The sequence below is a fragment of the Schistocerca americana genome, chromosome 1 (assembly GCF_021461395.2).
Source record: "Schistocerca americana isolate TAMUIC-IGC-003095 chromosome 1, iqSchAmer2.1, whole genome shotgun sequence".
Taxonomy (NCBI): Eukaryota; Metazoa; Arthropoda; class Insecta; order Orthoptera; family Acrididae; genus Schistocerca; species Schistocerca americana.
In genome coordinates this window covers 401,444,856-401,733,213 of record NC_060119.1, presented here as the reverse complement: position 1 = coordinate 401,733,213, position 288,358 = coordinate 401,444,856, and positions in this window count along the sequence as shown.

Below are 288,358 nucleotides of genomic sequence, written 5' to 3'. Positions count from 1 at the left end.
AGGATATCAGTGATACGATTCGCTGATGACATTGCTATCCTGAGTGAAAGTGAAGACGAATTAAATCATCTGCTGAACGGAATGAACAGTCTAATGAGTACACAGTATGGTTTGAAAGTAAATCGGAGAAAGACGAAGGTAATGAGAAGTAGTAGAAATGAGAACAGCGAGAAACATCAGGATTGATGGTCACGAAGTCAATAAAGTTAAGGAATCCTGCTACCTATGCAGTAAAATAACCAATGACGGTCGGAGCAACGAGGACATCAAAAGCAGACTCGCTATGGCGAAAAAGGCATTTCTGGCCAAGAGAAGTCTACAAATATCAAATACCGGCCTTAATTTGAGGAAGAAATTTCTGAGAATATACGTCTGGAGTACAACATTGTATGGTAGTGAAACATGGACTGTGGGAAAACCGGAACAGAAGAGAATCGAAGCATTTGAGACGTAGTGCTATAGACGAATGTTGAAAATTAGGTGGACTGATAAGGTAAGGAATGAGGAGGTTCTACGCAGAATCGGAGAGGAAAGGAATATGTAGAAAACGCTGATAAGAAGAAGGGGCAGGATGATAGGACATCTGCTAAGACACGAGGGAATGACTTCCATGGTACTAGAGGGAGCTGTAGGGGCAAAAACTATAGAGGGAGATTGGAATACGTCAAGCAAATAATTGAGGACGTAGGTTGCAAATGCTACTCTGAGATGAAGAGGTTAGCACAGGAAAGGAATTCGTGGCGGGCCGCATCAAACCAGTCAGTAGACTGATGACAAAAAAAAAAAAAAAAAAAAAAAAAAAAAAAAAAAAAAAAAAAAAAAAAAAAAAAAAAACTGTAACGCTTTGTATGGGGCTGATGGATAGCAAAATTGGGCCGTCAGGTGGCAAAAGAAACCGCAAATGCACAATTTCACAAATAGACGTATGAAACTACATCTACATGGATACTGTGCAAATCACATGTAAGTGCCTGACAAAGGGTTCATCGAACCACCTTCACAATTCTGTATTTCCAATCTCGTATAGCGTGAGGAAAGAACGAACACCTATATCTTTCCGTACGAGATCTGATTTCCCTTATTTTATTGTGGTGATCGTTTCTCCCTCTGTAGGTCGATGTCAACAAAATATTTTCGCATTTCGAGGAGAATGCCGATGATTGGAATTTCGGGAAAAGACTCCGTCGCAACGAAAATCGACTTTCTTTTAATGATGTCCAGTCCAAATCCTGTATCATTTCTGTGACACTCTCTCCCATATTTCGCGATTATACAAAACGTGCTGCCCTTCTTTGAACTTTTTCGATGTCCTCCGTCATTCCTATCTGGTAAGAATCCCACACTGTGCAGAAGTATTCTAAAAGAAGACAGACAAGTATTGTGCAGGCAGTCTCCTTAGAAAATCTGTTACATTTTCTAAATGGCCTGCCAATAAAACGCAGTGTTTGGTTAGTCTTCCCCACAATATTTTCTATGTGTTCCTTCCAATTTAAGTTGTTCGTAACTAAAATACCAAGGTATTTAGTTGAATTTATGGCCTTTAGATTAAACTGATTTATAGTGTAGCCTAAGTTTAACGGATTTAGCACTCATATGGATGACCTCGAGTCAACTCCCAATTTTCGCACCATTGAAATATCTTTTCTAAATCGTTTTGTAATTTGTTTTGATCTTCTGATTACTTTATCAGTCGATAAACGACAGCGTAATCTGCAAACAACCGAAGACGGCTGCTCAGATTGTCTCCCAAATCGTTTACGTAGATACCTTGGGGTACGCCGGAAATCACTTCTGTTTTATCTCCATGACCTTCCGGCAATTACTACGAACTGTGACCTCTCTGACAGCAAATTACAAATCCAGTCACATAAGTCAGACGATATTCCATAAGCACGCAATTTCACTACAAGCCGCTTCTGTGGTAGTGTCAAAAGCCTTCCAGAAATCCAGAAACACGGAATCGATCTGAAATCCCTTATCAATAGCACTCAACACCTCATGTGAATAAAGAGCTAGTTGTGTTTACAAGAACGATGTTTTCTAAACCGATGTTGACTGTGTGTCAATAGGTAGTTTTCTTCGAGGTAATTCATAATGTTCGAACACAATATTTTTTCCAAAACTTTGCTGCATACCGACGTTAACGATATACCCTGTAATTAAGTGGATTACTCCTACTACCTTTCTTGAATATTGGTATGACCTGTGCAACTGTCCAGTCTTTGGATACGGATCTTTCGTCGAGCGAACGGTTGTGTATGATTGTTAAGTATGTAGCTATGCATCAGCATACTCCGAAAGGAATCTAATTAGGTGTACAGTCTGGAACAGAAGACTTCGTATTATTAAGTGATTTAAGTTGCTTCACTTCTCCGAGGATATTTACTTCTACGTTATTCATGTTGGCAGCTGTTCTCGATTCGAATTGTGGAATATTTAATACGTCTTTTTTGTGAACGCATTTCGAAAGGATGTGTTTAGGAAAAAGGTAAGTATACTAATATTCAGCTTTTTTTATTTGCACGTTAAGAGGCGTAAATTAATTTGATTTGTATTAATGAGACACAATTAAGTGTCTGACTGCAAAGTGGTCTTGCTTATTCGAAACGGCACCAGTATAAAAACGAAAATTTATATGATCTGGTCGACGAACGAAACATCCTGCCGTTCCGTCATGTATTGAGGAAGCTTTATGAGCAATTTCCTCTGAATCCGACAGTGTTCCTAAAGTTATCTTACACGAATGAAACAGCGAATGGTCATCAGAATCTCGCTGAACTAAGTTGCTAATCACATGATGAATAAATGAAAGAAACTCCTACAGATGTTTCTGGCAATACTGCTCCATAGATAGTTGAACGTTTAATGGATTTTTAAATCTTCAGAACATATGAATAAAAATCGATAGCTGTTTACGTGGTTAGTCAGTTCTTCTTGGAGTTAAACTGAAACAGAATTAGATTTCATTAACATTCTTAGTGAAAGTATTTGTTTGTTTTTCAAGAGTAAAAGAGAAGAGACATTGACCTATCCGAACTTCACCACTGATTGTTTGATCTTTATTTCTACGACTTTCGAGACCGAGTGAGGTAGCGCAGTGATTAGCACACTGGACTCGTATTCGGGAGGACGACGGTTGAAACTCGTGACGGGACATCCTATTTACATTTCCTGTAATTTCCCTAAATCACTGAAGGCAAATGCCGCGATAGTTCCTGTGAAAGGATACGGCTGATTTCCTTGTCCAGACTTCCATCACCCGATCTTGCGCTCCGTCTCTAATCTCCTCCATCTCCTCTTGACTTTCGAGGTGGTTTCGTCAAATACTTAACTTTCTGCTTTCCTAATTATGTACTTCATGTGACTGTTTCTCTCTCTCACTGAACGTTGCATGGTATTTACTTTTCATTTCTTTTGCACATAGTTCTATAAAAGCGGAACTTCTCCGTCTTAGTCTTCATATTTGACATTACAGTGCTAGTCAAGTGTAGCACATGATTGCAGAATTCAACGAAGTCTTAGTGTCAGATTATTCACTCATATGGAAGATGTACAATACAATCCTCAGCTATTTTTATTTCTCAGTCTAACAGCTACAGTAATTTTTCAAAAGTAGGAAGCAAAAACAGCCGTTCACTGCCAAATCGAGTTTTCGTAAATTAGGCTCCGCTAAATATGAACTATCAACGTATAAACGAATTCCCATGTTCATGAATTTTTTACAAACAATGTTTTATATTTCTCTGATAAAATATCCTAAAAGTAGACACTTTAATTGCCTACATCGGTCTCTATTCAACTTTTTGATAATTGTATTACCCATTCGCGTTCTTCTATGTGTCAAGAAATAAATTACTGAAAAAAAATTTAACAGCCAGCTCCGTAACACAGATCATCTAATAAAAAATACACCTTAATTTTTTAAATCATTTAAAATAGAATAGAAGCTCTGTTAGCATAACACTGCTTGAGCATCTCAAAAATAAGTTGAAATATGCGAAAAAACTCAAAATGAGCATAAAGAAACAAGGTTCCTGAATCCGAAATTACACTACTGGCCATTAAAATTGCTACACCAAGAAGAAATGCAGATGATAAACGGGTATTCATTGGACAAATATATTATACTAGAACTGACATATGATTACATTTTTACGCAATTTGGGTGCATAGATCCCGAGAAATCAGTACTCAGAACAACCACCTCTGGCCGTAATAACGGCCTCGATACGCCTGGGCATTGAGTCAAACAGAACTTGGATAGCTTGTACAGATAAAGCTGGCCATGCAGCTTCAACACGATGCCACAGTTCATCAAGAGTAGTGCTCGGCCACCATTGACCAGACGTTTCCAATTGATGAAAGATCTGGAGAATGTGCTGGCCAGGGCAGAAATCGAACATTTTCTGTATCCAGAAAGCCCGTACAGGAGCTGCAACATGCGGTCGTGCATTATCCTGTTGAAATGTAAGGTTTCGCAGGGATCGAATGAAGGGTACAGCCACGGGACGTAACACATCTGAAATGTAACGTGCACTGTTCAAAGTACCGTCAATGAGAACAAGAGGTGACCGAGACGTGTAACCAATGGCACCCCATACCATCACGCCGTGTGATACGCTAGTATGGCGATGACGAATATACGCTCACAATGTGCGTTCACCGCGATGTCGCCAAACACGGATGAGACCATCATGATGATGTAAACAGAACCTGTATTCATCCGAAAAAATGACGTTTTGCCATTCGTGCACCCAGGTTCGTCGTTGAGTACACCATCGCAGGTGCTCCTGTCTGTGATGCAGCGTCAAGGGTAACTGCAGCCATGGTCTCCGAGCTGATAGTCCAAGCAGCTGCAAACGTCGTCGAACTGTTCGTGCAGATGTTTGTTGTCTTGCAAACGTCCCCAACTGTTGACTCAGGGATCGCGACGTGGCTGCACGATCCGTTAAAGCCATGCGGATAAGATGCCTGTCATGTCGACTGCTAGTGACACGAGGCCGTTGGAATCCAGCACGGCGTTCCGTATTACCCTCCTGAACCCACCGATTCCATATTCTGCTAACAGTCATTCGATCTCGAGCAACGCAAGCAGCAATGTCGCGATACGATAAACCGCAATCGCGATAGGCTACAATCCGACCTTTATCAAAGTCGGAAACGCGATGGTACGCATTTCTCCTCCTTACACGAGGCATCACAAACACGTTTCACCAGGCAACGCCGGTCAAATGCTGTTTGTGTATGAGAAATCGGTTGGAAACTTTCCTCATGTCAGCACGTTGTAGGTCAAATGCTGTTTGTGTATGAGAAATCGGTTGGAAACTTTCCTCATGTCAGCACGTTGTAGGTGTCGCCACCGGCGCCAACTTTGTGTGAATGCTTTGAAACGCTAATCATTTGCATATCACAGCATCTTCTTCCCGTCGGTTGAACTTAACGTCTGCAGCATGTCATCTTCGTGGTGTAGCAACTTTAATGGCTAGTAGTGTAACGTTTTGCCAATGGAAGAAAGTATGGTTATATGAAAAATCAAGAAACAGGTGACAAGCGTCTGTTTACTAGATCATAGATCATACTGACACAGAAACAGACGATAACAGACAGAAGGCCGAAAAACTGCCAACTTTAAAAATCGTTTGAATGTCGAAAGATAAACAATGATTCATTATCTCAATCATCGCACGAAGAACCGAATTGACAGACTGAGGAAAGCAAAATCGCTTCATACAGGAAAGGTATTTGGAACCTGATGAGATACATGTACGATTCTATAGGGATTATACCGTCTTCCAGTGGCAGTTTACCGCTGATCGCTGGAGCAACGACTAATTGCTAGCGATTGTAAAAAGGCGCAGATGATGCCCGTTTTCTCGAATAATAATCGTACAGATGCATAAGGCTGTAGGCTTATATCACTAACTCCAAATTGTTATAGAGCTATGGAATGCATTTTATGTTTACATATTATGATATACTTGGCGGCCAAAAGTGTTCTCTCAACGAATGAACATTCGTTCCTCGGACGGAGATAGTGGAAGCTCATTTCGCTCTGCTCGTTCAAAGTTCCAGAGTGCTGTGGATACTGCAACAAGCCAGATATCGTCTTCGGTGAGATTCCTGTGCGTTAGTGATGAAAATACGAGATACAGAGCATAGGACCAGCTTGGTGAATGGATTCAAGGCTCTCGAGCAGATAGATCTCAACGTGTCGATCTTTGTGGGACGAGATCGTTAGCTGGAACTTACGGAACTTTATATCTCCTCATGTAATTTACTAGTGTTCCCCTCGATCTCTCTCCCTCCCTCCCTCCCTCTCTCTCTCTCTCTCTCTCTCTCTCTCTCTCTCTCTCTCTCTCTCTCTCTCTCTCTCTCTCGCGATGAGAAACCAGAAAGTGGGAAAAATGCTGGTAATACTACAAGTGACTAATGCTTGGTGCTGGGACTGGCAACTGAACCTCTGGTAGAACTTTTTTTGGGGTAATCACTCTTCGCATCTTTTTCCTTCTTTGTGTCAACCTCATCATCTCAGAGCAGCAATCGTACCCTATGTCCTCCAGTGTTTATTGGATATATTCCAGTCTCTGTCTTCCCTTACAGTTGTTATTCTTGAGGATCAAATGGTTCAAATGGCTCTGAGCACTATGAACTTAACATCTGAGGTCATCAGTCCCCTAGAACTTAGAACTACTTAAACCTAACTAAACTAAGGACATCGCACACATCCATGCCCGAGGCAGTATTCGAACCTGCGACCATAGCAGTCGGGCGGTTCCGGACTGAAGCGCCTAAAACCCCTCGGCCACGCCGGCCGGCTCTCTAGGATTATTCTAGGACCATGGACGTAATTCACGATGTCTTAACATACATTCTGTCCTCTTTTCTTGCCCGTGTTTGCCGGAGGTTCGTTTCTTCGCCGGTTCTATGGAGAACTTCCGCTCCTTATCTTGTTAGGGCACCTATTTTTCAACATCCTTCTGCAGCATCAGATCTCAGACGCTTGTTTTCTTTTCTGACTTTCCCACTATCCAGGAAAGATTGCATCCCTGTGGTCTTCAGTCCGAAGACAGGTTTCATGCAGTTCGCCACGATACTCTAAGGTGTGCAAGCTTCTTCACCCTCCAATAACTGCAGCCCCCTGCATCCTTTCGAGTGTACTTATTCTATTCGTCTCTTTATCTCCCTCAACGATTTTTACCTCCAAAGATAGCTCCAATACTAAATCGGTGATGCCTTGAAAATTCTGACTGTGTCTTATCAAGCGATTACTTCCTTTATAAGTTTATTTCCCATAGAGTTCCTCAATATATTCCTGCTACTATTCAACTTTCCCTTCTATTCTTAGTACTGGTTCTCCAGCTGAGCTCTTGATATTCATACAAGTGCTTTTCTTTTCACCAGACGTCTCTTTAATTTTCCTACAGGTGGTATGTCTTACAGTTTAAAGTCTCATACTGAAGTCTCTCTGTTGCAGCAATCTGAAACCTTCCGGCGTCTCCAGCTCTCTTCCAAACGTAGAACCTTCTTTTATGGTTCTTACAACAAGTGCTAGCAACGGTTAAATTATGCTCTTTGTAAAATTCTACCAGGCGGCTTCCTCTTTCATTGCTTTTCCCCAGTCCACATTCACCTACTATCTTCTCCCCTCATCCTCTTCCTTCTACTAAATTCTAGTTACAAATGTGAATTAAATTATCGTCTCCTTTAACTGAATAATTTCTTTTACCTCATCATACGCTTTAAATCTCTTCATATCTGGGATACGATAAGGCGGCCACAATGCTGTTTGTAGTAGCTCACCCGCATTTCTATTTGCTTAGACCCGTATTACCCCTATTTTATTTTGCATTTGTAAACCCATCTTACACCTTTTTTAATCCGAGCATTTCGCTCTTAAGTCTTCCCTCTTGGTTCCGGTACAAATTGACGGTATCCAACTTTCCCTGTAACTTAAACCTATTTTTCTCAGAATTTCGAAGATCTTCTTCCATTTTACATTGTCGAACATTTTTTCCCGATCTTCAAATCCTATGAACCCGCTGTTATTTTTCTCAAATCTTTCTTCCATTAAATCGCAACGTCAGAACTGCGTCTTTTGTGCCTTCTCTTAAAGAAAGAAAACTGATCGTCATATAACAGATCATCAATCTTCGTTCCTATTATTGTGTCTATTATTCTTGTCAGCAACTTGACTGCATGAGCCGGTAAGCTGATTTGTGATACTTCTCTCATGCGTCTATAATTGTTAAGGATTGTGTCAATGACACTATTCCGAAGGTCTGATGATATGTCTCCAGTCTCATACGAGGCCACACACAATATGAATAGCCACTTGTATACCAGTTCCTCCAGAAGGAATGTTATCTGTCCCTTCTGCCTTATTTGGTCGAAGTTCAATTAAATTCTGAATGTTATACTGCATCCTGTATGTCTTCCATATCAACTCCCATTTCTTCCTCAATCATGTAATCATACAAGTCGTCCCATCGGAGCAGCTTTTTATGTACGCTTTCCACCTAACCGCTCTCTCCTCCGCGCTTAACAATGGCATTCTCATATCGTCTTAATCTGGCACTCTTGCTTTTAACTTTCTCATAAGTTGTTTTGACTTTTCTGTGTGCTGAGTCAATCCTTCCGTTGACCATTTATTTTTCGATTTACACACATTTTTCCTGCTGCCATTTCGTGTTTGGCTCTCTACACTTGCTCTTAATTTCATTCACACTTATGTTTCGTTCGTACTTACGTTTCACTGTTACCGAATTTCCCTCAACATTTTTGTGCTTACCTCTTGCGTCCATCAGCTGAAGTATTTCTCCTGTTACCCAAGGATTCATGGCAGTTGGTTTCCTTGTAGCAGTGATTGTGGCGTGACACTTTCTTCTGCTCAAAAAATATCTCTGAGCACTATGGGACTTAACATCTGAGGTCATCAGTCCCCTAGAACTTAGAACTACTTAAACCTAGCTAACCTAAGGACATCACACACGTCCATACCCGAGGCAGGATCCGAACTTGTGACCGTAGCAGTCGCGCGGTTCCGCACTGAAGCGCCTAGAACCGCTCGGCCACAGTGGCCGGCTTTCTTCTGTTGCACCGCTTCCAATCGCCCATGATGAATAGACTATGGTCTCCTTTTGACGGAATAGTCCGTTCATTATCCTTATTATCTTTCATCTTCCTCCGTCGTTTCATCTTCTACTTGTGATGTCGGCATGTGTATCTGACCTCTTGTTGTTGACGTTGGTTTGCTGTCGCTTCTCATGAGAACAATCCGTTCTGTGAACTGTTAGTAGTAACTCAATCTCTACACTCCTTTCTGTTCATAATGAATCCTACTCCCGCTATACCACATTCTGCTGCTGTTGATATTACTGTATATTCTTTATCCTCTTTCCATTTCAGTTCAATGACGCGTTCTCTATAATGACTGTGCCTCTGCATTGCACTTTCAGATTTTCTTGCTTTCCTATCACGCTCAGTCTTCTGACTTCCACGGTCCGACCCGTAGTATGTTACCGTTTCGTTGGTTATTCAATATTTTTTTCATGGTTATCTTCCTTAGATGTCTCCTGAAGATCCAAACGGTGGCTAAGCCGGAATATTATAATGATATTTTTTTTTTTTTCAATTACAGGCTACATTTTCTACAGATACACATTCTATATCTTTAATGCAGTGGTTTCTCTTGTTTTCTGGATCCTCATGCCGTTGGTCATTGTTGATTCTTCCGCCTTTTAGAGGTACTTGCTCATTCCAAGTACAAGATGATGCTCTGGAACAGAGTCCGCTACTCCGCCCTCAGTGGTAGTGGGGTCCAGAACGTTTTGATCATTAGTCAAAAGCACTGCCCTTAGACAAAGAGTATCTTACACTGTTAAAATCATTAGATTTTAGATTGCAGTTAAAAGTATTGAGCGGAAAAAATGCTCCTTTCGGAGCACAAAATTTAATAGGTTGCTGTTTTAAAAGACCGAAAAGTGGGGTACCAACTGTTTCATTCTACTTCTTCAGCGCATTTAAATTTGTTTTTCAAAAATTTTGGCACATGATCGTTATCGCGCTCTTTTTAATATGCAGCTCACATCTCGCTCTTACAGACTCCGCTAACTGTAACTCGCTCGCATCCGCCAGTTCATTGCTGTAGGTTGTTCGCGTCTATCCACTCCCACTTGTCCGTCCACACTGACTCGAAGTCTCTATCTCTTTGTGTTACTCTAACTGCCAATGTTTTCTGTCTCACAGCCGGAGTGTCCTTTGTTCTGTCCTTCAACTACTATCTCCTCTCGCTGACACAGTCTCCCTCTTCCTTCCTCTAACTATTACTATCTCACTCATTCTTTCCCACTACTGCTGTCTCATCTCAATGTCACTATCGCTCTCTTTCTCGTTGTCGTTGCCATAAACTCTGTCTCTCAATATAATTGGCTTTCATCCACCTCTACTTTGTACTTTTCTTTGTTCCTCTCCCGCTGGCACTGTCTCCCCCACATTTTGCCTAGCGCTGTTTTGTCGCTGTGAACCATGTTCCAGAGCCACTGTCACTATTTACTGTCTTCCAGTATTTATTACTTTTCTGTCTGTTTCCTACTGCTAAAGTTTCCTCATCTCTCAGCATAAAAAAATGAATATTGAATGAGTTCACAATCCAAATTTTTTGGAAAACTTTTAAAAGTGCCGAGGAAGGTAGAAAGAGGCAATTGGTACCCCACTTTTCGGCCTTTTAAAACAGAAGCATAATAGCCCTTCTTTTGCTCCGATACGAGCATTTTCCACTGGTTCCCTTCTTTTCCCCGCTACAGCAAGGCATGTCACGCATGTGAAAAGAACTGCACGGGTAAGTAAAATTTTTATAGTTTAGTGATACGCAATTGAAGTAACTCGAAAGTAATTTTACTCCTCAAACTAGTTTTATGAGCACAGAACTTTTGCTTGTGCTTCAGTACTACAGAATGAGGTTCCTAGAATACTCGTTCCTACTGTTCAACATGTGCATCGAAGAAGCAATGTCGGAAATAAAAGAAAAGTTTAAGAATGGGTTTAAAATTCAAGATAAAAAATATCAATGATAACATTCGCTGATGACATTGCTATCCTCAATGAAAGTGAAGAAGAACGATCGGATGTGTCGAATGGAATGAACAGTCTAATGACTGCACAATATCGATAGAGAGTAAATCGCAGAAAGATGAAAATAATGAGAAGAATCCCAAATGAGAACAGCATGAAACTTAATATCAGCCTTGGGGATCACGAAGTGAAGGAATTCTCCTTCCTAGGAGGCAGAATAACTTAGGATGGACGGAGCAAAGAGGACATATAAACATACAGGCGTTTTTGAAAAGGACATTTGTGGGCAAGATAAATCTTCTAGTAGCTATCAAACGTAGGCCACAATTTGAGGAAGAAATTTCTGAGAATGTACCTTTGCAGCACAGCATTGCATGGTAATGAACGGGAATTGCTTGGAAACCGTAACAGAAGAGAATCGAAGCGTTAGTAGTGTTGCCTTACAGGAGTATGCTGATAATTAGGTGGATTGATAAGGTAAGGAATAAGGACGTTCTCCGCAGAATCGGTGAGGAAAGGAATTTATGGAAAATACTGACAAGAAGAATGGACAGGATGTTAAGACATCACTAAAGACATTAGGAAATAACTTCGTGCTGCTAGGGGAAGCTGTAGGGAGCAAATAATTGAGGACGTAGGTTGGAAGAGCTGCTATGAGATGGAAAGGCTGGCACGGTAATAGGCGGGCCGCATAAAACCAGTCAGAAGACTGATGACTCAAAGAGAAAGACGCCTCCTGGACATAATAACTATTTTCTTTTGCCGCTCATGGGTATCTAATAAGTAAGTGAATGAACTGCTATGCTACTAAATGAAAATATTGAAAAGGAAACTAAAACTTTTCCGTTACTTTCCTTGGATTTCATTTGTCTTGTTAATTTTCTATACGGACATTATTATGACTGCAGTTCCCAACTCTCATTAATTTTTAATATTACTTAAGTATGACGACCTTATTGGAAGATGTGAACTGATACTGATACAAGGAAGACCAAATTAAAAACTACAGTAAATGCACTAACTGATGCTATGGCGATGGGTATCACGGAAGAACGAAGTTCAGAGACAGACCGAATGTTTATTCGTAAAAGATAACAAGCTTGTAAATTTATGTGATAGTTCAAATGGTTTAAATGGCCCTGAGCAGTATGGGACTTAACAGCTGTGGTCATCAGTCCCCTAGGACTTAGAATAACTTAAACCTAACTAACCTAAGGACACCACACACATCCATGCCCGAGGCAGGATTCGAACCTGTGACCGCAGCAGTCGCGCGGTTTCGGACTGAGCGCCTAGAACCGCTCGGCCACCACGGCCGGCTATGTGATAGTCGCTCGTAATAAAGAGCTGAATGTAAAAGAGGCTCCAATTGAAATATCACTTCAGTACGTCTAAGATAGACGTATGTTACTTCGTATAGTACAGAAGTCGATTCCAGTTCCTCAGCGTGGCCAGATAGCTGGCGTTGCGCAAAGAAGCGGGGAACTCTCAGAGGAACCGGTATTCAGCAGACCTGTTCGGATCTCGAATCCCTGTCCGCAGGTACGGACAGACAACTGGGAGACGCTTGTACTTTGGAACCAGTTCCCTGAGGCCGATGTCACCGCCTTATGCAGCAGCGCAGACTTAAGGTGAGTCACGGAAGTTGAGTAATCGTGAACAAAGAAGAGACAATTGCACGCACAAGTAGAAAGTCTCACCGTGACACTTCAGCCTTAACGTCGTACGGAAAAGTGGAATCCCACCTTTTTCGAACTGCTGCAGGAGAGAAGAGAAAGAGTAATCGTTCACGCTACAAAACTGTCATAATCGTACTGATATGTAAGGACTCGTGATAAAGGTACCTACAGCATTACTGATAAAGTTTACCAATCTCAGTAATGAAGCTGAGCAATCGCTTTTCATCTTGTAATATAACTACCATATCTATATTGCCCACAAATGTTTCACATCTCCAAGATCTATATTTAAAATAACTGACATGCATCTATAAACAAGTACTGAAATTCCTTCCTTGCATGTATGGAATAACTGCAATGTTGAGAAGTCAAGATTAACAACTTTGGACGATGCGGACACAAACAAGATGGCGTTCAACATATTAGACAGATTTAAATCAAGTTAAGAATGAAATTTTTGCTTGGATGTTAACTGGAACCAGAGCAGTTCTACGAAAATGACTTCATTACGGCCATGTGTGCACACCTAGAAATATGCTTTTCATGCCAAAAAGAAGTTAACATATTTAGGTATCCTTCCTCTTCAGAAGGAATCGTTGAACTTCTTCCTGTTTGTCCCAACAGCTATAATGGATAATAAAGAGAAATAATTTGTTAAATAGCTACTCTACTTTGATACTTTCTCAAATAAATCTAATCTCTTCTGTCCAAGACACAAATTTACCGCACAGTATTATTCGTAGCAGTTTCTATTACAACGGTAAAATATTTGCTATGTGTGATTTCTTTGGTTTTCCTTATGTAAGGACTCGCATTTTCACTTGATGAATTTCATAGTTAACGGTCAATCACCAAAATAATTTACTTTACGGTCAATGTTACATCATTCTACCATATTCAAACTAAAATTGAACAATTGCCTGAAAACAAACTGCGATGTGAAAGGTAATTTCCGATCAAATGTGTGGTAAACAATTTAGGTTCAAATGGCTCTGAGCACTATGGAACTTAACATCTGAGGTCATCAGTCCCCTAGACTTATAACAACTTAAACCTAAGGACATCACACACATCCATGCCCGAGGCAGGATTCGAACCTGCGACCGTAGCGGCAGCGAACAATTTAGGTTTTTGAGAAAACGCTCTTACTTTATCTACGAAAGGTCTTTACTAATTGAAAGTGATTATTTTGTTTTGCCTGCAAAACTAAGAACAGAGCAACGAATATGACCAAACTAGTATCCAGGGATGAAAAAATTAAATAACTTCGACAGAGCAGTTATATTACGGGCTACAATCAAAAACTTTCCTACAAGGGACTAAAAATTGAATTTCTTTGTGAGAAATCGAGTTGGCTTCCTGACGGAAGTGTTAAACCACATACATCGCATTCTGTGTAAGATAATACCATTAACATTATTAATTTGCATATGAAGGTGAGATGTAAAGTTTAATTCAGAAGGTAATCCAGAATAGTTTATCAAAGTCAGTCGTCAAGAAAATTTTATATAGTTTATTTGTTTTCGGATTTCCTCTGGTATCAAAACTGCCCAAAATATTAAGTATTCACAAGAATTTCATTTCAATACTTTAAAAATTAGTGAATGTTGTAAACCTCTTGTAGGGAAAGCTTAAGCGGCAATTGTGAACTACATCTTATATACTTTTCATTACAAGACTTTGAGAGCTAGTAGCAACGCTGTACGCCAAATTGTGGAGGGTTCACAGAGTCTTGATCACTATTATTCTACTTAATAACAATTCAATAGAAAATATTACTGCATGTAGGCAATATTGTTGCTGATGTATCCATCTGCATATTTATGTAAACAAGATATCAATATGGCTTACGTTATCTGGAAGTAACGTAACTGATAGACTTTGTATTAAATGTGACAATGCTGATTATCTTTACGCTTCTAAGAACTTTTAACTTCTCTATATTTCTACCTTGTTGGCTTTGACTAGTAATACATTAAGGTAATACGTTCCTAGAATCGTCTGAGATACGCGATTTTTCTTTTCCAGAAAGATTCCTTTACGGCTTTTATATTATCATTCTTATTACGTCTTTCTTTAGTTTAGTGATTTCGTACCATTAAATAAACCCCTAATGAATTCCTCGACTTTACTCTAAACTTTTTTAAACTTGTTCCGTGACATGATTGAGCAAAATTTCTAACACACAGAAGTGAAATTCAAAGGCTGGCTACCTAAACGTAACATTACCGAGAACTTTGTTAGATAGGCTGTAGCTCACTACCTTTCTAACAATCAGGGGCAGTGAAGATACTTCGTTTTCCTTGATACAACATTTATTTAGTTCATCATTCTACTCGTATATAGCCCTTCAGTGTCAAGATGTGGTACATCAAGAACACCGAGATTACCAAAGACCTATTACTGATGTAGTACGTAAACACATTATGTGTCTGCTAACTCGTATTATTTTCCGCAATCATAAACCAAGAATTCACGTAATGTAACTCTTTCAGAATCCAAGGGAAAATAAAGGCAGAATAGCTTTTCGCCTCCTAGAAAAGACGTAGTATTCGAAAAAGATGCATGTTTCAGAACTGTATTCTGATTGGCGATATCGGTTAGTTATTTTACACATCGGCTTTGAATCTGGACCTGGATATTGGCCTTGATGTCAGAAAGGAGAAAAGAAAAGAGTATGTACGCTATAAACTGTTCATTCTGTCTCTTACGAAGCCAATGGCAATTAAGATGAGTGTTTCAGTAGACGCGATCCACTTTTATTGACGAACGATGTTTAGTGGTCGTTCTTTGTAAACTTGATACAGCTTATTATGGATTTTAATCCTGCGTTATGTACGTTCTGAACTTCCTCGCTATAAGCGAGGTCGAAGTCGAAAAAAATTAGATTTCGCTTTCACCCTTCGGAAGTTTCAAGAGTTTCGGGATCTCTTTTCTCCTTTGCTCGTAAGATAAATGCGTCAGAAGCAAAAGGGTTTCCTAAAAGGCGAAAATCACGTAGGATTACAGAGAAATTAAGTTTTTTTCGACTTCATATAATGTAAAACATAGGAATAAACACATTAGGTGTAGAAAACTGTAGAAACCTACTATGTGCTATATATCTACAGAACAAAGCGCCACCGATGTCCACGATACACGTCTTCGGTGTAAAACACTCTGTAATTGAAATACCAACGCTTAAGTCAAAAAATAAACGAACAAACAAACGGCAATTGCTTGCAAAAATTGTGCACTAGGCGAAGAGATGTTTCAGGAGCACCCTGCTGTTCAAAGAAGCGACTATGTGAAGAAGTAGAAACCCACAGTACTTCAAAAAGGTTTGTGCAAAAATATTTGTGTGTCGTTTGATTTTGATTTGTAAAATTACAGCAATTTTTATAGGCAGCTGTGTTTAGCAACAGCTGATAATCGATAACGAATGTTCTATTTTCTATAAAGACGAATTGTACAGAGAATGTATGTTACATTTAGAATTGGTCTGCCGGTCTGCTTGACCCTTCAGTAGCCAGAATCCGCCCTGACGGTCATTACGGCGTGTGATTGCCACCGTTGTGTCTCATAGCCATTCGATTATTCATTCGTGAAAGTGCGTACCGAGTTGTAGTCAATCAAACGACACGAGTTTAGGTCGCAGAGCGATGGAGGGCAGCGCAGCGGCGATGAAGTCGTAATCGCGGCCAGCGTCCTGCAAACCTGTTCACCAGCCTGTTACAGGGCCTCGCCAAGCAGTCCCAGGGAATGGCCGCGGTGGCACTGCCGCCTTCGTCACTCCTTGTCTATCGGACGTGCCGCGGAACCTCTGTGCCCAGTATGTGTCTATAGGGAAGGAGGGAAAACTAATAGCTCGTGCTGAAGTACATAATGCTGGTATTCGAGACTTCTGTGCACTTGATAGAATGAACTCCGATATAAAACAGTTAGTTTCTTTGCACAGACTAGACAGACTGCGTTAGGCGAATGTAGTGACCAACTTGAAGACTAACTTTACTTTGAACATAAGACAGAAGTGCTCGGAACAATCAGTTACGAAGATAAAAGGAAAGTTCCGGTGTGGGGTTAAGATGCTGGGTGAAAGAATATCAATGATAAGGTTACCTAATGACGTTTCTATCCATGTATGGATGTATTGCAGAACCTGCTAAATGAAATGAACATTCTAATGATCACACACTGTAGATTAAACAAACGAAGCACGAATGAGTAATAAGAAGTTGCAGAATTGAGATCAGGAATAACAATCAGACTAGGTGTATTTATGGTCTACACTACACAGATTACACAGTTAGGCACACGCATAGCTAAACTTATATAAGAAATTTATTAAGAAATTTACGAAGAGTGTAGATGAGAAACACGAAATACAAAAGTAAAAGAAATTAGTTTTATTGGCTTACAGAGGACAATATTCCTTTAGAATCAGGCAAAGTAGTCTTCCGTACTGACAATCAATCTTGACAAAATGTACGACACAAGGAAAGCGTAGTTAATAATAAATACTGCTTTTAGAAATAAATCTCAGCCAATAACTTGTAAAATGGAAGGTTTCTTTAAACCCCATTACCACTGTTTCAACGTTCATAAAAACTTCTTCTTGGGTTACATGTTGTGGTTACGTTAAGATATATCCAGTTGTCACTATTTGCTTCTGAAGAAGACGTTTTTTTAAACGCTGACACCATGTTAAAGTCGTTTAAATGAATTTTCCATTTTATAACTGACTGGTTGTTCATTATTTCTTGAAGGCGATTCTATCTTACGGTTGTTGTTCCAGCCACGTACAATTTTTTTTTAAAAAAAAAAACTCCATTGTGCATAAGATAAAACGTGGCGGTTGTGCGAAATTTTACGTAGACCAAACTGGCGGGTCCTTGTAACGTTGGTGGTTATAAAATTCCTTACATCACCTACATGTTTTAAGTGTAGACATAAATTAGGCCTTATAGATCAACATCTTTAAATGCATCAGTATTTTTCAGAAGGATATTCTTGAAGGGGTTTAAATTTTTATTAACTAAAAGGAAAACTGCATCCTTTGTTCAATGAACAACTCGATTTCGATAGAACAATCTTTTTCGAAGCATTTTTTTATCTGTTATGACATCTGTTTGTTCTCCCTGATTTTTCCCCTTTTCTACCTGCTCGCACTTATCTAATGGTAACTTGATTTAATAGGTCCCTCATACTGACTGTTTTGGTACACTTCCGTCAGCCAGCAACCATTTTGCCACTTGCGTTTCACGTCTGTTGGTGGGTTGCTTTTAATCCGCTTCTATCGTAGCTACGTCCAGCTTACTCACATCAGTAATTACACAATTTCTACTACTTGCCGCTTTCGAAGAGGTATGTCCAACAACCATATTAAAGTTGTGAATATTTTACTGTTGCATTTTCTATTTAAAAATTACTTCGTTTGTACTGTTATGTAGTCAGACGTAGCCTTCAGTTTCAACAGAGCGCAGATACTTTCATATAGTGAGCGCCGCTCCTGGGAGTGTATTCCATGATGACACTTCTGCATTTGTCCACTGCAACAGAGAACCTATTGTTATACAACAAGTCGTACTTGAAGATAAACTCGATGTATTTACCTTTGATCAGGTATCCTTGTTGTAAATGTTTTCTGATTCAAAAATTTCTGGCTGAGGTGGTAACTCACAAAATCCACTACCTTCATCGACTTTTTAGTTTGGTTAAATATACACTGGAAATCAACACCTTGTAATACCACAAAACAACGTCATTCACAGCAACTCAGCGTCACAGAAGTTTCGTTTTGTTAGCTATGAACTTTAATTGGTTATTTATTACACTCGTTTGCGTCATATCTAATTTCGTTTTTACAGTCGATGAATTCTGAATACAAATTCCCCATTATGCACCATTGAAGTACTGAGCTGATCACTTAATCGAAACTAACTGAGGGAACGTTAAAATGATTTAGGGATGTGCGACAAGACTGTACTTCGACGACTTTTGTGTAATGTATTCAGGTGTGTATCGTCGTCTTAAAAATTAGTTCGATATTGTAATGTAGGTTCCTAGTATTTTTGCTGTCTCCATTTATTATTTCTTTTCAAATCGATTATTGCTCGTAAATTGAAACTAGTAATGACAGTACTTTTGTGATCTCAGCAAGAAAGAAAGTAAAACAATTGTTTCTTTACGTTAGATTTTCTAAAACTCAGTTTGATAACCTATTTCCTCTTTTCTCTTGGCAACTTTAGAGATTTAAAAGAAATATTCTTATATGTAAGTTTCAGGCAATACGCTTAAGTCCCGTAGACCAAGATAACAGATTATTTTATCAGAGAGTGAATTTCAGTGAGCGCCAGTGCTATTACTGCTACGGTCGGTCTTGACTTGATTGTTATTTGACTCAACTCTTTATATATTGTGAGACTACATCTATTGTGAACAATTTGTCATTCTAGAACCTCACATTCATTTCTTGTAGCACATGTCGAAATCATTTCACCCTTCCCTCAACTAGTTTCTATTAAGTGATTAGCTGAGTACATCAATGATGCAGAACGTGGATTTCATATTCAGAAATCAGCTGTAAAAATGAAGTTAGATACAATGAAGACGAGTGAATTAAATAACCAGTTAAGATTTATAGCTAACAAAGCGAAACTACTGTGACGCTGAGTTGCTGTGAATGACATTGTTTTGTGGTATTACAAGGTGTTAATTTCCAGTCTATATTGAACCAAGATAAAAATGTCGACGAAAGTAATGGATTTTGTGACTACTTCATCCATTAATTTTTAAATCAGAAAACATTTACAACAAGGAAGAAGTGATACCTCATGAAAGGTAAGTTTCTCTTCAAGTACGTCTTGTATGCCAATAGGTTCTCTGTTCCAATAGACAAGTCATACCGACTTGTCACCTTGGAACACACGCTGAGGAATGTTCTGAAGGGAAGACATCTTAGTGTCTACTGCAAATCTACAGAAGTATTGTTGGAAACTTAATGATAGTCTAGACTGACGGTTATGGCTACGCTCTGTCGTACATAAGGCTCCCCATGACTGCGCTAACACACCTATTGGAGCGTCATAATAACCCAATAAAAATAATAAATATACAAAACAATACTAAAATGCATTATCCAGGTACTCCGAGTAACACCTGCTGAGCCAGCAAGATTACATGCTATGAGACATGTTACAGCCCGTGATTTTCGGGAGCCAGACTTTGGGAGCACTCCTCGAAAGTACTCTTTGTACTGTAGCAAGACACGCTAGTGTTTTAGTGTTCACCTGTGTTTTAATGTGAAGTTGATTTGTAGAGCCCGTTACTTCAGAATATATATACTTGTTAACTGAGTTTTTATCTTACTGGTTACATGATTTAATTACCTACTTACTTCACAGTTTCTCTAAGGTGACATGAACCGGCCGCTGTGGCCGAGCGGTTCTAGGTGCTTCAGTCCGGAACCGACTGCAGCTACGGTCGCAGGTTCGAATCCTTCCTCGGACATGGATGTGTGTGATGTCCTTAGGTTAGTTAGGTTTAAGTAGTTCTAAGTCTAGGGGACTGATGACCTCAGATGTTAAGTCCCATAGTGCTCAGAGCCATCTGAATCATTTCAGGTGACATGAGCATTGATGACATTCCGGTGGTTTCGTGCACCGCCTTTCAAATTTTTATTTACGTTACTCGTAATACGTTGCTCATACTAAATATTTGTATTACAGCTTTCCATTTCCTTCCTTTCACTTAGAGTGAACCAGCTGGTGTACGTAGACTGCAGATGTGCAACGTGTTATGATCTTTCAGTGGTAAACTGGTGTAGTGAGGATCTGGGGGACGAAATCTCAGTGCCAATGCCGTGAAAATCTCTGTAATAACGCAAACGTTTCCAAACATTCTGTAAATGCAAAAGCAGAAAATAACCTTACTTTAGATTCTAGAAACAAAAATGTTAGAGGAGTTTCAGCTAATATTTTAAGACTGGGCCCTATCGATCAGCTGGAAAGCACCGCGTGAAAATGATGAACAAGTACCCTCCGCCATACGCTCTAAGGGACTTGCGGAGTGTAAATGAATATGTAAAACCATTTCCTAGCATCAAAGTGATAAATTCTAAACAATGTACTCCCAACAGTCAGAGGTTTCTGCCCTATGGATTATTTTATCTGATAGGACGTGGGTTCGAGAAATTAACTACGTCGGATTGAGATTGGGGAGCTGTACTTGTAAATGTACTTTCACGTAAGTGTTACGGGACCGTTGTAGATGAATGATCTTAGGGACTCAGTGTATTATTATCTAATACTGTTAAGGGGAAAGAGAGTTATTAACCAAGAAACGTCGTCTCAGGAGAAGTCCCGTCGATTATGATAATCCGGACATATTCTATAAATGGATGTACGAATGTTCCACATCCCCACCTAAACCGGACCGATTGCAAGCAGTTTTGTTACACATATCCCGAACTGTCAGACAATAATCGCTGTGGAGGTAAGGTACGAGTTCGGGAGAAACGACATCATATTCAATGAAGTGCGTGAAAAACTGCCGCGCCAAGCATGACGATTAAATTTATTACGTCTGTGCTACTAACTCAATTCACAATAAATTTCGCAGACAGTATCCAAATAAGCCGTTAAAGCCACTCACAATATTATATTGTGGTAGTTCACATAGTTCAGGAGATATCACGTCTTAAACATTGAGATGCGTGAAAAACTTCCGCGGTGCTCATGACGTTTAAATTTATTATTTCTTCGCTACTAACTTGATTCGCAACACATTTAACAGTGTCCATATATGCCAGTGAATCTATCTACAAATGTATATTATTGTTTGACACATAGATAAGGATCTATGACGTCATAAACACTGAGATGCGTCAAAAACTGCCGCATCAAGCACAGATTTACAATTTATTACATCTCTGTTATTGATTCTATTCGCAATGTATTTTATAGACAGTATCCACATAAGCCGCTGAATGAACCTACAAATATATATCACTGGACAACACATACTTCAAGAGAAGTGATGTCATAAACACTGAATTACTTGAAAAAACGCCGTATCATGCATTACGGGTGAGTCATCCTTAGGGAGTTCCTGACACCTGGCCGCGCTCTTGACGGCTTCCAATTACGGAGCGCAAAAGGCTGTATGCGAGAACGGTAGCCGTCTAATGAGCTATGAAGAAGCGTTGCTAAAGAGGCATTTACAAAAACCGCGTTTTGACACGCGTGGCTCCTTGCGCCTAGTTGCCGGGACACGTAACTAGAAATGTTAATTAAAACTAAGTTCAGAGTTAAATAAAATTTACAGAGAATTTCTAATTTGTATATTATGTTTCTTCAATTGGATGCTGTCCTGATATACTTGTACAGCATACATATTTCTTTGTAGGACTCTTTCGCAAATTCAAAGGTGTTTTCACGAATACATGGAAATGGAAGTTTTTCGATATTACACCACAAAAGCAATTCACTTTCTATTTCCGTTTCTAATACAAAATTGTAAAAATGAATATGTAGGCAATGTCGGGTTTGCCAGCTAGTATTTACATAAGGCTGTAACTTGGAACAACGTATCCCACTGGACCAGGACTACAGAACGTATCAGTAGTTTTAAATCTTCAATTTATGTCACTCTCTAAGGAGAGCGATCTGTCACACTTAAGCCTTTGATTATACGTCGATGAGAGTAAATTATTAATTTAAGTAAGATTTGTTACGTAATTATCGTAAATAGTCTACATTTAATGCTGTTATGTGCCAACGACTATCAAGAAAGCAAAGATGGTCCAAATCAGAAGCACCTGCGTAATGACTACATTTCACCGTCGCTAGATTGCTACTCACATTGCCAATAACTTTCTGTGACAGACGCTGAAACATATAGTACATTATCTGCAACAGAAAATTCGAGAACTTGCCTGTAAGTGTTTCTCACTTACAAGGGAAGTTTCATTCATTCATGTGCAACAATCGCAGTAAGGCTCTGCTTCCTGCAGCCCATAATTTTACGATATTCAATACTAGTAAAGGGCGTTTTGTTTCAATGTAGCATAAACATGACTGTTCTGAAATAGACTGAAAGGACACAAGGATGAACGGAATCCGAGAATATTCCTGCATTAACAAAGGCTATTTTCTTACTTCCTGAAACATAATTTTAATATTGTGGAAATGTTCTTGCTAAACTCTTGAGGAATTACTCGGCATTAGGACACTGGTACTACTTACTTCTTACAAAAGGCATTGTGAAGTTTTTCAAATGTGCCCTCTTATCAGGATTTACTGCTCTCATGTAAAAGTCATTCGCACCTCTCACGTTGCGTTTCATGGACGCAAAGTAGAAGACAGCTTTCACAGTTCTAGATATACACTTCAAGGCTCTAAAACACTGTGACAAACTCCAGTATGGAATGAAAAGAATCTGTCAGAAAGAAACCTTATAATTAAGAATTAAAAATCTGGGTCTCATCGCCGATACGAAGTATTCTCGAAAAATTTCTACCCACACAGAAGAATTTAAGACTGCTACGATCTATCACTTTATCTTGACATCGTTCGTTACTCAAAACAAAGATACGGCACCGTCATATGTAATCCAAAGAAGTGTTCTTAAAATATGCAAGCGAGTTACCTGGCAATGTGGGACGTACTCGTTAAAGACGTTGCGTTCGACTGAGCCTACCTATACTGTACACAGTTATTGCCCCTCCCCACCAGCGAATTCTGACGTCATGCATGCACTTAACAGAGATAGAGCGGAAGAGTGACAGTATTTATTTTGCTTCTGTATTATTTTGTAATGAGAAAGAATTTGAATGAGCGGGCTACAGGATTTATAAAGAAGGGTAAAGAATATACAGAAAGACACTATGCTCGGAACAGGTCAAACGGAATCTAACAGAATCCATACCAAATTTTGTATTCCTATCGGAACAAATATAATTTCTCTCGTTTAGATCAGCAAACAAGGGCTATTCCGCCCCAAATGCGCATGCACCTACCAACAATAACAACAAAAAATTGGGAAAAAGTTGAAAAATTTTAGGAAAAACTAAAACATTAGTCATTAAAAATACCAAAACACTATATAAAATACTCGTAGGGGACTTCCATGCACAGATCGGTAGAGAAGAGAAATACAAGGTAATAGTAGGAAGTTTTACTGCTCACAAATTCACCAATAAGAATCGACAAATGGTCATAAACTTCTGCAAAGTATTTGTCTCAAAACTAATGTCAATCTTCACAAACAAAATTCCAAGGAGAAGGAAGACCTGATCTTTTCCCAACACATATTTAGGCTCATATCAGCTGGATCATGTGGCAATAAACAAACATAACCAAAGAGAAATATTGACAGTACGGGTCAGAAGAGGACTAGGCACAACTTCGTACTACTTTTAACAGAAATTAAAGCCAAATGTCAACATAAAATGAGCAAATTTGAAACAGTTGGTACACCTAACACAAAACTTCTGTCAGACAACAGGAACGAATTTGGTAAAAAGTGTCACACAAAGAAAATGGGAAATTGTGATGAAATCGGAGCAACAATGATGGAAACAGTGAAAACATTAGAAGAACCACGAAGAAAAACGAAACGTAGGCGGTGGTATAAGACACGAGACGAAGCGACAGAGCATACACAAGTAGCTTGGAAAAAAAGGAAGTCCTGCAAGAACGAAACAGACTAGAACACATTCACTGAGATCAGAAACAGACAGCAAAAATTATTCGCATAGAGAAACGGAAAGAACAACAACAGGGTACAAGCCAATGAGCCTACACTTCAAAGATTCATCAAGCAAACTGATTACCAGCAAGACAACTGTGAGTTACTACTTGCAAATACTCAAAACATTTTCTAAACTGCGATGAACCAACATAATTAGTAATTTTCAGTCAGCATCGAATGGAAAACCAGCTTTCAGAACCACCGTCAGTGCACCAAGTTGAACAATACATTTGGCAGCTGAAAAACAACAGATTGAGACGAGATATTAGTTGCGATGTGGAAACTGGGAGGGAAACGGGCAGCTGAAATCATTTATGTGGTTATTAAAGATTGCTAGGCGAAAGGAAGAATGCTGGCCGACTGGAAGCAAGCATAATCTATCCTCTACGTAAGAAGGACGACAGGAAAGACGCCAACAATTACAGAGGCCCATCTCTCTTTACAGTCATCTACAAAACTACAATATATCTAATGAATAACATAGAAGATCAAGCAGAACACACAACTGGCGATTACCAAGCAGGGTTCAGAAGAAATAGATCGGGCCCAGAACGATTTTTTTACACGGAAGCTAACCTCAGGAGCAAAACAATGCTGAATCTTAACAAACTCGTGATATTTACTGATTTCAAAAAATTCAGCGAGTCTGTTGACAGACAGGCAGTATTCTTTAACACTGGAAGAAGCAGGTGTCGACAAAACCACCAGACAACTAATCGAACGGACACTCATAAACACAACTTCAAAAGTTAAATTTCTAGAATAAGTTTCTGAACCCTTCCGAATTCGATTGGGTGATGGGCTCTCACCGATTCTCATCAGTCTGGTCTTAGACAAGGTTATGAGAGGGCGGGATAAAGAACTACAAGAGAAAAACGTCGAAAGAATTCATCTAGGGCATGGAAGGGGAAGTTTTGAGGTGAAATGTCTCACTTTTGATGACGATACTGCCGTACCATGCGAGACAAAACAGATGCAAAGATAATGATAGAAACACTTCACGTAATTGCAGCTAAAATCGGGTTACTAGTCTCTGATGAAAAGACGGAATACATTGAACACAAACACAACAGAGAAAATGTATATACAAACACGACACAGAAACATCAAAAGGGTTGGTAATTGGAGGTATTTGGCAGAATGTATACAATCAAACGGGTTCGATAACACCACACGTAAAGAAAGATCTAAGTAAATGGAATTAGCGTACAAACTGATCCAAAACCGATGTAATAAAAGATCGGTATGATTCGAGGCGAAAATTAAACAATACGCAACAGTAAGTAAGCCCGAAGCACTGGATTTGGATGTCTAAAGTTAAATAAAAGAGCTGAATAAGAAGAAATGGAAAAGAAAGAAAGGAAAATACTAATAAAAATGTTAGGACCACAAAAAAAGGAAGATAACAACTCAACGAAGAGGAGAAATGAACATGTATACAGAAACATAGAAACAGTCACAGACACTATAAGAAAGAAGAGATTAAAGTTTCACGATCATATTTACAGAATGACTGACAATAGGCCAACGAAGAAAATTTTTAAATTGATTTCCAAATTAAAAAGCGCACAGGGTGGCTGGAAGGGACAAGAAAGGACTTGAGAAAACTTAATATTACAGGAGAGACCGCACAGAACAGGGAAAGTTTCAAGTTACTAATCAGTATTGCAGAATTTCCAGTCCAAGAATGAAATTCACAACCTGTCAAACAAACAGATGCAGGCCGTCAGCCAACGCATGAAGAAGTTCTGGGGAGATAAAAAGAAAAAGATTGTAACTTTGTCTTACAGCAGTCTATCATTGGCCAAATTGTCTAATAAAAATACTATTACTTTTTAAATGTACATCGTTGTGACGGACTAGCCTGTAACGTGCTCATCGTCGAAATCTTAGTTGCAGGGACCTACTGACCTGTAATGCACGTAGTGGGTTAGATTAGATTGAAAAGTTAAATTTTTCGTGACAGCCGGCGAAGCAAACAACTACAGGACTAATTCTCGTTCAGATATAGGCTTAATTTTTGTTATTGGGCGTATTGGGTTTTTGTGAATGATTTATTATCGCCGTTTTGAAGACATCTTGACTAATAGCAAATTTGTTTTTCCGACAGGTTCAACATTACCAAACGTTATCCGCTCATGACGCAGTTGTATATCGGAAGGTATCCTTGTTGTAAGTTAAGGATTAGTTTCAGAATAAGCTAATTGGGATAAATAACATATAAAATGGAAAGTAGCGCCGCTTCCTATGCCTCTCCCACCCCCCTCCCCCTACCCCACACGCATTTAATTTTCTGCACGTTTTTTTTCATTGAGGTGACCTAGTAGTATGCAGTACAATGAGCATTTGGTCACAGGTCTTAAACAAAGAAATTCTGTTATTGTGAAAAACATTTGTGATAGGAATATCGCATATCGGACGCCCACTTTTTATTTGTGTGTAAGCCATTTCTATTTAGTAGTGTAAATGAAAAGAAAAAATATATAATTCAGCGTGAGTTGATAACCATTTCGTAAAGCTGTTGAAGGCAGTATAATTCAGATAACGCTAATAATGTGAAAACCCTAAACTGGATTTTAATGTAAAAGGCTTCATACAGTAAGGAGTTTATTGGGTGTTGGGTGTGGAAGAAAGTTGTACGTGCGTCAGGCAGAAAGTCGTCGATATGAGCTAATGCGTACTGCTTCCAAGAAAAACCGTTTGGATATTCTGCTGACTAGGTTTTTTGTAAGAACGTGATTTTAGATGATCAGTCGCTGAAATTAATTTGCTTCTTGAAATGAGCAAAATTCCAGCACTCATACGTTCGACAACACCCATTGTGTGGTCTGTATATTTGATGTAAAATAGACTAGATTCGTGGACTAGTGAATTGTAAGTCTACAGTATCTCCATATTTGGGAGAAGCCTGGATTTCCATATAAATTAAATTAATGAATACTGATCTCCGCAATATGTCGCTGTGTGTTTTATTGTCCTTTTATTCGGCAGCGAAGGCATTTCCGTATATGTGTCGTGAGAGAGAGAAAAAGAAAGACTCCAAGTTGCGAGAATGAACTACGAGCGGCGCTGTGCACTAGGTAAGATCCTTGATCTAAATATTCCGAAGTATGCGGTGCCATTCGTTCTACGTAGATGGTAGGAATTAGCTTACGTGAATGAAATGTTGAACAGTTTCGTCTCAAATATATGCTGAATTCAATTATTTGTGAACACATTTCTCATGTGGTAGAGCTGAAAAATTGGTGATGTATACTAAATTGGTATTTAGCTACTAGGATAACTATATTAGTCAAATTTGTGATGCCACTTACAAGAAAGATTATTCAAGATACCTGACAGTCTCTCTTCCTACTGTGGAAGTAAACTGACCACAAACAAATTGAAAATAGAAGAACAGGCTTCTATGGCTGGTTCACAGTCAATAAAATTCTTCTGGATATGCGACTGCATCGTCAATGAGTAAAATTCTCCGATTTTGCGGCCATTGTTGCAAAGGGCCGTTTGCAACAGCGGCCAAAAGGTAGGAGACCTTCACTCAGTGACAATACAGTCACGTACCCAGGAAATTTTTTTGACTGATATTTAAACTAGTTTTAAATCTCCGATTCTGACCCACACATTCCTTGCCCATCATGCATTTGCTGAAACTGGTAATCCTCCTTAATATTCTCGATAGACAGCACCTTTGCAACACTTAAATGTGTAAGGCAACAATTAAAACTCCGTAGCCCGAATCAATTAATATCTATATGCACGTATTTAACAGGATGTCACATGCTATAAACATGAAAAGTTTCAAGCGGGATAGAATCATTCCGAATATCTTAATCTGAAAAGAAGTTACTATTGTGAGTTGTGGAATTGTAACCTGCAGTACTTTAGTTGAGTAGCTTTTTGTATCTTTTGTCGCCTTTTGGTATTTCTTACACAATAAAAATTGCATAATGATATTACCTTTGATCTTGTGTCCTAGCACTTTTGTACAGGGATTTCGGAAGATAAGTAGTTCAGTTGTTATTGTAATTTAATATAATTATTTCTATCAGTAGAATGCAATGGAAGACCTGGTACTTTTTTCGTAATTTCTGTATTGAAAGCAAGACAGGATAGATAATGAGACGTTTGGTTTCTATTAAAGACCAATATGTTGAACGAGGAAGTAAAAGTCTTTACTGAGTACTGATAAGATTTCACAGGCAGATTGCGCAACAGTCAAAAACAGATGCTTTGGGATTGATTTATTTACGAAAAAGGTAAGCTTTTCTGATTCTTTCAAGAAATGCTCACTGGTAAGAAATTCTGTTTAGTAAACTTAACAGCTTTGTCACTAAACCAGTCTCTATCACGTTTCGTAACACGTCGTGTATTCTGTTTATTTCGTATAATTTTAGAACAAGTTCACTATTATTTTCTTCCTGTCCTCTCACTTGACGTCATTAACTAAACTTGCAGTCTCTTACATCAGGTTGTCTAATCACATTTGTAGCAGACATCGGACTTATACTGTAGCGGATCTAAATCAAACTTCGTAAAAGATTCTAAATATTAGCAACTGTTTTGCGCACATGGCAGAACGAGAACGAGATTGTTGTAAGAAACGTATGGAAGCAGGCAGGAGCACAGACGGAATCATTATTGTCTCGCTGCATTCGCGAGTGGTAGAGGGAAGGTCGCGTTATCTGCGGCGAAGGATGGTTCTGGAAGTACAAGTGACTGGCAGCTGTGTTTCACTACTAGCAGATAGGGGTTCGAGACCTGCCCAGGTCAGCCACGTACCGGTTTCACTGCACAGACCCCTCTTCCTCATCCTAGCCTCGACATGTCACGCACCTGCCGACGACAGTGAACAAGAATCTTCAGATTACTTACGAGAGACCAGACTCGTGGTGTACATGTATTTCGTTTACTTATAAATACTGATATACTCCGATAACCAGTGTTGCCAGTATTAAACGCTATAAGTCAAGGAACGAAGGAACAATAGCCGTATGTCTCTAGTTTAACGTAATTTATTTAGATCAGTTTCTCTAAATCTAACCCATACGACTTAACAAAACTCTCCTAAAAATATTTAAACATGGTAATATAACAACCGTACAGTCTTTCTTCGAAATATTCTCATTTTCACTGCAAGTCTGTTACGCTTTCATGCTGGCAATAACATTCTGTTACGAATTACCACGTCGTTATTGAAAACCTTCGATGTTTCTTATTGGACAACAGCTCTGAACACTGAATCACCACGCTGAAATGGATTTCAGAGGTTTCCTTTACTTACGACCTTCCGGAATGTTCACAGAAGATACCACAAGAAATCTGCACGTGACCACAAATATCTGTTTAAGTAGACTGAGTGTTTTATATCTTTCTGAAGCTATTTTATTTTTAAAAGCTATTTACCAAAAACCGAAACATTTCAAATGTAAACATATCGAATAATGATAAAAATTAAGTAACAGATGAAATAGGAAATTAAAATCTCATAAAAAGAAATGTTGAGGAAAGAAGTCTACAGAAGACCCTTCCAAGGAAATGGGGCAACTTAATAAAAGATGTGTCACGGCATTCAGGAACAGATAACTCTGGGCAGTAAAAGGATGGTTTCGTTATGGTCTATAGTCTGAAGACCGGTTTGATGCAGCTCTCTATGTTAGTCGATCCTGTGGAAGCCTCTTCGTACCTACATAACTTCCGCAACTTACATCCATTCGAATCTACTTATTGTATTCAATCCTTGATATCCCTATACTGTTTTGATCCCCACCCCGTCCCACCTCCCCCCCTCACACATACACTGACTTCCTTCTTATACCAAACTGAGAGTTTATTGAGGGTTTCTTATAATCAAGATGTGCAATAACTTTTTTATTTATTTTATTTTTATATTTTTGTTTTCTCAGTTCGATCAAGTAGCTCCTCATTAGTTACGAGGCATACCCATCTAATCTTCAGAATTCCTTTGTACCATAAAATTTCAGAAGCTTCTGTTCTTTTCTTCTCTGAAGTGCTTACCGTCCACATTTCGCTTCGTGAAAGGATACGCTCCAGACACAACCTTTAGAAAAGACTTACAGCACTGAAATCGGTATTACATAGTAACAAATTCCTATTTTCAGAAACTGTTTTCTTGTTATCTAAATCTACGTGGTTGCCCAGTAAGTAATACTTAAGTGCCCGTCAGAGGGTTCATCGAAACACCTTCAAAGTATTTCTCTATCGCACCACTCTCGAACAGCGGGCGAGCTCTCATTTCTCTTATTTTATTACAATGATCATTTCTCCCTAAGTTTGTATATATATTTTCGCTTTCGGAGGAGAATGTTAGTGATTAAATATCGTTAAAGATCTCGTTGTAACGAAAAATGCCTGTATTGTAATGATTGCCTCACCAACGCACGTATCGTATCTGCGACATTCTCTTCCCTATTTCGCAATAATACATGAAGAACTACCCAGTTTGAAATTTTCCATTGTCCTTCGCCAATTTTATCTGGGAAGGATCCCACATCACACAGCAGTACTCCAGCGAAGGACGTATAAGTTTAATGTTGGTAGTCTCTTTCACAAATCTGTTGCATCTTCCAAGCGTTCTTCGAATATAACATAGTCGTTTGATCGCCTTCCACACAAGATTGTCTATGTGATCATTTCAATTCAGGTTATACGTTATTGTAATCCCTATATACTTAGTTGAACTGAAAACCGTTAGATTTCTGTGCTTCATCGTCTAAGCGAACCTTAAAGGATACTTTTCAGTAGTCAAATGCGTGACCACAGACTTTTCATTATTTAAAGTCAACTGGAATTTTTCACACCATGCAGATATCTTGTCTAAATCATTTTGCATTTGGCTTTGAACTTCTGATGACCTTACTACACAGTAAATGACACTGTCATCTGCGCACAGTCTAAGAGAGCAGCTCACATTTTTCCCTAAATCGTTCATATGCATTAGGAACAGCAGGGGGCCTACAAGACTTCTATGAGAAACCCCAGATATCTCTTCTGTGGTATTCGATTACTCCCCATCTGTTACAACGAACGGTGACGTCTTTGACGAGAAAAGATGAATTCAGCCTCACAACTGAGACGATACCCCATACTCATTCTATTTGATTTGGAACTGTTTGTGAGGAACTCTGTTAAGAGCCTTCCGGAAGTCCAGAAATGTGGAATCAATTTGAGATGTCCTATCGACAGCATTAGTTACTTCGTATGAATAAGAAGCTAGCTGTGTTTCACAAGAACGATAATACCTAAATCTGTGCCTGGTATGTACCCATAGATCATTCTTTTCCGAGGTAATTTATAATGTTCGAACACAGTATATGTTCCCTAAATGCTATTGCATATCGACGTCAGTGTCATGGATCTGCAGTTCAGTGGGTTTCCTTTGTTGACAATTAGTGTAACCTGTGGAACTTTCCAATCTTTAGTTGCGATTATTTCATCGAGTGGGTGGTTGCATGTGTTTGCAAAGCTCGAGCTATTGCATAAACAAAATCTGAAAGGAATCTAACTGATATTCACTCTAAAGTGAAAGACGCGCTGTCGCTACAGCGACGATATTTACTTCTAAGTTACTCATGTTGGCAGCTGTTTCTGATTTGAATATTTACTTCGTCTTCATTGACGAAAAAATTTCAGAAAACCGTGTTCAGTAACTTTTCTTTAGCGGCATTGTCACCAGTAACATTATCAATACTATAACGCAGTGAAGGTAATGCCACTGGTGCACTTTATATACAACCAGAATCTCTTTGGATTTTCTGACTGATTTCGTGATTAGTTGTGGGTGCTATTAAAAGCATCTCGATTTGAAGTCTATGTCAGATTTTGAGTTTTTGTAAAACATCGCCAGTCTGGGTAGTTTTGGGACCTTAGAAATTTAGCAGGCTTTTCTCGTTGCTTCTGCAATAGATTTCTGACCTGTTTTGTTTACCATGGGTGGTCAGTCCTGTCTTTTATTAGTTTGTTTACTACAAATCTCTCAATTATCAACGATACTATTTCTTTGAATTTAAGTGGCATTTGGCGTATGCTGACATAGCTAGTTTGGAAGACGCGGAGACTGTCTCTTACGAAGGTGTCAAGCGAATTTTTAAATAAGTTTATTTTTGACGGGTTTGGATGTCTTGTCACAAATACCTTGTGGTCACTAATACCAGTGTGCGGCATGTTGCCCCTTGTGTGCTCGTGATTATTTCTTGCTAAGAGGTCAAGTTTCTTTCGCAACAATTTTGCTTTGAGTGGACTCCTGAACTATTTGCTCAAAATAATTTTCGAAGGAAACATTTCGCACATCTTCTAATGATATCTTATGCCTACCACCGAGTTCAAACAATTATTTTCGCCAATATATAGAGTCTAAATTGAAGTCACCACGAATTAAAACTGTGTGAGCGGGATACCTATTTCAAATGGAACTCAAGTTTTCTTTGGACCCTTGAACCTTTCGGCAACTGTCATCTGAGCCGAGGGTTCGGTAAAAGAAACCAATTGTTAATGTGTTGCCGTTACTAAGTACAACCTCTACCCACAATAACTAAAAGGAACTATCTACTTCAGTTTCGTTACAAGGTAAACTACTTCTCATAGTAACAAATACGCCACCATCAACCATATTTAACTTATCCTTTTGCACATCGTTAGATTCTTTGTAAAAATTTCGGCTGGACGTATTTTCAGCTGTAACCTGGTTTCAGTACGCGTTCGGCCATCCTGATTTAGGTTTCCTGTGATTTCTCTAAATCGCTTCGGAAAAGTGATGGGATGGTTCCTTTGAAAGTGCACTTCCTTCCCCATCCTTTCCTAATCAGATGGGACGGAGGACCTCTCTATTTGGTCCCCTCTCTCCAAATCAACGGACCCTGCGGTACTTTGAGCCTCACTGTTTTCTGTTATTGTTTGGTTCTCTGTTCTTTTTTCCGGCACAGCTACGACAAATTACAAATGTAATACCGATTGTTCCTAGACTACCCTCGTCCTGCTTATTTCTGCACCCTTTGAGAACGGAGCCCTCATTGTACTTTTGTACTAGCGACTGTCTGCAATTTACTTCATCTATACCTCGGACGTCATTAATTATTTTGCTGGCCTAGTAGCAAAACTCACCTAGTACTTTTAGTGTCTCTTTTCTCAATGTAATTCTCTCAGCATCGTCATTTTATTTGCCATCTCATACAGGGATAAAGTGATAAAATCACAGTGGAAGGCTCGAAAAGTAGAATATTAAAAGTTTATACAGGGTGTTTGGTGAAGTAGCTACTTACAGTAGGAAAGATAAGGTAAAAAAACGTACTCGCAAGAACTGAACTACTTAATTCGGTTTCTCTGTTACTTATTTCATGTGCTGGTTTAATGCCATGTTATTTAGTGCTACAGTATGAGCAATAACGAGATAATTCGAATGATCGTAGCCAAGATGCTCCTTACTCTGTACCATATGTAAATCATTAGACGGATAAAAAGTTTCTAAATCTGGGGTGTCTTTTGTAATATTTTGGAAGAAGAATGTGATTGAGATAAAAGATAAATGGTCGCATAGAACTGCGTAGAGGCAATCATTCTTGCCTAGCTACATTCGCGACTGGAACAAGGTAGGAGGACGGTGAAGAATATGTTGTCGTGCTGTAGCACATATACAAGGGGCCTTCAAAAAGTAAGATACACATCACTATGGCAGGCGAATTAATATTTTTTTAATGCCACACTACACTTCAAATTGACACAGATACGTGACACTATGTTTCATAATAGCCACCAAATCTGCCAACAACGTTCGAAACGCTCCACCAATCAATCATTCAGTTCCCCTACGACAGAAATCCGTTCCTTGCTGAGGGAACCATTCGAGTACAGCTGTATGAACGTTCTCATGGTTGGAAAATCAGCGACTGCTGTGAACGAGTTCGTCCAGGTAGACGTTCTTCCTTCCCGATCAACATCATCCACGTCTGTGATGCCATAGACAAGTTGTTGGCACTATATTTCCCTACAGCCGGACGCGACAGTGCATTTGGTCTTTATACTGTCAAATTTCAGGCTGAAACTGTGTGCAGTTTAGGCGTCTTACTACAAGAACGGTACTGCACCGCCTACTTCAGCTATGGAGTACGTTTCCAGTTGCTGTCCTATTTTATTGGCATATTATGATGCATCTGTTAACCGTACCGCAGCGCTTTGTTTGCAAGGAACCCCTGATATGTGCACTCTTCGGACAGTGGGCTACTCTTTAGTGCTACGCTCTTAGAGTGGGATGATATGCGCAACTTACTTCTTGAAGTCCCCTTGTAGATACAGATATAAATATGATACGAACACTATCTTACTAGTAGCTGAGTTGCATAATCTGCATTGTAACAGTGTGGACCTAGAAATGTTTGGTACTGAATTAAACCTTCACGAGTATCGCAGTTTTGGAATTCTTCAAATAACTGGAACAACTTTCTGAGTTACAAATATAAATATTATCTTTGCGTATTTTATTATTTAATCTGTCCGTGCAATCTAGAGAATATCTCTCATTTAAAGACGAAATAACAACACATGTCTCATCTCGTGGGCAAGATAATGCTGTCAATTTATTTTATAGGATAACAATTGTATCTTACTTCTTTAGTGGAACTGTGGATTTTTCCACTTTCTTGGTGTTATTATCACCCATTGGTTACATATTTTGGAAAATATGATATTTTCGCTACAATGGGGACTAAGCGTTTCCTTCTTTTTCTTTACCTTCTTTTCTTCGGTGGCGTCATTCTTATACGATTTTGATAATTTTAACCTTCGCAATTCCAGGGGGGGGGGGGGTGTTTTATGTCCATCTTTTGAAAATATTTAAATCTACTCAAGAACTTATTTTTTAAAAAATTTGTAAAAAATGTTTATTGTCTTTAATAAAATCTTCTTCCAAATTCTATGATTGTTTTACATTTTTCGTTTAAGCTTAGTCGGAAAATTTTAGACTAAAGGAGGTGGTCATAAAGTCTCGTGCCCTTGGTAGTAGATGCGACTTCCCACAGCCGTCATCTTACTCTACAAATAATAGCATTATGGGACCTTAGACCACATGGGCATTAAATTTTTGTGGGTTGACAGCAATAATGGTCTCAATAATGATTCTCATGACTTTGGTTCTTTACTGTTTCCTGTTATGTGGCTCTTAGTCCAATGTTAGATTCAACTGTGACTGAAAATGTATCGACAGTGGCTTACTGACAGAGAAATATCACAGATTTTGGAAGAATCTACAGATTCTCAAATTGAATTTGTTGGAACTGACGATTTAGTGAATGAAACTGAAGAGGAATGAGTTGCGCGCGAGGCTGTGGACAATGACAGGGTACCTACATACGCTGAAGATTAACTCTGGGCACCTGAAACTGATGACGACACGGCTTGTGAGGTTAGCGACAAGTATATCACAAGCGCTGGAAAAATTCATAGCTCCAAACCTCCTTACATTAGAAGACGTATAGCAAAAAACATAGTGACAGAGAGAGAAGGCATAAGATACGAAGATAAAGTAGGAACGATAAGAGAATCATTTCAAAAGTTTTTCTCTGCAGAAATTGTCAACATCATTATGAAACACACTAATGAAGGGGAATTTAGGCACAAAATACCCAGGACACATAGATTTGAATTCATGGCATATATAGGGCTACTTATGATTAAGCGGAAGGAAAACGACAGTAGTCGTCTGTTACAGATTTGTGGTACTACACTTCAGGAACGATTGTTTGTACTGCTACCATGAGCCGAGCCAGATTCCAGCAGCTTACTAAAATAGTAAGATTTGATGACAGGGAGTCGCTAAGCGGTCACAGGAAGCGTTATAAGTTTGCTGCAATACGAGAAGTTTTCGATAAAATGAAGGAAGTACTGACAAAATATTATTCTGTTGGGATGAACACAGTTATTGATCAAATGTTGTCATTGTTCTGTGGCAGGCATCCCTTCGCGGTCTTCATGAAGGAAAACCCTGGTAAATACGGTATACTTACCCGAATGCTCAAAAACGCTAAAACAAGATATACTTTATGATCAAAAGTAAACGGACACCTGGCTGAAAATGACTTACGTGTTCGTAGTGCCCTGCATACGTTCAAACAGGTGCTGGAAAGTTTCTTGGGGAATGGTAGCCCATTCTTCACGGAGTGTTGCACTGAGAAGAAGTATCGATGTCGGTCGGTGAGGCCTGGCACGAAGTCGGCGTTCCAAAACATCACAAAGGTGTTCTATAGACTTCAGGTCAGGACTCTGTGCAGTCCAGTCTATTACAGGGATGTTGTTGTCTTGAATCCACGCCGCCTCAGACCGTACATTATGAACAGGTGCTCGATTGTGTTGAAAGATGCAATCCCCACCCTCAATTGCTCTTCAACAGTGGAAAGCAAGAAGGTGCTTGGAACATCAATGTAGGCCGTTCTGTAATAGTACCACAGAAAACAACAATGGGTGCAAGCCCCTCCATGAAAAACACGACCACACCATAACACCATCGCCTTCGAATTTTACTGTTGGTTCAAATGGCTCTGAGCACTATGCGACTTAACTTCTGAGCTCATCATTCGCCCAGAACTTAGAACTAATTAAACCTAACTAACCTAAAGACATCACACACATCCATGCCCGAGGCAGGATTCGAACCTGCGACCGTAGCGGCCGCTCGGCTCCAGACTGTAGCACCTAGAACCGCTCGGCCACTCCGGCCGGCCTTACTGTTGGTACCACACACGCTGGCAGATGACGTTCACCAAGCATTCCCCATACCCACACCCTGCCATCGGATGGCCACATTGTGTACCTTGATTCGTCACTCCACACAACTTTTTCCACTGTTCTATCGTACAATGTTTAGGCTCCTTGCACCAAGCGAGGCTTCGTTTGGCATTTACCGGAGTGTTGTGTGGCCTATGAGCGGCCGCTCGACCATCAAATCGAAGTTTTCTCACCTCCCGCCTAACTGTCATAGTACTTGCAGTGGATCCTGATACAGTTTGGAACTCCTCTTCAACTGTCGGCGGTTTCAGCCAACAGACGAGGTCGGCCTTTACGCTCTTGTGCTTTACGTGTCTCTTCATGTTTCCACTTCACTATTACATGGGAAACAGAAGACCTAGGTATGTTTAAGAACGTGGAAATCTCGTGTACAGACGTATGACACAAGTGACACCCAATCACCTGCCGACGTGCGAAGTCCGGAGTTCAGCGGGCGCGCCAATGTGCTCTCTCACTATGTCTAATGACTATTGAGGTCGCTGACATGGATTACCAGGCAGTAGGTAGCAGCACAATTCACTTAATATTGAAAACATAGTGTCTGTTATCAGCGTGGAGCATTATGCTGGGAAAAGAAATGATGGTACACAAGAATCAAATTCCGCTGCAGCTCTGGTCAAACGCCTGCTGGTTCCTATACGTAATTCAGATCGAAATGTTACAACAGACAGACATCACACTTCAATTTATTTGGCAGAAGATCTATGGAGGAATCACAAGCTAACTCTCGTGGGAATATTAACATCTAATGGGAAACATATAACACAAGAAATGAAGTACATTTTAAGACCATAACTTTACTCTAGTAAATTTGTTTTCAGTGGTACTAATGCTGGAAATGTTCCAATCACAATTGTTTCTTATACCCCCCGTGAAAACGCCAAAAGAAATCTGCTATTTCTATCATCGCGACGTTACGACGCTGGAATTTGTTCAACTACAGGCTCTAAGAAGAAAACATTTATAAATTTATATTATAATGAGACTAAAGATGGCGTTGACATGATAGGTCAAATGCTGAAGAAACATTTAACCAAGAGGGCTACAATAAGGTGGGCCCTGTCTGTTTTCTATGCTCTTGTGGGCAGTTACACAGTATTTTTGTTGTACTTCCCGGACTGGAATAAGGAAAAACCTAACAAGTGACTACTTTTTCCTCCAGAACTGGGATTACAGCTCAAGAAACCACTCATTGAAGAAAGGGCTACAAATATTGCAGGACTATCAAATCCTGTAGTTTCAAGTATGGAGGGTATTCTCAGACGGAAAATCAAGCAGAACTTCGGGGCAAAGGAAGTTCATGGAGGTAAAGGTAGATGTCATCTGTTTGTTGGTAAAATCCGTTCAAAAGGAGATAAGTACAATGAAGTGAACGAAACAACAATAATCTGCAACAATTGTAAGTGATACACATATGGTAAACACAACAAAAAAAACTGTTGTATGTTTAAAGTGTGGAGTAGGTTCAGAAGGAAATGGTAAATAATTCTTCTCTGAAAACTATGTTATGCACCAAAGATATTTATATATTGTCTCAATTTTATGTAATATTTTTAAATTGTATAAAGTTTACTTCAATAATACTACAACGACTTATCTACCAATTTTTCTCAAGATAGTTAGACTTAGTATACTTAAATGACGAAGTAAGTGAAATATATAAATTGCATTTTTAAAAACAGTTTTAAAAGCAATATTCAGGTTCTGGATCCTGATTATGGATCAATAGATCTTTCAAAAGTATGTGATTAATGTAATTCAAGAACAGTTAATGACATTTTTTTTAATTTTTAAATTTTTTATGGTTGGCACAAAGAACCCCCCGCCGCCCTTGGTAATACACGTTACTGAAAATAGCTTCGTACTTGGTGGTATTGTGAGGGTTAATGACAGTTAGTGACCGCGTGCAATTTCTAACGCCATCTCTCCAAACTGGACGGAATTTGTATACTTCGTCTGTCTGCGTCTGATGAGCAAACGTGGAACCATTTTCTAGCTGATAGCGTATCGTGTATCTGCGGCGGTACCTATGTAACATCCCGGTATTTTCATAGTTGGATGTGGAAAACCGCGGAAAAACCACTATTCGGCTCACCAATGAGGTCCAACTGTGATGACAGAAAAAATGCTTACGAGTTACTTCGCAGAAAGGACCGATTTTAGTAAACCTCGTTGTTTTTGAAAAAGTGATGAAGTATTCTCCAATCACGAACGTATTGTATCTACTACAGGAACGACTATGGTAAAGACTGTGCGTAAATAATTGTGAAGTTCGCAAGGGTAATGAATAATGATAATGCAGTCATAGCGAACTGGGAGGCTATTTTTTATCAGTTACTGCCATATGTGATAAACATACAGCCATATCCATCGAGACACATTACCATGATCTTGACGAGCAATGCGAAAGACTTGTCTAGTATGGGAGGTTGACTTCTTTGGCCACTTCTGAACCGAGCAAAATTTCGCTATTTACAGATATAATTACCAGGTTGTCGATCTTCAGGTATCAGCATTTGTGTCCGCCTGCACCCTCATCGTAGAATGATAAAATATAACTTGGAAATACGGCGATTGATATAATACGACACCCCTGAGACTTTAAGGAGGCAAGGTGATAGATCCCCGTTACAGGTACATGGATTTCATATGCCAATTATAACGGAAAGTATCTTTCGGTGACTGCGTATGGAATTATGACAAAGGCTAGTGCAGTAATCTGTAGCCGACTTTAGTGATTCTAAAAATGAGAGATTTGGTTATTACGCACTCTGAAAATGTTAGCTTTTTTAAGGAGAAGATTAGGTAGCACGGAAGTCAAGATTGCAAAGAGACTGAAAATTTTCCAGGTCTGTATTTCTAGTCCTCAAGCCAGTTTTCGCTTCATGGAATTCATACTATTGTCACTTTGATTCCTGCTACATCCGCGTATGGAAAGAGTGGACACACAAACCGTTTAGGTATGTCCCAGTATGTATCATAATCTCTTTCATTTTATATACATGACGCGTAAGCGGTATATATGTCTCTGTCACACTCCAGTACAGACTACAGCGACATTTTATGCTCTTATCAGCTCGTCTCGGTATCCATTCTATGTGTTCAAACATCAACAGCTACAGCAGTAGTTTTGGACTGGAACTGCTTTGTCTTAAAATTTTTATCTTATGATTACTTGCCGGCCGTTGTGACCGAGCGGTTGTAGGCGCTTTAGTCTGGAACCGCGCGACCGCTGCGGTCGCAGATTCGAATCCTGCCTCGGGCATGGATGTGTGTGATATCCTTAGGTTAGTTAGGTTTAAGTAGTTCTAAATTCTAGTAGACAGAAGACCTCAGATGTTAAGTCCCATAGTGTTGAGAGCCATTTGAACCATTTGAATTACTTGGAACGTTATCAGAACCATCCTAACCGCTTAATCTTACACGCTACTTTCCTACTGTCGAGCTCAACTCTTAATCCTGTTACCCTGTATTATAGCCATTTTCTTGCATTTGTCAATCATATTGTTTGTCGAGTAGAAATAAACTACTGCTTTCTCATACGACTATCGAGCAAAAGTAGCAGGGTCGGCAGCGGAAAACCAGAGAGCAGAGGTGAAGTTATTTCATTAGCCATTCAAATATGTTGAGAACATTTACATCCCTATTCACTTCCTTGGGGCAGTCGTCTTCAGTATACCAAACTGAGTCCAGGATTATTCGAGCACTTGACGTATTTGTGAAGATTCTGATATTATTGCCGTTTACTCCAGATAACCAATTAACACGTGGTAGAATTTGCACGAACACAAACTGTACGAGGATACTAAGTTGGGCAGTCATTACCGTCTTTCGAAGTTTCAATCTTTTTGTGAAACATTGTAACATCCACGGACTAACTGTAATTGTGGTATGGAAATTGAGTAATCCACATCATCCGTCTTAAATAATACAGCACGGAGCGAAAGTTACTGTCTGCAAAGGACTGGTCAGAGTTATCCCTCATTTAATGACCGTGGATTTTATTTGGTTCACGTGATGTACTTTTATTATCAAATATATGTCTCTCCTTTTGTGTCCTCCTTGCAGTAAAAATATTGAAAATGAACATAAGTCCCTGCTGTATCATGGCACATTTATGAGTGTTAATGACAACACCGTTACTGAACAGACGAAGACCTGTTGGAAAGAACCTGGAATGTTAATCACGAGAATGTCCCATTTGTTTGTCAAATTTTACAGCAAAATTGCTGCCATCTGACTCTTATTTTGCACACGGCAATAGTTTTATTGTAAATTGAGGCTAATAGTACGAGAAGGCCAGTACATCATAGCAAGTCTTTGCAGCAGCATGAAAATAATGCAGATCGAGTAAAGGTATTGTAAACTCTTAAGCGTATTACCGTTTTCGCTGATGAGAAAGACTGACAAGACGAAGATTCCAAGGACAAGGTTCAGAACGTAAGTTTACACGTCATGTTTCTATGACGCTCTTAACAAAGAAGCAGACTATGATCGCTATACGAACTACTCGCAATTAAATGTGAATGTTTCAATAGTTAATGTACGTGTACCGGGCTACAATGGTTAAATGTTTGTTAGTGATTCGCGCTTTTGTCCGTTTACACAATTTTGAGAAGACCATCACACGTTTCTCTCCGATTTGTCTCAAATTAATTGAACCGAATATTGAGTCCTCTTTGAGTATAAGACATATCATTGTAGCATTTATTATTTTGCACGTTATTTGCCACGAGTCTTTAGGTTTGTAGATGGGAGATCTATATCAGTTCACAGAGTAAGACAATGTATGCGAAGGTAAGTAAGTAGCCCATCTGCAAATGTTTCTCCTATTCCTTAGTTTTCAGAAGATGACTATGACGTATATTAATGCTTCTTCATAAACATCAATTCATTCGCTGCAAAATATTAGCCATAGCGACAACGTAATGCACATTGACTACTAGACTGTCTGTTACACTTAATTTGCCATTTATGCGCACGATTCCGAGACGACAGGATAATTTTTTGTAGTAATGCCATTTCCTTAGTCATGCTTAACTGTCGCCGTCCATATGACTCGAAAATTTCCTGTGATTATTTGCCGCTGCCATTTGAGAATGCAGGAGGGACAGACCGACCAATGAGGTGCAATGATTAGGATACTGGACTCGCATTTGGGAGGACGACAGTTTAGATACGCGTCTGGATATCCAGATTCAGGTTTCCCATAATTTCCTTAAATCGCTATGGGCTTGCGCTCCGTCTCTTATAACTTCGATGTCGACGGGACATTAAACACCGGTCTTCCTTCCTTTAGGACGGACACACAGCCGCCGATGTACCTTCAGCTCACTATTCTTGTAGCAGGTCGTGGGGTTGACGACGAGAGACTGGTTCAGGAAGGACAACTACCTCCCAGGTAGTCTTTTTATTTGTTGACGGGGGTTCGAGACCTGGACAGGTCAGTGGCTTACCGGTTACACTGCTTAGACAAGTCCTCCTCATGCTCCTTCACTTAGCTGCCGGCGACAGCGGGCAAGTTACGAGAGTGCTAGTTCCTTAATGTATTTCGTTCGACTTCACGTCTAGACTTATAGGTACACTCTCTCTGTCATACCGTGTATGCCTGGAGATGCAGCGGACTTCATAAAGTCAGTAAGACATCATTATGGCAGGTCAATCAACTTTATTGAGCGCTGTACTACATTTCAGTTTGACACAGGTACATGATACTACTTTCCAACGTAGTTCAAAGTCTCTGTAAACAATGGTCCGATCGTTATCCGTCCGATCGTTGTCCGTTTACATAGTTTTGAGAGGACCATCACACGTTTCTCTCCGATTTGTCTCAAATTAATTGAACCGAATATTGAGTCCTCTTTGAGTATAAGACATATCATTGTAGCATTTATTATTTTGCACGTTATTTGCCACGAGTCTTTAGTTTGTAGATGGAAGAGGTGCATAAACCCAAGTGAAACAGTGTTCTTTCATCTTTGCAATGAATGAAAGAGAATTTTTTATCTTATAAATTATAGAGTGCAGCAATTAGTCGTCCTTTTTTAGATTTTATTACGAAAATCCAGATTTCGCCCAGTGGCTAGTCATTCTCAATGCACTCTTTTCTATTCCCGATGCTCGTAAGTCCCTGTTTCAAAGAGATGTGACTGACTCCCGAACAGCAGGGAATTACTTGCATCGAGAATAGGCGATGCAAATCCGCTCTTTGGCCATGCAGCCATTCGAGAATCGCTGTGTGAACGCCCTCGTCGTTGGGTAATACGCGATTGCTGCGGATCAGTTCCTCGACTGCCTGGACACTGTCGCCTGAGTTCGATGTCGATGACCTTTCTTTACGGTCAGCGTCACCCACGTCTGTGCTGCTTTGGTCAAATTGTTGCCACGACTTCAGTACCCTGCGCGCCGCACTTAATTTCGTCCATACGCCAACAGAATTTTGCGGTGAATATGAGTGCAATTTAGATGTTTTTTCTACAGGTGACATATGGTCCAGCCTACTTTTAGCTCAGATGTAAGTTTTAGTTGCCGCGCCACTTCACTCGCAGACTGTAATGAACCTGTTATCCGTTACACAGCAGAACTGCGTTTGCAGGAACCTCGGAATATGTTCTCTCTTCTGACAATGTGCCACTCTTGTTGCGTGGAGCGACACGTGTAACGTACAGGAAAATTATATCATTCATTAATAACTTCTGTTAGTATGCCCTGCGGCAACTTTGCGATAGCGCTTTAGTCAGCTGTCTTAGTGCTCAATTTGTCACTTACTACTGTGTGGTCGGAAATGTATTTCCGTTGTAACCTTTATATTCTTTGATATGTATTCAGAACTACGAACTTTTCTTATAACCTGCTTGTCCATTAGCTTTTGTTAGTTGGTCCCCTTCTTATAAATTGGATGACAACCGCTGACGATAGCTGATACCGAAACGCGTCATAATAAGGCTTAATAAACGTATTTTCCCTAAACATGCCGCTTGTATATGAATAAGCTCTAAACGTGTTCTTGGTTTGTAGCAAAGGAGGTGCATAAACCAAAGTGAAACAGTGTTCTTTCATCTTTACAATGAATGAAAGAGAATTTTTTATCTTATCAATTATAGAGTACAGCAATTAGTCGTCCTTTTTTAGATTTTATTACGAAAATCCAGATTTCGCCCAGTGGCTAGTCATTCTCAATGCACTATTTTCTATTCCCGCTGTTTCAAAGAGATGTGACTGACTCCCGAACAGCAGGGAATTACTTGCATCGATAATAGAAAATAATGCTTTGAGAATGACTAGCCACGAGCCAAAATCTTGATATGCGTAATAAAACCTAAAAAAGGACGACTGATTGCTGCTCTCTATATTTCATAAGCCTCATAACAGTCGCTGAATGCACCCACTTTTCGAATGGAAGCTAAACAGATGAAAGACAATTTTGTTAATGATCAGTGATCAGCGTCTTCTGACGCCACTCATCCGCATATACCGTACAGCTACAGCGTGACAATTATGGAACTATATGAAAGAAACGTAAATTTGTTGCAAAGTACGGCGTGCACACTCTTTATTCAACACGTAAACGTCACTACAGATATTAGTATTTAGGTTATGACATGTTCATTATGCCTGCTTGCCATCATTGGTAATGACGTAAAGCAGACGAATAGCGAAGTTCAGCATTACCCGCTGAAGTGCCGGAACATGGATGCTGTCGATGACCTCCTGAACGGTTGTTTCCAGCTAAGCTTTGGGGTTACTGCTGTACACCTTGCCTTTAATATATATATATATTGCTACAGAAAGGAGTCACATGTGTTGAGATCCGAAGAATATGGCGGTCAAGCGAGGCCCACGCCAGTGTCCCGTGGGTACTGCAGAGCCAGAATACGGTCCCCAAAGTGCTCCTAGAGGACATCAAGCACTCTCCTGCTTGAATGGGTCGAGCTCCGGCTTGCATGAACCACATATTGTCGAAAGCAGGGTCACTTTGGAAAACGGACCTCTCATCTTCCACATCCTTCATGTGCCGTTCGGTAGTCACCATGCCATATAAGGAAATCGCTCTGATTATTCCGCGTCTGGACATTGAACACCACACAGTCACCCGTTGAGGATGAAGAGACTTCTCGATTGCGAAATGCGGATTTTCAATCGCCGAAATGCGCGAATTTTTGCTTATTTCTGAACTCGTCCAAATGAAAATATGCTTTGACGCTAAACAAAACCGTACTAGTTCCCATCATGCCCCGCGACCAAGCGTGCAGTTTCAACGTCCTAACGGAAACCGTTCAGAAGTTATGACGATTTTATTTCACGTAGTTCAATAATTGTCATTCTGTACTTTCTGAAGTCTCCGTGCACTTCTTATTCCATTCACCAACTGAGACAGGGGAAAATAGTTGTTTATCTCCGTATGCGACTTTATACCTCAATTCAATTTCTCTAAGTTCACTCAAGACGTTTTCTGACAAGATCGTCAAAAATATCTTCTACAGTGTTTTACGACAACCATTTTGGATTTCTTTGGAGAGTTATGATTTAAGTTCCGCAATAATCTCTGTAAGCATTCATGCAGGCAATAGCTTACTGTAACGATGTTAGCAGCCCATCACTGAAGTCTTTCGACACCTCCTAGTAGGCAACGACTCGAAACACTGCTGCACTAGTCTAAAGCTCGTATCAAAGCGTATTGTGCGAAGTGTACGTAATCACGCACTTCCAGAATGTTCACAGATGACGTCGCAAGAAATGGCTATTCCACACTTAAGGCAACGACATTTCTATATGCCGTTTCGTGTTACTGTTCCAGATATATTTTTGAACACGACGAAATGAATCTGGAAAATGTTTCACACCGTTCTTAAAGGTATTCTGTTTTTAGCAATTATTGGCATAATAATGGATCTTAGAAATACTGTACTACGGAAGAATCTTAAAAAATAAGTAAACAGAGGATGCCTGGAATTAAAATGTACTATCAATTACATATACTTATCAGAAGAGGAAACATGTTAGTACGACATCTGCTACAGCATTAACGTAATATGACGACTTGGTACTGATAGGAGCAGTAGAGGAAAAAATTGTAGGAGCAACGAAAAAGTAGAATACATGAGACTGGTTGTAAAGTAATTTTACTCAGCAGATATCAGATATTAGTTATCATCTTGAGTAAAATGGATTATTCCAGGACATCAGGTATGAAGATTGTTCAGTTGCCATTGCGTATTTGTGTTAGGCTAGTGGGTGGAATTAATTTTCGACTTTTTGTATTTTTACGCTGAGATTTTGTGATAGTCCCCTACTTGGAATACCTCTAGGAGTTGAGCATGCAGAAAATTTATATAACTGTGTGATACTGTCATCCATCCGTAACATAAAAAGACATTTCTTTAGGTACGTGTTGAAGTCTCATTCGTGTTTTAGAAGCGACAAGGTGTCGCGGAAATAACGTAAGACACAGGCAACTGCAGAAGATCGTGACATGTGCTCTCTAAAACTGGCCCTCAAAGAACAACGGCCTCGCAGTTGCGTTAGTTTATTTGCAGAAAGGGGTTCGCGTCTCGGACAGATCAGTAACTTACCGGTTACGCTAGGCGGACTCGTCCTCCTTTTCCTCAGCGTAACAGGCAAGTTCGGCTGCGCGCACAATCAAGATTATTCAGACTAGTTGCAGTACGCGATACCAAACGACTGTCTCAGTAGCTTATTATAAGGTATGATTCTTCAGTTTCCCCCGGCGTATGTCTTGCTCGAACAGTCCACGGGTGTACTGCCGGTCCATAGTGTCCAACGGGCACGAAATATTGTACACGTTGGACACTATGGACCGGCAGTACACCCGTGGACTGTTCGAGTATTGCACCGTAGTTCAGCTGTATTAACTGTTAGTTACTCAGTCATCGTTTTGTAGCCTATTCTCTGTAGCAAATGGAAAAAGAATCTTTCAAAGGCTATCGATACATCTGGATACTGTTTCATTCTAATCTATTTGCACACACATGATTTTTAATACTTTCTAAACGATCAGTGGCTTAATCTCTTAAAAAGTAGCATAATTACAACTTTCTCTACAATACTCTCGTCGTTTTGAGAAGTAATTTGTATCATGTGAATTGCTTATGAGTTTTCTCTACTTAAGCGTTAAAGAATACATTGCTTCGAACACCATTGTGCTTGGCAGCTGAGACATATCTTTTGTAATATTTGCGTAAAGAAATATTACACACTGACTGTTAGCTATTTATATGAGAGTGCTACCGTGCCGCATGAGTATATTTCTTTTACATGTTGGTTTCAAGCCGCTCGCTACCTTGACATCATACGAGTAACATTGTTTTTCGTCGTCATATTCAACATGAAGGGGAATAATATAAGTTTCCATATTTCCATTTGATAGATTCCGATGTCTTAGACCTTGTGCATGATATTTTCAGGTAGGTATAAAAGTCAGTGCACTTACAATGTACGAAAATTTACGTTTGGGGAAAAGATTAATCGTTGCTGCATGCCATAGTCTATGCGCTTCCTGCGCCTCTAGCAAAGGTTTATTTAGAACACTTCAAATACTGATTGCTATTTTAAAATGGCAAAACCAGACATTTCTGTTTCTCCAGTGCGCCCCTATCCGCTGTTTCATGCAAAACCTGTTTGTATAATATCTCCATTCAATTTACCGTAACACTGGAGGATGAATAACGTTTCGGAGAAACAGCCTAGTGGCTGCTTGTTCAAAATTTAAATTACTGCTGTAGGTAATTGTGTTTATTTTCTTGTACAGTAAAGAAAGGTGCCAATTTCTTCAAACTTATTTATCCCCAATGGCTGCTGCAATCAATAGCCGAAAACTGCTTCTCGGGAGACGTTCGGGTAGATATACGCACCCACATCTCCATTTCAATGGAACGTGTTTTTTTATGTTTCTGGATATGGGTTACAATCCTTAATATGTTCCCGCAGATGTGAAATGGGTTAAACCGAAGACCTTCTATATTACTTTCTATGCAGGTTGTACAGGGTGCTTTAGCAATGATTTCATCTTTCCGTTTTGTCCGTTATTTTTATATGTAGTGCCTGTTCTCCTTCTTCAGTAAATAATCTCAACGCTGCAACGTATCCTGCCGTATTACCTTTTATACTTTGCTGAAAGAGAGAGTTTGAACACAATGACGCCCTTCTTATTTAAGTGTACTTATTTTATGTAAATGTATCGACATACATTGGCCGCACACTCTCATACCACGACGTAAAATCCAATTTAATTCTGAATGTTAGATACATTATATTTCTTACAGCAACAAAGCACCTGTCACAGGAGACTTTATACGACAACTCAAGCACTGTGAGCAAATTCCTTACACAGGATTATTGATATATTTTTTTTAAAGTGTATCATTATTCCATGAACCTCTGAATCAGTAGTACGATGTAGTTCATAAACGGACAAATCGTGGTAAGATAACAATAACCTGCACACGCGTGCGTCTGGTCTAACTTTCACTTTAGCTGTCGAATCCAATGCTTTCCGCTAATCTCACTCCACTATCCACGAATAGAAAATAAAGTAATCGTTAGTGTGAAGTTTGGTACTATCTTCTAATTGCGTTTTTCGTTGTTTTAATTTCTACAGAACTAACTTGAGGATCTTGCGACATCAGCGTGTGGTGTTGGGTGGGGCGTGGCTGGTTGTTGTAGTTATTCCAGTAGCTGTGAAAGAATAACAAGGGAAGAAGTTAGTATCAGTAGCAGTTTAGATATTTCAAAGTTTACGTTACGTATGTAGCAGTCGAGTTCAGATCTAACGTCGCACGTCATTTATAATTTTATAAATACTGACTTTTATTCTCCTGCATCCTAAAGGCTGTAATCGATGTACATAGTTAAAATAAATATGCCTACTGCTGTCAAGAACTAGTTTAAGATTTGGTGGTTTTGTCTTTTTCCCTGTTTAGGAATTCGTATTTATAGAACGAGGCGCTATGTCATACTGAAGATGCTGTGGATAGGAAATAAAAGAACAAAAGATGGAACTGGTGATACACGAAACGTGATGTCGCAAATGGATGTTAAGGGAGGGAGTAGATGAAAGTAGAATATGAAGAGGTGCTGGACGTTCATAAGAAAGACTTACCAGAAAGATGAACAGTTGGCAGTAAATGTTCGAAGGTAGTATGGAAGTTGAGGAAACACAACACGGGCAAAATTGCTGACAATGAAGTGAATTTGAATATGTATGGCTGTTTCCACGGATATTGCTTATGACAGATGTGCTAAAATAAATAGAAAAACCATATTCTGAGTATGACATTATTCTGTCTGAAGAATGATTATCCATGAACCAAAGAATATCTTCCCAAAACATTTACAAACGGAGAGCCAATATTCATTCAACAACATATTATTTGTCTTTGTTTCGGATATTATGTGAATAGGCCAAATTTCTCGTGATGGTATTGTGCGGAGAAATAGAGCAGACTGCGTACCAGTGGTACGTGTTGCCATTACGGAAGAAACCAGAAAATTTTATTGTTTAGTCACTTATGCTGATAGCCGTTCGTTGCAGCTATCCCCGATGGCTGTATATTTTCGAGTTTATTTTCCTATAATGCATAGATTCCAGTTGATATTGCGATAGATAAATTCGCCTTGTTACACTCTTATTGTATAGTAGGATCCCAGCAAAAATTCTCCCACGACATCTTAATAACTTTTATGAAATACATAGTCTTCCCGGCAAAACGTAGTGTCACTGCTATGTGAGAACGACTCAAAAATTAGGACGAAAAAAAAACTGCACTTATCGGATAGGGAAAGGGTGAATTTAATCATTAGCAGACTGGTGGTGAGAAAATGGTTTATTCTCAAGAAAATTGCTGGAAAGGGGAGGCGATACTACTGGTTTTTGATAGAAGTTTTAATAACATCCCAGTATAGCGTACATGGCACACGTTTCCCGTAATTTAGCTGCTGCAATATATTCGAGTGCTTCTGCATCGCATCCTGCACGATTTAAACTACACATGTTGGTCTACCTCTGGCGCTTATAGATGACAGAGTTGTTGAATGTCCCTTTGAGGGATATCGTACCAAATTCTGCTAAGTTGCCTCTTTAGATTGTCAAAATCCCGAGTTGTTTGAAGGGCACTGCCCATAATACGCAATTGGGGAGAGATATGGCAACCTTGCTGGCCAATATTGGGTTTGGCAAGCACGAAGATCAGCAGTAGGAGGTCTCGCCGTGCGTGGACGGACATTATCCAAAAGAAACGTAAGCCCAGGATGGCCTGTCGTGATGGGCAAGAATATCGTTGACGTACCGCTGTACTGTAAGATTTCAGCAAATAACAACAAAATGGATCTTGCTATGAAAATAAATATCACCGCAGACCCTCGCTATTGGCTGTTGGGCCGGACTGGGGACAATAAGGTTTGTATCCCACTGCCTTTCGGGAACGTCTCCAGGCACTTCTTCGACCTGTAATCTCAGTGACTGGAGCAGAATTGTCTTCAGTGATGAGAGCCACTTCGATGACCAAGGAAGACGTGTCTGGAGTCGCCCCAAACAGCGGCGGGATACCAATGCATTTTGGGCAGCGCCCTCCGCCCAGGTCGGAATTTTGACGATCTAACGCGCCAGAAGGACAAAATTTGGCATGATATCCCTCAGTTGGACATTCAACAACTAAATAAATCAGTGCCAAGCGAAGTAACTGATTGCATAGCGGCCAGAGATGGACCAACATGTTATTGACTTGCTCAGTTTTTAAAGTTCTTCCTCTTGAATAAATCATGCAATTTTTCTGAAACTGTGAATCTTTTGTGTGTCTCTACTTGTACATTATATCTACTGATCTCTGTCTCATTCGGATAATACCTTCGTGGTGATTCTTTTCTTTCCTCCTATTAAACCACACATATCTGAGAGCAAACAATGGCTCTAGGCCAACTGGGCATCGAGTCGAAGCGAGTCTGAATGATAGATATTGGTACGTAATTCCACGCTGCTTCGACTTCTTGACAGAGTTTATGAATAGCAATGGCTGGCGAGTGTTGGCATGCCAATTCTCGCGACGTCTCAGCTCGACAAAAGCTTCTCTGGTGTCTTGCCGCGTTAATCCACAGTATGTCCGTCCCCCAACTGCTGGGAAGGATTGTTTACTCCTTTACCGGAAGATGAACAGAGAGAAAATGCCTTCCGAAACGTCACGGAGACACTGTGGGTTAACGCGACTAGAAAATCGCGACTATTTTATTGCATGATCAGATGTTTTAAGTAGGTGAGAGAACATAGTGGCCACGACAAAAATCGAACGCCGTCCGTAGCACGGACGTTCACGAGGGTACGAGCAACATTAGATGTCTTGCGTTATCTTTTTGAAGTATGTCACAGAGTCCCATAAGAAAGGGCCCAGCCACCAGCTTCACTTAGACTTAGTTTCTCCGTTTCTAGGCAGCCTCTCGGGCATCAAGTTCCGTCCAGTGAACTCTGTCAGTTGCTAGGTTTCCAGTTTTTTTCCCCGATCATGTTGATTCATAGGAGATCCTTAGCAAAAGTACAGGTTTTCCTCTACTTCTATGTGCATCCATTGGTTTCCATTATAGTGTTCATTAGGTGATTCTTCTATCTTTCATGCTCAGAACACGTCCTACAAACTTCAGTCGTCTTTCGTCTTGCTCAGCACTTCGTCATTTGAAACGTTAGCGTATTAGCTTGTTTGCAAAACTCCCCTCAAGCATCAATGGCGAGAAACATTGAACTTATTTGCTGATTTTGTTGACATTTCGCAGATCTTTCATGCGTGTATGGCCATCGGTAGAGTCAAAAGACAAAACAACCACAAGAGCTTTGGACACAGGCAGCAACAAATCATATTCCCAAGAAATAGAATAACAAGAAGGCCATATGGCTATCGGCTGAGGCACTGCAAATTGCATAAGAACGAAATAAAACAAAATCCAAAGGGAAGAGAGCAGCAATGTTTAAACTAAATGCACAGTACCGGAAGTTAGCTAGAAGAGAGAATAATATCTTCTTAAACGGACAGTGTAAAGAAGCTGAAGAGAATACCAGAACTTGGAAGAAGAGCTATTTTTACAAGAATATTAGAGACATCAAAGGAACATTCTAGGCTAAAATTGGAATGATGAAAGTTAGAAAAAGTAAAGATCTAACAGAAACGGCAGACATTAAGGGAACATTGGTGGAACATGTAGAAGATCTAAATAAGAAAGAACTGCATACTGATGATGATGAAATTAATCTCATTTCTCCCAATGAATAGTAGTCCTTGGTTTGCTCTACGCACAACATTAGCCATGTGATAATTTCAATTTAGATTATTTGTAATTGTAATCTCTGAGTATTTAGCTGAATTTATAGCCTTAATATTTGTGTGACTTATCGCGAAATCGAAATTTACCTGATTTTATAGTACTCATATGAACAACTTCACACCTTTCTTTTCTTATCCTGAGTGAAAGTGAAGAAGAATTCTGCTAAATGGAATGAACACTCTAATGAGTAGAAAATATGGTGTGTGAGTAAATGTAAGAAAGGCAAAAGTAAGTAGTAGTACCGGACATGAGAGCACCAAGTAACTTAACATCGGTATTGATGGTTACGAAATAGATGAAGTTAAGTAATTCTGTTACCTTGGCAGAAAAATAACCAATGGGGGACGGAGCAAGAAGGACTTCAAAAGCTGACCAGCAATAGCAGAAAGGGCATTCCTGGCCAAGAGAAGTCTACCAATATCAAACCAAGGTCTTAATTTGAGGAAGAAATTTCTGAGAGTATGCGTTTGGATCACAGCGTTGTATGGTAACGAATCATCGACTCGTTTGAGATGTGGTACAACAGACGAATGTTGAAATTGGGTGGACTGATAAGGTGAGAAATAAAAAGGTTCTCAGCAGAATCTGCGATGAAAGGAGTATATGGAAAACACGGACAGGTCGATAGCACATCTGTTAAGGCATCAGGTAATGATTTACATGGTATCAGATTAAGCTATTGAGGGTAAAAACTGTAGAGAAAGACAGGGATTGCAATAAATCCACCAAATAACTGAGGATGTCGGATGCAAGTGCTACTGTTCTGAGATAAAGAGGTTGGTACAGGAGAGAAACTCGCGGCGGACCGCATCAAACCAGTCAGAAGACTGATCACTCAATCAATTATAAATAAATAAAAATAAATAAAATTAGAATTACAAACTAAAAACACGGGAAGACATGATTAGCTGAAAAATACGTAAATCCTGAGAAAGATCGAAGGCACAAGGCGGAGAGGGTAGCAGACGATGAGATGGCTCGATGGCGTCACAGAAGTAATGGGCACCAACCTGGGAAGTACGTGGGAGAAAGTGCAGGATAGAAGACATTTGAGTGCTTTAGTTCATGGGGGCACGGAAAATAGGATTTGGCTAAACTAACAGAGAGAGATAGAGATAGAGAGGGTGACAGAGGCGTTGTCTACAGTCGACGTTTCATGGATATGCTTAAAGAGCCTAATTATCTTATGGATCCCATTCCTCATGAGATTGCAGAAGCTATACCATTTCTGCTGGTGATGCCTGCATCTATGTCCCCGTTATTACAGACAATGCTGCTGTGACGTGGAGATCGGACAACATTTTGTAGTATCTTCTGTTGCACTTTAATTTGAATAGATGTAATTCCACATTTTACACGTTGTTTTTGTTTTATCAATATTTATTTTTAGCCCTACGGAACAGGCCGCTCCATCTAGCTTGGTAGTCATTAATTGCAAGCTTTGCTTCTTTTCTATCTCACATCTAAAAAATAATAATAATGGAAGAAAGAGATGTCTCTCCTGGATATTTAATTTTTCTTTGCTGTGTAGCCCGCTTTTGCATGGAGTTGAATCCGTAATGTGAGAACAATAATTCTCTGTTTGCGTCTCTAGATAGCATATTAATCCAGAAACATAAAACTCTAAGTTGATTAGTTAACTTTTGTCTTATTCGAGAACGTAACTTACTGGAGCCGCATATCTGCAGTCGTATACTGCAATAATAACAAGTTTAACATCATTTTCGTCAGTATTACTCAGATAATCACATATCTTGTAATGGCCGCTAATTACATATGGCGGAGTTGACAGAAAAGTGTGCAATTGAATGAGCCGATTGATGACAACTACTTTCTCTGCCAAGTTCGGTCTTGAATCCATCGCTCTTCATGTATTCCTCTCGGTCGTCCAAGTACCTCTCCACGACACTCATTCACAGACTCCATGAATTTAAACCATTTCGTTTCGACGTCAGCAGGTAGATCTTGAAGTGCCTGGATTCGATTTTTAAGCCCTATCACAAATAAATTTCTTCCTTTTCTAGTCTTTTAAAGTTGTCACACGAGGTGGTCGCTCAGGTCGTCAGTGTTGCTGCTCTGAATACAGCTCGGACCAGGAAATGATTCGACCCAACGTCTGCGGTGCGTTAGGTTCGTGTATCTCGCCAAAATAACTTCCACCGACTATTTATTCAAACATAACGAATTAATTTAGAGTGCTCCCATCAGGCGAACGCCACATCTTCTTACATATCATTTTATATTAACAGAAAATATTGCGGAAACAATGCCCGTGAAGGCTACAGAATAATACGAAAAGTTCACCATCATCATTTGTGCTTTGTGCTGTCGCAAAGGGTTCAACGACGTACAGAAAGCAGTAACGGTCATTGATAAACAATGCATGTTGCCATGGTTTGAATGGAATGAAGGCATGCCGTGAAGATTCAATCATTAACTGTTTTCCTTCCAATAAGAGCATTAATCGTTTGTTGAATACGCACTACTCAAACATCACGCACACGTTGAACGTTACGTCCTGAGTAAAGGACTATTTTACCATCGGTGACCATTTGATCGCTGTCCTTCCAACGAACTTCACAGTGGTTTATTACTTCTAATTTCTGCACTTCGAATTCACAGAGTAACTACGCAAGCCGGACTACTTGGTTTAAGAATCGCACACTACATGTTCGCGTCCGGGTGATATTTTTTGGGGGTAAACGTTGAAATCAGTTTCAACTGTGGCTGGATGGATACCCAGTCACGGCATTCTTGTATTATTCAAGTCACCGGAATGTTCATACGAAGATCTGGATTCGCGTTCAGGTTCATACTGGACATGTTCGTATCGCTGAATTCTTGTTGTTATTTCTGTAACAGTTGAAAGTTGCATGGGCTCGGGTTACTAACCCGACGCCCATCTATCCCGTATTCTTCTTCGGACTTGAGGCAGGCAGTGGTGGACAGCACGTCGGAAGTGTGATCACTGCTGCTAAGTTAGCAGAAATGCCAAGCAGCAGCGATCGCCTTGTGCACAGCAATGGGCCCGTACGACGATGACGTATTCAGGCTGCGTTCGTTCTGCCCGAAACCTCTCCCGGTGGGTAAGTCCATCGCGATGCTGTGCACAAAACTGAGACTCGTCTGAAAATACGACGCGTGTCCCGTCCTGTGTCCCTTGCTGTCTCTGAGTGCACTCTGTGCCCCTATGTCAAGGGAAGCTGCATCCGTGGCCGCTGTTCCAGACGTATCCGCAACTCTCCATACGGAAACTAGCTACAAACAAGCCTACTTCCTGAATAATAGCATGTACCGTGATTGTACGATCCAACACGGCCGAGCGAAAATCATGTGTCTCCTCTCGAGCGCTAGTCCAGCTGAAGGGCTCAGATGTTGAATGGCGTTAAGTACGGCCTTCCTGAACCCCTCGATTCCATACTTACCTGAAAGTTGTGTAATTCTGATCAACACGAGCGGCAATACAGCAGGCCTGTAAACAACATAGTTGAGAAGCCATGCTGCTGCCACTTCCGTATTCTGGTAGACGTTTCTTCTTACGCGCGGCGTAACACGAACTTTTATGAAACAACTAATTTTCGAATTTGATTTTTAAATGAGAAATCCGAGTGAGATCTTTCCTTTTATACAGAATTTATATGGTGTAACTACTTCCTGTCTCGTGGATTTTCTCTAGAATGGTAATCATTTGCATACCTAACTCATACTACACTCCGTGCCAAGTAGAAGTGTGCTGCGCCCCGTCTTCATGATTCATTGACCAACAATAAGGAAGATTCGCTCATGTCGGGCAAATTATTGCGAATACATAGAAAGAAGGATCCTTTATTGTATGATTATATGATAGCGGAACATACTCTAGTAGCAGTTACTTCTGTAAAATATCTGGGAGAATGCGTACGGAACGATTTGAAGTGGAATGATCATATAAAACTAATTGTTGGTAAGGCGGGTGCCAGGTTGAGATTCATTGGGAGAGTCCTTAGAATATGTAGTCCATCAACAAAGGAGATGGATTACAAAACACTCGTTCGACCTATACTTGAGTATTGCTCATCAATGTGGGCTCCGTACCAGGTCGGGTTGACAGAGGAGATAGAGAAGGTCCAAAGAAGAGCGGCGCGTTTCGTCACAGAGTTATTTGGTAAGCGTGATAGCGTTACGGAGATGTTTAGCAAACTCAAGTGGCAGACTCAGCAAGAGAGGCGCTCTGCGTCGCGGTGTAGCTTGCTGTCCAGGTTTCTAGAGGGTGCGTTTCTGGATGAGGTATCGAATATATTACTTCCCCCTACTTATATACCGAGCGGGGTGGCGCAGTGGTTAGACACTGGACTCGCATTGGGGAGGACGACGGTTCAATCCCGCGTCCGGCCATCCTGATTTAGGTTTTCCGTGATTTCCCTAAATCGCTCCAGGCAAATGCCGGGATGGTTCCTCTGAAAGGGCACGGCCGACTTCCTTCCCCATCCTTCCCTAATCCGATGAGACCGATGACCACGCTGTCTGGTCTCCTTCCCCAAACCAACCAACCAACCTACTTATATACCCCGAGGAAATCACGAATGTAAAATTAAAGAGATTCGAGCGCGCACGGAGGCTTTCCGGCAGTCGTTCTTCCCGCGAACCATACGCGACTGGAACGGGAAAGGGAGGTAATGAGAGTGGCACGTGAAGTGCCCTCGCCACACACCGTCGGGTGGCTTGCGGAGTGTAAATGTAGATGTAGATGTAGAAACTGGATACGACGTGAGATATTACTCATGAAATTTCTATTTGAACTTTCAATTGCGTTCAGCATGATAAACAAGACGTTTCCTCATAGCGTTTCACGAGTAGATTTACCACAAAGACAGGAACATCCGTGTCTCCTCGTTATTATAACAAACGAGCTCTCTAGAAAGCACATCATTGAGTTCCAGAACACCAGTAAATATGTAGTACCAAATCTTAAACCTACGATCAACTCAGCTTCGCTTTACCATGCTGCAGCGACAGATATCAGTGGGAATTGTGTTTAATACATATTATGTTGGTACGTAAGCTCGTAGCGCTTTTGTATTACATGTTGGTATTCCGGTCGCTATAGCTTCATTTATCGATTGTAGTTTTTTTTTTTTTTTGCAGTGTTTCAGTTTACATATTATCATTTCGAGATGGTGTGCGGGGCAGTGGATCCTAAAACATCTAGTGTCAAGAGGAAAAATCAGAACATTTCAGACATATCCCTCAGTTTATATTCAGTGGAGGGGAGACAGCAGAGGAGTCAGCCAGAAACATTTCCGCCATGTGTGAGGACAATGTCAATGGACACAGCACGGTAGGAAAATGTTTCCTAGTTTTAAGGAGGATCATTTTGACGTTAGTGACTCTCCACATTCAGGAAGACCTTCAGGGCTTGATGAATATCGCTTAAACGCACTAATCCACAATGACTCAGTTTACTCCAGAACTCGCAAATATGATGATCTGCGATCTCTTACCATCGGTGTCATTTGCATTCAGTGGGGAAGGTTCAAAAATTGGATGTATAAGCGTGTTGTATGCAAAATCAGAAACCTCAGCCGGTGGTCATATGTGACTCTCAGCTTGCTCGTCATCAACTAGCTCGTGATCAGCAACGACCGTTCCTATCTCGTATCGTTAGAAGTTACGAGAAATCGTGTCTTCATGCTAACATAACGAAAAGGAAAGAGTGGTTGAGCCCCAAAAAAGCACAACATCCCCGTACAAAGATCGGCGTGCCTCGACAAAGCGTCTCATGGAACGGTGTGGTCTGCTACAAATTGCTTCCCTGAGATGTAACCATCACTGCTGACATTTATTGTCAACAACTGAGAGATCTTACAGACGTAGTCCAAGAACAACGACCAGGAAGATTGCGTGAAGTGATGCTACTCTATTATAACATCCGCCGGCAATCCATTAGAGAGACAAAAAACACTCTACAGAATTGGGTGGGAACACATCCTGCATCCACCTTCTTGATCTGATCTTGAGCCCTTAGAGTTTCATCTTTTTCGCTCTCTATTGAACAGTCTTCAAGGAACTTCCTTTTCGGATTAAAATGCGCTTCCGAATATGGCTAGACGAGTTCTTCGCCTCAAAACCACGTGATTTCTGCAGTCGCAATGCCGAAAAGTTATCCCAGCGTTCGCAGAATGTTGTAAATACTGAAGCAGAAATATTAGGCCTATTGGTGACTAAGGTCTCTGTTACGTATATCTGTTGTATTTACTAAACCTACGAGAAAAACCTTGCGAACTAATATACCAACCTACATATTTCGTCACAGTTGAATAATAATAAGGAATTATCTTTCATTATCTGTAAACCTATACTTTAATGACTTTTACGTCAAGAGCCAAAATAGCGTGCTTTCTATACTAGTTCAGCGTTAGGATTTTTTCAGCCGTAAATGTAACTTTTAAATGTGGTAATACTTTATTAACAAATAACAAAAAAGGTTCTAATGCACACCGTTTTTTAGATATTGCATTTAACTATACGCTGCCCCATAACCGACAGCGTCACTTGGATCTCATATCGGTGAAAGCCGAGTGTTGTACCAGTCCAGCACTCTCGATCTTCAAGGTAGCCTTCGGCCGAAGGCCTAAGTGAACGATCGTCGAGGCTAGAAAAGTTATGTAGAGATATCAAGTGACAGCCACGCATAACCCGCTACAACAGCTCCATGCAGCAGGAAGGGGTAGTTCCCACACCATCGTCTACTGGTTATCCATTTCCCTCATAAATTTTAAAAATGCATTTCGTTACACAGACCACCACGCGTTTTCATAAATAATAACCATTTACATCAGCGCACGTACAACGTGCCGCTGTTATCGGAATTCGCAACTGGCATGTGCGTGCAATTCATTTCATGCAGGCCTTGAAACAGAGGTTGTACAGTTCGGGCAATGGGAAAACGTAAGGAAACATATACAATTAAAGAGTACATCTAAGTGGTTGCAGTCACTATGTTTGTGTGTTTGTGCATGTGTGTGTGTGTGTGTGTGTGTGTGTGTGTGTGTGTGGGTGGGTGTGTGCGTGTGTACAGCTGCAGATCGGACATCATTTACCTTTCTCATTTGCTAAAAGTCTTTGTAATAACCAACACGAATTCGTTAAACAGACATCCCACGAATCACAGCGCGCAATGTTCTTCCATAAAATCCAGAGCAATGAAGAGAAGAGTGTCTAGGTTGACACCATGTACCTTGAATTCTGGAGAGCACTCTATACAATTTAATGAATAAAAGAAGAGCTTACCGATTATCAAACAGCTTTGTGACTGGATTCAGACCTTTATTACTGGTGAAACTCAACACTTAAATCAGCATATGTAGAATTAAGTTCTAGAGTAACACAAACGAGTCTTAAAAGTTCATTACTATGTACAGTGTATAAATAATGTAGAGGATAACGTCTAAGACTCATTGAGACTGTACGTGGTCAATGCTGTTGTCTGAAGGAGAGTTGCAGTGCCGGAAAGGTCTAGTAAACTGTAGGACGTTTTGCGGAGCGCATAAAAGGCGAGATGACATGACTGACATCTTTATCCTCGATTTCACTATTGGTGAAAAATCAGAAAAAATAGCCAAAGATAACATGGAGTAGCCATCCGGAGCAACTTGAAGTGGAAAACGCGTAACAGTGGTGTAGGAAAAGTATTACCAAGTTGATGTTCATTGGAAGAACGAAAGCGTAACTAAGCCACGAAAGAAGTGGTTCACAAACGCTTGAATAATGTTCATTCATAGGCGACCCTTAAAATGTTGGATTTATAGACCAGACAGATAAGATCAAACAAAGAGTGCAGAGTTTGGTCACCGAATCGTGTAGTAGGTAAAATGACACTGTGGATTTACTGTTCAAATTTCAGCAGCAGACGCTACAAGAGAGGCGTTGTGTAACATGGAGAAGTTACAACTGAAAGTCCGAGAGCATACGTCGTTAGAAGACTCGGGAAGCGTATTACTCCGTCTCACGTACGGAAATTATCGACAGTAATTCTTCCCACGCTCGATACTTAATGGAGCAGGGAATGAGAAGAAATTATAGTGATACTGGAAGTACCCTTAACTACTCATCGTAGGGGGAATGGTATAGACATAGACGTGCGTGTAAACAGGCATAAACTATTCCCAGAATGAATTCTCAGTCTGCAGCGGAGTGTGTGCTGATTTGAAACTTCCTGGCAAATTGACAGTATAGGCCGGTCCAGAACTTCGAACCTTTACCTTTCGTGGGCAAGTAATCTACCGACTGAGTTATCCAAACACAACTTATGAACCGCCCTCACAGCATCATAGTCTGGAAGGTACGAGATGAAGTATTGGCGGAAGTAAAACTGCGGGGCGAGTCGCTAGTCGTATTCGGATAGCTTGGTCAGTAGATTACTTGCCCACGATATGCAAAGGCTAGAGCTTCGAATTTCGCTCCGGCAACAGTTTCAGTCCTTCAGGAAATTTTAGACGCAAACTACTTCGCCAAGACACAACGCTGAAAGCGAAGTACGTAACTTGGCGCCGTTTATCTCACGAGAGGAAACTCAGTGCGCCACAATCACGAGTTCTGTGGGAATCAGTCGACGGAGAATGTTCAACGAATTCCTAAGGAACGTTCGTCGGAGCGATTTCGCAGACCTTATTTGTGCCCACATCCATTGTTACCGTCTTTACTGAGCAATAAAACGCCAGTGTACCATTAACTCAAAGTTATCGCTTTAACTTATGAAATTAAGCTAATTTTATGGCATACTTTACAAACGTGCTCAGTGCCTAATGACCTCGTAGTCGACAAGACGGTAAACATTTATATTCCAAATACTCAAATACCCTAATTAACGAACAGAAATTTTTCTCGTCTACTACGGGGGAGAACTCTAGTTTTTTATTTTACTAGTAAATAGTACACATATCACGCACCAAATTACGTACTTAGTACATGAAATGACGAAAATATATGTAGGTTTATACAGATCACATAGTATTATCTAATAACAGAGCAAAATAACAAATCACGGTAATGGGTACCAAGTAGCATGCTTTGAGGTTACTGTGGAATCGAAAGACAAAGAACTGTACTAACACGCTAATGTGTTCTGGACTGTTGTTGAGACATTGTTATCTGATTATGATTGTATCCCGAAAGTAACGCTGAAACTTTACGTAGATATGGTACTATCGCTTGAGAGGCAGACTATGAGTTGTTTTATGAGTTCTCCATCGGAATACAAGTCAGCTATAAGTGCTCTCGATAGTATGTTACCATGTCTATTATTAGTTTCGAACTTGTTGCGTTTCACGATGCGAAGTTATTGAGAATTTTATTGGAAAATGTCTCAGTTTAGGCAGACTGCCCTTTGCGCAGAGTTGCTTTCTGATCATGGCTTTATAGTCCTATTGGAATTTCTGCCATCGAGTTTCCTCCCATTGTTCTCGCCACGTCCACGCCTGCAGTTCAGCACTTGGTGGTATCCAGTATAAACCCGTACAACTAAGTGTCCCCTGAGCGTTGCATCGTTTGGGAAGAGGTCTGCGTACTCGTTTCATACAAGACGTGGCTGCTCTGGTATCCACATTTTTCTCACTACGAGTATAATTATGTCCTCCTATTATTTCCTTCACTTTTCCGTGAACTCACACCAGCCACTGAGAGCACACCGCACTTAATGGTCTGTAGGTATCTCGAAAGTGTTTTCTGCCAAATCTACAAGTACATGACTACCGTGCAATTCATAATTAAGTGGCTATCAGATGCACCATGAAACTGCTTATCTACTGTTCCAGTCCCGAACAGCGCGCAGGGAAAAATAAACACTTTAATCTTTCCGTGCGAGCTCTGATTTCTCTTATTTTATTATGATAATCACTTGTCCCTAGGTAGGTGGGCTGCAACAAAATACTTTAGCATTCGGAGAAGAAAATCAGTGACTAAAATTTCACGAGGAGATCCCGCCGCTACGAAAGACGCCTTTGTTTTAATGATTGCCACCCTAATTGGCGTATTATATCCGTGGCACTCACTGTCCCATTAGGCAATAATACAAAACGAGCAGCCTTCTTTGAACCTTTTCGATGTCCTCCTCCAATCCTATCTTTTGCGGGTCCCATACTGCACAGCAATACTCCATAACAGAACAGAGAAGCGAAGAATAGATTGTCTCTTTAACAGATCTTTATCATTTTATAAGTGTTCTGCCAATTAATGACAGTCTTTCATTAAATTTTCCCACAAAATTATCTGTAGATAGCTTCAATTTAACTTTATCGTAGTTGTAATCCATAGGCATTTAGACGAATTCATTTCCCTTAGATTTGTGTGATTTATCGTGTAACCGAAAATAAGCGGATTTCTTTTGGTACTCATGTGGACCGCTTCACACTTTTCAGTATTTAGAGTGAATATCCACTTTTCGCACCATACAGATATCTAGTCTAAATCATTTTGCAATTTTTTTTGATCATCTGATGAGCTTACAAGAGGGTAAATGACAACAACATTTGCAATCAATCTAAGAGGATTGTCCAGATTGCGTCCCAAATCGCTTGCGTATATCAGGAACAGCAGAGGGCCTATTAACACTTCCTTGGGGAGCGTTAGATGTTATTTCTGTTTCGCTCGACGACTAGCCGTCATTTACTATGATCTGTGGATTTTCTGCCTAGAAATCACTAGTCCAGTAGCAGAGCTGAGAGGACACTTCACACGTTTGCAATATGACGAGAAGTCGGTTGTGAGGAACGGTGACATAGTCTTCTAGATGTCTAAAATTATGGAATCAATGTTACTAGCCCTCTTGATAGCACTCATTATTTCATGAGAATAAGGAGCTAGTTGTGTTTCACAAGAACGACATTTTCTGAATACATGTCGGCCATGTGTCAACAAATCGTTTTCTTCGAGGTAATTCGCAATGTTGAGTACTGGTATGATCTGTGGAGCTTTCTGGTCTTTAGGTACGGATCTTTCGACGAGCCAGCATTTGTGTATGAGAGCTAAGTACGGCGCTATTGTATCAGCACACTGAGAGAGGAACCTAAATGGTATGCGGTCTGGACCAGAATCCTTAGCTTTACAAAGTGATTTAAGCTACTTTGCTACAACGAGGGTATCTACTTCTAAGTTATTAATGTTGGCATTCGTTCTTGATTCGAATCTTGGAATATTTACTTCATCTTATTTGGTGAAGAAATTTCGGAAAACCGTGTTTAGTAGCTCTGCTTTCGTTACACTGTCATCAGTAACATTACTATTACCATCGCGCTGTGAAGGTGTTGATTGCGTCTTGTCACTGGTGTACTTCACGTACGACTTCTGTCAGATGTCGTGACAAAATTTCGCTGTGGGGGCTATTACAAAATCTGGCGTTGAAAATAGCACTATGTTTCGAGCTTCTGTAAAATGTTGTCAGTCTTGTGGATTTTGCTTTCTTTTAAATTTGAATGCTTGTTTCGTGGCTTCTCAACAGTGTTCTCACCCGTTTTGTATACCATGGTGGATAAGTACCACTTGTAACTAATTTATTTTTTCAATATCAACTGCCGTCGATAATACTTATTTCTTTGTATTTAATCCACATTTTGTCTATGCTTACATAGTCAGATTGGAAGGAGAGTGTAGGCCTATTACTAAATACGTACGACCAGAGTCTCTTAGGGTTTTCTGTCAGATGTAATGTCAAAATTTCGTTGTGGAAACTATTTCAAAATCTGCCGTTGAAAATAGCACTACATTTCGAACTTCTGTAAAATGTTGTCAGTCTTTAAGATTTTGCTTCCTTTTACATCTGAATGATTATTTCGTGGCTTCTGCAACAGTGTCTGACCTGTTTTGTATACCATGGTGGACCAGTACCACTTGTAACTAATTTATTTTTTAAATATCTCTCAACTACCGTCGATAACACTTATTTCCTTCTATCTAATCCACATTTTGTCTATGCTTACATAGTCAGACTGGAAGGAGAGTGTTGGCCTATTACTAAATATAACTGACCACTCCGTAATTTATTTACAACGTATTGCGACGAAAAATTTTATAATATTCGCGTTCAACAGAGTCAATGTTATTTATCAGTCAAGGAAGGCATTAAAATTGTTGCGTCAGGTTAACGATTAGCTCCAGCTGTAACTGAAGAAGGATAGACAAGGAAAACGACCTCGTTATGAGAAATTCCAACATTTATCCAGTGTGGTTTAGGAAAACCATGAAAAATCTATATCAGGAGGGGCAAGCGGCCATTTGAAGGTATCTACTCGCGAGTATAAGTTCAATGCGTATCTACTTCACCACCACCCTCTCAGTTTCAGACCAACAGTTTGTCTCGTGAATATGAACTTCGGGTCCTTCTCTTCTGTCCTAGTCGAATCCTGGAAGTTTATGGACAATAAATTTTACTACCGTTAATAAACACTTTTTTAAGTGCATGATCCCGATACTAATGTTATCACCAAATACCCCTGAGCCCACCAAACGTTAATGGAAAGCGCATGAGCTCCAAACTGAAAGTAGAAGATTCTCTTTTAGTCTTACTTTTAACCGAACGAATGCTTCTGCTATTAGAGGGATGTGGCTTGCTAATATCCGTTTCAATGCAGATAAATCCGCTATAGCGAAGTCATTGATTTAATGGTACATAATTCGACAGACCTCAGTACAAGAGAGCATGTTTACTTGGATGAATGATTTGTGGCTCATCTGAGGTAAATTTCGCTGTCACGTGATGCTGTAGTAGAACAACGCTGCTGTTGTAGAGAAAGCGACTGACAGGTTTGAATCCTACGCTCACAGTGCTGAACTCTTTATGACGAATGTTGATGCTTCAAAGCTAAATTTAGTCTCACCTGCGGTTTGAACCTTGATTTACCTCGATTCGCTTGATCTTTCTCACAATTCCCGTTTTCTTCTCTCTGGCGTTATGGACACTAGGATTTGAAATTAGCTTCGCGACGAAGAGTTCCTTCGTTCGTAATTTCAGAAATGGATTATTTATTCAAAGTACAAAAAATTAGTGTACCCCTACGCCGAAAGGTTTAGCTTATGCGTAGTATTTATTCGAAATACACTTTAGCAGTGTCTTGAAAAGTATAATTATATGTAGATATAGATTTAGAAATCAGTCATTACAAATGACATTTTATCGAAAGCATCTGTCTATTATCTGTGGCTTTCCCAGTACTAAACGGTTGATATTATTATCAAAGGTAAGAGAATAAATACATCACATTCGTTAAACAGCTGCATGAAGCATTGAAACAGTGACAGAATTGTTGAAAGGATTTAACGTACAGCAGTCTGCAGTACTGATGCGAATCATCCAGAATAAACAAATTTCTGAAAATGTATTTCTGTTGCTGTAGCCTTTACCTTTCATACACAGTTTAGCAACAAATTTTGCTGCACAAAACGTTCCACCGAATAACAAAAAGGGGGCCAAACATGTTACCGTGAAGCACAAAGTCTCCTGCCGAAGTCTCTAATGTGATCAAGATCGACAGAGCCTCTTTCGGTCCTTCAGAACTGTTATTATTTTTGAGACTAATTACTTTCGAATAAAACAGGCAATACAACCATCTACAAACCGTCAAGTGAGCTCTGCTAGTTATTCATGCAGTCTACTTACTTCGCATCAACGCCCACGCTTATAAATATCCACATCCATTACTTACAAACGTCTGTTCGACGATGAAGAAAAAGATGAGATAGCTTGCAGTAGCGAATAAAAATACAGAGAATGTTTTTAAAGTTCAGTCAGGAATATTTATGTTGGCCCTGTCAATCGTATCGACAGGGAGATACATTTTTTCTTAACGATATGTCATTGAAAGAAAAGAAGAAAATCTCTGAAAAGAAGTTTCCTGTTCCTCACACAAAATAATGATATTTCTCCATACTGTTCTTGGGTAGAAGGGAACAGCATTCCTGTTTTTTCCCAATGAACAGGATTTTACCTTCTTTCACCGTTTTGAATTTGATAATAACGCGGCAGTGTTGCAGACACGCACAGAGAGTGTTTCTGAAGCATAATCAATATCTTGCAGGCGCGATGTAGTTCGCAAACATGAACTGGGCGATTTTGGTACAAACATATTTACACTGTATCATCATGACAGTCGTAACAAATAAGACAAGCGTATCTTTCACAACATAATGATGAAAATTTTTCTATAAATGTCGTATCGACTGCTACCTTTGTGCAGATGATGCCGTCAAAAATTAAATCCATATCACCTATCACTGTCCATAAGACTCTGACTGCAACAGATTAAACTCCAGTTTTGTCGTCAACACTGCAGAAAGCTCAAAGAATTTAAAAATCTCTAAAGAAAAAGTTGACGATGGTAGTCCTTTTTTTCTTTTTATTAAAATTCGTCATTCTTTCGACTGATTGGATGCTGTGCTTCTCCTTTCTTATCCTGTCTTAATTTTTACATTCCTATGGAGCTATTACACTACACTTATTCTGTATTCAGTTTTGCGTAATCTAGCCTTTGACTTCTGCTATTTATTATTTTTCCCTCCTACTTCTCCATCCAGGACAGCATTATTATACATCGCACCGTTATTCGTCCGCTCCTATGGTAAGGATCTTCTATAGGCTTCCTTCTTCACGAAAAGTTTTTAATATGCCTCTCTTTGGTATCTTATCTATTTGTTAAAGTTTATTTTTTGAAAATGTACAATAGCGCTCTGATTAAAACGGTAACAGAAAGAAATTGGAATCAAGAAAATACTTTCGGAATATATCTTTGGAATTTGAGATTTTCTGTGACAACGTTACAAATACTGTTACATGAGGATGGGACGACGACACGGAGATACTTTTACTAGATCTACATATATACTCCGCTAGCCACCAAGCGGTGTGTGGCGGAGGGCACTATTCGCGCCAAAGTGATATTTGCCCCCTCTGTTCCACTCGCGGGTCGCACGAGGGAAAAACGACTGTCTGAACGTCCCTCTTTGAAAGGTGATCATTGCTCGATTTTAAAATTGGTGGTAATAATACATGCTGCACATTCTCGGTGAATATCGGAATTTGGAGTTTAGTGAGCAGCCCCTTCCGTTTAGCGCGTCGTCTGTCTGCAAGTGTGTCCCACTTCAAACTGTTATGAGATTTGTAACGCTCTCGCGATGGCTAAATGTACCAGTCACGAATCTTGCCGCTCTTCTTTGGACCTTCTCAATCTCTTGAATCAGACCCAACTGGTAAGGCTCCCATACAGACAAAAAACGCTCTAAGACAGAACGAACTAAAGTATTGCAAGCAACTTCATTTGTTGAAGGACTGCATCGCTTCAGGATTCTACTAGTAAACCGCAATCTAGAGTTCGCCTTACCCGTTACTATGAGGGCTTGTAATACAAAGCACTCGCACATATATTACAGCTATTAAGGGCTTTGTCAATATTTGATTATGGGCTGCGGTTAACAACTGAGGAAATTTTGGAAAGATTCGTATTTACGGAGATGAGACATCAATAACTGAAAAAGAATCATTGGGTTCCGAGAGATTCAACTGTGCCCCATTGCAGGTTGTTAACGAAAATAAGAGCGTCTGGAATTAGCTGAGATATATATGAGTGGTTCGAAGAATTCTTAAATAACAGAACCCAGCATGTCGTCTTCCACGGCGAGTGTTCATCGGACACAAGGGTGTCGATAGGAGTGCTCCAGGGAAGTATTGTTTATTTATTTATTTATTTGAAGTGTGATAGGACCGCGGTTGTTCTTTATATACATAAGTGATTTGACGGCGGTTGTTTGCTGATGATGCAGTGGTGCACGGTAAGATGTCGACTTTGAGTGAGTGTAGGAAGATACAAGACTTCTTAGACAAAATTTCCGCTTGGTACGATGAATGGCAGCTACCTCTAAGTTAATGCGGATGATTGGGAAGATCAGACCTGTTATGTTCAGTTACAGTATTAGTAGTGTCGTGCTGGACACAGTCAAGTCGTTTAAATATCTGTGCGTGACGTTGCAAAGCGATATGAGGTGGAACGAGCGTGTGAGAACTGTGGTAGGGAAGGTGAAAGGCTGACTTCGCATCATTGGGAGAATTTTAGGTAAGAGCCGTTCACCTATAACGGAGACCACGTGTAGGATGCTTTTACGTCTTATTCTTGACCGCTGCTCAAGTGTTTGGAATCCGTACCAGGTCGGATCGAAGGAAGACATCGAAGCAATTCATAGGCGTGCGGCCAGGTTTGTTAGCTGTAGGTTCGAACAACAAGTAAGTTTTACGGAGAAGCTTTGCTTACTCCAACGGAAATCCCTAGAGGGAAGGCAATTATTGGGAAAATTTATAGAATCGGGATTTGAAGTTAACTGCCGAACTATTCTCATGCCGCCAACGTACTCTGCGCGTAATGGACACGAAGATAACATACGAGAAATTAGGGCTCATACGGAGGGATACAAGCAGTCGTTTCTCCATCGCTCTATTTGTGAGTGGAACAGGAAAGGAAACTACAAGTAATGATACAGGGTACCGTCCACCACGAAGGTTACTGTGGCTTGTGGAGTATCTATGGAGATGTATTACGCAACGATTGACTGAAACAGGGGAGAGGAATACACCAGGAGAGAAATAGGTAGCTCTGAGAGATGAAATGATTAAGGCAGTAAGATGTAAAATTGGCAAAACGACAAACTCCTGTAAAAATCCTTGTATAACAGAGTAATGTGCAATTTAACTGATTACAGGAGAAAATATAAGAATGAATCTATGAGATTAACAGAAAGTATAAAATGGCAATTTAGTAATGTGTAGAGGAGAAATACAAAGCTGCAGAAACATATCCGACAACAGGAAAGGTGTTTGCCGCTTGTAGGACAATAAATAAACTTCAGCAGAACAAAGAACAATCTTTTGGTTATAAAGAAATCACTTGTTAAGCCAGTGCTAAGTAAATAAGGGAAAGGTGAAAGAGTGAAAAATATGTAAAGAATATGTAGAATGACTATATGAAGTAAGGAACTCGAAATGAGAAGTGTAAGTAGGTGATGAAGAGATGATACATCAGACACTAGGAGAAAATTTGGCAGGACACTGAAGCACGTAAGTAGAAACAAGGAACGTCGACTAGCTGATATTATTTGAGATCTTCTGGGATCATTAGGCGTACATTTCACGACAAAACCACTCCACATAGAATGTAAGACGTATGAAGCAGGCGAAACACCCTCAGACTTCAAGAAGAACGTAATAATTTCAGTTCCAGTAAGAGGCAGGTTTTGATAAGTGTGAATACTGCACGGCTCTTTGTTTAATAAGACATACTTGCAACCACACCAGAAATACAGAGAGAAACGTCAGCGAGAAAGGGATAGGACTTTATATGAACATGAGGACAGTACAAGAAATGTAATAGCAAACCTATGTTTTTTTCCATTATCATATTATCTGAGCAGACTAATATAAAGATACATAGATTTGTGCCGTTTTTCGTCGGCTGTCTATATAACGACACTATGACATTATTTTTTTTTAAACAAAAGACGGAACTATCCAAGTGGTGTAGACTGTTCATATAAAACTTCACAATTTCGCTGTGTAGTTGATGATCCGTGTAGTTAGAACAACAGTATCACAACTACACAAAAACACCTTTTGATCCAAAATTCCCACCACGTCACACGCCGATAAACGGACTTCTAAAATTCTTTTAGCTTTTTTTAGCGAAGAATAGTTTCAGAAACGAAGCTACTATAAAAAATGTAATTGACGATTATTGTGAACCACAGTATAGAGCTTCAAAAAATTAGCATATCTGTGTCAGTGTTCCATTGTAGAGTTCAATACTGTGACCCTCACCCAAAACAGAAAATTCTTCTAGAGATTCACTAAGGATTTGATAACTACGGGTATAATCAAGTCATTAAGATATACATATATAGTTGAGAATCGTAGCTATCCGTATATTTCCGTTTACATTGATGACTGCACAACAGCCAATAGCCTGTAAGAGATTCTCCTGTAATATCTACTTGGCTGACGCTCCTGTCTTTTTCCCTTCTTACTGCGTATTATTTTTTTACTGAAGCTTTTTAGCTATGACAAAAACATTTAATGAGGACATAATTCAAATGTTATAGACGACTTATAGTTTTTTGCTCAACTGCAAATACTCACTTAAAATTTCGCGTTGACCTTGCGAATTTTACTAAAAACGTGGGTTTAGAACCTATGTCAGACTCAATATTCAGTTTGAGAGGCATAAAGCTTCTGACAAGTGCGTATTCCTCTTGTGTTGTACACCCAAAGAAAACGAAAAGTTGTTTCAGTCTGCTAAATGTTCCTCGTAAACATCTGAATTGATATAGTGCGAAAATATCCTGATACACTCAGATGTTCAGAATTTAAATTGTGATTTCGTTCGTGTTACCTGTCACTGACCCTACGCTTCACTCTGACAATTCCTGTATCCGTATTTCTTCCACCAACCCTAACGACGTTTTACGATTCATATAAAAGTTAATTTAAATGCATATGTTTTTCTTATAGCGTACTGCAAGAATGTGAACACATTTTAATGATTATTTGTAAAATGTTAGAGCAAGTCGCAACACGAAATTCTTGATGATTCACTTACAAATAGACGAAGAGACTAATTAGCGGGTATTTTATATTTGTCAATAATGTTCCTTTTTTATGGATTCACAACCACGATGCATTTATGGAAGGAAACTTCTTCCCGAAAGTCTGTCTTTTGTTCAAAACGAATTATTTGTAATTAACGATTGGACAATTTCGACTATTCTACAATTTTCATGTGAAAAGGGCACCAGAACATAGCAACAGCATCGCGATGCAATACTTTCAAAATTTCATGACATAGTGACGTAAATACATAGCAGTAACTGATGAAGGCTGCAGAGGAAAGCAAAGAGCTTCCCCATGAGATGTGTGGAACTTTCGATGAATATCCGTTCTATCTGTCGAGGCCACATGGACTGTTTGTGCCTGTTGCTATTTAAGAGGGTGAGTTTGGAACTCTAGGATCAAGCATCGTAACTGAAGTGAAAAGGTTTCCAACTTTAGTAACGTACTGGATTATATCATTCTTTCGAGAAACCTGCAGTGATAACAATCACCTGGTTAACACATTGGCAATACAAGACAAAAGTGTCATGTGGAAGCGTAGCAGGTGCCCGATAACGCCCAACTGTTTTTCATCGGGTTCAGATTAGGCAAATTTGGTATCAAAAATCGTTCAAATGGCTCTGTGCACTATGGAACTCAACATCTGAGGTCATCAGTCCCCTAGAACTCAGAACTACTGAAACCTAACTAGCCTAAGGACATCACACACATCCATGCCCGAGGCAGGATTCGAATCTGCGACCGTAGTGGTCGCGCAGTTCGAGACTGAAGCGCCTAGAAACCACTCGCCCACACCGGCTGGAAAATTTGGTATCCAACACTATCCAGCCAAACTGTTGAAGTTCGATTTTAACCTTGGAAGAATCCATCGCCTAGCCCTATTTTACATTATACCATTTTTTCACAGGAATTAACGACAACAGTACCTTAATAATCGACCAGCTTCGCAATTGCACACGATCGTGAACAGGCGCCGGACCGTAAGTCGATTATAAAAGTCGCTTTTTTAGTGGATTTCTCCTGTTGTGGTATGTATCGTCGTTAGAACAACTACTGAATCGTCTCTGTTTCACTTACATTCTTTCTTAATGCGTTACTTGTCCTCGACGCTCCAGGCGGGATTCAGTCCCGCTCTGAGTAGTGGTCGCCGTATGTTGCTTCCTCAGTGCGTGTAGCATATGTCGTTCGTAAATGAACTTTTCTATTAGGGTTTGCATCTCGTTTGGCAGACTAGTTCGTGGCCCAGCTTCATAACCGATATAAATTTTTTTGACCTATACTACAAGAGAAGGTAGAAAAATTTCACCGAAAGGTGGTAAGTTGTGCAAATGTAACTGAACCCCGGGAACTTAACTTTTGCGATTCGGTTAGAGTTAAAAAAAACCGGATACGTTAGAGTAAGATTCACCTACCGAGGGTTCCCTAGAAACGTAATTACGTAAATAGCCAGCGCACCCATTCTGGAAACCGAGAATGTTGCCGATTTCAGTCTGTTATCGGTAGCGATATTGGCAAGATATCAAAACATGTGACGTAAATGACCGTATCTTCTGATTGCGTTGACATAGAAGCTTAAATTATTAACACCACTAGGCGACTGCAGACTTTCATGGGTGGCAAAATTTTTTTCCAGAGAAAAAAGGGGTCTTAACAAAAGGACAGCCTGACAGACGGCCGCTCGGGGTAGCCGCGCGGTCTAGGGCGCCTTGTGACGGTCCGTGCGGCTCACCCCGTCGGAGGTTCGAGTCCTCCCTCTGGCATGGGTGTGTGTGCGTGTGTGTGTGTGTGCGTGTGTGTGTGTGTGTGTGTGTGTGTGTGTGTGTGTGTGTGTGTGTGTGTGTTGTCCATATCGTAAATTAATTTAAGGTAGTGTGTAGGCTTAGGGACCGATGACCTCAGCAGTTTGGTCTCATAAGACCTTACCACAAATTTCCCAACAGACGGCTAAAAAATGACAAACGAAATACTTTTGCCCCTGATTTAATCCAAAACTAACAATTTTCGGATTTGTTCCTTTACTTGTACTGTGGTATTTTGCTTCCTACCATATTTCATGATTCTAGGTCGAGGGGAACTGCCGTGGAGGTTTTGATGAGTGAGTTCGCTAGTAGCAAAATACGTTACGGAAACGGCCGTACCTTTCGATTGCATGACGTAGGAGCTTAATCTTTTTACGCAGCAAAGGGACCACTGAGCTTAGTACCTGATATATATTTCAACTGGATACGTCTAGTCTCTCCTAGGACAAAAGGTTCTTAACAACTAGACAGACAGCAAGACATACAGATGGAAAACAAAGTGATTCTGTAAGTTTTGCGTTTCCACCGAGTGAGGTATGCAACCATAAAAAAGAAATACGTACAGATATCCAACTCTCTGTTTCATTTTATCCTCTTCAAATAAAATTACTCCTCATTATGCAACGATGACGACACAGTTGGTTCTATCGATTTCCGCAAAAATACCAAAATCACACACATATAAATAACTAAATACACAAATGCAAAATAAGAGACGATGATAGGTACAGGTAAGTCCACTGACCTAAAGTAATACACGCCACATTCCATAACGTGTGTGTGGCAAAAGTGACGTATCATCCAGTAACAGTCTACCGTCGGTCTCTTCAGTTGCAGAATGTCGCACGTGACTTGACAAATGTGCAGGTTATTCTAGAATTTAAGAAGTTTTCCAGGATACAGAAATATTTCAATGACGTATTATTAATGAACACAATATTTGTTCTTGTAACAAGACGTTTTAGATACTTTATATATCCTCTGTAGTAAGGAGCGTGATCGTTCGGTCTCTTCTCGAATATTATTTGCCACTATATGACCCTCACCAAGTTACATTAGTGAAAGAGATAACAAAGATTAAAAATGACGTGTACCGTTACAGATGTAGTCCATCAGCACGAGGCCACCATAAAAATGGTCAACATAATTATGTGGGGTATCGTTGGGGATCGTGGAAAGCCTACTCTCAAAGCTCCTAGAGGTCACTTTCCAGTATGAGTCAAGAAGGTGAGGCTGTTACTGAGGGAATCTGTGCAGTAGAAACGCCGACATTCCTTCTCAAGCGGCATTCGCGAATAGAACATTTATGGGGGAGGGGGGGAAGGAGCGAGAGGAGATTCTTACACACCATGTCACACAGCTTGCAGATATTTACGGAGTATGTAATTGGAGAGATTTCAATTTGTTAACGAAGAGATACGTGGTGAAGCAAAATAACATGGAGCTTCAGTACAAATTCACTCTAAACTTTCTGTTCCTTATTTTATGAAATAAGTACTGCAAACTCATGTCAAGGGGAAACAATGTATGTTTAACGTTTTCGCTACCCCCGTCGGAGGTTTGAGTCCTCCCTCGGGCATGCTTGTGTGGGGTATCGTTAGCGTAAATTAGTTTAAGTTAGATTAAGTAGTGTGTAATCCTTGGAAACGATGACCTTACCAGTTTGGTCCCATAGGAACTTAACACAAATTTCCAAAAGTTTTAACGTTTTCCTGGTGGATAGAATATTCCATTCATTTTCCGTTATTTCGAACGTGTAACATAGCAATGTATGTAGCTATTCTAAAGCCACGTGGTTCGAACTATAATTTGCACGAAAATGAGCATACGTCGTAGACATCACAGTCGGCACAACAGCGCTAGTCACTGATAAAAACTTATAAATCTAAATGAAAATGTTGTGAGCACTGAGTCTGCACATGGACAGGGCTTTTGAATAAGGTGCCGTATTACACTACCTTTTCACAAAAGCTGAGACAATGTTCTAACTTTTATGAAAGATATGATGAAAGTGTCCTGGTATACCATCAAAGAATTAATAAAACGTCTTTATAAATGATAATTTCCCAGCCTTGAAGACGGTTGTAGTATTGCCAACCGAAAGATGGTAAAAGGAAGTATTGCTCGCCTTGAAAAGTGAGTGAATTGTTGTATGATTTCTTGAGAGAGATTTTAGCGTCTCGATGTCCGAGGACGACGTCGCGGCAAAGAGTAACTACTTAACAAGCGACAGGATTTCTCTTCGAGTATTCAGTGACATATAATGCTTGAAATTATGTAACATACGTTCACCCTCGCTAAAGGTAACAATCTTTGCCGCAGAGGTGATATATTTCTTTATCTGATGAAGTGATTTCATTGTATGGTATTGAACGAAGTGTCTGAAACACAGTTCATATCTTACAGAAGAACTGAATGTCATTAATACTTTTTATGTCTTTCGGGTAGGTGAAATAACTACTTTGAACCGACCAGAAGACTCTATACTGCAGGGAAACTTTCCTCCGCAGACAGACACAGTTTATGCTTTACAGTTCTTCAAGCAATTTTTTATGTTAAAGGCCCTGAGTACTGGAAACTTTTTGCAGCTCCACGAAACACGAGGCAGTCAACAAAGCAAGAGTAATACGTAATTCTGCTGGGTAGGCTAGTTGCGTGCCCTGGTACGCTCTGGCACAGGAAGAGGATCTAGTGCGTGAGCTACCCTCCACGTAACAACTATCCCTCCACCTGTACTGGTTCCCAAGGCCGACAACTACCGTAATCAATGCATCCACAATAAGAGACGCAGCGTTATTCGCAGGTGTCTGCACCTGCTGAGACTGACTGGACTGGGGAGAGTCGAACCCACGACCCCAGACGTGAGACGGGGTTGCGTGCTTACGCACAAGCAACCGGTAGAGCACTGCAGAGGGAGACCAGCATTCTACGTCTTGCCGATAATGATGTAGTGACCTTTTTACCATTTCGTGAAACCAGGAGCTCAGGTGGACACATAGTAAACAACTGCGATTCTGTTGGAAGCACATACAAATTGCTTCTCGATTATTAGATGAATCTTTTACAATTTACCCATTATACCTTTGTAACTTCCATAGGAAATGAGAGTAAAGCTTAGCGCTCCAGCGCGACGTATTCTCACACAGAAACTTACTGACAACTACGAAATAACTACTGATTAGATGGTGCTTCACCAATTTATCTTATTTGTTTTTAAATTAAAGCGTCGTCGAAATACTGCCGCTAAGATCGTAGTGTTGTGTTGCTCGTACTATAAACAGAGCTTATTACTTTATTGTCTACATGCTTGTGTGCCGGCTGCAGCTGTCATTATTCCTTTGTTGTTTGTACAGTTTTGAACACAGATGAGTATTATTATTGTAGATTATCTAGTAGGCTGTGTATTAAACGGAATCACGATACGTTCAGGGTATTAGCAATTACTTAAAAATTGAAAATAAAATCAGGTCAGGCCTTAGGATAGTCTAGGAAAATAAAACTTACTTAACAATACATATATTTAACTAATAGCGTCCCCTATTATGGTACCTTATGAGTGAAGTGCCGTAATTGTCACAACACAAGAAATGTTGGCCCCGCTGTTATGGGCTGAAGTCACATTTTTAAATGCTACGTACGTCTCACGTTGTATCACACTCAATAAACATGCTGTGGCCGCACATTGTTTAATGTGGGCATGTGATTTGTGAACAGCTGTTGCAAATATCTTACACTGAGGTGTACACAGATATACAGGTCGAAGTATTCAGTGTACACAAACGGTGCTCATGGGTGTTATTCTACCACGTGAAAGTAAAAGACGTAAGGTTGATGAAATCAAAATAAAAGCCAATGTTCATAGTTTACTAGACGAATTTCTAATATGTTACAGTTAAAAGACAAAATAAAAATGAGAAATAGAAAAATGGAATACAGCTGCCACGACCTATTATTATAACGCCCTATGCTCATCCCACATTGAGGTCACTTGTAGGCTACCTATCACCATAAAACTACTGCGTATCCCTATGTGGCACTGCAACGCTTCGTCGCAAAATGAGAGCAAAATTGTCTATAAATTTCCCATTTCGCAGGGCTTTTTGTTCATTTAAAACTCTGTCAGGCGGGCCCCCTATCATGTCCAGGTCTTTTCCTCTGTGTTTCTTATGCAAGATCTGTAGCGATTTGCTATCACTAGGTACTTTACTGCTGGAATCTTTTAAGCATGTGGCAAGGGTGGAGGTGTAATTTTAACTTATCGTCGTCTGCTCTTAACAGACGGTGCCAACTTTCCTTCCCGTGTGACCAATATAAAATCGCTACCTTACACTTATTGGGATTTCACAAATGTTATCGTTGCCTTGTCGTAGCCCTTGAGTTCAAAGGACAATGAGTAGAACTGTCAAGCGGTTGTTAGTTCCTGTAACTTAGTCGATTTCACATAGTACGAAAGATGTTTGCTGCAGTAGATTATAAATGTTAATCTAATAAACAAAATGTGTTTTTGTAAAGGAATCACGCTAATCACATATTGGATGGCCGACTTTTTACGTATCTTAAAACACACTATTTTTTTCCAAATAAGTATGTTGCTCACTGTGGAACATTTCTTTGATACGTGCATGTTTAAAAAAAGTTTAAGAACAATGAAATTTTGTTTTCATCGAAACTCATTCTACGACCTTAGGAGATAAGTTAGAGGAAGGTAAATCTACGTTTCTAGCATTTGCACATTTAGGGTAAGCTTTTGACAATGATGATTGGAATACATTCTTTGAAATGCAACAGGAAACGAATGATTATTTACAATTTATTTAATAACCACACTGCAATTACAAGAGTCAAAACACGAAAAAGGGGCATGGTTGAGAAGGGAGCGAGTCAGTGTAGTAGCCAATTCCCGATGTTACTCAAACTATAAAGCAAGAACTACAATAAAAGTAGGAGAAATTTTGAAAGTAAATTAAAGCTCACTGACTTGAAATAAAATCTTAGAGGTTTGGCGATGACTTTGTATGTCACAGGCATAAACGACTTGGAAGAAATTTTCTATAGGATTGAACATGTCACAAAAAGAGCCCATAAAATGAACTGGAACAAAAGTGGAGCAAGAATAATCGACTGTAATCGCATTAAATCTGGCGATGGTAAGGAAAATAGTTAGGGGAATGAGACATGAAAAGTAGTAGATAGTTTTTCTATTCGTGCATTAAAATAACGAAAGGTGGCCGAAGTAGAGAGAATATAGAACGTAGATTAGCGATAGTAAGAAACGTTTTGCTGAAAAACAGGAACTTAAATGTAAGGACGACTTTTCCGAAGGTATATGTCTAGATCGCAGCCTCGTGCGGAAATGAATCGTGGTTGATAAGCTGTCTAGACAAGAGGAAAGTAGAAACCTTTGAATTTTCCATTACTGAAGAATGCTGAAAATGAAACTAGAATATCATATAACTAATAAGGAGGTACTGAATCGAATTGGCAAAAAAGAAATTTATGGCACAGCTTGACCAAAATAAAGGATCGGTTGATAGAACACATCCTGGGGCAACAAAGAACAGACAGTTAGGAGACAGAGACATCTGTCAAGGTGTAAAACTTGTGGAATAAGACTGGGAGATGAACACAGTAAGGAGGTTCAGATGGATGTGGGGTGCAGAAGTTATCCAGAGTTGAAAGGCTTGCACAGGACAGACTATCGTGGGGAGCTGCATGAAACTAGTCTTTCCACTGAAGACTACAACAACAAGAACTAAGAAAATGAAGTTCGTCTGTAGACTGATTCGACAAGATCTTAATTAATCCTATAGTGCTGACAGACTGAGGTAGGTTGATGTACAAAAGTAAGTTGGACATTTAAGGAAAAAGAGAACACTGATTCCAATCTTATTTTTCTTTTACTTTCTCAGGTAAAGTTGATGTCTGATACGATAGAAGACCGCAAATCAGCTCGCAGATTGTATTACCAATACTTTTTCTTTACCAAGTTTGAAACAGGGGAAATAAAGAACCGCCCACCGCGCTTCTCATTTTGTTAGAGTGGAATGATGAAGATACATGCTATACTGAAAGGCAGATGTATGCATGTGGATGAACATAAGGAATAGGCGAACCGTATAATAACGCATTATACAATTACTGATAAACTTGCAATTTCCTAAATATCGTCAAAATGTCGAGGGTATAATACGAAATTGTATGACCTAGAAAGAATGGCTGAAGTAATTGCATAAGAAGGGGAATTGGAGATGGGGCTTGGTTGAATAGGTTGAATAATACAGCGTTGCAGTTTCGAAGGAAACTGCATAAAAGACTCGTGTGGAACCTATTGTAAAGCTAATAAGGTATTTGTAGCAGCCATGAGCTGTTCCCGAGAATCTCACCCGCTTTCGTCAAATACAGTGTCTCGCCTAGGGTCCATGAGAATAACGGAAGATCTTGTACAGAGGCATATTGTCTCTTTCCTTGCTCTCCATGTGCGAAGAGAGTGGAACCAAACTGCCTAATATCGGTACAAGGCAGCGCCTTGCCAACAACGTATATGTGCACATATACTGCAATTCTTCCAGGGGTTATGTCAATTCTTGCTACTATATTTTTCCCGTAAACGAAGAGATTACGCGAAGTTAGGGTTGGCGCAGCGCAGATATGTCCCTGGCGCTGGCTTTGGAGTGTATTATGCAACATGTTATTGTGTGTGTCTCAGTCTTCGGTGTATATTTATTCTTTCGTTGAATATCGTAAATCCGTGCTGCAGCGTTACCTATTTTGCAAAAGTTACGGTACAAGTAACTGGAAATAACTATATGTTTTACAAGGCATGATAAGTAAACTAAGAAAAAATTTGGTAGTAATAATACTAATTACGACTTAACACGTAGACAGCCTCATTATGAGTTCTAAAAATTATAAGTGAATTTTTGTTCCAATTTTTACTAAGAACATCGCTATAGTTACTAATCGAAACAATTACTTTATTCAGTTTCGTAGCTCTATGAAAGCAACACGTTGCTAGTATTTTTCACTCTTTCGGAATAACATTGATTAAATTACTATATAATGGCCGAAACATTTACGTTATCCAGATTCTGAATCGTATGAATGCATCATGCGTCTAGATCAGTCAGCCTATCTCGCTACATTGAATTATTACATGCTTTTTACCCTCTTCAGAAAAGATCATTGCCTGTATTTATACATAAGAGAAATTGTTGTCAGTTCAGGTATCATAATCCTCGTTTCTGATCCTGCAGTAGCCACAGTATAGTGCTTATGTGGCTTATGCCTCACCGTTAGCAAACGCTTGGGTTCTTCAAACTTTTGGAATTCCTAGAGAACCTACCAACCGATAATCCATGGTTGTCGCAAAAAGTGAACATCGCTATTTAACGTTCTGATTACTGTATTACAATCTCCAACTCTCACTATCCCATAATTCAGATCGGCTAGAATCCTTCATTTATTATGTGCACTGGCTAAAGGTTTAGCACCATTCAATGAATTATTGCCCTACAATTACACCTAAATCTTTTTATTTATATTTCAGACTACTTCATACAGCACAGTACAGTATATGTCGTATGAAGCTTCGTACCATCATCAGTGGCACTCCTTATTCGCCTGTAATACGAAGTAAAGCCAATGACCTGCAAGCCTACGCTTGACTCTCCATCGTCATCGCATCATCGTCATCCACTTTTCATTGAGAGGATTCTAGGAAAGTGTAACTCATATATAAACGTGACCACGTGTAGAATACTAGTACGCCACACTCTTCAGTACTGCTCGACTCATTGATATCACCACCAGTTCGGACGCATGTGTCAAAGTATTCTCTAAACACCTCGAAGTCTACTGTCAGTGCGTCTTATACCAAATTTGGTATGTTTTATTTTTAGTCATATGGCTTCGAAACTTGAGTCAGTTTCAAAGGCGAACGATCAGCTCCGAAATATCTGTTACAAGCACAAATGTACGCACCGTCGTATCTGATAAGGAATAAAGATATATGCTTTGTTTCGTCTGAAATTCTGCAACTTCTCAGCTGAAACTCAATCTGTTTGTTGCGCAGCCAGAAAAATATGTCATACGAGCACAAGTGGAGACAATAAGTAGATAATTAAAAACTTATTCTTATGATAAAGCCTACGTTTATCTAAAGAGCAACAATTATTTAATCTTAAATGCTTGTCCCCAGTGCGAAAATATCCACTTCATTACAAGAAAACATTTGAAAAACATTTAAAAACTATAGCAATAAAAATATTTTACGAGCAAGGAAGGCATTCTAATGCCATCTCCCTTTCCTAAAATGTATTTTTTCTTCCTGATTACGTCAAGGAAGACCTTCTACCTACCTCTGAGGGACTTAGGTAACAAAAACGTGTCTCTTTATAAACGTACAGGTAATAATCGCATGTATTAAAGCAAAGATTCGAAGGCAAATGAGCTGTGACATTTACTACTTAACGTTAAACATACGTCTGTGACACGACTCTGGTAAGAATATCTGCATACTAGAAATTCACTTTTTTATGGGAAACAGCGTTGTTAAATGAAGTATCCGATATCCGTGAAGCTCCATGTGAATGGTTGCTGATTCCAATCGTCAGGTTACTTTTTTGAATTCTTCAGATTAATAATCGTTCCACAAAGCTAAATACATTTGTGTATTATGGCAATACATATTCAGCAATACGTTAAGAGAATATTACGTCTCAAGACACTTTATTATGCACGCTTCAATAAATTAGTTCGTCTGCATGACGAAACACATTTTTTTCCGATTTCTCGCTGTTTTTCCGATTTCCATCCGTAAAATACTATCAAAAAAGTTGATCAGACTTATCAATGACAATAAGAATTACTTTACGAATGTATGCTAGCAATTACGCTTTCCAACGCTGGGTAGCGACTGAAGACAAAATTCAGTAATGAGATATTCGAAAATTAAATAGCAGAACTAGTTAAAGGATATACGAACTGTAAATTCATACCTTGGAATCGAGACACTTCGAAATCGAGTAAACCAGCTGCAGATATTTAATAACATATTTTTGTCCGCGATTACTAAATGAACTAATAAGAACAGAACATGATGAAAGCTTTATTTTGAATAGATGGACCACCAGTCACATTAATACTTTAATGCCATGACTGACGAATGAGAAACACAAGAAAGTGTCTTGCAACTAGCATTCCATAAGTTTACGAATACCGGCGTAGCAAATGGCAATAAGAAGTGAATGCCACCCCTTTTGAGTATGATTATCTCTTAAACCACCAGACGGCTGATGTAGTATGATAATGTCCAAGTTTTTTCTGTCAGCAATATCTCAAATTTTTTTTACAGAGAAGACAGAACTTATAACTGACTTAAAGATGTGTAGAAACTGATATACAACTGCAACAGACGTAATGAGAAAAGTAAAGCTTAATCCTTTGCATAGATTTAGGAAGATCTGCAAATTATGGTGCCAGATATACTAAACACGATGACAATTTAGAGCAGCCTGAAGTGGTATTTGAAGTTGATGCCATTAACGTATAAAACATAACTTTGATGACGTATGGATGACGCGAAAATTCATCCGATATACAGCTAGTTAGAGAAAAGTTAAATTAAGGAGACGAAACAAATAGCATTTTTAGGAGTGCTCAGGGTAACATGGACGGTTCAACAAAGAGGTAAAGTGAAGAGAAAGCAACAAGACAGAGACAGGACGTGAAAAGCGTAATATTGTGATAATGCCAAGAACAGATGTCTTAACATTTTGTACAGATGTCTCGTGTGGAACACTATACGTCACACTAATGCTGTAATAAGAAACACGACATCCGTGCGTTAATAGTGCCGTTAATGTGAGTTACTTCTTAACTTATTCCGAATAACCATTAAACCTAATTTCACTTACTGCTGTTGTTCACAAAATTCTGTTTCGTATTAATGACACCACTTTGATGACAATTCGTGAGTGATATCACCAAAAACCAGTTGCTAACGTCATTCAGATACAGTCATTAATAAATAAAGACTACTCTGTTTTTTAGAATACTTTTACACCACAGGCAAATCGGTGAGTCTAAATCTTTCATCTTGGTATGACATAATAGAAATAACCCTTGAATATCAAGGATATAAATAAAAAACTAAATTAATTTATTTTATTCCAGATAGTTTCAGGCGGGTGCCTGTACAATCAAATGCGAAATTCATAAGCATGACACAAAATTGAATTCAAATTATTTAACTTACAGGGCAGCAATATACTAAAATTTTTGAACACTTTGTCATCTTGAATATAACTTCCTGTCATTCAAAGATAAACTTTCGACTAAAGTAATGACATTAAAGAACCAAGCTGGTACCAAGTACAATCTCAAATTATTATTCGCGATTCCATACTCAGTGATTTTCTAAATACATTTTCAGGTTCAAAAACTAATCGGATTGCGAAGTATTCAACAATTATGAGTTCTTAAGCTTCTGCAATTTTTTTGTGTTTTTCACGCTCCAGTATAAAACGATACAGTAATTGCTATTCGGATATCGTATTAACTTAAATAGGAGTATCGTTTTCCTGTTGCTCATGTAGCTTGCTTTTAGCCTATTGCGAGTGGAAATCTTCTTCCACTTATGATCAACATTAGGGAATTATGGGGTATGTGGTGTATGCTTGTAGATAGCTCAGTATTAAGTTCCTTCAAAGTTATATGCGTTAGACACTGTGCTTTCGCCTTAACTGCAGGCCGACGACAGTTATGGCAGTGCATATTAAAGTAGATACGACCTGCATATTTTTGCAGCTGGTTCACCCTCGTTGGCCTGTTTACCGATGTAGACAGTTACCCGCGGGAAACAGATCCACTTATGGAGATTTTTCGATCTCGTAAGACGTCTTCGGAGGTCCTGAGATAGGCAGTTTTCAGTTTTTCTCTAAGCTCCATCTTCAAAGGAACACGAGGCACTCATTGATTCGATACACGTCAGGACACTGTCGACTTGTATCTCTGTTGCATATTATATGGCCTGTAAGATAGCAAATAACTCAGTTATCAGCACGGACATTTCTGTTTCTTGCAAAGACATAATGGCTATGTCCACATTCCTCATCGTAGAAAGCATCTCCCACAGAAAGGACTTGTATTTTCGAGCCATCTGTACACACTTTCTCCAGTCCTGCCAAAAACAAGAGCCAGAAGTCACTCGTGGATACGGTCGCTTTACTAACTTTATAATAATACACTGAATAATGATCACGAGATGGAATATCTACATCTACATACATACTGCGCAAGCCACCATATTCTGCATGGCGCAGGATACCTTGTAGCAGAGATAGTCATGTCCTTGCAAACAGAGTGAGAGAAAAATGACTGTCTGTATGCCTCCTGCGAGCCCTTATTTCTCCTAGCTTGTCTTCGTGGTCCTTGCACGACATACACATTGGCAGTAAGTAGAACAGTTCAGCAGTCAGCCTTGAATAACGATTCTCTATCTTTCCTCAATAATGTTTCGCGGGGAAACGTCGTGTTCCGTCCAGATGTACCCGAACATAATCATGGAGAATTTCCTTAACACTTGCATGTTGATCGAACCTACTAACAACAAATGTAGCAGCATGCCTCCGAACTGCACGAAGTTTCTCTTTACTTCCACTTTGTGAGGATCCCAAACACTAGGGCAATCTTCATAAAATTTTGCCGCGCGGGGTCGCCGAGGCATCCTGTCACGGTCCGCGCTGCTCCCGCCGTCGGAAGTTCGAGTCCTCCCTCGGGCACGGGTGTGTGTGTTGCTCTTAGTGTAAGTTAGTTTAGCTTGGATTAAGTAGAGTGTAAGCTTAGGGACCGTCTCATAACACCTTACCACAAAATTTTCCAATATTTCATAAAATTTTAATTTACTCGTGCCCTTTATAATAACGTCTGCCAGATTTCCATGGCTACATAAAATACTCAACCCTTCTTCATGAGATGTGATGAACGAGCATTTATTACCACTAAGCTTTGTCCATCTGATATCTTTAAGCTTAAACACTTTCTTCCTGCAGTAGGTAGTTGTTTCGCACACTGGCTGTAACCACCCAGTCACGGGACCTTCACACATACGTACTTTCTGTTTAGGTTCTATTTCCGTTGGTAATGGCAACACCTTATGAGGGTGAACCGTTTGTTTTCTGCTAGTGGAACGTTGAAAAAGTAGCTCAGTATGCTACCTGAGGTGAAAACATCTAAATCGACTATTCGTAACAGCTGATATCCACTGCCCTTCGTCAGTTATATTGGGACCTTCTTATCTTCAATGTCATCCCTGATTAGTTCTAGATACTTCACAACTTGTGTTGGATTTATAGTGCATGGTTCTAGTACTTCTTGTGCTTTCACAATGGGGTTCGCTAACTTATCGTATTCTCTTTCTAACTCACTAAATATGATCGTAAACCGTATTAACTGCTCTTCTCTACTAGTTATTATGAAGTCACGCTGTAATGTTCTCTAGGCATTTTAACGTATCTATTAAGGTATGCCTCTAACTGCTGCACGCCACACACAATAAATTTTTCATTTCGATCTACTGCTCACAATGTTTAGTTGGAACCGGTTAAAGTGTCTTTCACTGCGGTAACTTGTTCCTTTATATGGCGTAATAATTGTCTGCTCTTTTTCCACCATGTCTATTTTTGCTTTAACGGGCGATGCATTTTCCTCGCCGGACGTATCAAATAGTATTTTACTAACTTCACCCACGAGGTTCAAGCCTTCACGTTTCCTTCATTTCTCCTACTTCGTTATTTGCAAACTTATAGTTTTTAGCTTTCTTTATCATTCTAATGCTTATTCCGCTACTCGCCACTCCAGTAAATTCAGCCTCAGTTTCCGTAGCTTTCTTTTACAGACATTTACTCTTACTTGTAATAATTGTTCTTTTTCTTTGTATTTATTTTTTAGTGCTTCTAACTTTACAGATATCACAATTCTCTATTTTATGTATATCTAAAAGGTTTTTCTAGGTAGTGCAATCCCGGTGCGTAGTTAAACTTTATTACTTCGAAAAATTGTCTTTGCTGATAACCATATATTGTTGCTTATATACACGCCAATATTCACAGTGTGAGCCACTGCGTCGTCTACAATTCGGAAGAGCTCCTTTACTCAGTTGGTGTGAACTATAAGGAATTTTTTCTTTGTTAAAGTTACTACTACATTAGGTTCATTAGTTATGACTAACTGAAATGGACCTTTGAACTGATTATTCTTCGCGATCGACCTCGTCGTACATATTGTCTCCCCTCTTGAAAAAAATTAGATTTTTTTTCGATCCTGGTGTCCGTTATTTTTTACTTTACATTTCGCTTTGAACTCTTTCGTATCCCGATACATTTGTTGCATTCATTGTTGTACGTGAATACAGCGCGATTTTTTCCAATTTATTTTTGTATTCGTGAGTCTACCGAATGGTGTGATGCGGCCGTCCACGAATTCCTCTCCTGCGCGGACTTATCTTAAATGGTTCACGAAACATCTGAGGTGAACAGCTTAGCTGAATTATCCAGTATCCAAGCAGTGACAAATTTTCGACTGTCCTCCGAGGAGAATAATAATGCTTTGACCTAACATGCGATAGCCGAAACAGATGTATGTGAGCTACATCAAGAGCCAGCAGAAAGTGGACACCGTGACTAACATACTATGTAAGTTATTCTCTGATGATTTAACACTTTTCCTATCATGCTGTACCCTTCTCTTGTCTGTCGATTCTGCAGAGAACATTCTCATCCTTTGCTTGTCTGCCCACCTAATTTTCAAGATTCTTCTGTAGCATCACGTCTCAAACGATTCGATTCTGCTATGTTCCGGTTTCCTCTCTCTGCATCATTCAGTATCATACAATACTGTGTTCAGAACATACACTCTCAGAAATTTCTTCATCAAATTAATGCCTATGTTTGACCAGAAATGTCCTCCTTGCCTGTACTAGTCTGCTTTTGATGTCATCCTTGCGTCATCTGTTATGGGTAATTTTGCTTCCAAGAAGAAATCTTTGTCTTCCTCGTGAGCACAAAATTTGATTTTAAGTTTCTCGCTATTCTTATTTTTGCTGTTTCTCGGTACTTTTGTCTCTTTCCGGTTTATTCTCAATTCGTATTTGTACTCATTAGACTGTTTATTCCATTCCACAAACTCTGTTATTCTTCTTCACTTTCACTGGGAATAGCAATGTCTTCAGTGAATCTTGTCATTGACATCCTTCCACCCTGATTTTTTTTTAATTTCCGTCATTGCTTCTTCAATGTATAGAGTGAACAGTAGGAGCGAAAGGCTGTATCCTGCCGTACATTCTTTTTAATGCGAGCACTTTGTTCTTCGTCTTCTAATCTTTTTGTTCCCTCATGGTTCTTCTACATTCTGTGTATCACCCGTCTTCCTCTGTAGCTTACTTCTGTTAATCTCATAATTTCGAACATCTTGCATCATTTCAAAATGTTGACACATCCTTTGTAAGCATCTATATTTTTCTTCAATGTTGCGTCCAGTATCCAGTCCAAAGGAAGCACTGCCTCTCTGGCGCCAGAACATTTTTCTGAAGACCAGTTGATCGTCATCTAACAGATGCTCATTTTTCTTTTCCATTAATGTGAGTACTATTACCATTAGCAGGTTGGAAGCATGACATGCCAAGCTGACTGCTCGATAGTTTTTGCACTTATCTGCACTTGCTGTTTTCGGAATTGTGTGGATGATTTTTTTTCTGGAAGTCTGATGGTATGTCGCCAGTCTCATGAATTCTTCACATTAACTTGAAAAGTCGTTTTGTTGCAATTTCTCTCAAAGGTTTTACAAATCCCGATGGAATATTGTCTACCTTTCTATCCCTCCTACTTTATTTAATTCAAGGTTTCCTGAGCTCTACTAAATTCTTTGTTAATTCGAGTTGCTTGTTCTGTCTAGTCGTCAGCCAAGTCATCCCTCTCGCAAATTCTTCAGTGTACCTATCCCACCTATCCGCTACGTCCTCTGCGTTTACGAGTGGAGTTCCTATTGCATTATGAATGTTAAAACTGTTGCTTTCAGTTTCACTGGAGGCTGCTGTCTCGTCTTTTCTATATGCTGAGTCAGCCCTACCGACGATCATTTCCTTTCCGATTTCTTCAGATTTTTCCTGCAGCCATTCCGTTTTGGCTTTCCTGCCCTTCCTATTTATTTCATTCTTATTTTATTTGTATTGTTGTATTCCTGTCTTACCACGAACATTTTTGTATTTCCTCCTTTTGTCGATCAATGGAAGTAGTTATTCCGTTAGCCAACTTTTTTTTCTCAGACTTATCTTCCCTGTAACTATGTCTGACCGTCCAATATCCGTAATTGCCCTGTTTATAGGTGTCTAGCCCTCTTAAATTGAACTAAAAACTGTGATATTCCGCCATCACAGCAACCTCATCCTTAACGGACTTCTGACGTCTCTCATCATTCGTCAGTTCCTCAGTATCACACTTCCTTCCACACTATTCTTCGGTACAATTCTCTTAAACTTCAATCTACTCTTCGTCATTACTAAATTATGATATGTGTCTGCATCTGCTCTTGGGTACGCCTTACAGCCAATATCAGGTTTAGGATTCTCTGCCTGACCGTGATGCAAACCAGCTAGAATCTTTTCATACCTCGGGGCTTTTTCCAAGTATATCTTCTCCTCTAGTGATTCTTGAAAAGTGTACTCGCTATTATCATCTGAAATTTACTACACAATTCAATTCACTCACCTCTCTCACTCCTACGACCTATCCCATATTGTTCCGTGACCCTTTCTTCTATTCAGCTCTCCCACCGCCGAGTTCCAATCCCCCCATGAGAATTAAATTTTCACCTCCTTTTACGTACTGAATTTCCAGTTTAGTATCCTTATATATTTGTGCTATCCCAGGTATATTACACTTTCTGCCATAAAGTAATTCAGGCGGCTTATAAACTGTTCTACTGTGAGATACTGTTTTACAAAGAAACGGTTTAGGGTATCCATGAATCCCAATTTTTCTGGCTCCTATTTTCAAAGTGCCTCATAAACTTTTTTAACGTACGGTGCGATCGTTCTAACAGACCATTACTTCGAGGATGATAACTGCCCGTTTGAATCTTGTTAGTGTGCAATAATTTGCATACCTGATAAAATTCTCACGGACAAAATTGCTTCCCATGCCGCTGAGTAGTACTGACAGTATTCCAAACTTAAAGTAATTTCTTTTATTAATACTGTTATTACTGTCTCTGCATCTCCTTTCTGTTGGCTTGGCCACTATGTATTTTGATAGTGAATCTTCGAACATTAACAAGTATTTGCGCCTATTTTCTGTCTCAACTAGTGGACGTACAGTGTTGATAACATACTCCTCGAAAAAACTTTCCGATGTTTGTGTCATTCTAGCGGTATTTTTATCTTATTATGAGTGACTGGCTCTTTGGCAATTTTGAGAGTTCCATATATATTCCTCTATATCTCTTCTCATACCGTTACAAGTATATGTGACATCTTCCTTTAATAGCTCGTGTAAGGATCGTGCTGTCTTAGTGAATCCAATCATGTATCTTGTATAGTATCCCATGAAGCCCGCATCTCGTGGTCGTGCGGTAGCGTTCTCGCTTCCCTCGCCCGGGTTCACGGGTTCGATTCCCGGCGGGGTCAGGGATTTTCTCTGCCTCGTGATGGCTGGGTGTTGTGTGCTGTCCTTAGGTTCGTTAGGTTTAAGTAGTTCTAAGTTCTAGGGGACTGATGACCGTAGCAGTTAAGTCCCATAGTGCTCAGAGCCATTTGAACCATTTTTTTATCCCATGAAGCCTGAGTATGGTTTCAGCTGCTTCATCTTGCTCGCTGCCAGATATTCTTGTACTAAGTTATGACTCATGACTAAGTTATGAACTTTAACGAAGAGTCAATATTGTCACCTACATAATACTGTCAGTTTTCCATCAGCTGGTGCTAAGCATGAAGTTTATTGTTATCAGGCAGTGCGGATACAGGGCTTAACTAGGCAGTACAGACTGCATCTCCTATTCGACTCAGGTCTTCTTTTGACCATCCGTCTATGGTTTATGTACGTCAGACCCACGATCTCGAGTGTACATGCCATTAACATCTCGGTTCCTCTGGAAAGTTTATGGCATTAGTCAAGTAAGGTTTTGTTGTTATAGGTATGTCTGACTCATTAGGGGAATGCTATTTCCAAATACACAGGATAACTGACGCCTAACCATTTCTATCTTTGCTAAGACTTGCTATTATAAATTTAAGAGGTGCTATTACATTGGACATACGCAGTACTGGCAAGTTTCTCACGGCCTGATCATGCAGTGTGATGTTGGTAACAGTTATTTGCATTTATTTTCCCAAACTGCTTTCTCTCCTAAGGACATAGTAATATGGAATTTTTTGCTTATCATAGGATGATTTACCGACAATCTTACTTACGCCACAGACCTTGATCCCTGAAATTTCCTCCTTGAGACACTATGGTTTCCTCTTCTGCTTGTATAATTGAATTTCCTCCCGTTATAATATTTCCCCACAGACATGCAGATCAATGGAATGAAGGCATTCTAACGTACTTAGTACAGAAGAAAAGGAAGACTCATATACATGCAACTAATTCCCGCCTGCTACGTTGTTATTGAGCTGTTGTGATCCACAGACAGGTCTGATGCAGCTCTCCATGCTACTATAGCCTTTGCAGTCCTGTTCACCTCTGAGTAACTACCGCAAACTACATCCATTTCAACTTGTTACTGTGATGGTCTTTGGTCTCCATCTGCAATTTCACTGGTCTACAAACAAATTTAAGGTGTTTCTACCGTATAAAAAAGTCGATTCCAACCAAATTGAGGTTAAAGAACAAGACTATGACAACAGAAAGTTTTTGTTAGTACTAGGTTCAAAGATATTTCTGGATATATAGGTAGCCTATGTTTGTGGAACATCTCCCTTTGGTGTCTTATCTATATAATTATTCACTGGAACGTTCCTTCTTTTTTTATTTTCGTTTATAATCTACTTCCGGGCATCTGTCAGCATAGATGAATTCCACATACCCTGATATCTTCTTTCCATTGCTGAAATGTCTTGATGGAAGCGTTCTCTATGCTATTTACTCACAGCGCCACAATTGATTGGGAAGAAGTCGAGATGTAAGTCCAAAAAGCGAATTATGAGTGACATATAACAAATTAACTCTTATAAGTTCGTTAACAGATAGATTTTAATTTTGAGCTCTTTGTTTTCAGGGAAACGGTGACCAACGTTTTGTGTTTCCCTTCAATGGTCTTATTAAATGTTCCATCTTTAAACAGTTTTTGAGTTTGTGGTCCAGGAAAGATCCCCTCTTCGATTTTAGGATCACTGAGACGTGGAAATTTTGTCTTTAAATACTTGAAACTTTCTTCTTCTTGATTCAGCACTTTCACTACTTTCTTCATAAGTGTAAATGTGGCACTAAAGGGACGATGAGGTAGTGTGGTGCTCCATCATTTTCCTTTCAGATCATATTTTTCGTATATAGTGTGGTTCACTGTCGGGCCTCAAAGGCAGCAGCAATATTTGGTACATCCCAACTGCATTCCAAGTATGACACCAGTAACATTCAGATAGCCACATATCGGCCATTGATGGGCAATAGAATTAAATGTTTCAAAAAGCAATTTTACATTTTCAATGTTCTCCTTCATATGTACAGCGTGACCTACAGGAAAAGATGGCAGTGCGTTTTCGTTGTGAAACAAAACAGCTTTCAAGCTTAACTTAGAGGAATCAATGAAAAGTCTCTAGTCTTCAAGAATATGTCTATTCTAAAGGATACAATCAGGCCATTTTCATCATTGTGTGCATCAAGGTTGTTTTCCATTTCAAACAATGGCTTTATGCTCTGTCTACAGACAGACACGTCCACATTTTTTCCCAGTAGGTTTCACTGCTGAAGCCTGGAGTCATATCGAGAACTGAATCATTAAGTTCCCCTTGAGAAATTCTATATAGCCTACATGGCGAGATAGATTCTCGTGTATAAGCTGGATTGTGCTGTAAAGTTTCAGGCTGTTGTTGGCATTCAGTCTTCGAGTCTTCGTAAGATTTTACGAAATCATGTTCCAGAGGGATAGGAACAGGAAGTTTTTCTCAGTGTCATATTATACTGGTCGTGTAGATGTTGTCAAAGTTGGATTTCTTCTTCGATATTCCATGTTTAAGAGGAGGTATAATCACTGACATGATTTGAGGGTTCTCGCTATGTCAAGAGACTGCGAATGGCATTGACTTTAATGTTTTGTTTAACAAACAATGGAGGCTTACAGCACATGAATTACTGCAATTATTTAGTGCGCAAGGTTTATACTAACCTATTTTGGAGTCAAAGTAGAGCAAATATGCTGTCTTTACTAACTGACTGAATTTACGTTTTCGAGAAGCAAAAATGACTTCATCCCTCACATAGCAAAACTTGATCACGCTGTCAACACATATACGTGGCATGTTAAGGCTGAATTAATCTAAAATACAAAGATAGTAAATCTAAGAAAATTTAGATTGTATGTATTTTTCTCTCACGAAGGTAAATACAAGTTTGTAATTGATTTCTGATTTCTTATTTACCTATGAAAATTTTACTTCCAAAACAAAAATTTTGCGAGGAAGTCGAGAATATAGATTCTCTAAGCACGGCAAAGCACATGGCTTTTCTCGGAAAAATATATGAGTTACTCAGTGCCGAGAGCGTTTCTTTGGAACAACAAAAATTTATCTCAAAAGCAAAATTTCCCTCTGTCGTAAAATTAATCACTTTTCTTCAAGGGAATGAAAGCTAAGTAAACATTTCAAACATCATATTAGTTTTTTCACATCGAAATTAATACTTATTAATTATTTTTAATTCTTGTAGATGTTGAGTGTAGATCAGTCTTTTGCCCCCGACACTCCTCTCCATTACTAAACTGACGTTTCCCTGATATCTCAGAATGAGTCCAATAAATCGATTCCTTTTTTTATCAAATTAATACACACATTATTTTTTTAAACCTCAGTTATGTTAAATACCTCCTCATTGGTTACGTGATCTACCTATGCAATCTTCAGCACTGTTCTGTAGCAACACATCACAAAATCTTCAAAAAATGTGTGATTTCTGAGGGACTAAACTGCTTAGGTCATCGGTCCCTGGACTTCCACACTACTTAAACTAACTTATACTAAGAACAACACACACACCCATGCCCGAGGGAAGACTAGAACTTCTTGCGGGAGGGGCCGCGTAGTCAAAATCTTCAATTCTCTTCCTGTCTGAACTGCTTATCGTACGCGTTGCACTTCCGTACAAGGCTACACTCGTTATAAATACCTTCAGAAAAGGCTTCCTAACGCTTAAATTTGTATTCTTCGTTAACAAACTCCTCTTCTTCAGAAACCCGTTTCCCGCCATTACAGTCTACATTTTATATCTTCCTTGCTTCGGCCATCATCAGTTACTTTACTACCTAAATAGCGAAACTCGTTTGCTACTTTAAGTGTCTCACGCCCTAGCCTTATCCCCTCAGCATTGTATGATTTAACTCGAATACTTTTTGTTATCCTCGTTTTGCTTTTGTTAAGGGGCTCCGGAAAGGCTCAAAATCATGAAAAGTTCAATTTTTACTTCTTTGCGTTTTCTGAATCTGCAGACTATTACCTTTTAATAGATATATAATTTATTCAATTCCGAAGACTACAACTATTTTTAAATTTTTTTTGAAATGTGTTCTACATGGGCGTCACCCACTGTGGCGCTGTTAAACTGCTGTCAAATGGTTTTATTATTAACGTCCGTGCCGGCCGAAGTGGCCGTGCGGTTAAAGGCGCTGCAGTCTGGAACCGCAAGACCGCTACGGTCGCAGGTTCGAATCCTGCCTCGGGCATGGATGTTTGTGATGTCCTTAGGTTAGTTAGGTTTAACTAGTTCTAAGTTCTAGGGGACTAATGACCTCAGCAGTTGAGTCCCATAGTGCTCAGAGCCATTTGAACCATTAACGTCCGTGTTCATCAGGTACATTTTAGTGATGTGAGATAAAGTATGTGTTGTGGCTAACCTGTGATGGTTCAATATATGTCGCTGGTGCGATTGTCGATTGTTTCATGTTTATTTACTCTGTCGTTATCTCGAAAATATTCGTTATTAATTCTGTTTCTTGAGTCTCTGTTTTGTTGAAGTATAATAATGAGTAAAAGGAAGTTATTAGAAATCCTCTGAAGTCTTTTAAGAAAAGGAGAAATGTTGGAAAGCCAAAGGTATGTGTTATTACTGTAAACAATAAAGACGATAACCAAGTGAGAGAACCTAACCTCTCAAGTACACCTGCCCATAGCAGTCAAAGTGGGAAAGAAAATACTTCACAGAAAAAGCTTGGTTCAATGAGTGAAAACTATGAATGTTTTATGGGCGAATCGGATGTGAATGAAATATTTGATATGTCGGTTCTCAAAGGAATTTTTTCAAACTGTGTAAGATGTATTCATTGTAGTGAAGTTGGTCTGGAACTCTCCATAATAAAGCACGTAGGACTTGCTAGTGAAATACAACTGAAATGTGATAAGTGTTCATACATGACCACCTTTTGGAACAGTGTTGCAGTAACTGCAAATGAAGAAAATGGTAGCAAAATCTACGAACACAACAACGAACGATGCTTGCTTTAGACAAGGAACACCTTCGGGCTGCAGACAGGGCTGTAAAGAGTCTAGAAATACAAGCAAGAGTAAACAGGAGGAGGAACAAGAAGAAGCTGGAGGAGGAGTTTGCAGAGGATGAAGATAATCCATCCTATGGACCTGGAATGCACTAAAAAGTTAATCCAATCTTTGTCGCTCGATTCCCAAAACTTTTATTTTCTCATACTAATTACATGTTTTCTAAGGATCTTCCAAACATATTTGTTTCAAACTTTCAGTAAATGTTACACAGTACCTTCTGCATAGTTTAACACAGCCTTTTTCCAAAAAACTGTATATTTTTGAATACATAAATAAAAAATTGCAAAAAAATGTTGTGAATTTTCATTACAATTGAAAAAAAATCATCTTTAATAACTGAACTAAAATTTTGTAAAATCCCTGTGTTAAGTTGTAGCCCATATTCTAATAAATAATCTGTAAAAAGTTCAACTTCCTACCTCAAATACTTTGTGAGGAAAGATGTAATTTATAAGCGTTATTTTAACATTGCAAGTATAGGGCGTTCCGGAGCTCCTTAATGTTCATCTTACAGAGTGACAATTACTCATCCATATGAAATAAACGTAAATTAGTTACAAACTACGGTGTGCACACACTTTATTCAACATGTAAACGTCACTACAATTATTCGGATATAGGTTACGATATGTTCAATATGCCTGTCATGAATGGCAATTATGTGGTGCAGACGAACAGCGAAATTCTGAATGACCCGCTGAAGTGTCAGAACATGATGCTGTCGAAGACCCGAATGGCTGTTTCCAGCTCAGCAGTGGTTCTGGTATTATTGCTGCTGTCTTTCATATAGTACCACAAAAAGGAGTTGCATGTGTTCAGATCCGGAGAATGTGGCGGCTAATCGAAGACCACGCCAGTGGCCTCTGGGTACCCCAGAGCCAGAATGCTGTCCCCAAAGTGCTCCTCCAGGACCTCAGACACTCTCCTGCTTCGATGGAGTCGAGCTCCGTCTTGTGTGAACCACATGCTGCACGTACTGTCGAAATCATGATCACGTGGGTTAATAGGGATGAAAACGTCTTCCAGAACCTTCCGTAGCGTTCAGTAGCCACCGTGCAATCATGCAACATTGCACCGATTATTCCGTGACTGGACACTGCACTGTACACAGACATGCACTGAGGGTGAGGAAAATTCTCGAATACGAAATGCTGATTCTCAGTTCCCCAAATGAGTCCATTTTGCGTACTGACGAACCCATCGAAATGAAAGAGGGCTTCATAATTAAACCAAACCATACATGCGCATACTAATTCCCATCATGCCCCGCGGTAAGTCGTGTGCCTTGAACGTCCTAACGCAAACCGTTCAAAACTCATGACGATTTTATTTCACGTAGTTCAATGACTGCCAACCCCGTATATCCTCTTTTCAGGACATTGTCCACCCCTTTCAACTGCAGTACGAAGTCCACAGCTGTCGCTGACAAAATTTCAGTGTCTTCTCCAAAACTCTAATTTCTCATTTTATCTCCCTGAACTTCAATTATTTATAGTAATTTTTCTTGGGTTCCTTTCATAGCCGCTGAATGTGCAGATATAATAGCATCGGGAATTGTCTACAGCCCTGTCTCACTCCCTTCTGAAGCAGTACTTCCCTTTCTTGTCCTTGGACTCTTTTAACTTTTGTAGGGTTTCCATAAAAGCTTTAGTTGAACCTGCGCTCCCCGCTTTTTTATCTCTCTGTCCTTCAGAATTTCAAAATGTGTACTCGAGCTAACACAGCCAAAAGCTTTCTATGCGTCTAAAAAATCCACAAATTTGGGTCTACCTTTCTTTAACCTAACTTTTACGATACGTCGTATGGTCAGTATTGCCTCAACTGTTCCAAAATTTATCCGAGAGCCAAAGTGGTTTTCCCAGAACTTGGCCTGTAAAAATTTTTCCATTTTCCTGTAAGTAACTTGTGTTAAAACTTTGCAACAGTGACTTATTAAATTGATACTGTAGTTCCTGCCAGCATGTGCTTTCTTTCAAATTAGAATTTTTACATTCTTCTTGAAGGCTGAGAGTATGTTCTCTGTCTCATATGCCAAAGACTAGACTTGTCATGGTCCCCTCTCCCAACGTTGTTGAATATTTCGTTTGGTGTTGTTTAATGAGCCACTGTCGTGATAGTCTAGAGTCAAACCACATACTCGAATATTTAATGTTGTTGATTTGCAAGGACATTTCATATGTGATAGTCCACGTTTCCAAGATCCTAATTCAAATCCTATAGCGTTCAAAACGGATATTAACTCACTAATAGTGTTTCGAAAACAAATAATAGATTAATAATTGCATTCCATCATTGTTCTGGCGTAGTCCGGCCCCGATGTGTAGGTCTTTTTACGTGACGCTACTTTTGCGACTTGCGCGTTGATGGAGGTGATAAAGAATGATTAGAGCAACGCTAACTCCCGGTCACCGAGGAAAGAAAATCTCTGACCCGATTGGGAATCGAACCCGGGACCCCGGGACCTACAGGCAGTGAATCTAAACACTTTGTTTCAGACTACAAGCTGAGAACTTTTTAAAACAGTTATGGGTCGAATCGCTTGACACGTGAGGTGGTTCATACATAACCAGTTACTTACTGAAAGTAACATCATTCTATTTATGTTTTATTCATACCAGTGACAACTTTTTGCAATTAGAATTTTGGTTCTCTTTCGTTAAACATTAATTCTTCACAGAGCTTCTCCCCCGTTTAATTGGTTAATGCCCTTATTGGAGGTTACAAAAATTTTTAACTGTTTGCTTCTTAACAAATTCTCTTACAAAGTAATTGTGTAATTCAAAACGTAGGAGTCTTCTTTTTACAAAGAATGTCATTCCTGGGAACTACATTCTTCACAGTAACATTCTGACGTCTTAAATGATACTGACAAAACAGTCAGTAAAGCTGACCCGACACTGGTTACATAAATGTTTCAACAGTTAGTGAATTCTTCCTATACTTGTGTATCTCTTTTACCTACTGCACCTATCGGAGGCAGTGGTATAGTGTAACGAATATTTACTGCAAATGAATGAAGATAAGGGGATATTCCACAGTGATTGTAGGATTTCAGAGTCCTAGCACGATTATTTAATAACTTTAGATTCAGACGTTCTGACAGAATATAAATTCTACGTAACAATGGGGAGAGCCATGGTTGCCCTGCATCGCTGAGAACTCTCAATGTACATGCTTACACTGTTCTAAAGGCCTGTATTAACGAAGTAATAGCCTGAGTCTATTTGAATTCTTACTCGTTCCTAAATAAGCAGCAAAGTTAGATTATGGTTTAATGTTCCGTCGACATTACTAAATCATCTTCTGCATGCTGACGATATCCTCTTCACTAGAAAAGACTAAAAATTATTAACATTTTATAGCAAAATGTAAGTTATGGCGTTCCTATGTAAAGATATGAAATAACATTCAAAAACTTTATTGAGGTACAAGACAAAACGTATGCTTGAAAAGTGGAAAGGAATTACTGACCAAAGTTGGTGAATATTCTACATTAAATGAACACTTGATAATCTTATATGTTTGTCAACTCCCTCTGAAATCGTGGAGGTTTCGTCCTATCGGTAGAAGAAACCCCGGAATACCGAGGAAATAAAGGGTGACGAAAAGGACAACCAACCTAAGCTTTTAGCGGAGATAATGATGCAGATCTTCGAGATCATTTAGGCCTACAATTCTTCTCAATTTTCTTTCTGCGTGTATTGGATGCAGTGTGATGTGCGGTTTTTGTAGCATTGTTTTCATAAAACCATACAACGTCAATTCCACTCTTCTTTTGGGATGTACGGTAACGTAACAAAATTAGTGGTACTGAAGGATCGTTGGCCGACTGATACGTTAGTACCATTAAGAAGTAGTGTAAGACATGAAATTTGGTTATGTAATTATAAATAAATTATTTGCAGATTATGTTGAGGTTAATGTAAACTGTCGTCCGTGCAGGTATATCACCCACCTTGTTTCTAGTTTTTTCACCCCTGTGGAAAATATTCACAGCTATTTATACTCGTTCTGGAATTCTTACATTTACCCATATTCCCATTTGAATTTGCTGAGGCTTATTGCTCTCTTACGAAATGTACAACAAAGCGTCACGCGCTTCCTGCCTCCTTTGATTTCCAATATTAGTTTCGTGCGATGGTTTTCGGCAGCATACTGCTATCGTCAATATCCATATGTGTGATTATACTACACAAAATATTATAGTAGTAACAAGTGATCACCAAGAGAAGGCAAAGAGCTACTGAAATGCATTAGTTTTGGTTATGATCGGAATTTAAAATGGTACCAAATCGTCTGACGAGTTGTAAACTTCTGAAGCTTTGAGAAATTCCATATATCTATTGGCTTCTATTGAAATGGAGAAACCTGAATGGTTTTTTCAAGAAAGCATGAAAGTGATCTTAACGAAACCGTCAAATTCGGGAATATCTGATAATCAATTCTAACTGTGCTGCTTGGTCTTCTGTCCCAGTTTTTCGATTACTTCATCTCACGATCAGATTCGTGTAATGGAGATGAACTGCTTTCCGTCGTAATAATTTACCTGAAACAGTATCTTTGCGCTGTTAGATATATGTTACTGTATATTCAAACTAGTGAGTGATCGTTAACGGGGAACAACAACCGTATTATTTCAGTCTCATTAATGAGGTTCGTCAGAATATCAGTATTAATTATGCTTATAAGTGCAGGCAGGTGTGCATATATGTAGACACACACACACTCACTCACTCACTCACTCACTCACACACACACACACACACACACACACACACATACACACACACACACACACACACACACATACACACACAGAGTTATCAAAATAACAGACACATATGCTTCGAAATAGAGGATCGTTTTCACAACCGTGTGAGGGACTCGTGCACTGAGGCTGCCGACTGATTACTGTGATGGAGAACTGCCATATTCTGTCCGATGTTATAATTATCCTTCCATGTATTTGGACAGACCTATCTGATGCAAAGTAGAAGAGTTCATTCACCATCAGAAACGATGGTATGTTGAACAGGGGTTAGCTGGAGCACTCACAGTGAGGACAGCCATAGTACTCGGTATATTTCATTGCGCAACGTGAAGATGACGTGCGAAACGTTATAATTTATTGAAGACTAACAGAAAGCAGAAACCAGAACTCAGGGATTGAAGGGATACCAACAAGTAACCATGTAACTATAATACGAAAGACACTCCGTCTATATTTAGACCGTCGTATTTCTGTGGAGACCGGCGTGGCACGTAATCAAAATCCGTACCGTGCGTGATGTACCGCACTTGAGATTTCTACCATGTCAGCAATCACGTAAGAGAGTTTATGAGCGCTTAGAGTGGGCAAACGGCAACTTAAAGATACCGAATCATGACATGAGTTATCCATTATTTTTTCTTTACAAGAATATATGCGTCGAACGTCGAAAGAAGCTTTTGAATTAAATTTGTCCTGTCCGTCAACTAAATACGACGTGGCTGTGTCGATGGAATTCCATTGGCCCTCTTCTTACTCTCCAATAAAGATATAAGGTTGCGTACTATGCTGACATTATGTATGACCAAAGACGTCCTGTTTCACCAAGTTTTTACAATTAAGGAAGTTGTCTACTTTGAGAAATTTGTGAACGGCTTTTCACACCACGCCTGGTCTGTGAAATCACTCTAACTGTACAGAAAGTAACACGTACTGTTTATTTTGTAATAAAAATTCTCTATTATCAGAGAAGGAATAATAGTTTCACAGTAAAATTTATTTCTCTCATGGACTGATGGATAAAGCTGAACAACAACTACTGCAACGGTAAAATACGGTAACTGAAAAATAGCTGTTTTCGCTCACCGGAACACATGTTTCATACCTTTTCTTTACCGGTATTTTTCTTGTCCCGACGATTTGGATAACAACAGCACATAACCGTGCCACCTGTTTCATTTGGTATGAACTTACACGAAGCACAGAAAGGAATATATTGTGGTAGGAGGAGTTGTCACACTGCTAGATGTGCTACATTTTGTAGACGGTACACCAGCCTTGCATGAAAGTGGGATCCAATCGTCGTAAATACTTGCTAAGACAGGAACAGCGTAATCTGGATACAAGCAGCAATTAAGACACATCACCTACGCTCAACATAAGATTTAAGGAAGTGTACCCCTTTAGCATTTAGAACAATTTAATTACTAAGTTAATATTACAACAACAGATGATATAAGCGAAATGAAAATCAGTGTAACAATGAAGTTTAGCTTACAAGAGAAAGAAATGTATTTCAAAATTATTCCAAAGCATGAATCGCCTCAGATCATCTTTGCGGAGCAGAGTATTGTGTCATTGTGAAATGGGGACAATTGGAACAACACAGAAGAAAAGAAGTGACGTTATTGACATTTGGTTTCCAAACAGAAAAAGTAAAGAATAACATGGATGTGAGACCTGGACCATTAGAAAGGCTGAACGGCGAAAAATTAACTCCTTCGAATTGTGGTGTTGGAGAAAACTTCTTAGTGTTCCATGGCCTGCAAAGAGAACCAGCAGATCAATATTGGAGCAAATAAAACCAGATTTCTCCCTGGAAGGTCTAATGTTAAAACAAAAGCTTACCTACTTTGGACACACAATGCAAAGGCATGCGTCGCTGGAAAAAACATTAATGCTGGGGAAGATTGAAGGAACTAGAAGAGGAGGGCGTCAGAGAATGAGATGGATCGATGGCATCACAGAAGCAATGTATTCCAAACTGGAAAGTCTACGGGAGAAAGTGAAAGACAGGAAAAGCTGGCGTGATTTGGTACATGGGGTCACGAAGAGTCGGAACTGACTAAACGAATAGAGAGAGAGAGAGAGAGAGAACATCGATCTAATGTCAGTGGGTAAGTACTGGTTCGGATGACAGAAAAAGCACTGAAAGTTTAAAGTAATGCTACATACACATATTTTGGTCGTATATTAAGACATGAAATTGTGATGAAGGCAGTTTACCAAGGTTAGATACAGGTACATATTTTAAAAGTCGACAGTGTGATAGAGCCTGTTGGACTCTGACTGTCTCGTAATGGACAGGTAATATTGTTTTAAAATTTCATTAGACTTTGGTATCTGTATTAATTCTTGAGAAAGCCAATGTGCGGCAGCTAAATTGGAACATTGGCCGCGATGAGATGCATTTTCCGTCTCACGTTTAAGATAGAAACTTTTATTTTGTTTCGAACATTGCGTTTGGTTTCTTCTGTAGTGCTGTAAATACAGATTTATGTATTTAATTTAACTGTGAAACCAATCACATTAAAAATGTATCCTTCGTCTTCCTGCGCTTTCGCGCAAAAATACGTCGTTTAGTCTTCAGCAATGATTTTTCCCCAACGACTCCGTAACCCTACATGCTATAATGATCAGCATTATATTTATCAGCGTTAGAAAGCAATTAGTATGATTATTGAATGTTCTGTTTCAGTATCTGCATAACATCATTTGCAGAATAGTCATAAATTCACTCCTGCTGATGTTGCTGGGGTAATTTTAGTGTAGTCATATTTTCGTCACGCGTTCTTCACGTGTGTGGCGTAAAGAACAAACTTTTATGCGTTTCTTCTGACAGCTTAGATTGTTCTAGGAACTTGAAAAATGGTGCTTCGTGAAATACTCAAGACTAAATTTCATATACTTGTTAATATAGTTTTTTAGCTGTCTTTCCCACAAAAAAAGAAACTGATATAACCTACTTTGGAACACGTTCTGCTACAAATAAACGAGATACAAATAATTTGCGCCGTGTAAAGCATTTACTGCCTTCGTGCTGCAGTATTCGTTTTTTTAAATGTGACAGAAGGTCTTCTTGCTGTTGTGATAAGCTGTAACGATATTTTTGTGGGTTATATTTTGTAAATGCACTCTTATGTTGCTATTATGTTTTGGTGCACTTGAAGACCAACTGTAAAAGTCGTTACTGCAGCGGCAGTCGACAACCGGCTGCGCAGGTATCTCGTCTTCCCTTGTGCGATGCGATTGCCTTCTCCGGATCCCATGATGACCTGCTCAAGGTCAGGACAGGTTCTACTATAGTCCTAGATGAACATGAATAGCCAACCTGCTGTAGTTCCGCATAGTTTATCGTAAGAAACAAGAACCACAGTGAGTGTTTTTGTTCCGCTGGGAAAACCGGTCGTAGGATGCGAACCAAGGACCGTCACTAGGGACGACCGGACAGGAGGGAGCCGTACCTGTGCATTCTTCACGCGCGAGCGGGTTCATGATTTCCATGACATGACACACCATTTGTTGGACACATAACAGCATACGTAACAACATGTTAACTTTCAACATAGCAACCGATTACCCACCTCGTTTCAGACGTTTCGTGCTTAATATACGAGAAAGCAGTATAAATGGTTTAAATAAAAGTTGCGAATAGGGGAAAGAAGGTTTAAGATTTAAGTTTTCTTTATAGTGTGGTACTGAGCCGTACGTCATGCTACAGTCCCATTACTTCGAAAGAAAGACAAAGTGTATCACTTCGTACAAGTAAAGATATTTTGCGAAACAGGCACAAATGAGTAATTTAATTGAAATAAAATGCAAACAAGATATTTGTGATACATACCTAACAAAGAGGAGTTTATAGAACTCTCCGAAAATCTGGAAGCTTAACATTAAGTATCGCTCTTTTCTGTAAGTCACTCTAGAGAATTATAGTCAAGGAATGTCCCCAATTTTCTGCTTTGTTAGACATCGATAGGAGTCAACTATTGATGAAAATATTCAGCCAATAACACCGAGATTTAAGACAGCGAACGAGTACTGTTTTAGCTTCGTCGAAAGATTTCTGCTAAAGTGTTACGATGAAAGTGCAATACTACCTGCCTGTGACAGACAGTAACTGATAAAGGCATCTCGCTTACTACCGTCAGCAAAATCCGTCGATCCGTGAAAGCTTCATACAACAATTACCGGTCCAAATGTGAGTCGCCTTGTTGGAAGCATTTGCTACGTGTATGCCGACACCAGCAGATTCAAGTTTACAATTCAGACTACAATGATTATTATGCAACCCAACGCATCAACTTAATATTCAGTGAAATATCGATTACAGAACGAGAGTCGTAAATACAATTTCTGTTGTTATTACAGTTTCATGTAATCAAGTTGCAGCGCTCTGAGACTTCAGGCCAATAACATCTAATGATTACTTTTTGAAGTTATTTTGGATCATATTGTGATCTTACTGATTGCCCTAGATTTGTTTCAGTTTGCTGATTACTGTAATAATTACAAAGGTGATCGTAATTTGTGCACAGAAACCACAAGGTATTATGCTGCAAATAGGTACAACAGTTATACGCAGCAGCTTTCAAATCGATGATATTTAATTTCTGAAAATTAATACATATCTAAATGCACTCGAGAGGCTTCGCAGGAAGGTCGGTTGTTAAGATGCTGTATCGACGTTCACGAGGGCTGTTATTAAAGTAGTTTCGATAGTTTCCGTAAATTTGAATTTGATGTAAAGTAAGTTTTCATGCAATTAAAAGTACAGTCTATTCCTCATGCAACTAGGCTATATGGCGAATGTTTATATTTTGATACAAGTCAGGCACAACAGTGCTTCGTGTACTCCGGACTCTCATCAAATTACTTTCACACCCCTACAGCATTAGACACAGAGACCGATATTGTTTTTAAAACCAGAAACTGCCATGTACTTAAACTGTATAGATTTGAAGTAGTTTACATTGAAAGTGACAGCGTTTTTGCATCTCTGTGAAATACATTTAGGGGGAAAAAGCAGCAGATTTCATAACAGTTCTGTGCTAGTTTATGACTACAAGTTTTGTAAAATAACAGACGTAATTCAATAATGAGATGCTACATTCGATACCTTTGGAATCTTGAACACAAATCTGTCATCTAGCATGATTTAAAATGAACATGTTGGAAATGCTCTTAGAACACAACAGCCAGTAATACCGTGATTTTAGATAGCTGAAATAAAAATAAATTGATCATTTTAAGATGTATCGCAAAGACATGTGGCAAGCAATGCCATCTTACAAATGCTAACTACTGGATCACGTCGCTTGAAGCGCCTTTACTCCAGACACCCTGTCGAATTTCACTTAGAAGATATGTTACTTTCTTCCTCAGTCACTGCCAGTTTCATCTACCAGAGAGATTGCAAATGGCAAAATAAAGACTTCCAAGCCGATAAAATGCAATTATAAAATTGGCGTTTGTTACCAAAAGAAAAGTACGTAAATATTTCATTGTATAATCTTCAGGACCTCTTTTTGTAAATAAACTTCCTGAGACTCTGTTATAGATGAAATGCGTAGTTTAAATAGCAGATTTATAGGTGCAAGCTTGCTCTTAAAAACTGTATTCGGGTCCGATCAGCAGAGCAAACCACTTGAAAACCACAACATTACAAACTCATCAGCATCACATTCCACGTTACAGCATTACATTCTGTGTTCTACGTTATTTATACTCGTGTAGCCACGTTTCTGAATAACCTTTTCTTAACTTAGTGTGTAGTCTATTGCTGTTCAAGAAGTACATACTAATTTGTACCACTAATATAAACTTTGCACCTCTTCTACCATCCGGTATTTATTGAGATTGGCCTGAAGTACGTACTTCAAGTAGTCATATAGCCAGTTACGAGTTCGTGTGTTGTGGAACAGATCGTCTCAACACAGTATTGATTTTGTTCGATTTCTCATCTAAATTTTTATGTACATGCCAAAGAGAACTGCTCTCATAAGGTAAGTGGGGGCGTAAGGTTTTATTTATTGGTGAAGGTACATGTAATAACCTTCTTTTTCATACAGTTATGAATCTGTATTCCTTGTGGTTTGTTTGTAGGGAAGTGACAAAAGACGAAATGGCGCCGTTACCTATGATGTACCACTACAAGTTACTGCTATTCTACCGGTACAGTCTGAGAAACTTCCTCCTATGGCGAGCTTTAAAATATGCATTTTCCGTTATCAGTGCAATATAACGCACAGAAACGATGTGGTGAATTTTCGAGTGCGTTCTTTGTGCTAAGGTATTAATTAAATGGAAAGTGGAGCACGGATTAATTGCATTTACCTGTAACAATAGGTAAATCCAAATGGGGATCATGGACTAAATGAAGGTGCACGTCAATGAAATATGCCTCGACAATTAAGAGGCTAGCTGAAAATAAAAACGCAAACGGGGATATGTAAGTTCATGGCCGCAGCGTAGTGTTTTCCAACGAAGTTGAGAACGAGTTGGAAGAGCATATACATCTGAAAAGATGCATGTCGGAAATAAGAAAACTTGCATTAGACTTTCTACAACGAAACGAATTTCCCCGTAGTTTCATTGCGGAAGAAGCCATGGCAGACTAAAAGTGGGCCAAAGTCATCCTTCCAAGAAATGTCGCCGGACCTGAGGGAGATGATAAAACCTCTTAGCAGAACATGAAGGTCTAGCCAAGGAGCCTGTAAACTGACGACCTCCACACGCAAAAAAATGCTAACAGAAGGAAAGGAGAAACGATATAGAAGCACAGCTCCATCTGTGAACAGTAAGTGTTTTTGAGCCTCTGCAGGGAATCCAGCGCAGAAACTGATTCACAAAAGACAGGAATGTTATAGCAAATTGTGCAAAGAATGGAAGTTATGATCATAAGCATGAAATGCCAGATATGGTTTAACGCAGAATGTGCGGGAGTGTAGAAAGGAGGAAAAATGTACGTTGCAGTGTCTGTAAACAGTGACATAAGAACTAAAGCATGGAACATTCCGTTAAATGTAGAAAAGTGCAGATCTTTACACTCAAGGACGTATTCCGTAAGGGTGTTAAAATTTATGTGCCCACCCATAAAAGATAGGAAAGCAAGTTCCTATATTTTCCCGCTTACACATATTTAGAAAATTATGAGTAGTGTGTTTCTTTTCCGAGGAATTTTCATTCTTTAAATCCGAAACTAGAACAACATTATATAGTTGAGGAGGGTATACTTTAAATAATTTTGTAACTTAATATTTGGGCTATAATAAATAAAATTTCAAATTTGGTGCGCTTTAGGCATCCCTCTTCTAAGGACATTAAAAAACGAATTGATATTGCAAGTCTTTAGAGAGACGGCAGCGCGAAAAATGCCTTTCGAAAGCGCAGGAAAGTATTATGTTTTTGACAAAGATAATAAATAGTAATACAGATAGTTTGTTACTGGAAATAGTGCAGCAACCAGTAAAAGCTGGACGTTTATGCAGAACAGGGTTGCTTACGTTTTCATCGCGGAGGTGCATGTTCAGACGTCCATTCAAGTGTCAAGGTTGACTTGTCGTTTACAAATCATTAACCACTCTGTGCTGTATAACGAGAGAAGTCAACAGTGGCTCTCTGATGTTCAGATTTTCCCAGGAAGGTGTGTGGGCACCATATCAATTACTCATCAAATGAACGAACAGCAGTCGCATTAATTGTTGACAATGCTATTTTCTACTGTAAAATACAATGGAAATGTAGCTGTAATAGGATTCAGTACGACTTAGAATTACTTTTGACGCTGACATGAATGGTAGCGCTATTGGTACGTAGATAAATGCGATAGATAGCGCATGTAGAGAATAAAACTTTCAGTAGATCTCAATTTCTGGACGACTTTAGCCCTCACCTGGTTACGGGTTGCAAGTATATCACTACGAAACAGTATGAAGTAACGCAGAAAACTATTTTCGGGACGTCTGAAAGTAAGGTTTCAATTTTCCTGGATAATTCTTGAAAAGTGTTGCTTTGTGTTGAGGAATATGGTCCAGGGGATGGACGTCGGAGGCGGCTATCTCGGGGAAGATTCTCGTGCGTCCCGATTCAACCTTTTTTCCCCGATCGAAGAACAATAGCATCATGTGGCTTGTTGGACACTATGTCCAGTACGTGATGGTGAGTGGATGGACGCGGATCCGAGTGCCTTTTCCCTATATATGGCCACAGCCCATTGGACGTGGCTCAGGAAGCCACGTTACCGTGAGCTTTATTCTAATACGCTGTATCTTGTTTTTCATCGACAAGGAGTTGGATGAGTTGACATCCTCCCCCCCCCCCTTTTTTTAGTGACACTCTTATTTAAATTTAAATGTTACACGGTGTAGAAATGTCGGAGGAAAGAAGGTGTGGGCACGTTAAAATTAACGCCATATTATTTCATATACGTTTTTCTGATTTAACACTTTTGTTTTTCTCGAAATGACTTCTTTTGTTATATTTTAGTTGACTGCCTTAAATAAGTGGTTTGGAGGAGGAAAACAAAAAAAGTAAGGTTTGGCAGAGAGAGGCAGTAAAAGTTTTGTTGTGTTAGAGTGAAGCAAATTACATTTAGCTGTGTTAGGAAAAAATTGGGTAGAGTCTTTGAATAGTAATCAAAATGTCCTCGGTCCTTGGTTCGAATCCCGCCGCTGCTTTAATTTTGATTAATAATCAGCATTGGTGGCTGAAGACTTCCTGCATCAGAAATCACTCGTTCTTCCAACGGCCTTATCAAAGAGGGCGGAGGAGCGGACAGAGTTTCAGGGCACTCTCTTGTCCCAGGGGCGGGGAACTGCCCCTAAAGGCGGAAGAATAAGCAGTGATCAACGGCATGAGGATGCAGAAGGCAATGGAAACCACTGCATTAAAGACACGTAACGTCTGTTCACACGACATGTGGTCTGTAGTTGAAAAGTATCAAAGTATCATGATGATATTTCACTGGCAAAAGATTCCAGAGTAGTCCGCCATTCGTATCTGCGGGAGGTGAGTGCCAAGGGGGAGGTGACCATGACAAAACGATTGAATTACCAACGAAAGGTTAATGTTCTACAAATCGTGGCGTGGAATGTCAAAGCCTTAACATGGTAGGGAAATTAGAAAATGTGAAAAGGGAAATCCAAAGGCTCAATTTACATATTGTGGGGGTCAGTGAAGTGAAATGGAAAGCAGACAAGGATTTCTGGTCATATGAGTATAGGTTAGCATTGACAACAGCAGAAAATGGTATAACGGGGGTAGGATTCGTTAAGAATTGGACGGTAGGGCAGAGAGTGTGTTGCTGTGAACAGATCAGTGACTAACTTGTTCTTATCAGAATCGACAGTAAACCAACACCGACAACGATAATTCAGTTATATAATCCGAAATTGCAAAGCTGAAGATAAAGAGGTAGAGAAAGTATATGAGCATATTGAAAGGCTAATACAGTACGTAAAGGAAGGTAAAAATCTAATAGTCATGGGAGATTGGAATGCAGTTGTAGGGAAAGGAGTAGAATGAAAGGTTACAACATAATATGGACTTGGGACTAGGACTGAGAGAGGAGAGAGACTAATTGAGATCTCTAACAAGTTTGAGCTACTAATAGCGAATATCTGTTCAAGAATCACAAGAGGAGGGGGTATACTTGGAAAAGGCCGGGAGATACGGGAAGATTTCAATTAGATTACATCATGGTCAGACAGAGATTCCGAAATCAGATACTGGATTATAAAGCGCACTCATGAGCAGAATAGACTTAGATCACAATGTAGTTGTGAGGAAGAGTGAGCTGAAGTTTAAGACATTAGTCAGAAAGAATCAATACGCAAGGAAGTGGCATACAGAAGTGCTAAGGAATGACTAGATACGCTTAAGGTTCTCTAACGCTATAGATACAGCAGTAAGGAATAGCTCAGTAGGCAGTACAGTTGAAGAGGAATGGACATCTCTAAAAAGGGCCATCGTAGAAGTCGGAAAGGGAAACATAGGTACAAAGAACGTAGCTGTGAAGAAACCATGACTAACAGAAGAAGTACTTCATTTGATCGATGAGAGGGGGAATTACAAAAATGTTCCGGGAAACTCAGGAATACGGAAATATAAGTCACCCCCGAAATGGCTGCATGATAAATGCGAAGCAATCTAAAAAGGAATGATTGTCGGAAGGACAGACTCAGTATGCAGGAAAGTCAAAACAGCCTTCAGTGACATTAAAAGCAAGGGAGGTAACATTAAGAGTGCAACGGGAATTCCACTGCTAAACGCACAGGAGAGAGCGAATACGTGGAGAGAATACATTGAAAGCCTCTATGAAGGGAGAAAATTTGTATGATGTGATAGATGAGGAGACAGCAGTCAATTTAGAAGAGACAGGGGATCCAGTATTAGAACTCAGAATTTAAGAGAACTTCGGAGGACTTAAGATCATGTAAGGCAGAAGTGATAGATAACACTCCCTCAGAATTTCTAATATCATTGGGGGAAGCGCCAGCAAAACGACTATTCACGTTGGTGTGTAGAATGTATGAGTCTGGCGACATACCATCAGGCTTTCGGAAAAATATCATCCCATCAATTCCGACGATTGCAAGGGCTGACAAGTGCGAGAATCATCGCACAATCAGCTTAACAGCTCATGCATCCAAGTTGCTGACAAGAGTAATATGCAGGAGAATGGAAAAGAAAGTAGCGGATGTGCTAGATGACTATCAGTTTGGCTTTAGAAAAGGTTAATGCACTAGAGAGGTAATTCTGACGTTTGCTGATGACAATGGAAGCAAGACTAAAGAAAAATCAAGAAACTTTCATAGGATTTATCGTCCTGAGAAAAGCATTCGATAACATAAAATATTGCAAGATGTTCGAAATCCTGAGAAATATAGGGGTACGCTCTACGGAGAGACGGGTAATATACAATATGTACAAGAGCCAAGAGGGAATAATAAGAGTGGACGAACAAGGACAAAGTGTTCCGATTAAAGAGGGTGTGAAACACGGATGTAGTCTTAGTCTTTCCCACCTACTGCTCAATCTGTACATCGAAGAAGCAATGATGGCAATTAAAGAAAGGTTCAGGAGTGGTATTAAAATTCAAGGTGAAAGGATATCAATTATCTGATGACTTTGCCATCCTGAGTGAAAGTGAAGGAACGAACCATCTAATGAGTGCAGTATATGAAGTGAGAGTAAATCGAAGAAAGACGAAAGAAATGAGAAGTGCCAGAAATGAGAACAGCGAGAAACTTAACGTCAGGATTGATGGTCAAGGAGTAGATGACGTTAAGGAATTTAGCTTCCTAGGTAGTAAAATAACCAATGACGGAAGCAGCAATGAGGACATCAAAAGCAGACTAGCCCTGGCAAAAAGGGCATTTCTGTCCAAGAGAAGTCTGCTAGTATCAAACGTATGCCTTAATTTGAGAAGAAATTTCTGAGAGCGTATGTCTGGAGTACAGCATTGTATGGTAGTGAAACACGCACTGTGGGAAAACTGGAACAGAACAGAGTCGAAGCATTTGAGAAGTGGTGCTACAGACGAATGTTGAAAATTGGGTGGAGTGATAAGGTAAGGAATGAGTAGGTTCCGCGCAGAATCTTAGAGGAAAGGAGAATGCGGAAAACACCGATAAGGAGAAATGACAGGATGATAAGACATCTGTTAAGCCATGAGAGAATGACATCCATGGTACTAGAGGGAATTGTAGAGAGCAAAAACTGTACAGGAAGACAGAGATTGGAATACATACAGCAAATAATTGAGGACGTATGTTGTATGTGCTACTCTAACCAAAATAAAAAAAAAGTATAAAACTCCTGTCCGCTGGATTATACAATATATTTCTATGGTTTTGGGTACAGATCATGGCGACGTGAGGGAAGAAGTCGATGGGATTCATAAAAATGCATCTTCCTTTAGATCGAGTTGAAATTTGGCGGTGTAGCTCAGTGTTCTGTGACCTGTAAGATTTACACCGCGGTGATGCCGTTTCCAGTCTATAAAATAGACTATAAATAAAATCAAACAATTGGACACGTATGCGTCTTTTTTTGGACGTTTCGCTTCTGGTTTGTGTGATGGAGCCACATGTTACCTCCCACGGTCATCCAGTGCTGTGACCACTTCATAGCTGTTCAACTGATTGACGTGTTATTGTTCTGCAGCAGTCGCGACCTTTTATTTCATTGCGCATTTAGAGGGCACGCTCTCGTCATCACGTGCTCTTACCGTCATATGATGGCTGTTGCATCTGCTTTTTTGTGTTTCCATCCATAGGTGTCTTTCAAACGTTGCCCGTAATTCTGTGTAACTACTGCACTGGCAAGGATTATAAAACGAAATTATTTGGATATCTTCTTTCGAAGTGTTTAATCGGCATTACACGCCTCGGTCGAAAATGGTATGTGGTAACAAAAATCTACAAAGAAAGCGAATGAAACAAATATCTTTTACTTGGCTTGTTAACCCTCGAGCAGCGCGCCGTTTTTCGTAACATAGACGGCTGCGCGGCGTACTTTGTACACAACTGAGGGATAGCTGTCTTTACGTTATCAAGGTAAAGACGAATGAGCGGAATCACAGTTTAATCTTAGGTAAATTAAATAACGATAAAATGAACTTGTGGAATATGAGATAATGCACTTTTTAACTAAGCAATGAACAAATCAACTTTCATTGTACGACTTCATTGCCTCGGACAAGTGTTATCCCACAGTATTGACACACTGGAAGCAGCGCAATTGCATCAGATCCCAGCGAACGTCTTATTCGATAACTATTTATCTCGTAGACAATTGCCTCATTGTGGGATTCTGCTACTAGCTCGTAGACTGGGGCATTTTCTTACAGGGATCGTAACTTTTTTCTCACCCAGCTCTCTGATTATTTTGTACTACTGCTACTAACTTGGACGTATGACAGCACAATTTATCACTGTGTTAGCTGAAGCAATACTGAGGGAATAGGTATGGAATCGAAATTCTGAAACAGCAATGGAATAGCGGAAAAAAAATCATTTGTGGCTGGCACACTTTGTACATAGGTGCAGCCACTCGAAGGTTAGTAGAAGTAGACTTGATGATCGGATAGTACTCTCGAAATTCTTAAATTCGAATAAAAGTTATTTAACTGGAAATTCAGTCCGACTAACTTCCATCGAAGCAATAGAACGGACTGTCATAATTATTCACCCTACACAAGCAACGATGTGCAGTATTTATACTCTGGTCCTGTACCAAGGATGAGGTGCTGCTCTCCTGTACGAGGTTTAGCAGTCTCTGTTGATTGGGGACACGTACTAGACATAGTTCATATAATTGTGACCGAATTATCCTATGTTCTAAAGGCTCCGCCAATGTCAGGCAAGAGAAAATTTTCAATCATGTTCAGTTGGTTTTATTTAATCCTGGAGAACGCGTGAATCAATGTTCCATAAGAGGTGTTCTTCACTATAGTGATTTATCCTATTGTCACGTTTTTACGAAGATTCAATCCTAGGATTCATGCATCAGCTACTGCACAAAGTCAGTACAAGAACTTATGGTGACTCTCCAGCCGTTCTTTCCGTTTCGGTGAGCATTTATCATTTGACATGTATTCAGATGCTATATTGCGTTTTTTTTACTGTATCTATCTGTGGTTCATGGTGTGGGTTCCTGTAGTCATGTCCTAGTTCATGAACCACGGGAAATGTATGAGTGGCCAAGTAAGTGGTCCCGACAGTCGGGATACCAGTTACTTTGGAATAAGCTGGGCATCTCGGACATATTCTGAGGCGTGGTCACCTTTGTGCTCATACGGCAAAGACTACCAAATCCACCGGTTAGTCCCTTAACCGTTAGGGGTAAAACCCAATGGAACTCGGGGCAAGTAAGGCTAGCAACCTGCTTCCCTGGTACTTTAAATATGATGCTGGCAACAATCAGAGCAAAATGCCTCGGATCTTTGGAGGTGACGGAGTCCCACCTCTAACTGACAAACCATGGACTCCTAAGATACGACTTGGCAAAGAAATGGTAATGAGATGGGGAGCTATTAATATCAATGGGGGCTACTCTGGGAAGAAGGTAGAGCTGGCAGAGGCTGCAAGTAAGATAGGGCTGGACGTTTTAGCTGTTAGTGACATTCGGGTAAGGGGTGAGAAAAAAGAGGAAGTGGGAGAATACAAGGTCTACCTGTCAGGAGTCAAAGCAGGAATTGCACAATGGGGTGTAGGGCTTTACATCAGGAAAGAAATCGAACCAAGCGTAGTTGCAATAAAGTATGTAAACGAACGACTGATGTGGATAGATTTGACAGTGTCTAGCAAGAAAATTAGGATTGTGTCAGCATATTCGCATAGTAAAGGTACAGATCAAGATAAGATGGACAGTTTTTATGAGGCACTCAGTGATGTAGTTGTTAGAGTAAAGGACAAGGACAGTGTTCTGCTGATGGGTGATTTTAACGCCAGGATTGGAAATCGAACAGAAGGGTATGAAAAGGTTATGGGTAAATTTGGAGAGGATATGGAGGCCAACAGGAACGGGAAACAACTCTTGGATTCCTGTGCCAGTATGGGCTTAGTAATCACAAGCTCCTTTTTTAAACATAAGAACATTCACCGGTATACTTGGGAAGGCAGGGGAACCAGATCTGTCATTGACTATATAATAACAGATCAGGAATTCAGGAAGGCTGTGAGGGACACATGTGTATTCAGGGGATTCTTTGATGACACTGATCACTATTTAATCTGCAGTGAAATAGGGATTGTGAGGCCGAAAGTGCAGGAGATCAAGTCCATATGTAGGAGGATAAGAGTGGAGAAACTTCAGGATAAGGAAATCAGGCACAAGTACGTAACAGCGATCTCAGAAAGGTACCAGTTAGTTGAATGTAGTCAATTACAGTCATTGGAAAAGGAATTGACAAGGTACAGGGACACAGTAGTAGAAATGGCTAAAGAGTGTCTTGGAACAGTAGTGTGTAAAAGTAGGATGAAGCAAACAGCTTGGTGGAATGACACAGTCAAGGCAGCCTGTAAAAGGAAAAAGAAGGCGTATCAAAAATGGCTGCATACTAGAACTCAGGTAGAAAGAGAAAGTTATGTTGAAGAAAGAAACAAAGCCAAACAGATAATTGCAGCATCCAAGAAGAAATCTTGGGAAGACTTTGGAAACACGTTGGAGACTATGGGTCAAGCTGCTGGAAAACCATTCTGGAGTGTAATTAGCAGTCTTCGAAAGGGAGGTAAGAAGGAAATGACAAGTATTTTGGACATGTCAGGAAAACTGTTGGTGAATCCTGCGGATGCCTTGGGCAGATGAAGGGAATATTTTGAAGAGTTGCTTAATGTAGGTGAAAATACGATCAGTAATGTTTCAGATTTCGAGGTAGAATGGGACAGGAATGATGATGGAAATAGCATCACACTTGAGGAAGTGGAGAAAATGGCCAATAGATTGCAGTGCAATAAAGCAGCTGGGGTGGATGAAATTAAGTCGGAATTCATCAAATACAGTGGAATGTCAGGTCTTAAATGGCTACACAGGATAATTGAAATGGCCTGGGAGTCGGGACAGGTTCCATCAGACTGGACAAAAGCAGTAATCACACCAATATTTAAACATGGAAACAGAAAAGATTGTAACAACTACAGAGGTATCTCTTTAATCAGCGTTGTGGGTAAAATCTTCTCAGGTATTGTTGAAAGGAAAGTGCGAGTATTAGTTGAGGACCAATTGGATGAAAATCAGTGTGGATTTAGGCCTCTTAGAGGTTGTCAGGACCAGATCTTTAGCTTACGGCAAATAATGGAGAAGTGTTGTGAGTGGAACAGGGAATTATATCTATGCTTTATAGATCTAGAACAGTCATATGACCGGGTTCCTAGGAGGAAGTTATTGTCTGTTCTACGAGATTATGGAATAAGAGGCAAACTTTTGCAAGCAATTAAAGGTCTTTACATGGATACTCAGGCAGCAGTTAGGGTTGACGGTAAATTGAGTTCATGGTTCAGAGTAATTTCAGGGGTAAGACAAGGCTGAAACCTGTCTCCACTGTTGTTCATATTATTTATGGATCATATGTTGAAAACAATAGACTGGCGAGGTGGGATTAAGATATGTGAACACAAAATAAGCAGTCTTGCATATGCGGATGACTTAGTTGTGATGGCAGATTCGATTGAAAGTTTGCAAAGTAGTATTTCAGAGCTAGATCAGAAATGTAAGGACTATGGTATGAAGATTAGCATCCCCAAAACGAAAGTAATGTCAGTGAGAAAGAAATATAAACGGATTGAGTGCCAAATAGGTGGAACAAAGTTAGAACAGGTGGACGGTTTCAAGTACTTAGGATGCATATTCTCACAGGATGGCAACATAGTGAAAGAACTGGAAGCGATGTGTAGCAAAGCTAATGCAGTGAGCGCTCAGCTACGATCTACTCTCTTCTGCAAGAAGGAAGTCAGTACTAAGACTAAGTTATCTGTGCACCGTTCAATCTTTCGACCAACTTTGTTGTATGGGAGCGAAAGCTTGGTGGATTCAGGTTACCTTAGCAACAAGGTTGAGGTTACGGATATGAAAGTAGCTAGGATGATTGCAGGTACTAGTAGATGGGAACAATGGCAGGAGGGTGTCCACAATGAGGAAATCAAAGAAAAACTGTGAATGAACTCTATAGACGTAGCAGTCAGGGCGAACAGGCTTAGATGGTGGGGTCATGCTACACGCATGAGAGAAGCAAGGTTACCCAAGAGACTCATAGGTTCAGCAGTAGAGGGTAGGAGAAGTCAGGGTAGACCAAGAAGAAGGTACCTGGATTTGGTTAAGAATGATTTTGAAGTAATAGGTTTAACATCAGAAGAGGCACCAATGTTAGCACTGAACAGGGGATCATGGAGGAATTTTATAAGGGGGCTATGCTCCAGACTGAACGCTGAAAGGCATAATCAGTCTTAAATGATGATGATGATGATCTAGAAATATAGATTATGATGTTACTGTTTGTTCAGGAGGCACTCTCGTGCCTGACTTATTATGTATTTGGATAGGTATCTCACCTAGAGAAAGTTTCAGGAACCTAGAGGCATTTTCAGGACGTTTTCAGCTATACATTGAAATTAAACAAGGTTAGCTGCATTTATCGCACATTGTTTTCATTCTTCATGGTGACCCGTATGTGACTAAGATGATCACTATGCAAAGTATCGTGTATACGGGAAGTCACAAAAATCCACAAGGAGAGTACTATCAGTTTTCAGCGGTACAATTTGCGCCATAATTGCAGGACAACATAAATACTGTAGCACAGCAGAGTTTCATGTATTTCTTACGCACTTTCCGTTAAAAAATCGCTGACGAAATAATTAATATCTGCTGAATATACTATCACAAATTTGTTTTCATTTGCGTAACACAAACCAGATTTGCCAGCGTCATTCCGTTGTATTATAAATTCAATATTTTCGTATAACTAAACTGCATGTAAAGCTTTCACTTTTGATAGCTAAGTGTGCAAGGATAGGTTAAGCATTTACTTCATGACATGGTTATTCGCTATATTCTATCTACAATCAAGTACTTCAATCCGATCGGCCTCTTTTCATTAATATTTGATGTTCTCCACATTTTTAATGTTTCCTTACTAGTGGTAGTAATCGTGGTGTTAACGAAGTCAGTATAACTGTCACCAATCCAACTGGGCGCGTATGACCGCAGTTATTTTTGCGCCCTGAAGCAAAACAAACCGAACCAACACCAACTTAACTGCTAAATGAAAACCATCAAGTGTTTTAGCTTTTTTCGAGTTAGCGAGCACAAAGAAAAAAACATTTTATTTTCCCGTATCCCTTCGTAGCACATTTCTAAATGGTTTCACAACATTTGGTCAATCCTCCGCGTAGGCCGCTTTCAAGTTGCACAACTTTCAACTACACTGAAATGCATTTATCTTTTTAAAGAAGTTGCAGTGTACAAGGCTGTTGCCATTTGTTGGTGTGAACAGATAAACGCAGAAACATCGTTTTTATCTCCGAGGCACAAGGTAAGAATAATTTCTGTCCCACAAACGACTCTATAAATATATCTCCATGAGTATTTCTCGGTATCGTGGAGCTACTAAATACATCTACGCATATTGTGATCTCGCATGTCAATAGATGGATGTCATGGAGAGTCTTCGAAAGATACAGTGATATTGAGTGAAATGATCATGTCCTTTATACCGCGTGCTTGGTCTCCTTCAGTGAATACTCCCTGTACCTTTCTGAAAGTCATGGGTTAATGATATAGCCGCATGTCAAGAAGCATTTCATTAAAAACCAGTATCGGCCCTCGAATGTACCGTCTCAATTTCCTGCAGCACAAAGAAGTATTAAAAGCTAAAATATTTAATGGATCATAGAGTTCTATCAAATGTAAAGGACGAATTCATACGAAAATATTGACGATATGAGCCGGGCTTCACAATTTTGGATGTATTACACACAGTGCACTCGCGTTAGTGGTATTAGGTTGCAGCTTAAGTTCGTACCGTTTCTTGTCTCGCATGTTGGTATTGTGGTTTCTGTGGGTTCATTTATCTATTATTTTTTGTTCCTAGTTCATTTTTCTATCTGACTTCACGTGTTGTCTTTTTGTCATCCTGAGATAGTGAGTGGAGTTGTGGAAGCTACAATATGGAGTTCCAAGTGGAGTAATCGGAATATTCTTCTGTTTGAATTCAGTAGATGGTTGACAGCAGCGATGGCAGCTATAAATATTTGCACCGTTTATGGGGGTAGTGTAATTACACAGAGCACGGCAAGAAAATGGTTTTCTCTGTAGGAGGAGGGTAGTTCTGTCATCAGTGCCTTTCCATGTTCAGGAACAGCGCTTAAACGCCTTAATCCATAATGAACCATGTCAATGCACACGAATTGGCAAATGTGATGATTCCGCAATCGTGAGACATTTGCATGCGAAGGGGAAAGTTCTAAAATAGATCGTACGGGTATCGCATGCTCTAAGCCAAAGTCACACAAGTCAGGGGGTGGCTGTGATTGCATCTCTGTTCGTCATCAGTTACTTCGTGAATAACACCAACCATTCCTAGCCTGTATTGTTACTAGTGACGAAAAACGGTGTCATTATGCTAACTTAAGGAAAAGAAAGGAATGACTGAGCCAAAAGTTGCAGCAACTCCCCGTACACAAACCAGCTCGCATCCACAAAAGGTAATGTTATGAATCTGATGGAACAGCGACGGTGTAGTGTACTAATAATTGCTTCTCCGAGGTGTAACCATCACTCCCCACATTTACTGTCAACAACTGAGACGTCTTGAAGATGCACTCTAAGAATACGACAAGGTAATTCTACTCCACGACACTGCCTGCCCATATCCCGCTAGACTGACAAATAAACACACACAGGAATTAGGTTGGAAAATCCTTCCACACCCGCCTTATTCACATGATCTTGCGCCATCAGATTTTCAGCTTTTTCGCTGTCTATCGAAAACACTCAAGTAACTCCGTTTCCGGAAGAAAATGGGCTCCAAACATGGATCGACGAGTTCTTCGCCTCAAACAAAGCCATGTGATTTTTACAGTTGCGGACTCGAAAAGCTACCCCAGAATTGGCAGGGTGTTGTAAATAGCGTAAGAGAATGTATTATTGATTACCAAAGTCTGAGCTACGTTTATCTGTTGTGTTTATTAAAATTATAGAAAAACACTGCGAACTTACACTCCAAACCAATAATTAGCAAAGAAAAAAAGAAAACAGTTAACAGATTTTCGACCACTCTTCTTTTGCACCGGAAACAGCTCTTCTGTCTCTTCAGTAGTCTCGTAAGCTACTTAACCTCAGTCTAGGACATTGTATGGGCCACCAGAGGTTATGAAAACCTCTCTCTATTTATTTCATTGTACCAAATGCGTACTGATCGCATGTTGCTCAGTGTTTTCGCCTGCAGTGTTCAAGAAGCCTTACTTGTGACAAGTGCTTTGACAAATTATTTAGACACGACGTAATATCAGCGTAAGCTGTATTAGGATTGTGTGGGCTAACGATGTGAACTGAGTCGAACATAGTCTCACAGTGGGCTAAAACAAAGGGAGACAAGACGCCGTGAAGAACTCAGTCCGATTAACGAGTAAGGGGAGTGCACGATATGCAAATAATAGGTGGGAGGAGAAACATTGTTCTCGGCTGAAGCCACTCATTCACTCTCACACACACCTAAATGATGTTCCACAAATCCCGCAAAAAAATATAACCTTCAGGGATATGAAACAAGGCAAATTATACATTAACAATTACACACAAACACTGTAGGTTACAACTGACTTGTTCTAATCCGTCAATAATGGTGCTAAGTGCTCTTGCTTGCTTGATGTATGTATATGTGCGTTAAGAAATAAATGATAATATGAAGAAAAGTACTGTTCTTCCTCTTTTCGACTCAGCAGCTGTTTTCACCTAGAACTTCAAATACAGCATTTGAATAGCTTTTCAATGGCCACTGTAGAGGAAAATTTAAGATTTGTATCGTAATGACATTAAACTATCGGAGAATTCGTGATAATTATTCAAAATATTCCGATATGTTGTAGTAATAGTAACTACTGTCATAGTCAGTTGTACCAGAACATTAACCTACATTTTGAACCCTAGATATGGATGTTCTAGCTCCGATGGTCATCAAGAAATTGAAATAAAGTGTGATGAAACAAATAAATTATTCAGGCTGTGAAGTGAGACTAAAATTTAATTATGATGAGGAAATGTAATTCGACAGCAAGAAATGGGTGAGAGGGAGAAACAGGAGAACCTGGAACGAAAGAATAAATTGAAAGCTATTATTTTTCACAGTCCACAAATTTAACATCGCTAACACTTGATTTAAGAATCAAGAAAGACGCTGTATAAGTGCATGAGACCCGGAAACACCGGAAGCCTTCAGGTAATAAGACACATCTCTCGAAACCAGGTTCAAAGCTACAAAATATTTCCAGGGCCGAAGTGGTCTCTGGCTATCCATTGTTGGTTATGAACTGCAGATTATACCTGAAGCACTTGCAGAAATGTAAGAAATTAAGGAGATGCGATGTGCACAAAATGAAATCTTCACTGATTTTTGAAAGGTTTCAAGGCAGTTTCACGCAGTAATTCAGGAGAACAAAGGAGATGAACACAGTAGAAGACGAATGAATAGCTGTGAGTAATGAATGCAGCAGAGAATAAAGTAGAGGAAAACAAAGGACAACAAATAACACACGAGATATTCCATCTAACTGACGAAAGTAGAAACCACAAAATCGCTGCAACTGAAGCAGCTAAGGAGAATACAGGTATCTAAAAAACGAGTGCATAGTGGCGATGTAGCTTGATTAGAGGAAAAATTCAAACCCGTAGAAGGGTGCATAACAATGAGCAAAAGAGATGCTACCGTTCAGAAAATGAAAAACACCATTGCAAAAAAGGAAAACAGCTGTAAGAGTATACAGAGCTCAAATGAAAAGTAAGTTCTAAGCAAAGAAGGGCAGGCAGAAAAGTGACACGATCACATTTGAGAATAGCTATACAAAAGAAGTAAAGTTGATGGTAATATAAATGAAAAGAAAGACGAAGTAAATGAAGATAAAACGGAAGAAATGCTCCGAGAAGTATTGGTCGGCACACTAAAAGTATATATATCGTTGTAAGGCAGCTGAAGTAAACGACATGCCCTCAGAAGTATTGAGATTCTTGAGAGAACAAACCATGACGAAGTTATTCCACCCGATGTGCAAGATATATGATACCACAGACATATCTACAGACTTAATGAAAAATGAAACTTCCAAATACAAAACGTAAGTGCCAACAGTTGTTGATATTATAAAACCATGGTTGCAAAATATCAGCATGCATTATTTATCTAAGAAAAGGAAGACTACTACCGTGAAAAAGACGAGTTTGATTTCCGAGAAATATAGGAAATCGAGAGACAATACTGACCATACAATCTGTCTTCTTGAATAAACTGAACAAAGTCAAACTGACATCTGCAGCACCTGCACAATTACAGAAAATATTTTTCAATCTACAACAGAATACATTCTTCGAATTTCTGAAGGCACATAGAAAGGATAAAACAGAAGGAGCCGTAGGTTATTTACAACTTATACGGAAACAAGACTGCACCATATGAGTAGAAGTACATGAAAGCGTGACAGGAGCTGAGAGTAAAATGAAACAGAGTTTGCGCCTGTCCCCCGATATTATTCAATATGTACAGTGAGCAAGCAGTGAACTAAACCGACGAGAAATTTGAAAAACGGATTACAGTTCATGGAGAAGAGGTATGATCCGTTCCTGGCAGATTAAAACTGTGTGCCGGACCGAGTCTCGAACTCGGGACCTTTGCCTTCCGTGGCCAAGTGCTCTAAAAACTGAGCTACCCAAGCACGACTCACGACCCGTCCCCACAGCTTTACTTCTACCAGTACCTCGTCTCCTACCTTCCAAAGGTAACAGAAGCTCTCCTGCGAACCTGCAGAACTAGCACTCCTGAAAGAAAGAAAGGAGCACTACCCCGAGAAAGGCAAAGTTCCCGAGTTCGAGTCTCGGTCCGGCACACAGTTTTAATCTGCTAGGAAGTTTCATATCAGCGCACACTCCGCTGTAGAGTGAAAATGTCATTCAAGTAAGATCCTTGTTTGCCGTTGACATCGTAATTCTGCTTGGAACAACTGCTGAATGGAATGGATAATATCCTGAAAAGAGGCTATTAAGATGGATATCAATAACTGTAAAAGAGTGGTAGTCGAATGTAGCCAAATCCATTCAGGCGATGCTGAAGGAACATTGTTAGGTAACAACCGATTAAAAGTAGTAGACTGTTTTGTTCCTTGGGCAGCAAAATAAGTGACGATGGCCCAGCTACAGAGGACATAAAATGCAGACTGGCAACAACAAGAAAAGCGTTTCTGAAATATAATAATTTGTTAATCTCGAATATAAATGTGAATGAAAGGATATCTGTTTTGAATATATAGCTCTAGAGTCTTGTAATGCGTAGAAGTGAAAGATTAATCCACAATGGTCCATGTTTGTGTACTCGAGAACCGCCAAATGTGATCAGCTGTGATAATTCCACCATCTTGCGACATTTGCGGGTGGTGGGGGAGGATCAGAAATCCGGTGTATGAGTACTTCATGTTCTAAACCAAAGCTACAGAAATCAGCGGGTGGCCATGTGTGCAAACCATCAACTGATTCTTGCAGCACCTACCATTCCTACCACGTATCGTAACTGGTGATGAGAAATGGTGTCTTTACGCTAGCATAAAGATAAGAATGGAATGGTTGAGCTCAAAGCGTAGCGTCCTCGTACAAAGACCTAGGCACAGCCAGAAAATATAATGTTATGTTTCTGGTGCGACGGTGTGGTGTACTAAGAATTGCTTCCCCGAGGTGTAACCATCACTGCCGACGTTTGTTGTCTACAACTGAGTTCTGCCATGAGGTTCTAGGCGGTTCAGTGCGGAACTGCGCGGCCGCTACGTTCGCAGGTTCGAATCCTGCCTCGGGCATGGATGCGTGTGATATCCTTAGGTTAGCTAGGTTTAATTAGTTCTAAGTTCTAGGGGACTAATGACCTCGGATGTTAAGTCCCGTAGTGCTCAGAGCCATTTTTTGAACTGAGTTCTTTCGCTGGTGCAATGCAAGAAGAACGATCAGAAAGGCTGTCTGAGGTAATGATATATCACGATAATGCCCGACCGCATTCTGCTGCACTGATATAAAACAGTACGCAGGAGTCGCGCTGGGAAATCAGTCTGCACCCCCCTTATCCACCTGACCTTGAGTCCTGGGATTTTCAACTTTTCGGCTCTATCGAACAACGTTTAAACGTAATTCCTTTTCGAGTGATAAAGCACTCTCAACAAGGCTCGACGAGTTCTCCGCTTCAAAATAACGTGATTTTTACAGTTTTGGAATCGAAAAGATACCCTAGCGTTTCCAGACTGTTGTAAATAGTGAAGGAGGTGTATATTATGAATGACTATAGTCTCTATTACGTGTATCTGTTGTGTTTATTAAACATATGGAAAAACGCTAATAACTTATGCACCACTTAACAGTTTCACACGACTAGTTCTACGGAATAGTTTTCATAACTAATTCGTCGCAAAAGATTTTAAGGTCATATCAAGCCTCAAGCGCCAAATGATGTAAAACCGACGAACGGCTTTGCTTTGCATCTACTGACACAACGCTGAGCAGAGTGCCAAACGAGTGGGATCAATGGCGTGCGGGCAGACTGCCAGAAGCAACAGCCAGTGAGTGGTGCGGCGCAGTTTTGTAGCTGGGGCTGCCGGCGCCGTGTTATCGCGGCCGTGTAGCGCTGCGCTGCCCGGCCCGGGTGCAACCGTGCAGCTAGCTGCAGGCGGGCCCGCGTTCTTGTCCGACAGGTAGCCGGCCGCCTCATCCACAGTCACCGCCATTGTCCTCGCAGACCGCTGCATCGGATTTCCCGGACCTCTGTCCTCTCTCTCACTCGCTCTCTCTCTCAGCGCTTTCGGCCCCTGGCCGTCCTCTTTCATAATGAGTTGCATTCACGCATACGCGCGCACAGACACAAAGCGCGATCCGGCGGGAAGGGTCAATGGTGCATTAAATCAAAGACTGCACTTTCGAATATAAATAAAATAGGCGGCGCAAAAAGCCGTCGGATTGGCCGACGGCGGTTCGGGTTGGCGAGCTGTCATTGGCGGGCGCTGGCAAGTGGCAGCGGTGCCGCCGCCGCCGCCATCCTCCGGCCACGGCAAATTCGAGCAACTTTTTGAAAAATTAAGCCCCCCGGCCCGGCAGGAGCTGAGACTCGGCGGCGCTGCGGCGCGCCCGTGGGGCCGCCTACATTATGCAGCCGTCATCAGCGCCGCCGCAAACATGCCGCGTTTACATTTTCTTGCCGGCGATAAATACTGTCACTAATTTACGACGCGTCCTTTTGGACAGCGTTTTTTTGTTTCTATCGATGATTGCAGCTACCCGTGCTGTACTCTGGTCGCATACTCTGGGGTTCAAGAGCGATACGTTACCCACGGATGGTATATGATGTACAGTATTGCACTGTCAATCCTCTCCAACAACGCTACTGGACTGGCTTTATACTGAGTATCTTATAACAAAAGGAACAGAGCCGTTAATGAGAAAACTTCGAAGCAATATACCAGAGCGTGCTGAAAAGTAATACCTCCCAATTTTACTTGAAAATCTTAAACCTGTAGTAAAACAAACCTTGTTAACATTCTACATCACTATTCTTCACGTCTACGTATTTACTTCTCAAGATAGGCACTCTGGCGACGAACATATTTCTCCCAACGAGAGACCGGTTTGTGGATACCATACGAAGTTCACAGGGCCACAGCTTCACCTATGCTTGCACTGGTTCACCACTACCAAAGTGCAGGCCTCGGAGATGTTCTTTAAGTTTTGGAAGTAGATGAAAAGCGGATGTGGCCAAGTTGAGATTAGCATCACTGTTTCCTTCATTTCGAGCAGAAACAACCGAACATTGCTTCAAAAATAGTCCAAATGGCTCTAAGCACTATGGGACTTAACATCTGAGGTTATCAGTCACCTAGCGTAGAACTACTTAAACCTAAATAACCTAAGTACATGACACACATCCATGCCCGAGACAGGATTCGAACCTGCGACCGTAGCAGCAGTGCGATTCCGGACTGAAGCGCCTAGAACCGCTCGGGAACGTTGTTCATTACTGACATTTCTACAGTGATCACCGTACACATCTTCCATTCTTCTATGGATCGTAGCTGGACGTAGATTTCCTGCGGTTGGAAACTCTATTACAGCAACTTGTTTCTCACGCACCGACATAGTCGCGCTGCAAGGCACTAAGTTAGACGCTACAATTCGGAGTCGTCCGGCGGGAAAGGGAAGCAGCTTGCGTTAGCGAAACTGTTAAGTCGACCAAGTAATGTGTGCGACATGTAAAACCTCAACCGATACTGAGAAAAGAATAAAATATTCGGAGGCCCTACTTTTCAGATCGCTTTCGTAAGTTCGTGCTGCAAAATCAGTGGTAGGGCGCAGTAGTGTCCAGATCAAAGAATCACATATGCAACCATAGGTCTGAAGAAAATCGGTGTGATAGAAGGCTAGAGATAAAAATATGAGACAAGCTGAATGACTTCATCGAACCAGTGACCAAAAATAATAATAAAAAGGAAAAGGCAAACAGAGTAAGACCAAGCTTTTCCATTTCTTCACTAAGCAGACAACATCATAGGACTTGGGTACATACTTGCGTGCCAGTAAATATATACATTCCCTAATGATATGTGCCCTGAAGATTATTCACACTTTTTATTTTCATCCTGTGTGGTCCGCTAATTGATTGTACACTCGAAAGGTTTACTTTTGCATCATTTGTACCCCTAAGAAGTGTTACGCGAGCACTTAGAGGTGGAGAGACAGAGGTTATCTTTTTCTGTGATTATGATATTGACGATAGTTTATGTGCGCACTGCATAGATTGTACAGGGTCTTTCAAACTCTTTGCACCAGAAGTCTCTGCAGCTAACAACTTCTGTTAGTCAAATCGTTTAGGGCCTACTAACGTTTCCTGGGGTCGATAGGTGTCTTTTAGTATTTAGCAGCCCTAGAACGACGTGATTTTACTGAACTAACAGAGTATACAAACCAGATGCGATGCACTCTACCTATACAGTAAATTCATGGTGATTTTCAACAAGAAAATCGTAAGAATGAGTGTCTCTGAGTGGAGAAAGGCATTTTAGAAGCTAACCAGGAATTTTAATTTTGCTCCTTACAGACACTTTCGCATGGAGGAAATAACTGGCTTATAGGCAACGCACTTTGAGTGCATGCACAGCAATGTGCCTATGTCTTTCAGGGGCATAACCAATACGTAAGAAAACCTGATGTTGCCGGAAAGCGTCAGGAAACATTTTCTCTACAACAAAATTTGATTCCCATGACATGATACGTAACACATAGACATTTAATGAGAAGTTTCCAAAGACCTTGTATAATTTGCAGAGATGGTATGGAAGAAGGCTCTCTCACAATTTAAAACCATTTGACAACTAAGCCACAGTGACTATTTCGAAAATATGAGAAATATTTCCAGAGATCGGCACCAGTCACAAATATAATTTGGAGGTCAACAAATTTGGTGACTAGTAGCGGTCAATGAAAATCTTTTCATTTTAACAAAGGTAGAAATTAGGGCATCCTCTTATCTTGGGGATGAAGAAGCTATAGGTCTCTTGGGGGTGAAAGATACAAAAGCGTATGGACTGACAGAACTTTATAGCTTAAAATGTTGTGGATATGCGCAGGAAAGAATGAGAGTATTGTCCCAGAAGAATATAAAGACCACTGCTTTGTACGATGGTAAGCCACTAACAAATGGTGAGTTGGTGACATGTTTTGAGCGTCAATTTCTCCAATGTTACTACTTTTAAGCGATACGAGGTAGAGCGGTATGGGAAACAAGTATTTTGCTTGAAAGATGTTGGTGACAGTAGGAGATTTTCAACGTGACTACATATATTCACAAGCGTTAACGACAAACATTAAACCTATCTTTAGAGATCTAACTGATAAGTGGATTTTATCCCCGACTGACCATCCTGATTTAAGTTTTGCGTGATTACTTTCTATCGCTCAAGGCTAATACTGGGTTGGTTCCTTTGAAAGAGCGTGGCCAATTTCCTGGCCCATCCTTCCATATCTCAGCGTATGCTCTGCCTCTAGTAACATCGTTGTCGACGGGACGTTAAATATCAATCTCCCTCAGTTTCAAAAGCACGTGAACAAAATTTCTCTTTGTACACAAAGCCGGAATGAACGTTCAGGCACATAACATGGAACCAGGCATCAAAATGATTCTGTGGGAATAAGTATTTCAGAGTTTGTACTAAATCGTTCTTTATGTTCAGTGAGACAGCAGAGTTGAAAGTTGTGGATGATTATATGGGATTAGACTAGGTGAGAGGATAAAAGAAATGCAGGTCTCGCAGAACGAAGACGGTGTTAGTGCTGGTCAGTTTTGATGCTATTTGGGTTATATGAACACTATCGTAACTTTGTTAGTATTTTAGCTATGTTCTACTTTAGAATTAGTTGTGATAGGTAGGAAGAAGTTCGTACGTTACTTATCGATGACGTAAATTAGAATAAGCGGCATAGCTTTCCATAAAATTTGCAAACATCCACCTTGCTGTAGCTATATTTATATATATTACTCTTTGTTTCTTATAAGCGCTAATAAATGGTAAATATTGCAATCATTTTATTGGTTATTATGCTTTTACTATATTATGTAAATATCTCTGCGTCAGTACTAGCTTTCCTGTAAACTTCGTCACTGGTGTCATTTGCAATAGTCAAAATTAAAAGTTTAGATAAAAGTTAGGAAGGTAGTGCAATTTGACTAAACCATGTTTCATTGGGTATACACCATACCAACAATGTACGGGGTGCATTATGATTACGAAAAGCGCTTGCTCTTGGCTCTAATTGAATGGCATAATTTTTTTTTTGTAAACCTTTCAAAACTAGCAAACCCCGATATCCAGACATAAACAACAAAATTATACTTGGGATCAGCTGTGAAAGTTAAAAACAATAGTCTTGACAAAAAGAAATTCCAGTTGCTGTTGTCACCTTCCGCCCGAGGACTAGACTTATACAGTTTTCCTCGCTGATCAGTACAATGCAACTCTCCTCATCTGTGCCTGACTACTGCAACCTACAGCCATTTTAGCCTGCTTGATATAGACTAACTTCAGTCCTCCTCTGTAATTTTTGCCATCCACACATCCGACCGTTACCAAATTGACAATTCTTAGAAGTCTCACCATGTGTCGGATCACTCGATCTCTTCATTTAGACAAGTGCCATAAATTTCATTTTTATCCGTATCTCTTGGGTAGGTACGCTATGTAATCTACAGCATCCTTTATTCGACAGCTCTTACTCCCTTCTTGACTGAACCCTTTCAACCACGTCTCGCTTCTACACGGGGATAGACTCCAGAGAAAAGACACCCTAAGTTTTAAATTTTTATTCCATTGTAATATATAACTTTTTTTCAGAAACACTTTCCCTGCTGTTGCCAGTCTGCATCTCTGTATCTCGGCTATCATCTCTTATTTTCCAGCCCGAATAGCAAAAGATCTGTTCCTTTTAGTCTCTTGTTACTTAATTTCAAACCTTCAGCAGTTTATTTTATTTGACTACGTTCCTTTACCATTGCTTTGCAGTATTGATGCCTATTTTAATATACTCTTTCCAAGATACTATACATAACATTCATCTGATCTTTTAACTCCTTTTCCGTCTCTATCAGAATTACAATGTCATCGACAAACACAGGTCTTATTTGTTCTTAGTGAAGTTTAGTTTCATTTTCAAACTTCTCGTTGGTTTCCTTCACTGCTTGCCGAACGGAAAAATAAAATAACATCGGAGACAGATGTCAACCCTGTTTCACACCATTATCATCTACTGTCTCGCTTTCATGCCTTCGACTCTTACGATCGCAATTTCGTGTCTGTACAAACTGGAGATGATCTATAGTTCCCAGCATTTTATCCTTTCTACGTACCTACAGAACTTCAAAGAGTGTATTCCAGTCAACATTGCCAATAGCTTTATGTAAATCTACAACTACTATAGAGGACGGTTTGACTTTCTTCCGTCAACCTACTACAATGACTTGTAGGGTCAGTTTTGTTTCTCGTGTTCCCGTATTTCTTCAGAATCAAACTCATCTTTCTCTAGGTAACATTCTTTCCTTTCTATTGTTAATAATGTGTGTTGATATTCTGCAACGATGACTTACTGAAGTGATGGTTTTGTAATATTCACACCTCTTGGTAATTGCGTCTTGTGGAGGTGGAAGTTACATTCTTCATTAAGTCTGAGGGGTATTTTTCTAATATCATGTATCTCACATATCAAGTGGTATACCTTAGTCATGTGTGCTTCTTCCAAGAATCTCAATCATTCTGAGGGAATGTCGTCTACTCCATGTGCCTTCTAACGACCCAGGCCTTTCTGTGAGCTGACTAGTTCTTCTCGCAGCATCTCCCCCATATTATCTTCATTTACCTCGTTTCCCTTTCAGTTATGTTGTTACATGGTTCGTGTCATTTGTATAGGTCTTCTCGTACATATTCTTTCCGCCTTCTAGCCATTCATCATTTACTTATTACTTACTTGCCATATGAGCTCTATGTGTTGATAAAGCTGCTTCTTTTTTTGCAACGGTTTTTTAAATTTTCCTATAGGTGGCATGCTTCTACGGATTTGAATTTCTCCTTTAATCAACCTGTATTGCCATTTTCCTCTCATTTTTTAGATGTCAGTATTTCCATTTGGCTGCTTCAACTGCTGCAGTTTTGCGGTTTCTCCTTTCAGAAGTTGGGTTGAGTATCTCGCTGCCTTCACTGTTTGAGCTAGTCATTCATCTTCTACTGCGTTCATCTCTGCTATTTCCGTGAATCATTGCCTAAAGCTACCATGGATCTTTCCGACAACCGGTGATGCTTTCTGTTGTCTTGGCAGAAGAGCCAACACCGTGTTACTTGTGGGGGCCGAAATGAACGCGTTAAGCTCACGCTGGCTGACGTGAGGAGGGAAGGACTCTACTGACGTGAGGTCTGGAACATGACAAGGAATTAGAATTCAGAAAGCGGACGTAATTAGTTTGATACTTATCTTTAATCCATTAATGACGAACGTCGCTCTTGACGGTACATGATTCACAATATTATCTGTTCAGATTATAGTAACTGAATATGGCGCCTGGCTAGGTCGTAGCAAATGACGTAGCAGAAGGCTATGCTAAACTGTCGTCTCTGCAAGTGAGAGCGTATGTAGACACTGAACCGTCGCTAGAAACTCGCTGGGGCGAGTGCTAGGGAGTCTCTCTAGACTAGACCTGCCGCGAGGCGGCGCTCGGTCTGCAATCACTCATAGTGGCGCCACGACTAAAGGCTACCACCTAGCAAGTGTGGTGTCTGGCGGTGACATCACACTTTCAATTTGTCCAGGTCACTTCTCTTAAATTTCTTAGCTTTCTGCAATTGATCCCTTTTTGCTCTAACTTTTACAACCGATAAAGAATGGCCAGTGACCACATCCGTCCCTGAAAATGTGTTTTCATTATTAAACCTGATTTCGAAGTACCTGTTTTCTGGTGTTTCTTTCACGTATACAGTTTCCTTCTGGATTCTTAAAACAAGTGTGTGCAGTGTTAAAACTGTGCTCTACTTTTCAATCCCCTCTTCCAGTCCCGGTTCTCCTGTTTCTCCCTCTAGTCCTTTTGTTGCTGTCGATTACCATTCCTCAACACAGTTAAATTTTACTCTCTCTTCACGATGCGAATAATTTATCTGTCTTATCGTACATTCTTTCAATCTCTTTACATTATCCAGCAGCCGCAAGCTTACCATGCAGCAGCTTTGCACAGCAGGTAAAGCTCACAGACGCACAACGGTGAACTTAGGACCCTCGTAGTCACTCGGATTCTGAATGAATCCTAGAAACGGCTTTCACCTGATGCCACCGTCTAGTAACTCAAAGCAATCACGTCTAGACCAGCACTGTCTGGGGACACCGCTTGTTGTGGTTGAAGCTGCTGGTCTCAGATTGGACAAATGGCTGGCGTAGAGACTGTCAACACATCCGTATCGGACAGAAATCTAGGAATCTTTGTAGCCAACCCCTGTTAATGGCAGCGAGTGTTTACATCTATTTTGACCAGCTGTGTTGTGACAGGAGAGCGCCTCCTGTCGGCTAGATGGCTACGGCTGACTGCAGTGCTGCAGAATGGTACGGCAGCAAGATTCTGGCGGTCAGGGACAGGACATCGTAGGCAGTTCACTTGGCTGCCCGTCACAAGGTTCCTAAGTCTGCTCTGTGGCTGTTGCCGTAACACACGCATAGTTAATCTCTGATACGTAACTATGCACCACCAGTACCGCCTTTAATACAAAAAAAAAAAAAAAAATGCAGCTCATAGAAAGTAATTTGTACTTTAAGGCATAAACCACATGAAATTTAACAATTCTTAAAGACTTCAAATCACTTTTGCAACGCCGACGACAATAGTTCATGTATACATACCTACGTCACCAGCAGAAGATGAAGATATACAGGAAATATATGAGGGATAATTCAGTTTCTAAATGGAGATGATAATCTAATAGTCATGGGGGTTTGAAGTGCTGTTGTAGGGAAAGGACAAGGAAGAAAGAGATACGGGAGCATGCGGGATTGCTAGCAGGAGTGCAAGGTCAGAAAGACTTAATAGAGTTCCGCAATAACGTTCAGATGGCAATAGCGAATGCTCTGTTCAAGAATCACAAGAGGAGGAAGCATACTAGTAAAAGGCCCAGACAGACTGGAAATTCCAGCTGGATTATATTATGGTCAAACAGAGATTCCGAAATCTGATGCTGGATTGGAAGGAGTACCCAGGAGCAGATACAGACTCAGATTAAAGTTTAGTAATGATGAAGAATAAACCGAAGTTTAAGAAAATCGTGCGGGAGAGCTACTGTGGAAGGAAGTGGGACACTGAAATACTGAGGAATGGTAAGGCGAGTTTTTAGTTCGCTAAAGAAGTGAATATTGCGACAAGGAATACCGCACTAGGCAGCAGTTGAAGAGGAGTGAACACCTCTATAAAGAGTAATGATAAATGTTGGACACACAAACGATGGTACGTAAAGGTAAATGCTGACAAACGTTGGGTAATAGGTTAAAAAATTCAGATGATTTACGAAAAAAGGAAGTACAAATATGTCCAGGAGAAGAAAGGAATACAGAAATATATATATCACTTAGGAATGAAATATGCAGGAAATGCAGGGAAGCCAAGGCGAAATTCCTGCAGGAAAAGTGTGAACAAATCGCCAAAGAAATGATTGTCAAAAGGACAAACTCAGCATATAGGAAAGCAAAAATAACTTTGCGTGAAATTAGAAGTGAACATTAAGAGTGCAACGGGAGTCCCGCTCTTAAACGAAAAGAAGACAGCGGGTGGATGGAAAAAGTACATTGAAGATTTGTATGAGGAGGAGAAACTGTCTGATGACGTGGTAGAAACAGAAATTGGAGTTGATACGGAAGATACAGGGTATCCCGCATTAAAATCTAATAGAGCTATGGAAGGCAGGAGAGTAAATAAGGTGGGATAGTTAACATTTCTTCGGAATTTATAAATTCATGGCAGGAAGTAGCACCCATACGATTATTTAACTTGGTGTGTAGAAACAATGAAAGAGTCGACACATCGTCCGACGTCCGAAAAAGTATCATCCACACTGTTCCGAATATAGCAAGTGCAGGGAATAACGAGAACTATTGGACAGTCCGTTTAACAGCTCATGCATGTAAGTTGCAGACAAGAATAATATGGAGAAGAATGGAAAAACAACTGAGCTTCTAGTGAATAACGATGTTTGTATTTTAGAAAGGTAAAGGCACGAAAGAGACATCCTTGAAGGTGCGCTTGATAATCGAAGGGAGACTGAAAAAAAAATTAAGATATGTTCATAGGATTCTTGACTTGGAAAAAGCATTCGATTACGTAAATGGTGCAAGATGTACGAAATTTTGATAAAGATAGAAATAAGCTGTAGGGAACGACGCTTACTAATATTTTTCAAAACGCCGCACTAAAATCGAGATCTCCCGGTCCTCATACCTCGGGTTCTATTAGTAATAAAAAGCAGGGTAAAGTGTTTTGGATAGCCCTTTGGCCATAAACCATTTGTATACCCAACAGAAGGATCGTCTTAATATCACTATCCTAGAGTACAGGGTCAAAATACGAATATTACAGAATTCCCCTCACTTAAAAAAAGGGAGAAAATGGCTTGGTTCTTTTTATATTTGATTTCGTCTATAGTGAACTTAAGGGGACTTATGGAGGCACTGTTAGTTCACGAGCGGTTCCTCCGGAAACCCCAAAATAAGTGGTTTTTACCTATACTTTCGCCGTTACCGGCGGATCAAAACACAGTCGAGGGTTCTATGATGGCTCTGCACGTCAAATAGCTGATATTTTTACAATATATTCCTAAGATCTCGATCTCGAACTACCATGAAAACATTTTTGTTATCTTTATTCAAACTTACGCTACCGGTACACGTAAAACACGTACGTAAAAATTGATTCATTAATGACGTGTATACCTTTGATAAACTTGTGATATATAGTTAAATTGATGGGCATACCCATGAATAGAAGGACGAAGGACAAATGATGCAGTTGCGTAAATACGTAAGCGATTCCTCAGAAAACTCCAAAAAAGCATTTTTCACAATTTTTTCGCTGTCAGCAATCGACTAAACTCCAGCCGCAGATTTCAAAACGGCTATGCACAGAAAACGGCTGCTTTAGATCCCGCGATCGAACTACCTTGGAAACCTTACTGATATCTTTAACCATTTGCAAGATACACAGGTTCAAAATTACAGTACTTATATAAGTAAAACGAATACGTAAAAATTATTAAATAAATTGATTGATGATTATTGATACACCGATATCCGTGACACCACCTGACTGAAACTGACGGGTATATCCGTCATGAATTAATGAATGATGCATTTGTGTAGATTTTGAGGGTAAAAATTTTCAGAACTGTATTACCTGTAGCCTTATAAGTTGTTGAAAACTTTTTTTCTTTAGTACTAAACTTTATCCTTGGATTCCAAGACTACTGTGGACAGAAAATTTCTGAACTTCTTACGATATATTCATAACTTCACGATTTTGAACAACTTTGAAACTTTTCTTAATATTGTTACCTTTTTCGAGATAAGGAGGTTCAACGTTATCCTGCTTATGCACGCAAAATCCGGACGTGAAGTTTGGTGTGAGACGAGAACGTAGTTTATAAATTGACGTGGCATTGAGAAATGTGGCGTAAAATGTCTTGGTTATCACCGGAAACATTCTGGAAACCTCACGTTATAGTACTGAAGCACATGCAAAATTCTTATGCACGTAAAATCCAGTATGAGACGTAAAGTATGTTTTGTGTAATTTCAGTTTCACATAAGTAAACTTTCAAATATTTCCAGACGATCAAGTTCTTTTCATATGAGTGACGTGCCTTGCTGTGGCTCCTATCAGAGCACAAAAAGGCGAATATGTTCTTCTTTATTAAAAGACTCTGACTGAAAAGTAGGGCACCGGCTGCATAATTCTACCTTCCTTAGCACCTTTAAAAATTTACGTAAAAATATTGACATGTGATCATGTTTGCGATTTCTTATGCTGAGCCGGCCGCGGTGGTCTAGCGGTTCTAGGCGCTCAGTCCGGAACCGCGCGACTGCTACGGTCGCAGGTTCGAATCCTGCCTCGGGCATGGATGTGTGTTATGTCCTTAGGTTAGTTAGGTTTAAGTAGTTCTAAGTTCTAGGGGACTGATGACCATAGATGTTAAGTCCCATAGTGCTCAGAGGCATTTTCTTATACTGAGCGAGGAGGAGAGAGGCAGAAAATCAATAAATACTGCAAGATAGACGATGGTTGTGGTACAGAATGAGCGATGGAGACAGTGGCAGTGTGTGAGAAAGACAGGGCCATACTAGCAGTGGAACTTAGTAGACAGAGAACAGTGCTAGGAAAGGATGAGAGACAGTGCCAATGGGACAGCAATAAAGAGAAGGAGAAAGTGGAGGTGGATGAGAGCCACTGATAATGAGACACAAAGACAGGAAGACAGAGAGGGTGAAAGTTGCAGTGAGAATGAATGAATGAGATAGCAGCTGTAAGAGAGAACAAGAGGTAGACAGTGATATGGGAGCGGACAGAAGTAGTAGTAGTATTAGTAGTAGAGAACGAAGGCGACTGTGGATGAGAGGCAGGAGACAGTGACAGCTGGAGATCCACAAAGGGATCATGAGTTTCGTCGAATAAGTGAGTGAAAATGGGCAATTGGGTGTAGATGAGCATAAGAGACTTACAGCGATGAACTAGTGAGTGTGATCAAGTTACAGTAAGGGCACCTTGTGGGATCAAGATGTGAGTTGCACGTTAAGAAGAGCATCGAATACGTTCACATGCCAAAATTTCTGTGAAAATTTGAAATATACTGAGGAAGATAGAATGAGGTAGCTGGTACCCTACTTTTCAGTCAGTCTTTTAATAAAGAACATTTTCGCCTTTTTATGCTCCGATAGAGGCATTTTTTCGCTGGTATGCAATATGTACAAGATGAGAGATGGGACAATAATGTTGGAAGACAAAGTACGAATTGCTCGGATAAAAAAGTGTGTTAGAACAGGGAAGAGTCTTTCGCACCTACTCTCAAATATATACATAGAAGAAGCAGTAACGGAAATAAAAGAAAAGTTTCAGAGTGGGATTAAAATCTAAGTTGAAAGGCGATCAATGACAGGGTTCGCTGATGGTATTGCTGTCCCCAATTAAGGTGAAGAAGAACTACTGAATATGTCCTGCGGAATGAGTACAGAACATGGCTTGAGAGTGAACCGAAGAAAGGCGAAAGTAATGAGAATTAGCAGAAATCAGAATAGTGAGAGGATTAACATCAATTAGTGATTATGAAGCAGACGAAGTTAAGAAAGCCTGTTGTCTTGGGCACAAAGTAAGCCATGACGGACGAAGCAGGGTGGATATAAAAACCAAGCCTAGCACAAGCAAAGAAGATATTCCTGGCTAAAATTAGGCCTTAATTTGAGGAAAAAGTTTCTGATTGTGTACATTTGGAGCACAGCATTTTATGGTACTGAATCAAGGACTGTGGGAAAACCAGAACAGAAGGGATTCAAATAGATTGCTACATATGTTGAAAATCAGGTGGACTGGTAAGTTAAGGAGTAAAGAGGCGAAGACAGGAACATGGAAAACACTGACAAAGAGAGGGTACAGGGTAGTAGGACAAGTCTTAAGACATCATGGAACAACTTCCATGCCAATTGATGGAGCTATAGAGGGTATAAACTGTAGACTAACGTTTCTCGCGGAACACTATTGATAGAGCTTAGAGCAGCAGCATTTACGACAGACTACAGAACGATTCTGCTGCTGCCAACTTTCATCTCGTGTATCTATCAAAAATGGTTCAAATGGTTCTGAGCACTATGGGACTTAACATCTGAGGTCATCAGTTCCCTAGACTTAGAGCTGCTTAAACCTAATTAACCTAAGGACATCACACACATCCATGCCCGAGGCAGGATTCGAACCTGCGGACGTAGCGGTCGCGCGGCTCCAGACTGTAGGGCCTAGGACCGCTCGGCCATCACGTATCTATCGCGAAGACAATAAGGGCTCGTACGATTACATGCAAACAATAGTTTTTCCCTCGCTCATTTGCCAATAGAACAGGAAAGGAATGACTGGCAGTGTTACTAGGTGTCCTCCACCATGCATCGTATGGTGGCTTGTGGAAGATGTGTCTGGATGTAGATGTATTTTACAATACTTATCTCACATCCCAGACAAAATGTGTTCAAGTACCCCTTCGGCTTTGGTTATTTAAACTTTCAGTGGTTTCTCTACCTCACTGAGGTCATTGCCATAGTGATTTCTTCATTCGACCGTCAGTAAGAAAGATGGTACCGTGACATGGCTGCCATCATTATCGACTGAACGTGGAACTGTGGATTTGCTTACCAGTACTTCATCTCCTGCCTTCCATACTTTAAAGATGTGCAGGAGGATGGTGAGTCACCTTTGCGCTCCCCAGTAGGCAAAGCATTTGCCAGTGAAAGGAAAAGCCACAGGGTTCGTGGCCCGGACCAACAAACAGTTTTAAACTGTCAGGATGTTTTGAATCAGGGCACGCTCCGTTGCGGAGTGAAAAATTCACTCTATGCAAGATATGTATAGCAACTATCGATAAAATCAGTAACTCTATTGTACTTTTTCTCTTTGTTATTTCTTTTTTACGCAGTATACACCATCCAATTTACTGCTATAATTTTACAATCCTTCACTCACGCTTCCTCTCTGAATATATCCATCAGTCTTTCGTTTACCTCTTACGAAATGACTGCGATAGGGCTGTATCAGTTCGTTGGCATTTTCTGCCCTGAATATTCAAGAATACACCACACAAAGGATATGTTCTGCCACTCTTTCAGTGATGTACTATAAGTTTCTAAATATATCTGGTACTAAAGCAATGTTCTACAAAGATCTAGCATATGAATTGTCCCAATTGGAGATACTAGCACGCTGGGTTTCAGCTGCAACTCTCATTCTAGCCATTCTGATCAATGTTTCCTTGGATTCTATAGATTTTATATTCTTCAGTTGTTGCTGAATTCGTTTAGTGCTCCATGGTATGTTGAAACTCTAGACATTATTCCCTGCCCATAAAACTAGTAAAAAACCATTGCCTCGCCTGAAGACCACATGGATACGTCCTTGGAAATTACGAAGGACATTTCTTGTAAAATTTCGTTTAACGTAGTGACATTAGTTACCAGTCAAGCAGACTTAGACTCTAGTGAAGAGGATGAGAATAGGGAATAAGATACGCATAGCCTGCAAAAGGGATATAAATAAGAAAAATGAGGGCTCTTTTGAGAACGTAGCTGTGATAACTCGAGAACTACATAAATTACAGGTCTGCAGTAAAAATAGTAGAAGAGGAGTACTAAAGCGGGTTTCCTAATTTAATCGAGTAATTCCTTTATGAAACTAACTTCCTTGACCTGGTCAAAATGGCTCTGAGCACTATGAGACTTAACCTCTAAGGTCATCAGTCGCCTAGAACTTAGAACTAATTAAACCTAGCTAACCTAAGGACATCACACACATCCATGCCCGAGGCATGTTTACCCTAGCTGCTAACCTAAACTTCTATACAGAAGAACCAGTAAGACTTTTAGTTGGTGTCAACAATACCTTTTTTAAAACGGAACCACTGTAAGTTCTACTCCCGTTTTAAAACAGTGTTAACCAATTGTGAATGTAGATACACATGTCATGCATATGTGATGTCCGTAGGGAAAATGAATAGAAAACATTTACTTTGAGTGTTCCGGAAAAACAACGCGCATTTGTTAAACAGATGACAAGTAGTTCCGACAGTAGACATGGAAGACACACAGCTGTCTCAAGGATCCTAATCCGTTGTTGTAGCTTATACTAGTAATACTCAGAAAATTACAGTGTGAATCTGTGGAAGAAAGTCGATCGATCCAGGGAAGCAGTGTGTGTGTGGGTGTGGTAAATGTGATATTTAGACAGGAGTGCAACGATTCTGGTTTAATCCATTAATTCATCGTTTGTCTCTTGTAGCTTCTATGAAAAATAATAAGAACCGTTCATGATTGAAATTTAGTGTTTATTCAAATATTCTCTCATAGCAAGATCAATTTCATATTTTCTAATGTCGTTCTCAAAAGTCTCTGTAGTGTAAATTATGGAATGTAAGTATAGAGTTACATATATTTACACTGCCTTTATATAATATATCACCGTAAAATTGTATCACATACATAAACATAAGCTCTGCGACATCAAGGATGCAATGTAGAACCCTGATCTGATATCAGAGCCTGCTGTACATGTTCAATACTTGGTATATAAGACAGTAAATGATAAACTGATAACGAACAATCTACATACACCACGTAGAACTTCGCAGTCGCCGGGGTAATGGCGTATTAAAAGGGCTCCGTGCTCTGAAATTTCGTTGCCATTGTTCCGCACCAATTTTCTACTTGATCCCAAACATGCGAATCTGAAACAGTAGGAGAGACACGCATGTAATATCATCCTGTTGGAGCTCCGATAACACAATGCTCCCAGTTTTTACCTGTGGAAAGACTTAGTTTCATATCCAGCAATTGCGCTTCTGTATGATACGAAAAAAAAATAGTAGTTGGGAGAGATCATGGCACATGTAGACGATTAAACGTGGTCGTTTCTCCTTCATTACATATATGAGGGAAATGGAAAAACTAGTTGCTGACGCCTTCGAAATTCTTAATTGTCAGCTTGATTTGAATACTGAGAAAGTATTTTAAACATTAAATGGCGTCTCTTCGACACGAATCGGCGACACTGTGAACGAGATGCGAAAAATGTATGGAAGTATAGTAACGCAGTATCACAGAGCGTAAGCAAAGACAAAGTTTAGCCTCTGTGAATATCGACTATAGGGTGGAACACAATGGCATACTCTGTCTGTTCAAAGGTTTCCTATATAATGCGGAACTGACCAATAGATGTCACAAGAGGCGGACTCGCTACCTTAAAAGGAAACGCTGAGTGCTGTGTTGTCATTACAGAAACATTAATAGCAGAATGAATTGACTAGGATTAGGGGAACTTAGCGACTTAGAACGTGGGCTAATCATTGGTTAAGAGCTGGCAACGGTTTTCGCTAAGGAATTTTTCGTGATGTAGAGCTTCATGAGATAATGCTGGATCTTTTGCAAGGAGATTCATCAATAAGCACCTTCCAATTTGAAAGTGAAATTTCGAGGAGCACACTGTGAAGATTAGTGACAAAGCATGAATTACTCTCCATTCATTGAAAATAAAAGTAAAATATAATGTACTAAACAAGTGAAGCAATGGTGTCAAAGGATCTTAAATCCAGTGTTGTAGCGCAGTACCGATTGTCCTACAGTTTCTATTCTTTACGGATGAGATATTTTTCAACCTTACGTTGTTTTTAACTACCGTAATACCCGTGTGTGCCAAAGATATACGCCAAGCTCTTTTCACATCCATAGCAGCGAATCTCTGTCCATATGTAGTTTTAAAGTATACACATTCTACCACTGGAACAGTACACGCATGCACTGATACAAGTGACCGTCGCTTGGAACAACAGCAACACGTTTAAGTTGTTGATGTAGGATATTAACTTTCTATGTGAATCAGCTCTTAAATATTCAAATAACTTACGGAAATACAGCCGGGTGACGTCGTCGACAACCGCTGATATTTCAACACGAGCACACCCGTTGTTTTGGAAAATCGGGATTGCATTAAAAAAGATGCAGAGTCTACCGTCTGATACAGCATATCACACTATCGGTGTTGATTCGACAAAAGATTTCGAGAGAAAGAAAACAGCTTCCAGAAGAAAAGTTCCTTATCGCAGGAGACTCTTGATAGTCTTAAATCTTACTGTGCTGTTCCCCCTAAGTTATTTGGTCTCCCTACGATTCTCTAGGAACGGGTTCCTCTTCTTACGATTGTGAGTTACATTGGAGCTCCGACATAGTGTGTAGCAAGGCACCTTGCAACTCTGTTGAGCCCTGCAGTAGGTCGGTGTGAGCAACACATAAAGAACTCAGCGTATTTCTTATTTCAATAAAGGGAACGCATCTGAACGGCTGTGATATTGTAGTACATTGTGATGTCGTTCTCTCTTCAGTTGCATTCCTGTAGCTCATTCGTTACGATTGGAGGAGGTTAGGGTGATAGATTTTAGGTATTGATGCATAATTAACGAACCTATTTCCGACATGTATTGACTTCCGCCTACCTTCATTCAGAGGCCAGTAGTACGAGCAGAGAGATGGAGCTGCTATGGAAAGTCCGTTGTCACCTACTACTACCAATGTGTGTATGGAAAATTTCGAGGAACGTGGCTAGGAGTCGGCGTCTTTGAAACTTGCGTGTTTTTTCAGATATGTGGACGATACTTCTGTTGATCGGCCTCAAGTCAGTGAGAATTTGAACGACGTTTTAGAACATCAAATTTCAATCTCCCCGAACATTTCTTTCACAACAGAAGTGGAAAAGGATGGCTGTCTTCCCTTCCTTGATGTGTTGGTGAGAAGGAAGATGGATGGTAGGCTGGGATAAGCCTTTCATAGGAAGTCTAGTCACATTAACTTGCATTTACAAGCTAATAGTTGTCACCATCCGGCTCAAAGTGAATGGGTAATTCGTACCTTGGTTCACAGGGCGTACGTCATCTAAAACCCAGAGAGTTTGTTAGCTGAGTTAGCCCATTTCCAAGTCAACTTTCGTCAGAATAGTTATAGTAAAAGACAGATCCGACGTGCGTTGCGTTGTGCATCAGATGCCTGATGATAATACCAAGGTGACACGAAAGTCTACGGCTTTTTCGTTTTAGGTAGGGGAAATTTCGAAAGAAATTGGTCATATTTTTGGGAGATACGTGAATTGTGGTTTTAGACCATCATCTAAGAACAGGGTCCTTTCAGCTACCGTAAAGAATGATCTTGGTTTGCGTAAGGCGGGTGCCTACCGTATCACTTGCAGTTGTGGCACGTCATATATTCGTCAGGCTATCAGAATTGTGGAAGACCGCTGTACTGAGCATAAGCAGCACACAAGCTTACAACGGCAATAATCCGCCTTTGCAGAACGTTGTCGTGGCACCGCTCATCCTTCGAATTACAACGCAACAGGGATTATAGCAAGCACTTCCAGCTGTTGGAATAGCGTTATTAATGAAGGAATTGAAATTATCAAGTAACTTTATTAACAGAGACGGTGGTTTTTCTTTAAATTCTGCATGGTATCCTGCTGTCTCCCTTAACAAATGGTTCAAATGGCTCTGAGCACTATGGGACTCAACTTCTGAGGTCATCAGTCCCCTAGAACTTAGAACTACTTAAACCTAACTAACCTAAGGACATCACACACATCCATGCCCGAGGCAGGATTCGAACCTCCGACCGTAGCGGTCTCGCGGTTCCAGACTGCAGCGCCTAGAACCGCACGGCCACTTCGGCCGGCTCTCCCTTAACAAAAACGGAGGTACAGAGTTTATGAAATTCAACCGTTGAGTATTAATTTCACTACCGATAACTTCTGATGTCGGTAACTTTTGGTTTGTGACGGCGCTGGTGTTTACAGCGTGTGTGGACGTTATTTTTCTGGAATTTATCTAAAAATAGAGGTTTTCAGTTCCTCTGCACAGCACTTCCTTGCTGCAGTTTTCCCTTAAAAATGGCACGTGTGCACCTGTCTAAACATTGGCGGTTGTCCACTGCGTTACCGGCAGAATTCCCGTAAGTTATATAAACATTGTATACTGCGGGAGAAACTCAGGTCTCGCAACACCTGAATATTCATTTCCCATCCTTAGCCCGCTCTCAAAGTACTAGGCTAAGGATTATCTAGAATTTGTAAAACTTGGGTTCTACACTTTTAGGACAGGCTGTATATCTCATCGTTATATTCCACTATTCCTACTGTGCAAATGGTTCAAATGGCTCTGAGCACTATGCCACTTAACTTCTGAGGTCATCAGTCGCCTAGAACTTAGAACCAATTAAACCTAACTAACATAAGGACATCACACACATCCATGCCCGAGGCAGGATTCGAACCTGCGACGGTAGCGGTCGCTCGGTTCCAGACTGTAGCGATTCCTACTGTATTCGTCTAGTAGATGTAGAGTGAACTTTAACTTCTGAGGTCATCAGTCGCCTAGAACTTAGAACCAATTAAACCTAACTAACATAAGGACATCACACACATCCATGCCCGAGGCAGGATTCGAACCTGCGACCGTAGCGGTCGCTCGGTTCCAGACTGTAGCGATTCCTACTGTATTCGTCTAGTAGATGTAGAGTGAACTTAGGTAATAAAGCTATATCCACGCAAAAATGTTCTTGTTGTTTCGTTTTGGCACGGTGAATTACTTTTACGGTAGCGTAGTCCATTCAACTATGTCTTCCTCCGACCGTATAGTTATCTCCCACACGAGACCCCTCCAGCAGCCCCTGAAGGGAAACTCGAAAGAAGATAAACATCCGGACCTAAGCGACCAAGCATGTGATCGACTTGAACCTATCCACTTTTGCCCGAACGTCGTTTCAAGACAATATGGCAAACAAACTTTCATGTGCTAACCAACCGTCATGTTGAATCCGAAGTTATTTTATGATGTCGATTGACGCATTCGAAGTACTGCGCCTGGGCTGTTGCTGGAAAATAAGGTTCTTATTTATGTCCGATCTATTAGGAGAGGAGGAAAGCTTTGCTGCAAAGTAAAACAACCACTGATAACTGTAAACATAAGACATCATATAATATCATCATATCATGTACAGAATAAATGTGTGTTGTTCATGAAACAGTACTACTATTTGACAAATGTCAACGTCAGCGTGAATCTTGATAACTTAATTCTCTTTTGCTTCTCTTGAGATGCGTTGCTGTATAGGGTATTATATTTATTATCTGTAACTGTGCGACAAGAACTGTGAAGCGTAATGTAGAAGTAAAGGGTTTGTAAGACGATTCATACAGCAAACCTCGTGTCACCTAAATTATAGTTCGGGTGAATATGAAGTTAGACGACAGGCAGAAATTGTTCTTTGAACTAATTCATCATCTTTGGAAAACCACATAGCGAGATAAACATAGAGGATATGAAGAAAGGGTGGATTCGAAAGGCTGGTATCACCTATCAAAGAGATTCCAGGTCCTACGTGGCACAAGGCTGTCGTTTTTCGTTCGGATGCACTCTGGTAATAGCTTTTCTTTTCTCATTACAAACTTTGAAAATGGGGCACTGCTAGTTAAGTCCTTTGTGTAGCTGCAATGAAAATAATATAGAGACAAAAGTCTAATCGAAATCTTATTTCCAGAAGTTTTCTTTGAGGCTCTGAGGCAACTGATTAGTATTCCTATCATTGCGTATAACGTTTTTTCTTGCTATTTAAACCTGACAAATGTCATGATCACACATTAAAAACAGTCACGTAAACCAAGTGAATCTCATGTGCAATGAGAACGACCAGTGGCATATTCTTGTAGGACGTTACCGGTAGGATCATTTCACGGCAAGTACACAGGAGAGTGTGATATGTCGTTTGACTAGCATAATTCACCCTCGGTATTCTGCTCCGTGCACAGGGCGAAATGGTCCCCGCCTTTTTTCCTTCGATGACACATCTTACAAATGAGCTGTGATTAATCATCGTCAGCCTCTATGTTACCAGAAGAGCTATGAGTCGACTGCTAGCGCTGCATCTAGAAACTTAAGTCAGGATTAAGAGCCAGAAATCCAAGGATCTAGTTCCTTCAGCCATTTTCTTTTCGTTGCGAAGTGGGTGCGGACATCCGTCTCGTTCTTCTAGTTGATACGCCAATCTGAGAAGATCTTTCACAGTCATCTCAAGACATTGCTGTTCATGATCTTTAAGAAAATATTTGCAAACTCTAACTCTTGCTTGTTATTGAAACCACATTGATATTTTCCACCGATTTTATTAATCGTTGAAAGAGGATTATAATTTTTCATTATTACATAGGCACGACAAATTGTTTCGATGCGCTTTCGCGTTTCATCGTTCTATTAATTACCGATTCAACACCTTGTTGCTTGTTTTTCTTGGGCAAATTTTGTCTCTTCGCTTTCCGTGGATAATGACGTACCATCTGCTAAAGAGAAAGGCAGCCCATGAAGTAGTACTCGTCAAATTAAGAATAAAAGACGATCGTGGATAAGTGGACTATAATAGTACACCATTACACGCCAAACGTATAATTGTTGAGAAAATACACACATCTAAATAAGTTTCGCATCATCCCGGTTCCCAGAACTCCTGAAGACAGACGTTGACTGTGGATGTTGGATCACAGACACAGTCCCTTTGACTTTTCAGAGATGTCACTGAACCTAACGAAAGATGTAAACAACCATGGACGAACCACCCCTATTAGACGGAGCGGGTCTGACAGCCGATCAGTTCCAGTCATTCCACCAGCAAGGAGGTACACGGCTCGTGTTGCCTGTAGTTCTACGATGCCTAGATGGTCAATACCGCGATTCAATCGCGTCCACATTGTTGCTTGGTGCCAGGAAGGGCTCTCAACAAAGGGCGTCTCGGAGTGAACCAAAGAGATGTTCTTCGGACATGGACGAGATGCAGAGAGACAGGAACTGTCGATGACATGCACCGCTCAGGCCGCCCAAGTGCTACTACTGCAGTGGATGACCGCCACCCACGGATTATGACTCGGAGGAACCCTGACAGCAATGCCACCATGTTGAATAATTTGTTTGTCCATCCTTTCAGCACGAAGTCTGTGGAACGACGGACGTTTACAATAGTGACAAATAAAAACACCTACAGCCGTTCTTATGATTTGATTTTATTTTATCGCTACCAGTTTCAACGCTTCAGTGCGTCATCTTCAGGCTGTTTTTGATGTAGTACAGATTGATATTATCCCCATGCGTAGCACATCAGTTGCCAGCATTACTGGAGATAATCTTACGTGTCAGCACTCCAACCACTTGGTATTTGAATGGTTCTGGAGTCAGTTGGCAGTTGATCGTTGGAGTGCTGAAACGTAAGATTATCTGCGTTTCCAGTAATGCTGGCAATTGTTATGTTACGCATGGGGATTATATCAACCTTTACCGCATCAAAAACAGCCTGAAGCGTTGAAACTGGTAGCGACAAAATAAAATAAAATCATAAGTACGGCTGCGGATGTTTTTATGTGTTATGACGTTGAATAATGCTTTTCGAACAGCCACAGGACGTTGTGTTACGACTCAAACTGTGCGCAATAGGCTGCATGATGGACAACTTCACTCCCGACGTCCATGGCGAGGTCCATCTTTGCAACCACGACACCATGCAGCGCGGTACAGATGGGACCAACAACATGCCCAACGGACCGCTCAGGTTTGGCATCACGTTCTCTTCACCGATGAGTGCCGCGTATGCCGTCAATCAGAGAATCGTCGGAGACGTTTTTGGTGGCAAAAGCGGTCAAGCTGAACGCCTTAGAAACATTGTCCTGTGAGCACAGCAAGGTGGCGGTTCCCTGTTGTTTCCGGGAGGCAGTATATAGGGCCGACGTACGCCGCTGGTGGTCATGGAAGGCGCCGTAACGGCTGTGTGATACGTGAATGCCATCCTCCGACCAATAGTGCAAACATATCGGCAGCATATTGGCGAGGCATTCGTCTTCATTGACGATAATTCGTTCCCCCAACTTGGAAACCTTGTGAATGACTTCCTTCAGGATAACGACATCGCTCGACTACAGTGGCCAGCACGTTCTCTAGACACGAAGCCTATCGAAAATGCCTGGGATAGATTGAAAAGGGTTGTTTATGAACGACGTAACCCACAAGCCAGTCTGAGGGATCTACGCCGAATCGCTGTTGAACAGTGGGACAATCTGGACTAACAGTGCGTTGATGAACTTGTGGATAGTATGCCACGACGAATACAGACATGCATCAGTGCAAGAGGACTTGCTACTGGGTATTAGAGGTACCGGTGAGTACAGCCATCTGGTCCACCACCTCCGAAGGTCTCCCTGTATTGTGGTACAACATGCAATTAGTGGTTTTCATGACCAATAAAAAGGGCGAAAATAATGTTTATGTTGATCTCTGTTCCTATTTTATGTGCACGTTCCGGAACTCTCCGAACCGAGGTGATACAAGATATTTTTTGATGAGTGTCTTAAGTAACTGCCGCCAACAATTTTTTTCCAATCGCATTCTATACAAAGATCTTTAAGAATTTAGTCATTTAGGTGGAATGAACGCTGGCTGTGAAGTAAAAAATATGAGACACTTACGTAAGTTGGATATGGCCGGGAAAGTTGTAACAGAACACCGATTTCACTCACTTTTTGAGGTAGACTACGCAACCTGCACGCGATGACAGGTACAATGCTACTGAATCGTAACAGATAATGGTTTTATTTTGACTAAAGTTCAGTCTTGATCAAGACTGAACTTTAGTCAAAATATAACAATTAATTGATCACTGCTTTCCAAAAATGTTTACAAAAAAAGATAATGGTTTGTTAAATAGTTGTCAGTCACTCTACTTCCAGTGAAGTTTTTAAAATGAGGGTTTGATCGGTTCAGATTACTCCGCTATATTGTAAATTTTTAGTTTTTCCCTATCTGAATACATCGTTCTTTCCATTGTTAAACTGGAGTGCCAGTTTGATACCACCGCGTTAGGGATTAAAATTATCATACGTTTTATTGACCATTCACCTCATTGTTACGCTGTTGTTGTGACCTTCAGACCAAAGGCTGGTTTAACGCAACACTCCATGCTAATCCATTCTGTGCAAGCCTCTTCATCTCCGAGTAGCTACTGCAACCTACGTCGTTCTGAATCTGCTTCATTCATCCCTTGGCCTCCCTCTACGATTTTTACCCTCCAAGATTCCCTCCAGTACTAAATTGGTGATCCCTTGATGCCTCAGAATCTGTCCTACCAACCGATTCCTTCTTCTATTCAAGTTGTGCCACAAATTCCTCTTGCCCACGATTCTGCTCACTATCTCCTCGTTAGTTACCTGATCTACTCATCTATTCCTCAGCATTCTTCTGTACCGGCAGATTTCAAAAGCCTCTATTCTGTTCTTGTCCATGTTTCACATCCATATATGGGTGGAAAAACAATATTCGACAATTAACGCTGAAAATGCAATGATTTTTCTGACAAAGTTCCAGAACAGCAATCCACAATTAGTTGTGAGTGGTAGAAAGGAAGTGAAAAATATAGTCAAGAAGATTCTACACTTTCATGTTTTCTGCTGTTGATCAACCTAGAAAGATAAGGAATTGATGCATTACGTAAAGAGATGGAACGGAAATACTCATTTTACAACATGAACCATGGATTATGAAATGGCTCAAAAATGTATTTCTGAAATACTTCATAAAATTTTTTTGTAACTAATATTACAGTCGTTCATATCAGTGAATAGTGATGTATTTTACAGAGATATTACTGGCAAAAGAGTCACTTACGTTGATACAGTAATTTCGTGAAAGCTGTATCTATTATGTTCACCGTCCTCCATTATGTCTATAATATGAAATATTTAGTAACTATTTCTAAATAAAATAAACTAACCCGCAGTGATGATTTATAGAATTAACGATCGTAGCACACGTAATGAAAATTGTGTATAAAGCGGAGATTGACTGTCAGTCACGAATGCACACGTTGCAGGGATCGCTTGTGACATGCTGGGTTCCGTGAATGTGAAATTACATTAACGTATCTCAAATGATTCAGATAAGTTCAGTTTCGGTTCTCTACATCAAATTTCGGATATACGATTGGAAAAGTTGGATGCTCAGAAAAAACCTGAAAAACATTTATCATGTTCCACACCGCGTAAACGAGGATTTCATAAAGATTTATATTGTACACAGTAAGCATATATTACTGTTATCGTTACTTCAATCCTCTTACATTGTAATGACAATCAGCAGGTTGTTTCCCACTCCCAACACATTACCTTGCAACTTTTTCAATGTCCTCAGTTTCTAGAGTATCACACTTCCTGGATCACCAAAAACGACTCTCAGAAATCATACATGATCTGTGCGTCAAGCCCAGGTAAATGTTGGAAAATAAATGGTATCTTGGATATTTCCTCATAATCGTTAAATTTATAGTTCAAATTTAATGCAATGAAGAGTTTTTTCTGCTTCTAGCTGACCCGACTGTTGCTCTTGTAATATAAAATATTCGGGAGGGTAGTTTTCATTTGTGAGTCACGTATCCACTCTACACTTCCTTATCAGAAATATCCGCACACCTGTTAGCTGATACTGATAAGACGTGTGTCCGTCCTTGACCTCTATGATGGCTTATACTCTTCGGTGAACTCTTTGAATGAGAAGTCTGAAAGTTTGTGGAGGTATGGCGGCCAATTCTTCCTCGAGAACCGAAACGAGAGAAGACAGTCATAATCGACGCAGTGGTCTGGAGCGAAGTCGATATTGTAATTCATTCCGAAGTTGTTCCATCAGAATCAGGTTGGGACTGTGGGTAGGCCGATTTACTTCAGGTATGTTATTGTCCACAATCCACTGCACAATTACTGTGCTAACTGAACTACTGGTGACAATTTTGGAACTCACGAGAGACTCCTTCGGCTCGTTTCACACGACTTTTGTCACAACCCCCCTCCGCTACGCTCGACGGTGTCTGTCCGTCAGGTAATTGAGGTACATCTGGTCTTGGTTTATCTGTGGTTGTTCTTTCGCCTTTGCACTTCACATCATATCATCAGCAATGGACTTGAACAGCTTTACAAGGGCTGAAATCCCCCCGATGGATATGTTACTCAGGTGACATCCAGCGACTAGATCAGGTTCGAAGTGACTCCGTTCTGCTGACCGACCCATTCTGATGTTACCGTTCCTCTGCTGATAACACAAAACTCGCTTCCTCCTTTCGTGGTGACGGGTCCGTCTCTCGTGAAATTTAGTTACTTCATGAAATCTCGTTCCCAAGCGTAGCATAGGATGTTAAATATTCCACTACATAGCTCTGAAGCAACTCTATCCATGAAGAAGTGCAATTCAAGGTGACAGCGTCGTAAACACAACCGTAAGTAAGGTTCACACTGTATTTACAGCAACAACCGGGTCTACTCTTCTTCTCTAGACGCAGAATAATAAGTTGTGATAGACTGAGAACATAGTTCGAGGATCTATATAGCGTGGTCACGAAGAAATAGAAGAAGCAGAAGAAAAGATATTTAGGCTACATTCCGTAGAATTCAGGAAATATTATCTATAAAATTTAAGTGTTGCTGTAGTAACTTATAGCTAGTGTGGAATATTCAAAGGGATGACTGAGAAAATTGACTGTGTCCATACTACGGAACCAATCTTTCGGTTTTTAATAAGCAAGGCCATTTTCTTCATGATGTACTAAAGCTTTCAAATATAGTCGTCTTTTTATTAGCAGGTTACGAAACAATCTTAATGCTGTTCTGTGGGCGTTTGAATATACATGTCGTTCCAGATCATCATACGGGGCATATATGCGTATGGTCTATATGACGAGAGAGATAGTTACCGAATAGCTTCTTTTTGAAAGTCATACGTCTTTGTAAAGTTGCGGAGCATGAATTTAGACCCTACTTCTCCAAGATAACTGGGACTCATAAGATATTTCAAAGACTTCTTCATTTGTCATTGGATATTTATCAACCTATGGTACGTTTGCAAACGAGATATGAAATAACCCATACCTGCACGTGTAAACATTTTTTCTTCAGTAATTTCGTAAGTACGTAAAAAATTGGAAACAATGCACACAGTTTATAGTGTACAGCGGTCTCAATATTCCGTCTATCAGATACATTGCCATCGTCAACGCACCTGATGACGCGTTAAGGCCGAAATACGGTGTCCACTGCAGTCTAGAACCGGCTGTATATTGGTGGATCTGTTTCATCAGCTAATACGCCGGAAGAAAGTGGAGAATAATAACTATAGCAATTTTTCAACTTCCCTCAGAAAATGATAATATTTCTCAGTTACTATCGTATGATAGCAACAGTTGACGATAATAAACAAACTAGAAATCGTATTCATATGAAACAAAAGCAAAGAAGTATTTTATGATACCGTTTTTGCGACTAATGAACGTAGTTGAAGAGTGTAAACTAAAAAATCTCGTATTCGTCAAGAAAAGCCCATCTCCGAAATCTTTGAGGATGGAACTACTTAACTGCACTGTACATATCAGTAACACTTTTCGTTACAGTAATCATTAGTAGGAGCAAAATATTTATTTACGTACGATAATCGCTGATATACGTGAAGTGCTCCAGACATTATATAGGATCAGATGCAAATTAACATCCAGTTGTTGCGAAGGAATTTTAGGTTCTATCGTACCATCAACCACTAGGTCAGTGGAAACGGAGCACAAGATTGGATTTCGGTAGGATGGCGATGGACATATGTCATTTCCTCCTTTCATGAATCATGGCCTCATTTGACCTCAAAAGCAATTTTTGGGGTATCACAGAGAATCTTATCTCGATACTAGTATGGCGACATGATGCTCAATCCTTCTGAGCCCAATGCCATAACTCCTGTGCCATCTTCCTAGTTAAGTTGTTCGGTGTTAACATTGCCGTGTAAGGAACCGCGTTTTATAACTTCTATACGAAAGTGCTGTATGTCATTAAAAGTTTCTGAAACTAATAACTTTAGTGGTTTGTCTCATGACAGATTACATCCACTGCTATTACATTACGTCAGTGATTTACGAACAGGCGTGAAGAGATGTTGTAGTTGATTTTGTAAAAATTCTCTTACCTCCAACAGTCATTTTATTTACCTATTTTGCATTCCTCAAGTTCAAATATTACGAAACTCTTTAAATATACTTTCACGTCTGTTCACCAGACAGTTCACAGGATTTTAGCTTAGCTTTTTTTCCTTCACTTATCAACTTCGGGGCATTTTGATCAGTAATTTTCGCGTAGCTTGGGCAGGAATTAAACCATGGGTGTTCTGCATGCCAGTTTATGGCAGTATCAAGAGCGTTTCAGAGGAATTCGAGGTGGAAGAAGTAAATACTCCACTATTTCCGACAATGTTAGTTAACAATGAAGGCGTCCTGAACCGGCGAACATAAATGCGATTGTACTTTCGGCTATTATCAACCGTAACGCTGAGATCGTTGATTCTTACGCTGCAGACGTGATGCCACTGTTATGGCCTCTGGAATATGAAGTTCACTGCTCAGAGTCTCTCACATTGAACGAGATATACAGCGGTGCGAAGGTGCTGTTGGTCACAAATGGGTTGGAGCCCCTTAGTGATGACACCTCCCTGTGCGAAGTGTTGAGAGTGAGAGACGTCAGATCATGACTCCAACCACGCAAACAAGTTGTTTCTAAGACATTCAACACTGTCGTTGAACTGTCAATTTTTAGGGCACTTGCGTTGTGGAATTTAGTGTTACAGGACTTGCCCGTCGTCTGTTAAATCGAGACAGTCTTGACGAATGAGTATCACCCCACCCACACCGCTGCTCATGGGATCAGAATACCAAAAGACGCCTCTAGAGTCAAAGAAACTGGACAAAATACAATCGAACATCTAAGAAGAGAATAAAAAGTACAACAAGACATACGAGCTCAAGAATCCGAAGAGAAAGCTTACTAGGGAGCGAGAGAAAAGGATGAAGAGACCCAAAACGTCATAGACGAAGAAGAGAAAGTCCAGGCAGGGTGGAACCAGTCAGAAGACAAAGCTGTGGATGCTCAGATGTAATCAAAAGAAAATCAAGAAGAAGAATTACAAGTTGTAAAAGCCAAGCAATCGTTCAAAAGGGTCCGAGCATCTGGAAGTTCACCTAAGTAGAGGATTAACTTTGAATCACACAACATTTTCATTGTCTTCCGATGACAAAACGAAAAACGAGAAGCAAGTAAAACAAGTAGCTCTAAAGTGAACACAATAAAAACGCTAAATCAGCTACAAATCCACCAATCGTCATGTATCACATGACGAACTACATGAAATCAAATCAACAACTGAAGAACGTCGCCAAGAGTGGTCGGAGGACCACGTACGGAGGTGACACCGCAGGATACAATTTTGACTCTGACGACAACCATCAAGCACCCTTGAAATCTAGCACAGAGAGAAATAATCTATACACACTAGAGTTCACAAAAAAGAGCAACAAGAGCATCAAATGACTACTATCAGATATTGCAGTAGCTGAATGGAAAACAGCACTACAGTAACAAGATGTGCGATCGGTGCACTGCTGTGGCCGCCCTGGGTACTGCCTGCAGTGAGGTCGATGCTTCTCCCGTGGTCAGGTGGGAGATCGTTCCAAAGTTCGTCAGGCAGTGAAAGAATTTCAGAGGGGCTAATCGTTTGACGAACATGTTTCGGGCATTATCTGTGACTGACGAGGTCTCTGAGCCGGATGCAGTCGTCCACTCTGTTCCACAGGAAGCTTTTCGACCCCGCAAAGTCTGGGCATTCACAGAGGGTGGGTTTGCTAGTAGTTGGGAGCTCCAACCTTAGGCGCGTAATGGGGCCCCTTAGGAACATGGCTAAGGAGGGGAAGTAAGCCAGTGTGCACTCCTTGTGCATACCGGGGAGGAGACATTTCGAATGTGGAAAGGGTGCTTCCGAATGCCATGAGGAGTACAGGGCGCAGCCAACTGCAGTTGGTGGTCCACGTCGTTACCAATGACATATGTCGCTTTGGATCAGGGGGAATTCTCTGGTTTCGGGCGGTTAGCGGAATTGGTAAAGACTGCCACTCTTGCTTGCGAGATTAAGACGGAGCTCACCATCTGCAGCACCGTCGATAAAACCGACTGTGGTCCTTTGGTGCAGAGCCGAGTGGAGGGTCTTAATCAGAGGTTCAGGCTGTTCTGTGTCCGTGTAGGCTGCAGATTCCTTGACTTGCGCCATCGGCTGATGGGTTTCCGGATTCCGCTTAATAGGTCAGCGGTCCAATTCACACAGAAAACGACAACACGGGTATCGGAGGCTGTGTGGAAGGGACTGGGCGGCTTTTTAGGTTAGTGGGTCTCAGGGAAACACAGGAAGGGCGTCCGTCCAAAAGGGACAGGTAAAACACAGTAATATAGTTGTAGAAACTACCGGTATTGTGGTTGTAAATTGTGGTAGCTGTGCTGGGAATGAACCAGAGCTCCAATTCTTGATAGAAAGCACTGTAGCTCAAATAGTTACAGATAAGGAAAACTGGCTAAAACCTCAAATACGTTCTGCCGAAATTTTTTCAAATGACATACCAGTGTTCAGAAAGGATAGATAGTTGCCTGTGGAGTATTTATTGCTGTCAGAAGTAGTTTACCTTGTAGTGAAATTGAAGTAGATATTTCCTGCGAAATAGTATGGGTAGAGGTTATACTTGACAATCGGATCAACTATTAATTGGATCGTTTTACCAACCCCCCGACTCAGAACGTATAGTTGCTGAACAGTTCAAAAGAAAACTTGAGTCTCATTTCAAATAGATCCCCCACTGAATCAATTGTAGTCGGTGGAGACTTCAATCCTCAATATGCTGAAAAAATTATACGGCTAAAGCCGGCGGCAGGCATAAAATGTCATCCGAAATTGTACTCAACACTTTCTCGGAAAATTATTTTGAACAATTGGTTCATGAGACCATTCGAAGCGTAAACGGTTGCGAAAGCATACTTGACCTCTTATTAATAAATAATCCTCGACAAATAGTGAGTATCGTGACGAATACGGGGATGAGCGACCACAAGACAGTTGTTGCTAGGCTGAATACCGTAACACTTACAACCATCTAAAAGAAAAGCAAAGTTCATCTATTTTAAAAAGCTGATAAAAATGCTCTAACGCCTTTTTAAGAGACAGTCTCCGTCCGATCTGATCACGTAAGCCTAGAAAAGATGTGGAATGATTTTAAACAGATAGTATCGACGGCAATTGAGAAATATATACTACATAAATTAATAATTGATGGTACTGATCCCCCATGGTACACAAAACGTGTCAGATCGCTATTGCAGAAGCAAAGAAAATAGCATGTCAAATGTAATGGAACGCAAAATCCCCTAGATTTGTAAAGTTTTGCAGAAGTTCGTAATATAGCGCCTACTTCAATGCGAGATGCTTTTAATAATTTCCACAACGTATCCCTGTCTCGGAATCAGGCAGAAAACCCAAAGAGATTCTGGTCATACATAAAGCACACCAGTGGCACGAAGCAATCAATACCTTCACTGCGCGATAAAAACGGTGAAGTCACTGACGACAATCCCACTAAAGCAGAGTTATTAAACACTGTTTTCCGAAGCTCCTTCACCAAAGAAGAGGAAGTAAATACTCCTGAATTCTAATCAAGAACAACTGCCAAGATGAGAAACATAGTAGTAGATATCCTCGGTGTACCAAAGCCGCTTAAATCACTTAACAAAGGCAAAGCCTCCGGTCCAGGTTGTGTACCAGTCAGGTTCCTTCCAGAGCATGCTGATACAATAGCTCCATATTTAGCAATTATATACAACCGCAATCTCACAGGTAGTTGCGTACCGGTACCTAAAGACTGCAAAATTGCTCAAGTCACACCAGTTCCCAAAAGGGAAGTAGAAGTAATCTGCTGAATTACAGGCCCATATCACTAACGTCGATTTGCACTAGGATTTTGGAGCATATACTGTATAACATTATGAAGTACCTCTAAGAAAACGATCTATTAACTAATAGCACAGATTCAGAAAACATCGTTCTGGTTAAACACAACTAGTTCTTTATACTCGTGAAGTAATGAGTGCTATCTACAGGGGACGTGATTTTGATTCCATATTTTTAGATTTCCAGAAGGCTTTCGACTCCGTTCCGTACAAGAGTCTTCTAACCAAACTGCGTGCCTATGGAATATCGCCTCAGTTGTGTGACTGGATTCGTGATTTCCTGTCAGAAAGGTCACAGTTCGTAGTAATAGACGGAAAGTCATCGAGTAAAACAGAAGTCATATCCGGTGTTCCCCGAAGAAGTGTGGTATGCCCTCTATTGTTGCTGAGCTATATTAACGACACAGGAGAGAATCTTAGCAGCCCTATTAGATTGTTTGCACATGATGCTGTCATTTACCGTCTTCTTAAGTCATCAGATGACCAAAACGAGTAGCAAAATGATCTAGATAAGATATCTGTATGATGCGAAAAGTGACAATTGAACCTGAATAAAGAAAATCGTGAAGTTATTCGCATAAACACTGAAATAAATCCGCTAAATTTAGATTCCTCTATAAGTCGCACGAATCTTAAGGATTAAATTCAACTAAATACTTGGGGATTAGAATTACAAATAACCGAAATGGGAACGATCACATAGATAATGTTGTGGGTAGAGCAAACCAAAGACTGCGATTCATTGGCAGAACACTGAGAAGGTGAAACAGGTCTACTAAAAAGACTGCTTGCACCACGCTTGTCCGCCCTATTCTGGAGTATTGCTGTGCGGTGTGGGATCCGCATCAGGTGCGGAAAGAAAGGCGGCTCGTTTTGTACTATCGCTACACAGGGGAGATAGTGCCACAGACATGATACCTGAATTGGAGTGTCAATCAGTAAAACAAAGGTGGTTTTTGTTGCGACGGGATCTTCTCATGAAATTTCAATCACCAATTTTCTCCTCGGGTTACGAAAACTTTCTGTTGGAACCCATCTACATAGGGAGAAATAATCATCACCACACAATACGAGAAATCAGGGCCCGCCCAGAAAAAGTTAAGTGCTCGTGAGTGGAACGGTAGAGAGACAGCTTGAAGGTGTTTCATTGAAAGCTCTGCCAGGCACTTTATTGTGAATAGCAGAGTAATCACTTAGATGTAGAGGTAGATGTAGATATTTCTCTAAAAATTCTTTGAATGCGCTGATATTCATCCACATGATGACAGTACATTGTCAGAAGTGACAACATAATAACACAAATTTTTCATGTAAGTCGTATTTGTGGAAGATGATCACACCTTTGGACTTCAGCGTTCACCAGTAAACGCTTTCACTTACCCCGCCCCCCCCCCCCCCTTTTCTAAATCGAACTCCCATGACATTAACCATGTAATACTTTTATGGTTCAAGACACAAATCTCTAATTACATTACATTTGTTACACTGCTTGAGTAATTACGTTGCTTAGTAATTTCAGCTATGTTTTAAAAAATGCTTGCTTTTCCACCATCTCGATGTTTGTGACGTAATATCTCCTTAAATTTGTGTCTTACAGTGGTATAATTTTGCAGATACTTTCAGAGGTGCATGTGGATACTGTCTGCAAAGTGTGTTGCAAATTGACTTAGTAGTAAATAAGTTAAAACGTCATTCCTTATTTTGCTACATGAACAGCAGAAATGTGATAGGCGATAGACTACTTTCCTTTCATTATTTTGTCGTGGGTGTTCGCTACAAAAGTTTCGTAAAGTCTGTTGGGAGTCCCTAAGTGCTCTCATTCTGGAATACTGAACGAAAATAGTCTGGATAACGTTTGTGACATGGTTTATCCTGCCTGAGATATCTAAATTGTTTCTGTCTTTAAAATAAGATATATCTCGTATTGTGTAAAAACTTTTAATGTAAAATCGTACCTCATCATGGGTAAATTATGACAGCACTTTAAAAGTTTGAATTTTGTCAGTAATTATGTGAAATACTAAAAATATAATTTTTGTTGGTATTGGAAGCCTTTACATAGGAAACCGCAACTGGCACCGAGTGGCCGATTTCCCCACACAGTAATTTAGGTGAGAATGGACACACACTTTAGTCTTAACCTATTTTGAGATGTTAAGCAGTTAGAAAAATGAAGCTGTTGTGTGTTTACTGAACATTGTCTGTGCTGAGTACTCAATCTCCGTTAACGCTGTTTGTTTTGTATCGAAGAAAATTAAAATATCCCCTTCTTAAGAAACAGACGTGAGTGGCTTAAAGTGACGTCGGAAGACATCTAAAATATGTTCGGAGGGGGCTAGCTTATTAAAAACTGCCACAGTAGACAAATAATGACTATTTCCATAATAGGGTATACCAGAATTAAAATAGTCTAAGGTATTTCTAATTGATGAGAGGTGCTGAAGCTATCTTAAGCACAGTACTTAATAGCCTCTCCTGCCCCAGAAATGGAATGTAGAATTGTTTTTCGTGCTAAAACTGCATGCCATGATCGTAGGCTTTTGTTTGTTTGAGTAATAAGACTGTGTGATTTCATAATCGAAAACGAAATACAGAATTCTAATATACATCAATGAATCCACTTGCTCAGGAATTATGAGTTGTTTCGATGTCGACGGCCCACATGAAATTCGGATGATTGCCGACTGAATTGCAAATATGACTCACCTTATATTGTTTCCGGTTATTCTTGAAAACATTCTGAGAGTCTTTAAAATAATACTGCGTTCTTATTTTCCTTGTCCACGGTGGATTCAGGAGTCAGCTGTGCTAGAATGCAAGTACGTCTCTTCTATGGAAAACATGGTATTCATTCATTGAGGAAGCGCTTAGTTTAGAATTGCCTGCATAAAACGATGTGCCTTTTTCCGTGCGATATTACTCTTATGTCTTGCTCACTGCACGTACTACTTGAAGAAAGTCACTTCGGTTGCAGTTGTCCTTTAATGTTCTTAGCGCACCATTATTTGCGAAGGTTTCTTCTACAGTTTTGCCGGAACAGTGAGGTGTATAAAGAATGTATTCAGACGAATGTAGGAACAATAAGGAATAATTGTAACCGAAATGATCTGTTTGCTTGGTATTTCCTGGATCAAGGTAATCACGGCAATGGCACTTAAAATGAATAAACTTCGATATTTTAGTTATCTGAGATCATTAAAGTCATCTTGAGCAAACCAACGGTCTCACTGTATTGCTTATGACATGCTAACATTCGGAACCTTGTGCAATCTCAACATAACCTGAACTGTATTCACAGACTTACTAGCTTCAGTACGACCGTTTAGCACAAAGTATTTCTCCGCCAACAATGATAAGTGGAACTGTAGGCGAGACTGTTTCTCTTCTTTTCTTTTTACTACCGTTTCTGAGCAACTGTTATAGGTAGCGTTGACAGTTTTTGCTCTCATTGCGTCTTTGTACAGGCTGCTACTATAGAGTTCAATCATTTATAGTAACATCAACCCATAGTTAAATGATATACTGATTTTCGGAATACAAATTAAGACTCGTAACTCATATTATCATATTATTTTTGAATCGTTCTTTGACTAACTTGTGTTGAATTTTTGTCTTTGTTCTTTCGCCAATGTTCCTCCCCCTTTTAGCTTCTAACTTAGATTTTACTTTCCCTGTATTGATCTTTGGGTCATATCTTCGAAGGCATGGGAAACACGCCGCTAAAGTTTCATTTATGAGCAGGCGTGGGAATTCGTGTTAGCTCAGTGTCTGAGTTCACAGGCTGCATGTACGAACGTATAATATTAAAAGGCATTTTCCTCTGTAACTTAAAAAATAATAACTTAAGCAAATATTAATATAGATAGGTAAACTTCAGAAACTTTATTCAATCTGTGGAATTCTGAATACAGTTTATTAAGGTATTTTACAGAGAGTTAAAGAAAAGAGCTAATTTTTTTAAGTACAGCTTTATTCTTTTACATCACGTGGCTGGTATATTTAAGCCAACTGCGTCCAAACCAGTTTTAATCAAATTTCTGTCAATTTTGGTAAGGGAAGTAGAAACTTTCAAGCTTTTTTGGCTGTGTACAGCTTGATGTATATAAAGTTCCTGATGTCACGGAGTCAATGTACTGTTCGGATGGACCGTAGAATGTATACTTACGTTGCCCTATTCAAGCTAGGTCGGAATGCAGAAACAAATGAGATTCGGCCCACCCCGGATACAGACTCGGCATAAACATTGGATACAACTCAGACGAGCACGTTAACATGTTGCTGATGCCCTGCAAATGCCGACGTGACGCAAATGAAACAGCCGTGGCTTACGCTGTGAGATATCCTAACAGAAGAGCTCCATCAGCCATTACGTTCTCACAGATGGAAGAAGAATATCGAGAAATAAATAATTTGAGAAGATGTGGCTGTAAAACGGGCCAGAAGCGAGGATTTGGAAGCCTACGCCAGCTTACGAGAAGTTGCTGCAGTCACTGGGACCAAACGTGTGTGGCGAACAGTATATCATCTCCAGTGTCACACATACTACCTGCCACTGACACAGGAGTTGCTTGAGAACGATTTCTATCGGAGAGTTCGTTTATGCGAATAGGTTGTGAATAACTCTACATTGGTTGCCTAACGAAGTAATATGTTCACTGATGAACCCATATTCACAAATTATACTGCAGTGAACCATGATAATTTACCTTACTGTCTCCCAGAATATCTGAGGTGTCTATGTCATGCCAATCGTCCAAGTAGATGGTGCTTTAATGTGTGGAGTGGAGCCATTGGAGATGATTCCATCGATCCACACTGCTTGGCAGAATCTCGAACAGATTATACTTTCCCGGCCGCTCGGTTCTAGGCATTACAGTCTGGAACCGCGCGACCGCTACGGTCGCAGGTTCTAATCCTGCCTCGGGCATGGATGTGTGTGATGTCCTTAGGTTAGTTTGGTTTAACTAGTTCTAAGTTCTAGGCGACTAATGACCTAAGCAGTTGAGTCCCATAGTTCTCAGAGCCATTTTTTTTACACGTGCTCATTACGTTTATTTGTGCTGTAAGGCTCTTCAGAGTTGCCCCTTGGCAGCATCGTAACCATGATTTCAGCTAAATAATTTAAACACCGAAGGTCATTAATGTCAGCGAGTATTCTCGCGTAGCATATTTCACTTCGTATTGTACAACTAGGTGACGAGTTACCAAGACACGACCACAGAAACGATTACGATGTGCTTAGTTTCGTTTCAGAACAGGGCATATGGAATACTAAAGAACTGTTGGGTGCCTTTTTTAAGGCAACTGGTACACGTATGTTGATACAGGCAAAACGCAGTCGTCTTTCGACGATTTATTTGTCCTCTGCAAACAACATTTAATCAGCCCCACGCCTCCTCAGCAACATGCGGGTAATGGGGACTAAGGAACGCCCATAAAGGAAGGTGAGTCGGTTTCTTTTCATCGATGAGTGCAGAATTTTCTGACGCGTGATGTTCGCGTAGAAGGGTGTGCAGGCGGCCGAGTACCACCGTCGTCTCAGGCGTCCTGTGTTGTCCCACGTGTTCAGCAGGGAGGTAGGTAAGCAATGTTTTGCGTTGATGGGGTGGCGGGCGCCTCTCATCTTATAGATGATAATAGGGGGGATATACAGTCAGATCAGGATCTTTCTATCTACTCCCCAGCTCTACAGTCAGCAATCTGGTGATGGACCCATCTTTCAAGGCAACAACGCCGGAGCATAAGACGCGCACCACCTCCGTCCAGGAGGCAGGAATCAATTAATTCGAATGGCCTGCTGTTTCTGCCGACATGAACTCGACTGCACATGGGTAGGACTGGTTGCAGCCTTTTGCGCTTCGTCACGGGAACCATCCTCTAATGTTGGATGACCTCAAGAGGACAGCTATAGACGTGTGGGGCACTGTTGAACAGCTATGTCTTGACGCCCTTGTGGACTACCACCGAAGAGGACCCAAGCGTGTTTACAGTGCACGGGTTCAAGTAACGTGCTACTAAATGTTACATCGCAGTAGATTTTGATTCCGCAGTTGTACTAAGAGGTGCACCATCAAACAGTCTGCCTTTATTTTTGCCCTTCGTTTGGCATTGTTGTTCTCAAGCAGCACCAAAAATCCACAGTGTTTTCCGCAACATGTTCCTCCTTGGGTGCACAATGGGGCTTTGCAACCTACATTTAAGCTCTCGTATAGAATTAATGGCTGTCTCTGGTGAAAAGTTTCTGAATCGTATGCATCTTTAGCAGACACAATGTGAAATCAAGTGAGCATATGTTACTGGTGTAGCACTTTCATTCGATTTTGTGGCCCTGTTTTCCTTTGTAGAACTAAAACAGCTTATAAATGGAAAGAAGAGGTCATGGATGTGAGTTGTAATGCTAATGTGTTGTCGAATTCTTACCTGCGGCATTGCAAATGGACTGATCTGCTATAGGATGAGGAAGCCTGGGTTTACTTTTGGACCGACAAAATGTTCAGAAAAAGAAGAAAACAACGGCTCCTGTGCCAATGAATCATGTAGGACGTCAGTTTTATTCACGGACCAGGGGTACTATAATGTAAAACGTTTAAAATGTTGTGGTACTCTGTCCTGTGTACCAAAAAGGAATTGTCTTAATTCATTTCACGTGAAATAATCGAAAATGTAAATTTTTTTCAGCCGCAGGAGCAACATTGTAGTTTTTATATTGTAGCACCTAGGAGACTTTTGCGGGAAACGGTACATCCACGCAACACATAGCAGTTTGAAAAACAATATGTATGTAAAATTGTTGGTATGATCATATACATCTAATTTAAGTAACTTAATATTGTTCCTTCATAATATTTCTATGCGTAGCAAATTAAGGGTTACATATTTTATGGTTTTATCTCACAGTAACCTTCATTTTAAAAAAGTTTCGTGAGGTCTTTTTTTCAGTCCCTGAGCCCCTTGAATCTAAAAGTACATACCTTTGCAGATATGCAGGTAATGCAGGACTCTTTCTGTCGTTTGTTCTGAAGAGGCCAACGTTACCAAGTACCGTCATTTGTCTCAACTTATTAACAATCAGGCGAAAACTTGCTTAAAATACCACAGGAAACTGTTTTCCAAATGCAGTCAACACGTAGGAAATGTCGAGCTAGACATGTGTGTTGTGCTCAGTTTCTGTTAACTAATAATTTTCTGATATATAAATAGTTGATTGAAGTTCTGTGATTAGCAGTTTCATACACAATTAATGAAATACAACATATTCGTTGTGAGAGGAATTTACGGTGGTAACTGCAACAGACCGGCCAATCAGTTTAGAGTAATTCGCATTAGCGTTAATAGTGATCTACGATTCTGAAAACATCGTCTAGTGAATTGAAATTGCAGAGCCGCCATAAGAAGCATGTATTTTATTTTTACTTGCTTAGTAAGACTGAATCCCTTTTTCTATTCCTTTCCGTAAACGAGCGGCGTACAGTAAGTAATACAACACACTTTTCTCTCTGCCTGCTTCCGTCGAAAAAATGCGGAATTTGGTATGGAAAGCGATGAAATATTCTCGCCTCAGCCCGAACAGCTTCATCAAGTTGCGATACGTGGCGGCACTATACCCAGCTTTCCAAATGGCTTCTGTAACGGATTTGCTTTCCAGCCATAAAGTGTCATTGAGTTCCTTTTGTCGGAAAACCAGAACGTCGCAGATATTCAAAGGCGCATGCAGAATGTCTACGGAGACCTGACAGTGAACAAAAGCACGGTCAGTCATTGGGCGAGAAGACCAACATTTTCGCAAGAAGGTCGTGCAAACCTGACCGATCTGCCGTTTGCTGGCCGCCCGCACACAGCTGTGACTCCTGCAATGTTGGGAAGCGCGGGCTCACCGGCTGAGGTTCTCAAAGGTGTGTACCCGCTGAGTTCCTTGCTGCACAACGGAGGACTATACAGGGCAGCGGAGGACCATCTGCGCGGAGTTGCTTGCGCTTTTTGAGTCTGATCGTGACAAAGTGTTTGTGAGGGAAGCACGGTGAGTCGTTGGGAAGTTTATTGATGCAGCAAGACATTGACTTCGACGTCGACCAATAGAGTGGTATTCCGCATGCATACATGTCTTCCCGGTTAGGTGGCCTTCGAGCGTTGCTTTGAACGGAATTTTTACTGAAAAATATGAGTTTGCAGCCAAAAGAGTGGACATTACTATAATGTTTTTGAATTCTGAATAAAACCAATCTCCTTTAAGACAAAAAAATGTGTTGCAGTACTTACTGAACGCCACTCGTGCTATATGAATTACAACAAATGGTTTATAAGCACTCTGCTTTAGTTTCCACATTGACAAGAGTCACTTGTAAGATCCTCAAAATCGGTTCACATAGGTGCATCGTGACAAAAATCTGTTTTAGTGCACAAGACTTGAAGGTGATAATGGCACAGGTAAAAGAGCGGCATCGTCACCGTCGATAATACTTTATTTTAATTTTCCAGTTTCATTTCTATGAAATTTACTACAAATACATTAAAATACACTTCCTGTATTTACAGTCACTTTTATTCTTAAAATTCCTTTTCGAGACAATTGAGTCACAAGTGTATTGACATGTGAGCCCCTGCATCTTCATAACGCACGGAGACCAAGGGCAAATCTATTCAGGAAACAAATAAAATTTAAAGTCCCAGAGGTGTCAGTACTACATTAATCAAGAGCACGGAGATATAACAAGGACATTTGTCACGACGCCAGAAACTTAAAGTGCAAATCCGCCATGTTAGTTAAATCCAAATAATTAGCTTTTTGTGGTAGTGTTTTGATCGAAAATATCAGTTTGCGTCTTTTATTGGTCTGATAATCATTCTGATTATAGCCTCAAATATAAACAAATCACATTTGATTCGTAATTGGACTCGTTCAAGTGATATTTTCTTTTATGTTTGTGAATGTTGATTGCACTGATTACTTTGACAGTAGCTGTTTTATTTCTGTCATTCGACTTCAGATTCTTGTCAGTCCAATTCCAAAAGCTCTGAGTTTACGCTGTGAGAAAGAAAGATTAGCAACTGGCCAAACCTAGTAAAATATGTTCTCACTGTTTTCGGGATAAGGGCATAAACCAAACATCAGTTTCGTCAACCTGTATTAAGGAAAATGCGGGGTTTTGGGAGCGTCCTTGACACTTCACTTTTCTCATTTATTCGTCTTCCGTTTATGTGATTACGAATTTCATTCTCTCAGGCCAACAAATTGCAATTGTACTTTTTTTTGACTTCATATGTTGTCCTGAAATGTTAATCCTAATATTTACTTTCTTCGCTATCCTCAGAATATCAGATGTAAAATCTATTTATAAACATATACTCCTTTTTTGTAACGTTATAAATTCAGCTGTTTTGCTTCCACAAAGAAAGGAAGAACACCGTATATTCCAAAATAGGTTTTACGAAACAGTGGAATAGCCTGTGGCTTAACTGTGATGCCGCCTGCGCTGAGAGGGAAAAATAATACAGCAGTGGTATGTAAATTAATGATTTTTTTCATATTCCTTTTCCTCTACGAGGTACAGACCGTACACTGTGAGATAAAATTTGCGTGTTACATTATTGAATACGGAAATAAATCATGGTACCGTTGACCGTTTACTGAGGAATACAGTACACTATGGTGGATTGATATGTATCACAAGGACTGCAAAAGAAGCTCCTACGCTAATCTACACAGAGTTTATTATATCGTATTTCACTCTTGCTCTTATGTTTGTGTTTCATGCTTTAAATCTGTGACTGTCATTATTTATTACGTACATCGGTTGGCAGAAATGTCACTACCAACATCAGCACAGACGTGTTGGATGCAAAGTGCGAATACAAAAATATGTAACTATATTTCGTGAGTCTTTCAGTACATTTATGTTTCTAAAAGCCAACGGCCCAAGAAAAGAAAATCTAATTGCTAAGGCAACTAGGGTGAAAACGAAAGGGAAGATAAGATGAAAATTTTGCTTTGCGTCAGTTCCCTTTAGCGCCTCTTGCCATTCTTCATAATTTTTTCTCCTTTTTTTTTTACCAAGGAATAAAATTAACAAATATTGGTGGACGTTCTCCATGTCTATGCTGCTGTTACTCTTCTCTCGTGCTAGTGTAAACATTGTGGAAGGTACATAATACCTCATTCGACACTGCCTGTCCGATTTCCTTTGGTCAAAGTGCATGAGAAAAATTACGGTGTATACGCCACCCAATCTGTCATATTCTTGTGATGACTCTGCAGGGCATATAATGTTGTTGTTTGTTGTTGTGGTCTTCAGTCCTGAGACTGGTTTGATGCAGCTCTCCATGCTACTCTATCCTGTGCAAGCTTTTTCATCTCCCAGTACCTACTGCAACCTACATCCTTCTGAATCTGCTTAGTGTATTCATCTCTTGGTCTCCCTCTACGATTTTTACCCTCCACGCTGCCCTCCAATACTAAATTGGTGATCCCTTGATGCCTCAGAACATGTCCTACCAACCGATCCCTTCTTCTGGTCAAGTTGTGCCACAAACTTCTCTTCTCCCCAATCTTATTCAATACTTCCTCATTAGTTATGTGATCTACCCATCTAATCTTCAGCATTCTTCTGTAGCACCACATTTCGAAAGCTTCTTTTCTCTTCTTGTCCAAACTATTTATTGTCCATGTTTCACTTCCATACATGGCTACACTCCATACGAATACTTTCAGAAATGACTTCCTGACACTTAAATCAATACTGGATGTTAACAAATTTCTCTTCTTCAGAAACGCTTTCCTTGCCATTGCCATCCTACATTTTATATCCTCTCTACTTCGACCATCATCAGTTATTTTGCTCCCCAAATAGCAAAACTCCTTTACTACTTTAAGTGCCTCATTTCCTAATCTAATTCCCTCAGCATCACCCGACATAATTAGACTACATTCCATTATCCTTGTTTTGCTTTTGTTGATGTTCATCTTATATCCTCCTTTCAAGACACTGTCCATTCCATTCAACTGCTCTTCCAAGTCCTTTGCTGTCTCTGACAAAATTACAATGTCATCAGCGAACCTCAAAGTTTTTATTTCTTCTCCATGAATTTTAATACCTACTCCGAATTTTTCTTTTGTTTCCTTTACTGCTTGCTCAATATACAGATTGAACAACATCGGGGAGAGGCTACAACCCTGTCTTACTCCCTTCCCAACCACTGCTTCCCTTTCATGTCCCTCGACTCTTATAACTGCCATCTGGTTTCTGTACAAATTGTAAATAGCCTTTCGCTCCCTGTATTTTACCCCTGCCACCTTTAGAATTTGAAAGAGAGTATTCCAGTCAACATTGTCAAAAGCTTTCTCTAAGTCTACAAATGCTAGAAACGTAGGTTTGCCTTTCCTTAATCTTTCTTCTAAGATAAGTCGTAAGGTCAGTATTGCCTCACGTGTTCCAGTGTTTCTACGGAATCCAAACTGATCTTCCCCGAGGTTGGCTTCTACTAGTTTTTCCATTCGTCTGTAAAGAATTCGTGTTAGTATTTTGCAGCTGTGACTTATTAAGCTGATAGTTCGGTAATTTTCACATCTGTCAACACCTGCTTTCTTTGGGATTGGAATTATTATATTCTTCTTGAAGTCTGAGGGTATTTCGCCTGTTTCATACATCTTGCTCACCAGATGGTAGAGTTTTGTCAGGACTGGCTCTCCCACGGCCGTCAGTAGTTCCAATGGAATATTGTCTACTCCGGGGGCCTTGTTTCGACTCAGGTCTTTCAGTGCTCTGTCAAACTCTTCACGCAGTATCATATCTCCCATTTCATCTTCATCTACATCCTCTTCCATTTCCATAATATTGTCCTCAAGTACATCGCCCTTGTATAGACCCTCTATATAGTCCTTCCACCTTTCTGCTTTCCCTTCTTTGCTTAGAACTGGGTTTCCATCTGAGCTCTTGATATTCATACAAGTCGTTCTCTTAACTCCAAAGGTCTCTTTAATTTTCCTGTAGGTGGTATCTATCTTACCCCTAGTGAGATAGGCCTCTACATCCTTACATTTGTCCTCTAGCCATCCCTGCTTAGCCATTTTGCACTTCCTGTCGATCTCATTTTTGAGGCGTTTGTATTCCTTTTTGCCTGTTTCACTTACTGCATTTTTATATTTTCTCCTTTCATTAATTAAATTCAATATTTCTTCTGTTACCCAAGGATTTCTACTAGCCCTCGTCTTTTTACCTACTTGATCCTCTGCTGCCTTCACTACTTCATCCCTCAAAGCTACCCATTCTTCTTCTACTGTATTTATTTCCCCCATTCCTGTCAATTGCTCCCTTATGCTCTCCCTGAATCTCTGTACAACCTCTGGTTCTTTTAGTTTATCCAGGTCCCATCTCCTTAAATTCCCACCTTTTTGCAGTTTCTTCAGTTTTAATCTACAGGTCATAACCAATAGATTGTGGTCAGAGTCCACATCTGCCCCTGGAAATGTCTTACAATTTAAAACCTGGTTCCTAAATCTCTGTCTTACCATTATATAATCTATCTGATACCTTTTAGTATCTCCAGGGTTCTTCCATGTATACAACCTTCTTTCATGATTCTTAAACCAAGTGTTAGTTATGATTATGTTGTGCTCTGTGCAAAATTCTACCAGGCGGCTTCCTCTTTCATTTCTGTCCCCCAATCCATATTCACCTACTATGTTTCCTTCTCTCCCTTTTCCTACACTCGAATTCCAGTCACCCATGACTATTAAATTTTCGTCTCCCTTCACAATCTGAATAATTTCTTTTATTTCATCATACATTTCTTCAATTTCTTCGTCATCTGCAGAGCTAGTTGGCATATAAACTTGTACTACTGTAGTAGGCGTGGGCTTCGTATCTATCTTGGCCACAATAATGCGTTCACTATGCTGTTTGTAGTAGCTTACCCGCATTCCTATTTTCCTATTCATTATTAAACCTACTCCTGCTTTACCCCTATTTGATTTTGTGTTTATACCCCTGTAGTCACCTGACCAGAAGTCTTGTTCCTCCTGCCACCGAACTTCACTAATTCCCACTATATCTAACTTCAACCTATCCATTTCCCTTTTTAAATTTTCTAACCTACCTGCCCGATTAAGGGATCTGACATTCCACGCTCCGATCCGTAGAACGCCAGTTTTCTTTCTCCTTATAACGACATCCTCTTGAGTAGTCCCCGCCCGGAGATCCGAATGGGGGACTATTTTACCTCCGGAATATTTTACCCAAGAGGACGCCATCATCATGTAATCATACAGTAAAGCTGCATGCCCTCGGGAAAAATTACGGCTGTAGTTTCCCCTTGCTTTCAGCCGTTCGCAGTACCAGCACAGCAAGGCCGTTTTGGTTATTGTTACAAGGCCAGATCAGTCAATCATCCAGACTGTTGCCCTTGCAACTACTGAAAAGGCTGCTGCCCCTCTTCAGGAACCACACGTTTGTCTGGCCTCTCAACAGATACCCCTCCGTTGTGGTTGCACCTACGGTACGGCTATCTGTATCGCTGAGGCACCCAAGCCTCCCCACCAACGGCAAGGTCCATGGTTCATGGGGGGGGGGGGCATATAACGATAACGAGTGGAATTGTTAGATGTGCCTGAAATATCAGCGTTCTAAATGTAACCTCAGAGAGAGCTGCTGCACCGTGGCAACGAATTCTTCATATACTCAGGTTCCATTCACTGCAATTTCTTTTTTTCATCTGATTTAAATTCCTATAGATTATTCATGGAATTCCTGATTCATACACACATCCATAATCTTTCACATCGTAATGAATAACCAAAGAGAATATAAATTTCTGCTTACTTCTAATGATTTTAGGATCTCAGAATTCGATCTGCAAATACCTATTTTGTTAAGTAAGTGTGACACTCTTGCGGCGTTACCCGCTTCAAAGTTGCGTTAATTTCAGTAGGTTTTTTTTAATTATATGGACTGCAAAGGAAGGTTCCACAAATAATATCCTAAATTCCTAGCATACATTTCACAATTTTTGAAATGGCGAGGGAGCCATTTAACAAAATTCCCGAACTTCTAACACCTTCCTTTTGCTATTACTACCTGCAGATGATGTATTTCGAGTAGCATAACAGCTTTCACTCTCTCTTCAATATAATCTCACATCTACTGCTACCGACATTTAGATAAGTCATTAACTATCGTTGGTTTGGTATGCCTTAACTTCCCACGTTTTTATGTGTGCAGCATCATTAGCATAGATGCTTTAGTGCCTACCGATGTAAACATAAGCAAAGTAATGAATGTTTCAATATTGTGAAACCTAATTCACAGAAACAATAAATAATCAGCAAAACAGTGAAAAAACTTCATTTTTTGCTGGTAATTATTATGTTTCACCTAGTAGCAACAGTGAAGTCAACATAAATTATTAATAACCATCTATTCTAGCTAGTGGCTTTTGTTACCTGCCGACTGCCTGTAATTCCAATGTGCCACCAAGAACACAAATTTTCTCGAACCCTAAAATAGTTGTTTGGAATACTATGTAGAAGTAAGAGTTTTAAAGTTACAGTTTTGCAATTGTAGCTCAGAGAAACAACATATTACCTGTTATAATGCATTAACCATTTGTGTAAGCGGTATACTACATAAATCGAACTGCAGGATATGAATTTTGTATACATCTCAGAGGAAATGTTGTTCTCATTCAAATATCAGTTTTTTCATCAGTACAGAAAGAATGTATGTGCGTATTTACTTCACTGAAATAATATTTTTAGGCAGATTGTTACTTCTCGCATATCCAAATGCTTTTGACAACACTTATTAGAAATACTGCTGGATTAATAAGTTGTTTCTAAGATATTAAAACAATAGTGGATCATTTTCAGGATTTTTGTAACATCCTCTAACTATGACGTTGTAGCCGGCTTGCGCGCAGAACTTAGCCACTTTCATAGCCTTAGGTCTGAACTAATTCACAAGAGTAAGTTCTCAACACGATTTGAGGAGTCAGTGCAGTAATAGTTCTTGCAATTCAGTGGTACATTTCGCTGCTTGAAATTTGTTTAGCAAGAAGCTGTATCCTCTTCTTAACACATGTACACTATCATTTCTTACCATGGAAACAACAGTCACGGGTATGACAGTTCTAACCACAACTCATATTTGTTTGATAATACACTTTTAATTGTGAAGATGTTTTGAAAATGTGTAATTTTCGACGGTACTTAAAACACATTTGCAACAATTTTCACATGCTTAAATTCCTGGGTTTACTAAGAAGTAATTTTCTTAAATTTACAGAAATGTTTCTTGCAGAGTCTTCTTCCTATCTTGCGCATCAAAAATGCTAGAAAAAGCTGAAAGTATGTGAAGTGAGGTGATACAGACTTTTCATTTCGGCTCTTGTCGTAATACCGTATGAGCCGTGGCTGGTACCCTAATTCGTAGATCAATGCGCTGCACAACAACGAGTGGGTTTTAAGTGCTATACAGAGTCGTCAGTCGCATTTTTTCTGGTGTTTCGGCTGATATTTGCTGTTTCAACTGTGCGAAGTGTAGCTGAAGTCAGTGCAAACGAATACTCCTCGTCATGCCTCTCATGCTACGCCCAGTTTCGACAGAAAGCGTCGGTTTGTTTCCTGTTGCATAGAAAATGATGTTTAAATCGGAATTTTTCGTGCCTGTTCGACAGAGTGGCCCCAGATTCGTCTACTGTGATTTTCGTTTTATCTACCTGTATTAACAGAAGCGGCTGATATTTGCTGTTTCGACGGTGGGAAGTGTAACTGAAGTCAGTGCAAACGAATACTGCTCGTCATGCCTCTCATGCTACGCCCAGTTTTGACAGAACGTTGGGAACAAGAGCCCATCACCTTGATTCCGCAAAGAAGCTAAAACGTTTTGACCTACCTAGGAACCTTTGGTACCGCCTCAACAGATTAAGGACTGGACATGGTTGTTGTAGGTACTTCAGGTACAAATGGGGCTGGATAAGTTCACCAGTGTGCGAATGTATTCAAGAAGAGCAGACAATTGAACGTTTAGTCCAACGCTGTGCGCTTCATTCATACCCTGGAATTCCCGATGACTTGTTCACTCTCACACCCAGCTAAATTAACTGGTTGAAAAACACGGACTGCCGGCCGGAGTGGACGAGCGGTTAAAGGCGCTACAGTCTGGAACCGCACGACCGCTACGGTCGCAGGTTCGAATCCTCGGGCATGGATGTGTGTGTTGTACTTAGGTTAGTTAGGTTTAAGTAGTTCTAAGTTCTAGGGGACTTCCGACCACAGCAGTTGAGTCCCATAGTGCTCAGAGCCATTTGAACCAAAACACGGACTTTATGGTTTAATCTCGGCTAATATCATATGTATATGGTATAAAATCATTTGCCTTATATCAACTGTATATTGTATAAAGTCACCATACTATTAAATAAATAAATAAACAGAAACGGTAAAACACGAAGAACAGCAAGTACTCCAGCAGTGACAGCACCGCCCTGCCTCACGCTGATTGCTGCCGCCATACAGCAGTGCTGCTCAGCCGCAGTTGGAGTTCCAGGTTGTTCTCCGAGTTCTTGCTGTAGCTGTTAATATACGTAGATAATACGAATATAGCACTAGAGAAATTTGAGATCTCTCTGTCGAATGGGAACGTAAAATTCCGATTTAAAAACCATTTTCCTTTGAACAGGAAATAAACCATCGCTTTCCGTCGAAACTGGGCGTGGCATGAGAGACATAATGAGCAGTATTTGTGGCGGCTGACTGGAACTACACGCTGCAAGAGGGGAGTTGCAAATATCTGCTGAACACCAGAGAAAATGCGCCTAACGATCCATACCAGAGGGACCCGTTAAATGAAACATCATGCCGTAATTGACAAAATCGTATCGGCATGCCTTAAATCAGCCTGTTTTTGTCATTCAGCTCCCAACCGAGAAAACTAATATTCGGCATGGTAACAGAGGAATCAAGTTACCCGAAGTACTGCTGCTCAGTGACTGTCCGACAAACATCTTTGACACCTGGCGTTGTGACTTCCTTGCATACCACAGCATCATCCTCAGACAGCTTTGTAGAAGAAAATGGCTCTGAGCACTATGGGACTTAACATCTGAGGTCATCAGTCCCCTAGAACTTAGAACTACTTAAACCTATCTAACCTAAGGATATCACACACATCTATGCCCGAGGCAGGATTCGAATCTGCGACCGTAGTGGTCGGGCGGTTCCAGATTGAAGCGCCTAGAACCGATCGGTCACACCGGCCGGCAGCTTTGTAGAGCTTCCAATTTATCCACCATATACTTTACGCATAATGTACAATGAATGTTATAGGTTCTAAAGCAGTGGCACGGGGTGATTCGTTGATTATTGTAAATGTACATTAAAAATACATCCTCTACAGTGATACTGAAGGCAGTTGCTTGTTTCGTATGCGATAAAGTGAGGGATTTATATTCTTCTTCCGAGAAGAGAATACTGTAAATATTATTTTATCCTGCCTGGTACTAATTAATTATACTTTTTTCTCGTTATAGTGGTACACCTGAAGTTACTTTCACATCTAACGATTCCGCTTCATTTAGTACAACGCGTTGAGTTCCATCTGCTAGAGTACCGAAAAAGCTGTTGCCGTATTCCATTTTACTCATCACGCGAAAATGTGGAGCTGTACCGAACGCCCTCCGGAAGTTACGCAGTATGGCACCATGGCATCGTATGGCATCGTTACCTATTGCTTTTTAAATCTCGAGTCAGAATAGCAAGAACAGATTAAGATCATTGGTTTCAGAACACAAGTAAATTCCTACTTAGAGTAATTTCAGTATTCAAAAAGCGAGTACAAAACATTTTATGAAACTCAGAAGCAGCAAGTAGGTTACAGTGATATAATTTTGCTCAACTCTTTGACAATGTTTCATTAAAATGGAAATGATGTACACTTTTTTCTTATTCCTTGGAACGCTTGTGTTCAAAAACTCTACAGGAAACTATTCCTAGAAATGGAGAAAGTTCTTTGGCATAATGTATACAATAGATGTAGGTCCTAAAATTATTCTTCATGTAAAACTGTTTTTCTTTCTTTTGAGCTATTTTAGTTGCTTTTCATATCTTCAATAACTTTATATTTCTCATTTCGACGTTCGTTGGTGATTAAGATACGGAGGTATTGCTGAAAAATAGAATTCAGTAATTCCACATCTTTGAAAGGAAGGAAGGAAGGAAGATTGGGTTTAACGTCCCGTCGATTTGGAGGTCATTAGAGACTGAGCACAAACTCAGATTTTGTCAAGGGTGGGTGAGGAAATCGGAAGTGCCCTTTCAAAGCAGCCATCCCGGCCTTCACCTGGGACGATTTACGGAAACCACGGAAAACCTAAATCTGGATGGTCGAACGCTGGTTTACACATCTTTGTGCCCTGTTCCCTTTTAGTGTCAGTACGAACACTGAGCTACTGAATGGGTGCTTCAATCGGGTTCTGACTTTACCTAAGATAAAGCGTCTTAGACTTTTCCTTCTGAAGCCTATTCTGCAAGACTCTCGGATTTCATGTAAATATACCCCACGTCTTTGTTTCATGTAAAAAGAATTGTGGCTTTAAAATTCAGTCTTACTATAGACAGTGAAGTTCAGAATAATTATAGGTCTCCGATCTGTAAATACTCGTTTCGAGCCGAAATTAACATTACAACAGCTAAAATTACGGTAATTGCTTATATTCCCTCTCTCTACATCTACATCTACATCTACATCTACATTGATACTCCGCAAGCCACCCAACGGTGTGTGGCGGAGGGCACTTTACGTGCCACTGTCATTACCTCCCTTTCCTGTTCCAGTCGCGTATGGTTCGCGGGAAGAACGACTGTCTGAAAGCCTCCGTGCGCGCTCTAATCTCTCTAATTTTACATTCGTGATCTCCTCAGGAGGTATAAGTAGGGGGAAGCAATATATTCGATACCTCATCCAGAAACGCACCCTCTCGAAACCTGGCGAGCAAGCTACACCGCGATGCAGAGAGCCTCTCTTGCAGAATCTGCCACTTGAGTTTATTAAACATCTCCGTAACGCTATCACGGTTACCAAATAACCCGGTGACGAAACGCGCCGCTCTTCTTTGGATCTTCTCTATCTCCTCCGTCAACCCGACCTGGTACGGATCCCACACTGATGAGCAATACTCAAGTATAGGTCGAACGAGTGTTTTGTAAGCCACCTCCTTTGTTGATGGACTACATTTTCTAAGCACTCTCCCAATGAATCTCAACCTGGTACCCGCCTTACCAACAATTAATTTTATATGATCATTCCACTTCAAATCGTTCCGCACGCATACTCCCAGATATTTTACAGACGTAACTGCTACCAGTGTTTGTTCCGCTATCATATAATCATACAATAAAGGATCCTTCTTTCTATGTATTCGCAATACATTACATTTGTCTATGTTAAGGGTCAGTTGCCACTCCCTGCACCAAGTGCCTATCCGCTGCAGATCTTCCTGCATTTCGCTACAATTTTCTAATGCTGCAACTTCTCTGTATACTACAGCATCATCCGCGAAAAGCCGCATGGAACTTCCGACACTATCTACTAAGTCATTTATATATATTGTGAAAAGCAATGGTCCCATAACACTCCCCTGTGGCACGCCAGAGGTTACTTTAACGTCTGTAGACGTCTCTCCATTGATAACAACATGCTGTGTTCTGTTTGCTAAAAACTCTTCAATCCAGCCACATAGCTGGTCTGATATTCCGTAGGCTCTTACTTTGTTTATCAGGCGACAGTGCGGAACTGTATCGAACGCCTTCCGGAAGTCAAGAAAAATAGCATCTACCTGGGAGCCTGTATCTAATATTTTCTGGGTCTCATGAACAAATAAGGCGAGTTGGGTCTCACACGATCGCTGTTTCCGGAATCCATGTTGATTCCTACATAGTAGATTCTGGGTTTCCAGAAATGACATGATACGCGAGCAAAAAACATGTTCTAAAATTCTACAAGAGATCGACGTAAGAGATATAGGTCTAATGCTTCTTTTTTTATTAGAAGAAACGTAATGTTCAAAAATGGTTCAAATGGCTCTGAGCACTATGGGACTCAACTGCTGAGGTCATTAGTCCCATAGAACTTAGAACTAGTTAAACCTAACGAACCTAAGGACACCACAAACATCCATGCCCGAGGCAGGATTCGAACTTGCGACCGTAGCGGTCTTGCGGTTCCAGACTGCAGCGCCTTTAACCACACGGCCACTTCGGCCGGCAAACGTAATTTTCGATAGCCCAAAAACGTACATTATGAAGTACCAGCACGTACGACAAGCTTCCTCCATATTTAAAACCATTTCAGTATGACACACGTATTTTAAGAAGGAAGGCGAAATACCAGTAGAACTCATTTCTGCACTCCCTCATAGTGAACAAAATATGAGCGTATAGAATATCGTATCAGCTGTGTGAATGGACGGAAGAGTTTTTATAAAACACAACGAGGGATGTCATTGTCAACGGAGAGAAATCTTCAGGAGTATAAGTAACTTCGTGCATACCCCAATGGGCTATTCTCCAGAGGATCATCACTTTTGACTGTATACATAAAGAGACCTATAGATAATGTCGGAAGTCCCACGACGCTTTCCGCTGATGATGCTTTTGGATATAGGGGAGTCGCAGCGCTAGAAATTTGTACCGAAATGCATAAAGACGTGCAGAGAATAGACTTTTGATGCATGGATTGGTAATCGACGTTCAGCCTAAGCAAACGTAAGGTATTACGCATACATAGACCCATTATTGTACGATTACAGAACATCAGAATGATAGCTGGAAGCATACACATCCATAAAATATCTAGAAATATTCATAAGGAGGAATTTAAAGTGGAACAACCACATAAAACTAATCGCAGGTATGGTAGACCAAAATGAGATTCATTATAACAATACTCAGGAAGTGTAGTCCACCCACCAAGGACGTAGCTTACAAAACAGCCGTTCGACAAACTTTTTTGATATTGCTCGTCAGTCTGGGATCCGCGCTAGATAAGATGGATAGAGGAAATAGAGAATATCCTAAGAGAAGCAGCGCATAAGCACGGAGTCACGAAGATGCCCAGTAAACTACAGTGCCAGACGCTGCAAGTTAGTAATTCTGCATCACGATGTCGTTAACTGTTAAAATTCCGGGAGCATACGCTAGTAGAATAGTCAGCCAATGTAAGAAAACATCAGGAATGCAAAATGAAAAAGATTCGAGCTCACAAGTAGGCTTCTCAACAATCGTTCATCCCACGAACCATTCGCGACTGTAACTGGGAAAAGATGAAGTGATACTGCCAGAACAAATACCCTCCGCCACTCACTGTAAAATGACTTGAAGAGTATAGTGTTGGACGTAGAAAGTAATAATTCCAGCTATTAAAGAGGCAGGTACTGACAACTCTAAACACCCACGAATCATCAGTTTATTAGTCATCGTTGAAATTATTAGTTTAGCTTACTTAACAGGAGAACGGAAAGACTTTTGGAAGCCGATCTTGAAGGAGATCAGGTCGGATTTCATGGGATAGTAGGAACGTACGAGGCTGCTTTGTTATAAGAGAGATTACAGGAAGGTAAACCTACGTTATAGCACTTGTATATTTATTGGACTATTTAGAAATATTGACTGGAATACGAAATTATAAAAATAGCAGGGAGTAAATACTGAGAGAAAGGTTATTTACGGAGATACAGACGTCTAAAAATGAGATACACGGAAGCAGCCATATGTAGAGGTCAAAAACGAAAAGATAGATACCGCCTAGAGGAAAACTGAAGAGAGCTATGGAGCAAAGAGAAATAACTCTCTGAATATAAAGAGCCCACATGTCTAACCACTACTGCGTGAAGGAGGGCAAGCTGAAACTTTGAAGGAATACGTAAGGAGCTGGCAAATGGAAATGAGACGCATGGAAAGGAAAGTATGTAAACTGAAGTTATTTGAAAAGTAATCGCCATAATTCCTAACACATTTGATCCACTGTGAAACATGACATCAGTGTCTTCATGGAGAAATATTTACGGCTGCCTGCGAAACCGTGATTTTAGTCAGGTGTCCACCTCTTCGTCCTTAGCAAATTGACAGCCACGTATGTCTTTCTTCACGGCTTTTTCCGTTAGATTCCCATAGTTTTGATCCCCTGCCGTCAGTTCACTTCCAACGAAAAGGTCCACGCCTGGGTACAATCATGGTTTCGTAGGAAACTGCAAATAATTTTTCCATGAAGGCTTTGGCAGTCGCGTCTCGCAGTAGGATGAATGTTTTTGTATTCATAGTTACGGCAATTATGTTGGACATTAATGACCGGTTTACCTACTTTTTTCCGTCTGTCTTGTTTTCATTTGACTACCCCTTATATACAGAGTCCAATAAGGGAAAGGAACTTGAGGAAAATATAGAAAGAGAATAGGCAGTAGGTGAAGAAGAGATGGGAAATATTATACCGCATGAAGAATTTGGCAAACCACTGAAGGACGTAAGTAGAATCAAGGTCCTTGGAATAGACGACATTCCTTCACAGTTGTTGGAATTGTTGAGAACCTTGGGAGAACAAGCCATTGCTAAACTGTTGCACACTGTAGGCAAGCCAGGCGAAATACCCTCAGACTTCAAGAAGATGTAGCTGCTTCCATTTCCAAAGACAACAAGTGCTGGAGAATTTGAATACTGCCGAACTATCTGTTTAATAAGCCATGGGTGGAAAATAATGACCAAAATTATTTATAGAAGAATGGAAAGACTGACCGAAGCCGATATCTGGAAATAACAGTTTCATTTTCGGAGAAGTGCAGGAGAACGCTTCGACTTAGCCTAAGATACACTGAAACCCAGGTTTATAGTATTTGTATATTGACAGTGTTGAATGGACTTCACTATTTGAAATTATGGGGTTAACAGGGATACAATAAAGGGAACGGAAGTTTGTACGGAAACCATTTTGCAGGACATGAAGGGGAAGCAGCAGTTGAGAAGTGAGTGAAACAGTGGTTGTACCTTGTTTCCAACGTTATTCAGTATTTACAGGGAGCAATTAGTAAAGGTTACCTAAGATACTTTTGAAAGGGGACTATGGTTTAGGTAGAATAAATAGAAACTTGGCTGTTTACTGTGACATTAATATTCTGTCAGTGGCGGCAAATGATTGGGAAGACTAATCCAACGTAATTGCCAGCGTCTTGAAAAGAGATTATGAAACGAATACTAATAATAGTAAAACAAGGATAATCGAATGTAGTAGTATCGGATTAGGTAACGCTAAGGGACTAACATAACGATATGAGTTTCAAAAGTAGTGGATGTTCTTACTATGTTCGCAGCAAAATAACTGACGATGGAAGCAGAGAGATACGAATTCAGACTGGCAATAGCAAAGAAAGCGTTTCTGAAAAACAGACAATCGTTAAAATTTAATGTAATTTGCCGAGTATCAATTGCAAAAAAGATTTTCCGAAAATCATAATTTCTTAATAAATGAATTTACATTTATGTACTTTCTGTAAACAGAGCTGCACAGCTTCAGCGTACGTCTGTATGTATACTGCACAAGCCACGTTGGGGCGTGTGATGGAGGGTAGTTTGTGTACCGCTGTTGCATGCCCCCTTTCCTGTTTCGGGTTTCTCGGTTCGTGGGGAGAACGACTGCCGGTAAGTCTTTGTGGTGGCTCGACTCTCTAATTTTATCTAAAGGCTTTTCGTGAGATATACGTGGAAAGAAGAAATACATTTACTGATTCTTCTAGGAACGCACACTCTCGTAACTTTAACAATAAACCACATCTTCAGGCAGAACGCCTCTCTAGCCTCTCTTGCCTCTGGAGCTGGTTGATCTACTGTCATGTCATAATGCACGAGCATAAAAACGTTTCATACCTCCACAACTGACAGACATCAGAGATATACCAGTAGACCTACAGCTCATTGCGCCTTTTCGACTACCGTCCTTGAAAACGGGAATGACCTGTGCTTTTGCCCAACCATCAGCTACACTTCGCTCCTACAGAGTCCTACGGTACAATGCCGCTGGTAGAGCGGCAAGTTCTTCCGTATACTCTATGAAGAATCGCACTGGCATCCTGTCAGGTTTAGTAGCCTTGTGTCTGTCGAACGATTTCAGCTGGTTTTCTGTCCTGTGGCCACTAAGTTGCGACTATAAAGGAAATTCTACAGTCCAATATTTCTCCGAGAAACAATTTTGAAAGGTGTAAAATTTTGTTTCTTTTCTGTGTCATCCTACATCTCAGTGTCTGGGCAGATGGCTTCGATCCGTTTGCTGATTTAACATATGACAAAAACTTATTAGAATATTCCGTCAAGTCGATAGATAGATTTTTACTTTCCAACTAGTTGAACGCTTCACACATCCTCTCCCTAACCTAATTTTGCTTCGTTCGTTTTTTTATTTGTCTGTCATGCTCCGACTACTTTTAAGTTAGCAGTGAAGCTCTCTCTGCATTCGTAGCAGTTTTCTAACATGGCTGTCGAACAACGTCAGGTCTTTCCCGTCTGTCGCCATTTTGTTCGTCACATTCCTGTCCAAAGCGTTTTGTACAATGTTCTTGAACTTTCTGCACTGAACTCAACGTTCTTAGTGCTGGAGATGAAATTTTCTTGCTGATCGCTAAGGTAATCTGAAGCCTGTTCCTTGTCTCTGTTGCCAAGCAGACAGATCTTCCGACATCTCTTTGTGCTCAAGTTCACAGTGTTATTCAGTAACGCAGTGGTGATCTTGTGGTTATTGTTGTTCTACGCTGAATCGAAGTATGCAGGTCCGTTACCACCGGCATATCTATGACGTTACCGTCACGCGTCGGTTCTATGTTTAACTAAAATGACATGAAGTCCCATGCTTCTTGAACGAACGATTCGGGAGACCCGCACCGCGGTACTACGCAACGTCTTAATGGAGGTGGTTTGCAGTTGCCTTCCTCCTACTCTGATTAAATGCTGAAAGTAATTTTCGGATAAAGCATTTAAAACAGTTTCAAACAATTCTTAAAGAACACCATCACGAATCTACCAAAAGCTGCTGCGATGAGTATTAACTACCGATAAGCAGCTTCGGTAAAACGACCGTCTGTGAGCCACAAACATCATTAAATCAGGTTAAAGGAAGATTCCTTGAAGTCAAGATCATAATTGTTATCAGTCGCATCGTGTGTTACTTATAAATAGGTCTATTAGCAAACGACTAATAGAAGAATGCATGACAGTGGAAGCATGTACAAGTGACAAGTACTGTAACTAGTAATAATTATGATCTTATAGGTTAACATGTTCGTAGGAAGCGATCTGTCATTGGTGAAGAGGAAAATGTTCTGAAACCAACATCACTTGATATTTTATTTTCTTTCGCCATTTTCGACAGACTCTTCCTATCATCATATGACTTCCAGTGTACCAAAAGTAAAGCCATTACAGTGAGAATTAATCTCCGTGTAGAAATTCTTATATCATTGATAAGACGTACATAAACACAGTTTACGTACATTCGGAAAATTCTTATTAACATCCTTAATGCCACCACTATAAAGTTGTAGTTGTGCATATCTGGTCTATGAGGTCGTGCTTTGTTTATGTCGCCCTCATTATGGTATGCGAATCATGGTGTACTGTGCTATCATACGACGTGTTTCAGACCTGTTCACGCTAGTGAGGGCAGTATTTACGATAAGTTAGTATCAATGCGGATGTAAAGTACTCACTGCATTATGTGGTATTTTGGATCCCATAGTGTAATGTTTTTTAATAAGAATGTTAATCCTTCTTCAGTGTATTTCTTATTTATGTATTCTTCCGTTACTTCACGATAAAACAATTCCACATTTAAGGCTATTATTCAGTCTTAAATCAGTGTATTTCTGTAAGAATGTCAACGCCACCTGCTGACCGTTCGCGTAACGGCTCGCTCTGCCGTAGGCTTCTTACTCGTTCAGTTTTTCCTGATGTGCTTGGATCACGACTGCACTTGCTATGTGTTCCCGTCCACTCCTGGGCACACAGTTGGTCCATTGTACATTTTATACGTTCGACAAGCCTAACTGATATTATTTCGTATGAGAGAAAATGTCCTCATTGTAGTGGGGACATGTATATATCTTCTCGCAGGTATGTAACATATGCTTGCGTACTTCTTATTGATGATATACTGATTTCTACACTGTGATAAAGCCTCATTGTAAATCCGATGATGTCAGCAAGATTGTGTCGAAACAGGTCATTGTGAAATCAAATAAAATAAAGAGCGATTTTAGCAGCAGATTTTTCCTATTCAGTTGTGACCTTAACGTCAATCAACCTTCCTTTGACCTGACATTATGATTTCCGTGGACGTCTGGCCGACTGATCTTCCGTATATAAGCGCACATTACGTCACCTTTCGTTGTTTCGCGATGCCATTCTTTAAATGAATTTACGTATGAGGTAGTCTTTTCTGTAGGTATTTTTCTGAGTGCAGCCTTGTTCGGAATTTAAGCCTGGTTTACAAACAGATTAGAGAAGAACAGAACAGAAACTTTTTCAGTGTGATGCTACAAAAGAATGCTTGATATTTGGTGTGTAAATCGGATCATTGGTGATGAGATAATGGTAATGGGGAAAGTGTGTTTGGGCATAAGGATGGAGGGCTAAGATGTAGAGCGAAACCGATGCTTGTTTGTAGTAAGCAAGTTGAAATTAATGCTAAAGTCATACAGAGATGAAGCACCTTGCACAGACAGACTAGCGTGGACAGTGAAATGAAATGAAAATATAAGTTGCATCTAACCAGACCACAGCACAAGTACAAAAGTGATATACGTTTATTTTAGGTTTTCACGAGTATTTTGCTCACAGATTGAAGAGTACCTGTAATTAGTAATTCAGTTTCAAACTGATACACATCTCCACCAGCTGATAAGTACTCCAACGCTTGCGTCCAGTGCAGAAGATACAATAGTTTATCGTGACCTCTGTCAGTTTCACAGCTACACCTGCTGACCCTATAACGTAATATGGTACGACAGCATAATTTACTTCATCCAATAAATGTTTCATTTTTATTTTTCCCTACGCCGCTTCCGTCACGGGAGATATGCTACATTATTTAAAAGTAATTTCATGTAGGACAAACAAACTGCGAAACATGTATGAGATACATTTGATGCCACCTTACTGTGGCGTCTATAGAGAAATGCATACGGCGGTGCATGTGACCACAGACAACACGGGACATGGAAGGTCTGTCTGCAACCACTATACAACCCGGGCAGCTCTTGCGGAGTCGGGGTTCGAGCCGACCACCCTCTGGTTACTGACCGTCGGCCTTGACAGTCAAGGCCATCCGGACCGGTTCTGTAGCACGCTAGACCAGTTCATGTATCTATTAGCAACCTACGAGATCCGATTTTATTTGCTTACGTACCTAACTTGGGGAACGTTTTGAAATCAATGGAAATATGCAACTACAAGAGAATATTATGAATAAAGGGGCACATATGCAGCTTGGACAAATGATGAAATTAGTCACCGCGAAAACATTAATAAAAGGAACGAAAGGTAAACTAAATATCGGTTTACGTATCCAGGCCGAATCATTTTGTAAACGTAGCGTATTGGGTCATGGAGTTAAAATTATTGAGAATGGAGAGTACAACTTCTTTGGGAATAAAATTTAATAAATTGTTGATAGTGAACAGCAACCAGCCACAAATTAGTTTTACGGTACTTTATTGATAAAATACCGTTTCCGGTTTCGAAGTTTTTACAATTCATCATCAGATGGCTTTTTCATGCTTTCATCAATACAGATTATACACTGGTCTCCCGTGAGTTGCCCTAGTATAAACAATAATTTACAAATTACAATGTGTAACCAAAATAATTGTGCTACATTTTTCGGTTACACGTTTGTAATTTGTAAATTATTGTTTACACTAGGACAACTCACAGCAAACCAGTGTATAGTCTGTATTGATGAAAGTATGAAAAAACCGTCTGAGGGTGAATTGTATAAAATTCGGAATCGTTAACGATACTTTTTTTAACAAAAGTAAGGTAAAACTAACTTGTGGCTGGTTCCTGTTCACCATCAAGAATTTATCTTGTATAACAGTCACAATCTCCAACGATATCTATGACCAAATTATGATACAATTTAATGACAGAAGACTAAGAAATGGAAGCTGTCTCATTAAACTACTGTTCAACACCGAAGCTGTTTCACGAATACGGAGTAGACTGGAAATTGTTACAGAAAAATAACAAAGCGTGAAATTTAAAGAAGGAAATAATACTTATGAGATACTTTACAATGCCTATTACACATTGCCTTTTACTCTTTATCGCGAGGTATGCTTATCTGGAAACTAAAGTAAATCAATAAGCCATTCCATATAAATGAGCACTGTTCTCATGTTCTCAAAGCTATAAAGGGGAAAAATTACGAAATAACGGAAGAAAAGATGTAAACTTTGTACCCTGACTCATAAATAAGTAACGTTCTAACATGATACATTTCACAGTTTTGATATAAGTTTTACCAACTTTCGAAAACGAATATTTCTTCAGAACTGAGGTAATGACTCGTATTTTAAAATAGCGGTTTTTTTACTCGTCATGAATGAGCTAAAAAATATTTCCATTTGGGAGTGAGCATGTGCAAGTGAGTCACATCTACAGAGCAGATGGAACATAACGAACATAATGGTAACACATTAGAAATACATATATAAAAATCTATGGTACACCATTCCTCTAGAGGTAATAGAATATTCTCTGTCTTGTAGTTTAAGAAAAACATATAAATGTGGAAAAAGTTGAGTATCGAAGAATAGCAAAAATTGTTGCAGTTGATTACAACCTTGTTCTACCAAATGTAGCGCTGTTTAATCACAGTGTTCTTAAAAGGAAAAATAGAAAAGAGGACAACAAGTTCAAAATTGGCCATGGCCGTTATGTATAAACTAAGTGCCACGCAAGAGGAAACCTTCTTAAAATCCTTGAAAATAGGACTGCAATTAAGGTAAAGTTTACATCTACACTAATCAGATGACACCATTTTTGGACCCCTGTGACTGTGCTAGCAGTTTTAGATTTCTCACACCGAACACATTTTGGACTAAAGTCTATTTTCAGCACTCATCTTTCCCCAAAGAAATGAAATCATAATACAAGAATAACAATGAACAATAATATAGGAATAAACAATGTAAAATAATTTACTTCTGTGCAAACAGAAACATGAATGGCTAAAAACAGATGTGATGCAAAAAATCCTTAGAACTTCCATTAATTTGGAAGACTTCCGTCTAACAAACATGATAATATAAAGTTTCAGAACGTGTATTAGCTTGAAAATTGCATCTTGGGAATCACTGCGTTCAATTAATCCTCTGTTGTAAAATAAAAGTATAAAAAAAGGTCCAGTCAGAGGCCATCCTACATCATAGATATCTTAATAAATTATATCTGTAAGTCTTAATATTAAGATAAGGGAATATATCAGTCAGATTTTAGTTCCTGCTCCATAGTAAACATGATTCTTTTATGAATGCTATAGAAATACTTGGAGGAAACTTTGAATTCGTCAAAGGACCTAATAAATAAAATCAGCGTATCTTCCTCGTATCATTTATAGTATAGCACTTTTTTCCATTTAGAATTCCTGGTAAAAATTTATGTTTGGTATGAGACTGTTATATGTGCGTATATACGAGCTGAGTTGGCCAAGGCAACTTAGGTCTTATTGTTTATATCTTCATGTAAGTTTTTCTAGTAGTCGATTTTTACTTGCATCTACGTAAATGTCTTTGTCATGTTTATTTCCGCAGTATGGCGCCATTTCTCTTGTAAAAGAGGGTAGTTGAAAAGGAAACAAACATTTTACATCTGGGAGAAAACTTATAGCGCAGCCATCGTTGTCTGGAGGCAGTGCCTCTTAATCAACTTGGAGGGGCAGTCATAAAGCTCTCATTATCACCTGGAAAGTAAAGATGTCTAATTAATTTTCTTTTCGAATGCGGGCAAATATCTTCAATTATAGTATACAGAGAGCTTCCCAAGGCACGGTACTGTATCACGTTGCTAAAGGAGACGACGTAAATAGGCGGAGAAACTATTTAGACGTACTCAAAAAGCGGGCCTAAGTGAGACAGTGGCGTAAAATATTGCACCGATGTGGGGCCAATTCAAATGACTTCGTTATCCGTCTAAACAATGAGTACTAGGTGTATCACTGTCACCTCAGTACAGAGGAATAAAGCCTGCAGTGGAAACATACGGATTTACTACCATCGTGAAGTAGCGGATCGAACCAGCCTTGGGGAAATTGATGTCTAGTGTCTTTTGAGGCGGTAGATTATGCCCGTAAAGGGAACACCACAGTAGTTTGCTACCATACTACGAAGTCTCCTGACGACGTTACGGGAGCGTCTCAAGACAAAGCGATGACGAACGCTTCCAAGGGGATGCTTTTGCTTTTAGACAGTGACTCAGCTTATTCCACACGGGATACAGTGACACATGCTGTTTCCTTGGAATATCAAATTTTGCCTCTTCCCCCACCCCTAACGCTCAGAATTCTCCTTACGTGGCAGTTATTTTGTTATTTCCGCGGATGAGGAAACCATTGCCTAGAATTCATTGCCATAATGACAATTTGTAGATCTCCGAGGTGGAACTTTGTGTTGAACAACCAAAGAGTAGCTTCATGGATGCAGCTTCATTTTTTTATAGGAGTTAACGGAAACCTCTCGACAATATATCGGATGTTAGTTGCACGAAACTGATATTTATAGTCCTGGAATATAATCTTTTCACTTTAGGAAAAACTTTTCTTTGAAATGAATACCACATATGAGCTAATGACATACACATTCTATAAAATTGGTTTCAAGAAAAGTAAACGGTCGAGGCTCACATAGAAAAACAAGTGCTACGCAAACTGATGATATAATGGCTACCCGCTGTCTCTAAATCCGTCAATTCACAGTGAATCTTCGTCGTAAAAAATACTTTCGATTTATATCCCTTAATTCTTTGGGGGAAGATGAATATTCATTCCGAAGCGTCATGGGCACAATGCTAACTTTTACAGTATTTCTATAGCATTCATAAAAGAATCATGCTAACTTTTACAGTCCAATAAAACCACAGCTACTCGGATGACATTTCTATGTGGCCTCTACAGTACTAAAAAACTAACATTCTATGAATAGCGCTGGGTTTTGCTCACTCAGATTTACTACTAAATTGTAAAAACCAAATTCTTCTCATGGTATCTTTAGTAAAGTTTGATAATCTGTCATATGTAGATATATTACGATATGTTGTGGTTGTGGTCTTCAGTCCTGAGGCTGTTTTGATGCAGCTCTCCATGCTACTCTATCTTGTGCAAGCCTCTTCATCTCCCAGTACCTACCGCAACCTACATCCTTCTGAATCTGCTTAGTGAATTCATCTCTTGGTCTCCCTCTACGATATTTACCCTCCACTCTGCCTTCCAGTACTAAATTGGTGATCCCTTGATGCTTCAGAACATGTCCTACCAACCGGTCCCTTCTTCTTGTCAAGTTGTGCCACAAACTCGTCTTCTCCCCAATTCCATACAATACCTCCTCATTAGTTATGTGATCTACCCATCTAATCTACAACATTCTTCTGTAGCACCACATTTCGAAAGCGTCTATTCTCTCCTTGTCCAAACTATTTATCGTCCACGTTTCACTTGCATGCATGGTTACAATCCATACAAATACTTTCAGAAACGACTTCCTGATACTTAAATCAATACTCGACGTTAATAAATTTCACTTCTTCAGAAACGCTTTCCTTGCCATTGCCAGTCTACATTTTATATCCTCTCTACTTCGACCATCAACAGTTATTTTGCTCCCCAAATAGCAAAACTCCTTCACCACTTTAAGTGTCTTATTTCCTAATCTAATTCCCTCAGCATCACCCGACTTAATTCGAATACATTCCATTATCCTCGTTTTGCATTTGTTGATTTTCATCTTATATCCTCCCTTCAAGACACCGTCCATTCCGATCAACTGCTCTTCCAAGTCCATTGCTGTCTCTGACAGAATTACAATTTCAATATTACGATAACTCAAACATTATTCGTACTTTTAATGTTTCCTATTCTTTTAGCAGTTACGAACGTGGCCGATATATATATATATACATATACATATATATATATATATATATATATATATATATATATATATATATATATATATATATATATATATACCTCGTTTCTGATATCCTTCCATAAATTACTAAAATGGTGAAAGGCACCACAGAACTAACTAGTATGAAATTTCAGTCAGAATGAAAGTCGAATGTGAAGTTGTTTCCAAACTTAGTTGGAGGACAACTTTTACAATTTCAGTCATTGTTATACTTCTACAATACTCAACTGAAGTCTCAGGAAGATAACAAAAGCACGAATATATAATATCTGTACTGTTCACTAATGCAAAGACCTCTTGTTCACTCTTCAGTCAAGATTGGTTTCAAAATGAAATTTCCATCTAGAAATGTGTTTCTTACTGTAACCATTATAGGTACGTAATAAACGCAATGTTCTCATTTTAGTTCTTTTTGTTAAATGTATAAAGTCCCAATTAATATATAGGTCAGGGTCTAAGGCTCTATACTCTGCAAATCACTTTGAAGTACATGGAAGAGGGTACCCTTCGTTTTACCATTTATCAGGGCTGCTTGCCGTCCACTCACCTATTGAGCGTGGGAAGAATGAATGCTTAGACGCCTCTATGCACGTTGTAATTAGTCTAACCCTACCTATGCAATACATAGGACGTTGCAGTACGGTCCTAGATTCTACAAAGCTGATTCCTAAAACTGTCCGCCTCTATTCAGTTATGTCAGCATTTACGTAATATTCAGACATACCTGTGACTATTAGAACTACCCTTCTATGCATTTGGTATTTCTTGTTAGTCCTACACATTTGCTATGGTATCCACACATTTGAAAAATATTCTAGCGAGGGTCGCTCGAGTGTTTTGCAACCCATTTCCCATGTAGAGAGATTATATTTTCCAGGTTTTCAGTCACCGTGGATACAATCCAGTTAATCAAAAAGCACCTCAGTAAATTCAATCAAAGTTAGCGATGAGTGATAATAGAGGTATTAGTGAAAATCCAGGCCATATTCGGAAATACGTACATCATCTCTGAAAAGAAAATTACAGTGATCCGACATTCGCTAATGTTCAGTAGTGAGGCTTTTCGCAAAAATCGCCTTGAAAAGACAGAGTGGAGTTCTAGCGTCATTCTTACGTTATTACCCAATATTTGTATGAAACAGGAACACAAACGCCAGGTCTCTAATTTCAGGAAATTTAAATGCTGTTAGCAGGAAAAGCATTGCTCCAAAAATGAAAAAGGGCTCTACATTTAGAGCGGCTGCCCTGAACACTATTAAGAAAGCTAGAGTGTTTCCTTCATAAAATCTGCAGTTGTGTCTCCGCCTTGGTAGATATACAACGCGTGAAATTATACAAAAGCGAAAATACTCGTCTCTGTCAGTTATCGGAAAGCTGCTAACAATGTATTTCGTCAATTTCGGTACATGAGATCCAAGTTCCTCCGGGACAAAATTGTAAAGAGAGTAAACTCAAATACGTCATTTAATCGATGCAGTATTAGAGTACAAAATCCTTTAATCTTGAATAGTGTAAGTAAAACGATAAACGACGTTTTTAACGGTACCATCATCAAAAATGTTTATATCTCTATACTGGCCAGATTGCGATGTCTTGAACGCCCATTGATAAATGCATAAATTGGCGAACTGTGACAGTATTTAGACGACATATTTAGCACATATGTACTCTGTCAAATTTCATAGCTTCAGCTACGCTTGTCTCGGCCTGATCCAATAGTTCTGCTGGTAAACAACCACTACTACCTGTGGGCCTAGTGCCTGCGCAGGTGGGGCCGCGGAGCGCAAGCGAGGTTTATCGCACATCGCGCGGCTGCCCCGCCCGTAGACGGACAGGTACTGACATAAATCAAAATGATTGATTGGGATCCGTAAACTCAGTAAATGAAAATCAGAAGAATACATCTACGAGTATGGAACACCTATCATCCTAAAGTCAAAATGCGTGTAGCGCTGAACGCGTTGATTGACGCAATGCCGTTTACTTCTGTGTTGTGTCTAGCGTTGTCGGACTTCAGTGCACCCCTTAGCCGGGAGCGACCGGGTTACCACTGCTCAACTTAACCTGCAGATGAAACGTTTAATGTTTGTAATAAAACGCAGAACTGCCCTCACGAGATCGAAACACCGAACGGAGAACGCAGGTATGTAGATGTAATAATGTGCCAGTTTCACAGTCGTCGCAATTAGTTACGGAAAGACACTGAATGAGATTGAACGGCTCATGCCCATAGACAGATACAAGACCGTGAGTTACAGTGCTGATATTGCACAGCTTTTAAGTTTGCTGGTGTACTCTGTTCGCGGTGTGACTGCTCACCTATGAAACCATTTTTCATAAATGTTCTGCGACTGATGTGGTCATTTGCGATCTACCCTAAGCGTGACCTAGTGTCACTTGTTATGGGACATACAAAAATCGAAATTCAAATTGGGAACCGACTGCCATCCAGGTTACTAGAAAGGTGAAAAGTGATATTAGACTTGCTGAAGTAAAGCAGAGACTGCACTGTTGCTTATGTTTTAACTCTATGTTACATAAATTTAAATGAACGTTCTAACTTGAATGGTTACTACATCATGAGAAACTGCAGTTAGTTTCAAATTTTAGCCTCTATGAATGTTTGTGGACGCCTTAACACGTGAGTGATACGTATTCTCTGGCTAAAAGAGATTGTTTTAGTAGTGGAGCCAAGCGAGTGAGTGAGCTGGCTGCAGAAAGGGACAGTCCCGAGTAATCGCTGACTGAGGACCTTTGATTGCGGACGTGCCGTTAGGAGATTGAATTTTGTTTGACTCAACATAATGAAATTTTGAGATTATTTTACGGGGAGAAACAGTGTAAAAGTTACATTATGTTTAACAATATGTATATTTTGGTATAAAGTACGAATTATCAGTCGTGTGTGTGGTATCGTCATTATTATTCTTCACCCTCCAATTTCAGATAAAATTACATCATTAGGAAAGCAAAGAGTAAATTTTACATAATTTAAGTATTATTTGCATGAGTTAACTTTTATGCTATATGAGAACTCTCAGAAAAAATATTTCATGTTAGGAAGAGTCACTTCTGTGTTATTAAAATGACTTTTTTACAATTTCAAAATAACTTTCATTCATTTAGCAGTATTTAACTACGGTTTATCCCTACTTTTTGAATGACAACTATAACTTTACTGCACTGTCACACCTTGGACTACTGCTTGGACAGCTAGATAACAAAAGTGTCATTTACTAAAGCAGCTGAAAGCAAATGATAAGGCAGTTAGCCAAGCAGTGATTTATTTCAGGTGCATGCATCTGAGCACTCCATATCCTTACAACTAAACAAGGCACAGTTGAGTTGAGTAATCCCTTGCAAAGTAAAAAACAGCTGTAGGGCCTAAACGAACTTCTTGATATGAAAATAAAATCAGATTTCGTATTCAAACGTCCATTAGATGCGTTTTCCTAACAGGGCACAGTTAATCGTGTGGGTAAGTCAGAAAATTTAAGAAAGGAAATGGACACGTTGAAGTTAGATATAGTGGAAGTTACTGAACTTCGATCACAGGATGAACGAGACTTCTGGGCAGATTCAGGGTTAAAATGCAAAATCTAACAGGGCTAATTCTTAAACAGGTCTAATAATGAATGAGAAAATAGAAATGTCGGTAAGCTGCGGTGGATAACTCAGTTAACGTGTTATCGTAGCCAAGATAGATACTAACCCAAGCACCCACCACAACAGAACCAGCACTAGCTCTGCACATGATGAACAGATTGAAGTAGTATATAATGAAATAAAGGAAATTATTCAGATTGTTAAGGGAGACGAAAATTTGTGATGTGGGCTCCAATTCGATAGTAGAGAAGGGTATGGAAGGAAATTTAATGTAGAGAATTTGGACTGGAGGAAAGGAATGAAAGAGGAAGCTGCCTGATAGAATATTGCACAGAGCATCGCCAACTCTTCCTTTAAGAACCATGAAACAGGATTGTATACGTGAAAGTGACCTCGGGACAGTGGCAGGTGTCAGAATGATTATATACTGTTAAGACAGAGATTTTGGAAACAAATTTTAAACTGCGATGCATTGCCAGGGGCATATGTGTATGCTGACCATAACTTGTTTCTTATGAACTGTAGATCAAAATTGAAAACATTGCCAAAGGATAGGACATTGAGGAGATGGGACCGGTATAAGTTGAAACAACCAGAGGTTGTTGAGAGTTTTAAAGGTAGCATTAAGGAACGTTTGTGTGAAACTGGGAAGTGAATAAACTAAGAAACGAATGGGTAGTTTTGAGAATGAGATAGTAAAGGTGGCAGAAGATTAAATATGAAAAATGACAAGACCTAGTGGATATTCTTGGGTATCACAGGCGATACTGACTTTAACCGACGAAAGGAGAAACTACAAATTGCAGCAAACGAAGCAGGCGAAAGGTAACAGACACGTCTAAAATGAGACTGACAGAGAGCAAAATGGCTAAGCAGGAATGGCCAGGAAACAAATGTAAGGACATAGAAGCATGTACAACCAGGAAATAGATAGATACCGCCTATAGGAAAATTCAAGATACCCTTGGCGCCAAAAGAAACTACTGTGTGAATAATAAGAGCTCAGATGGAAAAGCAGCCCTACGTAAAGACGGGAGAGGTGAAAGGAATTTGTATAGACTTTATATAAGGGACATGATTTTGAAGGAAGTATTTTAGAAAGCGAAGAGGAAATAGATGAAGATGAGACAGGAGATACGACAGAGCTAAAAGAATTGGACAGAGCGCTTAAGAGCATAAGTTGGAACAAGGCCCAGGGAGTAGACGACATCGCCCCCGAACTTCTGATGTCCTTAGAATATGACAAAACTATTACACCTGATGTGCAAGATATGTGAAACAGGAAAATACCCTCAAACGTCAAGAAAAACGTAGTAATTTGAATTCTAAAAAAAAAAGAAAAAGTGCTGTTAGGAGCGAATATTACCGAACTATCAATTTAATATGTCACGGTTGCGAAGTGCTGAAACGAGTTACTTATAACAGGATGGAAAAACTAATGTATAGAACCCGAAATCGGCTAGTTTCATTTTGGGTTTCAGAGAACTATAGGAAGACGTGAGGCAATATTGATCCTACACCTCAGGAGATAGCTTAAATGAAAACAAACCTGCGTTTATAGCATTTTTAGACTTAGAGAAAGCTTGTGACTATATTGACTCGAGTACAATCTTCGAAAGTCGGAAAATAGCCGGAATTAAATACAGGGAGTGGAAGGTTATTTGCATTAAGTAAATACAACAGACTACGATTGTTATAGTGGAAGGGAATGAAAGGGAAGTAGTTTTTGACAAGAGAGTGAATCAACGTTGTAGCTCATCCCCGACGTTATTCAGTCTGTACAATGTGCAAGCAACAAAGGAATCCAAAGAAAATTTAGGAGCAGGAATTAAAGTTCGGGGAGAAGAAATAAGAGCTTCGAGGTATACTGATGACCTTGTAACTCTATCAGGGACAGGACAGGACTTGCAAGAACAGTGGAACGGAATGGACAATGTCTTAGAAAAGGATAAAAGATTAACTTCAACCAAAGCGAAACAACGGTAATGGAACGTAGTCGAATTAAATCTGGCGATATAGGGGGATTAGATTAGATAATGAGACACTAAAAGTAGTAGGTCGGTTTTGCTATTTGGACAGCAAAATAACTCACGATGGCTGACACAGAGATGGTATTAAATGTAAATTGACTACGGAAAGCATTTATGAAGGAGAGAAATTTATTAACACCTGCCTCGTGATGACTGGGTGTTGTGTGCTGTCCTTAGGTTAGTTAGTTTAAGTAGTTCTAAGTTCTAGGGGACTGATGACCATGGATGTTAAGTCCCATAGTGCTCAGAGCCATTTGAGCCATTTGAATTCTTTTCTGAAAGCATTTGTATGCATTGTAGCCTAGTACGGAAGTGAAACGTAGACGATAAGCAGTTGAGACAAGAAGAGAATAGAAGCTTAAGAAATGCGTTGCTACAGAAGAGTGCTGATGGTTAAATAGGTAGATCGAGTAATTGATGAGGGAGTGATGATTCGAATTGGTGAGGAAAGAAATTTGTGTCACAAATTAACTGAAGGACTGGTTGATACGACAAATTCTAAGCCATCAAGGAATCATAAATTTAGATATGGAGGTGTGTGAGAAGGGGAAGGGGGTTAAATTATAAAGAGGGACAGCAAGAGACGAATACAGCAAGTAGTTTCAGATGAATGTAGGTTGCAGTAGTTATTTGGTGATGAAGAAGCTTGCACAGGAGAGAGCAGCATGGAATGCTGCATCTAACCATTCTTCGGACTGAAAACTGCACCGAACAACAACTACGAGTCATGAATGAAGAATGGTAAGAATAGTAAGAATGGGGTAAAGCTGTCCGTACTTCCGCTAATACTGTGCTTACGTACTCAGGCAAATAATTAACAGAACGAAGTGAAATGTGTATCAGGAATCACTAAAATATTTTAAAGCGGATCAAAACCATTTCACCTCAGTTCTGTCAATTTGTGGCTATAGTCGAATTTGGGTGATCTTCAAGAGAATAGAATATTGGCATATAAACAGGCACTTTGGTTGTATATCAAGAAGCAGACAGAGTTGGACAGAAAACTGTTAATACTATTGTGTGACCTAAGCTCTACGACGTGTTCTACAGTGGTTTGCAAACCGTGCGTGTGGATGTGGCAGGAGGAGGAAAAATAATTTCAGTCTTGCTCTAGATGCTTTGTAAGTGAGTTTGGCGGTGTTTACGTCTGTGTTTGATTTCTTACACGTAAGTCTACAGCCTTAGAGTCTTCGCTGCATAGTGATTATCGCGACAGGCTCACCCATTGCTTCGCTGAGAGCAGTATGACGTAGGATGAAACACTAAGCGAAGGAAAGAGTTATTGTTGCATTTGTTTTATTTACTTACAGTGAACTGTAGTACGAATTAAGGCGTTGGATTTCAGACACAGCAGGCTGATATGATCCTTAACTAACAGCGTTAAAAATTACAGTTAGCAGAATTGTTAATACATCGTTCTCCGTCCCCGAGTTTCAGGTACTATCTTTCTATCACAAAATATATTTCTCAAGGTCTATGTATTGGAGAAAGGCTCTTTTTCTAGTTTTTATTTCACATACGTTTAGCTGTGTCTCTTGATTTTATTTCTCACTTACGCCGCTCTATTCCTTCTATCAGACTGTTTAACAAAAGTTTTCAGTGAACTAGGGAAGATATTCCGTCTCTTGCCCCCATTCCATTACCTCCAGAGTCATTCTGATGGCCTATGCACGTGTCTGATAGATTTTTCCCACCATCTGTAAACATTTTCCGCACATTTTATCATTACTTGATCACTTTAATGTCTTTTCGGCTGCTTAATTTGTGACTGTTATGAAGCCTCACGTTTAAGATGCACAAATTTTCTTTCTATCTATTTTCCTGAGTTCACGTATCACTTTAAAGGAATTTTATGCTGCGTATGTGCAGGTTCAAATACTACCACTTTCGTCACCTATGCTCTTCCGTTATTACTGTTGTCCTCTTGTCGCTTATTCCCCGCAGTCCAGCAGCTACATACATACACCGGAAGCCACCGTACGGTGCGTGGCGAAGGGTACCCTGTACCACAACTAGTCGTTTCCTTATATGTTCCACTCTCAGACAGAGCGAGGGAAAAATGACTGGCAGTGTGCCTCCGTATGAGCTCTAATTTCTCGTATCTTATCTTCGTGCCCCCTATGCGAAATTTATATTGGCGGCAATAGGATCGTTGTGCAGTCAGCCTCAAATGCGGTTCTCTAAACTTTCTCAGTAGTATTCTTCGAAATGAGTGTCTTCTTCCCTCCAAGAATTCCCACTTGAGCTCCCAAACTAAATATGTAACACTCGCATGCTGATCGAAACCACCGGTAACAAATCTAACAGCTCGCTTCTGAAATGCTTCAATGTCTTCTTTCAATCCGCCCTGGTGCGGATCCCAGTCACTCGAGCAGTACTCAAGAATAGGTCACACTGGCGTCCTATACGCGGTCTCTTTTACAGAAGAACCACACTTTCCCAAAGTTCTCCCGATAAATAAAAGTCGATTATTCGCATTCTCTACCACAATGCTCAAATGCTCGTTCCATTTCATATCCTTTCGCAAGGTTATGCCCAGATATTTAAACGACATGACTGCGTCAAGCAGGACACAATTAATGCTGTAATCCAACATTATGGGTTCGTTTTTACTACTCGCCCTCATTAACGTACACTTTTCTACAGTAAGAACCAGTTGTCATTCATGACACCAACTGGAAGTATTGTCCAAGTCATCTTGCATCACTCTAAACTCACTTAACTTTGACACCTTACTGTACATCACAGCATCGGCAGCGAACAACTGCAGATTGCTGCCCACCGTGTCTGTCAGATCATGTATGTGTGTAGAAAATAGTAATGGTCCTATCACAATTCCCTGGGGCATTGTTGACGTTTCCTCTGTCTCCGATGAAGAATCGCCGTCGAGGGCTACACACTGGGTTATATTACTTAAGAAGTCTTCGAGCCAGTCGCATATCCGGGAGCCTGTATGCGCTATGCACGTACCTTCGTTAACAGTCTGCAGTAGGGTAGCACGTCGAATGCTTGTTGGAAATCTAGAAATATGGATCAGCTCGTTGCTTTTCATCCATTGTTCGCAGTATATCACGAGAGAAGAGAGCAAGCTGAATTTCGCACGAGCGGTGCTTCTAAAGCCGTGCTGATTCGTGGACATGAACTTTTCGGTCTCTGGGAAGTTTATTGTATTCGAACTCAAAATAAGCTCTAGAATTCTGCAACAAACCGATCTTAAGGAAACTGTTCTGTAATTTTGCGGGTCCGTCCTTTCACCTTTCTCATGTCCAGGAGTACAATTTTTTCCCAGTCGCTTGGCACTTTGCGCTAGTCGACGGATTCGCGACAAATGCAAACTAAGTGAAGGGCCAATGACATAGAGCACACTTTCTAAAACCGGATTGGGATTTGTAGTCTTTGTAAAACCGAACTGGGATTCCACGCGGATCTGGTTACTTTTTTTTCAACTCTTTCAGTTGATAATGTACGATACGAGCGTTTATTCCTATGTCATCCATAAGGGACTCTATACGTGAACAATTTCTTAAACGTGGAATTCAAAACTTCAGCATTCCTTTTGCTATGTCCTACTGCCAATCAGACTGGTCAACGAGTGACTGAAAGGAAGCCTTAGACAAGCTTAGAAATTTTACTTAAGACCAGAATTTTTTAGTATTCCTTACCAGATATTTAGCTAAGGCATGACGATGGTAGTTGTTGTATACTTCGTGCATAGATCTTTCCACGAACGCGTGAATCTCTGCTAATCTTGGCCTATCCTCGTTTGAATCGAGAATGCAACAGCCTTTGCTTCCTCAGAATTTTTCCAATTCCGTTATTAAATCACGCTGGCACTTTTCCGCTCTTAATCCACTTATTAGGCACATACTTGTCCAGAGTATGATTTACAATCGGTTTGAACTTTGCCCATAATTTCTTATCTGCTCTTCCTAGCAGAAACACTCCTCCAGCCCTCTTGAGTGGTTTATTATCATTCGTAACCATAGTAGCTATGATGACATTATGATCACTAATCCCCATCTGTATAATGACGCCATCGATTAAGTCCGACCTGTTTGTAGCTACGAGGTCCAAGATACTTTATAGCAGAAGAACGTGTTTCTCTTTTATCCTCTTTTCTTTTCTTAAATACGATGTTGAAGTTAGTTTTATTCTCGTTCCAAACTGTTTTTACAAATTTGGTAAACGAAAACTATCATACAAATGTCAACACTGAATTACTTCATTAGACAGTTGCTATTCTGTGTTTTTGCACTTTAAGATTCCCATTACGGCTGCCTGTTTGTTTATAAATAGAATACCCAATATGTGCCTCAGTATAACGCTATTCTTTGGTTTCAGAAATGTTAATCAAGTCTCTCAGTTTGGTTTAATCTTCTCTGTATTACGTAGCGTGAAAGTACCAAAAATAAGCATTTCATTGAAAATTCTGATACCACACGTGCAGCTGTTACATTGTAATGTGAATGATCACTGGGGGAATAATGTAAGCGCTCGTCAGTAAAACCGAAAAACTCGTTTAGACACATCCTAAACAACAAAAATTCATAATATGACAAAACCAATGTTCACAGATGACAATAAATCACACTAGAAATGCATAATAATAATAAAAAAATCAAGTTAGCACGATCCTCTACATAAAAAGTGCAGTTAATACAACAGTCGAAATGTAGTCATAAGTTTGGTGAAGTCTCTAACACATGACCAGCTGGATGAGACATAGAATGTATTTCATTTTACTCTACGTTTTCTTTCTATTTAACCACACTACTGATTGCGACTTTAAGTACTTAACTGAATAGAGAACTTCAGAGCTGCTCATTTCTAGTGCAAACTGGAAAATTGTGTGAGTAGTTTAGTTACCGATTTATTAGAACGCAAATGCAGTTTTCAAGACGATTGCTGGAGAATAACGCCGTTGCCTAAAGTTGTATCAGATGCTTCAGTAGTATTAGATTTGCTTTTAGTCATTATGGAAATGGAGAAAAAAATAATGGCAAGCTACTGCCCTGAAAACAAAGTACAATACGTTGATAAATAGGACACTGTCATGTAACATTAACAGCTAAATACAGCTAGTATGTGACAAGAATAATCTATTTATGGAATAGGTTATGTCTCAGTTGACTAACTCACTGACTCATCATCACCCAAACCAAACCACTATGGATACAATATTTAAATTTGCAGGGGATGTTGATCTTACACTTCAGGCGTCGTTTAAGAAGGTATTCTTCGAAATTCAACCAATAAGGAGGTGAAATAGGGGCTGAAAGATTTCTTGAAGTCATGTCACTGTTATGGAAGTTTTGAAGCCAGACCTACGAAAATAGGTGTTCGGTTTCTTGGTCACAAATAAAGATACTCGTGTTTCAGTATTTTTTTAAATTTAATCTCCATGGCGGTAAAAAGGTGGGTAAATTTCTGAAATTTTGAAATAAATCATTGTTAAAGAACTACTAAAGTATTTTTGAAACCTGGTATTTGACTTATCAGCTACTAATAAAAAAATACACGTTTCATTGTTTCTGTAAATTCAACTCCTAAGTGGGTGTTTCATGAAATATTTCATTATGAAAGCATTTTTAAAGCTAAATATATGAAACTTTAATTTGCTTTCTTTGTTAGATATAAGAAATACATGTTTCATTGTTTTTGGAATAGAAACCTTGTGAGGGTGAAATAAGGTACTAAAAGTCTTTATAGAAATATTTCATTAAGCAAGCTTTTTTGATGATAAATCTTTGACAATTTGAATTTGACTCCTCTTTTAGAAATAAAAAAGTGCATATTTCACTGTTTTTGGGTAGTCAACCCTATAGGGGGTGAAGCGTTTTATGAAAATATTTCATTGTGAAAGTGTTTTTAGATCTATGTCTATGACAGCTGGTATTTACATTCTCAGTTAGAAGTAAATGAAAATCGTGTTTCACTTTTATTTGGAAAATCAGTGTCTAAGGAGTTGGACTAGGACCACACTGGTTCTCTGACTCGTCTTCGCCCAGCCCAAAACAGCTAGGCATAGAAACTTGAAATTCGCTGAGGGTGTGGATGTTATACTGTAGGCGTCGTTCAGAAGGGACTATCTTCGAAAGGGGGAGGGGCGGATGAAATACGTGATAAAAAGCCTTTCGAAAATATCTAGCTGATAAGGCAATTTCAGCCTAAAATTAAGGAAACTGATATTTGGTTTCACACTCATAAATAAAAAAAAAATTGTTTCATCATCTTTGGACATACAACCACTAATAGGGTAAAATAAGAGGCCAAAATTTTTGCAAAAATATTTCGTTATTTTAAAAAAATATTAAAGGTAAATCTATGAAAATTGGTATTTCATTTCTCATTTAGATTTCAAGAAATATGCGTTACGGGATGAAATTTCTATGGAAATACTAACACAAGAACGCAAAAGGCATGATTAACAAAAACCTTCGATTCCAGCTATCAGAATCCCTTTTTCTCGGAAGTACATTCGGCAAAGACCGTGCCTGTATGACCTTAGTTAGTGTGAAAACTTCAGAAGGTGTCGCTGTTTGTGTACAACATAAAAAATCTAGTAGAGAAAAAAAATCTGTACAGTCCGTACAGTATACGCGGGCGAAGAAGCGGACCGTGCACTAAGCTACTGCCATATACTTTTCAAGAGGTCCTTACGTCGTTGTCCAAGAAGATGCCTTGCTATTGGACACAAGTAGTTCATAGAAAAGACGGAATAAATCTGTGTAGCCTGTAACATAATCTTTCTGTTCTTGATGACATCTTATGGTGTATTAGTAAAATAGTTAGTAAAATAGTTAATAATTGGAAACAAAAGAACTTTTGAAGCGACTACATTCTAGATACTGAAACACGAAAGACCTGTAATCAGTGAAAGTCATTTACGGAGTTTCCTAAATATAATTTTTAATCAAATAATTTTCAACAACTGCTTACTCACGAAATAAGGTGACACCACATGCACAAAATTACATTGTAGTATATACAAAATTTCGTTACGAGTACGGTTTCCAGAACTAAGTCACTGAAAGAGGAGAATATCTGATAGAACTTGTACAGCAATGTCTTATTCGGTGGGTAGTAAAACGAACTGGTGAAGTTTTTTGCTATGTAACAACATTTCAGTGAACTTTCACAATTCGATCAACGTTGAAAAGTTGCGTGAAAAGTATAGTTATTGAAAACTATCAATGTAACGACATAAACTCCATTTGTACTAAATTTCTTTTTGATACTTTTCATGTTTAGCAAAGCATTCTCTACCGTCTGTTTCATACAACATTCGATATTCATTATCGCAGTGTACTGTAGCATCAGCGTTACACACACACACACTAAACGACGTATTCCGTTACATATGTAAATGATAGTGTGCATTTAATCAATTTTGTAACATCAACCTATACTTGATCACATACACAATATGTACCCAAAAGCGTATGGTTTCCTTAATGCACTACTATGGTACATCAAGTGCTATTCATGTTCAAATTGTGTTTACATGAAGAAGCACATTGAGGAAATGTTTTACTGGCGGTTGTTTGAATTCTATTCTTGTCTTCCGCACATATGGAATGGAAGAAGGAAGGATGTTTAGAGCTTTTGTTGGCATGTAAGTCTTTGTGTTTTCATTGACTTAAAATAATACATCAACTCTGCTGCAGAATAAAATCTTTATATTATATTTCTAATATTAAAACTTCCGTTTCTGCTGTCCGCTTTTCAGTTACTGGCAACTTCCTGTAAAGAGTTACTGCTACTGTCTCTTCCCAGATACTGTCCACTAGTAGAGCGAATGCTCCAAGGCTGAGAAGGATACTAGCAATTCGCAGTACTATACCTTTAGTTCATGAAAGTAAAAGCTATGTTTTATAATGGCTGAAGAAACAAATATATGGATAGATGGTTTACTTGCCCTTTCATTTGTTTCACATGTAAAGCTTTTTTTTTCAAATATATGAGAAATACATCTACATCTACACTCCGCGAGCCACCTTACGGTGTGTGGCGGAGGGTACTTATTGTACCACTATCTGATCCCCCCTTCCCTGTTCCATTCACGAATTGTGCGTGGAAAGAACGACTGCTTGTAAGTCTCCGTATTTGCTCTAATTTCTCGGATCTTTTCGTTGTGATCATTACGCGAGATATATGTGGGCGGTAGTAATATGTTGCCCGTCTCTTCCCGGAATGTGCTCTCTCGTAATTTCGATAATAAACCTCTCCGTATTGCGTAACGCCTTTCTTGAAGTGTCCGCCACTGGAGCTTGTTCAGCATCTCCGTAACGCTCTCGCGCTGACTAAATGTCCCCATGACGAATCGCGCTGCTTTTCGCTGGATCATGTCTATCTCTTCTATTAATCCAACCTGGTAAGGGTCCCATACTGATGAGCAATACTCAAGAATCGGACGAACAAGCGTTTTGTAAGCTACTTCTTTCGTCGATGAGTCACATTTTCTTAGAATTCTTCCTATGAATCTCAACCTGGCGCCTGCTTTTCCCACTATTTGTTTTATGTGATCATTCCACTTCAGATCGCTCCGGATAGTAACTCTTAAGTATTTTACGGTCGTTACCGCTTCCAATGATTTACCACCTATGGCATAATCGTACTGGAATGGATTTCTGCCCCTATGTATGCGCATTATATTACATTTATCTACGTTTAGGGAAAGCTGCCAGCTGTCGCACCATGCATTAATCCTCTGCAGGTCCTCCTGGAGTACGTACGAGTCTTCTGATGTTGCTACTTTCTTGTAGACAACCGTGTCATCTGCAAATAGCCTCACGGAGCTACCGATGTTGTCAACTAAGTCATTTATGTATATTGTAAACAATAAAGGTCCTATCACGCTTCCCTGCGGTACTCCCGAAATTACCTCTACATCTGCAGATTTTGAACCGTTAAGAATGACATGTTGTGTTCTTTCTTCTAGGAAATCCTGAATCCAATCACAAACCTGGTCCGATATTCCGTAAGCTCGTATTTTTTTCACTAAACGTAAGTGCGGAACCGTATCAAATGCCTTCCTGAAGTCCAGGAATACGGCATCAATCTGCTCGCCAGTGTCTACGGCACTGTGAATTTCTTGGGCAAATAGGGCGAGCTGAGTTTCACATGATCTCTGTTTGCGGAATCCATGTTGGTTATGATGAAGGAGATTTGTATTATCTAAGAACGTCATAATACGAGAACACAAAACATGTTCCATTATTCTACAACAGATTGACGTAAGCGAAATAGGCCTATAATTATTCGCATCTGATTTATGACCCTTCTTGAAAATGGGAACGACCTGCGCTTTCTTCCAGTCGCTAGGTACTTTACGTTCTTCCAGCGATCTACGATAAATTGCTGATAGAAAGGGGGCAAGTTCTTTAGCATAATCACTGTAGAATCTTAGGGGTATCTCGTCTGGTCCGGATGCTTTTCCGCTACTAAGTGATGTATCAGGGTATGATACTATCAAGCAATTGCATCTGCAACGTCCATCTCCGAGCAATTTTGTCTTCGTTCTAAATCCATGTACAACGTAAGTAACTGACTTCTCTCCTTGCCTCCGGTTTACTCTTTACTATGGGGCTTCCTCACCCCTCAAACACCATAATCATTGTCACCTAAGATTGTCGACTGTAAAGTATTCTGTCTCGTCCCTCAGAGAAACTAGACACATTCTTCCAGAAATAAATTCATCAGTTATCTCTTAAATAATAGCAAATAATCTTTCACTCTAATTTACTAAACAAACATTCTTTTTGATCTTGTTTCACAATTTCATTTATAATGTTATTGCACAACTCGGGTTTCGGGTTATAAGCCAATTTTCAAGTACATTACTGATTCCCAAATATGATAATGCACAGATAAACATGATGACAAGGCAAAGATAATCATCTCAGCTTCTTACGGTATCGATCCATAGCTTAATGTACAATTACGTAAATGACCATTTTTTAACAAATAACATACATTAATACACATTCAGGAATTACACTACAGTGACCAGACTAAAGTTATGCATCAGTCAAGAGCTTTCTTAGCTATGATGGACTGGGGCTCAAAGTTTTGCTTCTATACTATGGTTGTGATCTCATCTAAAAGAGGTGAATAGTGGAAATGGATTTGCTCTTTTGACAATAGGTGTGGTGACATACAAATCTGTCTTTTACTTTCTAAACTTCCTAATTGGTTGAGTTTGGCTCCATTTTCCTCTGTGTATAGGACTTGTACATCTATGGTATATTTGTGGTTAGTGTTCAGGCAATATTCTGCAAAGGCTGAATAAAGCCTCTTCAATCTCCAGCTTCTGCGGTGGTCTTTAAGCCTGGTACAGATTGACCTCCTCGTTTGTCCAATGTAGCAAGACTGACACAATTTTTTTTCCTACTGAGTACTTACAGACCATGATCAACACAACAGCTGCAAACAGTAAGATTCAGATTGTCCTTACAAGAGCTCAGAGAACATCAACAACACTTCGTATTTCACAGAGCCAGCTAAGTCTTTGACTGTGTAAGACACTAAGAAATGTGGGAAGTACTAGACTTTATAGGAATACCCGAGGACCTTAAACAGTTGACCATAAATCTGTAGGAAAACGAAGATGCAACAGTAAAACCACAGCAAGAATATACAGAAGCTTTCGAGACAGGGTAAGGAATCAGACGGGGATGTATAATGTCTTCATTTCTTTTCAGTTTGTGTGGTGAATGTCTAATGGCAAATCCAATGTATGGAGAGTAGAATTTAAACTGAGGAGCATCTGATCAACAATTTAAGATATGCAGATGATGAAACACAGTACGCAATGACAAATACGTTACAAGTACGCTAGAAAAAAAAGTGGGAAAGTTAGCCTAAGACTAATTTTGGAGGAAACAAAAATTTAGGCAACTGGAATGAAGACAATATAAGGCGAAATTAATGTAGAAGCCGATTGACATATATTTTGAGGATCTACAATGACAAAAATCAGCTCCTGCACTGCGGCTATACGAAGAACGTTACACCCAGAAAAACCAGTCTATTAAACTAACCAAGTTGCTAAAGGATAGGAAATTATCACTACTGATCAAAATGAAAATGGCTGACGCTTTGTTCAAAATAAAATCTGCTGACGCGTTTGGTTTTTGGTAGTTTTGTAGGGATACATGCTGTTGATAATTAAATAAATAGATCGCAAGTAAAACAGATAGTCTTGAAATGGGTGTTTGGAGAAGTATCCTGAGGATTTCAAAGTTAAAAAACTAAAATATAAAAAAGTCCTGGAAAAATAAATCCTAAATTATCTTTAGATATCAAAATACTTCAAATAAAACTAAGGTACTTTGGGTAAATCATGGGAGCATGCAAGTAGAAAAAGCTGTAGCGCTCGGCAAAGTGGAAGGTCAATAACACAGAGGGAAACCATGGCAAAGGTGGATGGAGGACATCAAAGAAACTAACAGAATAATCCCTAAAGGACTGACGAGCAAATCAACGTCCAGAAATGCGTGGAACGACCTATTCATATCAGCAGGAGACAGTTAAAAACGAACGTGGCCTAAACTCTGTAATACTACTTTCTTGATCCTTAAGTGAGTTATTCCATGGTGTGAACAGAAATGGTTTTTCCATGAGATGTCAATACTGTAAAATTAGAGGGCAGAATTTCGCGAGATCAATGTCGTCATTCTTCGAAAGATTTCCATACTTGTTCCCCGAATATCTCTACATCATTTTCATCTGGTCTATACCGACTTGTTACAATCCTTACAGTTGGTAAGATAATAAACTTCAGTGCGAACCCGTGTCTACTTCCATTGCATCACCACTGTCCTCAGTCAAAATTTCAGATCTTGTTGGTAGCATATCGAATAGATCATTTTTCCTCTCAGATCAGCAAACCAATAGTATTAGTGCCATATATATAATTTTCCCAAGTCTTATGCTGAACTGAACTTTCTCTTCACATTTGCATTACTGCGAACAATGTCGTGAACAATATCCCTCAGGAGTTCCACTCTTTTTTATTCTCTGCAACCATCATAACATTTTCCCAACCCTTAATCATGCCCAGGGCTCCTACTCAACATTCTATTAACCTCCATTGCTATGTTGTACTTATAAAGGCATACACTGTACCTGAAACTATTACTACTGACATGGTTATTCTCCGTTTATATATTCTGTAAATCTACCTTCTTCTTCACTAGTTAGTGCAATGTGACGTATCATCGTATTCAGGCACTTTCCTGAGACAGGAAAACCTTACGAAATCATCTCTAGTTACAATTTTATGACTGTGATCACAGTTTAGTGATCATACACATGTGTCTTCTATGGGCAAAGAAACTAAGGCGTCGTTTTTGCTAGTGTCGTACCATTTCATATTACATTGCTCGACAAAGACATACTGTAACGTCATGCTGTGTATAAACGTCATGAAAGTCTTCTTGAATGAAATTATAAATAAATTTTCAGTCTAATATGATTTTATTAATACCTTCCGTTCACGAATTTTTGAAGTTACTGTGAACTCATATAAGAGGTACTACGGATCACCACATTTAGTAACAGCGGAATGGGATACATTTGTGTCGTATCGCTTGGCATTCGATTGAGTTCATAACATCTTTCATTGTTGCATTTCTACTGGGTAATATCGAACAGCAAGTAATTGAAATATCACAAAAATCACATTTAGTCCACGTAATTCCTGCCAAAAATGGGCAGATCAAAGAAAATAGTTCGCTTTTATGGAACGAAAGCAACATCTTAAATTTTTATCTGAGGCGATAGATACAAAAAGACATAAATGCAACCACTCGTTTTCTTTAAACATTGCTTTATTCCATTAAATATTTTTCGGACTTTTTCAGCCTTATCTCCAATTATGCCAATCGGTCTCATTTGAAAATCAGCATGAGTACTTAATGGAGTAAAAGAATAATTTTAAAAAGTTACTGGTTGCCTTTTCTCTAGTTATATACTCTTAGTAAAAATGTTAGGATGCTTCTTTATAGGATTTTAGTCCCATTGATCTGAAAAGTGTAGAAGGTGAATGTATAGCATATGGCCTAACTAAAGTATTATATTAAGCACAGTTTTTGTTGTCCTCCATCACTGTAGAAGAGAATTTTCTTTTTAATTGTTACCACGATTCGAAAAATACCATGGAGCAAGACTGTGGCTTCAAATCAACGGCTCTTGACAACCATCAGCGGTGTAGTAGTTGACTGCAAGTAACTTTGGAGAATAATTTGGGACTAACTTGGTCAGTACAGAGCTAACCTTCTCATAATGTGACACCAGAATGTATGCATGAAAGGTTTTATGTATCGGACATTCAGAGTGTTAGAAAGCAATATGTGAAACATTCGGGAACATGCACAGGCTATTGGTATACCTCGCTATCTCTGAAATTAGTTTCTATTTGGAGAGTATGTGGAATGACCTCATGACAATGTACGAATCAATGTCATCTTAATATCTTAAACATAATGTATGTAATCGAAGTTGACATCTTATCATAAAGAAGGACATATCAAAGATGTTAAGACTTCGTACAACTTTGTTTTATTAGTCTACTACTCTGAACTTCATTCATTCATTAATCATTTTGGATAAAAATTTTAAGAATTAACGTTCATTTCGTACATATTGTTCTATCTTTTCGACAAGCGGAGCACAAGCGTTCCTGCATGTCTTCTTGCAGTTCAGTATATCCGTTCACGTCTCTTTCCATACATAACGTTCGTTCTGATATTTTAATAGTATTGTGTACTAAATAGTCTATTTAGTGTAGTCAGCATTTTATGTGTAATTCATTAATATGTTTAGTGAAAGGAACGATGCCGTCTAATCTCAAAAAAATTTCCGATCAGTAAAAAATATCACGTTGTTGAAAATGGATTAATTCACAGTTTCAGTGGCAGTCAAAGAGACAACAGCCCCAAACCTTCAGTGGACGCGTAGTACCTTCCGAACCATTTTTCCCGTTCACGCTGCCAGTTGACACTCTAGAACAATATTTAGGTACCGGAATCATACTAAGGGAAAAAATTATGTTTCAGACTTTTCGAATTATTAGATCTAAATACTTCATTTATGATCAGAGGGAAACACGTGTAGAGCACTCGCGTGATCAAAAAGAAGATGATAAATGTTCACGGACACTTTACTGACAGTCACCCACTCCTTCAGCAGGAGAAAATTAATTTACATCTCTTATCTTCTGAAATAATCATCACACCGAGACGAAAATCGAGCAACTGTAACAAAGGTACCCATACTCGAGTTAAGAAAAGCCTATGAAAATTATATTTAGTGCTACAGAGTGACATACAATCTCTCTATGTTAACGCTGCAAAATATGCATTAAAAATCGTAAGATGAGCTTCATGAATTATTTACGAAATCATGTAGCTTCCATCTTACCATTAAGACTCAACGCCTCCATCTGTTATACAATAACTCTCCAGTATTACATTTTGGTGACATTTTCGTTAGGTCTTAGAAATAAAATGCTGCAGAACAATACAAACTGTTATGACTTGCCATAACAATTGAACGAGTTGGGGATTGGAAAATTTATACTCCCTGTAAGGATTTTGCGTCCAATCAATTGCTAGATCAAAGTCGTTTCTGTCCCACTTCATCGCTGAGCCATTTTCTCGAAGTCTTTTTCAGTACCAGTACCTCGTATTAAATTGCAGAAATAAATAACATCTCCAGCTTCGGAAGACAGTTAATGACATATCTGCTAAAGCAACAAAAATGATTACCATTGTCCTTTTATGCACTCGTTAGCCTTGCATATCCTTCTTTCCAACCAAATTATTATTAATTTATTCGAAAGCACTGACGTGGTCAAACAATTGAAATGCATTACTTTGGAATGATGGCAAGAAAAAGCGAACAGATAAAATCGAAGTAGCTACGCTTCAGACACCAGTCTTCTGTTCCCATTGTCGCACCATAGTTGAAGAGAGAAAAGGACTGTCTTGGAAGTTCCAGTTCTCACTCCCAGACGTCTTTATTGATGGGCAGTACATGAAAGACCACACAGAGTCCGCAGATATAAATCACGAAAAGATAGTAGATCAATAAAAAATGCCTATTTGTGGTAACTGCTGCTATGGGGTTACAAATGATGCTTTGAGTACTTTCTATAGTTTAGAGACAATCTTAGTGAACTATTTAGTACAGTGAGATGCAAACAGTAGATATAAGAAGAAGACGACTGCACTTGACTATAAGGCAACTATAGAGATTTCCACGTCACTCTTTAAATAGAAAAAGGAAAAAAAGGATCGTTTAATATTGTCGTAGAGAACTCGACTGCACTTGAGCAACCAACTATTTCCAGGCCACTCATCAAGCAAGAAAAGAAATAGGACAGTTCAATATTGTTATTGTACTTGCTGTATTTGTTTTCTTCTTTGTTATGGTGTAGGCCTCCCTAAATGTTATACTGTGATTAATGGCCCTGAGGACAGTTAGTTCGTATCATCGGGTATTTTATGGGCTCTGTAGTGATTAAATGACTTAACGGCGTACTAAAAACCATTGTCCATTAAGGAAGACAGTTGTGGCTGTAGTCAAATGCAGACTCCAGAACATCGTCCGCTCTGGTTACTTAACGAAGATGCTTGAATCAGGAAGACCTGCTTTCAACTAATGAAAATCCATAAACAAAGCTGTGAAATATTAGGAAACTCAAGTTTGAAGCAGTCTGTACTCGTAAATGGAAGTACAGATGTCAGTTTAATGAACTTAATAAAGTTGTTGATCGAGATGTAAAAAGATATGCTTAAGAAACAAGACTCAGATTCGGAAGGAGCCATTGTTCTGTCTCCGTATCATCTACTCATCATCAGGCGTAAAACTTCACTCTTTTATTGTAGATTTGGTTTCAGAGTTCATTTACGTCAAGTAATTTATAATCCACAAACGAAAATCACTCATAGTACATAATGAATGAGGTGGTCTGTAGATTGGATGTGCATTAATTATCTCCGTCCTTGGCACAGAGACGGTTATCACACTTTACAACAGCCAGTAGACTAGGAATTTAGTTAGGTGATCCATAAAGAGCTAGCTTCATTGCCTTAATTTATTTTCCTCATTTAAAGTACTAGTTCTTTATTATTTTGTTTTTTAGCTAAGGTGCTGGAAATTTGTAGCTCTGTTTATGTGCAACGTCTCTTTTCTTCAAAATTCGATGAGGTGCGAAATTAAAACTGCAGTAAAAATTCGCTGTACCTTTGCACAGGTGTGTTTCGAGTGACTCTAGTACACTTTCCAATTCTGAGCGCATGACTTCATGCAGCCCATACGACGTAAGTGTCATGCGTTTCCTTCTTCATGGAATGTCTCGGCCGCAGGCACTAGAAGGTTCAGACTTGGCTCTCTGATATTCATCTCTTCGTTGACGTCAATCTCTGGCTGTGAGGATAGCAGTTTGGCGGAGATGACGACCTGCAGACCAACGCTTGGAATTCGCAGACTTCGCATACGGCTTTCTATCACGAGAGTATGAGGAAAGTGTTTATCACGTTACGACAAAAGTCAATGGCGGGGCGGCGACTCTGTAGTGAAGTAGGTGGAAGGTGTAGCTAACTGTTGCTAATAAAACAGTTTTGATTTTTACTGTGTTTTTCATTTCGTGACCGATCAGAGTTCTAAAAAAAATAGCTGTGCTGTAAATAGTGGATTGCAGCCCAGGATTCGAACTGTGTTGGCGATGCTTTTAGGTGTCCGACGCTAACACATTAGACGTATCATTATTGACTGATGGAATGCAAATGGCATCGCACTTCGTCAGAAGAACTTCTTTACAGCAACTGAATGGGGTTCCTTTCGAAGCAATGAAAGATAAAATTCATGGTACCGTGTCAGATGACAGTGAAAATGTAGCACATGAGACACTTGAGACACCAAGAACCGCATCAAAACTGATACATTATACACTCAATGAAGTTACGTTTATAATGTGCTGGACTGCGAGATAATAACCAAATATTTTGCCTTCGGACTAAAAACACTAGATCAAGGACAACTAAAACTCTACTGTCAATAACTGACGCAATATCTGAAGAACAATTAAGTCTATAAAATCGAGAAAAAAAATGTGGATACCACAGCGACAAAACAGCTGTGAAAATTTTTTAATTACCATCACGTGTGTCTGTTGGAAAAAGAGTAAAATACTGTCAGCCTTTCTTGGAGAAATTTATTCGACCACTCACAAAGTCATCAGAACTCATTAAGAGTACAACTAAAAGAGAAAAGTAAGAAAATCGGTCTTAGTAATGACAACACCGCACTAGATTCGTAAGCGTTTTCTACCTACTTCGCATCTATATCAAAACAAACAACCAAACCTGCCCACTGTCCCTTTGTAGGGTTTTATTTGGGAGGTACAGCGCTCCTCTGTGATCAACACGACTGATACAAGGCTCCATACATAATAAGTTAAGTACTGATGAAGAAACTTTGACTACGATTGTTACATGGACGTACTAAAAGTGCTACTGAAAAGATAGTGATGGATTTTATTATTAAGTTTTCTGATTTACATTAAGGGCTTTTTCTATTGTCAGCCTATGACATAGACTTGTACAATTATTTTGGAGAAACTAATGAAGCAATTAAATAAGCCGTTTTGCACATTATTTATTGATTCTTGGACAACATATTTTTCTAAAGAAATTCACTCATCATTAAGCCCCTCATCTGAAAAGGTAAAGTTGCTCTGCCGAAAGTAGGTAAAGCTCTGCAATCTGCAAATATTATCTCAGAGCAAAAACCAAACAATTTCCTTAATGTATAGGACACTAAGCACGGAATAATAGCTCATTTAGCTGAAATTTCTAAAAATAATAAAGTTGCAGACGTTTGAAGCTAAGGTGTGGTTTTTACGTGTGTTTTTGGCCACTTTTTCTCAAAAACTAATGAATAAATTTAAAAAAATTCGCCCATTGCTCCTTGTGGATATGGGAAAGGTGTACTTGAGCCGAAATTCAGGGAGAAATCTTTTCCTTCTTCTTGAAGTGCACTGTATTTCAAGCTGACAGAAAGGACTGTGGGCACACTAATAAAGATATCTTTCTGAAATTTGGTTTAATTACTCATCGGGCATGCCCGCAATAAGCAATAGATGGTTTCTTTTTGTTTATTCATTACTTACTGCAAAAAATATAAAAAAGACACGTCAAAATTACATCTTTGTTTCAAACGTCTAACACTTTATTATTTTTTCGAACTTCAACAAATTGTGCTATTATTCCGTGCGCAATATTCCATGGCTTAAAAAAACCGTCTGTTTTTTTTTTTATTTCAGATAAGATTTGCTAGACGTCTGTCATGGACACGCCTCATGTCAACCAAAGCAGCTTTCACTCCTCGTGTGACGACTTAACGATCAGCGAATTTCTTTTAAAAAATCAGAAAATGTTGCCCAGGAAACAATACATAATGCGCAGAACTGACTTCTTCATTAGGTTTTCCAGAAAAATCGTAAAAATCACCCATTTTGTAGGCTGACTGAGAAGAACATGCCCCTAGGAATAGTTGGGTAACAGTGCGCAGCGTGTAATCAGAGGTATTCAGTATGCACAGTTTGCGAAAAAATGGCGACTTTCACCTGCTGATGCCTTTTTCTGATCCTTCTGTGTAACATACAGGAAAAAGACAGGCACCATTTGAACAATGAAATACTTGAGCATGAGGAAAATAGAACAGGACTGTTTCTTGTTGGTTACAGTAGACATAAAATAAGAATTTAAACTTTAGTGAAAATATTTAAAATGTATTATACATTTTATCAATGCATAAATTTTCTTGGTAAATATAAGTTTAACATATAGGTTCCGATTGTATTAGTATGTAATGACAGATGAGATAATGGTGAACTGAGAAAGAAAAGTTGGGCATCCCTTTCACATGAAGTTTGAAGAAGCTGAAATGAACAAGAGAGTAAGGAGTGAGACTTGTTGGAAGAACAAGAATGGGAAAGCTACTTGTTGGAGCTTCACTGACGAGCCGCGAGTAAAGAGAAAAAGAACCAGAAGTAAAGAGAAAACACCAACGTCATACGAAATATGAGATGTTTCCAGCATCTGTGATGAAGGCAATAACTATTGTTACAAAAACCCAGTTTTTGGTGCATTGAAATCACTCCGTAACCATAGCACAGGACATAGTGACTCATATTGCATCTGTGAAGAGGCAGGTCAAGACAAAGAAATGTGATACAAATGTATTCGACGTTCTTTTTGGAGTAGTCCTACATTTACTGGAGAAGACGCTCGAAAACTCCATTTGCAATGACTGTTATCCAAGAAAAAACAGTCTCAAAATTTTTGCCACACGAAAATGAATATGATTATCCAGTCGTTGTTACTGTTTAAATACATTGCGATATCCTAAATTCCTAACAGAAAGTGGCAAGTAACTTAAGTGGAGGCTATTATCAATCACATATGCTTGTAAGGAACAGTCAAATGAGAATGAATAAGTAAACAGTAAATTATTTGAAAATTGATGGCCATATTTGTTAATACATTTAAAGCACTGTAACACAGAGCAGTTCTGCATGGAAAAAGTTTTCGGTCTCCTACGCTACCATGATGGTACTCAGGCGTGCATTTCTTCGTCTGAAGCAAATCGACGGTCGTGAGTGTCTTTCTTGAGGGCTCCACGATTATGGAAATCGCATGGGGGGAGATCGGGAGATCGACCCACCCAAATGTTGCCAAGACTCTTTCGACTACGTTAGATAAGTTTTGCTGGGAAGTACTTGCACGTGCTCCATACAGTTGAGATTTCTCCCCTTGCGATTTCCGTATTTCTGGAGCCCTGAAGAAAGACATTCGTCGATTTGCTTTGAACGAAGAAGTGCACGGTTGGGTATAGCCATGGTTGCAAGGGAAACCGAAAACTTTTTTGCATGAAGGAACCGACTGATCTGTCTCAAGGTGGCATAAATATATTAACAACTATGGCGATTACTTTTGAAACAATTAACAGTTTACGTACATTTTCCATCTGTCTCGTTTTCAATTAAAAGGAAAGTCAGAGTTGGCCGTAATATTGATGATTTAATGATAGCCTGTTATAACATTAGCTTCCCTTCGCAACCTCACTATTCCCAAACCACTGAAGATAATTAACCCACTGGGCAAGAAAGCGCATCAGTGTTACGAACAGTAGGTTATAGGTTATTTATTACGAATATGTCAGAATAATAGTTAACTTTAAGTTAGTCTCCAACACTCTGTTACATTTTTCTCTTTTCCGACCTGATTTAATGGCTTCAAATGAAGCCATGGGATAGCCGCCTAACTTGTCATATACATGTTCTTATAGTTTCACGTGATTGTAACAATGATAATTTCTGATTACTTTTACTGAATACGTTTTAGATATTAGGTTTAAGAGTTATTGTGATACTGAACGGTACCTTTTCGTAAAAAAAAATCGGTAAACTGTTTTGACACCTTTTAGCTATGTACTGGATATTTGAAGCATGGTATTGGTCCCAGTCTGATTCCTTTGTTATATTTTATTTTAATGGCATTACTCTTCAGTCCTTATGCCGACTAAGGATATTGTTAACGTAAAGTAAGTAAGTATGTAAAAAAGCCTTTATTACTTTGTCTTCTTGTAAGTTTTTGGTTGAAATATAATTTTGTTACGAGATGTGATTAGTACTCGTATTATCTTCATCCTGACTACGAATATAATATCTTCTTAGATCTTCATCTTTACTGTGAATTCTGGCCCTGTAATGCCAATGTTTATCCCGTGTTGGTTCTCTTCAGTTGGCTGCATTTCACACGGATACCATACCTTCAATGTTTGAAATGAACGGTACTTTTAGTTTTAACATGTAGAGTTGGCTGCGGGTTAATTTTTCGATGCTAAGCAATTTTTCTGTTGTTAATTCGAATTAATCTTGTGACCTTGTAGGACATTCTTTTTCTGAATTTTGACATCATTTTTGTTTTGTATTTCGTACAGGACCGTGAACGTGGGTCTACGACCGAAACCGGTCGTAATAAAATACAAATTTTGTGTGTCTCGCATTTTATAATATATGAAAAAAAAACTTTCACTTTGAATAAAAAAGTTATTTGCACTTCATTTTGCAGCATTGAAAAAATCTGATGACTTGTAGAAATTAGAGTACCAGTGGCGAAATGCTTAACGTGTTGCAAAATTAATGTCTTCGTGTATAACAATGCTTACATTCACAAATATCATAATTCGGTAAAATAATTGTGAGAAATGTGGTTGAAAAGTGAGCGTTTCACGAAGAAACGCGGTTCTCAAATTTCAGGGAACCCATATCCGAGAGCTGGATGGAAAAGAGATTAAATGTGGCTTTGTGTCTGTTGTCATGTAACAGCGAATCATTCTGCGGCCTGTGCGTATCTCTGTGTCTCTCTTTCCGCTGTTGCCCGTATCTCTTGCGTGGGACAATCAGGCTTTGTTGCACGCGCAAACGCACGTGCACTCTCTCATACGGATCCGAGGGCGCTCACAGAGGACAAAAACGCCCTCCGCGCGGCGAGAGGGCACCTGGCGCTGCCCAGTGGCCAGCGTCGAGCGCCCAGCGGGCCGTATCGCTGGCCGCGCCGCCGGTGATTAATTACCTGGCGGGCGGCTCGCCTGCCCGCTCGCCGCTATTTAATTAAGTATTGAAGGATCCGAGAAACACGACGCTGTAAAATGTAAGCCGCGTAGGAAACGCCAGGCGATAGCGCTCGATAGGCGGCCGACACAGGCGCGCCGGCCGCCGTTGCCCGGCAACCGGATCGCCGCATGCCGCGCGCCGCCCTCGCCGGCTCCGGTTCGAGCCTCGAGCGGCCGCTTCGAGCTCCGGGCGCTGCCATCGCCGGGCGACGGCCCTTCCGGCCATCCGTTAGCGGCCACGCCCTCCATTGTTAGCTCGCCTATTTCGAGAAGGAAATGGACTTCGAAAGCCGCCCTCGCTGGCCCGAGCGCCTGCACCTGTCACAGAATGGCCTCCAGCAAAATATGGTGACGTAGACAGAGTGTGCTTCAGAATGCCCGCCTTTTTTGACATATATTCTATGTTCGTGCCAGGGCACTACTGCCAAGTGCAACGGTGATTACACGAGAACATTACTCTTATACATTCCAGGTTCGTACAACTTCCTGCGATTGCATTGTAACAAACAAGATGAAGGCAATTTCATGAGAGTCACTTTATACTCACTAGTTATTATGTTTTCTGAGGCACTTCGTCACCCCTATCTACTGCATTACTGGCCATTAAAATTGCTACACCACGAAGTTGACGTGCTACAGACGCGAAATTTAACCAACAGGAAGCAGATGCTGTGATATGCAAATGATTAGCTTTTCAGAGCAGTTCACACAAGGTTGGCGCCGGTGGCGTCACCTACAACGTGCTGACATGAGGAAAGTTTCCAAACGATTTCTCATACAGAAACAGCAGTTGACCGGCTTTGCCTGGTGAAACGTCGTTGTGATGCCTCGTGTAAGGAGGAGAAATGCGTACCATCACGTTTCCGCCTTTGATAAAGGTCGGATTGTAGCCTATCGCGATTGCGGTCTATCGTATCGCGACATTGCTGCTAGCGTTGGTCGAGATCCAATGACTGTTAGCAGAATATGGAATAGGTGGGTTCAGGATGGTAATACGGAACGCCGTGGTGGATCCCAACGGCTCGTATCACTAGCAGTCAAGATGACAGGCATTTTATCCACATGACTGTAACGGATCGTGCAACCACGTCTTGATCCCTGAGTCAACAGATGGGGACGTTTGCAAGACAACAACCTTCTGCACGAACAGTTCGATGACGTTTACAGCAAAACGGACTATCAGCTCGGAGACCATTGCTGCGGTAACCCTTGATGCTGTATCATAGACAGAAGCACCTGTAGTGGTGTACTCAACGACGAACCTGGTTGCACGAATGGCAAAACGTCATATTTTCGGATGAATCCAGATTCTGTTTACAGTTACAGTTTACTGCATGATGGTCGCATCCGTGTTTGGCGACATCGCGGTGAACGCACATTGGATGCGTGTATTCGTCATCGCCATACTGGCGTATCACCCACCGTGATGGTATGGGGTGCCACTGGTTACACGTCTCGGTGACCTCTTGCTCGCACTGACGGCACTTTGAACAGTGGATGCTACTTTTCATATGTGTTACGACCCGTGGCTCTACCCTTCATTAGATCCCTGCGAAACCCTACATTTCAGCAGGATAATGCACGACCGCATGTTTCAGGTCCTGTACGGGCCTCTCTGAATACAGAAAATGTTCGACTGCTGCCCTGGCCAGCACATTCTCCAAATCTCTCACCAATTGAAAACGTCTGGTCAATGGTGGCCGCGCAACTGGCTAGTCACAATACGCCAGTCACTACTCCTGATGAACTGTGGTATGGTGTTGAAGCTGCATGGGCAGCTGTATCCAATCTCTGTTTGACTCAATGCCCAGGCGTATCAAGGCCATTATTACGGCCAGAGGTGGTTGTTCTGAGTACTGATTTCTCAGGATCTATGCTCCCAAATTGCATGAAAATGTACTCACAGGTCAGCTCTAGTATAAGATATTTGTCCATTGAATACCCGTTTATCATCTGCATTTCTTCTTGGTGTAGCAATTTTAATGGCCCGTAGAGTATTTGCAAGCCACGTTATGGGTGTCTGACGGATGGTACCTGTAAAATAGTCGTTTTACTCACTCCACTGTTCCATTCGCGTTTAACCTAGACCTCTTGTAAGCCATAACTCCTGTGATTTTACTATCGTTGTCGTTTCCTGAACTGTACTTTGGAGGAAATAATATGTTTCACGTCTCTTCTTGGAGCAAACAGTCTCGGTATTGTAAATCCCTACGGGTAGCTCAATACCTCTCTGTAGCTTTTCTACTAGAATGTGAGGATCATTCTGGTGACTTCAATGACTATTTAGCAATTTACACCCAACAGCAGGTACTTGAAGCGCATGTCTTCCTTTACGTATCTCATTGTTTCCGTCATCGTACAGTAATTCACCCATAAATTATAAAGGATTTCGTTCGGGATGAGCGGTCGTGGAGTATGGAATCATGAAAGGCGGACAGCTGATCGAAACAAACACGCACGAGAGACAATGTTGCTAATTTTATTGAATCCAATAATGGAAATTACTGCTTACATCGCAAGGTAATATCTTTACAAGTCCATCAATTTTCAAATGGGAAGCACGATGCTGAAGACCATGGACTCGGTGAACAAACCATCTCCGTATTCGTATCAAGTATTACAGGGAAAGCAAGTGGAAAATCACAGCTTGCTACATTCCACTGGAATTAACGGCATGTTGACGTCTATCTAGGTTCCTTGAAAACGGAGCATTAGTTCATGTTTACGCTACTGACGTAGGAAACCACTCGTTGAAGAAGGCATGCCACCATCCACCGCAAGGATCAAAACCAACAAACGGAAGACGTCAGTGAGAACGGAGTACTATATCTGAAATGAGATACTTCCACAAACGAAACCAATACCCCTCCTCTCGTTTCTTGTGAGTATGGAACATGCTGCTCTTAAGACAGTTGCGTAGTCTCGAAAGAATTAGTAATGTAAATTGGAAATTAATGATAATAGTAATAATCATTATTATTATGATTAACAGTAACGGTGACTATACATGTCTACGTCAAAATACTCATGTTCAGTTGGTTAATTTGTAATTATTTTCTCACTATCACCAAAAATTACTATGTGTCGACTCTCTGGTTATAACATCTTTGTGCAGGCATCACACTATGGAAATGAAAATGTGTATGCACTGTCAACTTAAAAATATAGCTTCCAGTGACATATTGTTCATTCATTCTTTGCAAGTATTCCAACAATAAATTTTATGCCCATGCACTCGACATATACAACTCTCTGCGTAACACCACAGTTAATTTCTGAGAGCAGAACGTAAGCCAGTCTCGAGTATTTTTCGCTCTCTATTTTAAGGAAGTTCTATTCAACAAGCAGCCTAATTTGACACGGGTACTGGCTTTATTCGAAATGCAGTTACATGCTTGTACAAGGCGGACTCGTTGTAGTGACATGATCTATACGTCCTTCAGTTAGTCAGAGAGCGAGGTGAAGAAGAAGAAGAGGCCAACTGCTAGAAATATCGAAGGCTAGAATTGATGTCAAAGACGGTTATAAGTGAATGGCCTAGTTGATATAGAGTGACGAAGTGTCACGATGAAGAACTACAGAAGAGCGACAAATCATACAGAAATCTTTATTATGCCTGTTCGGTACAACATGAAGTCACTTAAAATACGAGACAAGAATCAGCAGTCGATGTGATAAATTCAAAGAACTTGACGCTCAGATATTAGAAAACAAAGGTGTAACAGAGCGCTACACAAAGTGTCAATTTGTCCCTCTTCTCTCTGAAGAATTTCTTTTCTCATGTCCTGAGAGATCATCAGGCACAAAAATAGCTCGTGGCGACACTCTTTTGATACAGAGCTAACTGATTTTACCAAAAACGAGTAAATTTGCCAGTCTTTCTGTGTATGATCATACATTATACATAAGTGATTCTTGAGTTTCTCCCGGCGTGTTTGATAATCAAAATATCCACGGGTGTGCTGCCGGTCTATAGTGTCCAACGGGCACAATATTTCGGCGATCATACATGTCGCCATCATCAGGTGAACTGACGGACTGAGCTCCTGTGAACGCGCCGGCACGGAGATCCGTACGCTATGGCTGCTCAGAGGGAAATGGGTTCGGTCGCGGCGGCGGCCGATTTAAATACCTGGGTAGGAGGGAGTCGCCATGGGTAGCCCACTCTCACCGGTGGTAGCGAATTTGCACATGGAGAACTTCGAGGACGAAGCCCTGTCGTCATCCGTATGGAAACCTACTTGCTTTTTCCGTTACGTGGACGACACGTTCGTCATCTGGCCACATGGTATGGATAAACTCCTTGACTTCCTTACACATCTAATCTCCATACACCCCAACATCAAATTCACTATGGAGACCGAAACGGAGGGTAAATTACCTTTCGTTGACGTCTTGGTCAAGAGAAGGGCTGACGGCACCCTAGGTCATGGGGTGTATCGGAAGACAATGCACACTGATCTGTATTTGCAAGCAGACAGCTTCCACCACCCTTCACAGAGGAATGGGGTACTTAAAACTCTAGTACATAGGGCGCACACTATCTCTGACGCAGAGAGTCTACCCCAGGAATTGGAACATCTGAGATCTGTATTTCGAAAAAATGGGTACTCAGAGTGGCAGATTCAACGTGCTCTCCGCCCAACCACTGCAGCACAACCTGTTGAGAGGGATGAAGTCACGAGGGAGGAGGTAGGCACTGCATTTATTCCATACACAGGCGCACTCTCGGGGAAAATCGCCCGCATTCTGAAGAAACACCGGGTCGGAACTGTGTTTTGTCCTCCAAATAAAACTCGTGCACTAGTGGGGAGCGCCAAAGATGACCTCGGTTTGAGGAAGGCCGGCGTGTGCCAGATTCCGTGTCAATGTGGCAAGTCGTATATTGGTCAGACGATACGTACCGTCGAGGATCGATGCCGTGAACACCAGACGCACACTCGACTGATGTATCCGAGCAAGTCAGCGGTCGCTGAACATTGTTTGTCGGAAAATCACGCCATGGAGTATGACCGCACGAGGATTCTGGTACAGACGTCGAGATACTGGGACAGCGTTTGAAGAGAGGCCATCGAAATTCGCACCAATGACGACCTCATAAACCGTGACTGTGGCTATAATCTCAGCAAGGCTTGCGAACCAGCGATTGGGTTAATCAAGAGTAAATCGAGCAAACGTATAGTTGTGACGACCACGGCGGACAGAGTCATCACACCGACGTCATCTCAGACGCCGTCGCAATCTGTTCCACCGCGCGACCGTGGCACAGGGCACGGGGCACGGACGGCGGAGGGAGCGCGCCGCGGGCGGAGGGTATTTAAATCAGCCGCCACCGCCGCGACCGAACCTAATTCCCTCTGAGCATCCATAGCGTACGGATCTCCGTGCCGGCACGTTCACAGGAGCTCAGTCCGCCAGTTCACCTGATGATGGCGATATGTATGATCGCCGAAATATTGTGCCCGTTGGACACTATAGACCGGCAGCACACCCGTGGATATTTTAATTATTATACATACTAAAAGGTATCAGATAGATTATATAATGGTAAGACAGAGATTTAGGAACCAGGTTTTAAATTGTAAGACATTTCCAGGGGCAGATGTGGACTCTGACCACAATCTATTGGTTATGACCTGTAGATTAAAATTGAAGAAACTGCAAAGAAGTGGGAATTTAAGGAGATGGGACCTGGATAATCTGAAAGAACCAGAGGTTGTGCAGAGTTTCAGGGAGAGCATAAGGGAACAATTGAAAGGAATGGGGGAAAGAAATACAGTAGAAGAAGAATGGGTAGCTTTGAGGGATGAAGTAGCGAAGGCAGCAGAGGATCAAGTAGGTAAAAAGACGAGGGCTAGTAGAAATCCTTGGGTAACAGAAGAAATATTGAATTTAATTGATGAAAGGAGAAAATATAAAAATGCAGTAAATGAAGCAGGCAAAAAGGAATACAAACGTCTCAAAAATGAGATCGACAGGAAGTGCAAAATGGCTAAGCAGGGATGGCTAGAGGACAAATGTAAGGATGTAGAGGCCTATCTCACTAGGGGTAAGATAGATACTGCCTACAGGAAAATTAAAGAGACCTTTGGAGATAAGAGAATGACTTGTATGAATAACAAGAGCTCAGATGGAAACCCAGTTCTAAGCAAAGAAGGGAAAGCAGAAACGTGGAAGGAGTATATAGAGGGTCTATACAAGGGCGATGTACTTGAGGACAATATTATGGAAATGGAAGAGGATGTAGATGAAGATGAAATGGGAGTTACGATACTGCGTGAAGAGTTTGACAGAGCACTGAAAGACCTGAGTCGAAACAAGGCCCCCGGAGTAGACAACATTCCATTGGAACTACTGACGGCCTTGGGAGAGCCAGTCCTGACAAGACTCTACCATCTGGTGAGCAAGATGTATGATACAGGCGAAATACCCTGAGACTTCAAGAAGAATATAACAATTCCAATCCCAAAGAAAGCAGGTGTTGACAGATGTGAAAATTACCGAACTATCAGTTTAATAAGTCACAGTTGCAAAATACTAATACGAATTCTTTACAGACGAATGGAAAAACTAGTAGAAGCCAACCTCGGGGAAGATCAGTTTGGATTCCGTAGAAACACTGGAACACGTGGGGCAATACTGACCTTACGACTTATCTTAGAAGAAAGATTAAGGAAAAGCAAACCGACGTTTCTAGCATTTGTAGACGTAGAGAAAGCTTTTGACAATGTTGACTGGAATACTCTCTTCCAAATTCTAAAGGTGGCAGGGTAAAATACAGGGAGCGAAAGGTTATTTACAATTTGTACAGAAACCAGATGGCAGTTATAAGAGTCGAGGGACATAAAAGGGAAGCAGTGGTTGGGAAGGGAGTAAGACGGGGTTGTAGCCTCTCCCCGATGTTGTTCAATCTGTATATTGAGCAAGCAGTAAAGGAAACAAAAGATAAATTCGGAGTAGGTATTAAAATCCATGGAGAAGAAATAAAAACGTTGAGGTTCGCCGATGACATTGTAATTCTGTCAGAGACAGCAAAGGACTTGGAAGAGCAGTTGAATGGAATGGACAGTGTCTTGAAAGGAGGATATAAGATGAACATCAACAAAAGCAAAACAAGGAAAATGGAATGTAGTCTAATTAAGTCGGGTGATGCTGAGGGAATTAGATTAGGAAATGAGGCACTTAAAGTAGTAAAGGAGTTTTGCTATTTGGGGAGCAAAATGACTGATGATGGTCGAAGTAGAGAGGATATAAAATGTAGGCTGGCAATGGCTAGGAAAGCGTTTCTGAAGAAGAGAAATTTGTTAACATCCAGTATTGATTTAAGTGTCAGGAAGTCATTTCTGAAAGTATTCGTGTGGAGTGTAGCCATGTATGGAAGTGAAACATGGACGATAAATAGTTTGGACAAGAAGAGAATAGAAGCTTTCGAAACGTGGTGCTACAGAAGAATGCTGAAGATTGGATGGTTAGATCACATAACTAATGAGGAAGTATTGAATATGATTGGGGAGAAGAGAATTTTGTGGCACAACTTGACCAGAAGAAGGGATCGGTTGGTAGGACATGTTCTGAGGCATCAAGGGATCACCAATTTAGTATTGGTGGGCAGCGTGGAGGGTAAAAATCGTAGAGGGAGACCAAGAGATGAATACACTAAGCAGATTCAGAAGGATGTAGGTTGCAGTAGGTACTGGGAGATGAAAAAGCTTGCACAGGATAGAGTAGCATGGAGAGCTGCATCAAACTAGTCTCAGGACTGAAGACCACAACAACAACATACATAAGGTCTCAGACTATTGCGGGTAAGAGAATATGTATCACAAATTATGATGAGCGATTGGTGTAAGTTGTATGAACAGAAGATGACGTAACTTTGCTTCAGCTTCCTCATTCTGAGTCATAAGGGGCGATATGTAAACATTGACCTCTAAGGAAGACAGTTCCTGAGACAAGATCGCATTTGTAAAACATTTATTTACGAGGCTGATTTCGGTAAACAGAATTACTGCAATCTGTTCTGGGAATGGTTTGCATAAAGTACAAAGCATATTACACTATGAAAAATAAATATAGTACATAGAGTGAATTATTATTACACGTACATCGCTAAAGGTTAATACAAGTGCGCAATCATAGCTATAAATGTATTTACATGTTACTTACTTGGATAATTGATGTAAAATGCCTTGGCATGTCGAATTTAGAACTGGTATTTATAACACGCTTTCTAAATGTGGTGCTACAGAAGAATGCTGAAGATTCGATGGGTAGATCACATAACTAATGAGGAGGTATTGAATAGAATTGGGGAGAAGAGGAGAATGTGGCACAACTTGACCAGAAGAAGGGATCGGTTGGTAGGATATGTTCTGAGACATCAAGGGATCACCAATTTAGTATTGGAGGGCAGCGTGGAGGGTAAAAATCGTAGACCAAGAGATGAATACACTAAGCAGATTCAGAAGGATGTAGCCTGCAGTAGGTACTGGGAGATGAAGAAGCCTGCACAGGATAGAGTAGCATGGAGAGCTGCATCAAACCAGGCTCAGGACTGAAGACCACAACAAACAACAACAATTACTTTTCTGTGACTTTTACGTACCTGTATCTTATAATTCGTCCTTTCTTATATCCACTAGAAGTATAGCGCGTCATGTTTATCTGTATATTCGTATTTCATCCAAAGTTTGTAGTGTCTCAGTGGATTTTCCTTCTCACTGCTGCCATATTAATATTTTGTTTTTGAGATTTTAATGCTTTTTCTTTGTAATGGTTGATATTGTGTATCCAACAGGCTTTTTCGCGCAGATGACCCCTTGAGATGCGTTCGCCGCTACTAGTACGTACCGAAGACGCGGACGTTGAATTTCCTTAATGCAGAATTGTCCCTTCCTCTCCTACATAATCAGCTACGTATATACTGTGCAATTTAGTTGTGTACAAGTCGTCTGCTGTGGAATCATATTTTCAACAAATGCTGCTGTGTGATTATTTTGTCTAGTGACTAACGTTGTATACAGACAGGATGTTGAAAGACAGGTTCTTCTGAAAGTTGCATCTTTTGGCTTAGTGCTTTACATCTACATGGCTACGTACGCTTTTTCCGTGTCTAGAAAATATTTACATCTAAATGGTTACGTATGCTCTTGCTGTTCCAGACAATATTTTAGACTCTGCCAACCACGAAAATGTTATAATTGTGTACCAATTACATGATTTTCATTAAAATTACGTATTTATATGTGCAATTGACAATGACATCCTCATTTAGTTCCAGATCATACTTTAGCTTCTATCTCTCACAACAATTTTCTAATTGTGTTACCACAGTTTTATTGACATTACATACGTACAGTTGTAGTTGCCAGTGGCATGAATACACAAGAGGTCTCTAGCGCCACTAAATATCAGCTTATTTTCTAGTAACTTTCACGGCGCATCAGTTCGGTGACGATCCTGTATAAGTTATATACTCGGTGGCTAGTAATGTAGGACGAATGCACTTGGCGAAATATGTTGTAAATATAGTCCTAACGGCATGCCAACACATCTTGAGTCAACTGTTCGGCTAAGAAACATGTAGAGCACATTTGTTGCTCAGATTGGGCGCTTGTGTTAATCTTTACCGACGTATGTATGATAATAATTCACTACTTGTATTTTATTTATGTTTCATAAAGTACATTAAGTACACTATTCGCAGATCAGATGATGATAACGCTGTTTATCGAAATCGGTCATCGTAAATGAAGGTCTTACTAATGCGATGTTGGCTAAAACGTTGTCTTCCTTCAGGTTAACTTAGTTTTAATTAAAATGAACGAGTGAAGTAGTCACATCCAAGCAAAGAGCTTCCCATCCGAATCTCGTCCTGGAAATATCGAAACAAATAAAATATAGATCAGTAGTGGGCATAAGGCATTCCTGCGACATTAAGCTTGGATATTAAAAAATAGAAACTGTTTCCTAAAGGACATGCAAAAGTCTGTAATATGTTTTCTAACTATCGGGGCGATATTCTTGAGCTAATTGTATCTGAAATAATACTTCACATGTAAGAATTCTACCGATCAGATAATGCACAAGGAAGTTATCGATTTACAGCTTTGGTCACTTTTAATGATTTTACAGTACTCTACAGGTCTCGCAGTTACTAAAAGGAAAACAAAATATTTTTTTGTATGTTACTGCATATAATTTTCTTCGTACATATAGTATAATTACTTGTTCTTCAAAATTGAGAATACGACATCACGATTTTAGCGTTAAGTGTCATTAACAACTACTGGCTAAAAGTTGTGGTCGAAAATACGTGGGCTGTCGATATAGCCACAGGCAGACAGTTCTGAACCAATTTGCACTTACATATTCTACAACGCGAAGTTGTCTGTAATCTAGACTCATCTTCGGCGGCTGCTTCCATGTGTACCAGAGCATTTATGTAGGAGAGTTCAGTGAGACTGAGGTAAACATTAGCTAGGTTTGAACTTTCGGTCTCTCAGTCATTCCTGCTGTGCAGTGTGAAGCTCTGCACGTTCGATTCTCCTCTGCACCGAAATTTCTGCAAATTTTGCTCCTCTAAATTATTTCAAAGCGCCACGCACGTAGCACGCAAGAAAAAAACTTTGTTCTTCTCGCTGTATCAGTCAGCTGTAAGGGCATCAGATTTACGATTTTCATATAGTACGGTTGGGGCACCGCCGTCACAAACGAGGCACATTGTAAAGTGAAGTAAAAAAGTATATCGTGGCTCAACTAAAAATACTGCGCTTGCGCGCCGCAGACAAAACAAATGGCATTTTCGAATGTCGGATCTAAGCAGAATCCAGAAAAAAACGGACGAAAAACCGAAAAAAAAGAAATTGTGAAAGCGTGATAGGTGTGCCTGTTCTAGAGGCTTAGAATGCGAACGGGGCAGAGAGAGACCTACCCCGCCCTCAATATAAAATTTATCAATTTTTGAGTAATGTTGCATTTCCGCCGCTGCCGATACGCTGGTCAGAGGAGCGTCCGGCAGATGAAAGAGCGGCCGAACCGCCAGGAAGTGGAGGAAGAGGAGAGCAGAAAGAGAGGGAGCAGGGGATGACGAAGTTAGAGAGAGGGACTGGAGGGAGACAGAGAGAGTGGGGCACAGAAAGCAAAGTGACGGGCTATCCGACCACGGGCTGCGATGGGCGCCGGCGTTTTTGCAGCTGCGCACTGCAGCCGAGAGCGGCGTGGGCGGCGACTGCTGCACCCCCCCTCTCCACCGCCCCCCTACTACGTACCCTGTACCCACAGACGAACGCACCACGTCACTCAAACGGCTGCTGAGCGAGCTGCAATTTGCCTGCCGGCCCAAAGGAGGAGTGTGCAGAGAGGACCCTCGTGGCCACCGACAAGCCGCTCATCATGCGAGCTGTCTTTGTACCCCCACCCCTGCCCCAATCTCTGTTCCCCACCTTCACCCCTCCAATTTTTACTGCCATCCGCTCCAGGTACGAAAAATTTTAATTTCACTGAAAAACAATTGTTTTGTTACGTACTGAACCACCCGATACTCGCTGTACCCATTTTATTGCCATGGGGAATTCAAAATGATTGAAAATATTGAAATAAGAAGATTAGCTGTTGGCATATATACGTACGTGGATACACATATACACAAGCATGTATTTGTTTAAATCACAGCTAAAAATAACATAATTTTTGCGGGTGGCCTGTATGGTTTAGGTACTAATAGTTACGTCAATAAAAACATCCAAAAAGAAAGCATGGACAACATATAGTTTTTCTTGGTTGTAGGTACCGTAATAATCACAGAATAGTACTACGTTTGTAGTTGAGTGTGGTAAGGAAAGCCAGGAGTGTCCAGTTTAATGTCCAAGAGCTAACACAAAGATTTGTTTCAGAATGGCTCACTCCAGTCATACCACGCTTAAGAACCGTTAACATTATAATAATAGAAGACCAGTCTCAATAAAAATTACTTTTTACGAAATTTATAAATATATCCCACTTTACTCAAAGTGTAAGATTTCGTACCTCAATCCTTAAATACGGAACTCCTACTGGATGATGCTATGACTTGTTAAAAACAACCTCTAACACCTGAGAATGCGTCCTCAATTTTTAAGATATCGTACCTCAATCTTTAAATACGGAACTCCTACTGGATCAAGGTATGACTTGTTAAAAACAACCTCTAACACCAGAGAACGCGTCCTCAATTCACGCTAACCAGACGTTAAATTTAATAAAATGTACTTACAGCCAGTGCGGATTATTTCATTCAAAAGTTATAGGAATACTTTGCTGTCCATCTGCCTGTCTGTTCGACTATTCAAAACCGCTATTCCTCGGGATAGCGTGGACGTATGAAGTTGAAATTTAAGTCACATTTCAAAGACTACAGTCCACTGACGATGCAAACAAGACAAGCCTCTACGTCAAGGCAGTCAAAGGAGACGGCCATATATGATACGTATATTGATATCCGTAAATTCAATCGTCGAAACCTACAAGGTACTCCCGTTGAGCTAGAATCATGAAATTTGACAAAAAGTGGGCTTTCACAAGACAATCAAAGGAAAAGCTCCGAAAATTGTTAATATGTAATTACCTCTCACGAAAATAATTTGTTATTTGTTATGTTTGTCTATCCCTTCCGTCCATCTGTTAAAACCCATTTTTCCCAGGAACTGGAAGACGTATCAAGCTGAAATTCGTGTGACACACTGGGTTTACGGTCCCTTGGTGGCACAATAAATGTTAGCTTCTAAGTTAGTGCACTCAAAAGATACGGCCATTTATGTCACATATTGCAGACTCAGTTATTAATATAGACCATACTTCCTCGCCATAGAATCTTGAAATTTAGCAATAAGAAAGGTTTCAAAGCACAAGTAAATGAAAACAATCACGAGATTGTTAAATTGCAAGTATATAACTCGAAAAAAAATTTCTTTTCTCGTTGCTATCTGACTTGGAACTTGAGGGGAAGACAATCTCAAAAGTCTGGGAATCCCTGGAACCGGTATTTTGAGAGTATCAATGTCGATAATAGAAAAAACGCCGAAATCCTCGATCTTCGGAATGGATAAAATGTCTGTATTCATACTTAAGATTGTACGGAACCCTCGGTGGTGAGTCCTACATTCACCTAGCCAATTTTTCGTCTAGTGGACGCTATGTATGTACCTAAAGAATTTACTACTGTTCTAAGAACTACTGTACACTAACAAACCTCAGTTGTAGCACAGAGAGTGACCTGCACTTTGCAGGCTTGAAACAAATATAATTTTCAAGACAATGTTTGTGTAATATTTACAGCAGTTTCGTTAATTAGCATAAATGTCATACTAAGACGGAAGCGATTCGTGAAACCGTTAATACATATTCGTTTTACTATACGAAAGCTATCTTGTATTAACCAAAGAATAGATAACTTGGTCTCTCACAATTATTTTATAACTTTAGATATTAATCCCACATAGCTAACAACTCCTCCCCATGTACCATGGACCTTGCCGTTGGTGGGCAGGCTTGCATGCCCCAGCGATACAGATGGCCGTACCGTAGGTGCAACCACTACGGAGGGGTATCTGTTGAGAGGTCAGACAAACGTGTGGTTCCTGAAGAGGGGCAGCAGCCTTTTCAGTAGTTGCAGGGGCAAGAGTCTGGATGATTGACTGATCTGGCCTTGTAACAATAACCAAAACGGCCTTGCAGTGCTGGTACTGCGAACGGCTGAAAGCAAGGGGACACTACAGCCGTAATTTTTCCCGAGGGCATGCAGCTTTACTGTATGGTTAAATGATGATGGCGTCCTCTTGGGTAAAATACTCCAGAGGTAAGATAGTCCCCCATTCGGATCTCCGGGCGGGGACTACTCAAGAGGACGTTGTTATCAGGAGAAAGAAAACTCGCGTTCTACGGATCGGAGCGTGGAATGTCAGATCCCTTAATCGAGCAGGTAGGTTAGATAATTTAAAAAGGGAAATGGATAGGTTAAAGTTAGATATAGTGGGAATTAGTGAAGTTCGGTGGCAGGAGAAACAAGACTTTTAGTCAGGTGAATACAGGGTTATAAATACAAAATCAAATAGAGGTAATGCAGGAGTAGGTTTAATAATGAATAAAAAAATAGGCGTGCGGGTAAGCTACTACAAACAGCATAGTGAACGCATTACTGTGGACAAGATGGACACAAAGCCCACGCCTAATACAGTAGTACAAGTTTATATGCCAACTAGTTCTGCAGATGATGAAGAAATTGATGAAATGTAGGATGAGATAAAAGAAATTATTCAGATAGTGAAGGGAGACGAAAATTTAATAGTCATGGGTGACTGGAATTCGAGTGTAGGAAAAGGGAGAGAAGGAAACATAGTAGGTGAATATAGATTGGGGCTAAGAAATGAAAGAGGAAGCTGTCTGGTAGAATTTTGCACGGAGCATAACTAAATTATGGCTAACACTTGGTTCAAGAATCATAAAAGAAGGTTGTATACATAGAAGAATCCCGGAGACACTTAAAGGCATCAGATAGATTATATAATGGTAAGAAAGAGATTTAGGAACCAGATTTTAAATTGTAAGACATTTTTAGGGGCAGATGTGGACTCTGACCACAATCTATTGGTTATGAACTGCACATTAAAATTGAAGAAATTGCAAAAAGGTGGAAATTTAAGGAGATGAGACCTGGATAAACTGAAAGAACCAGAGGTTGTACAGAGTTTCAGGGAGAGCATAAGGGAACAATTGACAGGAATGGGGGAAAGAAATACAGTAGAAGAAGAATGGGTAGCTTTGAGGAATGAAATAATGAAGGCAGCAGTGGATCAAGTCGGTAAAAAGACGAGGGCTAGTAGAAATCCTTGGTTAACAGAAGAAATATAGAATTTAACTGATGAAAGGAGAAAATATAAAAATGCAGTAAATGAAGCAGGCAAAAACGTCTCAAAAATGAGATCGGCAGGAAGTGGAAAATGGCTAAGCAGGGATGGCTAGAGGACAAATGTAAGGATGTTATCTCACTAGGGGTAAGATAGATACTGCCTACAGGAAAATTAAAGAGACCTTTGGAGAAAAGAGAACCACTTGTATGAATATCAAGAGCTCAGATGGAAACCCAGTTCTAACCAAAGAAGGGAAAGCAGAAAGATGGAAGGAGTATATAGAGGGTCTACACGAGGGCGATGTACTTGAGGACAATATTGTAGAATTGGAAGAGAATGTAGATGAAGAAGAAATGGGGGATGCGATACTGCGTGAAGAGTTTGACAGAGCACTGAAAGACCTGAGCTGAAACAGGGCCCCAGGTGTAGACAACATTCCATTAGAACTACTGACGGCCTTGGGAGAGACAGTCCTGACAAAACTCTACCATCTGGTGAGCAAGATGTATGAGACAGGTGAAGTACCCTCAGACTTCAAGAAGAATATAATAATTCCAATCCCAAAGGAAGCAGGTGTTGACAGATGTGAAAATTACCGAACTATCAGTTTACTAAGTCACAGCTGCAAAATACTAACGCGAATTCTTTACAGACGAATGGAAAATCTGGTAGAAGCCGACATCGGGGAAGATCAGTTTGGATCCGTAGAAAAATTGGAACACGTGAGGCAATACTGACCTTACGACTTATCGTAGAAGAAAGATTAAGGAAAGGCAAACCTACGTTTCTAGCATTTGTAGACTTAGAGAAAGCTTTTGACAATGTTGACTGGAATACTCTCTTCCAAATTCTAAAGGTGGCAGGGGTAAAATACAGGGAGCGAAAGGCTGTTTACAATTTGTACAGAAACCAGATGGCAGTTATAAGGGTCGAGGGGCATGAAAGGGAAGCAGTGGTTTGGATGGGAGTGAGACAGGGTTGTAGCCTCTCCCCGATGTTATTCAATCTGTATATTGAGCAAGCAGTAACGGAAACAAAAGAAAAATTCGGAGTAGGTCTTAAAATCCATGGAAATAAAATAAAAACATTGTAATTTTGTCAGAGTCAGCAAAGGACTTGGAAGAGCAGTTGAACGGAATTGACGGTGTCTTGAAAGGAGGATATATGATGAACATCAACAAAAGCAAAACGAGGATAATGGAATGTAGTCGCATTAAGTCGGGTGATGCTGAGGGAATTAGATTAGGTAATGAGACACTTAAAGTAGTAAAGGAGTTTTGCTATTTAGGGAATAAAGTAACTGATGATGGTCGAAGTAGAGAGGATATGAAATGTAGACTGGCAATAGCAAGGAAATCGTTTCTGAAGAAGAGAAATTTGTTAATATCGAGTATAGATTTCAGTGTCAGGAAGTCGTTTCTGAAAGTATTTGTATGGAGTGTAGCCATGTATAGAAGTGAAGCATGGACGATAACTAGTTTGGACAAGAAGAGAATAGAAGCTTTCGAAATGTGGTGCTACAGAAGAATGCTGAAGATTAGATGGGTAGATCACATAACTAATGAGGAGGTATTGAATAGAACTGGGGACAATAGGAGTTTGTGGCACAACTTGACGAGAAGAAGGGACCGGTTGGTAGGACATGTTCTGAGGCATCAAGGGATCACAAATTTAGCATTGGAGGGCAGCGTGGAGGGTAAAAATCGTAGAGGGAGACCAAGAGATGAATTCACTAAGCAGATTCAGTAGGATGTAGGTTGCAGTAGGTACTGGGAGATGAAGAAACTTGCACAGGATAGGGTACCATGGGGAGCTGCATCAAACCAGTCTCAGGACTGAAGACCACAACAACAACAACAGCTAACAACTTTTATCACTCTATTTTGAACAAAAAATGTCAGTAGTTAACCATGTTTCCGCATACTTCTCTTAATTTTTAGTTTGATGTGTCTGTGCTTTCTTACATAATGTATTAACGAACACCACGAATATAATGTATATTACCTAGGAACGACGTTTAGTAACCACGCACTATTTACAACTCTTTGCTACATAAATTGAGAGCAATTACTTACATTCCGTCCTCACTTCTATCATTATGTAAAGTGGTTAACTTACTATTTGCTGTAACATTGTTAATACCCGAAGCAATCTATTTTTCACCACTGCCAAATAATAATGTACCTTACATAGATTGGGTTTATATTCCCCTTTCCTAGCCCTTGTAAGAGGTCACACTGTAAGTTTTGGTATATTGTCTATCAGGGCATCTTGCACATAGTAGTCACTTTGAGAAAATAATACAGGACAGTATATAAGAGCATACCCCAGTGAACCAGTCCAGTACGATACTAGAATAACGATAGAAACATAATCAGCGTCATCAGTCTTTTAAGACAGAAATAGAGAAGAACAGTGATATTCTGTCAGAAACATAAATTTTTTCCTTGCTATTCATGATTTTATTATATTTTTCCATTACTTTCCATTACTGAAGATGTGCAGCAGTTACATAATTGCTGTTCTTGAAGAGGGATTGGATTTAATGGGTCTGATAAGGTTGTATGTTTCAGTTTACGAATCAAGGCGATGACAGAAGTACTGGATCACTTGGGAAATGAACTAACCAAAGTACTACCATCGCTAGCCTTCTTAGCTCCAAGCGGCACGCACTTATTATTACGAGCGTGTCCAAAAGAAATATTCCAAAAGAATTCGCTTCGACCTAGTGCAAACTACACTAAATTTAGTATGTGGGCGGGCCCACGTGTTAGCACCCTAGCTATGTAGTGAACCAACGAAACTTGTGTTATTTAACTGTACTACCCACGTGACAAATGAAAACGTCTTTTCTCTGTACTAAAGCTAAAGCTTGCCCATTATCTGATGCAAAATTATATATAACTTCACTCAATCACCTTTCCTAGTCTGCTTTTGGTTTTCTAATTTCTTGAAGTACTATCTTTCTTCTACAGGATCAGATTATTTGTCTACCGCAAAACTGCAACAGAGTGCTGAAAGAGTACCATAATTACATCCGTAAATGTGGGCGCACAATCGCACGCCTTCAAGGGCAGTCACACTTCCGTATTCTAGGTTGCAGTATCATCACCATATTCTACTGTAGTCTTCCACAAAATCGTGGCCCACATCTTTGAATTTTTTTGTGACTCAATAATAATGTAGTTCATAAAGAGTGAATTTGGGAGCGGCCAGAAAACATCTATTTCAAATCAGATGACACGTAAAGGTCACAAGCAATGTGTTGTCTGTTGTTGCTCAGCAGACCTATAGCTGCCAATTACTGACTACATTGTGTAGTGCTTTACACCTCACGGCACACTGTATTAGACTGAAATAGTTCCTCAAAGTATAAATAGTAAGTAACAGTTAGTAAGGTAGTGACACTGTCGGGAAAGCAAGACGTTATATTATAGACTTATGCCCGAGAATGTGTAATGAGAAACTTCTAAGGGAAACCATATAACTGATTGAAACACAGTAAGTCCTCCAGTTACAGCTGTGTCAAAAGTACCATAGATAACATTGTCAGAAGTATGACATACCTACCTAAATATGGTTTTCGCATGATATTAAGAGTGTGCGTTAACAAGTACGCATATGATTAAAGTTTTAATACGCATGTACACATCGTAAGGATTGAAAATGAAAAATTTCAAATGAAAAAATAATGGATCACATTAGGAATAGACGAAGCACATTACAAAACGACAGTAAAACATTCTTCATAATATTAAGAGGTCCGTTCGTTCGTTGTTTTAAGAAAAGAATAAGTATGATAATGAAGATAAACTTCTTTTATTAATAGTCTGTAACAAATAATTTATTTCGTAAATGGTTTTCTGCTGAGCTAGAATCCCACGGCAATTAAATCTCACAGCTGCAATTGAAACAATATTGAAACATGGGTTCGATGGCAATGGAATTTACAAAGTTAGTGAAGACAAGGTTGACCTTACTCATAGAGTTTATATCAACGGAAATTTTTACTTTTAATAAGAGAGCTGATCCTACAGTTGTTTCGGGGTCTCCTATATGTTTAATAAAGTTGTTTCTGAATCTTCACCAAGGGAAAAATAAAACAATTGATAGTACATACGAAACTAAACTAACAATCCAAACTAAATAAATTGAAATCGTTCTGGAAATGGTGCATTGTGTCATTGGTAGTGTACCTCAACTCTGTAGCACTGTTCATAGTTATTTACTTCAAATTTTCCATTAGTGGTAATTCTATTCAACTTTTTCTAATTTATAATATTCTGTGAGATAGAGTTAGTTACGACAAAAATAGTATTAGAGAAAACGAAAAGGCTTGAACGATTCTCCCTTCAGATATATTGGTAACATCTTTTACTGACGTAAAATAGAGATAAGCTTACCCAAAGACCTAAGCCAGTAAATAAACAGCTGCAACATTCCATGGTCCTCTCGACATACTAGCATAAAGACCACACGAGACCGATCGTAGGTCTAAGGACTACTAAAAGAGATAAACATAGCATTAACCTGAATAAGGAACCGACACAATGCCGGAATGTCATAAATATTCGGCTGTTTATACATACACAGATATGTATTAAAACACGACCCCTAAAACTGTTTTAAATGTCTTCAGACTGGTGACATATGCAGGACAGACGAAAGTAAATAGCAATGTGGAGAATACTGAAGGAAAGATGTACAGTAGAAACAGCCAGTTACTGGAATATGAGACTAATATGCACAGCAGTTAATATCATCTTTCATAACGCAAATGAGAGAATGTGTGGTGCCGGGAGCACTAGGAAAACATGTTCAAAATAGCATTTCTAAACGTAGATTGTTCATTTAGTTTATATTCTCGTTTTGCATTCCCCACAAGTGAAAAACAATTGGAAGGTAAGGTACCGTAATGTGTTGCTATCATTGACCATGAAAAGAACTTTACACAGTCAAGGTGTTCCCGGAAATACGCTTATCATAACATATAGTTTGAGTTAAGTGAAGTGTATACAGGATAACGTACATATCAACTGTGCGGCCTAAATGTCTAGGTATGTCCCATACTGCCAATTATTTTAATCTTGATGTTCGCGATGTCATTGATATTTAGCAAAAGGAAATACATAGTTTTTTTTAAGGTCATACAACTTACGTCATTACTTTTTTTATTTTCAAATAAAAAAAGATTTTAGTTTAATCATAAGCGGGACTGAATAATAATTACAATTACTACAGAAAAGGAAAAAGAGGATTACTATCCGAATACCTCTGCGACAAATGTAAGAACTAGAGCATTTAATGTACGTGAGTCAGTTAGCTATAAGAAACATATTAACAAACTGACAAGGGAATAAGTCAAGAGGAAACAACTATACTATCTCATCAAATTATTCGTCAAAAAAAGACTTCTAATGTCCAGTACCTTGAGGCACTATGACAACGAGATTCGGGAACATAAGACGGCAAACGCTATCAGAAAGGAATGAAAATGCGTATATTGCTTTTTGAATGTGAATGCTGAGTTGTAAGAAACTGGTAGGATATAAGAACACAAGGAGTAGAAGTAAAATATAGTAGCAGGGACGTGGGAAAAGGTAAAATGAAAAATGAAGATAGGAAATACTACAAAATATTTTACATACGTGAAGATATAATAACACATAGAGGATCACATATCAACGACTGATGTTAGCCTCTCCTGTGAACTACAAATCAAAACGGTGGATGGGAGTCATTATGAGGAAGACTTCATAGGAGGGAAGAACTTAACAATTGCTCAGAAGACCAAGTAAGATATACGTCTAAGCAATTCCGTACACTTTCGACTGTAGATCTAGCGAAATTCTTCAAAGTCAACTACTTTAGAAAATTTCATTATTTCCATCATATGCAAAACTGTTAAAACATTACAAAATATAATAGGCGGAAAACTGATTGCCCAAAAAGTGATTATTACGATATTGGTTTATTTGAATTAAATATTGTAGTGGAATGTACGACAATATCGTGTTTTGGTTATAAACTAAGGAAAAAGAAACGTAGGGACAGAAGCGAGAAATACTGCAATTTACAAAACAATAACTAACGATATGTCTTATCCAAATGTTAAAGTCTTATTCAAACTTGATATCGTAAATTTTTTCTAATTAACTTAGTTTTTCTAAAAGCATTATATATATCTCGTTATGCAGTTTAACAGTTTTTGTGTAATTGTTTCAGACTGTTTCAAGCAGCGGATGTTCATTTCATATTTGCGTTTCATGCTTAATACACTGCCTGCATAAACGCAGACCTACATTTGCTCATTTATGGTTCAAAGAACCGTTTTCTACAAAATGTCGCTGGAACTGCGTTTCTACTGCGTGATCGTTAAATGGTATGTAACATATTTCGAAGAAAGATGTATTATTTCGTTTGTGTCAGTGCGAAAGAAATTTAGCAGCAACAGTTTTTCAAGAAATATTGATAACATTAAAACCGCTGATAGTGACAATTTATGAGAAAGTGTAGATGTCAAGCAATTATCAGAGATGTGTGTGAACTAAGGTACAATTTCAGGAAGCCTAAATAATAACAGAACCTTAAAACAGAACTGTTTTTATACACGGAGATTGTGCAAAGAGATCTGTAGTGTTATCCAAGCGTCAGATATATATATATATATATATATATATATATATATATATATATATATATATGCAGATAAGAACAAACATCTGAATAAGTCGTCGGTAAAACAGACACAATTTAGAAAGACATAATATTGAAAACGATATCAGTCAGAATAGATAAATATATTTTTCTCACTGTCACAAAAGAAAACATAGTCTTTTACGCTGATAACATTTATAAGACATCAGTGCAAACAGTAACATTAGAATCTTTACTTAGCTTTTCGTTCTTATTGGCGATTAGTAAACGAACTTATTCATCAGCGTTTGAGTAGAATACATAATACGAAGTAGGTACAGATTCCCATTTCTCACACCTAAGTAGAATATTTTCGATAACTGAAACAAATGTTTTTGCTAGATATTGTTAGTTAAACGCGTAATGTTTCGTCATTTCACCAGGTGAAGGAAATAATGCGTCTATTACATTTCTGCTGTAATTTCTTGCCTGGATTAATAAATGTGTACGTAAAATCAAAAGCAATAGAAGAAGTGAGAAAAAGAGCAAGGTGACTACAGTTTAACCAGAAAAATAACAAGTAGAATAGAACGGAAAACGAAGAAGATTTTGACAAATGCACTGGTTCACTGAGGTTGAATAACTACTATTGATAACGCATTAATTTTGAAGTGTTTCAGATTGAAATCACAAAAAATGGGGGATTTCCGGATTTCTTTCAGCAGAACCCGTTCCTTTGGCAACTAATGTGGTGAGTATTGCCTTGCGTAAAGATATATAGAATTATGGATATCCTTAGTTTGATAATTAAATTAATTTCCGTCATTCCATACATAGCACGCTAATCATCCTGTTGTTTCCTGTCCAAGGAAACCAGTAGCTATTTCTCTATTTCTACAAAGAAGAGATTTGATGAATATTTAAACGATTTTAAGAAGTACGGTATCAATTGGAAAGACTTACAACTGATACACAAACAGCATAAAAAAAAAGAGAATCGCATGTAACGCAGTGATAGGTGAAGCTAAGTAACAGTGAACCTACTAGAGGATATCACCAAGTCAGATACAGATTAAGCACAGCGCAGTTGGTACCATAGCACCAACATCCAGAAAATTGTAGGCAATTAATGAAGCGAAACGCTTAAGATTAATAATGAATTGCATTTAATTTTTCAAAAAGACGAACCTTATCAGTGAAATGTGTTGTCTTTCGGTCCTACATTTGAATAGAAATGTGAACTCTTCGATAACGGCTAAAGATGCTAAGCATATGATTATGAAGGCAACAGATATGATGTGGAAATTAGTCTTCAAAGGTACCCGGATCTAAAAAAAAGAAATGCGTTCGTAGCAGAGGGAATGTCTCATATATCGAATATATGAAAGCGCGCATAATGGTATCAAATCTGTGAATTTCATAGGTTAAAGCTGAGGATTCAGTATAAAAATAAGGAACGGAGGCAATGTTTGAAACGGTACAACCACTACTACAAAGCTTACTCTGCGATTATTTGCACTGATTCATTTTTCTGGAGCTCAAGTGGAGGAAGTTAGTTTTGACCACAAGGAAAAAAAATTGGTCTTGCAAAACTTTCAATCCTCACGATGAGATCTCACCATAAGAGTATAAAGTGTTCCAAATACAAAAATGGACAACACGCCGAAAGAAGTATTAGTGGGACTACTCCCGTTTCTCGAAATTTTGCAACTATATTGAGCACTTGTCTACCCATTGACTGATCTACTAAAAATACATAATGCTGCCTTCTACACGGTTTATATTTTACTGTGATGCGAAATATTTATTCGTAGGTATTTTTGACATGTAAATGCTCGGATAAGATCCCGTATTTATTCCAGACGCAATCAGAGTAACGAGGCCTTGCATTGTCCATATTCACGTCATATGCTGCTTGATACTGATAGTTTCTGATCTTTCTTTTTCAGAGAGGGAATGTGTTTTTTTTCTCTTCAAATCAGCTCTAGCAGTCAGTTTTTAGTAATTGACCTTATATAACCGGCAAACAATAACATGAAACGCAGATGTTGAGGTAAAAAAGCATGGTCTCAAGGCTAGTGTAATTTTAAAACATTATACATAATACGAAGCTTTCATCTATGATGGATTTTTGTATGAGAAATACAGGAAAACTGCAAATAAACTATGAAAGCTCATGTCCTGCAAATTATATCCAAACAAACATATGTTATTTCAAACAAAACTATAAATTTCGGGTACCTTACTGCGCAATCAGCACAAAACAAGGGAATGAAGCTATGCTTCAGTACCCTCATGTAATGCCAAACTTGTTTAATCGGCTCCTATTATACTGACAAGCACACTCTAAAGTACGTAATCACACTCTAAAGTAGCTAATTACATTTTCTCAACATCAAGCAAAAATTCCATACCGCACATAATATTCTGGTAGAATGCATCGGATGTCACAGTGCAGATATTTATTAACGACTATTTTAGAGTCTTGATACTATGGTAAGTGAGATAAATCAGTTCATTTCATTAGGGTGTATGGTGAATGATATTTGCTGACTAAACACATAATGCGCACATCCCATCAGTTTAAAGAATGTATTATGGATCCTCAGACCTGTGTTTCCCGACGCTTATTTCTTACAATTTCCTTAAAATCAAAAAATATCTGTCTCCACACGTCAATGGCATCGGATGAACTTACCTCAATGTCTAGGACGTGGTAAGAAAACAAGCAACAAGAAGACTGAACACTTGCATTCATCTCCCTCCTGGGTACGACGATTAGAAGGAAGTGAAGAACCGTAACTGCTTATAAACTTACGTTAGGAGATCCAAATTGGGATTCAGCTGGTGGGTTTCCAACGTGGAATTATTGAATGAAATGACGAAATCTTGAGTTCTGAATGAGAAAGTTTAACTCGTATGTGACTGTATCGTATGGCCACAAACAGGTGGAGATAAGTAGAGCTTGGTTTGCTTGGTTTCATAATTCTCTTGGAGTTTAGTGCACACTTTTCACGCATACATGTATACTTTCAAGGCGATTACAAAATTACGGAACATGGTATGCAAATAATTGTAGAAATCATCAACAGCGTGTGAATAATATTTGTATGAACACAAAAGCTGGTGGAGCCTGAAATTTGAGCCACAATTTGGTCAAATTTTTTTGTTGAAAAGTGGAGGAAGAGAATGAATACGGTATTGCGGCAGGCTATCGTTTTACTGAAATGTTACATCAGCGTGATTAACAGAGAACCTGAAAGACAGTGAAGAGATGGATGGTAGGTTTAGGTTTAAGCCGCTAGGAGGCCTCATAAAAGGGCAAAAAATCTATTCGTGACAAAAATGCTACGTTTTGTTGTATTGTTATGAAACTATCTACGCGAAAATACAGACAATTTAATCCTGGAAAAGAAAAAAGCGGTCCTCCACATACGACAATCTTTCCACTCTGAGTAGAAGATTTACCGATTTTAGACCGACAGCAGTTTCAAATTCAGATTTCTGTCTACGTTTGTTTCATTAGCATTGCGAAACATGAGGAAACCAGGATGTCTTGATACAAATTCAGAACTGTACAAATATGAATAAAAAACTGAAAAACATGTTACTAAATTTTTTTACAAAACGTGCATGTGTCAGAAGTATGGAATAAAGCAGCAATGATTCTATTTTTAAGAATGGAGATTAAATTAAAACTGAAAACTACGGGAATATATATATACAACACGCAAAATATACGTAAAATAAATGAGAAGAGTACGCATAATAGCATAATCAGTTATAAATAATGCATAGAAAAGTTTTCGGAACGGCAGATAGTGCACAGGCTGCATTTTCGACATAACACTGTTAACCAAAAGTACTGAGAATGGATAATATCCCCACAAACAGTCATCTTACTGACCATGTAAAACCGTATGATGAGGTAAAGTGAACCAAATTATTTCACATTTTACTGGAAGATCGTCTTCCACAGTATCCAGTAAGAGCAACACGAAGTATGTATCACAAAACATACAGTATTATATAAACTTGAATGGAATGACGCAAGCTAAAATAACCTAAGTACGTAGGCAAGGGTGCCCTCTATCTTCTACTATCTTTAATTTAAATCCTGATGATGTCATAAATGAATGGCAAAACTGGTTACCAAAATACCATAACATAAATAAACCTGTTGTAAACACAATGTTCTCCATAAACCACCAATTTATTTTAGTTGGGAGGGAAGACAATCTAGAACGTGAGATGTAGCTGGTCATAAAGTAGCTAATGAATATAAGTGAAATATTTCCACATTAGAAACAAATGTGATATCATTTAGCATTTACGGGAAGTGATGTCATTAGGACCAAAAACTTCAGTAAAACGATAGAGCAAGTTAAGTAATTCCTTCATCATGGGTCTCATATTACTTACATATCAAATGATGATATGAGTAGGAAACTATAGAAATTCACTAGATATGTTGCTCACTAAAAATACAATTCAACTATAGCAAAGGAAACAGGTTGCTTCAGCTATACGTCCATATATAGTAAAGGCAGTACCAACGTAGTCGTATGAATGTAGTTCTTGACCATTTATGAAACAAAATATCAAAAGCATATAAAATACAGAGACAGAATTTCTGAGATCAGTAGCTGGCAACAAATTACGTGATCAGCGAGTAATTAAATCTATATCTAAATGAGAAAAGTAGGGAAACGCGAGAACAGATTGAAATAAGATGCAACTAGAGTGTAGGAAGGCGGAACACCTAATTCACTGCTGCACTGTAAGTCAAAACAAGGTATAAGAAATATCACTCAGACAAGCAAACGACAGAGAGAACAAAAAAATTCAGACTGGAGATAGTCAGGCGCAGATTAACGCTTGGTATTGATGAAGATGTTATTTCAGTTTACTGGCGATCAAAATTTACAAGAAATAAAATTAATCACGAAAAGTCGAATTAAGCTGAACCTTTTGGTTGAAACTGATAACGGCTGTCTATTGAATAACTTGTCAGAAGTAATACGTTACTGCCCTTATTTTCTTGAAGAAAATGTAATGTATAACAATGTAATGTATAACAATATAAAAGTTCGTAAACTCTGTCAAGTCAAAACCAGGTCAGTCATAGCGCTTGCAAAAAGAATTTGTACAAGATCATGCATGACCTCGAACCAAGGTGAAAACACTAAAACCATAGAAGAATGGCTATGTGAAGATGTGTTATGTATTAATAGGAACAAAAAGAAAATCTAAATAGCGCAGCTAGTTGAAATAGAAGTATTTTCACAGCCTAAAGTTTACTTTTAACTTGATCCCTATACTAAATAGCTGCAACAATGATAACCCTAGTGAAGTTCTTGTCTGTCTGAATATTTCGTGCCACTAATGACGACATGAAAACGTTTCGTTTTCAATAGACAGAAACTTCTGGTATCATTGTAGTTCAAAATTTTGCGAAACTCTTTGAGAGTAAAAAAACACAGCTCCTCATGACAATACGTCTGTCCTTGTGAGACCTATGTGACCTTAAAAGTAGTTCGTTTTTGGAAGAAGAGAAGGCAAATGAAACCACTTCAGGGAATGAACAACAGTCTGTTACTTCAGAGGACAGGAGAAGTCCTTTCGGCTTCCTGAAATGATGTGATGGTTTACAAACAAGCACGTTTAAACCAATGTTTTGCGTAAAGTACAATGTTTGGTAATGAAAGTTACCATAGACGTAACAAATCACTAAAACGTATGATGAAGACAGGCGATAGAGGAAATAATTGGCTTTATTTCAATGCAGGTGGCTTATGAAATGATCAGAACATATTCGTATTTAGTCCCAGGTAGTGCCAGTTGCAATAATTTATGGATTATTTTTACAATAACACTCATCCACAACAGTCGTACTTCAATATGGTCAGTGTACACTTTACAGCTGTAATATCAGACCCACTTCTCGTTCAAGTAATCATAATTATACCATTAACGAGAGGATTCTATAAATGTTTCATGAGAAATTACGTGAAATACTACTCTCTTCAACAAAATAAGCGCGCCTGCTCCTACAGCTCAGCCACATCAACTGATGAACACACTAAACTTACAGACCACTCGATAGTCAAGCTGTCTGGATTCGTTAAATACGCAGTTCGGTTGAAAAGTCTATTCCCAACAAACAGCATGAACCGGCACATCTCTTGTTTAACGTGAATAGTCCAGCTGTTCTTATTAAAATTATTCATAGATACAATTTGCTGTTTGTTCCTGGACAACCGACCGGTGTTTCGTAGAAATAAATAAGGACTTAGATACATAGCCATGCAAGAAAATTTCAGAGGAATAAGGACTAAGGATCTCACACACAAAAGTTTGATGACTGTTCTTGAGGGTCAGTAATCAACTTGCCTTTTGTATCAACAAATTTAATTGTGGTGGTACGAGAACTGTACACTTTGCTCGTTCCGTGATGTCTTGTGAAAAAAGTCGTCGATGACATTCACAGTGTCGTGAGAGAAGTACTACGATAGTGCGGTTGAGTACATAATACCACGAATGGAGTTCGGTTTCTGAAAAAGCTAGGCCTCTCTGCCGTTTTTGTTGATACTAGATCATTAAGTCTCTAGGGGAATTATACCAACATTGTGCTTGGAAAAGCTGAAAAGTGTCACCGAAGAGTGTGGCAGCAATATGACTCCAAGATTCATCCCACAGACAAAACCGTTCATGATTATTCAGAAACCTTTATGCCGAAGAAAACAATAACGCCGACAGTGCTTTGGAGCTCACATTGGTTGATGTAAATGACTCTTTGAAACATATAAAACAGTGACTTTCTCTTATTATACAACTTACTCGACATATTTTATTATATCATGAAGCAGAAAAGTCGAATATATTCATAAGGCTGGGGAATGCAGTTGCTAACAATTTAAGTGTTATAGTGGCGAATGAGTATGAGCGTTTCTTGGAAATAGTTTCCCGCCCATTTCACTATTCATATTTGTCACAACGCAATTTATTCTGTTTTAAAAGCTCATAAAATAGCCAAGATGGTAACTTTTGCGTTGAATGGAATAAACAGTAACGAATGTCCATGGATATCGATGTCATCCTTAGAAATAAATTTATCATCTAATATATAAATGTTGAAAAAAGAGCCAACGATCGAATTCTAGGACTCCGCTCCAAAAATGACTAGTTCAAAATAAATGCAGAAGAAATGGAATCAGGTAAAACTACTTTCTAGTTGTTTTATAGGCAGAGAATAATTAATCAACTAAGTCAAAACTTGGATCCTAAATTCCAAACTGGTGTTCAATTTATTCATCAGATGTTGCTTACTGTCAGGGTCGATGATCGTGAATGCTTATCGACAGACCACGGCAAGACGATTTGTTACCGATAACCTAGCTGTTATTGTTGGTATCATTAATATCTCTGCTTGCCTAGATGACTACAGTAAACTGCCTTTTTTTTTCCTTTGAAAATTCATTCAAATTAAAGAAGATTTTCATGAGGTCATAGTGCTTTAAATGGTATACAAACCAGAAAGAGAAAATGGAGAGGACATATTTCGAAGAATATGAACAGCTAAAACTCAGGCTGAGTCATTATTTAAAATATTCCTACTAAAATTTTGTTTTAAGCTGCATATTTAATTACGTTTTTTATGCAAACCGAAACTATAGCTATGCTCTCCACTTTTAAATATTGGCAGTTGTTACAGACCTGAAATATCAATAAATAATTGTAATTTCCACGCAACTGCAAAAAAAAAACGAATTCCTGATTTTTCTTTATAGTAAACGAGTACTTTCACAATTATTTCATCGTATGAGGAACAACATATTTCATGATCTGTGCTGTTAGTACCGCTATTCATTGTTTCAGATTCACATGAGATAATCGTCCGGCCTCCGCATTCGTGATGTCTGCTGACTGCCTTCTCTGTTGTTACGTGCGATGCGGCACTCCCTATGATGGGCTAGCAACCACTAGGTCATGGGAGCCAGCGCAATACGTTGCTCTGTGCGTAGTCGAGGCTCGAACCGGAACCCACTGGAAGGTCGCCACTGTAATTCTTATTCACTGACCCCCTATAACAGAGAGTGTACACTATAGTAGTGGGGGACAGCGTGGGGTGGAAACTAGTTTCTATCGCAGGAACAGGTGGTAAGAGTTCTACGTCGACCGACTCTGCGAGGGAACACGATATCTATTGCACTCAGTTGCATCAACTGTCATAATGCGTTTGACGTGAAAAACCTCTTTTAATCTTAACTTAATATTCTTTTGTCATTTGTTAATACAGACTAATCTATCAAGAGTTTTAGTTTACCACTTAACTAAGGGTAGTTATCAACCGTGCGGTAACAACAAATTTCCGTAAAGAAAACGCACGACCCTACTAATGCCGTATGGTTACAATGAGGTTTTGGGAAGACGCAGGTTTGAGCATTAAGATAATCTATTTCGCGATGAAAGGACGACAGTTCAGGAATAAGTCGCACCAGTATCATGCGTAACCAGGATTACATCAAGTCTTCTGATCTAGAAGAATTAAACGAATAATCGGAGTTGTAAACAGAAAACATCTACAATAAAGTTTACTCGTATTTGTATCTCAGCACCACATCGTACCTGAACGTCGGTCGGGAAAAACGAGGAAATCGAAGGTAATGTATTTCCCTCTCTCCTCATAACCTCTATAGTGAACTGTAATAAGTAATACAGGTTACTGCAGATATCTGTGCAACGATCAAGAAATCAGAAAATCTGTCGCTTGCAACTGAATTCTAAAGGGGCATTATGCTAAAAATGAGTTGACACGGTTTTCCTGTGCCATGGTATCGTAATTCTGAGATAGGACAATGAGCGCATTCGTTCTTCAAAGTAAAAAAAAAAAAAAAAGAAGAAAACTATACCGCAAAAAAACGTAATTGTGTGTATTGAGAACAAAGAAAAATTCATAACGTGACACGCACTTTTTACGCAAGCATTATTGGATTAAAATAATGTGAATAAGGCCTCGGATGTGTGTACGAAGTGAAAAGTAGGCAGTAGTATAACATTATCGTAAGTTACTGTAGGTATACCATGTTGTGCAGAAAAGGGCGCAAAACTTCGAGGAATAATGATTTTCTATGTCTTCCATACAACGAAATGCTATTTTAAAAGTCAAGAACATCTGGGCAGAGTAGATTAAGAATACCGATGCTCTAAAAAGAATATCACATAAATGATATAAACCGGACTGTGTGATGTAATATAAATATCACTGAGTACGCAACGCAGAACATGTCCTACGAAACTAAATTCATGCTAAAGATGATAATTATTGGCCAACCCAGAACGATCCTTAACTGTGGAGGTAACTGACGATCTGCGGAGTACAGATACAGGTGTCGGTGATGATAATTACACTGAGAAACAGAAGAATGATGATAGAGTACCGATGTTACACAGTTTATTTTATTTCCTATATTTAGTGACTACACATATACGAAGTAAGATATGAATTCCTCACTTTTGGTATAAATATACACTCTGAACTCACCTGTACATTTTTCATTGAATGCATGAGTCCGTAAGTACAATTTCTGTACCGAGAACGGGGGTAATAATTTCTTCCCGTAACACGAGACAATAGTCAAATGTTCTCTTCTGATGCATATTATTGGTGCTATGAGGTAATTTCCTCTTGGGATGGGATGTTTACGAACACAGTGTGACCAGTCGACGATTACACATCATCAGAAAAATAAAATGTTTACCTAGGAATAACAGACCGTCAATACATTTCCCAGTTGTCACAATTACTTATTTTTAGACAGATTAAAATGGTTCAAATGGCTCTGAGCACTATGGGACTCAACAACTAAGGTCATCAGTCCCCTGGAACTGAGAACTGCTTAAACCTGACTAACCTAAGGACGTCACATACATCCATGCCCGAGGCAGAATTCGAACCTGTGACCGTAGCGGTCGCACGCATCCAGACTGAAGCCCCTAGAGCCGCTCGCCCACAGCGGCCGGCCTTAGACGGATTATTACGCTATGGAGAAAGCACAACAACAGTTGATTAAGCTAATTCTTTTCAAAGATATAAAACGAGCAACAGAGTTAGAAAAAAAAATGTGATGTTTACCGGCTCATCATTGGCCGCCATCTGTGTCCTGGAGAAATGGCTACTGGTCGCAGCAGGATATTTACTTACTACGCTGCACAGAGTAGAGATTTCGGTGCAGAAGCTGGTACAATGAAACGCCTTTGCGCCTCGCCCACTGTCCATATGTCCACTTGCTACCATACCAGCTATATGTGTATACGTACTTGCACGCGTGAGGAAGAATCAGTCTCACTGAACGCTGTAGCATTGCCACTCGCAGATGAACTGTAGCAATTAAAACCATATTGTGTATCGCATTTCATTATACCGTATCCTGTGAACAGAACAGTTGCAGGGAAGTTTGCCGCGTCGCAACACTTAACAGACACTGGAGGATTTGCGCTGCAGAAGGCGCAGCTTCAAGACCCAGTGAGAAGGGGCCAAGGCAGCCGGTCCCCCTCCTAAACTCCGCCATTGCCCCCGCCCAAATACCGAATGCTCGGCAGCGGAGCCCACACACGCGTGACAACGGCCTTTGTGAGTCCACTACTTGCCAGCTTTGTAAGAGAGATTCTACTGTCTTTTCTGTTGTACGTGTTGTCAGCATGGCCTGTAGGAAGTCTGAGATGTATCGGGACACTTTTTGGAGGGCGCTTTATTGATATCAAGACGAGCAAAATGCGTAGCCACTACCAACTGCTTAAATATGCGGTATCTATATCACGGCTAATTGACAAGGGATATGGAAAGAATACACACGGAACGAGTGTACACTCACAAGCTTGTTTGTAATAGAAATGCTAAAAACATTCTATTGGCGCGCTCGATAACGTCACGCAATTCTGTAAATGGATAAAACACAGAATATTGAGACCCTATTTCAGGAAGTACTGTTCAAATATTGGTCTGCTACCTACAAACTGCTCTGAGGTACAATTAGGCCAATTACATCGCCTGCGGACACAAAAACGACCATGTTCCATCGAAAGGAAAGATATACTAAGAGGTGTTACAAAACGTGAAAACAATGATGCATTTCACAGTCATTCGTGGGGTATAGATACAGACGTTGGAAAAATTCTATCTTGCTATGCTTTTTTAATCAGTCCGAGTAAATTGTTTGTTTGGAAGAAACGCACCCTTTCCTAGCTACCGACGTTGTAGTATACTCTGCTTTCGTTCTTCGATGTAGTTTTACTTTCGTTGCTAAAGAGGAAATGATAGCATTGGCTGTCTTCCTAATTACAAGAATATCTCCCTCTATTTGCTTCCGTGCGACGATAAAGCACAATGCTTCACTCATCGGCACTCTACTATGTACTATCTTCGGCCATTCTGTGTGTAGTACGATCTACATATGTCACCTAGTGATGATCTGTTTCAGTACATCACTGACGAGCCAAAACATCATGACCAGCTGCTTAGCAGCTTGTTTGTCCGTCTTTGGAACGAAATACGGAACTGATTCTACGTTTTAGGGATCCGACAGTTTGTTGTTAGGTTTGTGGAGGTATGTGGCATTAGGTGTCCAAAAAAATGGTTCAAATGGCTCTAAGCACTATGGGACTTAACATCTGTCATCGGTTCCCTAGAACTTAAACCTACTTAAACCTAACTAACCTAAGGACATCACACACATCCATGCCCGAGACAGGATTCGGACCTGCGACGGTAGCAGCAGCGCGGTTCCGGACTGAAGCGCCCAGAACCGCTCGGCCTTGGATGTCTACGCACAGGTCATACAATTCTCATAAATAACGGGCCACTGAATTGCATACGATGTGATGGCATTCGATACCGACCTAGATTGGTTCCATAGGACTTACATCAGCCGAATTTGGCCGCTGAGATATCAACGTGAGTTCACTATAATGTTCCTCAAACCACTGTTGCACGGTTTGTCTCCGAGACACTGACCATTATAAAGCTGAAAGATGACATCGCTGTCAGGAAAACATCAAGCATGAATGGATGCAGGTGGTTCGCAGCCGTCAGCGTGTCGTAGATTGCTGCCGGGGGAGTCTCTTCCACAGAATAATACTGCTCCCTCCAGCCTGTGACCATGGCGCGCTGCGCGTTTCGAGCCACCAGGTAGCATTCAGCGTCGTGGTGGGCAGTGCTCATAGCGTTCCGGCTCATCAGTGTACATGGCGACGTGAGGCCGTGGATGCTTGTTCATATTTGTAATTAGTCACTCTCTAGCGATCCTCCAGTCTCTCCCGGCAGCCTTTACAAAGACCACTCCTAACACTGTAATAGAATGTGAGGAGTTAGCCACCCGAGAAGGAGGAAATCAAGAAATCTCGCAGACATTCCAGGTAGAGAAATTTTATCTATATACCATAGAAACTTGTGTGACAGGTCGACACCGTTTGAAGATTTCGGAAATGATGCGTGATTTACGGAATCTGCGAGTTTTGGAAACAGTAGAAGGCTATTTCAACATATTTATTTACCATTTTTGACATATTTATTTGTTTCTCTACTCTTATGAAATCTGTAATTTTTCGCTTGTTCTGCAGCCAGGAATCCTCCCCAAAAATTTGTCCGAGTGATTTTGACACATCTTGTGCAACAATCTAATGAACACTGGCTTTCATTTCAGTTATGATCACAAAATTTCCTTGTACTTACCACTCGCTAGTATATCTTTAATAAGGTAACTCATAAATAATCGAATATTAAAGAGCATTATTTGTCATCTGTATCATTATAGTTCTTCCACTCGCATAACATTGTGACAGGCTATATAGAGCTACATTTAGCTTCTTTAGAATATATTTTGATATTTTGACTCATTCCTACAAAATATATGGATAAAAATATCAAAGAAAAGCAATGGAGGAAGGAAAGAGAAGAAAGGAATAAAAACACGTCTCGGACGATATATGCTGCTGATTCATTTACCGTTTCTGCATTTTGTGTACACTTCGTTATCACAACTGACCACCGTGTTTCGGTAACAACTATATCTGATACAAAAATGTATGCCAGATAGGGGGCAGTTTATGTGCACTCAGTTGTGAATCCGGCAAATTTCTGGAACTTCGGAGAAGTCGACTGAAACTATGTGTCGATGTTGTTTGTACATCCTGTTTACGTGGTAACGCATTTTCGGCAGCCTATCGGCTGTACAGTGATATATCAGCTCCTTGCAGCTATTTTTGTCGTTATAATTGCCTCAACTAAAAGAATTCTGGAGGTTTCTTTCGAGCTGAATGAAGTTATACCACATGCACTTTAGCGTTGTTAATACAGACATCTTTCAACTGTCACGTTTCGGTTATTTTTCGGTACGTCACTGTTCGTAGGATCGAGGCATCATATGATATTACATTTATAATTCTGGAAACATATGTGGAAAGACAGGAAATTTTACTGTTTTACTGCACTGATGTTAAATATAATTCTTGCAGACTTTTGGGAAATTCCCAACCAGATATGATGTTCAGTTCTAGTTTTATTAATATAACTGTTGATCCAGAAGGAGAAAAACTTTACATGGTGTTATCAAACGTTTCAATTTTACCGCCTGAAATACGCAGAGTAATGTCGGATTAGATTTAGTTCCAATGTTGATTGGACTTATATCCAAACAATGTTTATTTTGAGTAGGGTCTCAGAAGTACATAATCGCTTCGTTATGTTGAAGTTCATGATACAGTGGAAGATTGCAAAAGACATTTCTATGGAGTAGTTGACACATTAATCATATCACCTCTAGTACGACATTCCTCACTGAAAACTGGATAACTTGAGAGCTGACTTTTGAACAGAACTCCACAAAGTAGATAGAGGTCTAGATATTCGTTGTGAGTTGTCATTCATGGAGTACCGGGGTGAAGACAATAACATAGTTGGCCTCTCGTTTACGACATTGTCGGATCGAATGAAACAGGATTTTGTTAAAAAAACGACTAATGCCCCAGCAGCGAACATAGAGACGAAAATGCATTAGTTGGAGTTCTAATTACTTTCTCCTCAACTAATCTCAGGGCAGTTATTCATTAGCCACAACTTTAAGCAACAAGATACGTATTTTGCAGAATACAAAAAATGTGTTTCTTTTATGCGATGGAAAAATCTGAATTCCACAGGATCAAATGCTTCATGGGTAAAGGAAACCTTATTCAGAAATAAGTTTACAACCTACAAATAGTAATTTTTTTCAGACTTAACGATGTCTATTCGCACATCCTATCAAAGAAGGCTGTTGAGCAGGTGGGTAGCCAGTGAGGACCAATTTATTCTACATTTATTCAACTGCACTTAAACCACAACTTCTTACGGAAATCTCCAAACAGAATTAAATTTCTAAATCATTTAAAACACGTACTTAATCCTTCGATGAAATATGCATCTCTTTGCAGAAAGGTCATACTTACGCAACTGTGTCTTAATTTTTCGTTTCCACCTTCAGAGGATGTCTCAGTTTCTGTGCTTATCTCTCTCTCTCTCTCTCTCTCTCTCTCTCTCTCTCTCTCTCTTTCTGACATATGAAACTGCAGATATGTTTTTCTTCGTAGTCCGCCTACAGCAACTTCCTCTTGTAAAACGCCTGTAATATTAGAAAAAAGGATTAATTACGTAATTATTAAGCTGTAAAAACTTATAAGATAATAGTTATCGACAATTTTGAACATGGCTGACGTTTGCAGCAACCGTATGCACAAATTTGAAAAATATGTAAAATCAGCCACCCGGTTGCATAGGTTTCCTATATACCTTGACCAGGTTTCGTCATCTCTAAGGGTGACTTCATCAGAAGGTGTGGTAATTACATGAAGAACATATCGTCAAAAACGTACAGAGATTTAAGAGCTGAGTTGCTCAAGTCTTACACTAAAATATAAAACATAATGCTCTTCAAAATATCAAACATTAAAACATAAGTAACACCGGTGTGGTGTGAGGAGTCAGTCTCCTCACACCACATCGGTGTTACTTAATCTGATGATGTCACCCTTAGAGGTGACGAAACCTGGTCAAGGTATATAGAAAACCTATGCAACCGGTTGGCTGATTTTTACATATTTTTAAAATTTGTGCATCTCGACATAATGTGAACAAACCTTTCGGCGTATTATACAAATCAAGAAAAATTTGAAAGAAACTGAGTTGCATCTATTTTGATGCGCTTTGTTTTCGATCTTCTAAAGGTGAATTTGGAAACCTTGCTGATACCTAAAAATAATGCAGTGGTTCGCTGGACGTGAGACGATACAAATTGCTTGAGATCGAGGACGTCAGCAGCATCCTTACTCATGCCATAAAACTGGAGAAATGAAAATGAATTTTCTGCCGCTTTGATTTATTAGGATTAGTAGACACCAGTAACTAAAGCTAAATTTTCAAACTGGTTCAAGTGATTCTTAACGTTACGCCGAGTTTACTTACATTCCTTTTCTGAATGTTCCAAATGTCTCTGACCACTATGGGACTTAACATCTGAGGTCATAAGCCCCCTAGAACTTAGAACTACTTTAACTTAACTAACCTAAGGACATCACACACAGCCATGCCCAAGGCAGGATTCGAACCTGCGACTGTAGCGGTCGCGCAGTGCCAGACTGAAGCGCCTAGAACCGGTCGGCCACACTGGCCGGCGTGAATGGTCCGCGGAATTAATTCAGCCGAAACTATTGGCCCGTAAAATGAATTACCTCGTAATAGTTTTAGCCCTACTAAGTAAAGACAAAACTGTTCTTAATAATTCAATCTCAGGAATGAGAGCTGCTGTTTGTGAGTAATGCATTTGCTTAAATGGATCGTTTCATGACGAAACTGTATATTTTCAAAGTAAGAGGTGAATGGTGGATAGAAACACTTTATTCACAATGCATGTAGCTACCTGAATGAGAAGCAGTGGCTCCCCGACCTGGAAAGTCTGCAAAATGGCCGGGAGAAAGGTGTGCTGATCAGGACGACACAGTGACCGGTCAGCACCGCATAGTCCAGTCCTCTGCACCTGATGGGGGAATTAGTTTTCTTTTAGTAGTGCTTAAATAGAGGTTGAAGGTTTTTATTTCGTCATCATAAATTACCTAAAGGAAAACATCATCTTAGTCAACGAAAATCTTAGTGCACGAGCTGTCGGCATGTTCCACAGAACACGTGTTTTAATCCCATACTTTGTTTAAACTTACAAAATGATAAGTGGAGTCCTGAAACATTCTTACTTTGCTGTGTGGACTTGGTAGAAATGAGGTTAGCTGGTTGATGATTTCGATGAACAATGGATTTTTTTAATTTTTGCAGTATTATGTTGCAGTCATTTAGTGGGTCCACCACGATGCTTTCGTAAGCAGAATTACTGTAAAACATATTTTTGTAAATGACAGCAAAAGTTATAGTTTAAAAACAGTAGCTGTGAATGGAGCGTGAGGTAGGATTCTCGGAGAACGTGGATTGGAAAGAGGAAGAGAATATTTCTGAGTTCTGGGATCTCTTAAACTTTACTGTTACAAAATCATTAACTGAGTTAATTTGGGGATGGATGATAATTGTTATAACTTCTGATCTACGCCGAAAGAAGGAGCACAAATTCGCAATTGAGTGAAATGTACAACAAACCGACGATGACCTTTTAAAAGTCACCGTCTCAGCATCCGCTTGAAGTGTTGTAAGGAAGCTACGTGAAGTCTAAGCCACATTCACCGGAAGGATTTGAAATCAGCCCCGCTCCATCTGAATGCGATTCCAGTGACACTGCGGATATACTAAGTGAACTAAGTTACTTGTAGGCTAAATTTGAGAAGTATAATTTACAATACGAACAACGAAAAACGGTGATGCTAACTGTGATCATGTCTTGGTAATACGAAACTGTAGATACGTCGACACTCAGAGATGTGTGTTTTGAAGCATTTTACCACTAGGATATAAGTAAAGTATTTAGGCTGATTCATTCCAGGAGGAGTGGAAAATAATCAAGGTGATATAGGCTACTATACCGACAGAAAATATCGTATGTAGTACCCAATCGAATGGCCGGAAAAAGAAATAGAAGAATAAGAAAGGTTTATAAAAAAATCAGCAGCTTAAAGACCAAGTCAGCAATAGGAATAAATAAGAGAACAGAGAAGATACAGACAAAAATGTGTTACTAAACTTGATAATATTTTTCCTTCGCAGAAAGTGACACTGCGTGCATAATGGAAGACAAAGATATAGATGTGAAACTTCAAAGTAAGCTTTGAAAATGAAATTACTGTGAAGGGATATTCAGTAGCCCAGCGAGATTTTAAAGTAAAACAGTGTTTTACATTCATATATATAACAGAGACGATTACGTATTATAGGACACGTGGGCACGTGGAAGCTACAGAAATATAAAACTCCTCGACAAACTTGACTAAACTAGAATAGATCCTTACAAAATCACTGCTCTCCAACTACCAACGGATAAGCACAAGAACTATGGAGAACTCAGCACAACGTATAGCTCTTGTCAATTTTATCCAGGGACAATGTAGAAAAGGTGAAAGAAATTTTGAAGAACGAAGTAAAGCAGCGGCTTCATAAATTCTTCGGAGAAAAATATCTGATCTTGCACTTATAAATGGAATGGATGATGAGTAAAGACAGATACCGTCATGACAACTGTACTTTTAGGGAAATGATTCGAGAGCAAGATAACTTTTCGGAGTGATAGAATGATAAGGACGAACTACAAATACACATGAATAATTTGTTATTTCAATAAAGCCAAGTGGCGTTGAGAATATGATGTTAAGAAAGGCGTAAGACTAGTTGTACATTGAAAACACTGCTGTGTAGCCTGTATGTCAACCAAGTAGTAGAGAAAGCAAAAGTGTACTGCCAGAGCTGTAATTAAGCATCATGGCTTTCACAAACTACATATCGCATCCCATCGGCAGCAAGGACGCTATAAAAGAACTGTAATGCATAATACACAGACTAATTGCCAAAAAAATAAAGTCATTATTATCGAAATACAAACTTAAGTATTAAAGAGTATTGGAGAAATTATTAACAACATGATAAAAATCAACATTTCCCGAGATAATCTTATATGAGGTTATTAAAATTATCTCGTGATTTTGGCCGCCAAATCAACGATGATGGCATCGAAAAATCTGGAACTTTTTTAACAAGGCTCTTCTTATAACTGGGAATAGAAGTTTAATAAAATGGGGTGTCTTTGTAACGACACAAGTGGTGGGAAGATATCAATATCTGAAGAACAGGTTGAACGGATTAAGGAAATATTTCTCAGAAGGCCAGTCGCGACGTCGGAATTTCACAGACAACTGTTTGCAAAATGCCGAAAAAACGCCTGCAAGTGAAATCTTATCGGATTCAGCTGCTCTAAGGCATTACACATGGCGGGAAGTGTGTACGTTAACAGTTCTACTTCTCCACTGGTCTAGCAGCCACATTGCTGCAGATCACAGTAATAAAATAAAAATAATTCTTGAGTTGACGTTTTCATACATGTAATCATATAGTAACAGATTACGTGCACAATGCCTGAAAAAGAATTTGTGGAACACACTAAGGAAATGAAATTGGGTTCAGGGAAGTTCTGAAGAGGAATAAATTGGTAAAATATATGTAAAACAGAATCAGGAGGTAACAGAAAAACTGGACGCGTATTGGAAAGGTGTACACCTCAGATGTGCGTCCGACCATGCTCAAAAAATGGTTAAAATGGCTCTGAGCACTGTGGGGCTTAGCATCTGAGGTGATCAGTTCCCTAGAATTTAGAACTACTTAAACCTAACTAACCTAAGGACATCACACACATCCATGTCCGAGGCAGGATTCGAACCTGCGACCGTAGCAGCAGCGCGATTCCGGAGTGAAGCGCCTAGAACCGCTCGGCCCCAACGGCCACCGACCATGCTCATTTGATGTTCTCGCCCACTCTTTAAAGCATTTGAGGTGGATTACGCGATTTTTCTTTCAATAGGACTGCACGAAACAAATCCGCCGTCTGTATCCAATTGACGTAGTACTTGGACAGACCGTCGGTCTACGCGACATAAAATTGCAAATATTCCTTTCTTTTTATTTTCGAGTTGTGACTTATTTATCCTGTACTCAATAGCAGCAATGTCTTGACGTTTGCGAAACTCTCTAAAGAAGATTATGGTTCTTAGGAAACCCCATAATAAACTATCATGTCTTGTGTGAATAAACTGAGGTCGGAATTGAATTCTTTAATGATAGAAACACCTATAAATTTATCTTCCTCAATACGCGGCAATTTAGTACAAATCAGAAGATGTTAGAAAGCCGATAAACTCTGAATGAACATCTTTTCCTCTAAATTTGTTTCTGAGGGTACAGGTAGAGAGACGTGTGATCTTGCAGAAACCATCTGGGAACATTACACCAATAGTTTTCAGTAAATTATGAAATCAGTGTGGACTATGGAATGTTAAATGGCTTCAAATCTACATTTTAGGACATTCTACTACTATAGATGGATACAGCCTTATAAGTGATAACATTACAAATCTGTGATTTTGAAACTGCGAAGTGCAGCTGACGAACGACGATTATTAGCTCCTCCTGAGACTACCTGCGAATAATACTGTTCTTGGCAGAGGTTCTCAACTTTTCTGAGACAATTACCTTCGAGTGCAATCAGGTATTAACTAATACTCCTCCCCCTATCGACATCAATATTAGAATGTAACTGACTTTAGAATTGGAAATAATTTTCTTCGAACATTTGTGTTTTTAATATGACGAAAGATAATGCTACTTAGTTTTTATAGATGTTTTATTGAACTATGAACTAATCAGTCAATGTGGCAGTTGGTAATACTTATTTCTAACATCCTGTCTTTTCTACAGAATGATGAAACAGATCTCAATCCATTGCTACTTATCTACAGTGAGGGTAAAACCACTCATATGCAGTGAGGGTAGACAATTATTACAAAACATGTTTCCCATTCAGCACTCCACTCCCTATCGACACTTGTTTCTTCCACACCCTGAATCTCCATTTATGTCAACCAAGTTAAAATGTGCGCACTATACTTAGTTTGTGAACCACTTGATCGCTGGATTTCTTGCTACTGAACTGGCAGAAATCGGAAGAATTCAGGCTCCCAGTGCTTTGTATATGACCATTACCATTAATAATAATAATAATAACAATAATAATAATGTGTATCTCATGCAGCAATGTATAGGCCTTTACACAGGTATTGCTGTTTAGCTGTCAGTTACTTCGTTTATTTGTTACTAAGTGAAAAATGAATGAAGCAATTTCTGGTCCATTGCAGGAAATATCTGTAACAGGGAGAAAGCATTTTCATGAGATATATGATTTATATGTCTTAATTCTACTTTACTGTCGTGGAAACATGGTACAACGTACAAAGTATGTATGTAATGGGTAAGCAATTTGAGAAAGAAGATGTTTACATACTCGTTTCACGAGCTGTAATCTCCATCATACTAGAAATTGAATAGTATTAGTTACTGGTGATTTATATAATCAGAATTAAAGTTTCACTAAATACCTAGTACCGACCTTTTGAAGACAAATTAGTTTCGTGACAGAAACACAGTCGCTCCCTTTTGTTCTTGTTTCTCTGCCTCGTGATGACTGGGTGTTGTGTGATGTCCTTAGGTTAGTTAGGTTTAACTAGTTCTAAGTTATAGGGGACTGATGACCATGCATGTTAAGTCCCATAGTGCTCAGAGTAATTTCTTTTGTTCTTGCCCCTCAGAAAATTTAATTTTATGCCTCAGGGGGAGTGGGGCGGGGCGGGGTGGATTTTTTCTGGTTGGGAACCACTGTTTTACAGCAATCAGCAAAAATTACCTCACCCACCTTTGTAAGATGTGTTAAAGGAGCAGAATAAATATCTTACCCCGAATAAGGCGTTCTTCATGCACCTCTAGGTGCCGAAGCCTTTTCCAGCACACATAGACTGCATCTATGCCTAAAATCTCATCTTCTACGAAGTACAGCTTTTCGACCGCCACGTGCTCGATATAATACTTCAGTAAAACACACGTGATATCAGTGACGTATATGCAATTTAGAGAATTGGAAAGATGGTGCATCTTCTCATGTAACTGTGATGGCATAGTGTTATTCATAATTGAGGTAACTGAAAGATGCAAAGTGTATTGTTTTAGTTTGATAGAACGAACAAATACTTTACTCTCTCAGAAGAAAGTATCTGAAGGTGGAGAACCACTTTCCATTACTGGGGCATGGCTGAATACAGTTTTGGTTCCATGAAAGCACAAACACCCATTTTTCATTCACACTCAGTGTATTGATAACTAATTCACAAAGATATCTTGTAGATATCTCAGTACTTCAATAATGTATAATAATGTATGAAGGCGTGCTGAAATGTAATGGCACCTATTTTTTTATTTTGTTCTCAATTTCGGTTGAGATGTTAGATGTCATGCATACTACCTGCGTCGACTTTCCCGCTATGCTAATGCAAGTTGCTACCATCTGCAGCTAGAGGGCTCCAAATTGTAGCGTGTACCGAGGCAGTGTGTAAAGTAATCGTCTCTGTGCCTTAGGTAAGGTATGCTGTAATCGCAGAGAAAACTGAAATCGTCAGTTCGAAGAGTTGGTCCATCTTTGGAATACCCTCTCCTTCAGCGTGACAGTGGAGGACCACATTCTAGAGTGCGAGATGTGCAACAATCCGACGCCTTGGGTTCACTGTCACCGATCGTTCTCCATGCAGTCCTGACTTGAGCCCAACAGATTTTCATCTGTTTTCAGAACTTAGAGATTGTCTTCGAGGACTTCACTTCTGTAGTAATGAAGTGGTGCAAGTAGAAATGAGGATGTGGCTCCGTCAACAAAGCCAAATACTGTGCAGTGACAACATCAATAAACTGGCTTCTAGTTGAGACAAATGTATTTGTCAGCAGGGTGACTAAGCTGAGAAATAAATATGTAGACATGAACAATAAAGATGTATAATGTTAAGAACTTTCTTAAAAAGCTTTAAGAGTTTTCAACTAAAAAATTGGGAGACCTTACTGCTCAGCATGGCCTCCTGTGATAATGTGCAATTTTAACTTGAATGACACATATACACTTACATTAAAACACATAACCACATATTACACCGAGAAAATAAATGTACCTAAGCATTCTTCCCTATCTCCACTTTATACTTCATTGGTTCAGGACCATATTATATTGCTATATAATACTTTTGACCACAATACCGTTTTTGCGCTGATGAAACTTTGAGTTGATATTAGTTGAAATATTTGTCTTTCATTTTTAGAAACTGGTTTTTTACTAGCAGCCCACGAAAACGGCGAAACTCTCTCATGGAGTTCACGAAGACTAGAAACTGAGAACGTTTTCGTTGTTCGAAACCCCATCAAAATTTATTTCTTCTTTCTCAGTGTCGCATAGTTAAGGCATTTGCTAATTTTTCGAAACTTGAAGACACTGAGTTTCGAAGAGGATCTGCTACCCTCAGCTCCATGTAAGTAATGTGCGAAGTTTCTGTTTCAGTGTTCCATATTTATGTTTTGTACTCTATATCGGAAATATCTTACAGTCGTTATTATTCATTTCACCTTCAGAATTTATAAGTCATATCTTCCGCAATTCTTATTACTGTGGTTTCAATTTGTGATCTTCTGCTTATAGCCGCTACGCACTTTTTATCTTAGCGATGTTTCTACAATATTCTGACAACCTTTTCAACTGCGCCTTTTCTTAAATTTTCTGTTCATCCTTGTGCACTCTCCTAGTTTATTTGGTTATTGCATTCCGTTTTACATATGGATTTTCCTGTTCACAGAACGTTCATAGACGGAATCAAAAAGCAAAATCTTTGTTAGACGAGGTTTTGTTATGAATTCGTATTTATTATCAAGTGAGCCACGTTGAGAGTTTTCTTTCTACGTCTCAGTACAGTAATTGTCCCAAGTATTAATTATCGTAGCGCCACCAGCATATTTTGGTGTTACTGAATAAAATTACGAAGCTGCCATAGCAAATGCAACGCAGTGTGGAAGCGGCCCACACCGGAGCCGAGAAAAAACGCAATTACACAGTTAGACTCTTTCGAAACCGGTCGGTCATCGAGGAAATAAAAATATTTCAACAAGTGATAATGGCTGCAAAACCTTTTACATTGGGGACTATCATGTGACTGGACAGGAAGTGTCACCATGACGTCGAGCGATAACCACAGGGCCCGGCCATCCGAGGCAGCAGTGTAGTAATAACAGTGACCCAGCATAAAGACAGACACTGCGACGTAGAGGCCTAATTACTTCACGTCCCAGTCGTAGGTGCTGTTGGAGCTACAAGTCGGGAATCGATGTCTTGGCAAAACAAGAACGCACCAAGCCCGTAAAAATTCCCGTCATTTTTTAGGTGGACGCAAACAGTCTGGTAACCGAAATCATCGCGTAGAGGCCCACGTCGGTCTGCTAATCGACATGAACCTGCAGGCTGCCACCATGAGGCTTGGCCTCCGCCAGCTGCAGGGCTACTGTTGGTTCTGAATCCGATGTTGTGGACTTTGCAGCTGGTCGGCCGCTTCCGGACATATTTACAGTCTCTGCCAGACTGCTATCTTTCATGTCTGTCTTGGGCAGGGCACCTGCTCAGTCACTTTTGCCTGTGCGGGCGTACTGTCGCTGCCCACCTCTGTTTGCAAGAACAGGCACTACTGCGGAGATCTCCCGCGGGGTCCATGGCGGGAATCCACGTCTTCCGGCGCGACCTGTCCTGTCCAGTCGGCGCACGTGCCACAACCCACACCTCAACGACAGCGTTCCTGCTCAGTCCTTGGCATCTTTGTAGGCTAGCGGAGGCCGCAGGTCGTGTGCTTACCTCTGCGTTTCCACACTCGACTCCTTCAGCAAACGCCCCGCAGAGCGTTGCCAACGCTGATCGTCGTTACGATTGTTTTACACACTAATAAAATATATGTTTAATCATTTATGTTCCCTTGATGACGTATCACTCTGCAATGAGGCAACTGTTCGCCGCTCCGCTACTATTCTGTCCAAAGTGCTCAACAACCGGCTCCTGGTCCGACCAAAGTAGTTCCACTACCCACTGTAGGAGCCACCCACCCCCGACTAATACAAGTGGTGACATAAGTGGTTCCATTCACCTCTGACACAGACGGCTGAAAATGGATCCAGGATCATGTTTCCACTCGCAGTTAAGCGCACAATCGAATGAGCGGATTAATTGTTTTATGCTCCTGGGTCGAGTGCAAGGGAGATGAATACGGAACGGGACTGTCATTTGAACTTGAAGGCGGAGATTGTAAAGGCTGAGGAAGTGACTGAGTTGCAGCTATTATGTGGGTTCACTAGAGAACATTATCTGCAGGTAGTGCGGTGCATGAGGTAAAACCTGTTGGTCCCTAGCGTACTATGTACCGAGTCAGCACCACTGGTTAAGTGGCACACCTTCCGTCACTGTGGTCAGTTTTCTAGCAGTGTGCAGAGAACAGGTGGCTCAAAATTATGTGTAGAGCTTAGAACAACTATTTCAGTTGAATATATTGATATTGTTGTCTCCGTGTGCTTCGTTGTTTCAAGTGTATCGTATTATTGTCTTTTGTTTCTATGCAGTGTCATTTGATGGATAGGTGTTCATAATGTTAGATTCAGAGAGACAAGGTGTTTCCGTATGAGAAACGAATAAATCTTTCGTAATTTAAGAGGCACAGTAAAAAACAGATAACTCTGAAATGCAGTGCAAGAGAAAATAAGACTCATCTAGTTTGACCACTCTTTCATTAGATTTAGTTGCCGCGGTTTCGGTTATCTCCTTTTCTGAGAAGTCAACGGAGGATGTGGTGTCATTTATAGATTCCTTACTGGCGACGGACCAACAGTTATTAGAAATGGATAGGTTGCTCTTGTCAGAGACAGCAAAAGCATTTGTTGTCACAAAGGACTGAGAAACGTGCATTCATTCGACGAGCTGATAGAACGTCTCGTGCAGCACTACAAGAAACAGAACAGCATCAGGTTTTTCCTGGAGCAGTTGAGCGGTATGTCACACAGGCGGAACTAGTCGGTGGCAGATTTTCTCGACAAAAGGAAACAGGAAAAATCAATGAAAATACGTATGAGTTAACAGACAGTTACTAGTTGAACAACATTATTCGCAAAGAGGCAGAGTGCAAGGCACTGGCTGCTTTCCTAAGGGAGCTATATGCCTAGGCAGATAGGGGCGGGAACAGCAGACTATTTGTCCTTCAGCATTATGACAGCTACAGAGACCGATGAGATATACATCGCAACAAGAGCACGAGAAAAAAGGAGTGTTTCTTCTAAGGACGTAATGTATTATAGCTGTGAACGTTGGAGACACATCCAGAGGCAGTTCCGCATCTCACAGTGTGGAAAGTGTGTGAGGTTTGGGTACCAATAACGATATTGTAGGGACAAAAGGTGGAATGGGCAGGTGCGCATGAGTGAACCATTGAATATCAACGGGAACTCCAAGTCCGCCAGATGGCGTCCCGGTAAAGTTAAATGCTGCGAAAACGTATGCAGGGTGAAATGTTTAGTGGCCATTGTGAATGACAAGTACAGATTTTTATTGTACAAACGGGCGCATGTGCTACTGACAATTCTGAACTTCTTGGGTGAACCGTACTTGAACCGTCTGTAAGGTCCTGCCAAGCTCGTGGTCTGTTAATATCTTAGTAGCTGCCACTCTGATCTACATCGACTCAACTATACTGAGGTGGGGACAGCTCTCCACAGACCCAGATATGAAATTAAAAGCAGTCGCACAATAGAAACAGTAGACAATTAATATCTCCAAAAATGAGTCCAGGTTCCTTACAAATAGTGAAAAGGTGGTATAGTGTTTGGTCTAGCTTCTAACATTAACGAGTGGTTCAGAGCAACCACGATTTGTTATAATCGTAAGATCAGTCGAGAACAAAAAAACATGTTAGCACTGCATTATTCCCATGTGGTCCTAAATAAAAGAGAATTTAAATACGAGTATAACATCGTTAAACAGGCAAACTCAGATGCAGCAGATATTGGGTAAAGGAAAGAATCAGGTTAATGATTCGCAATTCATCAAACAAACGAACACATCAGCACGCAATTATTTTGTTCGGGCATTTATCAGTCACAGGGCATCACAGGAAAAAATGAGGAGTGTCTGAATCATTAGTGAGCCTCCAATAACTCAGTGCAATTCTCGAACAAGATCCCATTAAATCATGGAAATATGCCTACATATTCCTGACCGCTCTCATCTACCCTTCACCTTGGCAGCAAGCTCTTACCGTATTTCCTCTCTCCGGCGACGTGGACACCAACGCCACTTGCCACTCACGTCTGCATGTTAAGTGTTGGACGTAAGCCCCATCAGAAGGCTGTAGTCTCTGACAGTGCCGCCCTCCACTGTCCCAATCTTTCTTCATCTAAAAGATAAGAACTAAGTGAAAATGAAGTCTGTGTCAATCGTATCGTTTCGTTCCCGTCGAAAAGCCCACAGCGAATTTCCTCTATCGACTGTCCTGGTACTTCCTCATCTACAAGCTAAAGGCTAAGTATCTCGTAAGTCCGCGCTGCTCCCACTATCTCATGGAAATCCCGCCAAAATATACTCCCAATCGCACAATTTGTTAGCATCCTCCCAATAGAGACCTCATAACAAAACATGAATTCTATCATCCTAGACAGCTGGCCAGTCTCTAATTTTTCCAAGTGGGTGAAGTGCTAACATCTCCGCAACAGACTCCCACCCCTGCGAAAAGTTTCTACACGAGCCAATGCTAACAGAACCTGCGCTGCCTTTTCTGGGAAAACGGCGTCCAATCCCATACTCAGGCTCCTCTTTTTAGTATTGTCCAGTTATATTTCTTCCAGCGATATTCTGCAGTGATCGGGTCAACAAATACCATGGCCTATCGACGGAATGATGGCCCACGGACTCTTTACAAAGTGACTGACATTCCATTACCAATCTCGTGCTTTTTCCTTTCACGAGCCAAATATGACCTTTATGACCACCGTCACCCTATTCTTTTACGACCAGCATAAACTGCACCTTGCGGCAAGGGCCTTTGAATCTCAGGTTAAGTTGTCGTCTTTGGGGCCCTCCCCGACCCTTGGTTAGCAAATGATTCCTAGGCGGATGGCTTTACAAGACTCGACCTAATACTCCAGCCAGTACTACATGCAAATCGGTTAGTAAGATTTAATTTGTAGACGGATGACTCAACATTTGCAGTCATATATATCACCCATTTTGACAGCAAACTTTGAATTAAACGATTAAAAATGGGAAAAATCTATCACATGACCAATGTATAATTACTGATAATCGGCGTGGAAAGACCGCCTGACAACAGCCTGATACCACCCTCCCCCTCCTCCATGTCATAAATACAAAGGGTTGTCAATAGTAGGTAGTATGGTGCGCAAGGTTGTGTTTCCGGGTTAGAGCAGAATGATTCGACGTCAGTGTGGAAGTTATGCCTCATATGGCTGAAAGGCGCTATATAATCTAGGGGTAGGATTTTCTTATTAGTCATCATGCTAAAACTGATCTTCCACGACACATGCTGGAACTTAGGGGAACGTTTTCCCAGGTAGAGAAAACTGTCATCGGTGATAAATAGGATCGACGTTCATCTGTGGTGGTGGAGAGACCAATTAAACTACAGGCGAGTGGGTTCGACTCATTTCGAGTAAAGCAGACTGTAAACCACAAGAAAACATAGCACTGCTGAGAAGTCAGTCTATGATTAGCATTATAGTGAGGGAAATAAGTGAAACTAGCTACCAATGTATTGTGTGTGGCAGTAACGTATGCGGCTTATTTGTGAGGATTGTTTTGGTGTGTGCTTCCTGGGAAAACATAAGGCAAACTTTTGTCACGTTGACGAAGTTCGAAGAGATGATCTTAAACTGCGAGTAAGGAAACCACTAGATAAAGGAAAAGAGTTGCCGAACTTAAGTGACCAGTTGAATAGCACCACTTGTTGCACAAAAACGGTTTGTTAAAGAAATTTGTTAAGAGGGAGAGAGTTTCATTCGATTATTTTATGGTTTGTTGTGTGACTAGTCAACCGATTACTGTTTATATGTGAAAAACGAGGGAAATTCAGTGAACTAGTAGCTACTCGTAGCCAGTAAGACACAGTTTACTGGAATTTCGTACAGATGCTGTTCTGCTGGCCATAAGGAAGTGACTGATCGAATCTGTTCATTGTTAGATAGTTATTAGGGGATGAGTTGAGAGCAAAGAAGCTGACAATAATACTTTGCTAGCTTGTAGGTGGTCATTCAATGGAATTAGTGGACATGTTTAAACAGGAGAGAATTATGGGAGTGCAGCAGTGGTAACTCCAGTTTACGTCATACCACACTATACTGGAATGGGTCACCGTCTGGGTCCGCCCAGTGCTGTCGGCAAGCGGGGTGCATTGAGCCCTTGTGAGACTAACTGAGGAGCTACTTGAATGAGTGACCACATGGCCCTCCGTACCCACATCCGGTGACGCCTAAGGGTTGAGAATGACATGGCAGCCGGTCGGTACCGTTTTGCCTTCAAAGCCTATTCGGACGGTGTTTGTTTTACTGATATTGCATATACATCCATTGAAACTTGTAGTTTAAGCTGACAATTTGAAGGAAAAGCTGAATGTATTGTACATAGTTATTAATTTATGGGATGTAAGTCGAGTCTTTGCAGAACTACCATGAGCTGAGATCCGGAGGCCTGATCTACCGAAGGAGGCAACTGCTTTTACTTCACAATCGAGCAGCAGGCTCCGTTGTGGCTAAGTGACGGAACTAGATGCCTTGACCAAACGAATAGACGCCAGGTCCGTATAAATAGCCATAATTTCTAAATAGGTGCATGTTGTCTGGCAGCCTAAACTTCAAGGAGAGGTGTACGCTTGTCTGTAAGTCGATATGAATCTACAGGCTGCCATCACGAAACTTGGCCATCGCTAACTACAGGCGTACTGCATCTTCTGCGTCCGATATTGTGAATTTGGCACCTTCCAGCTGGTGGACAACTTCCAGACCTACTTCCAATCACTGCCGGCCTCTTAACCTGGAGGGCCACTGTTCGAGACTTGGGCAGGGCAGCTGCTCAACCACCTTTGCCCATGCTGGTATTCGTCGCTGCACACCTCCATCTGCAAGGGCAGGCTCTACTGTTGAGAGCTGTCCTCCTCTACGGTGACACGGCGGGATTCCATACTTTCCGACACAACCTGCCCTGAGCTCCAAAGCTGTGTATAATCGACGTACCCGCAGCAATATACACTTCCCGTCGACGTTCCCGCTGAGTTTTTCGCATTACAACAGGCGACAGAAAGCAGCTGGTCGCCTGCTTACCTCAGCATCATCATACGTGCCATCTTCAACAATAGCCCTGCAGGGCATTACCTCCGCATAGCGGCATTACCTTTGTTGTAGTGTGGGCCTATTAAAATCTATGTTTAATCAATGATATTTTCTTGATGCCACGTCTGTCTGTAATCAGAAACCACTCGCCACCCGTCTGCTACCCCGCCCAGCATGATGAACTATCTGCTCATGCAACTACGAAATGCCGGCCACTGTGGTCGAGTAGTTCTAGGCGCTTGAGTCTGGAACCACGCTGCTGCTACGTTCGCAGGTTTGAGTCCTGCCTTGGGCATGGATGTGTGTGATGTCCTTAGGTTAGTTAGTTTTAAGTAGGGTAAGTGTAGGGGGACTGATGACCTCAGATGTTAAGTCCCATAGTGCTTAGAGCCATTTGAATTTTAACAACCAGCTCAGTTCCTACAACCACCGTAGTGCCCCACACTCCCTCCTCAGCCATTACAATAGATTTAACAACAAAAACTATTTTCCAGTAACTATTCAAGCTTTGCATTCAATGACCGAATGATACGATTGGGGTGGCGGAGAAAATCAGATCGGGATGTTCATGCAAGTCAAAGATGGAGTAAAATAAAATGAATGAAGTTAAGTTACCCACTTGGCTTTTTTATTATTGTTACTATCGAATGAGTCAGTGAGAATCAGTATTCATTGCTTAGTAGCTTTGTATATTGAATATTATATCATTACCACGTTTGAAACATCAAAAAATATAGTGAAGTGTGTATCAGGACATATTACATAAAGAAGTTGTGAATACACTGGAATCAACAAACCGGAAGGGAACCTATGACGAAGATAGAGAAACAGTTATGGTCGCAGCATATGCCTCGATACCGAAAGAACATTCAGTAGAGTTGCATAAAGCCACGTCCCTTGCTCCCTCATGCTGTTGGAACAATAAGTGTTACAAACAGTTGCAAGATGCAGATTTGCACCCACGAGATGTTCGACGCATCCACAATATATAACTTAAGGCGAGTGGAGGCACAAACAAAGACGTTCTTAAAAGTTGAAAAAGTAATAAAATGAAATAAATATAAAATTAAAAGAGCTCAATGGAAGAATTTGTGAGAAAACTTGTATATGAATTCCAGTATTTCTGTCGTACATAGCTCTGTAAGGGAGTTGAGACGACCTCACTTTTACATTGATGCTAGTCAGATACAAAAAGATAAAACATGAATAAAAGAGTTTGTGTACATTCTCACCGCCTACCCCCTCGTCCATGCCTTTCCCATCCCAAATGTAGCATCCTCTGCAAATTTAGCACCAGTAGAAATGTTGTTCGATCCATTTCTCTTCCATCCTTTTCAAAAGTAAAAATTTTAAAACACATTGAAAACAAATACAAAACATTGCCTATTGTGAACAACAAACATTATTTTTAGTAATGTCTGTCCCAACGCACAAAAACAATGCAATTCCCCTTGGAGTAAACTGGAATTAATACAGCATTGTCAAGTGATTTGAAAGTATGGTAACGACCTGCCAGGAATAGTGGCTGGAACTGGACAGCCTTCTACTAACTTTCCAGTTAGATTTTCGAACGGGCAAAAGTAATTCACTTTATGTGTAGCAGAATATGATATGTATCAGCATTATTAGTCTATACCAATCGAGTTCACTAGTGTCTGGAACTTAACACTCTATTCCAAAAGCTGGTAGACTTGGCCTTCTTTCTCATTTGAGACGACCTCACTTTTACATTGATGCTAGTCAGATACAAAAAGATAAAACATGAATAGAAGAGTTTGTGTACATTCTCACCGCCTACCCCCTCGTCCATGCCTTTCCCATCCCAAATGTAGCATCCTCTGCAAATTTAGCACCAGTGGAAATGTTCGATCCATTTCTCTTCCATCCTTTTCAAAAGTAAAAATTTCAAAACACACTGAAAACAAATACAAAATCATTGCCTATTATGAACAATAAACATTATTTTTAGTAATATCTGTCCCAACGCACAAAAAAAATGCAATTCTCCTTGGAGTAAACTGGAATTAATACAGCATTGTCAAGTGATTTTAAAGTATGGTAACGACCTGCCAGGAATAGTGGCTGGAACTGGACAGCCTTCTACTAACTTTCCAGTTAGGTTTTCGAACGGGCAAAAGTAATTCACTTTATGTGTAGCAGAATATGATATGTATCAGCATTATTAGTCTATACCAATCGAGTTCACTAGTGTCTGGAACTTAACACTCTATTCCAAAAGCTGGTAGACTTGGGCTTCTTTCTCATTTGATAAACTGCATATTTGGATATCTAATGTCTGGTAGTACTTCATTTTATTTTTCAAGTGATAAATTACCCCTATTACAAAGAAATATGGTTCATGCTTTTACCTTCTGCTATACTGATATTACGTGAGCCAAGGTACAATAACATGTCACGGATTATGTACTAGGTGATCTGATAGGAAAGTTGTTGCTTGGGCCAGTTTCCTCATCTTCCTCTGAGATGTCTATCATGTTAGTTGTTGTGTTCTGGGTCCTATTACATGTAAAGCTTTGATTTATCAGTGGTTAGGTCGAATGTGGTTAATAAAGTTATCATAATAATATAAGGTTGTAAGTAATTATGTACTTTTTATTTGGAATACGCTTGCTGTGGATGGTTCTATTTACGTCATCAAATTTTTAGTTAAGTTTAGATCTGTTTTACAACGCCATACTGTTATATGTCCATGTGTAGGCATAAGATATATTTGACAATATAGTGGTACGTTATCCAGCATCATCTGACAACGATGTTTCGTGTATAAAGGAGACTTTGTTTTTGTAGAAATTCACTGTGTGGCACTCTAATTTATTTTTCGTACGTGTTATCACAAATTTCACAGATATTGATGCAAAAAGTATGATATCATCTTATATAATCGGTATGCACCTCAGAAGAAAAAGCACTGTACTGAAAAATCGAGAGAAATATAAATATTTTACATAATGCTTCCAAACGACAATTATTACTCCACTACTGCTTAATATCGCTAACAATAGCCAGTGCGAGGAACAGTGTTTCGTTAACTGTGCAATTTATTTTACATTATAACTGTGCAATAAATTTTCATTTGATTTCTAGATGATTTAGGTGCTATTAAAGGTTTCTATGAATAGTTTGTAGTCGCCATTTTGGTGAGTAGTGTAGAACGAAGTGCACTTCATATGTGAATTAAGATAGTACTGATATTTTCCATGAAACATTTTCTGCGCAATTATGTTTGTCCATTAAACATTCGTTTTTGGTGCCTAGTCGTGTGAAAATAGATTTCAGTTTTTTCTGAAAATGATCTTTAATAATTGTCGTTTGGAAGCACTATGTAAAATATTGATATTTCTCGCGATATTTTCAGTACAGTGCTTTTTCTTCTGAGGTGCATGCCGAAACCTGAAACGTTATTTCCACTTATGCTTACGTTTTCTCCTTACATTGTTCAAATGTTCTGTTTGTCTGTCCAATGTAGGCTTTATTAAAATCGCTGCATTCGATTTCATAACCACTGGAATAACTGCAGCTATCTGTTTTATGACTGGTGTTAATTCCTAATATTTTGCTGATATAGAACCCAATTTTGAGATTTGCTTTCTTTAATGCTTAACTACTGACTGACACATGATTTTAGTATGGAAGTAAAAAAAAGAATTACATTTATTAATTGTTTGTAAGCTTGGTTTCGATTTTAATACTTTCCTTTTTGTATTAAATTTTATTTTTATTTACTTGTTTGACTAGCTCTGGATCATATCCATTACTGATTGCCAATGTTCTCAGTGCGTTTAGTTCAGATTTAATATTTATAAAGCATTGCCCTTTCTGTCTGGCCCTTGGGTGGTAAGAGCTGTACTATGAGCGATTATGTCTGTAGTTGCGGATTTGCGGAATATACTGAACATATATGCTGTGTCAGTGTTGGTGAGACATAATTCGAGGAAGTTAGTGCTTTTTATTAAGCTCGTCTCCGATTGTGATGGTGATGTTTTTGTGCGTGTTGTTGAACTGGTGGTGGAAGTCGCTAATTTCTTCCACTGGTCCGTTAAATAGAGTGATTGTGTCATACACTTACTGTGTACTTTTCCTTTCCAGAGGTCTTTTTCTTCAAAGAATTTATTTTCTGGAAGATCTAGAAATATATTCATTAGTGTGCCAGATAGGTGACTATCATCACAAGACCACCTTTCAGTGAGAGTATCTGGCCACCGAAGCTAGTTCTGGGATAATATTATGATTAATAGTCCCAATAGTTCGTAAAATTTAGCTTGTGGTATTTTTCTGCATTTCAAAAGTTTCTCTTTTATTGCGTCCATAGTCTCATCAGCAGGGAAACTGGTATTAGATTGATTACATGTAAGGAAAAGAGTGTACTGTTGTCTTTAATTATTTTCGGTTGAGTCTGTCAAGTTGTTGACAGCAACTTAAATATTAAATCAGAAGTAAACACACTCATAACATTGGCAATCGGTTATGGCTATAAGCTAGGGCTAGTCAAATTAAATACAAAACGGAAAAGCATTAAAGACAAGCTCACGCTGACGAAGTCTGAAACAAAAAAGAAGGATAAATCTGTAGAACTTCCATACTGGCGTCATGTATGAAACAGATTAAGTTACGAAGTACAGAGAAAAACTTAAAGGTAAGCGGAAATAACCTTCCAGCTTTCGCATGCATCTCAGAAAAAATACGTTGAAAATATCGAGAGGAAACCCAATATTTTACATAATAATTCCAAAGTCCAATTAATGCACATTTTAGAAGAGACAGAAACCTACATTCACACGACTAAGTACGCAGAACAAATTTTGATGAACAAACAGAACTGCATGGTAACAAATTCATTCAAAATTTCACTAGCAACTTAATCAGCACATTAAATGCACTCCGTCCTAATTCAATCATGAGAACACAGTTACGACCGATTCACAGAAACCTTGAAAAGCACCTCAATCAACTGGCAATAACATTAAAATCTATTGTACAACTGTAATGTGATGAAACACTGTGTGTCACAGAGAATATAGTCACTGATATTAATGAAATCGTGGAGTAAACTGAATGATTCTGAAATAACGTAAGATCGTATAAAGCCCTTGAATCAACGTGAGTCAAAATTACGATAAGACTTACGAAAAAGAAATCAGAATGACACACAGTGAATTGCAGGGAAAGGAAATCCTTCATTACATATGAAGTATCGTTGTCACGTGGATCATGCTGTATATTGAACGTATCGCAATGAAATCAAAGAAATCTATGCTCAAACACCGACATACTAGAGTAAGGAGTAACTGTGAGATGTTTAAGACACATCTGACAAGGAAAGATTCCCACAGTTGTGTCTGCCTTGTGGCCGATACTAGTTAATGTATGTTGCAGAACATAAGAAAAGACATTTAGTGCTATTTTGCGTGCTCTGTAGGTGGACAAAGGGTAAGGGAGTATGGAGCGCAAGGAAAGGAGTAGACATGGACCGGTCTGCTAATTACGCATTAGAGGTGAAATCAACGTGGTGCACCATAGGCTGTTTCGCAATGGAGTCAGAGGTAGTCAAGTTACTAGCGGATTTCTTTGGTGTTTCAGAGTAAAAGTTCAGCAGGGTAGTTTGTATAGTTTTAGAACAGATTAGGAGACGACTGTCTGAATAAGACGTTGTTGCTGAAGAGTACGCTGAAGAAGGCTCCGATGAACATGATAATGAAAGTGATTTTGAGGATGATTTACCGATGTAGCTAGTAATGAGCGGGCTTCAGAAGGCGGTCCAGCATTACATGGCGGCCACGAAAGCAGTAGTTTCCCGTATTACCCGTGAAACCGAAAAAGAATACAACAAAATTTCCTAAAGGTTACTTGGCTGATGCTTATAGAATCTGGACTACGGATCTAAAAGGAAATGATCCTCTACAATGGTGCCCTTCCGCAGTGGTCTTAGATTTGTGCCCCAGAGTCGATTCGCTACCGAAAGACAAATAAAAGACAAGACAGTTTTGCTAAACTTCGAAAAGACGGTCAAAGGAAATGGCGAAACAGGAAGGTGGTACAAGGAAGAATAAACGAGGTACGTGATCAGTAATTGCAATTCGACAACAACATGGAATTATACACGACCGAACGCTGTGTATCTGGGCGATATCATTTAAAGTACAAGTTGATCCAAACAACATCTTAACACTCAAAGATTACAAAACAGGGCTGCAGCGGTTCAATAGAAGAAAAACCGGATGGTTTCTAACACGATCACGAGTGAAGTCGATGGCAGAGCTGTCGGTGGTGCCGCTGATAATGCTGACGAGTATGTTTCGAAAGCAAGGTGTTTCATCGAACAGTATAATTTTACACCATGGAGGATAATTAGTACAGACCAATGAAGATTTGCTAAAGAGCTATTGACAGGGAGACGTCTAGCCGTTAAGGGAGCAAAGACGATTGTTGGGGCCTCCGATTCAGTTCCTACAGCCATTCATTCATATTTGGTAACCCCTGTTATTGTAATGTACGCCACACTTCTTCCACACTTGTATGTCGGCCTTGTCTCGGAACCCAGTGTGAAATTTCCAGCAAGCCTGGCCGTTAAATTACACAATATTAAAGCATATGCTGGCAAATCACCAAAATTTACAAAAAGGGATTTGGATTTGAAAGTGTTCCTCGATTAGGTGATACGCCCGGATTTGCGCGGCAGAGAACGCTTGGACAAAAAATAAAGATGGTGGTCTGTACAACGAGAAAGTTCCAGCAGATTCTGAATTTCACAAGAAACTGATCCATGCAAAATGTACTGGGCTAGTGCAACCAGCGGATGTTTTCCTTTTCCGTCCATTCAAAAGTATGGTATGGTTCGTCACAGACATGTTAGTGTTATCTTCCAGAGTTGTAGTGTAACAAGCGGAACAATTTCTTCGCCTTTAGTCGTATGTACTCTCCCAGCGTTTGGCAAACAGATTCAAACGACTGATCCAGGTTGTTTATTCAAATTTAGCTACACCGATGAGCATCCAGAATCATTTCAGACACCTTCCGAATACTGTGCCGGCAAGAGATTTAGTAGAGAAACGTTCCAAAAATAACCGTGTTCAACCTGTCTTTATTCGACATGTTCGCTCTATAAGAATTTTATGTCAAGACCGTGGATTACTTATCGAGCTTCAGTTTTCTGTATTTGAATTGCCATAGGTGCGTTATGTAGTTTATGTCCATCACTTAAACATTACTGAATGCAGTTACTCGTCCGACTACAATATTTAGCTGCTCCTGTCCTTATATTTACTCGTAGTCTATATTTGGCAGCTCGTAGCTCCTATTTTTCATACCCATAGCAGCTATAATTTGCATGGTACGAATTTTTCGATGTAGGTTATTCAACACAAGCAAGTTTTTTCTACAGTATTCGAGAAATGCAAGACGTCAAGTACTAAGAGCCCTTAAGTCTTGCATTAGACGCCAAGTCATTATCAAGGAAAAAATGTACCTCATCTTTTCTCCATGATTAGGAACATAAACATCCAGTACTGGTTAAATGAAGACAAGTTTCGGCCCAATCTTTAACTTTATTTAATCCCTTTACTTGCTACTGGCTAACTGCAGTCCCTTGGTCATTATCAAGCAATTACCTATTAACACCAAATAGACATTGCTCTCTTCATTATTGAGCAAAATGGAAACATTTTTTGTTAACAATAAAGACGCTATAATGTGCCGATGACGTCTGTGGAGTAATATATGCGTAGCCTCCAATAACAATAGGCTAATATACTCAAAACGTTGACAACTTCGGTGAATATAAATGATTAAACTATTTCTGAGCATATTTGTTTAGAGAAGAAGTTGTTTTGAGGCAGAACTTACAAGAGGTCCTTCAGCTTGATTTTTGAGATGCTGTCTACCTGGATCAGCCACGCTAAATATTTTATAAACAAAATTATGAGATCCATAGCCAATGTTTGGTCGGTATCTCAAATCAGTACTCTTTCGACTTTATGTACAGAATTAGTCTTATTGTTGTCAGCTGATGGCCGCTTATTTCACGGCAGTAGTTCGAAATAGGATCTGCTAAAATCACCCCACACCTAGAAATGTCTCGTTAATGGAAAAGTGAAAATTCGAAGGTAATTTTTAACTGAAACGTTGATTCTAAAAATGACAGGGAACGATATAGAAATTACTTTATCTATAGCGTTTTTTGTGGTGAAGTAACAGCACAAATGTGTATCAACGTACATTCATGGCTTGTAATGGCAGACTAATACATAAAAGTATGTAGACACACATAAGCCGTTGGATTTCCTTTCGAACTACCGTAGAGATACCAATGGCATAACATAGAACTACTTCACTGCAATTTGAAACTGCAGTATATTAAGATCCAGATTTTTCACTTGATGGACTGGATCAAACAGGTTGCCATAAACATTCCCGAAAATTGCACCAATATTGCTAAAAATTCACTCCAAGAAGTCGTTTGTTGTGCAGTTCTTGTCTGGAATTAAAAGATTCCCCAATTTTCCGTTTCCAATAAAATTTCCATATTAGAGCGTAGTCTTATCATTAAAAAAGAAGCAATGAAGCAATGATTTTCGGAAGACATACAGGATATCTCAATCTGTCAATCGTAACTGATTCCTGCAGCGTATTACAATCAATACAAAGACGAAAGCGCAATACTGAAATGAAATATTCGTGGTAAACACAGTAGATGAAAGAGAGAGAAATAAATGCAGTCGAATAGCTACGACTTTCTTCTGGGTGCCTACTCATACAGGAATAGTTTTCAATAAACGGGTTGACTGTTTGGCAAAAAGGTTCAAATGGTTCAAATGGCTCTGAGCACTATGGGACTCAACTGCTGTGGTCATAAGTCCCCTAGAACTTAGAACTACTTAAACCTAACTAACCTAAGGACAGCACACAACACCCAGCCATCACGAGGCAGAGAAAATCCCTGACCCCGCCGGGAATCGAACCCGGGAACCCGGGCGTGGGAAGCGAGAACGCTACCGCACGACCACGAGATGCGGGCACAAAAAGGTCTTCAATTACATGAATTCTCAGAAATATAATTACACCGCCGCCCGTCCTTTCTATATGAATGAAAAACAAATTTTGATGACGTTCAGAAGAAAACTAGATGTCCACTAGCGCTACCAACGGCAAGTCGTGTACCACTATCCGACCGGGTGTTTGCCTTTTTTCACCGCCCACAAAATTAGCAGACACTTGTAACAAATATAACAAGAACAGATTCTGTGTTAGTTATATTCCACCCCTCCTAGAAAAACAGGCTTGGTTTATTGTATGTAGCTAGTGCATAAATATCGTGCAGTTACTGTTTTACCTTCCTGACAGCAGTTTGGAAATCTAAGTTAAATGAAATTAGTTATAAGTAAGATACGCTGTAAAGATGTATTTCTAATTCTTCTTTATTTAGAACTATTATATACACAGACGTCTAGCACGATATTTATGAAATCTTTGCTTGAATGTGGATCATAAGAAAGTGTACTAAATTCTTTGCTAAATTTCGATCATATTGCAGATTTTTCTTTGCGGAGGCTCAGTACTTCCAGCACCGCTGTAAGACAGTACATCTTTGCTGTAATTACAGCTCATCTGGATTCTTTCCCTAAAGAAGTTAATTAATTTGTTTTTGATACGAAAATACTAAGTGTAGGTGGGAGAAACATGTTAAGAGAAATCAGAATAACAGCAATATCAACAGCAATAGTAATAAAAGGAAAGGACAGTTAAGACTTCATGCAAAGTAAATCAAATAGTATAAACTGTCACTAGCACACGTAATACGACATATGGCGTCTTGAAATTTAGGAATATGATGGAAGAGGACCACAAAGTGTGGCTTACGAACAAACAAACTGAGACGAAGGTGCTGAATATAATAGGAAAAGGTACTGATATGTTTAAGGTAACACCTTACGGTAGAGATATTAGCAGAAAGAGGGATAGATATACTGTAATTCAGAAGTAATAGTAGGCAGGGCGGGAAGTCGACAAGAAAGATGTCGGATCTAAATCCTACTCTCATCGTATGTCGAGATGAATTTGAGGATGAAGTTTCTAAATGTGTACTCCAGGAGCATAGGATCGTTAGGAACTGTCTATCAGACACTGAAATACATTAGGGAAAAACCTGGAAGTATCTGATTTGCATGTCTGTAGAGTTGTTTTACTAATAAAGTGAATAGGTACGGTATGAAGTGCAAATGTGCTAGACGGAAAGTAGAGAGAAAGTCTGTAAGATATCCTTCCCGAAGATGGGACATTTGACATGGTAGTGGAACATGTATTGTGGCATCAAGAAAATCAACTTGGCTTTAGAAGAAGCAATGTAGGAAGAGTAATTTATAGAGTCATGCAAGGAAGAATATACATTAGAGATTATCTGTACTCTTATACGCACTTTGTAGAGAGAAAAAGGTTCGTAGCAGATAGAAAGAGATGGAGAAAGATATCAAAGTAATCGAAAAACTAAGGTCAAGAATGAAAAAATTGACAAATACATAATAATAATAAGTTCTAAAATATAGTAAACAGTGATTGGGGTGCGTATTCTTTACTCATAAGAGCTTCCTAGTTTTTATCTGTTTCATGCCACGTAAAAGTAACATATAAGCTCTAATTCATTATTCTAATCGTGCATACTCCAAAAGGTTCATCGTGAGGGGACGCCATATTCAGTTCATAAGTATATATCTTATACTTGTGCCTATATTTTTTGCAAGCAAAACAATTTGTTTTAAGCTGTTGTTATTCTGTACTTAATACATCTAACAAAAATTACATTACTGGAGAAACGGTACTAAGTATAAGACAGTTAGATTCAGAAAAATAGTATCAACAACACATTGTAGAATAAGTACGAGAAATGTATGCAGTAGTCGAGGAAACCATCACTATACGTCCTCTAGTATCAAAACTAACAATACTAGGAAACCGAAGATGGAAGAATGGATGAAGAAAACGTAAATTTCAGAAAAGAGGAGATGTATACGCATGGATGATTTACTAGAGTAAATGAGAAATAATTAAGTTACTATCAGAAGAGAAAAGTGAAAACGTCCGTTAAAAGAACTCAGTGCAAAAGACTAGATGTAGGAGCACATAGGAACAAACGAAGAACGACGTCAGATCGGTATGAGGTCTGCTTTTTCGGCACGTGTCAGATTCCTAAAGTGCCATCCTATTGTGAATATCTTTTCCTGAATAACATGAAAATTACGCTTCAGAATAGATATCTCGACACAGTGGCAACCTTACTGGAAATAATGATACTCAGAAAGTCAGGGTTTATTAGTGGGCGGTATTATGTGTTTGAATTAGAAAGCAAAAAATGTTTGGTATTTGACTTCCCTTTGAATCCGCGAAATAACACACTCGCTTTCTGTTGTGCATTTGAAAAGCGATACCATATCAAATATCAATATAAATGGTTAAAACTGTCTACGAAGATTATGTGATACTGTTCCTGCCATGAAATTGAATATTCTTATATTTCCATAGATATATCGAGAAAACTAGAGAAATGGTAAGTCATTTAACCTTACCACGTGGACATCGCAAAGAACTTTGTACCTCCGTCTCCCTACTTTATCATGTCGGTTCGATAAGTGTATTAATAAAGCGATAATGTCAGACTTCTGATTTCTACTTTCCATCTTAAAATGTGTTAACAGAATTACAGATTTTTGGTAAAAAATATCTGTATGCCTTTGGTGGCCCTTTAGAGGAATAGAAATGCCATCAGTATCTTTGGTTACGTCGGTATTTGAGTACATTCATTATGTTACTTCTGATGTTCGTTTCAACTCAAATTTGTGGACAATATTCAAGATGTGTACCTCACAATCTCTAGAGTTCCATAAAGTCTTCCATCTTATAAAAGGATCAGATGTTCTTTGCACGAATTACTTAGTCCTTTGAGAACGGTTTGTAACTCGTTTTTATGACATCGCCGGCATAATTAGAGCTTCGTTACATTTGCGGAAACGTCCATCATCATTTTTTGATTAGCTAAAGGGCTGGAAAAGACAACTGATGACTTCTTTATTCTTCTCTTCTTTTTATTCTTTCCATCGGTTGAACGTTAAAGCAACCTTAGCTTAATGTTTCAGCAATAATTGCAATATCAGTGACAGAATTTATAATAAAAGGGAAAGTACCTGGCTATGAACTTATGTCGGAGTTAGCCCGAAGTCATCGTGGAAAACAACAGACAGTCTACCAAATGGCATTTGAAGTTAGCATCTCGTGAATAAGAATCCAACATGTTGATGATCGTGCCATCTTGTTCGTATCTATTGCTGCTGTTTGTGTATCTGTTCTCAATTTTACAGATTTTGGTATAAATGCTGTCAGAACTCTATGTCTGCCTCGAAATTATGAACTACATGTCATATTCGGAGAGTTTGCAGAACATTATTAGTTGGTCACCCCAGATATCAATTCCACACGAACATTTTCTTCAAGTGTCGTAAGCACGTTCTGCGTAAAACTGATAGTTTATTACTAATCCTCACTACATCAGTCGGTGAGCTGTCATATTCGATTTCTTATTTTCATAGAGCCTATGTAATATTTCTTACAATAATTCGGTCACTATTGATCTCTTTAATTACACAGTTTTTTTTTGTATAATAGAAGTTTTGATTTGCTTCATAGGTGTGGGTTCAAAGGAAGAAATTCGACCCATGCAGATCCGTTTCCTCTTGATCCCCTACTATAATGATACATAGTTCCCTTCTAGTTTTTTTATCAAGAATTAGCCATGCTGTAGACGAAAGTGTACAATTCCCCTTCCATCCCTAATAAGCATACTCCAGTTTTAACACAGGAATAAATACGTATAATTAAAGACTTTCTTAGTCACAGGTGGACCAGCCCCAGCTGTGGAAAAATTTGTGTAGCATAGTGTCAACAAGTGCAGAACATGGACAATGTTTCCCATAGTGATTTGAGCAATATGAGTAATCCTGTGCATTCAAATAACTTTGAGTCATGCTATCAAGTCGACACTGTGATTTAAATATGTAAATAACGCCATATACGCTTCATATTCAGTGCTTGCTTGTATTGATGTTATTATGTTTTACCACATATACAGAACGATTCCCACAATGCTTTGAACTATCCCTAAGAACTGCATTATTCAATCATGGTAACTTCAAACCGTTAATGTAAAAAAAGACTACTATCACAAAAGGTGATTAGTAGCAGTAATTTTTGCAACCTTTTCTTTCACTTCTTTTCGCTCCTTGCATATCAAATGAAGATGAATCGCTATTCAGAACAAAAGTCAACAAGGTGAATAGAAATAACCAAGTTAATGAGCTGGTTACAAGACACCTTAATGTCAAATTGTGTTTAGAATTAAACGAGGAGTCGACGTTGTGGGCTGTGGCTTTTATTACATGCCATTGCAATGTAGGCTACTGCATGTGCAGAAATTTGCCAAGAAGAGAGAATCGAATAAAAAGGGGTACAGGATAAAGTAAGTAAGAGCTGAGATGCACTTAACCCTGGTTTTCAAAAAAAGATTACCGTGATTGGTTGTTAGCAGGTAGAAGAACATGAGCCTGAAACGCAATTCTTGAACCCTGAAGTTACGAATGAATAAGTTCATGATATGCATGGCATTTATACTTCGTTCTTACAGTTTTTATAGGTAGGAAAATAGCAGATAAACACAGGCAGCCGATCTGACTCTAACAAAATACTAATAATAATAATCCTATATTTCCACATGTAGCCACCTGAGTACAAGTATCTCATATCTGAATGTTGCACATGTAAGATACAGCTATTCCATTCTCTTCATACGATGTTTTTATCATACATGCTTTGACACTAAAGTGGAATTTTGTTGAGATGCTCGTACTTAAATTTCTTCTATTTGGCAGATATTTTCTTCCTATCTGGTAAATATGATTCTTACGGTTTGGTCTCAGTGCACAATTATTGTCTTATTTTTGGATTCAGATGAATGAATAAAATGATTATTCGTGTAGAGTAATCAGGCTGCCGCTAATATATATTTACCTGGAGTAGATATTTACTAAAAATGTAAATAGAGACATAAATAGAAATGGCGAACTGTAATTTCGGAAGATGTGGAGAAATGAAGAACAATGGGAGAGCTGTCATACAGTCGTTCTGAAATAGCATGAGGCTGATGTTTTAAGAACAGTTAAGGAAAAGGCAAATAAGTCTAAGTGCTGCTAAGTGATAAACAAAGTGCCAATAAATTAATAAACCCAATGATAAACTCTTAGCAGTAAGATAATACTGTTGGGGCGATAATTACAACGCAACATGTGCGAATTCCGTTTTGTTCTTGAACAAATTAGGAAAACATTCATAATTTCACAAATTCATTTGTGCAGAGAGTCACCCATTATCTTGCATATCTTGTAAGCCTAGATGCTAAGGGGGAAAGTGACAGATACGCTAGACGCGGACACGAAACACAAAGAAAAATTTGTATGGATCACAGATATTAAGATGAAAAATTACTGAATGCTAGAATTTACATTTTATTTTGTCTTGTGCCTCATGGTAAACTAAAGAAATTTAACGATTAACAGTAGCATCAGTAACTTGTACAATAGGGTGTCAACCAGAAAAGTGCAAGACGTCGTAGGGGAATACAGAAACTGTTGAGGTAACAAGTGCGTATAAATACCAGGGACGTAAATGTGGGTGGTATAAAATTCCGACAGATGTATGGAGATTGTTTAAAATTAAGAAAGTAAGTCAGTATTCCTATGCTTCAAAAAAGCTAAAGCACAAACGTCTTGGAACTCTTGGCAGCACTCACTTTTCAATGAGAAAGTTTCATTTATTACCACACAATGAAATGCTCTTTTTGTAAGCAGTTCTCGGAATATTAAGGAATACTCTTTTAGACAGTGATAATTAAGTCGACTTGAAAACAGTTTCGTCTTTCTAGAAGAAATGAGGTATGGTTTCGAACCAAGCGAAATACACAATACCAGTCAGACGTAGGGTATCACGTCAATTGGGGACAGATTCAAGGGTCATACATGTCGTTCAAAACAGATTCTTTTCGAAGACTGTTTTTTTTAGAGAGGCTACATTCTTTTGAGTTGCATTATTTAACTCTCTTCCCGGTCATTATAGTTTAATAACCTCTTACTCAAGCTACTACTTTTCTGATTAGCATCACCGTCAACGAATGTCACTGAAACTTCAGGTGGATTCGACATTTTCAGGAGATTAGCTGTTGCTGCAAGATACGAGTGGCGAATTGCTAGTAAATAACTTCTGCTTTCCTACTAAAGTACAATCGTTGCTTCCATACAAATTAGTACAATATATTAAAAGTTTTCAGTTATACTGAAATTTCGCCTCTATGAGAAATTCGTTAAAGGTGAAAGGGAAAAAGCAGTTCACGTAGGAAAACGCTTTCCGCGGTCAAAAGTTTCTTCACCATTTTAGGATTAACACTAGGAAGAAGCATCCTAGCGAACTGTGGTCTTTCCTCCCATTCCCATTTAGTCGACAAATATTACACCATGTGCTTAACTAAGTAACTACTGTGGATCTTCCAGCTGAAGTAATGCCTACTTCGGAATTCGTGCGCAGCGAGTAAGTCATTATTTCGATTGCTTGTTTCCGTTTGGATTCAAACGCCTTCTTGTTTTGCTAACGAACATCTACAAACATTTATGAAACTTATCTTACCGATAGTTCCCTCATAGCTAGACGAATGTGTGACAGGTAGCCTATTACGTAATATGTCACTGATTTTTTACTACTGTTCGCAGCGTTGTGACCGATAAAAAAGAGACCATAAATTTCGTGTTGGTAATAATATTCACGATTTCTTACAGCATTATCATCGTTTATCGTACCTGAATTACGTTTTTACAACAAATTTACATAATAAGTGCCAATTTCAGTTCAAGAAACAATCATTTAGTTGTGCTGGAATCTCAAAGAAGAGAAGCAATAATTCTTCATGTGTGTGCAGAATTGTTTTTCAGACAGAAGATGCGACCTTATTCCAGTGCAATATCCTAGTGGAACATCTTCGACAGGCATGAGGCGCATAAACGTGTTTCTGTGTTCTTTAATTTCCGAAACTGAAAGTTAGTTCAGTGTTGTGATAAAATGTTGAAATTCTTATGGGGAGAAACGTTTGCGCAGCTTTCAATATGTCAGCTCTTATAATTCCATTCTAAACTTCATCATATCATTAGCCATATGCATCGCCCCCAAAATTTTCCATACAGTATTGCCTCTAACCGTAAGGACACGTATTGCTAATCCTTGTTTCCTAATCCATTTACATTCTACTATGTCTCCGTCTCGGCCGTGTGTTATCTCTTGGAATCACCCAAGTGGAATCTATTTTGGTTGGGTTGTTTGGGGAAGGAGACCAGACAGCGAGGTCATCGGTCTCATCGGATTAGGGAAGGATGGGGAAGGAAGTCGGCCGTACCCTTTCAAAGGAACCATCTCGGCATTTGCCTGGAACGGTTTAGGGAAATCACGGAAAACCTAAATCAGAATGGCCGGATGTGGGGGAATCTATTTGTCTGGCTACTTGATTTGCTCACCGCCATTTCAACATCACTGTAGTTCTAACAACATTTGTCATTCCGGCCTCACCCATAATCCATATACTACTTGTATTCTATCCCCTAATAATTCACAACACGAAATTTTCCATTGTTCTTTGAGAAGTCTGGTTTTTAAGTGTTTTCACATAAAAGTTTAAAAACTAGTGCCATGAGTGAAAATGCGTATTGTCGCCATCTGAGCAGACTTTTGAAGACCCGTCGGTACCGACCGACGATCGTGTCGTCCCCAGCCGATAGGCGTCACTGGATTCTGGCATGGAAGGGCGTGTGGTCAGCTCACTACTCTCATGGCTGCTGTCAGTTATAGCGACCGGAGCCGCTACTTCTCAGTTAAATATCTCCTTAATTCACCTCACAAAGGCTGAGTGCACCCTGCTTGCAAACAGCGCTCGACAGACTCATCGGTTACCCATCCAAGTGCTATCCAAGGCCAAAAGCGTTTAACTTGGCTGATATGACGGGAACCGTTGTTACCCCTGCTACAAGACCGTCGGAAAAACCTGTAATATACACTGATTGTAACCTTGCCGTTTCATATTCAAGAACGTGATCTTCATTTAGAAAAACGTCCTCATAATATCAAAAGCACTTCAAAATACTGTATATTTCACTCGTGTGTTCGATTCCTTTTCTTCACATCCATATGATTATTCTGAGATTGACACTGAAGGTAATTTACAGAAAGTGCAAGGCAACTTTCGGTATAAATATTTGATGCTTCTCTCTGGAATAGAACGTGTGAAATATTAACATCTATATCCTTCCATACAACATCTGACGTCTCTTATGGTACAGCGATGGACGTTCTTCCCTATGTAAGTTGGATACAGCTGGATATTTTTACAATCGGAGGAGAAAGTTTTTGATTGTAACTTTGTTAAAATCCTTGGCTGAAATGAATAACGACTTACTTTTAGTTATTACCACTGTAACTTGCTTATAATACCTTATTTCACACAGAGCAGCAATATTCCAGAAGATGATAGACTACCGTATTGTGAGTTGTTATTTATTAGATTCGTCTCATCCTCAAAAGTTGTGCCAATAAAACGTATTTGTTTGCACTTTCCTACATTTTCTATACGATCATTGTAATTTGTTTTCTCTATGTATAATACCTATGTATTTACTTGAATTAAAAACTTCTTCATCTGTGCCATCTATTACATAACTAAAATTCAACGGACGTCTCCTAGCACTCTTGTGGACTTGTGGAGCATCTTGCTGTGTGCTGCTCACGGTTAATTGCCACTTTTCACACCATTCCAAATAATTTTGATATTAATTTTGTTTTTGACTTTACATCATTATACGGTTAATGGCGTCGTGATATGAATACAATTTCCTAGTCCAGCTATACGGAATAAGAACAGAAAACGGCCTATCATATTACCTTGGAAACAACCAAATTTGACTTTACTCCATGAGTTCCGGTCAATTAGTAATGTGATCATTCTGACAAAGAATGACGAATCAAGTGGTATATGCGAGACGCGTTTAGTCAAGAACGCAGTGTTTTAAGAAGTCGACAGTGAGAGACTGAGTGAAAAGTCTTTCAGAAATATTGGGATATGGAAGGAATCTGAGATTTCCCGTCAATAATATTCATTACTTCTTGCGAATAAAGAGCGAGATGTGTTTTACAGGTACTATAGTTTCTGATCGTAAGCTCGTTATGAGCCATAAACTGCCTCCCTTGAGGTATCTCATAAAATCTGAACACAGTATGCATTCCAAATTCCTACTACAAGTTGGCCTTAATGAGAATAGTCTACCGTCCTTAGCGTTTTGTTGTTACCTATTTGATCTGAGCCTTTAGAATCGGATCTTACCTCGAATAAGTAATGGTACGTGATTGTTGAAACGTACTTAAGTGATATCTAATTTTGGTCATAATTAAATGCCTCAATTTTCTCAGTTCTTCCGAGGTAACCTATTTCTAAATTTCTCTTGTTCAGATTTTGAATCAAGACCAATTCCGAGTATTGCCTGCATTTTCTTTGGCGATACAGAATTTGAATACTGATTTCAATAAAGATTTTTGAGTGGTTCATTTGCCTGTAAGACTGCCATTGATACTACACCACGATTCTGAATTTCGAGTTTGTGGTGTTGCTATTTTGCGCAATAAGTATATAAATATGTGTTATAATAATTTAGGCGCCTTTGTCGTGATGAAAAACAGAATGCACTTCAGTGTATTAATAGAATATAGTTTTTTGCGTACCCGTTTCTAAAGGATACTAAACAGTTTAGAAACTAATAGCTCGAAAGACATTTTTGTGTCACAGATAACTGTGTCTACATGCATATTTACTCTGGAGTATTTAGCCAACGAACGTACGTTAATACGCCTGCGAGGTTCTTCCCTTCTTCTGTCTCGCAACTAAAAAAACGTTTATGAGGTGAGAGTTACCTTAATAAAGAAAATATAGTTCTGGTAATAATACAGGGTGTATCATAATCACGTAAACGCATATAGTTGAAAGTACGCCATACTACAAGCAAAGAAGTCCCTGTAAACATGTGCTCTAAAACGCAGACTTTAAAAGCCATGAGCCCTTCGTAACCTTGTATGTCGTGGTACAAGTCTCTATTACTGCAAAACTCTCTATTTTCCCTATTTTGAGAGGTTGCAGCATGGACCGAAACAAGAAAAAGCTGTCTAATAAACATGGGTACTAAAGCGCATAAATTAAGAGCTTTGAGCACTTCTTCAATAGATGTGTTTCACGGTAGCGAAGACGAACAAGTATTGATAACTGTTTAGGGTATACACGTTAGGACACATGTTCTGAAAGTAGAGAGCTTGAAGCAAAAGAGATTTGTTTCACAGCTTAGAAGATGAGTAAGTGTTCATAGATCTCAAGGTAAACGTTTTAGAGCCCAAGTTTACTGAGACTTTTTGCTTCTGGTAATGTGTACATTGAATTGTATGCGTTTACACACAGTATTTTCTTTTTGAGTAATCAGTACTCCGACTGGTTTTTATGCTGGATAACCTTAAAGTAAGAGGGAGATTACATTAATTTACTGGTATGTATACATACCATCAGCATCGTATGCAGAACACATATATTAGTGTCGTAAACTAACAAATTTCTGATAGTCTGAGGTATTCCCAGAGCTGAGAACCACGAGATTCTTTCACATGTATTTAATTTTTAATAAGTGGCGCTATATCTCAGAGCAGGGCATGAAGTCGAAACATATGTCCCTAAGAATCGTTTAGTAAAGTTAATTTTAGGGTCTTGTACCCGCTATCTACGCACATAAATGTCATTCTGAACCAGAGTCTCTACATACTTCGAGTTCAATTTGATTCTGAAAGATCACACGGTAATGGTTTGAAAATAATATCACTACATAGCATTAACTCGGTACGGGAAATTCTGAAATTATTATATGGCATGTTCTTGTCATAATAGTAAAAGCCTTGAGAAAGAAAGAAATTTTATCATAAACAATGTAATTGTAATAAATCATCACTCCATGCAGTGACTAAATTTAAGAATAATATTTACAGATTATTTAAAAGAAGGAAAGCATTACCCAGCAGGCGATTAACTAAACCCCTGTTCTTCCCGAGTTGATGATAAGAGGGCCGAGGTTCAAATTAACGTTAAGGGTGAAACAATGTGGCATTTGTCGGAAATTGGTTAGTAATACCTGCTGAAATAAAACGATCAGGTCGAAAACACTTTTATGTTTGGGAAACGTAAGCTATAAAGAAATATATGTCTCGGACAACGTCATAATAACTTCCTGTTGTGAAAGTATACGTCTGTAATTAAAAGCAAGATTGAAGACAGTTTTCATCCTTGAAGAAGGTGAAATTTGCAAAACGTTTTCATTACTATAATGTAAAGCAAGGGCATAATCCTATTATTCTAGAGTTCCTCCTAATGTAGAGGTATTCCTGAAAAGTTGAGCTATTCAGAGCAACGGTCCGGGTTTGAGTTTCTGTCCTGACCAGGAAGGTCCGTCGCCTGTGCTACTTACATAAATCATTCCGCGAGGGAAATCGGTACAATAACCAGAAAGAGCAAGTGCTACAGTGAAACAGACAGTGAATCAAGTGGACAAAGAACTAAAATAATGCGCGCACCTGTGTAAGCTGTCAAGGTCATCAGATGAGGGACTCGAGGCAGCAGAATGAAAGCGGGACTCGAACCGTGTCCCCTTTACAACGATCCCCTCGACGGCGCTGGGGTGACAGGAAAAGACTGTGCGTCTGCAAGGCAAATGGCTCGAGAGTACAACTGGTTTCCTAAGAGGCTACCGCTTTTGTAGACAACAATTTCTGTGTTGATCCGGTGTAGGCCTGCAAGGTTGTCGTGTCCAACCATTCCTACTTGCTCTTGGCTAACGGTATCCTCCAGTATTGACTACATTTTAAACATATGACAACTCGTCCGTTCTTGCTACAGTGGTGGGCGTAGTAGTCTCATCAGCAGATGAAAGTAGACAACGCAAGTGCTGACGATGGCAACGTTGGGGAAAATCGTTGCTCCGCATATTTACATCCTGGTAACAGCACTAGTTTCTGACGTATTTTGTATCACTGTTAACGAAAATAAGAGGTATGTTTAGGAAAAAACAGAGCAAAGTTGATCCTCTTCTTTCTTTTTTCAACGATATTGTGTATTTCAGTGACTTTTAATTCTCCCAGCACAATAAATTGTGGATTTAAGTCATTTTCTTTTGTGAATTATTCTCTGAAGTTCCCGTTTCATCTCTTTTATAATGTTGAGGGATCGATTAGGGTGATGAACTGGGCTTTATTACAGTAACGAACAGCTCATTACTGCGTCTTTAACAGGTTCGAAGTTCATGAAGTGCTCAACCACAGCAATGAACGTTCGTGATAACTATGAACCTCATTGAGAAGCAGCTTCATACCCCCATCACTTTACAGTATACTCAGCAAAATCGTATTCTACAGCCACCAATCAAAATTGGATTTAATATTTAACTGTCAAATATTCTCTGCGTAGCAGTTAGACTTCAACGTACTGATTCAAAACATGTTTTTCTGTGCGTGCTACAGTTTTGGAGAAAACTGACACAAAACGGAATGGTCACAGTGCTAACCAACTTCACATCTTATATTTTCACAACATGATTCATTTTAAACAAGCCGTAGCCCTTGGCCCTATCACTGCTTTCTTCCAAGGATAATACCTGTAGTTAAGCTAGTTTTATTAATTATTGGGGATCAATTCATTTCCGGCATCGCTACTGTTCTCAGTTTAACTCGAATTTTGAGATTATTCTTGACGTAGTATCTGGCTGTTTTCAATTGAAAATTAATTACGTTCTACAATCTCTGAGGAAATCGCCTGAAGTAGGAAACATTAGCCACACAAATGCGTTAGACCAAGGCTGTATTCCTCAAAACAAATATCATCAAGCATATTAATACTGTCTTTCAGATCAAACTTTCATAACATCAATGAAAGCAGATACTGTAAATTATTTGTGAAGTTTACAGTGTAGTACGCCTGCCGATCGCCCTGATTTGATCAATGCAGAAGCTCATGACGATCACTACAAAATCAGTGGCTCACGAGTTAATGACACAAGATGCACTAAGTTCGTAAACAATAATTTTAGCAGTGTAATGTTTCCTGTAATATCTACTGCGTTTCGGCAAGGGGGTGGTGCTCCTAACTTTTAATCAATGGCTATGGGGAGTATTTTCTGTTACAACATCTACTTTATTATCATGATGTTAAATGATTTTTATGGTGAAGTTCTC